The 288,358-nt window shown below is 34.9% G+C and overlaps 2 protein-coding genes across 25 annotated transcripts; one reads left to right on the top strand and one right to left on the bottom strand.

Moving 5' to 3' along the window:
• Nucleotides 1-15,777: 15,777 nt before the first annotated feature.
• STS (steroid sulfatase) lies at nt 15,778-108,853 on the bottom strand. 21 transcript variants are annotated; one of them, XR_014947444.1, is made up of 14 exons: nt 108,592-108,853; nt 107,523-107,698; nt 96,216-96,314; nt 94,848-95,115; nt 88,701-88,853; nt 87,440-87,561; nt 84,710-84,832; nt 80,659-81,082; nt 73,414-73,550; nt 68,040-68,085; nt 52,590-52,727; nt 43,626-43,785; nt 41,321-41,442; nt 15,778-19,401 (listed from the first exon to the last, which is right to left on the bottom strand). XR_014947444.1 is itself a non-coding variant. In XM_015848871.3 (13 exons), the coding sequence occupies exons 4-13, from the start codon at nt 94,871-94,873 to the stop codon at nt 19,019-19,021; spliced, it is 1,788 nt and encodes a 595-aa protein (XP_015704357.2). In that variant the 5' UTR covers nt 94,874-95,115; nt 96,216-96,314; nt 107,527-107,698; nt 108,592-108,853; the 3' UTR covers nt 15,778-19,018. The 21 variants fall into 21 exon arrangements, 19 of the variants coding, with proteins under 19 accessions (XP_015704357.2, XP_085407023.1, XP_085407014.1 ...); XM_015848871.3 differs by lacking the exon at nt 68,040-68,085 and having other exon boundaries at nt 107,527-107,698; XM_085550897.1 differs by lacking the exons at nt 68,040-68,085; nt 94,848-95,115 and having other exon boundaries at nt 80,659-80,794; nt 80,929-81,082; nt 96,216-96,353; nt 107,527-107,698.
• On the top strand, nt 108,511-186,176 carry PUDP (pseudouridine 5'-phosphatase). 4 transcript variants are annotated; one of them, XM_085550941.1, is made up of 5 exons: nt 108,511-108,622; nt 131,399-131,543; nt 133,301-133,519; nt 141,181-141,410; nt 169,064-169,304. In XM_085550941.1, exons 3-5 carry the CDS (start codon nt 133,387-133,389, stop codon nt 169,238-169,240), a joined length of 540 nt encoding a protein of 179 aa, XP_085407067.1. In that variant the 5' UTR covers nt 108,511-108,622; nt 131,399-131,543; nt 133,301-133,386; the 3' UTR covers nt 169,241-169,304. The 4 variants fall into 4 exon arrangements, with proteins under 4 accessions (XP_085407067.1, XP_085407052.1, XP_015704461.2 ...); XM_085550926.1 differs by lacking the exons at nt 131,399-131,543; nt 169,064-169,304 and adding an exon at nt 185,794-186,176; XM_015848975.3 differs by lacking the exon at nt 131,399-131,543.
• Nucleotides 186,177-288,358: the final 102,182 nt, after the last annotated feature.

Genomic DNA, 288,358 nt, shown 5'->3' on the forward strand with positions numbered 1-288,358 from the left:
ATTACTATGAGAGTGATAAGACCATGGAACAGGTTGTCAAGAGATGTGGATAACCCGTACCTGAAAATGTTCAAGGACAAGCTGGATGTGGCTTAGGGCATGCTGTTCTACTGGAATGTGACCTTGCCCATATCACAAGAAGTTAGAACTGTATGACCTTTATGGTCCCTTCCTGATTAATTTTTTTGATGATTCTGTGAGAGAGTTTGGGTAGTATAGAAAAGCTAGCAGGTGTACAGATCAAAACTTTAGATGTATACTTAATTCATGCATAGAACTAAATATCATATTCATTGTAGATGGGTGTTTCCTTTACAAATACACACACATATATATATACTAATAAAAATAACAAAACAACACAACAAAAAACAGAAACTTCACATTTTGCATACATAGTAGACTATCTGCTAGAGAGAAATAAAAATATATTGTTTAATTTCAAGTAATATTAAACTCACTTTTTCCCCACTATTCCTGAGAAGTACACAGGTACACAAAACACTACAAATGTTCTTTCTAGAAGTTACTGACTCCTGGTGCTGACTATCTCCTTCTCAGCTGGATGTAAAGATGTAAAGCAGGCACCAGTAGATACTAACTCCTTATTTTCTCCTTTTTTTTTTTTTTTTTTTCCCTGTTCAAACAAGACTGTACTATTAGATTTCCACTGTTTTGGAAATTTTTACAAGCTTTTTGTAAAAAGAATTAAATAAACAAATAAGCAAAAAATCAGCTGATTTTATAGTGAAAAGAAAATGTGACAGTGAAGAAAAATCATCTCTTTGCAGTGGCCTCTGCTTAGATTCAGCTCCAGACATAGCAAGATGCAGTATGCTGAGATTCCTGACTAAGAGTTGGTTTGCTTGGTGAATGCAAGTATTGTCTCAGAAGAGTGAACGTGAATAAATACAGTTAATTATTCTTTGAATATAATCGTGCTCTAACCCCCTTAGACTATTCAGTATTCACTAGACTATTTCACTAGCTTTTATGTTTTCTGGAAATCTGAGCTACAAAATCACAGACATCTCGTAATATTCAGGACAAAAATATTGGAAACACAAGCATATCCAGATATTTTGTTTCAGCATATACTCCCATCTGCAGTCTCTCACCCATTTCTAGACTACCAATCAAGAATATATATTTTTAAACACTTCTCAGTTTGCTCTGCTTTTATATGCAAACTAGCACCGCAGGCACACAAATTCCTAGTAGCTGTTTTTGCACTCATTTATTTACTTTGTGCAATTGCAAAGAAAAATCATGCAATGGAATGATCAAGTTTCATGCACCCATTTATTTGAAACAAGATGTCTTAGTATCCTGTATATTCAAATCCTCTTTGCCTGTTTCTTTCTCATTTTGTTATGCAGGTACGCTAGAATCAGAGAATCCTTAGAGTTGGAAGGGACCTTTAAAAGTCATCTACTCCAACTGCCCTGCAAGGAACAGGGAGAACATCCTCAGCTAGATCAGGTTGCCCAGAGCCTTATCCAGCCTCACCTTAAAAGTCTCTGAGGACAGGGCATCAACCACATCTCTGGGCAACCTGTTCCAGTGCCTTATCATCCTCACTGCAAAAGACTTTTTCTTTATATCCAACCTAAATCCTCTTTGAGCTTGAAGCCATTTCCCTTTGCTCTATCACACAGATCCGTCTCAAGAGTCTGCCCGTTCTTTCATATAGCTCCACTTTAGATATGTAGAGGCTACTACTATGTCACCTTAGAGTCTTCCCCAGGCTGAACAGCTCCAGCTCTTTCAGATTATTCCCTGTGAGATAAAATTTACATTTGTATTTGTATTTAAAGCTATTTGTCTCCCCCTAGACATGTAGAAAATTATTATTCTCTGTCTGGAATCGTTTATCAGAAAATTCATTTTTGCTTTCCCCACAAATTAAAATTACCACCAGTGTAATTATGACTGTGTTTTCCTCACAATGCAGTTACTCCAATGCAAATGGGTAGCATGCATCTCACTGAACTAAGAAATAATTAGTAATTAAAGTTATCATTATCAGAAACCTTATCCCACAGTGTCCTTTTGAAGAAAGAGGTGTTAAATATTGCTTCTGGTTCTTATGTAGGGCTCCTTTATAGGAGCAAGCCTGGAGTTACCTCTTTTGCTCTCTTTTGCTAACAGAATTCATTCTGTTGCTTTGTTGAAAAACATCTGGCATTTTAGAGTCCTTATGATTTTGGAAGAATTCCCCTGCCACTTTTACTTCCTACTTTCTGTGTCCTTATTTTCAGATTTCAGATTTCTTTCATTCTTTGGGTAACTCAGTCAATCTCACTTTTAACATAGGATCATAGTTTAATAAGGCAACACAGATATGCCCTATATATATTTATATATATGTATACTGTTTGGTATGCCTTATATATATATATGTATACTGTTTGGTATAACATTTAAGATTCACCATCTCTTGGGATAGGATTCTAAGAAACAATGCCATTCAGCTTCATTTTGTTCTTCGTGATGATAGAACTACAATCTCCAGATCTTTTATGACAAGACAGGGAGAATTTTGGTTTCCCTCCAGTCTGTAGACAATACATAACCAATAAAAGATCTCTTCCAAAGAGGAGTTCATGGATAGAAACAGGCAAGAGAGAAGCATAAACAGATACTTTTAAAAAGGGAGGAGTGAAGGTACAGCTAAAGACAAAAATTTGGGAAGGAAGTGGAGTTGTAAATCCCTGAGGCTTCAAGTTTTGGTATTGGAGTGGAAGGACAGCAAAATGTTTCATGTGAAAAAGTTAACCTAGAGATATTTATTGTTGGTGGTGGGTCAATTCCTTTTGTTTTATATTTATGGGTTGAAAAACCTCTCATTTTGGAAAACCCTTGTACTGGGGGTGACAGTTCCAGAGTATGTACTGCAGCTTTATAAGAAAACTTGTTCATCTGAATTACTGGAAAAGTATAAATGGTATGTCGTGATGGCCTGAGTGATGGCAAACAAGGTAAGGAGGCAGGAGAATCAGAGCTCTTGCAACACAATGTGGAAGACTACTGCTAAATATAACAGTATTGACGTGAGCAACATTGCATGTACATTACATGCAATAAACTGTTTTAAGTAATGTCAACAGCTAAAAAATGAAAATGGAAAGGAAATATATGCAAAGAAATCACACAGACTGACAAAAATTGGATTTTAGAAGTTTATTATATATCATAATAATGAACAATTGTTACAATTCAAATAGGAAATTAATCTGTTTCAGTACTGTAAATGAAACATTATGGCTTCCTACAGAGGAAAAAAAGATGATAGTAAGAAAACCAAGAAAAACTCACCCCACATTCCCTTCTTGCTTGTCATCAGGAATCAGTATTGTATCTAATGAATTCTCGAGAATGAAGGATACAGTTGTTTGCTATCTCATATCTTTTATGTGAGAGGCCACTGACCCCATCTATAAATTCAAAGATACATATGTGGTAAAAATATTTCATATGATAGAGATTAATTTCTTAGCTCTATGATTTTGCTCTGTTTCTGTAATCTTTTTCAAGAATCTGTTATCTAACACTGAACTGAATTGGACCTATCTGTGTTACAGAGATAGACTACCTTACTGATACTTTCACCGAAACGATAATGCATCTTGAACACTGAATTAATGTATTCTTGAAAGACCTTAAGAGAGGGTAAGATTCACAGTATAATTCTAAAAGTAAGGTGTAGAGGGCAGGTAACACTCATGAGCGGTAATAAATACAACCAAAATAGCTCTTATGCTAGAGCTGAGACAAAGCTTTGTACTCATTGGAAAATAAAAACCTAAACTGGATAAGAAATAACTTTTAAAGCAACACTGCATTACAACAAAATGTTTTATCTGTTAACAAAATATACAGTATCTAGCTCCCAGAGTTAGGTCACCGATAGCCGAGAGTAGTTTAGTATCTGAAAAATAATTGCTTTCTACTTATAAGCTGATATATAGATTTATACTCCTGATTGCAGGCACCAGAAATACCTCTTTCCTCTTTACTTTAAGTAATGCTTTCAGGACACAAACCATAACAGCACCTCTCAAAAAACCAGAGGAAAGGCAACAGTGAGTTACTTACCAGAAGAATTTTTGTTATATATTTTTTATTAGTGGAGGAAGTGTGTGTGTGTGGAAGGGGGGGGGGGGGGGGGGGGGGGGAAGGGGGGTGTTAAAGGAGGAGGGGGAGGGTAGGGGATATTTAAAATATATTTATGTCAAAAAGGGAAATAAATTTCTCTCTCTCCCTCTCTCACTCTTTTAAAACAAAATAAAATAAAAACAACAACAAAAACCAACAACAACAAAATAAACAACAGAGAAAGAGAGGAGAGAGAGAGGAGAGGAGGAGAAAAGAAAAAGGTAAATGAATAGTCCAGGAAAAAATAACATGTTAAATTTGAAATTAAAAACAAATCTAACAAGATAATTCTTTTCTCCCTTGTAATCTCGGAACCAAAAGTCTCATAATAAAAACAAAATTCACCAAGTCAGCTTGACTCTGTTGTGCCATAGTCATAAACTGCCCACATTTGTATGAACACTTTGCTTCACTCTAGATAGTTCTTTGAAAACTTAATGCTTGCTGAGAAACACTTGCCTCTGTGGCCATATATCACAGTTTGAATTTAAACCAGTGTTGTAAACATTTTCAAAATAATTTTAAATGCTTACTCTATAAGTAGTAATCATTACTTTTTCTCTTAACCACATGACATTGCAAAGCTTTCAAATACCTCCTGCATCTCAAGTCTTTCATAAATAAATGCTTTTCTGATACATTTTAAATTCTCTTCCTTTGAAGAAAAACTGCTTACATTAAAACTCTATTTGTTCCTCCAGATTCCTAGTATATAATATGTGTATCTATTTTTGTCATAGTTTTCATGGTATTCCAAAGAGTGTTTCATTCTGTGTGGCCATGACACACACTTTATCATTCCTGCATCTTACAGAAGGATGAGTGTAGTATTTTCTTAGGTGACCATAATTACTGATAAAGACTTGTTAGAATCAGTTTTACCCATGGATACTGCAGGTAAAACAAAGAACATATTGCCAGTGTTACCTGTTCTGGCAACTTAAAGAATGCAATTTAACAGCAACAGTGGAAAATGAGATCATAAAGATTAATAGGGTAGAGATCATAACAGTAATTTTAATGGAGTTTTAGAGATTCAAGTTGTTGTTTTTGGTTTTTTGGGGTTTTTTTTCCCCTTTTTATTTATTTATATTTTCTTTCAAAAGATATTCTGAAGGCTTATAAAGTAAACTTAATAATGTACATGCTTGTACACGGAAGGAGTGAGTGCATTAGTATACCAGAAAGTACATTTAAGAGGAGACCTCTTTGGAATATGTTAGTTGTTAGTGTATCTTCAGGGTAAAATATCTACATTATTTTATCTGGGAGCCATGGCAACGTAGAGGGGCAAGACCAAGTACAGATTGAGTTCAAAGGATCAGGTTGTCAAGCAACATCTTAAATGAACTCAAATCTGGCATGGATCTCCAGATATATCTATGCAAGTTAAACCAAGGCTTTTTAACTGTCAGTGTTATTTAATCTTGCTGATACAAGGACACGGAGGAAAAGATGAGAACAGATAGTGTGGCTGAACAGGCAGAAATATTCACTCCACTTTTTTAAGACTGAAATATGACTGCCTTCTCTTCTAGTGGAAAAAAATATATCTGTTAATATTATGACTTTGTTTTTCTGCTGTGTTTTCTGATTTATTCTGATAAAATCATACACTCAGGTCTTTCTTCCCTATCATCTTCAACATTTTTCTTAGCAGATCTTCTCACGCAACTTCTTTGCTGCCTCTCTAGCAAAGTCTATCCAACTCTACTCCTGTATAAATCCTTTGTCTATTCCACATTTCCTTTCTTACCTTCCTGCTCTCAGATCTGAGGCATATTTTTTAAGAGATATCAGTGTAACAACAAATTTTAAATCAATCAATATTGTTATATAACTGTGACTTTCACAGTACTTCATCTAATCAAAGTATACAGGGATAGAAAGAAATGCTACTTTCAGGGTGTTTTGTAAGGGACATCTATCAGCTCGAATGGATTAATTGCAAGTTCATTTAATTGCACAGGTGTATCTTTTGAAGCAGTGATTAAATTTTCCTCCTGAAACTCATTCATATCCTTCCATAACATTCAGCCTGAATATCTCCTGTTAATTACTTCTAAAAGTTGGTAATGGTTTTCATCTCTTCCTTAGAAAATGCTGCTTCTTGTTGATGATAAAAATGAAGATAACTGAAAATGAAGAAAATTGGTACAGCAATATTACTATAGCAGAGAGAAAAAATGAACTGCATTTTTTTAAAGGAAAAAACTTTTCTGTCACACCATTCTCACACCCTCCTTGCATTTTTCTTTGAAAGCTGAGAGTCCTTTCTTATAAAGCACTTAGGAATCTTGTCTGTTCAATCGAAGTGACAATGACAAAAAAGTTCTTCACCTCAAGATGCATCAATTATCTTAATTGTTCATGGCTGGATAAGAATCTGAATAAGGGAGATACTAACTTGAAGCTGGTTCTGGATTAGTCCTTAGGAAAATATTAAGATTCTTTGGAAAAAAAAAAAAAGAAAGAAAGAAAAAAAAAAAGAAAGAAAAAAAAAAAAAGTTCACCTAGCTTCATCATACTCAAATAATTACTGAATTTGAATGATCAGGTTTGCAGATCTGGCCAAATATTTTGAGAACACTGCTGTGATCACCATCATGTGAATAGATATTTCTGCCAGCTGCTGCAGTAAGTTTTAGAGAGATGACTGCTGTGCTGCAGGAGGAAGGAAACAGATGAACTATGATCCCAGTCCATCACAGTCCTTTGCAATACCCTGTTTCATTATTAATTCAGTAAAGCAAACTTTATGTTGTTTAAGGAATTGTTGAATGAGACCTCCTGCGAAGATGTCCTTAGAGTCAAAGGGGTGGAACAAAGCTGGCTCCTTTTTAAGGATGCCTTTCTGAGATTGCAAGAGCTCTCCATCCCCCAAAATAAGAAAGCAGGCAGGGGAGGCAGGAAACAGAAAAGGCTTAGCAAGGCCTGTTGGCCAAAATGAGGGAAAAGAAGGGCAAGTACAGATAGTGGATGAAAAGGTGTGTCAACAGGGAAGAATGCAGAGATGCTGTCTGGACTTGTGGAGATGGGATTAGGAAAGCCAGTGCACAGGTGGCTTGGTGAGGGATGTTAAAAACAACAAGATGTGTTTCCTTAGGTACAAAGATCAGAAGAGATAGGCCAAACAGAACATAACTCCCCTGCTAATTGGGAAAGGATAACAGGCTACAAAAGGTATGGAGGAGTCTCATATATTCAACGAGTTCTTTGCCTGAGACTTCACTGGCAGCCAAGATACTCACATCCATGAACCTTGCATCCCTGAACCTGAATGCCTAGATAAAAACAGGGGGAGCAAACTCCCCTTCACTGTAAGGGCAGAAGTTTGAGACTGCCTTATGAGGCTGAATGTGTACAAGTCCTCAGGGCCAGATGATACACCCCCAGGCTCCTAAGGGAACTTTCTGATGTCATTGCCAAGATGCTCCCCGTCATATCTGAAAAATCATGGCTATCAGGCAAAGTCCCTGGGGACTGGAAAAAAGGAAATAGCATGTCCAATTACAAGAAAAGGATGAAGCAGAATCTGGGGAAGTATAGGTCAGTGATCGTCACCTCTGTACCTGGGAAGATCACGGAAGAGATCCTCCTGGAAGACATATGAAGACATGTGAGGGCCAAGAGAATGATCTGAGACAGCCAGCATGGTTTCACCAAGGAAAGGTGAAACCAATCTGACCAATCTGGTGGTCTATATGGACAAATGGCATCAATGGACAAAGGGAAGACAAAAGATGTTATCTGAACTTCTACAAGGCCTTTTACACAGTCCCTCACCACATCCTTATCTCTCAATTGGAGAGATAGGGATTTGAAGGTGGACTATTTGATGGATAAGGAATTAGTTGGAAAGTTGCAGCCAGTCTTGAGGTCAATGGCTCTATATACAGGTGGAGGTGTCCCCCAGGTATCCATCTTGGGACTGATACTCCTTACCATCTTTATCAGTGACTTAGATGATGGGATTGAGTACACGCACATCAAATTTGCTCATGACACCAAGCTGAGTAATAAAGTTAGTACAGCAGAAGGAAGGGATGCCACCCAGAGGGACCTTAATAAACTAGAAAGGTGGGTTCTTGTGAAACTAATGAGGTTCAACAAAACAAAATGCAAGGTGTTGCACTTAGATTGGGGTAATCTCAAATATGTATACAGACTGGGAGAAGTAATCCTTGTTAGCAGGGCTGCTATCAAGGATTTAGGAGTCCTATGTGGTTAACTGAAAATGTATTTTCTGTAAGTGTTATAACTACCTTTCGAATCACAGTGTCTTCACACCACAGACAATGTACTCAGTATGTTCAGTGGTATGTGACTGTTAATTGGGCAGCTATGAATTGTTTACATCTTAGCAACTACCATGACTATGACTTTTTTGTTTGTTTATTTGTTTTAACAATAGATTCAAATAAATTCTTTTTGCTGGATTCTAGCCCTTTACAATCAGGGTTTATGGGCAGATAATGATGTTCATACACTGCAAAATAAGACCACGGGCCAAACCGAATGAAAAATATAGAGACATTTCTGTGAAATTGAAATTAATTGTTCTGTTAAAATCAGGTTACCAACTTCTAAACTGTTTGACACACATTTATTCCAATTAATTTCAATTAGGAATAATCAAAAGCAAATGAATATTGAAACAAGGACAAATAACCATTGTTGGGGGATGTAATCATTAGGCACGATTTTCGTCTAAGATGATTAGTGGAACCTGTAGACAGTTCACTAAAAATTGTAAATTATTTCTTCTTAACAATCATTTACTTTGGGTACACTTCATGATATGACGGTTCTTAAATAGATTAACATGCTTCAATTGTCCTAATAGTTGTTGACATGTACATGCAACTTTTGTTAAAACAGATAATAATACATAAGAATAGAGAGTATGCTGCTTAAACTCTTAACTCTTTCTGCTATCTTATGTTTCAAAAAAGATTCCCACAATAAAGATTTAGAAATACCTACATTTGCCTTATGGAGTATCTCTTTTTAATTTATATATATTGTGTCCTTTCGAAGTAAGAACTGTTAGATTCTGGAACAAACATTAAGTTAGACAGTTATCTTTTGTTTCCATCAAAGAAAATGTACATCTTCCTTTGGATCTTTTATTTCTTGGATTTATTGTGTCTCAATACTTGTCTGTGCTCTATAGTAGTAGCTACAGTGACAATAATTTATAAAAATACAGAGACAGTTGTATGCTTATAGCATTCATGAGAAAAAAAATATTGTGTGCTATAGGCATGTCAGATATTCTGTTAATTTACCTCAGTTTTGGTTAGAATTGTACTTCAGATTTCAGTATATTTGAGCAATAACAGAATTAGTTTTTTTAGTGAACGAACCTGGTTACTGTTTTGCAGTTTAACTTTTGTTGCACAGAACTGAACAAGGGTTAATTTATGTTGCTAAGCAAAGTTATTTACTATTCTCTTCAGAAGCTCCCTTTTAGTAGTCTTCAGAATTTTACAAAATTACATTTTTCAAAGGTGTTTAGGGTCATGATGTTGCACTGAAAGGAAAGTAAGCAAAGAGCAAGGTTAAAGAGAGGGAGATAAATTAGAAAATGGAGTTACTGACTTAGAATCATAGAATCATAGAATCATAGAATTACTCAGGTTGGAAGTGACCTTAAAGATCATTGAGTCCAACCACAACCTAACCACACTAACTTAACTAACAACCCCCCGCTAAATTATGTCCCTGAGCACCACATCAAAACAGCTCTTAAACACATCCAGGTACAGGTGATTGAGTAACCACCTCCCTGGGGAGCCTATTCCAGTGTTTAACTACTGTTTCTGTAAAGAAGTGTTTCCTAATGTCCAGCCTAAATTTACCTTGGCACAAATTGAAGACGTCTCAGTCATCAGCTTTATTACATTAAGATGTATCTGCCCCCAAATACATTTTGTTTGTCTAATTATTTGGCCTGTTATAATACTGACCACCAGAGCCTGATTAAATAAAATTTATACATTTCTTTCATTTTATTTAAGGAATAGTCAAAGGGTTACTGTAAGAACTTTCAAGGATCCTGCAAGATATCCTTTGTCACAGAATCTGGTAGCTTTAACAATCTAGTTTTATCTAGCTTTAACAAATCTAGTTTTATCTAGATTGTGACTTTTTCTGAAATTGCCCCTGAGGTCTTCTGTTTCAGCATATCTGGGGGAAAGGGAATCTATTTGTTTAATCTTGTTGCTTACAATTAACACAAGAATGACTTTCCTGTAGCAGCCTAAATAAATTAATTAATTAATTAATTAAAACATTGCAATTCTGAACTAAAGACATACAATAAAAGTAGTTGTTTAGAGATATTTCTTAGGTCTCTAAATTAAACATGTCATTTTCCACCCAAGTCTGAAACAGTAGGCACCTATCTATTCATTTCAGAAAGAAATACTATTCTCTAATGCACAACACACAGGAAGAACTGTAAACATTTTCTTATTCTGATTTAGAATTTTTAATTTCATGTTTCCTCACTATTCTGCTTATGAAGGTTGGAAGAGCTGACATATGCTTTTTTTTTTTGTCTCTTTCTGGTTACTTATCTAGTTTATGTACTTGATTTCTGCATGCAGTTTCTCGATCTTTTAGCTCACTTTCTGTCCTGCCAGCAGTATTTTATTTCCATGGAGCCATAAGCCAATGAGAAAGTCGTTAATGTTCTTTCAAACTAGTTTCAAACTCTGCATGAAAAATGCTTTTCAGCTCTCATTTAAATATTTGTTTTCCTCAGTTTTTAACAGTGGAATTTAATTGATTCAGTGGCACTTCTTGTGACCCATGCAAAAAAGTATATTTTATAGCTGGATAGTATTTGACCTTCAGTGCCATTGGATTTATCCTTTTTGAAAGCCTTTCATTGTTCTGTTATTTCTTATTTTTAGCCATCATGATCGTTATGGTAAATAGTCTCCTAGTAACAGAAGGAATTGGCTGTTGAACTCAGAAAAAATATTAGCTTTTATTATATTTCCAACAAAGAGAAAGACTGGAGGAAAGCTTTAAATACCACACAGGCAAATCCTGGAACTATGGAAAGGCTGGAAACACCAAGCACTTAAACCACATACAGTTTGTGAATTTTAAAGAAAGTTAAAGATATTAAAACAGTCAGGAATTAAACGTTATGCACAAATCAGTCTGTATATCATCTGTTGCTAAAGAATTTCACTCATAAAAGCTTCTGAGTACATCTTCAAATATCTTGCTCAACTAGAAATTTCTGCTCATAATCATACTGGCTATGTATGCAGTCTTGTGATAATACAGATTATTAAGAAATTTTATCCATTAACATGTTGCAACTGGTCTTATACCCAATATAATTCAGGATAAACATTTGTAACTTTAAAAACAAATTGAAAAAAATACTTAGCAGATGGAGACCTAAAATAATTTTACATTCACAATTCAAGCACTCATTTATTTGCTTGGCAAATAAGTATTTCTGGAGATTAGAAGATGGAAGACATAAGGTATTTATGTAAAAATGTGAGCTTTTTAACACCACAAATACACACACACTATATTAGAAATTGACTGCTGCATATTAAATGCCATAATTTTTTTTGCAGAACTTGAGCAGTATTCTCCAAGTCCAGCTCATTCAACAAAATCATAATTGATGTTAACAGAAAATGTAAGAAAATGTAAATTGGAAAAGATCTTAATTTACTGTTGGCAAAACTCTATTGTAATTAAAAATATCTCATCCTCGTACAGTAATTAAAATGCTGGCATACAAAATGATTAATATAACCTTAAAAACAAATTGCTTGACCTGTATGATGACACTTCTTTTAAATAATCTCATTAGGATCTTTCTTCACTGATTTTCAGAGCATGGTAGAGAGTAAAAGAGCTGCAGATCAGATGAAAAAACAAATGAACAAACAAGAAGAAGCAAACCAACCAACAAGCAAGGAAGGGATAGAGAAGCTTTTGGCATTTAACTGAAGTATTCCGACTGTGAAAAACTTCCTTTGAGCAACCTTGAAATCGTTCTTACTTTATATAAGATTTTAAAGATTCCAGGAGAATGAAGTGAGATTCAACTGCCTAAACACAAACGTATTGAGCTTTATTCAGGTCTTGCTGGTTATCCCATGCTTGTTCTTCTTCTTCTTTTTTCTTCTTCTTTTTTTTTTTTTTTCTTTTTTTTTTTCTTTCTTTTTTTTTTTTTTTTTTTTCTTTTCTTTTTCTCTTTATTATTCTCTGGACTCTTTCCTAGATGGGACATGAAATATAAATTAAGCAGCTGTCTGGGTGTGAAAAGAGAATGACAATAACTTCAACCTTTCCTATACAAGGTTTGCTACTCTGTAGGAGGGAATCCTAGATTCATCAGATCAGGGAGCGAGTAAGATAAAGTGACTTTGTAGCCCTAAGGTATGTCTCTTTCTGCTCTAGAGGTGACCTATGTACTTCATGTGATTAAAATACTTAATCAGTCTTGAAGTTCTGTAGCAAGGCTGTCATCACCACCTAACCAAGTGTCCTTACCTCCAGGGAGTATTATCCTCTTCTCAATTCTCCACACTTACCATTGTTTGCTTTCCATTGGCACAGTATTAACAGAAAGATGAGTGATATTCTTCATTCCCAGTCTGTATGCCTTCAAAGATCTTGAGCTCATCCCTCATTCTCGTGATAATTTGCTTGCCTCCTCTAATCTGGCTTGCTGTTGCATTCTCTGATGAAACTCACAGTCTTATTGTGTTATTATTATGTTTTATGTTTGCTTGTTTGTTTTTAAATTAGGCATGTCATCATTGGTGGTCCATTTTTATCTATGGACTCCATTCTTTCTTCCGCATCACTTTGAGGCTGGACACAATGGAATGAAACTGTCAGAGGCCCATAAATGGTGTCAGAGATAGGAAGCACACCCAAGACCTCAGTTTATGAACATTTGTTTACCTCTTTCCAAGTTATCTATTCCTCCTGCTTTGTCAGGTTAGTATTTATGTAACCTGGTAGTGAGTATTTAGAAACTGATAGGCACAACAGTTAATCTGCAGCTTTCACATAGCACTCATCAATGTCACTGCTTGAATTCTAACTAAACTCTTCATTGTCACTAATTTCCAGAAAGGGCAGAATGCCATCTAGCTGCTAGGGAGGACCTCTCACTACAGCATTTTGCTGAAAGACAATCAAAGAGATTTGTCTTATTAAGCATTGTTTTTTGTTTTCCTTTAGATCTTAGCTTCATTTGAGAGCAATGATGACCACAGTGAGCTGAAGATATTTTCTTACAGCCCAACCTGAGTTCATGAGGCTTTTGAGATGCCTTGTCTCTAATCTTTTGTTATAAATAATGCTACACAGAGCAAATTCATATGAAATTCCCTTAATTGTCAAAATGAAGATTTCTGCCTTATAATTTCAAGTTCTTCACTTTTTTTTTTTTTATTTTTTAACATAAATCAAATACAGTAAAATATTATTCATATATCAGGGAAGCTAGCGTGATTAATAAATGCTTTCTTAGTGTTCAGAGGAAGCTGTACAAGTACTACAATATAGATCACTCAAGGTCTGCACTGTTTGATAACTAACTAAAACTAAAGATGTGACCATAAGATAATTGAACAAGCTAGTGTAATGCAAGCTTCAGTAGAAGGCTGGAATTCAGTTCTTACAACGAGCACAGAAAAACTTCAGTGACTTTTTGTTGGTGCACACTCATTGCTTTGAGTGCTGAGCTGACAGACTGCAGCTGCTGTGGGTAGTCTTAAGAACAATTTGAAACATCCCTTATCAGCTGTGTAGGTGAAGTTCTAGGTAGATTCTTGTTGCTTTCAATGCCAGTGACAACTACAGAGAACATCTGAATAATCTGAAAAAGCCATGTGGTTTTATCAGTGTTCCTAGCACTCCTACCAAATGTTCCCTTGTTCCTTTTGCTTGCTCACAGTTCCTGATACATTCAAATCCACTTGCAATTAGTAGGACTCTGTCTTGAGATTGGAGAAATCCCCAGAGCAACATTTACTCCCTGGTGGCCCCCAGCGCAGAGTTCTGTTATGCCAGATTCCTCCTGCCCATACAGCCAGCCTCCCTGCTTGCAGTGTACTCATCTAAGATGAGTACACCTGAATGTGAGCTCCTCAAAGCACATTTCTGATGGTGTACAGGTAAGACTAGAGGAAAGAGAAACAACAAAGATTCAAATGTTGATCTTATGTACAGAATTAGCATGTCCTTATCAAAGTTAATAAAAGAAAGTTTTAGTACATCTCCTAATGGCAACAGCTGTGCTGAGTGTAACCAATGTATTAGATGCTTTAGCAATTGCATTCTCCCATTTGATCAGTATAAAGAAGTAATTAGGCAGTCTAAGGTGTGCTAGCATACATGGCATTAGAACATTTCAGTCCTGCAGCTATGCTTGTGCTCTTTTCATTTCTTTCTAAATTATTTTCCTGTATTGGATGACACCTTAAGTTAAATTCTTCTACACTGTCCACACATCTGAACATCCAGATCTCACTTTACTACAATGTGAGATAAGCAATTGCTGACAAGTGACAATTCTCACTGATCTGTGAAGGATATGGGCCATATTCACTTTGATCTCTGTGAACTTTCAGATGGATTTCATTGAACTGAAAAGGCTCTCTCTCCAAAAAACTGTATTTTCCTTCCCTTCCCTTCCCTTCCCTTCCCTTCCCTTCCCTTCCCTTCCCTTCCCTTCCCTTCCCTTCCCTTCCCTTCCCTTCCCTTCCCTTCCCTTCCCTTCCCTTCCCTTCCCTTCCCTTCCCTTCCCTTCCCTTCCCTTCCCTTCCCTTCCTTTCCCTTCCCTTCTTTTTTCTTTTTTTCCACAGTAATATAAGGCAAGTAAGAACATCGAACTTTTTAAAGACACAGGAACCTGTGTCATCCAGTCCACAAGGGAGAAATATTAAAGTAATTCCATGTGGTGTAGTGTCCTACGTCTGCTGAAAGAGGAAAGACTGAGAATAAACATAATTTGAAATAAGAGACTGACATCTTTCTCCGTATGTATCTTTTTAGCCATCTGCTCTCTCTGCTCCAGGCCATAACCCCACATGTGTAAAATAGTGAGCATAGAGCCTACACACACATCTGAGGTTCAAGGATACCTTTTCACAGCCTAGTTTTTCATCTCTTAAATTGTACATTTTATAGAGAAGATGACCAGAAAGTGCACCTTTACCAACTCACTACTTTAAGTACTTCTTACACTTTCAGTATTCCTACCAGTTACAGAAAACCTGATATTCTTTAGGAAAAGATGAGGAGCTGAAAACAGAGTTAAATGACTTGCTCTGGGCCATACAAGGACTCTGTGATAAACTACAATGTGATACTGTTAAATAACTCTCTAGTGGAATATACTTTCCTCTGAATCTGAACTCCCAGTTTAAACTAATGTATTCCACTGTCAGGCACCATGTTACAATATAGATGATAGTTAAATGATAGATTGGAAGACAGTTGCATATTCTCCTTATGTCTTCCTTGCTAATAAATTGTGATTCACATATATCCCATCAATAACTTGTTACGAAAAACAAAACTACCCAGATTAGATCAGGAATGCCATAACAAAAATGGTATATCATGTTTCTCATTTTAGTTTGGAGATAAAGAAGAGTATTTTAATTACTGTGATCTGACATGCTACCTCTAGAACAGAAGGTACAATACATTTTCAGCACAGGGAAAGTCTATTTTAGGCATTAAATGAAATAGCATTGGAATGAAAAATACTTGAAAGAAATCTTTCTTGGAGGAAAAACTGTAAAAACTGAGTTCAGATTTTATTGCTTCTGTCAAAGTATTAAATGCTATAATGAATTAAATTTTGGTAAATATGAATCTTGTGGTACAAACAAGAAATAACTTTTATTATTCAGGATAACTTGGGTGTGCTTTAATTTCTTACATTTTATTCTTCTGCTAATTCTGACTGGAAGTTAAATAAATAGAAGGTTTTCTGAGTCAAGATGCTCTAAAAATCAGTTATTTTCACAAAGACCACTTTTTACTCACTGATAGATCAGGGCAAAATATCTGATGTGGTCAACATGACAAGTGATTTGGAGGAGTTGGTGGCAAAGAAATAAGTGGAAAAGTGTTTCAGGGTTTCAAGGTTTTAAGAAAGGAGACCAGAGAAATGGCACCAAAACCCAAGGGGAGTATAAAAGAAAGTCTATTCATTCAAGAAAAAATCAGAGCAGAAATAAAATATTCATTTTTAGTACTTCTGTCAGGTAGCACAGATCAGCTGCTATGCTGAGAGGAAAAACAATTCTTGAATCTTCAGAAAGTAAAGATATAACAGTAACATAGCATCTTCCTGATGAAAAGTAGGTGTAGATGTCCTTAACAATATAAACTGAGGTCCCTGTTAAGGTCACAGCCTAGAAACTGTGGAAACAAAAGAGATACAATGAGGCCTTTTCTGAGTTCCAGCTACATACCTAACATATATTTTTGCTCATATGATTCATCAGGAGTATTTGCTTGCAAAGACCACATAAACTGCAGAAGAGCTGTGGTAACTGGAGAGCATCCTCACTGCCCTGGCTGCAGTTGGGCTACCCTCCAGCTGCATGGCAGACATGGAGGGAACAGCACTAGTGAGCACTCTGGCTACAAGTTGGGGACCAGAAATTTGGGATACATAGATTCTGTTATAAACACTACAGAGGAGTATTTTTATTTTAACCAGAGGGATCTTTCTTACTAAATTTACCTCGTGTATTCAGTATTTAAATAAAGCAAGGACGGAATTATGCTGCATGAATAGGCACCTGACAGCTTTCCAGATACAATATAAACAGTCCTGAGAGGCTACTGGGGAAATATCTGAACTGACTAACTTCATCAGCACACATAGGATTTTGCTACACAGAGGTCACAGAGCACATACTTAAGATAGACAGTCATAAACAAAAGGTGAAATATCAAAAATTGGAATTCAAGGAAAGAGTACAACATTTCCCAAGACAGGAAATTGCAAGAGAAAAATCAAATAAAATAGATTTTACAGAGAGAAAGAAATACACCATATATCACAATATATTTTTATATGACAGGCTTCAGCAGCTCCCAACAACTGGGTCACAACCTCAATGTCTGCTGGTTGAAGCTATTGCATTATTATCAACTGAGATCCCTTTTGCATTAGTGTTGCACTAATACCACCAAACAAACATATTGTAATACATCATAATGTTGGAATTAACTAGTGTTTTCTGATAAGAAGCAAGTCACCTTCTATTATCAAGCATCAAATCAGTTTTGTGTTTTGCTGATATGTTCTGCTCTGGTACAATCTGCCAAAGAAAATAGTTTGCCTGGCTATAGAGTGAACAGAAAATGTGACTGAATAAGATGCAGATAAAAATGGATACAGAAATCAGCCCTGAAGTACTGTAGCTTTCCCAAGGCCTTATTAAGAACTTGGAGAGAGTTACATTTGGCTTTGAGAAAATGTAAATGTTCAGGTCCAAGTTTATTGTCAGAAAATGGTAAGTTCCATTCAAGGAGTTTAAATAACAGCTAAAAATATTTAAAGCAAGACCAAATACTGTTTATTTGTGAGCCACACTTCACTTACCAGTGGAAAAACAGGTACAATAAATGGATAGTATATTTATAGTATAAATTTGGAACACAGATATTAAACATGGATGAAATGTTTCATTTTAGCAATTGAGTCCTGAACATCAGGGTTTGTCTACCTCAGGGATTAAACATTTATTTATTGATTGATCTGGTTTTGATGGTGAGTTAAGTGAGAGAGTATGAATTTGGCTTGTGTGTTTTCCAGGAGAGTTACGGCATACATTTATGCACCTATTTGGTGCACTTGAAGTGGTTTCCTTCCCAAGCAAAGGTTGATGCCATGTAACATGATCCTAGTGAGGGAACACAATTTTATTGTGGACTAAGGTCTTCCACTATATTTTCTATACTTTATAGAAAATATACTTTATACTCTAATACTTTCTATATTTTTATGGCACATACAACATTAGATTCTTGGCAGCCTGTTTCTTATTTCATGTTGGTCTCTTCTCTCTGGTGACAGGTGACAGGACAGAGGGAAATGTCCTTAAGTTGCACAACGGTAAGTTTAGGTTGAATATCAGGAAAAACTTCTTTACAGAAAGAGTTGTTAGGCACTGGAATAGGCTCCCCAGGGAGGTGGTTGAGACACCATCCCTGGATGTGTTTAAAACTGTTTTGATGTGGTGCTCAGGGACATGATTTAGGGGGTTGTTAGTTAGGGTAGTGTGGTTAGGCTGTGTCAATGATCTTTAAGGTCTTTTCCAACCTGAGCAATTCTATGGTTCTATGATTCTATCTGATATCACTGATGCTTGTAGAATCTGTTCTTTTCTTGTCTATCAGTCATCAAACTATAGTTACAAGAACTTTTCCTCCGTTATATTCTCTATTTGTTAATTTTTGGTAGAATGTCCTAATAGCCATGGATAATACTGACAAGGACTGCTGTGTGTGCATTTAGTGGCTATAACAGACAGAAACAGTATGTAAATTCCTCATTGTGTAAGAACAATGTTGAAGCTGAAAATGTGAAAAATGATCTCCTCTAGAAAAGGCATACTTTTATGGATATGGGCAGCAAAACCTTTTTTCTACCATTTATTGTATTATTAAGTCAGATAAGCTGTTTTTTAAGCTCCTTCTTATGGCATAATTTTTGAAATTCTACTGTAATATTGTACTAAAGACTGTTTATCCTATATAACAAAGACTTCTAAAGCTACCTAGATATTCTCCTTGTTCTGAGAAGGAAAACAATGAAGTTGCAGTTTGTTTATCCAGAATGCAATTCTGGCAGGCTGTTTTCTGAGTCATAGTCACAGTAGCAAAACTGAGAGAAGGATGAGCAACAAAGCTGCAGCCAAGGCTTCCAGACAAGGTTGTTCCAGGACAGCTGGTCAGAGACAGCTTGCAGAGATCTGGTGTGGTTATCTACTGCTAGCTGCATGACACTGAGAATTTCATAGAACCGGCTCTCTGTTTCTGGGGTCAGTGGGACTTTCTCTTCAGGGTCTCTGGAGAGATCGAAGAGCAGTGGGGGATCATGGTGCGTGACGAAACCTCCATAGCAAAAGCAAACATGAGAGTCATAGCAACCATTGGAATCCTCAGGAGTGAAGTTTGGAGTGAAGAAAAAGACCTTCCAGACAGATTCACCTGCAGTTTCCAAACACAAAACAATAAATGATAAAAAGACCAACTGAAAATCATCTCGTCTTATGAAACTCTAATTTACACCACAATAAATCAGTCTCTCTATACAACCTCAGACAAAGAAGAACTGCAACATACTGAAAGAGAAAAACAAAATCAAGCAAAACACAGTGATTTTCTTGCAACACAAATTTATGAAACGATGACCACTTCAGTGCTTTGGGAGAACTTGGATTAACTAAATTACAGAAGACTTAAAGGAACTTATAATAAAAATAATTACATTTTTTTATCTTTTTCTCCTTTCATCTCCTTGTGGTATTAACCCATCACACTCTGCCACATGCTTTCTTAGCAAACGTTGAGATAGAGATTAAATGTGATGACAGGAACTGCTATAGCAGATCATGTCTTAGGCTTCAAGAGGCATTCAAGATACATAACTTTTACAGTAGTTCAATTTTTAGGTGAGACATTACTTTGCAAAGTGGGAACAAAAAATCTTTCAGATAGGCAATTTTGACTTTGCTTAACAGTCTGTGTACAGACACTGAACTTCCTGCACTAGGGTAACTTCACTCAGTGCCTTCACTGTTCAAGATAAGAATTAATTCCTGTACTAAGAACAAGCAAATATTAATCATTTCCTTCAAGAAATGATCTTGAACAGAAGACTGGAGAACCTAAAAATACTTAACAAGAAAGGAATAAACAAGAAATGGCTATTACTCTCCTCAAGCATTACAAAATAGATCAGGCAGACAGGAACAGACAGGCATTTTAAAGGAAGCACACAGTCTTCCCCAGTTGGGGAAGAATGCATTTCCCCAGAAACAGATTGGGGAATAATTAGAGTCAAAATCTGCTTTTCATTCTTAAATTAATTCATTCACCTGTCCATCAGAGCACATACAAACACCAAAAAAAACACAGTCATTAGTTATTTACTTTCCTTAATGCCCTTCTGCTGAATTTTTTGTCAAAGATCCACACAGAACCACAGAATGTTATGGACTGGAAGGGACCTCTGGAAATAACTGAGTCCATCCCCCTGCTAAAGTAAATTCCCTACACAAGAAAACATCCAGGAGGGTTTTGATTATCTCCAGAGAAGAAGAATCCACAATGTCTGGAGAGCCTGGTCCTGTGTTCTATCATCCTTGAAATAAAAATAAATTTGTTCTCATGTTCAGACAGAACTTTCTGCGCTCCAGGTTGTACCCATTGTTCCTTGTTCTGTTGCTGCACATCGCTGAAAAGAGGCTGGCCCCATCCTCACGATGCCTGCCCATTAGAGATTTAAAATTGTCTCAGTATTCTCCAACCTTCTCCATGTTGGACAGTACCAGGTCTCTCAAATTTTCCTCATGAGAGAAATGTTTGTCTTTTTTTTTTTTTTTTTTTTTTCTTTTTTAAATACTGGGTGAAAAATTCTTTGTGGTATTTTACTGATTTTTTTTTTTTTAAGTCCACAGTAATTTTGTTACTTTAGTAACTTGTTAAATATTTATATGTGCAATGACGGTTAATATTCATTAATCAAGTCATTTGTTCACTAGAATAGAAAGCACCTGAAGGTCTATGAAGGGCAGAAATGAACCGGTACATCACATGCTGTAACTACATCACACTGAATGTTTAAAGAAAGGTTTAAAGACATAAATGTTTCAGTGGATTAAAGAAGAGTCACAGACTGCAGTTCCAGCTCATAGCATGAATTTAAAAGTATGTAAGTGACCTTAAGATTCTTTACAGCTTCTTCTATCCTATGGCATTTTTCACATTGTAAGAGAATTCACCTTAAGGAACCAATTCAATGACAGAACATGGAGACTTCCAGTTCATTTGGTCTGCACTTAAATCAGGGTCAGAGGATGATGGTCATTACATGCATTAGTCTAGGAGTATCCTCTGAATGCTGCTTGAGAGTCAGTGCAAGGGAAGCAGCTCTAAAAACAGAGATCACCTTGCTGGCACAGACAATAAGGTGTGGCAGGCTTTAATAAGTACCGAAGGCTTTGGCTGTAACAGCAGCAATGGCTTAGTCTTAGTGGGGAGGAGGGACAGGACACAACTGGACAGGATGGGAGCATTTCTCCATCTCCTTTTCCAATAATATCTTGAAAGATTGTCTTAGTATTTGAATTCTTTGTTGTTTCCTCACAATTAAAATTGAAAATAATAATCATCACAGAATCACAAAATTGAAGAGACTGGAAGGGACATCAAGAGATCATTGAGTCCAACTCCTCTGGTAAAGAAGGTACCCTACAACAGGTCACACAAGTAGGCCTCCAGATGGGTCCTGAGTATCACCATAGAAGGAGTCTCCACAACTGGATAACCTGTTCCAGTGCTCCAAAACCCTTACCATAAAGAAATTTTTCTGCACATTATTATGGAACTTCCTATGCTCATGTTTTAGGTCATTATTCCTTGACCTATCACTTTGCATCAATTAGAAGAGCCTGGCCTCATCCATTTGTCTCCCACCTCCCTTTATATAGTTATAAACATTAATCAGATTCCCCTTCAGTTTTGTTTTCCTCAGACTGGACAGACCCAAGTTATTCAGTCTTTCCTCACATGGGAGATGCTCCAGGCCCTTCATCATCTTTGTGGCCCTTTCTTGAACTGCTTTCTAGGAGACCCCTGTCTTTTTATAATGTGGGAAGCCCAGAACTGGACACAGTATTCTAAATGTGGCAACTCTGGGGAAGATTAGATGGGGAGAATCACCTCTCTTGACATGCTGGCCACACTCTTCTTAATGCACTACAGGAAATCATTGGATTTCTTGGCCTCAAGGGCACACTGCTCACAGGAAATCTGTTGTCCAGGTCCTTCTCTGCAGAGCTCATCTACAGCAGGTCATCCCCCATCCTGAACTGACGCATGCCATTGTTTCTCCACAGGTGCAAAACTCTACACTCACTACTTTTAAACCTCATCAGGTTCCTCACTTTCCAGTGTCTCCAGGTAAACAATCTAGCACTTCCCCTCAGACATCTTTGAATTTATGCACAGAACATTTCCCAGAGCAGAAACATTCTTCTCATTTATTGGTATTTAAAATATACATTCTGGGAAGCTATGTGATTCTATACTCAGCATTTCTTCTGGCTCTTTAAAAGTGCTTGATTGTCAGGACAAACAGCGAAGAACAGAAAAGGCCAAAAGGCACTATTATTTGGTGCACTGGATGCTTTTGTAGAACACACAGTATGTACTCCACTTGAGAATTCAGTTCAGAGCACTGCAACACCTTGACAGAAGGGCAGAAAAAATGCACGAGAGCTCTGCAGTCAGACTGTCTTAACACACCCCTATCTTTGATAGAACACTTCTACTGAATAACTTTGAAAACAAATTTTCCATCAACTCTTATGTAGTTGGACATTGTATCACCAGGCAATTCAAAGGACTTACACACAATACAAATTTAAGAATTTGTGAATTATCGTAAGACCTAACAATAGGTTCATAAAGGTAAGTTCAAAGACACGGGAAAAAAAACAGAAACATAGAAGTTGTACTGTGAGTTTGTTGTTGTTTTTTTTTTTTCCTTACAGAATAAAAAAATTCTTCAGGCTTGCCTATATCTACAGCATCTGTCATCTTGCAAAACATGTGGGATTGAAGACAGACACATGCGAGACTATATCATGTCTATGAATTACACTGCTAGTTTTTTTGAAGAGCTGAATGCTGTCAGCTATGCTGCTATGTAACATCATGCTTATATTGTGCAAAATACAGCCTTGGCAGAGTACTGTACAATTGCACAATAGTACAATAATCTATTGCACTGCAGTGCTTCAGAGGACCTGGAACTTCATGAGGTGCTGGAAAAACACAAGTGCAGAGTTTAACTACCCATTGCCTAAGCATTATAAAAGCTAAAGCATACCTGTCAGTATCTGTGTCTGTGGAGAAGCCAGTGTAATATACTAGGAGATGTAAAGAGCTGTTGGACTAATCTGTAAAGCTGATGAGCTGTATAAAGATCTTAAAAATTGAGAGTTCTCTCTCACTTACTCTCAGCTGATATAAAATCCCATTTTGTCGGAGGGTTATCTACAAGAATCAAATCAATCTCTCAATAATTAACAATACTTTTGCTCTTCAAACCCTCTGGACCCTCTTATTATTTAAAGATAACTATATCTCTCTTCTTCCCTGGGCCTAGTTGTAAAACTGTCAGGGTTCCCTCACAGCCAGTATAACAGAGTCCTTCCAAAACACAGAAAGCTAGCTACATGTCTGGAGCATCCTTCAAGATCTTTTCCCAGAGCATCATGGCTTCTTTATTCATCATCTATTTTTCTGCTCAGTAAATTGCACAATGGTTTCACTTGCTCTGTCTTCAGAATACCACTTTCCTTTGCATGTATAAAAAAGCAAAAGTCACAGAAGGTGCATGTATAAATAGTCTCAAGTTAAAATAGGTTGTAATTAGTTTGCACAAATCTTCTATCAACGTAATTACTAAGAATTTGATCTCCTTGACAGACTCCTCTTCAGTTTTACTATCCTTCATCTATTTATTCTTCCATAATCACACCGACAACCAGAACTCCAATAGACAGGTAAAGGCCAGAAGGGTAAATAAAAGTATCTCAGTAAAACATATTAATATTTCCATGATGACATGACACACTGGATATGAATGTCATTTCTCTAATACTAGCACTGTGCTCAATTACTGATGGCTATATCATATTTTCTGATAAGGACTTGAAATGAACAGGAGTTATTTCTGTGTTATAGCCTGGACCTTATTTTTGCTGCATTTAATCTACAATGGGTGGATCTGGGCTTTCCTTTACTCCTATTATTTTGTTTCTTCTTTTGGTAGAAGAACAAGTTAAACAAGTCTGTTCTTCATTGCAAATTGATGAGCTGGTCTCTCCTTAAGACTCACTTGAGCATAACCCTTTGGGCATACCATTACATACAAATGCAAATTGCACACAGTCTTTTACTGTATTTCAAGTGAGCTCTGTAGCCAAGGTACGCTCTCACATTCTAACTAAAGCCAACTCTTCAACTTTTCTACAGAGTAGCAGATTAATGTTCAAATTCAGTCAAAAATATTCCTAAGATAACTGTTGTTATTACTGGACTAACTCCTTTCTTCCTGCTTAGAAGTTCAAGGTTCTCTACTAACTTTAATTAAAGTAGATATCACATATGTGTATGTACTCTACTCTCCAAAAATTTAGCAATTTAAAAAAGGTTTTTGTTTGTCGAGTTTTTCTAGAGCTATATATGTCATATGAAGAATATTATATGGTTTCTACACAAAAGTATATATTTTTTATTAATATGTACATTCCTTGAACAGCTTATAAAAATATGCTATTTCAGTTCAAAAGTTTTTAACTTTACTTGTTCAGTCAAAATTCGTATTCTTTAGAAACATTTATCTGGGTATCTTGGGATGCTATATTGTTACATCAGTCAAAAGACAACACATAATATTCTTGTGTAGGTGGAAAATGAGTGATATTCAAAGACATAAGGAAAGACATAATGTTAGTTTACAAGAACTGGTTGTTGCTAGAAGAGGCTTGCATGAAGAACTGTGCAGAATATAGAGTAATATAGAGCTAAAAACATGAAGGAAAACAACAGTGAGCTGGTGAGCAACTGCAGTGGAATTAGAAGGTTCCGCTGAAATCTATTCATGAGCCAAGATAATCTGCTAAATGGTAGGACCTGAGAAAGAATTATCTTCCTAAACTTCATTATAAAAAAGAACGAACACTCCTTTATACATACACACACAAATGGGTACAGAAACTATGTTGCTAAAATCAGAAGTGCCAATGCAATATTATGCTTCCTAGTAGGAAGGTAACAGGTACGTGGAAATATACATTTTGCCTAAGAAAAATAAATAAATAAATAAATAAATAAATAAATAAATAATCACTTTAAGTAATCTAATGCATGTAACCCAGACAACTGCTAAAGATTTGGCTGCAAAGTCTATTCACTTACTGAACTGACCATGTGATTTTCAGTTCATTTAAAGAACTGTCAATATAATTTTGAAGACAGATAATGTTGGCACAAACAAAATTATTGGTAACTTCCTACCTGTTTCTTATGCTTTTCATGTACCAGTTATCCACTGGAATTAGAAAGAGATACAGCTAAAAAAATGAAGAGCAACACACTTAAGAATGTAACAATGCATAGCTAGTTTGCTAAGGACCACAAAAATGAAAAAGAAAACTATTCAGAATTATATTTTGTCATTTGTCCTTTCTGTCCTTTAAAAATGGAAGACAATAACTCTTATCTGACATAAAGTGGATGCAGTCATCCTGAGTGGTGTGAACAGGAATGCAGGATTCATACGGTTATTTTCCTGATATTGAGACAAACACACAAGACAAAGTTGCAAAGACAACTCAAGCAACTACTGCAACTATTTTCAGACAAGTTTAAAATTGTCTGCAGAGAAGGACTGGAGTTTCCTGAAAGACAAAATGGTGACCACGTACCAGCAGTGTGCCCATGTGCCCAATAAGGCCAATGGCATCTTGGGGTTCATTAAAAAGAGCATGGCCAGCAGGGCAAGGGAGGTGACCTGCTTTACCAGAGGGGCTGCAGTAGAAGATCCCTAGAAGTCCCTTCCAACCCAGTTCTGCCATTCTGTGAACTGAGGTCAGCTCCAAGAATTTGTCCATAAATGTCTCTTTCCAGACATTTTTTTCAAAATTTGGGCACAAAAACAAATTTTGATACACAAAATGCTACTAAAATATTCAAAACCAATTATCTGAAAATTGATAGTGAATTTAACCTTTAAATAGAAATTTATTTTTTTTATTTCCAAAATTGAATCATTTAAATATAAATGGTGACATAGAAAGAAAGAAAGAAAGAAAGAAAGAAAGAAAGAAAGAAAGAAAGAAAGAAAGAAAGAAAGAAAGAAAGAGAGAAAGAAAGAAAAATCCCAAATATGATTCTTCTGATTTTACCAGAAAGAAAACTTAGAAAAAAATATGCATGTACAGAAGCAATTAGAACTACATAAATAAATAAATAAATAAATAGTTATTATCTGAGATCTTGGCAGTGTGCTAATGCACTATGCTGCAACTGGAAGTCTAATTATGAGTGAAAAAGTTTAAATTTGTTTCACTAAGGTTGTTATAAGCCATTTCTTCCAAACCAGTACTTTAAAGGAATGGAAAACAGAAGTTTACTGAAGGTTTGCAATGAAGAATAACATGAATAATGTACAACAAACACAGTTGAACCCCTTCCTCTGCAAAATACTAAATTAAACATAAACACTAAGAGTGCAATTTCAAAGACAACTAGCAAGAACATTCTTAAACATTTATTCCTAAGAAAATTTCTAGAAGTTGTCTACTATCTATTTTCACATGGACACATTTAAGGTTACGGTTTTTCAGAGAATTTGAGCAGTCATCCAGTATGAACTTTTATGCAAAAATCAAACCTCATTTTGCAGTTCTCCAGTCAGCATGAATACTTGAGTTTGAATAGAATACTAGTTTTAGGAAAGCAGTGAGAATATTTTATTGTCCTTAGCGGTATGGAATATGGACACAGAGAGCTTCAGCTACTCTCCAGCTGACAGTAAGTGATAGAAAAGGGAAACAACCTTGACACTTTCGTACTTTCCAGATTAAGGAAAGTAGGCATAATGAAAAACAAGCTTCACCCTTCTGAGATGCTATAATATGCTAAGATCTGCTTCTCACCAAAAACAAGATCAGAGAAGAGTCTCCTGGGGCTGTAAATGGAATGAATTCATTTTAATTTCACTGCATATAGAACTTAAGTGAAGAAAGCTTAGAATTAATTTGAAGACAGGCTACTTCATCTCTACCATTCCACTAATGTAAAATCATTCTGGATAGTGAACTCTGTTCAGTCATGCATAAAGTAATCCAAATAATTGAAGATTGTAATTTTGAGGTTATTTTTTCCATAAGGAGTGGTTCACCGGTTCACTGGTTTAGTGTACAGAAAGCCTGGATTATGCTTTCCATTCTGAAGCTATTCCTGCCCCTTAGTGTGCAGGAAAAAAAAAGAAGAAAAAAAAAAAGAAAAAAAAAAGAAAAAAAGAAAAAAAAAAAAAAAAGCTAGTTAAGATAGGTTTTAGCTTTAATCCTGCTTTAGTTAATCCTTTTTAAAACAGTCCTGTTTGCGTCAATCCTATCTAACATGACTTGCAACACAATCTGAAATATTTTGTTTCAGATACTGTATTTCCCCAGTAGTCTTGATTTCCTTTGTCTGTTGTGACTTCAGTCAACTCGCAATTCAAGTTTTAACACTTCAAGCACCTGCTGGGAAGAAACTCTAGTGTTTTAAAATATTAGAAACTTCATAAACTTCAAGCAGAAGCAAAACAAAAGTAATTCCAATTAAACACTAGCTAAAGACCTGGTGCAAAAAGCACACCTTTCTTAGCAAGGAAGGTCTCTGTATCACTCCATCTTCATCAGCTAGGAATTTATGCTTATGTTCTTATTATGAAAACAAATAAATATTAAATATATATTATTATTTTAAGACAGAATCTAATTTTTTATTTTATTTTTTTTCCACATTATTTGTCTCTCTTTGCCACAGTAAATAGGAAAAACAGCACTCCATGTCCCATAGCTCTACAGGATCGCTTCACAGTAATTCTGCTGCCATACACAAAAACTGAAATATTACTGTTAGAAAAGATCACTCAAAGCATCTAGTCCTCCCATCACACGGCAAACTGAGAAGAGAAAATAATGTAAAGGCTTTGTCATGTTTGTCAAGGAAAACATTTTCCTACCTAAAATATTGGTATCAGAAATGTGTATCTGATGATTAGGTCAGTTTTCTTTAGCTTGATATAAACAGCTTTGTGTTTTCTGTTCAAGCTAGAAATACTCTTTTTTCTTTCAGTCATTATTTCACACTACCAAGCAATATGCCCACAATGAGTCACCCCAATTCAGTTGCACCTGTTATGATTTAAGCTTCAAGACAAAAGAACAAAGAAAGAAGTAAAAATGAAAACTAAAAGTTAAGTAAATCAAAACAAAACAAATAAAAATACCACACACACAAACTGAATAAAACAAAGAAGAAAAAACAACCAACCAACCAAACAAAAAACCACAAACAAGAAAAAAAAGATTCACTCTAAGTGAGGCTAAAAGTCGTGAAATAGGGAGGGAAAGTGAGATAAAGTGATGGGAAAAGGATGAATACAGCGTTTCTTTTTTTTTCTCTTTTTCTTTTACTCTTTTTCTTTTTCTATTCCTTTTTTTCTCTTTTTCTTTTTCTTTTACTTTTTCTTTTTTTTTCTTTTTCTTTTTCTTTTCTTTTTTTTTTTTCTTTTCTTTTTTTTTTTTTTTTCCTTCCCAATTCTTTATATAGCTATTGCCTGGTACTCTTATGACTTGAATATGAAAATAGGTCTTTGTTCCATAACTGCTTCTTTGTTATGCAAAAATAACCAGACAGAAATCAAAGAAACGAAGTAGATTTGCTTTCATAAACATCATAGAGGTTCTGGTGAAAAGCATTTGTATTATGTTCTTTCTACTGTAGTCACTTTCAGAGTAAGACACAACAACAAGTTAGAGAATCAAACTTTCTATCTCTCTAGTGATCTCTAGCCCATCTTCAATTTGACTTGGAAGCCAAGATCTATTTACAAGGTGCTGCTGCTTATGAAAGACCCGAAAGAATTCATAGATTGTGAATCTCCTCCTCTCAAGTATGTTTGAAGTCCCTATTTTTAACTGAGCCAGAAAATACAGATGGAAGTCTGCAGACTATTTTCTTTAAAACAAACAAAAATACCCACAAAACTTTCTTCTTTATAAACATATATATATTTTTAATGTCTTACTCCTCCATAAAAATCATTGAATGACCTCTGAAATACTCAGTAGCTAAAGTACATTTGAACATTTGCTTATGTGATGCCCATATCTTTCTTACATTAATATATGCATTTTCTCTGTTCCAGTTGTAGCAAATAAGAATAAAAGCTCATTTCAGATATTTCAATTTTTTTTTGTCACCTAATTCATCTGCCACTTCATGACAGTTGCCTACAATGTATTTTTTAGTGCTTTCCTGATAGATGGTTTCTTCTATTTTAACTTTCGTGCTACTGTAATTCATTAACTTTATTGCTGAAGATGAAGACGTTTTATTGGCACACTTCTTTCACTCAGTGTTTTATCTAGAAACATTTTCTAATACTTATTTTTCACAAACTTTTGCTAGATTTTAAATGAATACTTTGGTGCAAGTGTTTCTTCCTTTGGACTGCCCCATTCTTCATTGCATTGTCAGTTCCAAATTTCATTTCTGTGACATTTTTAGAGTTCTGGTCTTTTGAAGGGAATACCAAAATTCCCATGAATTTACTGAGAGGATGATTTTACCTTGTTTGCCTTTAGTTCAACAAAGTATCTGTATTTTTATTTAAGAACTCAAATACTAATCTCACACTTAAATTAAGCAAAGTACAATGTAATCTGTGACCAAAGCTACTTGTGTGCTCAGCTAATTGTTTAAGAAAGGATCTACAGATGTTCTTCAACTCCTATTAAATTTTATTTATCTATTATTTACATGATATACTACCCAGCATGTCCTGGTAATTCCGGGTGTTTTTCAAACCATCTGCATGAACTTATATCTGAACAAAGCCTTTCTTGGGCCCACTGGAGAGATTCAGCAGCACAGAATAGTCCTACACATAACCAGAGTGTTCATCTGAGATATAATCAACTCCAAAGTGAATTAATCTCAAATCAGAAAATAAGCAGTAAGAGACCTGGGAAGCACCAGCCTTTATCTTCCTTACTATATATCTCCTTAGAATTTTGAGAAAAAAGGACAAAATTGCTATGATTTCGGGTGGTGTATGATTTTCATCTTAAAAGTGACTACAGTTCAGTTTTTAGCTAAAACTTTTAGCCTATCTCTTTCATGGGTCCCAAAGGATTTTTATTTTTTTTATTTTTTTTTTTTCCCCGCACGGCAAAATAAATTCTGTTTACTTTTTCTTCCAATCCCTGAAACTCAGTTGCAAGAAGGTTAGTTAGATAGAACATTTCTGCCAGTGGTGTTACTTCTCTTTGTGTTGCTCTTCTATTTTTAACCGGTATTCAGTGTAACAATTCTAGTCTAGCTCAGAGTATCTTTGAAGAGTGAATTTGTACACACATTTAATCCAACCTTTATTATTAGTTTTTGTAATACTATGAAGTCTGGGCTCTTTTGTACAAGACAGTTACAAAGTTGAGTTAAACAAAGACAGCCACATACTTGATGATGAAATCCTTTTTATCTTTTTACTCATAGAATATGTTCCTATAGATTATGGTTTAGATTAACAACCTTAACCCCTTGTTTTAGGAATATAAATAAATAGAATAAAAAACAGTTTGCTGTCTAAAGTCATTCAGTTACACACCGTATTTCCTCCAGACAACTGAAAATGCTTTTGGCATTACATGACAAGATATAAATTTTATATATGCCCTCCATTCCCACAGTAGTTAAGAATGATTACAGCACTCAAAGGGTATTAAGAAATACAGACATCTACATACTGTTAGATATTTTTTGGATTTTGAAGCTTACAACCAAATTTTATCCATAGCTCTACAGACCCAGTCTGCATCTCTCAGTTTAGCTAATTTCTTTGCCAAAATACTCTCTAAAGGTCTGTGATGATAGTAAGGGTAATATATTTTTTTCCTATTGCATATATATATATGTATGCAACACAATATTTCCTATTGTGTTTACTATGGTATCTCCTTCTTGTATGCTGTTCTCCAAAAGAGAACTGACAGACAGTGATAACAACCTCAGTAAAGTGACTAATTAAAATAGAGAGATTCAGGCAATCTTTACATAGTTGTTGAAATTTTTCTTATATTTCCAAAGAAATATGTTTTTAATGGGCTGGAAATCATGCTAAGAAGAGAATCACAGAATTGCCAAGGTTGGAAAAGACCTCCAAGATTATCCAGTTCACAGGCCCAAGCTTAAACTCTATTTCTTTGCCAATACATGGTATTTCAACCCAAGATCTTGGCACTTAGGGTATGGAGACATAGAAAGAAGTCTGCATTTCACTTAGGATTAGACCAATCAAACTACACTGAAAAGGATATCAGGCCAGACAGTTAGACTTGGAAAACAATTTCCCTATCACTCAAATCCTCACCTTCACCTTGAAGGCTTTCTCTGTCTTGCTGATTCTCATAAGTTTTGGACCACTACTTTCTTCCTGCCTATCTACCATGAAAAGATCTTAAAACAAAATGTAAAATAGAATGTTGGCTTCTCCAGCTGTCTTCCCAAGTGTATAGAAATTTAATCAGAAGAGGAGTAAGATACCCTGTGCAGATATGTTACACAGCCATGTAGACCTTTGGATCACAAAAGAAAACAGATGCTTTAAACCCTCCTAAATGCGCTCTTTTCTCTGCCTGAGAGTGGACACTGTGTGCTCTCATACACCTTGTCATACATGGCAACTGAAATTGAATTTAACCATTTAATCAGAGGGTGAATATATATCTGAGGTCAATGAATCCACAAACTAAACAAAATTCTTGAAATCTGTTAGGAAAGACAAAGAACAATTGTGGGCGTTTTTTATTGTATGTGTAGGCAAAGACAATGCTGACTGCTGTTAGCACTTTCTTGCAATGGCCATAAACCCTCTCTATGAATGGAATACTGTCTTGTACACAGATTTAAAATATGCTTTACAATTTGAAGAATTACTTAGAAAATACTCAGGCAGATGTGCATGTGCATACTGCTTTCGTTAGTTCCAATCATTTGCCAGATCCTAAATTCAAAGAATACCAACCAGTAGAATAATCCTTTCCTGCATTCAAATAATTACTTTTCCCACTCCATTATGGCATAACTTGTTAACTTTTTTCAAGTTTAACCTATGCTAAGGAGAAGTAAAATGCTTTTGCATATTTCCTGTCTTCAAATGTGAACACTTATAAATTGATTAATTTATTTAAAAGCTCATATTAAAAAATATTTTGTGAAATATGAGTAACAGAATTTCTTTTAACCTATCAGTGTTCAAACATATTTTTTAGAATTTAGTTTTACTTTTTTTTTTTTCTCCTTTTAATTTTTTTTTTTTCCAAAAAATATCAGTATGCTACAAAACTATTTAAAAGCACAGGCAGAAACTAAAACACTTCCTATCTAGAGATTTGAAATACTATAGTATATGAATGTGAGGGAGGAGGGAAAAAGGTTTGTGATGATGCTCAGGAACTACAGGCAGTGTAAAATCTCTTTTGTATCAAATTCCAGTAATTTCAGACTCCTTGTAAACAACTGCATGGTGCTCTAGGTCAGTTTTTTGTTGCTTCTATACAGCCTTGGTGTTTTGAGCTACTTGGTATTCTTGACATCACCAGACCTTCTAAATGACCTAGCAGTTCTGCTAAGGCAGGCCTGAATGAACAGAAGCAGATGAACAACCTGCATTTTTGCAGTTCTCAGTCTCTGTTCTACTGACTGACAAATTACACTTCCATTAACCATGAAACTGAACTTGGATATTTGTGTTCAGAAATTATTCTCGTGCTAAGATAAACCTATTAATGCATTTAATGTTTTATGTATCCCCTAATTCTTTAAAGTCAAATATGAATTTCTGAAATCAACAGGAATGTCATTGTTTGTACTGAGACATGATCCTTTCACAAGCTGATGACATTTATAGTGATTCCTTGTTCTTTTGCCTTTTTGAAGTACTAATGAGGACTTACATTCAGAAAGCACCTACACTTAAATAGTGCACATTGTCCACAGGCACACATTGACCACCAGCATAACATTGTCCACGTGCACTTATTCTCTGAGCATTCACTGTTGTTATCTGCAAATATCTTTTCTGTGCTTCATAGCATGATCTTTTCTAACTTATTGAGAATTAATCCAACTCTTGACAGTCAGGTTGCCAGGGAATTTCTCCAGTAAACCAATTTGCTTACTTTTCTAGTTGTAATAGAATGGCACAGGCTGTGGCTTGCAGGATACCTCATGTGGATTTTTCATGCAAAAACTACTACCTTTGAAGATCATTGCTTAAGATGAAAAATGCCATTTGAATCTGATTTTTACGTTATGATGAATATGAGCTATGTTCTGAATGTAACAAACAGAATGCTGCCAGCTCAGATGCAACACTAAACAGAAGACGTTTTTAGAAGTGAAATGCTCTAGACATTGTTTTAGAACCATGCTTTATCTTATTTGGTTAGCTGAAATTCATTTTTGAAATTTGCAGAACATTTTTAGCTGTTCTTACGAACTTGTTATTATATGTATTTGTTTTTACTCCCATTAAACATCTGAAAAGAAAAAAAAACCAAAAAAAACTATCAGACAAATATTCTAACCTCTTTCTTACTGAAGTGTTAGATGTAAAGTATACAAAAAAAAAAAAAAAGAATCTGTAAGATACTTCCTCCCCGCCCCCCCCCTTTTTACTGTCATAAGTGCATGACACAGTATCTGACAGGGAGCCATTCATGTTGAAGTTTAAACAATACTGAATTAGCTACTCTAAATGCTTTTGCCTTTTTATAATCACCGAAACCTGTCAACCTTTCTCTGTTCACTAAGAACATTACTTATTTAGGTCAGAATATCTTAGAATTGATAGACAAGTATGTTTCGGTTGCTATTTTTATATGATGAAAGCAGTATTATATGATCACTGAGAGAAGGCCTAGGTGTATAATGTCTGTATCAAAGGACATTTAACATGGTCTTACTCTGGTGGAATGGCTCTCTCAGACAAAACTGTTCTTGCATCAGTTTTACTATAACTGAAGAAGTCTGTTCTAAATAGAAAGCAAAAATCTTTTTGACGCTACAAAAATCTTCTTCAAATCCCTCATTTCTCATCCTTTCAAATCATTTATTTTCTAAGAAATGTAGGAAATCGTTATGATAAGATTAGATTAAAAAAAAAAGAAATATATTTCATTGTAAGACAACAAAATATTACTTTGACGTGAGCAGTTATGGTGATATAGTATTGTTATCTCTCCTTCTAAAAGTGCTGTGCAAAAGAAGATGGTCACTTCCTGTACCAATTTTCTATCAAGTTTACGTTCCTCTGTATTGTTCAGCAATGAATGCAAGAAACAATAATCATTGGCATTCTTGCAGACAATGTGAATCCTTCCTAATCTGCACCAGCAAGTATCTTTTGTTCACCACAAAGCAAGCAAGCAAAAGAACTAGAAACACCTATGCAAGGGAATGGGTTCTGCAAACAGGTGTGACAACCACACCTGACTGTTTACTTATGAAGCTATGTAACAGTCATTCATGGTAAATCAAAGAACAGAAGGAACAAATTTCTTACTACTTTGAAATTAATGACCTAGAGGCAGGAAATCTACTTATGAGGCTTCAGTAGATGTATAAACTGCAAATTTTTTATTATATTAGAGGGTAGAACAATAAGTAATACATTTCAAATAACAAATATTTAGAGATAGAATAATAGAATCATAGACTACACCAAGTTGGAAGGTTACAGTGAAGATCATTGTGTCCAACCCATATCTACTCAAAATTCACACCCTGTGCCTGAGAGCATTTTCCAAATACTTCTTGAATTCCAGCAGGCTTGGTGCCATGATCACTGCTCTGGGGAGCTTGCTTCAGTGTCTGACCACCCTCTGGTGAAGAACATTTTCCTAATCCCCAACCTGAACCTTTCCTCACACAGATCCATCCTATTGTTCCCTTGGGTCCTATCGCTGCCAGCAGAGAGAACTGTGTGGACAGCTTGTGAAAGGCTTTCTTTCTTAAATGCTCAAAATGGGCGAAACAAGAAAGGGGAAGATTTTATAAGAAGTATATTGCCACCATTTTTTTATCCAAAATCTTTCATTTTCAAACTAATGCATTTATACTTGCTGCAGACAACAGCTTCACCTATCTACTCTTGCACTGAAAATTTGATAGTAAAAATAAGATTTTCATATTTGTTCTATATAATATCATGGTGTTTCTCAGCTTGCAGTATCTGCATAGACTCTTCCTTCTGAATACTCTCTAATTACAGAATCACAGAATTGTAAGGGTTGGAAGAGACCTCTAGAGCTCATCAAGTTCAAATCCCCAGACGTAAACACTGTGTTCACAAATGGGGACTCTTTAAGCATATGAATTCAGCCCACAGTTTTTAGTTATTAAGACTCAATATGATATTAATAAAAATGAAAGTAAGAATGATTCTGTAAACAATGTGAACCCTCTTCAATGTAACAACATAACTCCTTACATTATGAGTAACATATCTTTTCAAGGGTTAAGGAAAAATTCAAAGCATTCCTTTCCTTACTCTCACTCATTCAGAAGTTAATTTTATTTTAATTCCATCTCACATAAATGGTAATACCTGTCAAAACTAGAAGTTGTTTTAAAATGGTACTTCTAAGCAGATCTTTCCTGCTTTGTCTTCTTTTTCTTATGAGCTTAACTTTTTAGTTCTGTAGAACCCAGATGAACCTCTCTAAAACAAAAGATTCTGAACATTTTTACCACTTACTGGACTAAAACCTGCAGAATAGAAAATATTCCTCATTGTTTTAATTGCTTTAATAATGTAACAACCAATGCTGCAGAAAATGTTAAATACATGACTAGAAAGATGTCAGCACCCCTATATGAAAAACAAAATATTTCTCATGGAATACTGTGGAAAACTGGATGTTGGGTTTTGCAATATCTGTTAATCACAATAGCTACGAATTCTGTAATAACATAGAAAGAATCCCTGAATGGTGAATTTGATTGAGCTATTGCCAGCAATTGTAGAAGATCCCAAGATACAAGAAACTAAGAATAAGTAATAATTAAAAACACTCTATTTTGTAAGTGAAGCTAACTGAAAAAAATTGTGAGAGTTATGCTCATAGGTTAGACAGAGCTAAGTTTTATGAAAACTTCCTTTCAGAGGTAATATTCTGACACATTTTCACCACCTGACCAATGGTTTTCAGCTACGCATTCTTCAGACTGAACAGCACTGAAGGTATACCCCTGGATTGCAGTTAATGCACTTTCAAGGAGGTAATATAAGCCTCAGCGTTCAGTGGAAAGTTTTTACCTGGTATCACCCTGTATTAAACATCCAATTTCAGCAAAATCCTTGGCTAAAATATCAGATAACAGAGCACATCACCTTTTAGACTTACCAGACTTTCAAAAATATTAAAAGGACTTATCATTTGATAGCTTTACAGTCTTCCTCGTGATTAGATATCTTCCTCATATATTAGATCTAGACATTTTCTGATTATTTTGTCCTTTGTAGAAGACAAGTGTGCATAGATAGATAAGATCATTTTTAATACTGTATTTACATTTCTATAACTATTAATAATGTCCATCTTATCGTTATTATTATTTTTTTTTTTCATGTAAACTGAAGTAAAGATCTTCAGTGAAATTCTGCAGCCTTTAAAAGTCATTATACATGTATGATGTGCCAGTTTGATTCTATGGTTTACTGTGCCTCAGTTGAACTTACTGTGACATATCTCTTGTTGTTTTTGTTTGTTTGTTTGTTTGTTTGTTTTGTTTTGTTTTGTTTTGTTTTAAAAAAAAGAACTGAATGACAATTTCAGAATATGGAAGCAAATAATTCTAAAATGCCAATTTTATAATAATTTACTAGAAGAGAAATCTAACACACAAGTCACTAAATATTTTCATAATAATGCAAACGTGTATTACATGTTTATATTCCTCCTTTTTCTTGGAATAAAAATAGCTTCCACTAAATAATAAAATCCATTTTGAAATAGAAAATGTAAAGCACTGTCAGCACAGTCACTGTAACATTTATCAGAAATATTATAGTATTTGTATTATTAGTAACAAAATATTATGAATGTTATTATTTCTTTATAATACAAACTGTACTGCATCAGATTTTTCAATGTTTATTAAGCAGGGTTACAATATATTCCCTCCTTATCAAATTCAAATTTTGCCCACAGTCAGAGGAACCTGAAAGATGCAATAGTTCCCTTCAGCTGAAGATTTGCTCTGTATCTGAAGAATTCTCTCTTTATAATTAAGTTGTCATAGCAATGCATTTTTAATAGTACTGATTCATAGACCACTAATGTGCTAGAGACAGAGCTCTCTATATTTTTTAGCTTTCAGTTATGCTAAATTATAGCTTTTGCAAGTACACAAGTATCAGTCTATTCACACTAGTAGAAGTATGTGTGATGTTGAATTAGGCCAAAGTATTTTATGATACACATAAATAACAGAACTCTATACAAAACTCTGAACATCTCAGCTTAAGAAATTCAAGGCAGAACTTACACCTGATTTGTTTTATCTTTGAACGTAGTTTAACTAAACAACCTAAGTAATTACTCCAGACTAAACAGAAAGAAAAGCTAATATATATATATATTTCACATCTGCTGTTTTTGTATGTTGGTACTTATGTGGTACAACAGGAAATTGTGAAGAATATGCACTGAAAATGGAAAATCACAGTACTTTGCTGACACTGTTTTAAGATCTTCCAATAAGATATTTGTCAGATATTTGTCAGGTTTTAGAGGAACAGGAATTCATCTTCCAATACTTTGGACTGTATACATTTATTGTTTTCAAGGACTTATCACAAGCATTAGTACTTTTCTCTATGAGAGAGTAATGTGAATTGTAAGCCAAGGAAATTGCCTAGTATTCGATTCTTTTTTAAATTCTGAATTAAAGAATGTGAATTATTTTTTAGTATCAGATAAAATGAAAGTGAATCAGAGAGATGAAGAAGATGGTGTTAGCCTCTTTTCTTTGGCAAAGAGAGAAAAAGAAAGGGACAGATTCTTTTTCTCACATCTCTCCAGGAAGGATAAGGCTTACATTTGTAATTGTTTGTTGAGAAGAGCATTCTCAAGTAGCATACATTCTCTAAATGCTCCTTCAAAGGGCTGATGAAGGGAAAGATATGCGGTGAATGTTGTAACTGACTTAACTAATATATTTCTATGAGGATAAGCATTGATTTGGTTATGAGGAGTGCCTTTGACTGTAAAAATATAAATGTAAAATATTCAGCAAAACTAATTGTTCACTTTGACATTTATGAAATTCTCTGGTTGATGTGGAAAGCATACCTGCTGAAGTCAGACTTCAGAAGCATGCAAGCAGGGGAAAGGTATGCAAAACTATAAATTTCACCTACAACAAATTTCTCTGTTTCATATTTTATAGCCCATGCTTCAAAAATAAAGCCAAAAAGGATTTTTCGTTTTTTTAACTTAAGGACAATAGCAATCTAACAACATCAAAGATAAAGTTCTTAAGCAAATTGTGAAGTGCTGCAGGCAACAGAAGAGTGATAGACTAAGCAGAACTCTTGGCAAAGCTAAACCTATGCTTTGACTATATATAGAAAAAAATATATATACATACAAGCTGAGGCTGACCAACAAAGTCTCCTCTCCCCCCCCCCCCAAAAAAAAAAGAGGGTATATAGGGTGCATATATATATATATATATATGGGTAATATATGTTCTTTTTCTATATCTTTAGAATAAGTTGTACTTTAATTAATAAAAAATAACATATTCCTCAGCAGTTTCAATCATAGAATCACCAAATCCTTAGACTTGGAAGGGACCTTTAAAAGTCATCTAGTCCAAATTCCCTGCAATGAATGGCGACATCCACAGCTAGAACGGGGTGCTGGTGCTCAGAGCCCCATCCAGCCTTGCCTTGAATGTCTTCAAGGACGAGGCATCCACCACATCTCTGGGCAAGCTGTTTTTAATTTTTAAATTAAATGACTGAAATAATGTCTTCTCAAAATAAAATAAAATAAAATAAAATAAAATAAAATAAAATAAAATAAAATAAAAAAATAAAATAATAATAAAATAAAATAAAATAAAATAAAATAAAATAAAATAAAATAAAATAAAATAAAATAAAATAAAATAAAATAAAATAAAATAAAATAAAATAAAATAAAATGTCATTCATACAGGCTCCTTTAGCTATGTTCATTTTCGTACATGAAAATATAATATCACCTAGTATTTGCAGAAGTAGTGCCTGTCAATGAGCTCTGTGATCAGGATTAAAAAAAAGGTCTGTGGAGGGAGACTAGAGAACAATTATTACAGTAGCTGGTAATATAATACACTTTGAACTTACCAATTGCTTCAGGTAAAGTTGCTGAGATATCAAAAGAAAAAAATAACCATACTTGTTCTTCCATGAGTACTTGCAGTGCTGATAGTATCAGGGTGCATGCAGCTGTAATGTAAGTATGTTTATCTCTGTACAACAATAGCACATGAGACAGAGATAAGCAGGCACAAAACTTTAACTCACTGCAATAAATATCTTTAAAAATATGATTGTGTTGTCTACATTGAAAAGGCATTTCTGAATATCTGAGATTGAACAAGTAAAACTGAAGGAGAGTAATTTTATGGGTCAGATACAAAAGAAAGCAGAAATCAATACTTAGCTATTGCTTATTCTCAAACTATATAGTAGGCCGACAAAATGTGATTCCATTCTGAAATGATGCCAGTCTTATGACACTGTTATTACCAGATTCTGAATAGGCTTTATGTTTCACTTCCTTTGGAGAATGTATAAAAGGAATATCACACTTGAAACTGTTTTCTCTCAATAAAAGAAGTAGACTAGCCCTCATCATCACTCCCCTTCATTTCTTATTACACTCACCTTCAGCAAAGTTGACCCTTTGCTCAGTTAAGGGGGTACTTCATCTCACAAATGCGTATTAATGAGAAAAGACTTCTGCCTGCCTGGAGCTCTGCCTATTTCTCTCATTATGAGGCAGAATAATTACATCCAATCACAGATTTTTAAAAAATGGCCCTAGATAAACAGCTTTTCCTATTGTTTGGTTCTTCTTTATGCTCATCAAATGCAAGATGTTTAAGCAAAGTTGTACTAAATACAAAACGTTGATGTAGCCTTTTTTTTTTTTTTTTTTTTTTTTTTTCCTTTGGAAAATGACTTAATTTGTAGACTTGAAATAGGTCTTATTGTTCATCTGCAGACTTACACTCTAACTTAGCCTTGAAACTAGGTAAAGGAAAAATATTACATATAAAAATTATTTTAACCAAAAATGCTACATCAAAGGATTGTTTCAAATCTTCATTTTTAAGCAGTACTATGAGCAACTTTTAATGTTGACTGATATGTGAAAAACGCACACTTAGTTTCATTCAGACCAGAGATTTTTATGGGAAAGGAAACATGGTCTAATTATTTTGGACAAAGCTATCAGAAACAGTGAGCTTTTGGTTAAGAAGGAGAGGATAAGTAGACAAGGCTTTATTTAGTTCATAAAAAGCATGAAAAGGTTATGTATAATCCTGAACTAATTTACTGAATAATGACTATGACTCAATGTTACTTCTGCGCTTCATTATTTCAGTAGTAAAAATTGGTCAGGTTGGTATCATACTCAAGCTGTTACTCAGCAAGACATCCTATTATCTGTACATTTTTAGACAGATGTAACAGTTAACCTTGACTACTTTGTTCTGCAGAACAGGGTATCTTCCAGGCAAGTTTAAAAAATAGATTGCAGTACTGTCTTCCTATGCAATATTAATGTCCAGCAATAAATAAATGCAAGATGGAAACATGGCTCTGTAAATAGCTGTATTTTAGCAAAAGAATAGTGAACAAAATAATGAAGAATGGTTAGATATTTTAAGCAATTTATTTGTTACTATAGTTGAAGGCTTTTTTGCAATTCTTTTCAAGATGCAATAACAATTATATTAAACATTTAAAGTTTGAGTAAGTAAGTTTACTTACTGTTTCCTGGATGCCATCGTACTGCATTTAAATATGCATTACAGTAATGGAAAAGAAATTCATGCTTCGATCGGATAACTTTTCCTTGAAGTAAAGGCATCAGATCATGTCCATCAATAATTCTGGGTAATAAAGCATTTCAAATTCAGAAGAACAATCCAAACTTCCTCTTTCTGAGAAGATGTTATAACTGTGCATTTTCACTTCTTGAAATCTACCTCTCATGATTTGAACAGACACTTCCAATTGATCAGTTTGGAAAAAAATCTTTAGGTGCACTTCCCCTTTGATTTCTACATTATTTAAGGAAACATTAATTTTATAGTTTTTTACTAGGAATGATTGCTTCTTGCTCCCACTTTGCTTGCTGAGAATGAGATCAGACACTTGTTTAAACTGCTAAAGCACAGCCCTCTGAATTTAAATATATAACTGCTCAAGTTGTTTAGAAGTAGTCTGGCTGACATAACAACCAAGACCTAAGAAATCTCTGCTACACTGTGCTTGCATACCCTGAAGCAATGGTAATAATTATGTCTAGTAAATTATGAATGCCAGAGTTTAACACAGAACTAGTGATTTCAAAGCTGAAAATGATCTATGTATTAGTGTTTACCAACAACATATAAAAACACATACAAAGTACATATGCACACAAATACAAGAGCTGTGTTCTAATTTATTATGTTGGCTCACAATGCCAGAGGCAATTGTTGGTGGTACTGCAGTAGAGGATGAACCTTCCCACCAATATTCTATTACCTTTCATTGCTGTGCAACAGCAGAGAGGCAGTCTGACAAAATGGTGTCAGACATGGAAGTGAATATGAAGCAAATGTGTGTCATTTAATTCCTCCATGCAGGGAAAAAAAAAAAAAGACTCCTATTGACACTCAGCAACGCTTGCTGAATGTTTATAGAGACCAAACAGTGGATGTGAGCAGAATGAGGGTGGTACATTTCAGCAGTGGCAATAGCAACAGTGGGTCATCTCTGCTGGTACAGATTTTTATTCAAGCAGCATGCAGGCTTTGACCATCACTAATGGTCATAACTATGCTTAAAAATAGTGTTCTGTAGCTTAACATCTGCTCAATCAAAGAAGTTTCATATGAAGTTCGTTTGTGCTGGTATACAGGTCAGCAGGTAAGTATCTCTTAAAACATTTTGAGCAACATTTTGTAAAAATATTTTTTAAACTCTTAAACATTTAAATGTCTGCCAGTTTTCATGACTATATAATTCTTGTTTCATAACTACTACAGGGTGGGCACACATTACATTTTTTTAAGCCTTGATCTAGACCTGACTGTGAAATTCTTGGCAGCAAGGGGATACATTTTCAAATTGTCGTGTTTTCTTCCCTGAGTTATTCACTCCAGTTTTGCTCCTGCAAGCTTGGCCACTGTTAAGCTGAGAGCAGGACTGATTCATGTCTAGTGCATACAACCTGTTCTACAGATTTTTGATGGGGAAAAGATGTTTCCAGTAATATACTTCTAGTAGTCTTATACACAGCATAGTCCACATCTGTTAGTTCTATGAGAATATCTAAGCCTGAGTCTTCACTCAAGACACATTAAAATGAAATGCAAAAGATCTGTTCTGATTTAGATTAGTCTGAACTGCTTAGGTTAGACAGCGTTTCTGTTTGCAAGGGATATCTCAATGCAAGTCTGACTAATTTTTCATATCCTACACATGTTCTGACCTGCTATTTCCTGCACACACTCGATGAATCATCATTAGTCGAGTGTCTTTGCTCATGGCTGGTCTACCTCATGTGGATTCTTGGTGCTTTGTGCTCAAAAGTTGTTTGTGCATGGCAGATGTGTTCAAAGCCAAGTGTAGCAGCAAGTTTCTCTACATACTGAAGTTGGATGGCAACGTGATTTAGGTGGGTGCATCTTCCTGATGAGAATGGATATCTCCCAAAGAAACTAAAACGTATCAGACTACAGAGCACTCTTAAGAAATTATTTTTACTCATTTGGTAGAAAAAAATAAATTGAATGAAAAGCATAGTTAGCATTTTGATGTGACTTGCTATACTCTCACTCTGTAACTGTCCAGTACTACTTCCCTTTCCTGTAGGCTTACTGCACCAGATGACATAACTGTATTATAATTCTCTGAACTAGCCACACAGCTGATCTTTACAAATGATGTCCACAAAAGAAAAAAAAACAAAAAACAAGCAAGCAAGCAAACAAAAAGAACCCAAAACAGTTACAAAAGAAAGTAAGGGAAATAATTAGCGCTTGAGACTGATTTCCAGCTTTTTATAACTAGAGAGTACACATACCTGTCATAGGGTAACTGTGCCCCAGCAAGTTTGACAATGGTAGGAAAAATATCCATGTTGCTCGTTGGATCATCAATATAAGTGCCAGCCTGTATCATTCCAGGCCAACGGAGAAGCCCTGGCACACGAATACCTCCTTCCCAGTTAGTTGATTTTCCACCTGAAAAAGAAAGTGTTTGATAAGACACCAGTTTCTCCCTAGAAAAACAGTATACAACACCACAAGACACCGTTTATGTCATGCTACAGTAGTTTTTCATTAAATGCATTTTAACTTGCTAGGTATAGTGTACTAGATTTCCCACCTACAATCAGAATCTTTTCTATAATAAATTTGCTATTATTAGACAGAGTTTATAAAGTGTATTTAGTTATACTAAATAAATAAATAATAGTTGTGGGAAATAAAAAGGCATCTTGCAAAATTCTTCATAGAAAATTTGATCAAGGAAATGAATCTTACAGATATATACAGACATAACTACAAAACAGGAATCAAAATAAATTGAAGTATGACTCAATCTAAGGTATAAAACCAGAAAATATATATTTTATTAAAATGGTGTCGAAAGTCTTTATTTAGAATTATCAATTTAAACATGTTACTGAATTCTCTAAATAAATGCACTATTTAGAAATTTGCTACAATTATAATAATAATGGAAATTAGAAATGGAATATAAATTTTATACTATTAGAAATTCTATTAGAAATAGAATGGAATGTGTATGTTGAAATCACATCACTAAGTGAAGCCAACAGTAACTCATGGCTCAAATATTATATGTCTACATTTGTTTCTCCTATTTCAAGTAAAAATAAATCAATTAATAAAAGAAAATATCACAATGAAGTGTTTCCTTCATGGCTCAGAACTTCAATGAACGAGGATTTTCAGATCTTCATTGTCAAGCTCAGGCCATACATACTGCCTTGACATCTCCATGACATTTTTCCATTTCCATATTGGAGGATCCAGAACGGATATTTCTTTTCCTACATTTTTTTTTTTCACTCATTAATAATAAGATGGCAATTTCACAACTGTTTATGTATAGAGAGTTTTGTGGCAGAAATCTTTTAGCTTGTGGTTTTTTCTTACAATACACTACTGCATAATTTCCTTTTAGGTTTCATCAAAATATGTGATGCTGAATATATAATATAAAGTAGCCAGGAAACATAATTAATTATTAATCTGACATTAAAAAACAAACAGACAAACAAACAAAAACCTAATATACAACAGTGCAACAAGCAAAATTATTTGCTTAAGCTGTACATTAAGCTAGTACATTGGTACCTAATATAAAAGTTAAAAATTAGATGCAAGGATTATTTTTGTTTAAATTATTGTTGAAGGAAAAAGGAATTTCAAAATAACTAACTAAATAAAATGTAGATTTAAATTTATAAAGATGTTATTTGGTTATTTGGCTTTAAATCACTACCATTTAGCAGAAGGAACTATGCCAAATATTTAATACCTTAACTTCAAAAAATGAGATAGATGTCAAGAAACTTTGTTCACCTTTTGTACAAAAGATGTCTCTAGCCATCCATGTACAATAGTCATTTGCACTTCAAGAGCAAGTTGGGCATTGTATGTTACCCAGCAGGAAAGTGTCAAGGTTAATAGCTCAACTGGCTTATGAACCACAATAAATCCTGCCTAGCAGGAGTATTTAAGTCTGAACATGAATCCAGGAAAAGGATATTAAATTATAGATGTTTGCAAATTAAAATATTTTTTCAGTGAAAATGTATCCCAGGGAGATGATATACCTATATGAGCCAGGTCCTAGTTCTGTATAAACATCCCAACAGCCTGTTGGCTGTACAAGATGGAGAAAATCCTGAGAGTGAATCTACCTTCTAAAGGTAATTTTCATTGTTTTGTTCCTCTTACCTCTGCACATTTGTCTGAGCTTAGTAACAGTGCTTTGTAGATTGGACTGTTTAAATAAATTCTATTTTTACTGTTCCTTTGATTTTTGTCTTGTGTAATTTGAAGTAATTTCAAGGTAAGTGTTGAAATCCATTCCCACACACACTGCAACTTTTAAACCCAAGATACTGGATAACTTTTAGAGCTACTAAATTCACAGTACAATTTTCCTGAATCATTATAGAGATAGAAAACTTCCAAATAACCCCAGCACAAACAGAGAACTCAGCAAACACTCCCTGCCTACCGTGAGATAAAAAAGCAAAAATGGACTCCACAGTAGGACTATCTCCTTGTGTACTTCAATGAAGAAAAGACTGTTTTCATTTGAAAAGACTAATTGGAGCATATTTTTTTAATAACTCTGGAGGAGATATTAGGAAGATAGAAAAATAGCAGGGAACTAGGGCAGGAATGACAGGTTACTAAGGAAGACTGTATTCTATGCCTACACAGTTTTCCACTTTACTAAAACTTTGTTTAGTGACATCACTAGATTTGTTTGAAATGAAATGAAAATTTTGATATATATTGTCTTTCAAATTGTAGCTATTACATGTTGTTCAAGCTCTCTGCTTTTATTTCCCTTACAGAATAAATAAGGATTTCACACTGATGCTTGAAACACGATGCAAAAATTCAAACAGCTGAAATATTAAAAGAAAAATAAAGATTCCACAAAAGGTCATTATGTAAAAATAATATCTCTTGCTATTTCAAAATCTAACTCATTAGTTTTCTGTTTTTCTTGGAGTCAGCAACACTGAGACAGAGAAAAGGCAGAAACTTAGCAGTCTTTATTCCTGGCAAACTCTAAGCAGAGTATCAATATTTTAGTTTTCTTCTTTTAAATTTTTCTAAAAGTGTTTTTAAAACAGCACAAAACACCCCAGGCTGTATTTTCATGCTTAGCTATCTAAGCTTTCTGAATAGTTGAACCCTTTAGTGTTTTATTGAACAACAGCCTACGTTTACCTTTTTCTGAAAACTGCAGGAGCAGACACACAATAGACATAACTCTCTGCAGTCATCCACAACATGATCTCAAATTTCCATTTTAACCACATCTCAAATCTTTGCCATAAGAATATCTCTTTTCCCACTCCCTCTGCTTTAAATTGACTACTATTACCTAACTTTGGGAATAGAGCTTGTATGGAAGTTGATATACAAAAGAGAACTCTGTGGTATATCGCTACTAATATTTTGAATGATGCATGATGAAAAGTATTTAAGATAAGTTTTTTTAGATCTCTTGGATTATAACCATGCTACCATTTCATTCCTTTTTGAACTCATATAAAAACAAACCCTTCAAAACATATTTTTCTTCTGAATGAAAATATAAGGAAAGTAATTGTTTGCCCACCTGCTTGTTGTAGACTTTCCACTACAAATACTGATAATCAGATCTTGTTACTACTGTTAATCTTACAAAAGCATCAAAAAGCTATTTGTTTTTACTTGCATGCATACTCATTATTACACTGATTTTCAATCCTTTTTTCATACTTCTTTTATTAATTTTCAACTTGATTTGTTCCTGTACAGGTGAAACACAGATCATACAGACATATTATCTTCTTCATCTTTCTTCTAAATAAGTGAAATTCTTCCACAGGAAATTTATTGTTTTAGTCAAAAGTACAAGATGTCTGGATTATTAAAAAATAAAACTAAAAATTGGACCACTTCAGAGAATGAAAAAATACAGTACATTGGAAATAAATTCAATGCCTACTCTCATTAAAGTCAAAAGAGAAACTAACTCATATTACTAAATATTTATTAGCACAGTTTCTGCAGTGAAAGTGAGGATCAATTTGACTTCTCTTTGAATTACTGAAAGGAAAAGTTTTACTAATAACATAAACATTGCTGAATAAACTGGTAGCTGCAGTATAGTGAAAATGCATCAATTTCAATAAAAATACCAGCTAATTATTTTCACCTGTCTGTGTTTGGGACTCACAGATCTATAATAGATGTTGTTTGAAAAATCAATGGCTAAGTTGGTAAGAAATATTGGTTTTGTCAGGTGTCATTCACTAGGTATCATAAACTGGAGGACTCCAAAGGAACTAATGGGCCTAAAGGATGCAAAGGACTTATTGGTTAATAAGGTTTGCAGGAATTCACACATTTGCAAGAGAAAGTAATCTCTTAAAAACACTAAGTAGCTAAGAAAAAGTATATTATCGAGTGCGTACCCAAGAATCATTCAGAAGATCCTGAGCTGTTGGGCAGAAGATCTTACTAAAATAGTCATTCCAATTTTGCTACAGAGGCTGCATCTACATTTAAAAATTCAAAAGACTTATGACAAGGACCTTCAAGAAAAGTTTCTGGAATATTAAACAGTTGCTAGGGGACTAAAAGTTGTCATGAATCAAAATCTGACTAACAGTTAGGGAAAAAATATGTAAAACCACTTAGGACCCATGCAAAAAACTAAATAGTAAGGTATCTTGATGCTACTCTGTACAATGTCCTTCATTATTTTAATACATTTACTTCAATATTGGAACTGGAGAGAGTTGTAAAACTGAACAAAATCTACATATGACACTGAGTATCACAGATTTGTCAAATTCAAGATAATAGACTTCTCACCAAGCAGGATGAAGAAGAAACAAAATGCAAGTTCAAATTCTATATGAATATTTGCAGCGCAATTGAAATTATAGAAAAAATAACTGAACTAGAGTCTATGCTCTTAGTTATTATATAATAACCTTAACTGTACATATAATAAAATGGACCTATGCTAAGTCTTATGTTTAAAGCACAGTTGTAATTAATAAAATAAAAAGATAGCAGGTGGGATACAAAATGAAGCTGCTAATATAAAAAGTTAAATAGATAATGCACAGAAAACACAAAAAGGCTATTTCAAGAGAATGTATTGTACAATTTGAAATATTTCACAGAAGAAAAAAGAAACAAAAACAGAAACAACAATAAGAAATCAGGGGCAAAGGTCAACACATCAAACAGAGCAGACACTAACCAGACAATACATTTCCGAATGAAGTATTAAGGGGAAAGAGTCACAATAAAAATATGGAAAAGAAAGGTAAGACATAATAGCTTATTACTCCTTTATCAAAGAAGAAATACTACACTTCAAAGAGATGTTTAATGGAATCTGAAATTGTCCCACTTCACAACAGTAACTGTCTTCTTTAATCTGTATTTCAGTGCTAAAAATTTAAACTCAAAGCAGACCTTCATACTTATATGATGAAAAATTGTAATACTTAATGCTAAAAACCTTTCTAGAATTGTAATTGTCAAGATTTGTGTCTAATACCAAGGTCATACTACACAGGACTTGGAAGTCTTCTCTGAAGAAGTACAGCTCCTGCATCATCTTCTGAGGCTTCTGGTTTTGACATCTGTCAGAAAAAGGCAACTGGAAAGAGGACTCACTGTTTTAATCCATCACTTCCATATTATCTAATAATATCCTTAAAAAAGGACACTGGAAAATCACACTAGGTATCAACTAGTTAAAAACCACATTAGTTCTAATTTCAAGAGATATCCAAATTTAGAGTGATCTTTCCACAGTCAGGATATAGAATAAAAATAACATCAAATAATATTTTTTTGTATTCAGTTTTGCATTGAAAGCCTAACTCTCAAATCTCCTCTTAAATTTGTTATTGGTGCGGATTTGTCTGGATATCAAGACAAATTAGTGAGTACAAATTGTGGAGAGCTTTTGATTTAGGGCAGTACAATTATTGCTCAATATCGTGCACCAGCTTTGACAAGAGGGTTAAGTGTCTTGATTCATATTTTCATATCCAGTACTCATATACAAAAAGGTACGTAACTAAGATTATTTAGCTAAGGCAGGGAGGAAAGACACAAATGTCCTCCAGTTTTGCAAATGAATAGAGCTCCTAGTGCATGCACACAAACAAATAGGGATTGTTCTTTTTACTTTTTCAATCACACTGTTATAACAGTGTCTGAGACTTACGTGTTTTACAGGTCTGGTTTTCACTAATTCCATCAGAGATGTACAGAGCCTTAACACTTGACTGCTAATATAAATAAATCCTTATGCATGAAAATTGCTTATTACACAATCAATTGAACGTTTCCACTTCAACTCTTCTGCAAGTTATTCTTAATATACTTGTTAAATTGAGGGCTGATACAGAGATGGTGACAATGAAAGATAAAACAGAGTTCTTTGTATTTTAAATCTGTAAATGTACAATTAGCTGATTGCATAGGTATTTCTTAATTTCTTTTTATATTATTAAGAACCTCACTCATACAATAATTATTTTATTTCTTACATAGCAATTATTTTATGGCTCGTTATTTTACTACATTGTAGTACTTCCAGTATAGCATAAGAGGCAACTACAAACCATGGTATAATTCATTTTGAAAATAAAAGACATACCACTCCCAAGATAACCCAGTCAATCAGATTTTCATTAATTCAGATAAGATCTATTTCAAATTGCTTTCTGTTCTCTAAGTATGAATACAAAATTCTGTAAAGTTTAATAGAAACTACTCCATTCAATCAAACTATTCCTCAGGAAGGCATATTCCCCAGTGTATTCGTTTTCTTTTTTTCTTGTCATCATTAATCCTCTGTCTTATGTCTGGCATCCTAGAAAGCAAATATTTTTTAGAGCTTCTAAAACACCTCGGGCTGTGCCTTCAGCTACAGATAGGTAACCATATGGTTCCTTAATTACTTAAAGCACCATGTAAGGCTTATGTGCTAATGTTTAAGATAGATTTCACTCTGGTGTTAACCCAAGGGAATCCATCTGATGCTCTGTAACCTCATGACTTCAGCATTACTTGTTTTGCTAATGTACCGATTCCTTTATAGCTGTCGTAAGGTCCAAGGATCACTTTTTCAGAAAGATGCCTACTGACTAAAAGGAGTGGAGTCCTTTCACTTGAAAATTTTACTGCATTGTTATTGCTTACTCTATGTATCTTTCTTCCTTTGTGCAGTTTTGCAGATGTTACAAGACAGATTCACCAGATGATCTTGCTGCCATCCAGAGGAACCATGATGGGATAGAGTAATTGGCTGACTGAAAACTCATGAAGTTCTGCAAAGGAATGTGCCAAACCTGCATTTCTGAAGAAATCTGCTGTGCTCTTGCACCAGAAAAAGCTGGGGACCAAGCATCTTTGCAGAGAAATATCTGCAGGTCCTGGTACCTGACTAATTGAATGTAGACTTGGGGCAATGAAGGTCAACAGTGTCTTTGGCTGCAGCAGGAGAATGTTGATAGAAGGTCAAGAGAAGTGATTCTTTCATTCTTTTCAGACCTGATAAGATATGCCTGAAGTGCTGATTTCAGTTCTGGGATCATCAGTACAGAAGAGATATGGACATGGAGTGAGTTCAAAGGTGAGCCATGAAAAATTTAATGTAGTTTAACACAATCATGGAATCTTAGGGTAGGAAGGGACCTTTAGAGGCAATCTAGTCCAGCTCCCCTGCAATGAACAGGGACATCCACAGCTAGGCAAGGTTGCCCAAAGCCTGATCCAGCCTTGCCTTGAAAGTCTCCAGGGACGGGGAATTAGATGGTTTAAATGTAATACTCCAGCATGTGAGGAGAGGCTGATAGCTGGGACTGTTCAGCCTGGAGAAGAGAAAGCTGGGTGGGGGTGGTTCTTATCCATGTATTTTACATGGAATTATCCAAGTGAAGAAGATGAAATAAGGCTCTTTAGTTGTGCCCAGGGACATGATAAGAGGTAGTGGACTCAAACTGAAACATAAGATGTTACTTTAAAACATAAGAAAAAGTATTTTTATGGTAAGGGAGCTAGAGTGCCTAGTGGAACAAGTTGCCAGAGGGTTTTGTGGATTGTTCATCAGTGGAAATTTTCAAAATTTGACTGGACACAGCCATCAGAAGCCCTCCCTAGCCAACTCTAGAAAGTAAAAACTTTCAGAGGCACTTTCTAGTCTCATTTTCTCTGTGATTTTATGGTTCTGTAAAATCAGTCGCTGCCCAAACCTGACCTAATAGACCTGAATGTAATAACCAATCCCTGACCAAATTTTATAACCATGCAATTAAGCATAATTCCTGCATCTTCACACTCTTCCTCCTCTCACACTATTATCTCTTTTTTTTTTTTTTTTTTTTTTTTCCTACCTTTGTCAAAAACAAATTGCTGACAGTAAGTTTGTTTATTCCTATGTTGGAACCACATTCTTGGGTAATATCACAAGGAGAAAGTGTGTAGCAATAAGGTAGACATTAAACACATTCCAGTCCAGAGCAAATAGATTTTAGAGTATACATTTTGTTAATATATGTACTGAGGGAACAAAACTCCCCTAATTAAAGTATTATCTTTCCATTTACAAATTGGTACTCAATAGGTAGGCACTTCTCTACTACTCTAAAACAATCTTCTCAATTCTGACATTTTTTTTTATTTTTTTTTTTTAAATCTTGTCATTCTCTGGATGTTGTGGAACTTGCCTATCCCAAACTACATCCAACTTCTCATTTCAGTTTTTAACATAACTATTTTTACATTTTCTGCAATGAACACAATACCAGTCCTCTGCTCTTTATTGTCTCTTTGTGTGATTCCCACTCACTCTGTTGTATTAAACTCCCATATATGATTGCTCATGGCTCATAAACAATATTTTTTCCTTTTTTGTTCTGCTGTCCATCCATGATAGTAAAGTACTATAAACTAACACCTTTTGAAAGCTAGCTTTTTGGTATCTAGCCAATTCAAGAGTCCATTTGATAGAAATACAACTCCACAGAGATCTCACTGAAACACATTCTGGTTGAACTGCTCTGTTTCATGAGTTAACTCATATTTACTGCCTATGCTTGGATTTAGTGTGAAGGTCATGAGCAGCTTACTATTAAGAAACTGAATTTTGAAATTTTTGACCCCAGAGCTACAGATTTGGAAGAAAAACAAGACAATATTTTCTGGCGCAATTTTCAAAAGAAAAAAAATAATCAGAGAATGTTCACCTTTATATATACCGTTGCAACCCCCATGGACTTCTCCAGAGCTAGAGATTTCTTCTATGTGAGCCCCTTGGTCAGATGAAAAGTATACCAGAGATCTACTGCTCAGATTATAATTCTCCAGAACATCCAGCATCTGTCCTAAATAGAAAAAAAAACAAACAAACAAACAACAAAAAAGCAACATAGTGTCTTAATTTACCTTGGCATGTACGAAAACACATAGTAATTGGCAACATAAAGGATGCAGTAGGGGATCCTTTATGCAGTAGGGATTGTTGTGGTCAAGACTGTGGTTCCACTGCAGCAGTTTCTTGAAATATAAAATGAGAAGATTTGTGTACAAATGAAAAATGAGCTAATCCACAGAGAACCAGTAATCTTTGGAATTGTTGCTTTCAGTGATGAAGACCCCACAAGAAGAAAACTCAAACCTCTGAGGATATCTGAAAGAGTCTCAGTATACAGAATATAGTTAACAGTTTGAGGTAAAGCTGTGCTGCCTACAAACCTACAGAGTCAGCATGGCAAAAATCTGTGTGAATGCTAGAATAAAAAATTCTCAAAAGAAGAAAAAAAAAAGCCTACTAATTAGTCACTAATTCGTTTTCATACAAGGCTAGATATCTTTTACACTTTTAACATGCAAGGTAACAAACACATGTGCACACAATTAAAAGAAAAATCCACATGATGATGTTCTGAAATTCCAACAAAGAGTGGGTTCTCACATTTCATTTACACAAAAGACTTCTTTCCCTTGGCACAGCAGAAAAGTCTTGCACTGCACATACATCTAAATTTATTTAGACTAAATTCTTTAAAGAGGGCTTCTGTACTAATGAGTGTGAATCCACTCTTTGTAACTTTCTCCAGTGAATTTTATACTGATTAGGAACCTAAAATAATTGGTCTTGGAAACTAACCAAAGAATAAGAATATAGCACACATCAGCCTGCAAATGAGTTTTAACCTTATTCTTCAGGAATTCAGGACAAGGGGAAATGGATTTAAGTTGAAAGAGGGTAGATTTAGGTTGGATGTTAGGGGGAAGTTCTTTACTAGAAGATTGGTGAGGTCCTGGAATAGGCTGCCCAGGGAGGTTGTGGATGCCCCGTCCTTGGAGGTGTTCAAGGCCAGGTTGGACGGGGCCCTGGGCAACCTGATCTAGTAAATGTGGAAGTTTGGTGGCCCTGCCAGGCAGGTGAGTTGGAACTTCATGATCCTTGAGGTCCCTTCCAATCTGGGTCATTCTATGATTCTGTGATTCTGCTATTCTGTGAATTCCAGAGCATATAATGATAATTTTTGAGGCCTGTAACTAGTGGCGTTTCTCAGGGGTCAGTGCTGGTTCTGGTCTTGTTCAACATATTTATCAATGATGTGGATGATAGGACAGAGTCCCAGCTCAGTAAGTTTGCTGATGATAAAAAGCTAGAAGAAGTGGCTGACACATTGGGAGGCTGTACTACCATTCAAGTAGACCTAGAGAGACTGGAGAACTGGGCAGGGAGGAACCTGTTAAAGTTTAACAAGAGCAAGTGTACATACAGTCTTGCACTTGAGGAATAAAGGCATGCATCAGTAAATACTGGGGGTAGATCTGTTGGAAAGGAGTTCTGCAGAGAAGGACTCATGAGTCCTGGTTGACAACAGGTTGGCTATAAGCCAGCAATGTGCCCTCGTGGTCAAGGAGACCAATTATATCCTCAAGTGCATTAAAAAGTGAGTGGACAACAGGTTGAGGGACATGATCCTCCCCCTCTAATTTGCACTGGTGAGGCCAAATTTAGTATACTGTATCCAGTTTTGAGCTCTTCAGATGAAAAAAGACAGGGTTCTCCTAAACAAAGTCCAGCAGAGGGCCACAAAGATGATGAAGCATCTCCCATATGAGGACAGGGTGAGTAACCTGGGTCTGTTCAACCAGTGAAAAAGAAGACTGAGGGGGGATCTGATTAATGTTCATAACAATATAAAGGGAGGTGGGAGGCATGTAGATGAGGCCAGGCTCTTCCCAGTGGTGCAGAGTGATAGGACAAGGAGTAATGGCCTAAAACTTGAACATAGGAAGTTCTGTACTAACATGCAGAAGAATTTTTTATAAAGGTGACAGAGCATTGGAAGAGGCTAGGTTATCCAGAGAGAGTGTGAAGACCTTCTATAGAGAAATTCAAGACCCATCTGGAGGCCTACCTGTGCGACCGATTCTAGGAAACCTGCTTTAGCAACCCCAGCAATTCTGTGATTCTGTGATTTTCTTTTTATCCTTTTTATTTATAAATTCCGGCACGCTCCAATTTGAATGTTAATTTTGACTTGCTCATTCCTCTCAGAATTAATTAATTCAAATATGGTTGTCATAGAATAACATTTTCTCAATGAACTCACAGAAACAACCCAAAACTTTGGTTTCTGTCTTGAACAGCTACACCTTCTGCAATGAACACTGTATAAATTAGAAAAAAAGTGTGTGAAATAAGACCTTGTATAGTATATCTGAATGATATGGTTTCCGCTAGCAAGTGCCATACATTTACTTATTAGCATTTCCAAATGGTAACTAAAATAGAATAAAAATGCAACGCATGAACTGTAAATAGATATCTTTGACATATTGCCAAATATTATATCAATTTTGAAAGCAAAGAGTATAAAATAAGGAAAGTACATCTTTAATCATTTGCTAAAAACTTTTTTTTTTTACTCTTCTAATTTGATTATTTCTTTAAATTACAGAGATACTTTAGAATTAAGCTAAGGCTGATATATAAGCATACTCAGATAATCTTAGTTAATGAACAAGGAGGACTTTCACCGAGGCTGTTTTAGCTGATTAACTTTTAAAAAGGTGAGCCATTACTGCAAAAAGGCATTTTTTAAAGAGAAAACAGGCAACAAATTGAAAATTAAATACCTGCATACTGGTGACCAAACAAAGAAAAATAAATCCTATCTGAAGTGCAAGAAATTTACGACATGAGTTAAGTTTTTATAATTGTTGTGGACAGCTAAATGAGTTTGGAATAAGATGGTGAAACTATTACTTCACACAAAATATGACTGGATATGTATCATACGTCATCGTATGTGATCTTTAATTACAAAAATGGGGCTTTTGCATGCTTTGAATCCCATTTGTACTCATTGAACAAAATACACGTGTAAAAACTTTGTAGAAGTAAAATGCCTATCCAGAATATGAAACTGTAGGATAAATAAGTCAAAACACTTGGAAAACTGTAGCTCAGTTTAAGCGATGATGGCTTGAAATCCCTAATATAGGAAACTATTAATAAAAATAGAAATATTCTTCACTAAAAAGACTGAATTGAAAGTCCTGTTTTAAAAAATTAAGATCCACATTGATCTCTGTAAATGTTACTGCTTAAATATTTCTGTTTTGAACAGAACAGAATTTGAAAGACAGCATTCCAAACAACAAAATAAATCTAACAGTGAAAGAGCTGCATGAATTCTGAACCTACTGAGCAACTTCAATTTAAGTTCAACATTCTCCTCCTAATGCCATTCTAGGAATGTACATTCCAATTCAGGTTGCTAACATTGATTAATGACATTTGATCATTAGACACTGTTCTTTCATCTATTAAAAATAAATAAATAAATAAATAAATAAATAAATAAATAAATAGAAATCAGAATACCATTAAGATGATGCGTGTTTTAATTAAGATGATAATCATTCAAAATTTTAGCAAAGCTTCCTCTGAAGCATGCTGAGCTCTCTACATTCTGTTCTCCAGTCTCATTTCAAGCTATTTTAAACTATAGGATTGTTTTATTGTGAAAGTGAAAATGCTGACTTCAGTGGAGTGATACCTGTGTAAAAATGATGAGAGTAATTGACTCTACTCTTTAGGAGGAAACAGAAAGCACTATGCCACTATTCAACTCACCTAACACAAGAGTAAATGGAAGGTGAACCTGCCTATAATGTGCTGAAATTTATTTTTGAAGTTTTTAACCATGTAAGATTCCCTCTACACTCAATTATTACACATTAGGTTACAGGATTTATAAAAAATGACTATTCATTTGAAAACATGGCACAAATACTGAACAATAAAGTGTATGCAAATGTATTAGCAATTTGGAAATCTCTTCTAGTCAAGCAAGAATGGGAAAAATGTATTTGCTTCATAATTAGCTCACTGTCATTTGAAGTCAACAGGACAGGAGGGTTACCAGCATTAATTTGAAATGAAGAATCTTGCTGAAATTATGGAGAAAAGAGATCTAGAATATGGAGTATAGAATATGTCTGTGTAGAGTAGGTATTAGGAAAAAGATCTCTCAACTCATTAGGAAAGCTTTGAAACAGTTTGCCTGATTCAAAGAAACAGCAACATTCAGAAGGAGATTTAAAGATGACTCAGGACAAGACAGTTCATAATAAAGGAAGTTTATTTTAATAGAACTTTTTATCCCACTCAGCAGACTTTCACATGACTCTGTCAAACCCAGAAGTTTAGAGTAAGCTTGAGATAATTACAAAGATTCATCTGGGAAGATCAGCCATCACATCTCAGCCTAGAGACTTCTTTTCCTTTTAGTTTATGTTTCAGAATTCCCTGATGATGTTAATGCTTGCTTTTGAATAGCATAACTAATCAGAATGACAAGAAACATGTTTTGAAGCTGAAGGGGCTTACATTTGAGAGTGACAGGCTAAGAGTGTTTTAAATACATGCATAACTTCCTACACATTACCCCTAGATGTATAAATATTTGGAAGCCTATACTGCTCCCAGAAAAGATAATGATGTCATTCAGCTAAATATCTACTACATATTAAATTTCTTGTGACCTTCTTCCTGGTACAGGAATTAAATTAAGGTAAACCCATCATCTCTTCCAGGCTCAAAGGCTAATATTTTCACCCTATTAAGATTTAATGTTGCAACTTCTGCCCACCATCTTTAACAAGTTAACAAACATTTTAATCTCTATGTTGATTTTGTGTGATAAAAAAAGAGACTTCATTATTTAATATACTGATCTGATTACAAAATACACTGACTAAAACCTTTGTATAAAAATCAGCTTAGTAACTGAGATCAAGACATCCATATCTTAATTTTAGCTTTTGCACATTTCAGGTTATAAATATGCAAATGTTTTGTGATACACTTAAAGCTGTACAGTTTCCCCTTGATAAATATGTAAATCAGTTTGTCTCTGCAGTGGGGAAGTAATTATCACTTTCAGACCCACTCATTGAGCACAGCACTAGAGGTAAAGATGGAAAATAATAAAACCACTGACAGCAAAACAAGAAGTTGCTGCACATATGGTGAGCAGTACATAAACTCTGCATGAAACTTGTTTAACATTCAGAGCTATAATGCAGTCACTAGGAAGTGGAAATTCTGGGACAAAGTAATAGATTGGTAGTATGGAACATTAAGTAGCCCATTGATTGAATGCACTCACCTAAAAAGACACGATTCTGTATAGAGAGAGTATTAGCATATGAACTACAATGGTGAGGAAAAGTAACAGCTAATATAACTGATTAGAAGAGAAAATAAATACATAAATAGTTTTAAAAATTGTAATAATTCCTGTAGGATGAAAGCAAAGATTAGATTTTAGATTTAGAAAGCAGAAAGTTTTGAATCAGTCTCACTGCGCAAATGTCATTTATAAATTTACATTATGGATACAATTTGTCCAGCAAAGACTTCAAAGTAGAAAGCTGAGATCTAAAATGTGCCAAGTTTCTACTACTATAGTTCAATAGAATTTCCAATGTCAAAAGGACATTCTGCTAAACAAGTACAATCTTGTTTTGAAAAACTGCTTCTTTATCAGTGTCTTAATTACGAGCAGTGTCAATGGTTCATAGGCTGGTTTGGACCAGTCCCACGACTACAGAATTAACTCTCAGTGCACTTCACAGTATGATGTGGAATAACAATAAGCAAAAATAATAAAACCATGACAAGAAGGTGCCTACATCCAATCATCATCACTTCTATATATCTGCTTGCATAGCATAGATTTCTTGGATTTTCTGACCTATATTTCTTTCCAATTAACTAAACTCAAGGGTAGAATCTGGAAACACACTTAAAATGCTGTCACTACTGAGGAAACATTCAGTCTGTGGGACAACAGTAGAATTGGTCTGAAGTAATTTTTTTCCTCTGCTGACATTCCGATACTCTTTAGACACACTGTTCTAGACTAGTTGCTAATCTTGGAACAAGATTATGTATATAATATATACATATAACAATATCTATAACAAAATATGTAATAATATACATATAACGCATATATAATGTAATATATATACAATATTTATAACAATGTATGTAACTAAGAAGAAGTCACAGTTGTGAAGAATTGGTTTATTCCTATCTGGAAACAAGATCTTGTGCTGGCAGAATGAGAAAAAGTCAATAATTGAGTCAAATACAGATGGAAAAACTGCAGCAGAATTGATGTCACCAAGGAAGTTTTTGTGGTTAGTGGCATTTTCTAAGTGGGGAAAAATACGACTTCTTAGGCACTCAACAATAGATAAGTGGGGTCCTCCTTACACATTTATTTCATTAGGACCTTCTTAAGTGTATGTTCTCTCCCTCAAGAAGATGAGACTCAGATGAACCTACACCAACAACTGGAAATTACACCAACAAGAGGAAAAATAAAAAGATGAAGCCTTTGCAGAGACAACCGAGTAAGAGTTATTCTATCTCAGGATGTACATATTGCAGGGATCTCTGAGCATGTGAAGAATTAAGTAATGTGTAAATTATATGAATCCTACATGAGTGATGTATCATAACATGAGCATCAAGTGTATCATTTATTCAAACATTCATATTAAACAACATTTATAAATGACAAAATAATTTGAGACTGTCTTTGGGTATGGGACAGTTGTAAACACATTCTACAGAATTAGTACTCTATGTATAATTAATTAGATATGAGTAATTCATCTCTTATTTTCCTATTCATATGGAGTTCAACTAATTTTGTAAATGTGAAAACTGAAATGACACTTTACTCTTACAGAAATATACATGGATATTAAAACTAAGAGTTAAGTTTTGGTTTCTGTGGTTGTCAGGAGCTAAGTACAGCTGCTTTATTAACAAAAAGGTTTTCATATTCACATTGATAGTACAACACTAATGACATCGTTTTGGGGACTATTAAATGTCAAAAGTATAACTATTTTGGTGGCCATCTTCCTATTAATGTTTTGATAATAAAGCACTGATAAGCATATTGCATAAAGCTCACTTTTACACCTTATATCTATATTTTCTACACAAGGCTAATGAAAATCATCATTCTTAGCATGATTAAAATATGAGTGATGGTCATGAGATTTTAGAGGTTGAATCACATTTGCATCTTTCAGGAAAGATGTGATAAATTTGAGGGTAAATTTGCATCTTACTTCTGAGAACAATATGCCATTTTATCTATACCAGTAAAATGCACAATGCAAAGGATACTGCCTACTTCCCCAGGATCTTCAGTGTTTTCCTCCAAATTCTGGATAGGGTCTAGGTAAATGGCAATCAAAGGATGCTATTCTTTTTTGAATTAGACTGTCAGATGAAATTAAAGCTTCGACTGCTTGATTATTTCAATAAAAGTTGATGGTAATTCATAACAGAAGAGTGATAAAAGAAAAATTAATCTTTATCTTCAAAGGTTTAAACATTTCTTAAATTAGAGTCAGTTTTAAATTGAATATGTATATATCTTTAGATCCAAATGCATAATGCAAAAAATTTGTCAGATTAAAGTATGAATAATTTTAAACAAGTAAGCAAATGTAATACTAGACTTTAATCATCTGCATTTTTTGGAAAAAAAAATAGTCATATGTCAATGTCTTGTTTCATTTTAATAATTTTTATCAAACAAAACTGAAACTGCCATAAGATTGCTTCACCTTTCATGTTTCTGTAGACAACTTTTTTCATCTTTGCTGAATCTGGAAACTGAACTTAGATATTATATATTATAAAGCAAATAATATTTTTATATTTATAATATTTATAATATTTTTATTTCATTTTTATATATTTTTTTATTCATTTTTCAGCTTTCTGATTTTAATTGTCCACATCCAACCTTACATAAAGATAGCTGTTCATTAATTCACCCACAGAACAGAAGACTCTTGATGTTTTTCTCCTTTGACACGATATCCCCATTTTCCCCCATCATCATGCAGGCCTGTCAGGTCACCTAGTTCACTAAGTGCTTTTGGGCAACTCTGTGCCTTTTGTGTCTGCCAAGACACTTAAAGCCTACTGTGCAATCACTGTCTCCAAATCACACTAGCAGTGAATGTATCTCTGTACAGATACTTTTAATACCAATAAGAAAGAATGCCTGACTGCGAAAATTGTTCTCGAGGGAACTTTCCACCATAGAATGTAAACTCCAATGTAAACTCAAAATCACATTCTAAACTTTAGGAGGTGGGAATAATTTTTTTATTTTATTTTATTTTTTTTAATGTGTGCATATTCAGTATGGTTTGTACAGGTTTTAAGCTACTTAGGGTACTATCAGAAGGGAAAACAACTAACTTTCTCGTCTGTCATTGATTATCGATGATTACCTCAAAAAAAAAAAAAATTATCTTATAAAATGAGACTTTAAACCTTAAATCATCTAAGTACTCTTGAAAAAATGAAATCCAAGAGTTTTTGCTGAAGTTTTACAATAGTATTCACCATTAAAACACATGCCTACAGGCAAATAATATAAGCTGTCCTTTTCTGTTCTGAAGTCTAGGAAAGATAAATATGTCAGTCCCAGATAAGGTTGGAACAACCTGAAGTCTCAACTTAGGTAAAGATGTATTTGATGCCCCCCAAAAAATAATGGAATGAGGGTGCTAAATCATCAATCTGTTTCTTTGCCTTTTCTCTACTTAATTTTTACATATGAACAAAGTAAAATGTGATGCAGAATTACTAACATAGCTACTAATTGAGTTTACTAATGTTCAGATGCAATATAAATGCTGGGTGTCATTTGGTTTGGAATGGGAAGTTACAGAAAAGGAACTTGGGAGACTTTTGAGTGAGAATTGTGTGAACAATGCATTGCATTTCTGGAAAAGCTCTGCTTTGCATACCAGAATCCCACTAAGGTTATTTTTATGCAGAAATCTGAAAGTTAAATTTGAAGTGAAAAAGATTGTTCACCTAAGTAACGCTACAGATCAGTTGAAATACTAACACAGATGAAAGAAACAAAGTAACCTAACTGCAAATCTGTATACATCTGCAAATCAGCTAGCATTCTGAGAAAGAACTGAGATGTTCTTATCCAACATTTTCTATTGAGACAGACTTCAAAGTTCTCTTTACCTGTTTAAAGCAGTCATTCACTTTTTATGAAAAGTAGCTGGGGGTACTTGCAGCAGCCAGCTGATGAACTACAGAAGGACTGCACAAAGGTTGAAATTTACTGAGAAATGTAGGATATGGGGCTCGACTATCTCAGCACTAAGTTGACAAAAACATTCAGGATAAAATCTCATAGAAGTGTTTCAGGATTATAGGGAAACCTGCCGATTTTGTACCTTATTAAATTTATACTGATTTAAAAAAGCCATTCTAGCAGCACTTTGCCCTTAACACCATGCTGAGGATGTTCAAAGCTTGTCCTGTGGGATGTGGTGTGGTAGATACAAAGGAACTTGTATTATTTTAACTCCTAACATTTTGGCCCTGGTCAGGATTTCGAGAGACAGATGGGATGTTTTATCCCACTTTCAGCTGCACAGACATCGTCCTTACCTTTGGCTTTGTTTTTCTCTCTAATTTCTCTCTAATTTTTCTGCCAATGGACATGTAACATTTGTATGGTACTGCTCCCTGGCTGTGAGTTGCTGGCAGCCACCTCTGCTTTTATCTTTTTCCTTGCCAGCTTTGCTAGCAAAATACTTAGCATTTTCTTGCACATATTAGAAAGGAGCACTGTCTGCTACATTTCTGACTGCCTGGTTAAACTATGCCACAAAATTTACTGCTCTTCTATTGAAAACTTTTTTTTTTTTTTTTTTTTGTTTTTTTTAATTTAGTATAGCCAAATCTCTAATAAATATAGTTTGTTTGAAAGATTGTGATGGCATTGTTTTCAACAATCAAAACCTTTCCATATTATGTTTGTTGACTTCAATTCAGCGCAGTTCTACTGACTCCAGACCACTTACATCATTTTACACATACAGAAGAACTGCCCCAGAATGTTTTAAAGGAACAGTTATTAATCAGGACAGGTCTCTTGCTTTCTTGTGTACACAGGTTATTTTTAATTTTTCCAAAGAAGTTCCTGAATAAACCCTCTTTAAACAAAATAAAATTAAACAAAGCAACAACAACAACAAAAGCAACCAACAAAACAAACAAAATAAAACAAAGCAAAACATAACAAAATGTAACAAAGAAGTATGAAAGACCAGGATATCCAACACCTAGAAACACATAATTGTGCTACATAAAGATCTTGATCTTAATGTAATCTTATTATCTTTCAATTAACAAGATGTCTTCTTCAAATCTCAGAGAAGAAAAAGTAATGCATGAGTTGTACGGAACTTGGCAATATTTACATATAAAAGGAAAAGTTAATTTAAATTAAAAAAAAAAAAAAAATGTTTCCTCATCTAAAAAGACACATCTTTGTGAAGAAGATGTAGAACTAACGTCTGTCAAATTGATATCTCCCTTTGAATCTCAATTGCATTACAGGTTTTTTCCTCTTCTTTAAAGCCTAGACCTTTCAAAACTACCTAAACAACAATGTTTTGATAAGCTACTATCAGCAGAGACTGATCATTGCAGGAGATTCAAAGTAATGAAATGCAGCAAAAAGGTGAAAAAAATACAATGATGTGATTTCCTGTGACAGTCCATTGGGAGAACTACCAAAGAGGAACTACAAAGGAAAGAAAAGAATAAATTACCTGCTCTTACTATATGAGGAGATGGAAAACATAAGGTCACATTCTACCCTTACATGAAAGTGTACCCCTCTCACATCAGGAAGGCAAAAATTTCCTTAATGGAAGTTGAAATCTCTATTTCAGATATGGAAATATGTTAACCAGTTAACCTAACTACTTACATCAATGGGACATTTCATATCAATATAGGAGAGAGAAACCTAGTCTAAAAACTCTATTTTGGGACCAGAATACCATAACAATATTCTAATATGTACACTACTGTATGGGCCATGATTATTTTTGACAATTAGGGTAAGAAAACACTACTATCAACAGAAGATTGTACTACTAACAATCTACCAAAACTTCAGAGTTATGGAGTCCCAAATCTGTTCAAAATGAGCTTCTGAAAAACAAGTAATGACAAAGGCTGCCTACACTTTTTAATGTTCCACACTACTAAATTGATTGCATAAGTTCCAGTGTGACATAATGGTTTTACAAGACAAATTACACTCGTTTATATTGTAAACAAAGAAGAAAAAATATATATATATATTCATTATTTATTTACTGTGTTTGCTTAACCAACTCTACTCTGGAATTAGAAAGAAACACTTTGTTTTCTTTCACACAACCTAAATGCATCCATACTTTTCACACCACTGAAAACAGTACCTTCTACAATAAAGATACTTTTCCTTTTTCTATTTTGTTCAGCCGTACCACGCTTTCCTTGGAAGCTTGTTAGGGAAAAGGAGGTAAAAGAGGTATCTCCCTTCTGCCTCAGTTTCTGATAGCAGCAAGCTGCAAGATCCACTGAAACTTTTGAATACAACTTCACACTAGTCTAAGATAGATTGTATTATCCTGGAATTTATCTTCTATCATCTCAAGAAAACAATTCAGCACTTCAGATGTTCCTTTGTGTATTGTGCTTACCAATGTAACATAAATTCATTTGGGTGTTCTCAGGGTTACCACACAATGCCTTTCATGAAGATATGCTATAAAAAGCTTTTCATTTCTGGACAGGGAAAGGAAATAATTTAAAAAGAGTGACATGTATATGAAATACAGGACAAAACCATAAAATAAAAACAAAAAGCAAGCTTTTCAAAATAAATATATTGAGTAAAAAATATCTTGAGTACACCAAATAAAATGTGTAGAAAAATAAAAATTAAAAAAAAAAATGGGAAACAAATTGGAAAATTAGAAAATGTAGTAAAGATTCAATATTGTTTTTTTCCTAAGCAACATAATGAAACAAAGCTGGATAACATCAAAGTTGCCAGTCTGACATCCTGCCCTTAATTAATCCTTAGAATCATAGACTCTTTTTAGAGGAGATCTTAGTCTAGTTCCAATCCCTCTGCCATGGTTAGGCTTGCCAGTAACCAGATCAAGCTGCCCAGGGCCCCATCCAACCTGATTTAAGCACCACCAGGGATTTGGTATCCACAGCTGTTCTGGGCAATATAAAAAAAAAACCAAAAACCTTCTTCCCTATGTCTTATCTAAATTTACCCCCTTTTACTTTAAAGCTTTTATCTCTTGTCAGTACACAACCTGACTCTCTCTTCAACATTGTTGTAGGCCCCTTTAGTTACTGGAAGGCCATAGAGACATGAATGTACACAGTGCTCTGATAGATATTGCTTTTTGTGTTCTAAGCATAGAAGAAAAAAAAAAAAAAAAAAAAAAAAAAGATGGTAAAATCATCATAAAGTCAGTATTGAAGGTTTCAGGTTCAAAACAGGGACACAATCTCCAAAGACAGAAAAGAGAGCTGTAAATCATATCCCTCTCTTCCATCCTGATACAGTTCTATCTGTGGCTGTTATATACTTCTGGAATTCCTTTGAGGTGGAGTAAATTTAATTCCAGTTAGCAGCTTCACAGTATCCATGCTAAAAAATGTTACACAGAGTCAAAATATCAACACAATCTTTACTAGCTTCCATTAAACTGTGTTCTCAGTCTGTATTTTTGAGATTCTCTGCTGTTAGGATAATGTTAGTCTCAAGGACACATTCAGTGCGTTCTTGTTTCTTCTTTCCAGCAGTACCTGCTTATGTATAACCTTCATCCAAGGGTACAGAGAAGCCACTGTGTTCCATATTATTTTTGGCTTAAGACCGTACTGAGTTCACAATTCCAATAATGATGACTTCCCACCCAAGCATTTCCTTCTCTCAAAAAACAAACCACAACAACATCAACAAAGAAAAAAACATATCATTTATGTGGTAGATCAAACAAAATGTTGGTTGCCCATTTTATTGCAGAATTTCATATCCTCATAGGCTGGAGAATCTCTGGGATTCTGTTATCCCAAGATTATCTGAAACAAGTTGTGAGCTTTCTCCTATCAGTAGATATTTGCCTATCTCAAGTGTAAAGGTTTTTTGTTTTTTGGTTTTTTTTTGGTTTTTGTTGTTGCTGTTGTTGTTGTTTTGTTTTGTTTTCCCCACTGATTAGAGCATTTTGATCACAATATTAGATGTCATTTGTTGCAGTTTTGTCATTTTCTTGCTGGTATTCCACATCACAACATCATAAAAATGATGCTAGTGAAAGAGTTAAGGTTCTGGTTCTGTTTACTTCCTTTTATGGACATTTTTGGTCTTCGGATGGGAGGGGCTGCATTCCCGGAGGACCTCGTGGGCAGAGGAAGAAAGGCAGAGCTCTGGACCAGACTTTAGGCTTTCACTCCCTCTGGCCCTCTGGCGGAGGAAAGCAGGTGCTTCCCTAGCAATATTATGGTTGACTTGCATTTTGGGTACTCCTGTCTCTCTCATTTTGTTTGATTTAGTTAAATTTAGTAAATTACTGTTCCTCATCAGATCATTGCCATTGTGTTTTCTCTTTCTTAAAACTGTAATCTCCTATCTCTCTGCCCTTCCCCCTCTCCCACTCTCCTGGAGCATGTAGCCCGAAGCCTGCCTCTCTATAGGTGTAGGGCCAGAGCTAGCCAGATCATGCAGCAAACTGTTAGTACACATTCCTTTTTCTTGTTAGCTCTTTGTCTCTCCTTTTGGCCCAGGCCTGTGCCCCCTTATCCTGGACTCAAATAACTCCGTGACATCATTTCACTGTTTGTTTGTTTGTTTGTTTAATTAGGATTAATTTTCAGAAATTTATTATTACTTTTATGCAAAGTGAATAATACACTAACACTAATATTTTCTGCTGATATTTTGTGTCATCAGATGCAAATGAAATCTGTTCAGCAGATAGTGACAAATTCTGAAGACAGTATTGCTACTACAACAAGCTACACTACACTGAAGTTTTCTATCATGGAGCTTGCATTATTAAGACATTTAAACCTGGCAGATTAAAAAATGATATAGGAATGGCTGCTCACAATCTGCTTTAAAACCCTGTAAATAATGTTAAAAGGAGATCTGTTGCATTCAAAGATGTACTATAGAAAAAGGAAATTGTACTTAAGGAGGATTAGATAGCTCAGGAGGCTTATCAGAGAGTAAACAGGAGTCTTCTATCACTTACCTTTTAAATTCAGTCCTGTTAAGTACTGACTGAAAATCATTATTGTTTAAGTGACATCTAAAATGCATTTGGGTTTTAGCCCAGATCAAAACTGGAGAACATCCACATCATAAAAGGAAGAACTACAGACTTATTTAATCTGCATTCTTATTGACAACTTTCCCACATCTGACTTGAAAACTTAATATGCTTCAAGAGCTGACCTACAATTTTAGCTGAAAAAAAAAACCCAACCCAGTCTCTTATGTTAGAGTAAGCGCAGGATGGCAGATCAGAGTGGGAAAATACTATTCATAAAGTACTGAACTAGCTTCGTACCTTATTCCTAGAGTTACTGGCTGAACATCTTTAATGATAACCAAAACAACTTAAAGTAAACCTAGGTTTTTTGAATATACCGGTATCAGTTAAGAAAAGCAAGGTCAAGAAATATGCCAGGTACAACTCTCTAGAACCTTAGTTTTATCTTTTAAGTTTTCAGGCTCAGCTAAGATTATGTCACATTCATCATAGCTGGATAAAACAATTTAAGTCTGATTATCTGCCATATATAACAGTGGTATCATTCTGCCTTGATTACCTTTAAATTGACTTTGCACTGTTATAAATGAATAAATCAGGTGAAAAGTAATGACAGATTAGGCTCATCTTGCAAAGATATAAGGTATATGTTTTTTGTTTTTTTTTTCTTGAAAAAAATAAGAATAGCTAATTCATTGTTTTACAGAAAGTGATAAGAATGTTTTTTTCTTTTATATAATTGTTTACTTAAATTTTTAGCACAATTCAGACTTATGAAAAGATTCGTGTTATATTTCCAGACTGACACTAAGAGAATAGGAGTCTAAATAGGGTTTGAAAGTATACAAACACTTTACTGTCTATTAAAATAAAGCTGTGGTAATTCACAAAATACAGAGATTAACAATAATATTAATGAAAAGACATAGGTTTCAGCTGAAACTTACCGGTGCTATGTCTGTTTCCCAGAAGGATAAAATATACTACTCTTTCCTAGCATATTAAAGGGGAAAAAAAGTATATTAAAAAAGCATATTCAAAAAATCTAAATCTAGGAATACAATATCAGTGAAATAGAATTTGAAATAATTACTAAAATGTTTTTTTAAATTACTTTGTAATTTAAAAAAAAACAACAACAAAACCAAAACAAACAAACAAACAAACAAAAACATTTCAAATTTAAGAGCCAGTAGGTTTCTAAGTGTAAAATAAGTTTTAAAATGAGAAGGAAAATACTTCTACTAAGAAATAGAAGATACATTACATGCTACTATGAAAGCATACAAAAATTAAGAATTTTTTGGCTGTAAAATGTAGACCCTGTATTTTGTTTCATGAGTGCCTTAGCCTACAATACCTACACCAGAGCAAGAATTTTACTAAACTGGTTGTGAGCATACAGTACATTTCTATCCCATAACTATTTTATGCTTTTCCAGAAGTAGCTTTCAGATTATTTCTGGAAATGTTCTATTATTACCAATCTATTACTAAAGCAGTGGCATCTGAGAAAAAAAAACACACAGTCAATAGAAATTTCTTGTACTACATTGGAATAGTCTCTACTTAGAACTTTGTTTTACTTCACTTGAGTTGAGTTGAATGCAAGTAAAAAATGGAGAAAATGATCAACATTAATGATCACAGAAATTGTACATTATCTGTTTAAACATATACACATTAATCGAAACCCAAGGTTTCAATTGTATTAACGCTACATTCCACATGAACTGTTCAGTAAAGGTTACTGAATTCTGTAGTGATCATTATCCCTTCTAAGCCATTTACCTTACTTTATATTTGTCTTTACTGTTTTCTAATAGTTATTTCAAATACTCAGTCATCAAAATTTGGTGATTCATTGGGAAGGAAATGTAAATGTAGTGAGATTTCATTTAAAAGAGCTAGAGTTTACATGTCCTGTTCTAGATTTCACATCTTAATTTTCCCTCGTCCATCATTAGATATAGCAAGAAAACACTGCACAATTTAGTAAGGAAAACCTATTTAAGATATCATCAGCATCCCCAATATCTGTAATCACTGTAGTAACATTATGCATTTTTCTTCTGTTTTCTTTAGTGAATATTTTCTTGGTTCCTCCCGACTAAATCTTAGAAGTTATGTCTGATTTGTTTTCAAAATATAAATCAATTTTAGCCAATAGTTTCTTTCCTCTTTTCTTGAACATCTCAGAGAATCACGGAATCGTTAAAGGTTGGAACAGACCTCTGGTCCAGCACCTCACTCAGACTGGTTGACCAGGCCCATGTCCAGACAGCATTTGAATATCTCCAAGGTAGAGAGGACTTTACGTTCTCTCTGGGCAACTTGTGCCAGGGCTCCATGATCCTCATGTTAAATAAATGTTTTTGATTTTCTGATGGAACCTCCTGTGCTACAGTACCCATTTTTCCTGTCAGCAGGCACTGAGAAGAACCTGTCTTTGTCTTCATTGCGCATTCCTTCAGGCATTTGTAGATACTGATGAAATCCCCCTGAGCCTTCTATTCCCTGTGTTGAATAGTCCCAGTACTTTCAGCTTTTCCTCACAGGAGCGATGCTCCAATCCTGTAAATCACCTTTGCAGATCACTGCTAGACTTTCTTCAGTAGCTCTATCATTTCTTTTGTACTGGAGAGATATGGGGTTACACTCACAACATAGAATTTTACTGAACTTTTTAAGATATTTCATCTGCAAGCTTGTATTAAGATCCCACTCCTCTTATTCTAAATAAGTAACATCAGTTGGCAAATTTATTTATTTATTTATTTGCATCTTGGCATAACTAGATTCTAATACACAATAAAGGAATACAGCAGAGAAGCAGTTAAGTTTTTTTCAGCTTGCATGGCATTCTCATAATGAAGGCATCCAGTATAGTTACCTTACAGAAACCTAGCTTGTGCAGGGCTACAATTTCTAAGATATTTTTACACTTCAGACATTTGGTTTTGATTGTTCCACAAAGGACTAAAAACTGGTTAGTAGGCTTATTACTATAAACAGAGAAATAAACAGCTGTTTCTGAAAGTGGTGTTGAACTAGTCTATCTGCGTCTATCTGCATGCAGCTTGCATACAAGTTTACAGAGGGCTTCAGAACTCTTCACAGTGTTTTCTGGATGAAATTAGTGTTATGCAATTTCGAGCAAAAAAAATTTCTGAAAATATCAACTTATTTTCCTATGCTGAATCAGAAATGAAGGAATGAAAGAAGAGGGAGGAAAAGAAGGGTAACACTCTGTTCACTCATTCATCATTTCTTTTTCCATTTTAGACTACAAGATTATTTTATCTTCTCTCAGTTGAATTATAATTAATAGCATTAATAAGGTTCTTAGCTTACACCGAAACAAATTTAATGTTATTATCCAGAGAATAACTCTCTAAGGCATGTCACATACAGTGACATTATAACTGTATGCTTTAAACATTGAATTCTGTTAAACATGTATCAGTATGCAAAAATAGTTGAAATACACAGACCTAAAGCTTCTTCAAATACTTTTTACTTACTATTTTTGACATGGAGTATAATCATACTCTTCAATGTTGGTTTAACAAGTCACAAACATGAAACATTCAATAGAGTATTTTACTTATGCTGTATATCGCTTTTTCACCTCCTAGCATGGAAATTGTCTTTTAATTGAATTATTGCCTAAGTAGATAATTGAATTTAAATAAATAAACAAATAGAAAGATTGAATTGTCTTTCACTTAGGATTCATAGTCAGAGTGGACTTCTCTATTTTACTCTTAGAAAATAAACTGTTCTTTCTCTTCCATATGACACAAAGTTTTCTTTCTGGTACTAATTGATCTCTCAAATCAGGGACAATATTGAATTTGCATTTCATGGCCCAATTTGATATAAATTTTCCTTCACTATTACTTGACAACTGTAACATTGTCTTCTCCACTTTTTTCTTTCTTTTTCTTTTTTTTTCTTTTTTTTTTCTTTTTCCTTTTCTCTTTTAGTCATCCACAAACAACTGATATTTCTCACTCAACAAATTGTACACTGGAAATGTCTTTAAGAAATGAATTGTAGTTGGTGATAGTCTTCCTGGAAAGTGTCAAATATTTTTGCTGATATACTATAATCATGTTTTCCATACATTCGTTATTTATTTATTATGCTTGTACTGTCTTTAATTGAAGGATAGAATAGCATATTGCTCTATGTGGCATAATTTATTCTCATTTATTTTGCAAATCACATTACTCTGTGCATAAAAATTAAATTCTGTTTAAAAAATAATAATACAACTCTCTGCAGAAAGCTAATAGTTTCCATTTATTTCAGTTTCCAGATAACTCTTTGATTTTTCTACTAATGTATTAAGAAGCACTCCAGGAAATCACTGGTTACTAGCATGAATAGTATAGTGAATAAATGTACCTTGTGTGGTATAGTTGATTCATTAAGACTGGAATTTTTCAGTGGAAATTAATGGAAATAAGTAAGTGCTCTCATCAATTTAAAAAAATAATAATAATAATAAAAAAAAAAAGCAAGAAAAACACACACACACACAAAAGACTATATTATTCCTTCGATCACTTTTAGAAGAGGAGTTGCTGCTGAAGACGTAAACACCAAATACCCAGATCCTTAGCTGAGACAAAATTTGACGTTTGTACACTAGTTTAAACTAGCCAAGGATCTGTTTCATAACTGCTATAGTCCTGTCAGATCTGATAATCCTAGAATAAAGGACAATGCTAGAAGAAACTCATTTCTCTTCTCTTGAGTTTTCCCAAAATTCCTATACTACCACTACTAGATTTTTATATCTGATTTATCTCAATCATTTAAAATCATATTTTGGTGTCCTGCAGTTTGAAACAGTTTGGGTGAAACTAAAAGCCTGTGGTTATTCTGTCTTTCAATCTGTTATCACCTCCGCATCAGACAGTCTGAAATAGCACATGGCAGCTGCCTAGGTTTCCAATGTGCTCAAATTCCAGAGCCACTCTACTGAAGGAGGCAGCAAAACCCAAAGACAGAAAATGATCAATTAGGCTAGAACATCCTTGCTAATATGGAATAGAAAAATAGAAAAATCAAATCCAGACAGTAAAACAAGCTAATGATCAGCAGTTTACCACAGCAGTAATACAAACAGAAATGACAGGACTCGTGAATACCTTTATCCATTGCAAGAAGTTGATTTACTAAATACAGGTTGGCACTGACAGAAGTCATAAATGATTCAGGATGCAATACATACTGAATTAAATCCTCTTTCTTTACAGAAGAGACATACATAAGAACTTTTTTTTCTACGTAATCCATTTAGCCCACATACTGAAAGCCATTCCTTCCAAATACATACAATTTCATAGAATCACAGAATAACCCGGGTAGGAAGAGACCTCGAGGATCATGAATCTTCAACCCTCTTACCATAGGCAGGGTCACCAACCATATTTAATACTAGACCAGGCTCATAAGGTTTATGCCATATTGTTTATTTCTGCAAGTATTGCACTAAATAAACTACAAATGAGTAAACATGTTTAGTGAGAAAACCAAACTGTTTTTGGTTCTATAACTTCTGCAACTAGAATTCTTGATGCAAAAGATGCAAAAGAACATACACAAGGTTTATCCACCTTGCGTTATTTAAAAATACGAGGGCTGCTCCAAAATCAGTACCTCCTAATCTATTATGTTGGCCCATGTCAGAGGCAGATGGTGGCATGGCAATAAACCAATATTCAATGGCACCCATTCACATTAGTCAATGCTTGCTGGACATTTATGGAGACCAAACAGTGGATGTGAGCACTGGGAGGTGGAGGGTGGTGCATTTCAGCAGTGGCTACAGCTACATGAAAGATTAGCCACATTCTAGGTGGCCATGCAGATTTTTAAAAGCATTGCATGAACATGGCTCTTGTTCATAACTAGCAAAAATGCATAGCTAAAAGTGGCTTGTAGATGAGAATTTGCTCTATCAAGTAGAGCTATTTTACTCTTTGTATCTGTTGTAGTTTCCATGAAAATAAATAGGAGACATTACTTTCAGAGCAGTCTACATACATATGCACCAAAGTTAAATTCATCAATAAGGAGACACCATTTTCGTGAAGAAAGTCCACTGATGTACCATTATAGTCAAAGAAGAGAGTAGGTATTTGTAAGACATAAATTTGATCAGATGGTAGTTTTAATTTTTACCTGTTTTCCTCCCTATTAGGAGAAATTATGTGTAATAGGCTACAGATATCTAAACTGCAGAATTCTATGTTTGATGGACATGCATGAATTACCTTCACTGATACTAAACTCAGATCAACATACCTACACTCCAGTCCATTTCCTCTACTGCATCTCCATATAATCCATGCCTGCTTTTTCCTCTGAACATTTTTGAAGCATATAGAGCAGTATGGACATGAAGATAAGACAGGACAAGAAGAAATGGTGCATTATGGTTCCTGTGGAAAAAGCAAAACAAAACAAATAACTACAACAAAAAACCTAGATTTTGTCTGTTTTATTAAAAAAAATAAATAAATAAAATCAAAGCTGAATTGTTTTGGCAGTAGAGTTAAAAAAAAAAAAAAAAAAAAAGGCAAAATGAATACAAAATAGGATCCTGAAAAATCCTGAACACACAACAAACACACAGACAGTACAAATTTCAGTTAAGTTAAAAACAAAAACAAAATTCAGTCAATTACTGTTTGCTATATTTGTAGCAAGGGATTTAAAGCCAGGTATCTAGCAGGTTCTGGCTGCAAGAATCAGCTAGTTTTAGAAGTAGATGTTTAAGAGCCCTAATGCAACTGCTGCTCAGAAACACACCCATTAGGAAAATACATGTATGTATGTATCACTTTTATATGTCACTTTCTTCAACAAGGTTGTATGGAAGGTAATCAACTAACTAGATAATTATAAGAACCTGGGCCAATACCATAATATCAGACTGTCAAACCAAGTATGCTAGCACTTTTTCCTTTATCTTCTCCTGTCATTTAATGAGGTGTTTCTGTGCATATGATCAGCATGTAACACCAGAAATACATTGCATTTTTATACACTTCATCAAGGCATAAATAATTTTAAAATACATATTAATATATAAAAAAAGTTCTCCTCTCACAGTAATAAAGTCTGCATTGTTTTAATTCTATTTCTTGAACTGAGAGGAAAGAGTGCAATAAACAGACTGTAAATTTTGCTGTTCGTGTGATATGTCAACACAATATTTATGATCAGTTCCAGCAGGCTGCGAAATAAAAGCTCAAATAAGAACATTTCCTTATGTCTTATTTATAGAACTTTACTTAAAAGTTAAAAAAAAAACAAAAAATCAGTACTTGCTGAATTTAGTACTATATGCTCTAACAATATTTGTAATATATTAAACATGCTGTAAATTTCAGCTGAATCAGAAGAGCTCTAGCCAGAGAACTTCACTCACCTTAAGACACTCAGCTAATTATAGAGCATTTGGGGGGTTATTTACTGTATTTTCCCCTGCCACTTATGTAGTGGTTAATATATATGATTCACATCAACACTGAAGGAAAACTATATATTTCCTCATGCAGTTAATTCATCCATCTTTTAAAGGGATGGAGGAACAATTCAGATAAGCACATGCAAATTGTTCATTTTAAAATATATATGTTATGATCCATCAAAAAAGTATTTTCATAAAAGATAGTCATATGACAACAGTATTCTACTAACAAGAAAAATTAACAAATATAGTATATTTTGATCTATTTATCTTCTCTGATTGCATCTGTTCTGGAAGAAGTTGCATGATTAAACTTTCTTATTGACACAGGCAGCAATGAATAATCATAAAAAGGGAAAATTTTACCTAGATTACTCAATGCATAACAGTGTTTCAGACTGGAAAGTTTTCTCCATAAATACATCTCCTTTTTTAAAAAAGTGTTCATGTAATAACAAAATAAATAGAACATTTATCATGTGGGAAATTGAAAAGGAATATTTGAATTCCCTTCAGATAATTTTTCATATATTCCTTATGATCTCAGTACTGATAAGCATATTATAAAGTAGAGATTCCCAAAAATAAAATGATAATATTTCTCTTAAAATATATATTTACCATGAAGTTTGTATTTATTGTTATTTGATAGGTCATATATGTGAGAAGCTTTCACTACTGTAGCAAAAATAATATAGAAAGCTTCTGAGTCAATTAAAAAGACTGAAAATGTCAGCATCTCAAGTAAAAAAGATGCATACTGATAAATTTAATATTTAATATCTATCTTAATCTAACACTGACCCTTCAGTAAAAACATTTCTATAAGGCAGCTGTTTCTGTTTTTTTGTTTGTTTGTTTGTTTTTTGTTTGTTTTGTTTGTTTGTTTTTGTTTTTACAATCTGAATTCTTTTATTGCATCTGAATCTTCAGCTTTTTCCTTGATCACAGTTCACTGAATTGAGAGCAATGCATAAATGTTTGGGTGGAATACAACAAAACATATACTTTTTACTTGTAACAGTGCAGGCATGATTTACTTTTCATGCAGTTTTACAGACTGTGCTTGTAAATGCATATCTGTATAGCTAAAGTACATTATTTCCAAGACACAGCAATTCTTTTCTTTAATGGAACTGATATAAAAATCAAACTTTCATAAAAGGCATCCAATCAATGACTGACATAGAGGGGCACTAAATCATTCTCTCCTTTGCAACCCAAATTGACAGGTTCTGATTGACAGCTCACTGTCAGCTGGAGAAGTGTCTCACCTATTAATATCCTATAAAAGATCACAGGCAGCTATTTATCTCCTGCCAACACTCCTTGAGGAGAATCATAAAAGACTACTTTTTAATATGACCTTGAAAGTGGAATGAAAATATCAGTTAGTAGGTAGGAGAGAAATTTGACAATAACAACTTCATTCTCCTGAATCACTTCAGTAAACAGTTCCTTCAAAGATGTATCATCACTACCTTTTACACACTTCAAACACAGGGAATGTCAGCTTCTAAAGAGCTGAGGTTCACTCACCCAAATCTAGAAGGCAATTTTTATTCTAACACAAATCATATTCTTTTCAGTCTACTGAGTAGCAAGAGAAATTACATGGATCCAACATACCACATTCCTTAATGTACACTTAACTGACACTGAAAACATCTAAATACATCACATTGCTGGTAGCACCTCTGCACTATATAGTATTTAATTCTGCTCATTTACTGTGAGGAGTCTTTATGTTTTTCAAATACTTAGTTCAGGCTTGAGCTGTAAAAATAAAACACAAAAAAACCAAACAGCTTTAATCCGAGGTCACCCTTCACCTAACAGGTCCTTAATTCTTTTTTATTGTTATTTTGTTTCGAGTATTCACTGAACTAAATGCTCCTTGGGTACTCCTTTCTGTCTTCCCAAACACTGATGTTCATCCTAAACCACTGTGGTAGAACAATAGGCAAGGTTTAGTATTTGTAGGCCTGTGGCTGTCAAATCAGAGGGACATTTTCTGCACAATTTAATTCTGGAAACTAAGTGGAAACACGACATGGGCTTAGTTTTACTTGCCCACAATAAACTCTGTATTAATCTTTAATGTGCTGAACAGGTACTACCTTTCTGAACAGGTTTTCTGTTAATGTAAAATTGTCCTCAAATTTCATCCTAAAGTACACTTTTAAGCATTCATAGCAGCTATGAAAGTAGATATACCTAGCTTTGCTTGAAAATCATAGGATGAATGGCTTTGGATTGTAAGAGACATTAAAGTTTAACCAGTTTCACTTCCACAGCTATGAGCAGGGTTGCCACCCAGATCAGGCTGCTCAGTGCCCCATCTAACCTGGCCTTGAACACCTTGAGGGATGGGTCATTCTTAATTTCTTTGGGCAACTAGTGCCCATGCCACACCACTCTCTGAGTAAAAACTGAACAGCTCATCTAAATTGCATCTCTTTTGGCAAAAAAACATTCTCCTTTGTCCTATCACTATCAGACCATGTAAAAAGTCAATTTCCATCTTGTTTGTAAGCTCCTTTTAAGTACTGGAAGGTCAAAATGAGGTCTCCCCAGAGATTTCTGATCTCCAGGCTGAACAAGCTCAGCTCCATCTGCCATTCTTCAAGGGAGAAGTTCTCCAGACCTCTAATAGTGTCATTGCCCTCCTCAGGAACTGCTCCAACAGCTCCATGTCTTTCTTACACTTCATGTCTTCTGCACTAGATGAACACTGTGCTTTATTAAAATGTGGTTGAGTTCTGAGCTCTAACTTCAGTACAACACGCCAAGTACCTAATATTAACACCTAGTGACACATGGAAAAATTCCAAACAAGACTGCTAGAGTAGATGAAAATAAATCTAGATACTTGACAGTCTTTCAAGCACTGAAATAGAATAGATAAACAGTTAAAAAAAATAAAATTACCTACTAGCACAAATTTTGAACATTATGGCTATGTAATCTATGACTGGAGGAAAAAAAAAAAAAAAGTGCATGAAAATTTCTCAATATCATCTTTACTATAAAAACAAAATTTCACCCTTATTTGAAAAACAAAATGCTGTTAATTGTAATCAGCTATCTGAATTGTTAAGAGAGTTTCTGTTTGACACAGAGTGATACTTTTGTCTTACTAGTCGCTAAGATGTTAAAAAAAGGCCTGACATTTTCTTACTTGGATTGTCTGTGCAGCTGATTATCTATTAAAGGATATGCTGAAAAAACATGAGCGACAACCACATTGAACTTGAAATAATTAGCATCCATTTGACTTTCAGATATACTGTAATGTCTAGAGAGCATTCTGTTATGTTTAAAATATGTACGTGCACTTGCTCTTGGGTAAAAGTTAGAATTAACATACAGTGAGCTGACCTGTCCACTTATAATGAGAGTGAGCACTTGCATACTTCAGATCCGTCACATGGAATTGTATATATTCTTCTGCAGTGTCATTTCTGAGTGTTCAATATTGTATTTACTCTCTTTCTCTCTACCTATGAGCAAATTAAAAGAATAATAAACATATACTGGACTGAGGAAGAAAAAATACTATATCAGCTTTCTAAAAAACAGAGTGAAGAAGAGTAAGTATAGCAATGCATAGCTATTCTGTGAGGAAACTCTAAGGATTAAAAACTATCAAAATTAATGAATATATATATATTAAGAAGTCATAAAGCTGTCAGCATGGTAGAAATAATTAGGGAAGAAAACAATATCAAGAAAATCCATTGCCTGAACTCTGAAGAACTTACAAAGACAGAAAATAAGCGTAATAAACTTACATAGATAAAATATCTATTCTGTGTTGTTTATTGTCTTTGTTATGCATATAACTACATATATATATATATATATACACACATGTATAAAATTTCATATGTACATATATATGTGAAATTAATAACCTACAGAGAAACTACTACTACTGCTGAAGATTGGAACTTCACTATATATTCACTGTGATGATAATTAGCCAAATAAAATACGTATAATAGCTAGTGAGTATTAGTTGGATGACAGAATATATTAAGAATCAGTTAAGCTGAAAGATAATTTTGCAAATTCACTGTTATTTGAACCCTGCTATACTTGTGTGTAGATTACTGTTGTAGACAACTGAGTTAGATACTTATCGAAACAAAGAAGACCTGTGTAATAAATTAAGTATATAGTCACTTTCACTTGTGTGGCTAAAAGAGGACTGCTCCGTAAAAAAAAAAAAAAAAAAAAAAAAAAAAAGCTATGAAGCAGGTATGTCTACCAAAAATCTGCAGTCCTTCATTTTTGATTGTTAGATGTCTGTCAGCTGTTAAATCCCGTTTGTTTCTTGATTGCCATTCCCCTACAAATGGCCAGTCAGTAGATAAGTCACAAAAGCAATGGTCTATGGATGCACTTACATAATGTCAGAACTACTGTGTCAAAGCAAATATTGATTTTGTTGCTCACAATATTATATGGGGCAGACCAGTTCAGTGTATATTAATCAAATCACACTTTTCCCCTGGAGCAAGTTTTATGGCCATATACTTAAATATGAAATCACTGCAGGGCACAATTAAGATTGCTTGGGTGCTCTAATGGGATCTCAATACCTTAATATGTTTGGATATACATATTTTTTAGTTTAGCACTGACTCTAAAATGTCTGGGTTATAATTCTCAATATAATTGCAGAATTCCTGTAATGAACTTTATTGTAAATTACTAATATATGCTATTAACCTTCACTTCAATTTTAAATAACTGTAGTCCAGAAATGACTCTCAGAAGGGGGCCAAGTGCTAGCTGATGTAAAGCCTCAACCTCCAGCTGAGTCAACAGAGCTGTGCTGACACAGATCATATTTTGTTTAGCCAGCTATAAACACTGACTAAGTTGTGTTTTGTGTGCATTATGAGAATGAATAAATAGTGTTACCACTTTTCTAGCTTTCTTTCTCAATCTTGAGATCACTGTTTTGGAACTATCATTTTACTGACAGTATGTTGAAATCAATGCATAATTCAGAGATGTCCAAAACTCTGTGAATTACTACAGCAAAGTAATACACTTATACAAAAAGGCAGAATCTCCCTACATATAGTTTGTCAAATCAAGAGATATTTTAAACCACCAAAACCTTGGTCACTAAGCAAATAAACTCTCAAAAATTTCCAAAACTGTGTGCATGTGTTCGTGTTTTCAATTATAATAAACAAGTATTACACTGTTAAACTAGTTAGAATCCAAATGAGAAAATATATTTATCTACCACCATTAACAAGACAAAATAATGATGCTTTCATTTAATTTGATTTACTCATGAGAGTTAGTTATAGAAATCTGATTTAAGAGACATTTTCTTTTGGTATTGTGAGTAGAGTTATTTAACTCAAATAATTATGACTGAAATGACAGAAAAACTGCAGTAGATTAAGATTTTATATGGGCATTGTTTTTTTGCTAACAGTGTTGCTTACTACCATGACCAGTCACTATGCTTAGAAAAATTAGCCCTTGATTTTTGGTTTAACTTTGCATTCTGCAATGATACTATGTGAATGTATTCATAATCACTACTGGGTGAACAGTTTTCATCATTTAATGCATGCACCAAAACAATGATGAAGAGCAATTTCTCATTCCAGAAAACTTACAAATTAGAACTCCACATCTTGCCTTCATACAACTAAGTCACATTACAAAATACTTTTCATATTTTTGGTTACCTGAAATTCCAAATAATGAAAGTTCTAAAAGGAGTTAGAAGTTTAATGTATTTATTCTTAAGCATTTTTATTCTGAAATAAGTAAACATAAAAAGTTTGCAATTTTAATTGAGAAAATAAAGACATACTCTCGGAAATAAATAAATAAATAAATAAATAGAAAAATCATAGAGATTAAGATGAAGCATAAATGATGGCTTTCCTCTACATATACATACTCTGTTGTAGAACTGTCACTTGACAGTGATTAACTTTAGTCGTGCTTTAAAGAAAAAAGTGGTAATCTACTTTTTAGGAAGGAATGTCATTGAAAATTGCCATCATTAACTCAAACCACAGCTGGATACCTACCTTTCTATAAATCGTACAGCTTCTGTTGTCAGTCTCTGAGTAAGATTCTCATAGGATAATGGCTGCTGGATTATCTGATGGTCCCTCATTAAAAAGCAGTTCAGGTGTCGGAAATGATAAAAGAAAAAAATCAAAACTGCAAGTGAAATAGAGACGATTAACAGACAGAGGCCCAGTGCTTGGAAGGGTACTTTGAAGAAGCCAATATAATGCACTACTGCCACTGAGACTACGGTGACTCCAAGGATTTGGATTAAAATGACAAGGTACCTCTGAACACCTTTTAAAAACACGCTCCCGTGGCCAGGCTTGCAGTCTCTAAGGTTGGTCACAGTAAGCCCATAAAAGTAATCAAATCCATGACTGAGGGGGTGGTGACAAAAGTCATTATTGCTTCCACAGTTCATCCCAAGATGCCACTTTCCTATAAAGAGAGGAGAACAGGGAGTATTTTTGTAGTTAAACAATCAAACCTACATTGAGCTATTCCAAATATAAAACTGTCGCTACCTGACTGATACTGCCCCTTTCCCTGCCCCAGCATTTATTGAGTGGATCCCTATTTTCTGTATAACTTTCTTTACACATTCATCAAATAATTTATTTCATATCTGTTCCTCTTTTTAGCTGGAAATAGTTGGGTACCGCTCTTGATGGAGACCATTAAATTTTGAATGGGCTAGCAGGTCACTGAAGAGCAACAGAGCTCTAACACATACTCAACTTTGAAAATGAAGCCTTTGTGCATGTGTAGTAAAGCAACAGAATAAAAATAATACTGGCTTGTAGTGGCTGCTGCTTTCTGAAGATGAAAGAATGAAGTTATAAAATACCTTATTGGGCAAATCACTCACATTCTACTACTTAAAGAAAAAAAAGAAAAAAAAAGTAACAGGAAATAAATACAGTAATGAAATTACTAAAGCATTTATTATTTAAATAATTACCAAGTCTCTGAAATTTCATTATCTCTCACTAAATATATATGCATTTATATTTGTGTATTTTATATGGATGTATAAAAAGTAACTTGTAACTAGCTAATTGCCACAAAATACATCTTACACCAGTTTGTCTGAGTAGGAAATTATTCTAATTCTGAAGTAATGTTGGACACAGACACAAAGAAATAGTAGAAATAGTGAATCTGATTTGCATTATAGTGATATAATCTATATTTGTGCTGATTAAGGTAAGTATTTAGATAAATCATTCTATGACTCAAAGATAACCCATTATCATATTCTTATGCATTGCTTAGCACCTTTCATAAATGGCAATTTATACTGCCAGGCCAAACCTAGATCAAAGAAATCTGAAATATTTTGTTGTAAACATTTCTAGGTACACTTAGTAGAAAATACATGAAAGGAATAAAGCATATGTAGGAATGTCCCCTTTCTCTAACCACCACAGCAAAATCCATTACATATCTGCAAGAGAGAATCCTGATTGCAGGCAGAGCACCTCCGACCTTTGGTAGAAATGATTGAGGAGAATGCAGTACAAAAGAGCACAAAGATGAGGATCAATTCTGATATTTTGAAACAATACATAGCACACAGGTTTAGCATCATTACTTCTCCTTCATAAACTCCCCTGAGCCCCCTTTTCTCCAAAAACAGTTATAAACTGTTCTGTTTCTGTTTTCTGTTAAAAACTGTTCCATAATTCCTCTGCATAGTCTCAACCAGTCTTTTTTTTCCTCATCATAATCACTAATGCGATTATGTGTTCAGATACTGCAATGCATCATTCTGGACTAAAGGTACAAATTCCTCTTTATAAATTGGCATTTTTAACTTTGGAGATAATCTGCATAAACAATGAACTGAATAATTGTCATAAGGGAAAACTGACCTTTAGTAAAGCATAACTGAGTAGAGCTGTAGGAAAAACAGTATCAAAGTACTTACAGCAGTAATTAAAGCAATACTAATCTACCTGAAGTGGATTTTTTTAGATTATGAGTAGCTTTATCCCACAAAATATCAGCATTTCTTGCTACTATATACAATCCTTAACTGGTGAAATATCAGAGATTCAGTGTACCTAAATTTTTTGAGAAAAACTTGGTTTTATTGCAGATCTTTTGAATTAGTCTCCACCTGCCAAATCTGTTAGATGTCACCTTCTTTGTGCAACAGGGGAAAAGAAATTAGGTAAAAAAGTGTATACATAGAAAAGATTTAAAACTAAAATATATTCAAGTATGTATCAAGCAAGAGGAAACACATATTCAGAGCATGAAAAAATACAAAGAAATAGGAAAATGCATTTAGGGAGAGAAAAAAATGTCCTCAGAGAATAAGTGGGAGATAAACTAGGTGAAAAAAAAGGTGTTGGTACAGGTCTGAGGAACAGAAAATCATTAAACTATCTTTATACCGATCCATCACAGGAGAAAAATTCGGCAATTGATTGGGAATTGCTGAGTTATACTGAACCAAGAAAAGATTCCCTGACCTAGATCAGCATGATGTGATAAGAATACCAGCAGAAACAGAAAATGGACCAGTTGGGAATCAGAATCTGTATGTCTAGTCTTCAAATCTACATAATTTTTCTTTCTGTAATTTACATATGCTTATCCTTAATTTTAACAGTCTTCTTGATTTTTTGGAAGCCTTCATTATACACTAAGGGTATGGTAATATTACATCTTATGGTTTCATAGCTATCATTCAGGCTGCTTGGAAGAATTGTTCATTAAGCTTCACGGACATAACTTCTGGAGATCTAAGTGGCAAGCTGTCATGTTGCAGTGAAAATAGATAAAAAAAGAACATTAACTAGGTCAACTCCAAAAAAAGTGCTGTGCATTCATGTGCTTGTCAGAAACATTTTATTTATTTATTTATTTTATTTTATTTTATTTTATTTTTCAGTATTCTTTAATTGAATACGGAGTTAACTCCAAGATGAACATGACAAATTGTTAATGGATTTTTTCCACCCCAGTTCAAATATACCTCCACTAAATATATTCATGTTAGGATTTCTTGTTATTCTGTTTTCATTCTGGCAGGACATGAATGTATTTTATACTTTCTAAGACTGAAGTACAGATAAGGGGGATGTTTCAAGTTAGAAACATCAGTACTGAATGATATACATAAAACAGATATTTCTTGAAAAGTTGTATGAATTGCTAGCCTTGCTAAAGTCAGATTTTTATACAAAAGATAATTCCCAAGTTACAAGCTTCTGTTACATTTTGAAATGAGATGGATGCACCCATCTTCCAAATGAATGTGGTAACATTCCTGCATGTTGTTCCCCAAACTATTTCCTTGAAATTCCAGTGAAGAGAAGTGCAGTGTGAAGGATTAGTACTATTTTATAAAAATAAGCTAGACTGTAAACAATGTGGAAAACATCAGTGGCAAAACTAGGAAAAAAATAAAACATTTCACATTATTTAAAAGTGAACTTCTGTTACATTAATTCCAGTTCTGTTTAATGCAAATTTAGTGTGATTCCTTTTACTAATCAATAGATATTTATTCATCACTAGACATTACACTTCATTTAGTTGTTTGAACATTCTCTGTAATACAAGGGAAGCATCATTTTTTCACTAAACATCTGCTATATCTTGAGATTTCCTATAAATTACTGAGAAGAAAATACAGACAGCCCAAGTACAACACTATCTATTTTATAAATATCCAAAAACTGATGAAATGAAATGGAACACACCTCTGTGATGACTAGTTTTCTGGAATCCTCCATCATCTCTACTTATATTGAAGTATACTTTATTTATACTGAAAACTTTTCAAGACTTACTGATTTTCAGTTTATTCACCATGTTAATTTCATATCTTGCAAATGAAACTGCACAAGAGAATTAGACATACTTACATGATTTCTGTTTAACTGAATGTGCTCAGCTTTGTGTTAGGAAAAAAAAAAAAAAATCCTTATTAAGCTGTGGAGACCCTTAATACTCTACACAGAAAACAAAGTTTCTTTTATTCAAAAGATTGAAAAAAAAAAAAAAAAAAAAAAAAAAAAAAAAAAAAGCCATGTATTTTCACAGTCTTACCTATTAGAGCTGTTGCATAACCTCTTTGCTTCAGGAGTTTGGAAAATGTTATTTCTTCAGAAGGAAGTCCCCCAGAAGAAGCAGAAAATAAGAAGACACCAACTCGTGAAAAAGCTGCCATTCCTAAATATATTGAGAATAACTGAGACTTAGATAACATAGTGAAACAGTTTTCATTTGTTATTTCTGAACTTATTTTATTTTATTTTATTTTATTTTATTTTATTTTATTTTATTTTATTTTATTTTATTTTTTGCAGTAGTATTGTATAAATAATGTATTACCAGCAGTCATCATGAAACACAGGAGGCAGATACTGTCCTCCATTGTCATCTGTTCAGCTCAGTTTTTCCTGTATTATTACCAGAAAAATGATAAGTGGAGAAAATGAAAATTCTGTCACTGTGAATGTGTGGTCAGCCTTTCTGTAAGTATTCTAAGATATAACATAGCTTGAAGAAGTTGAGTTTGCGTAATTTATTTTTCTTGGACATGGGGAAGGAATGGAATTGAGGACACTTCCCAAGTTCTTCTCCCAAAACTTCCACTTTTGTCATACATGGGTTTCTTCACGACTTTAAGGTAATTTGAAAGAAAGCAGTGGATTCAGGGCAGTTTGTCAGTTAGGTTCATAAGTATCATGAGGTCAAAAAAGAGCAAGAGAGCCTGAATTTAGAAACAGTGTCTATGGCACTCATCTTTGGTGAGAGAGGATCAGTGTTGCAATAGCATAAACACACGTAACTGACTTACAGCCTGAGTGCATCAAAGCAACATCAGGCATCAGCTAGTAAGTCAACATAAGGCACAGTAATTTTTATGCACTGAGAGTCTGAAAACACTAACTTGAGCTTATAAACTACTCTCAGGATGATGAACTAGAGAGTTCAGGTTCATTAAAATTAGATCACTTGGATTCCAGATGAGAGTTGGCTCAAAGTACAGACTGAGAGAACACAGGATATCTATGCAAATCTGTGCAGATGTATCTTCAGGAAGTTTGAATTATGCAACTTGAATGATTGCAGCGCCAAATTTACATGACTGATCTAGACAACCATAATCATCCCTCAGGTATCCATTGTGGTTAGAAGAGAAAAAGACTTGTCAGACCAGTTTATTAACGAGATCTCTGTCTTTCAAATGCTGACTTCAACTTTTCACCTCACACAGCAACATCAGTTTTACTGATCAGTGGTTTAGGCAGTTTTAGTTGTATATACATATCCATATTTCATTTGAAGGTCTACTTTGATCTCTCTTAACTAAAATCCATATAATTCCTTTAAGTTATCAGAAACAAATTATAAAACAATATATATATTTTTTTCATCAGTATCTTTTCTTGGGTTTCTGTCTAATCACATACTATATTTTGAAATATTTTCTGCAGCTCTAGGATTTTTTATATTACTATATACACATATATATATATTTATAGTTAATATATATATACATTGGTATTATATTATATTAATATATATATATATACACACACACATATATATATATTCCCCCAAAAAACTGTGCTTCTAGCTTTTTCTGCAATAATTTTGTGTTAATTCTTCACTGATATTTTGGAGTAGTCTATATTTCACAATTTCATAATTTAGTTAAGACAAGGTTCAATTTTTTCATGCACATGAAAATTATTAGGTGTAACTGAGAACAGACTATTTAAGAACAAAAATCAGTGCAAACGCTAATTTTTCTGAAAAACAATGATGATGATGGAAACTGACCTGTGGCCTTACCTACAGTAAATATTAATTGCAATGTAACTGTAATAGGTATATAAAATTTTCCGTTGCAGCTGAATGCAATGGAAATTTAACAAGTTAAGTTAGCTGGCACTTTTGCAGAAACTTGTTACATGATTTGAATGAACATGAATGTATCAAGTAGGCTCCAGAGTCTTGCTTTGCTTTCATTCCCAGAAGCAAGAACAGGATGTTTTATCACTAATGAACAAGTGATCTGATTAATGTATAATGATTCCTGCTAAAAATTATGCTTAGAGAATGTTAAAATTGCATGCCTAAGCACAGAGGGGATGAGACTCAGCACACTAAAATAAACAGGTTCTACACTGCCTCAGATTGGCTTTGGATTTGAAATAAGAGAAGTTAAATGCATTCATAGGATACTTAACACTGTGTACAGCAAGATGTGAAACAAAACTACTGTTGCTGGAAATCATAATAAACAGAATGTTTTTCAGGGGAAAAAAAAAAAAAGAAAATAAAAAAAGAAAAAAAACCCAACATCTAAACCAAAAGATTTCACAGAAATAGAATTATTCCAGCAAGAGAACGTGCTTTCTGTCTTGTTTGGTACATCTCTTTGATTTACAACACTCAGGTTGCCACCAACACCCTCGCCTGAATAGAACTGAAGAGGCAAACAGCTCACACTTTTTGGACAGTGGAGGAAGTCAACGGAATATCGCTTCTCCTGCCATTGAACAACTGTAGTTCAGTCTTTTCTCAGTGTTTTTAAAAATATTTATCTCGATAAAATGCTTTATTTTGCGTGAACTCTTTGGCAGTGAAAAAATTTACCACATACAGAAGATTTCTGTCCAAACCTCCTGAGCTTGATTAGACACTGAAATGAGTAACCTGGTAAACACAAGAGAAAAAGGCGGGGCAAAAATGCACACTATTAACTGCAAATAAAATATATATATATTTTAATATATATATATAAATAAAATATTTGAATTTTACCTGATCTGATAGGATATCTCCCTGTCAGGAAAGCTGCCCTGCTTGGAGTACACAGTGGTGATGCTGCTATATGCTGAGTAAGTGTCACTCCTTCTTTTGCTAGCCTGTCAATATTAGGTGTTCTTAAAATAAAAAAAAAAAAACAACAAAACATAATAATTAAAAAAAAAAAAAGGATAATTAAAAATACAAATGAATGTTCACAGTTTATGTTTGCAATATTAAATACAAGCTTCCATATCTGCTTGAGAACCTTTTCTGTGACCTGTCATCATGCAGATAAAAGTTGGGTGCTGCAGGAATAAATCCTGTGCTATTAGTTCTACAGGGAAAATACTAGAAATGAAAACTGGCCAAGATCTGTTCTGGTAGGTCACTAACCTACAAGACAAACGACTTGAGACCTCAAGAAACAATAGTCCTTCCACATAAAAGTTTGAATTTAGTCAGAAATATTAATTTTCCAATAGATTTTTTTTTTTGCTATCTGCAAAATCATATATGATGACATCATATGATTACAAGCAATTTTTTTCATACTCCATCGATGGAATTCTGAACTGTCACTTCATATAATATACTTATTTGAGATGCTCTGATTCTCAGGAGCAAGAAATATGACAGGAACAGCCTAGCAGGCACTGATGTCTCTGCAGAAGGAGGGCAGGAGGTGCTTCAGGCAGGAGTAGCAGCTCCGTGAAGCTCAGGAGAGGGGCAGAAGTGGGGCAGGAGGGCTGGGGGAGCTGCTGCCCGTGGGGATGTGTGGGGCAGTGCCTGAAGGGTGGGCCCTGCAGTACGAAGCCATGTTTGGGTGGTGCTGGGAGAGCTGCAGGCTATGGAAAGCGCATGGGGATCAGTTCGGGAAGGACAACATCTTTTAATCTGTAAGTGGTTGGGAAAAATAGATTATTTTACACTGAGTCTGCTTTGCCTGGGATGGCATTTAGTGAATGATCTCCCTGTCCTTATCTCAACCCATGAGTAGTGTGGTGGAGAGTAGCTGCCCATCATAGTTTGTTGCACAATTCTCTTTTCATGTTGCAATTTGTTGTCCAGATAAATATATGACCTAAGTCTGAAGTAATGAATATAAGACTGGATATTCTATTCTATGGAAAGGTTATTACTTTTGCAAAACAAAAAGAACATATTCCAACACAACAGAATTCCTGTTTCTTGTTGTTTTCATTTGTTTTTAATTTACAGATCCATAGAAAAAGCTAAACATAAAGCTACGAGTCCCCCAAACATATAATCATACCTTAAAGTTCTGTTCCCATAACATCCCAGGTCTCCAATACCAAGATCATCAGCTATCAGTAAAACAACATTGGGATTTGAAACACCATAGGTATTGACACTATTTATGGCACACTGGAAAACTGTTAAAAATAAAAGTACTCCCATCTTCTTCCTGGTGTATAAGAAGAAGAGAAAAATGATTAAGACTATTTAAAATAATAATAATAATAATAAAACAATTTATTGTAATATTATTATTTAATATTGTATTATTATTATTATATTATTATTATTGCCCTAGATTCTGTAATACAAGATGAAAACTGGATTGTCAATTTTTGTTTGGCTTCTTTTTCTTAAGAGATTTTTTGCATTGTTTTCTATATATTTTTTAATTAAAAATGCATCTTTTATTAAACAACTAATCACTCCTCCCAAGTGTTTACTAAACTTTTAAATAAAAACAAACAAATAAGCAGTTAGAACCTCAGTGATAGTACTGATAGTGTATGCGTAGATGTTCTACAGAGAAATATACCACTACGTTAAATAGCAGTATTTAATTTTCTTGAAGTATAAATATGATTTTAGGAAGATAAAATTGAAATAATTTAGAATCAAAATTTCAAACGTACATTGCACACCAAGCAATTCTGCTACTGAAGTAAGAAAGTAAATAGTTCTTCAATAAGGGATAAAATAGCATTGCAAAAGAGATAAACACACAGCAAAATTACTGAAAGACATATTTAAGAAAAAGGTTTCACAAATATAATGGCATAAAATGAAACTGTGTAAACATATTTTTTACATATAATAATGTTCTATAAAAATAGCTCATGCTTTATCCAGCCTCAAACAGGAAGAGTAATGTAATGTACACAGTGCTACACTGAGTGCTATGAATACTATTTTACCTACCCAGGGATTTGTTAGATCTCTGTTTAAACTCACTATGCTTGACTGAACTTGAATAACTATATAGGCTTTGACGGACTGAGTGTGACAAGTACACTCAGAAAAGAGAACACAGACTTTTTTACCCCTAGTGATACTTCCATCTTTTCTGTATTCTGGCAACCTTTTTCAAACACAGATGAGGTTACGAGTCCCACCTTCACATTCACATCTGGTTATGCTGTGACAAAAAGGAAAATGGAGGACACCTGGCAGGTTCAACTGAGGTAGAAATTTGAAAGCAAAAGGAGTAGAAAAAGAACTAGAAAGAAAAATTTCCAGAGAATGTGGACAGCAGGTCGAGAAAGAAAGGATTGTAAATCCATGAGTTATGGTAGATAGAAGTCACTAGAGAGCAGATAAAGAAGTCAGAACTAGAAGAGCTTGTTCAAAGGAACTAAACATCAACAGAGAGCAATTCATAAATCAGTGAGGTGTGGTGGGCAAAAGTATCCATAAACACACAGTAGTCACAACTGGTAGAACTTGTTCTGATTTGAGTAAAAGTCAAGGAAGGAAACTAGAGACCCAGCTGAAATAAGAGTTGTGGGTTGAAATGAGGAGAAATAGAAGAGGGCTTAAGAAACAGGAAGAGACAGGTGATGGTGGTGGTGTATGATGGTGGACAGGTAGAGAAACAAGAAAAAAAGGGTGAGAGAACTGGGACTATGTGGAATAAAAGAGATGAGGAGCTATGATTAAGGAAGTTGAAGGGAAATGGTTGGAAAGAAGAGCCTCCACAGACAAGACTTGAGCTGCCATGAGTGGTATTTCCCAGGGTCAGTACTGGGGTCTGTCTTATTTAGTATCTTTATTAAGGACCTGGACAAGGGGATCGAATGTACCCTCAGTAACTTTGCAGATGATACCAAGCTGGCTGGAAGTGTCAATCTGCCTGGAGGTAGAATGGCACTACAGAGGGCCCACCACCCTTAGTAATTAAGAAAAAAATAATAAAATAATAATAATAATTTAAAAAGTTATGATTAACTGTTAATAATACTAACAGTCTAATTATTAATAATAATATAATGTAATTTCACAGAGAGAAATTCTAAAGTTTTAAAAGGCTAAAAGAAATATCTCAGATTCAGTAACTGCACATCATTAAGATGTATACGAATATATGAAGAATGCATCCCTGCTCAGTCTTTGCAATTAGAAGAATTTTAGGTCAGTGTTTTCTTTCAGCATGTGCTGTGTGTTTAGCTTAATGATATAGTACAACACCAGTAGATTTCAATGTAAAGGAGAGGTAAGAGAGATGAGAAAGTTTTTTCTCTGAAATCCATAGTCACAGAATTATCAAGTATTATAGTAGCTCACTTCAGTAAATATTACATAATAATGATGAAATGTGCAAAACTGCTGACATATACAAGTATTAAATCTGTTGTGTTTTTTTTTACGTATATGCCCATTAGAATATGATTTTTACAATGCAACATTAAATAATGTAATATGATACTTCCTTACATATTTGAGGACTTAGCTTAAACTTATCCATGATATCTAGCTTAATTAATATTTTTGAAAGCTGTTGAGTCAGGTTTTTACTGGAGCTAGATGAGGTGTGAAATGACTGTTTCCAAGAGTGCCAAATGGAAGAGAGGAGGAAATTGTATGACAAAAACTGTCTCTTCTGAGATAATGGCATCCTCTGGAGTACGTCAAGATCACAGCTTTGGATTTCATAACATAATATTATTGCATTCCCTGACACCTAAAAGCACTTTTCTAGCTGAAATGGTTTACTACAGAAATTGCTGTGAAACAGCCAGTTAATTTTTCTTTGCTACATAAAGCTAACAAGTAGCAGCACATCAATAAAATGAACCAATATGTTATGCTGTTTCCAAAAGGATGTTCCACTTAAAGAGAAATTGTATTTGCATAAATTTGTTCTCAAAATGTGAAATAATTATTTTTATAACAGCTCTATTGTTATTTATGCTTTCATTATGACAGAACTTAAGGACTCACGATACAACTTATTGTGTCATAGCCAATAATTGAAAAAAGGCTGCATTCACCCAATGTAATTTTACCCACGTAGAAGCCAAAAGCCTATATGGCCTTTATCATCTAGGCAGACATGGTGCAAACTAATCCATCTGCATTTTATTCATCTTCAAATTATGTATTTAACCTGAGTTAATTATCCAGGGATCCTCTCTAATTAATAGAAAAAGACAAACATTAAGAAAATGATTCAACTCTACTTAAGATTGATACAATGAAATGTTCAAAGTGATGTTCATGTTCCTTTTCCAGAGAGGAAAGAGAGACTAAACTCCTAATTTAGATAACATTGCATGAAATGCATCCCAACTTGATTATGGATTGTCTGTGTGTGTTCAGCTTACGACAGGAGGAAAAAAATCAGCCTTTTGTATTACACAACCAGTATACTTTTCCATTAGTAGGATGTGTTCCACCAACCACGCTAGTAAAATGGCTTATTACTTTGTGCAGTACCACTGATACCTGGAAACTGGGGATAATTCTTCATGAGTTTTAGCTGCAAAATTTTTCTTCAAGAGATGCACATAAAATTTTTTCCTCTTCAGATTGTATGGCAATCTGGTTAATATTCTGCCTTAAATACCCTACTGTTTCATTACTCTTAATAAAAAATAAATAAAATATAATAATAATATTGATAGTAATAATAATAATAAGAAGAAGAAGATATGAGTGTTTACATCCAACAGCAGAATGTTTTACAGGAGTATTGGTAATTCAGTCTATGAATAAAGTCAACTATACCAACCCTGTATTTAGGTTACATTAACTAGTGTAATCAGACAAATAAACTTGATCTCTGACAGAATTTGACAGAATAGAAATTTCATTCCCTGCTACCTGAGCCAGATGATATTTCAAGGGAGCTGTTGTCAGAAGCAACCAACCAACTGATTGTGAGTGCAGTTTGATTGTGGTTCACAGCTTCTTCCCTGCTGCCTTCTTCCCTAGGGGCTACAGAGACACTAGGAAACCAAAGCAGCAGGTGACCAGCCAGCCATTGCTAAGAGCCTATTACTTTCTTTCAGGCTAGAACCTTTTACCTTCCCACAGAAAAATAAAGCACTGCAGGTTCTGACATGGAAAGAACCAGTATGTGTGTGTCTGGGTACTGTCTGTGAGTCATGTAGAAAGGTCACACACCTTCCCAAAGGCCCAAATACACGTTTCCCTGTCTCTCATCACACATAGAAGATACAACCTTTCTAGTCACATGATGGTGATGAACATGCTTGTCCTCACAAGTAAAGAGTAGGAGAAAAGAGAGTAGCAGTGTACCCATCAATGAATCACAGAATGGCCCATGTTGGAAAAGACTTGAAAGATGTTGAATCTCCAACCCCCCTGCCACTGGGTTCCCTCCTTCAACTTTAAACCACTACCCCTTGTCCTGCCGTTATCTACCCTTTCTAAGGGTTAACTGCCCTTCTGTTTATAGGCTCCCTTTAGGAACTGAAAGACTGCAATGAGGACACCCAGCAGCCCTCTTTTCTCCAAGCTGAACAAGCCCAGCTCCCTCAACTTGTCTTTGAACCTACTACAATAATAACAAAAAGACAACCTTGTGAATATACTTAGCTTGGCAAAATATTTGAGAGACACTATTTAAATATAATAGTATTGGGCGACAGTTAGAATGTCTTAAAAAGGATATCTGAAACAGTAAATAATTATCCAACGAAAAATATCCACTTTTAAGACAAGAAAAGGCTAAATGAGTCCAGAATATTTGACATAAAACAAACAAACAAAAATATCTTGAAGCAACAGCACAGAAATACATATAGTGTATTGAAGAAATATATGAAAAAGGGAAAGTTATAAAGATCCTTATGAATAAACTCTTGCATTTTGCCTTCCTTCCCTTCTCCATTCCCTCTCTACTTTTATCTGGTTTTCCCTTTCTCTTTCGTAAGGACTTTATACAACATCTAAATACTTGCTGTTAAAACAAAACACATATTAAAAGTCAAAATCCCAACACAACAGAATGAATAAAAAAATATCATTAGCTCAAGACTATATTAACTCATTTCATTTTCATCTTATTTTTTATGATATTTCAACATCATAACGAAATATAAAAAGTACATCAAATAAGATTTTTTTCTTTTTTCTTTCTTTCTTTTTCTTTTCTTTTCTTTTTTTTTTTTTTCTTTTTTTTTCCATTTTCTTATGGGAAACCAGTATTAACTTCCTTTTAACATTTGAACAATTTCTCAGTAATAGCTCCAGGGGTGTCATTATATTCTGTCCTGGACTGGAGAATGCTACAAGTATGTTTGAAATGAGTAATGTGTTTTTAAAATCATATAGGAATGCCTGCAAGTGATTTATTGTTTTTATTTTTTTTTTCCTTCATCCCTTAGGTATGACACATAGTTACATTCTTAAAGGTTAGATTCTGCTTATCAATGGAAGAAGAATATCATTCTTCGCCTGACGTGAATTTCTCAGAACTAATAATTTACTGCTCCTATTAACAACTGCCATAATAGATAACATATTTAGTAGTTGGTTATAATAACTGATAAAAATTGAAGATGTAACTCATCTTACGTAGCTAAAAGTAACATCTGTAAATGAGTAATCCATGTCAACAGCTTTTAATTCAAGACTGCCAGCTTGCCAGCAGTGCTGACAACCAACACTCCCCCTTAAAAAAAAAAAAAAGAAAAAAGTGCAGCATTCTACTTTACAGATTTGATTTCTAATTAAGTATATTTTGTAAAATTAGGGTTTCTAGAAGAAAACAAGTTTGCATACCAGTCTGTCTGGGGGGGGGGGGAAACAAACAAACAAATAAAATAACAGGCTATTTTTAGACATCGGCCTTTTAATTTCAAACATTTGCCCACAAAGCAAAACATTCAGGATCAGTATCATTCTGAGCCTGAAGCAGTTAAAATTTGCATTGGCACAGCCTAGAATGCTATAGTCATGATTCTTACTCAGCATTTATTGGCAGCAAATCTGAAATGCCCAGACTATCTTTAATCCTTCTTCTCACTATGAACTGTTTTTCTTTCATTCCTCTTCATCCCCAAACTTTCTCTTACAGAATCTCCCCCACAAACTCTTCTACAATCCCAATCTTTCTAAACTATGTTCTTATTTCTTCAAGTCTCTTCCCATTTATGAATCCCATACTACTGTGATGTCAATACAGATTTAGACTGAATACCTCTTGGATGTGGCTGCTTGATTCATCCAATTCTGCTTGCCCAGGTGCTGCTGTTTCAACTACCGCTCCATCACCATCCTGCTGCTGTTCCTCCCTACTTGACTTCTTTCCCCACCAAGTATGGTTTCCACCAGGCAGCTGCATGCAGTGCTTCCCCTATTGGCTACTGTGGTTCTGCTGGTATTAGTACAGCCTCAGCTGCTGGTCTGACAGGAACTAAACACCCAAACACAGGTTTGTACTTCCCAATATCCATAAGGAGAGTACCCTAAGGCAGAAAAGGTGTTTGTGAGAAAACAAGGCGTATGGAATCCATATTATTAATGAGTCATTACAAAACTGCATAGCAATACATGTGGTCAGATTCATACATTCTTTTGAACATATTTTTTCTGTTAAATTGACTTCTCCTATTTTCCTTCCTTCTTGTCTTGGGTGCTTGCCCAAGTACAGTCCTTCTGTAGAAACCTGGCAGATATAACTTATTTAGACTCTATGACATATTCCATACCGGTTTTCTTCTTCTCTTATTCCTTGCCACACTTTCTTAGTATTTCCCTTTATGGTTATTATTTCCTCAGTAACCACGTTTATACTCAGTTAGCAGGTTGAATGTGTGTGAGATTACAAAGGAAGAGATTACCTTTATTTAATATCACTGAAAAAGTCACAGTTATGTCTTATACTTTTCCACCTTTGAATCAGAGAGATTTGGTTAGATAACACTGCACATAAACCAGGGTCACTTCAAATGTGTTTATTTTGAAACCTAGCCACCTCCAAAACTATTTAACAATTTATTTCCATTGGATCTTGAAAGAATCTGGAATCAAAATTACACACACTTCTAACATTACTTTTTAAACAACCAGAGCTCAAGTGGTAAGAAAAAACCAACAACAACAACAAAAAAAACTTTTATAGCTAGAAAATGTTCTACTACATAAGCAACCTGCTTTATTTTTCATTCAAAATGATTTCACAATTCAAGTAAAGCTTATGCTCTTTTTAGCCCACTGTAGGCAACGAATGTAATACTGATGTAATACTGTAATACTTTTACTGATGTAATACTGTAATACTGCAATACTTACTTAACAATAAAGTGTATTTTGTTGCAAAAAAGCTAGTGTGTCTTTTTTCTTTCTTATGTAAGATACATTAGATTCATCTAATGAGGAAGACATCACTGCATGTTATTACTTCCCATAATTACTAACTTTCAGTCATGAAGAATTTGCTTTGAGCTGTGAAAGAATATGAACAACAACAATAAACAAACTCACTTTACAATATTAAAAAAACAAAAATGAAACAAAAACCAACAACAACAACAAAACATATCAGGGTGTGGGAAGGACATTTTACCTTGCAGCACGGAACTGTTTCTGTTTCTGCCTCTAGTTTTCATACAAGATGGCTGTGCCTGTATTATCAGTAAACGAGTGCAAAGTCCAGTCACGTGAGCTGAAGCAGAAGAGTGGAGGGGAAAAGAGAAGGAAAACACTGAAAAAAAACCAAAACAAAACCCACAACACAATGTGTTGTTATACAACACCTACACTGCTTTTTGATAAGAAACTAGTTCACCAGTAGGAACAATTTCAATATATTTCCAAAATGCATACACATACAAACCTTAGCAAGAACTCATCTTGGTTTGCCACTGAAGATCTTCTATCAGGCTTTTCAAATGCTACTGACATTGTAATGTATGCTTAGAAAACCAGGGTAGTGCAAGAACTGCAGGTATATTTCTGCCTTCAGAAAACATCATAAACATTCCTGCAGAATACCTGCATAGCAGTGTTTAACAAACTGTAGTAAAACACCTTGAGAAGCATTATTTCAGATCATTCTTTTTTGGACTATTCTATCTGAACTGTTATTTAGGTGCAATTAAGAAATTCCATCTACATAAATACTGTACACCAGAGCTAATCTTGTTTTAATTTCCATGTGTTCTCTAAGAACTGGCATGATCACAGAAAATGACTACTCCCAGGAAGTCCAAGGACCCTAATACTAAAACTCAGTCATTAACCTTTGAAAAGTAGTCATTAGTTTGTATTATACATTAGTTTGTATTATACTCCTCCATCTACCCCAATCTATTTATTTTTAACAACAAAACTGGATCAGGGAGATACATCTAGAGAAATGCAACAACTGTTGCCAATGACAAGACAGAATCTGCAACCCTTGCATTCTAAATACAGAACTTTGTTTTCCTTTCAGGCAAAACACTGAAGCTAAATGAATGACTTGGACAAATCAAATTGAAACAATATCTCTGAATAGTTGTCTATATACACAAAAAAATCCAAAAAACAAAAAACAAAACCTGTCTTGCAGTAGCTGAAATCACTGGAAACTAAAAGCATTAGGTCCAACCATTTTTTTTAAATCTCAATTACCTCTGCAAAATAAGTACTCAGTTACTTTTTAATTTCTATGATAAATCATAGTTTTGATAAATCATATTTTAGAAAGTACTGAAAAGTCCTTCATTCAGACTAAAGATGAAACAGATGAGATACAACATCCACTGAAAGAAAAAACCTACAACACAAAAATCTCAGTACTTTATCAAGCTTCTTACATATGTGTACTAAAGTTCACATAAGCATAATACCTATTTACTTACAATAAATGTTATTAAAAATCATTATTATGAAATATTAATACTTTAAACCTTGTGGTGATATAAATAGAAGAAAATTTTAACCAAATTAGTGTATTTATGCCAAAATGTAGTTGAATGATAAGACTTATCTGCTTCAGTATTACAATTCAAGGCATTCAACATGGAAAATCAAACATTAGTCTCTAGATGCCAAGTGAGAAACAATATCTACTCACCTAAATATGAACATCCATATGCATTATAGAGTTAAATTTTCAGAATGGGTAAAGAAATATATGTTTGAAATTGTGTTTGGAAAGAAAGGTAGTTACAAAAGTCCCTGACTGCACTTATTGGAAGCTCACAGGACTGAGGTTAAAAGTAATAGTAATAGTATTAGTATTAGTAATAGTAATAGTAATAGTCTCGAGCGGGTTGGAAGGGACCTTAGAGATCGTCGAGTCCAACCCCCGGGATTCGAGCCTCTGTGCTGCAAAGCTGCACTTCTACCACTTGCACCACAGGGGATTCGAACACTTTGGCCCTAGTGTTGCAATGCGGCATTCCTACCACCTGCGCCACCGGGGCACACTGATGCAGTAAACCAGGCCTTTTGACTCAGTTCATCAAAACATCTCTGCTAATGCTTTAAAATTTAGTCTCAAACACAACTAAATGTTCATCTACCAGGGGAATTGTGTGCATCCTTGTAAAAACAAAACATAATAAAGATCACTCCCATTTTCAACTGGCTGAATGATAGTGCACATCTAAATTGTTCTGCTCCTAAAGAAATCTGTTAATCTCAACTACATAACAAAACTAAAACCTCCGCATTATTATTATTATTATTATTTCATGATAAAATCCAAAGAATTGAACTAATTTGAGAAAATAATTAATTGTCATTGACATCCAGAATGAAAAGATACTGCTCTGCTGTACCTATGATATCTGTATATATGAATCAGATTATTGCTTTTAACAGTATTTATTCTGCAGCAAATCTTCAGTGAAAAACAATGGAAAACACTTTGATCCATTCACTCTTTAGCTTAGTCTGAGAACACCAGAAATAAATTTCCCTGTTGAATTTTTTTTAACCATTTAGTTACCCTGGAGGACTGCAGGAAAATTACAATATGATAAGAATTTGTGAAACATAGTGACTACAGATGACTGTGCAGTTCTGAGTGTGTCAAAATGTTTTTTCTTTCACTGGCCCAAACAGTTGGAAGTCAGAAAGTGCCAAATCCAGAATATACAGTGGGTGTGGTAAGACAATCCAGCCAAGATTGGCAATATGTTCCACAGCCTTCAAACTGGAATGGAGCCTTGTATTATAATGTTGCAAAAGGAAGGTTGTCTTTGGCTTGACTCGGAAAGTTTGAGCCTTCAGCCTAGTCAGCACCACCATATAGCATACCAAGTAGATGGTTTGTCCAGGTTCCAAGAGGACTCAGATAGATCACCTCTTTCTTATACCCAAAGACTGCACATCACTACCTGCTGAGAAATGCATCTTCAAATTTTTCTTTGATGGAAAATCACTTATCTATCTTCACTCTGTGGACTGCCCTTTTGATTCCAGTTTGTAGTGGTGACACCACATCTCCGGTAATGACATGATCTAGCAAACCGTCACCTTTAGTATAGGTTCACTAAGTCCTAACAAACTTGCATACGTTCTTCTTAATTTTTCCATGTGAGCATCTGTGTGACCTACCTCAAGTAAACTTTGTAGTATTACAGTGTATCCACCATTGTTTCTGACTGACTGAAGTGGATATTCAGCTTCATTCACACTTCTTTGGTCATAATCCAGTGATATGCATGGGTGAACTGATTGAGACACTCTTCATTTTGTGGTGTAACAACCGAGCATGGCCATGTGGAATGTGGCTTGTCTTTCAGCTTGATGTCACCACTGCTGAAACACAACACTTGCCACCTCATGGTGCTCACATGCACTGTTTGGTCTCCATAAACATTCTACAAGCATTAGAGAATGTTAGTGGATGCCATTTCTTCTGCATGAAGGAAGTCAGTTAAATACCTTTGCTTCATCTGTACTTCTAAGTCAGATGCCATTTTGTCAGACTGCTGCACTGCTGCCATCTGCTGTACCACAACAAAATGTAATGGAACATTGGCCAACATAATAAAATAGGAGGCATAACTTTCAGAGCATACATTGCAGTATATGTTCCTGCTCCTGGCAGGAGGACTGGAACTAAATGATCTTTAGAAGTCCCTTCCAACCTCTGATTCAATGATCCAGGTTTTCCATTCCCCATAAACACAGGTTCTTTCTATCAGGTAACGTTTATCTAATTTACCTCAGATTATGCATAAAACAAGTTCTTTAAAGAAATAAAGCTTTGAAGAAACAGAAGAAAAAAAATGTATTTCATTGGATCTACTAGATAATGTATTTAATTTTCCTGGATATGTTAATTTAGAAAAAGCAGATGAATGTGCAGGTCCTCACCCTTTGCCAGGTTGTTCAAGCAGAAGCAAGCATACACCTAAATGAAATAGTTGAATACTTCAAGAGATCAAACACCATATTTCCACCTACTCTAATATGCTTTGGTTTAGATAACACCCCGGAAGATGCTGGTAGATAATCAGTGACAAGCATGCCACCTACTGAATGAAGCTCTTTCCTTTTCTTCAGAGTTCTGCAATGCAACAGTGCAGCCTAGCACTTGCTTATTTCGCAACCACAACTCAAGGTGGTGAGACTCTGGTGACAAAGCCTACTTCATTGGGTATGCACTCAACTTGTTGTGTTAATAGCTTTTCAAAATTTGTATTAGCTTGCTTTTTCCAGATGAGAGCATAGTTGTTGGATTAAAATAAAGGTCATTTAAAAATGATAAAAATATGATTATGGAGCCAGGTCATCAAACGTGGTCATTACTCATTGCTAGTAGTAGTAACTGGACTAAGTGACATAACATTACTGAAACAGTGATATAAGTTTTCATTCTGTTATACAGTTCCTTTCATCAGGCTGGCAATATTACATTTTTTTATACTTAAAAAAATCAGAAAAATACTTCAAACTGTATGAAGACATATAAAGCACCTAATAGGCTAGATACGTTGCCACTGATCTCTCTCAGTGGAGTATAATGCCAAATATATTTAAGTAATAAGAATATAGCTAGAAGCAATTCATAAATAAAATTTTAAATCAAGTAAGCAAGCAACAAAAGTTTTCAGCTTTTGGTAGGAAACAGCAAACACTGAAAGAAACAAAGGGAAATGTAAAGTCCAAGTAAAGACTAATGACAGAAATTTGCTTTAATTCTGAAATGTGTTTGCACTAAGAAGAAATCTGGACATAGCAGGTTTTAGAATCCATTTCTTTCACTGATCATAATGGTACCAATAGTTTGATCATGAACATCCATCAGTGATCTCTCCCTCTCACTTTTTAAAACACATATACACTTGGTCACAATAAAAGTCCAGGGATTATTATTTATAGACTACATATGCTGTAATATTCATAGAACAATTTGCTAAAACAGTTGATTAACCTCAAATATGGAGAAAAATCTGTAGCAACAAGTATTCCCAAGAACTACAAATCATTCAATATCGGAAAAAAATAATATTATGTTTATTGGAAAAAAAAAAAAAGTAATTCAACACTAATGCTAATTCAAAGGAATACTGTATCTGTGGCAATAAAGGCATCCTATTAGTGGAAGGTGACCTTACTATTTGCCACTCATAAAACCCAAGATTGTAAAACTTGACCTATCCAGTGCTGGACTTCTAAGAGTTAAAGAAAAATGTTAAATCTTAACATAAAGGCTAGGAACAACATGGGCTATTGTCATGGTTTTGTAATTTTTGCCATTGGTATTATACATCATAACAGCATGTGGAGCACAGAGAAGAGCTACATGTCCCAGAGAACCTCATGGTCAAAGAGGAAAATACATCACAGAAGTGACGCTCTCTCTCTCCCTCACTGTGTGGCAGTGTGGGGGTGTTTCCAAGCCATGCACCTTCAATTTCAAAGTAGGCTTCTCAGTCTTCAGAAAACTCTCTCTTCTTTTACTTGATTTATTAGACTCAATTTCAAATAGATTGTATTATGTTGTGTTATCTTGCATTCCGTTATCAAAATAAGTTTTCCTCCCTAGATCATTGCTGCTGTTTTGTCTCATAGTTTCGTGCAGGTTGGAAGGGACCTTAGAGATCATCGAGTCCAACCCCCTGGGATTCGAGCCTCTGTGTAGCAGAGCAGCACTTCTTCCACTTGTGCCACAGGGGGGATTCGAACACAGGGCTTCCGGTGTTGCAACGCGGCATTCCTACCACCTGTGCCACTGGGGCACACAATATTCAGATCTGTCTCAATTAAAAGAATTCAGCTAGATCTTGAATTAAAATATAGGAATATTTTAGTTTTGTAGTGCTTCTATGAGCAAGCATTCACCTTACAGAACCCAAAATAAAACATTTGAGGTGCACTTAGTAGGTGGAGTAAGCTGGATAAAAAACTAAATTCAAGCTCTCACTGTCTTTACAGCACTGAGATTTTAAGTTTCTTTCAAGGTACCTTTAAAGTCTAGTTGTTATCTACAAGTGTTGTGCCCAATCTTGCAAACATTTTTGAAAACTTCTGTCATTGACCTCTGCTAAATTCCAACAATAAAATAGGAAATAATACTATGTTTAGTATTTAGTTTTTTAGTATGTAGTTTTTTTTTTTGTTTTTTTTTTTTTTTTTTTTTTTACACTGAACTTAATTCTCTAAGACATGTAAGATATGCTTAAAGAAGGTATACGACCTATGAAGGGATTATGAAGGGATTCCACGCACCAAAACTTAGCGACCTTCACGCTTGCGCTCACAAAATGTATTTGACATTGGTTGTCCATAAAAGCATGTTTTGAAATATGTTACAAGGATGTGTCTGCGTATGTAGTGAGGAAGTAGGGTAGTAACTTCAGAAAGGAAGAGAGGCATTCCCAACACAGAATTTTGACTTGTCTGGGAGATATGTTAATTCTCGTAACTAAGAAAGATTCCTTGTTCCCCTAGTCAGTGTAATGAATATAGGTCAACTTCAATACCAACTCAAGAAGCTGTTTAGCACTGCCCCCTTCCTTGTCACTATTTCTGCTACCTGATCAGGGCTGCTATAGTGTGGTGTTACGGCTCCTCTCCTTAGATAGATCCAGATACTCAGACCAGAATAATCATTCCAGATTGTCATGGAGTTATCTAGATCTAGGGGGGCAATAGGCCTGTGGGACCCCAGCCCCAAAAATGGGAAGGGAAAAGGGTTATGGAGATGGAAAACATAGCTGGCTTCCAACTGTCTCCTGTACTACCTAGGTACTGACTGTGTATTCAGTTCTGAGCATGCAGACAACCTGAGCGGATGGTTAGCTAGCTCATTTCTCTCTTGTCTGTTTTCTAAGAAACATTATAAGGACATGCACTTGCACAGAATTCAGAACTGAGCTATGAAGATTCAGTTCTCCCTCTGACTGGGTTACATGCACACAAAACTTTAAAACATGACAGATTGGTGCCTCACAATACTTGCTATCCAGAAAACACAGATTGTTCTCTCTCTTTACTTATGATGTAATTATTGCATTCTTGGACAATGTTCAGCTTAGGAACACAGGACTTAAAAGGGATCATTGGAAGGGTGCCTGCATTTAGTTCTACCCTTATTGTAGGCAGCTAACTGAGGAATGTCTTGCTTAGAAGAGTTAATGAAATACATGTTCCATGTGGCACTACCTACCCCCCCCACCCCTTATAATTTGTAACAAACGGTAGTAAAATGAATAAATATATCACATGTCAGCAAAGAAACCAGTTAGTATAACTTTTTTTTTTTTTTAATAAATTTAAAATTTTAAATTAATTATTTTTAAATAAAATTTAACAGAGATCCAACAAAGAAAGACACAGGAAAAGCAAAACAATATAAAACACTTCACATTTTATCTTGGTATGCATTTCCTTCTGCCCAAATCCTTTTGATAGTTTAAGGATAAGTAGGACCCATCCATTAAGCATTTAAGATTTCAGTGACAATGATGCTGTTAATCATTTGCACATTTTGGCTGTGTGCAGCCAATGTTTTACTGGAAGACCAAAAATTATGTTAAAAGGCTAATTCACAAGCCATGTAACATAGAGGAGTGAAAATTATTCTCTTGTCTTAATGGAAACAACAAATGACCCTGAAGAACGACATTAAATTCTCATTTCCCAGCTTCTGAACCTGTTCATTCCATTACCAATTCTCATCAATAAATATAAAAATTGTCATCCAAAAACACGTTAGACCACTTGTCCCTTCTTGTGCTGGGTAGGGTCTTCTGGAGTTTTACCCCTCGCTGCTGCTTAAGAATCTTACTGTAGTACCTCATCTAAATTTATAGATTTCTAACGTATATCTTCACTTTTTTTCTCCTTTGTGCATAATACATCATCTTTCTTTCCTCTGTAACTAACTCACTTGTAATTGGTGAAAAACACTAAAATCCAGAAAACAGAGGGCTCTTATGCCTCTATATGCTTTGCAATAAGAATACCCATAGAAATAGTTAAAGAGGACATAATTCCATTTGGCTTTTTGTATTTATATACATATATTTATAATCAATAAAAAATAATGTAGAACACAGAAATACAGTGCTATTTCATTGTCTTAAGCTATATACTCAGTTTTCTTTTTTCAACCATAAAAACACGAGCAGAAACCATATAATTTAATTCATACTCTTATGGCAAAAATCTTTTATTTGATGACATTCAACACTAGGAGGAGTTTCATTTCTGAAGGCTTATAGGCTCAACTACAGCAACTGCTGTGAATCTCAGTTGATACCTGCGTTAAATTACATTTAACTCTGTGTCATTCCAAGTAATTTGTTACTAATAGGGGGTTTAAAAGCTATTCACGTAAATCATCATGAAAGCTTTTAAATTACTCAAGTAATTTATTCATTTTATTCAAGGGATTTATTCAAGTCTTTAGATTCTTTTTTTAATATTCAAACCAAAACGGATTATAATCTGTTTATCCTCTTTGCAATAGCACCTGCAGAACAAGAAAAATAAAAGTCAGCCTCTTCATTATGAAACACGGTGTATGATGCTCATATCAGTGTTATACATTTACTGTAAATGAATCCATATTTAAGAACAGTATAAAGTAATGAAATAGGGAACTGTAATTTTGACTCAAGTCTATTACCCAAGAAAACACGCATATTCTGAAACTTTTATTTTCCAGGACAATAACTTAATAAATAGCTTTCCATGTTTGGGAAAACTTTTTAGCTTCAAGGTAAAGAAAAACTAAACACATAAAGACTAAAATACATTATGTGGCCTTTGTACAATGTACATGTGTCCAATCTTTTGTCTTGCCTGATGAAGAATTGTCTTGGGTCACACATAAAATACATAATATAGCCAAAGTTCATAAGTAACAAAACTTCTTTTTAATTATTATTATTATTATTATTATTAAACACAGAAAAAAAGAAGACAACAAAAACAAAATTAGTGAACTGGACACACATGGACTATGTATAAGAATGTACTGCATACTTAAGAACTGCATGGATAGGCACGTGGATAGTTTCACCTTATCTCACATTCAGGAGCAATAAAACCAAAGTAATTTTATCATAAAAACAAATTCAAATAAAACAGGTGTGTTTGGAATAAGAAGGATTACAGTCTTTTATATCTATATCTCTAAGATATAATACATAAAAGATATAAAATATCCATATATCTAATTATAGACTTTTTTTTTTTTTCAAAAAAAGTGGACATCTAGCATGTGTTTGTACCCTACAATGCCATAAAAACATAAACCTTAGCAAAAACTCAGTCATCTGGTTTTGTATGTTGTACATGTTACGTACTGTATGAGCCTAAACAGAAAGTTAATTGCATTAAAAACACACAAGGACGTGTGTTCTTCAGAGTTTGCAAGATTCAGGCCTACTTGCATGATTATTTCTCAATAACAGAAGTTCACACATTAATAAGTTTAATATGAATATAATTATTAGTTTTCAATATATTATGCTTCCACCACACTATGCTTTCCACAGCTCAAATAGTTTTTTTTTATTATTTTTATTTTTATTTTTTCCTTTCACATGACAAATGCCTAAAATAAAAAGTAGCAAATAAAAGTCAACTGCTTAATTCTCAGTTTTTCATAGCTTTAAAAACAAATATCAACAAAATGCTACTGCTAAGTAGTATTTGTACTACTATCACAAAATAGTGCCACTAAGGTGTTTGAGACAAATATTTAAGACAGGTCAAATAAAACTTAGATAAACTTCTTCATTTATCTGTGTATTTAGCAAGCTATAATCCACCACGAACTAGCAGTTGTGCTTGAACTTTCTTTCCATTTCTTTCTGTTACTGAAAAGACTATGTCATGCTGACTAAATCTAAACAGCCTATACTTGGAAAAAAAATAAAAATAATAATAAAAAAAAATTTAAAATGCTATGTTTTAATGTAGCTCTGAAGAATCAAGTAAGCTGACATAATGATAATTACTACTGATGAGCCAAAATAACAATGCAAATTGCGGTCATCAGTACGTCAGTGAACTTAACTGCCTCGAAATGTCAGCAATAAGATTTGTAGCATACACCACTTAATCCTAAAAGGGCTCTTACTGAGCAGCATACACATCTTTTTTTCCAAATATAATGTCTTCCAGATTCTTTTGCACTTTAAACAGTCAAAAGACATGAACTGGACTTTCGTTAGGCTAAGCGTAGTAAATACTTTCCCTCTTCTTGAGGGAGAGTTGAAATTGTGATCAAAACAATTATGCTTCTCTCTCAAATAGTTACAAGATGTGTGACTGATATAGCGTCTTTCTTTTTAACAAGTACAGGTTCCAACAAACCTGTTCCAATAGGTGTCAACAAATACAAATAAAGATGTACTTGTTATTTACATTTTACAATTAAAAACCAAATGAATCCGTTTCAGGTACAATCCCATTTCTCACCCTCCAGAAACTTTTGCCACAACAGTTTACATGCCCTACAGCAGAAGCCCACTCTTTCTAAAAGTATACTAGGATTATAAATATTGAAATGACTACAATGACTTTTTCTTCTAAAAGATTAACGTGTTTTTGAACATAAAAACAGAAGTTGCGCTAGGTTCTTTAGTAATTCATTTAACTGGGAGCAAAGACAATTGCTACCTGAAAAAAGTCTGAACATTTAGCAGTTGCACATTAATTATGGGAGAAGCAAAATAGCTGCAGGCATTGTTCTCAACAACCACATTACAGGGTTACAAATGAAAATTCTATCTGAAAGTACAGGATCAATTTTCTTACCATAACACAAGAACTAACAGATGTACATCATGACTGTGCAAGAAAATTTTTAATATACACTTAGGGCATAGCCTTTTCTTAGCCTACATAGGCAAGCTAAGCAGTAATATAAATCACTAAAAAATGAGACATTAAAACCAACCGAACAACAACAAGATAAAAATGATTAAAAAACCAACAACAACAACAAAAAAAAACAAACACTTTGGAAGATAAACTTTATTATTAAAAAGATAAAAGCTCTTCTCTCACTTCCAAGAAAAGACGTATGAGTCTGTGTCTAGGATGTTTCTCACAAATGTTAGGTAAGGGTTCATTTTAAGGGAGAGATGTTGGGGTAGGTATCATAGAATGGCCTGGGTTGAAAAGGACCTCAAAGACCATCTGATTTCCACCCCCCCTACCATGGGCAAGGTTTCCAACCACCAGACCAGGCTTCACAGAGCCACATCCAGCCTGGCCTCGAATGCTTCTAGGAATGAGGCATCTACAACGTAAGTAAGTAGGTAAAACACAGAAGTCTAAATTTCAAATACAGTCTCATGACATCTACAATTACAGCTTAATAAAAAAACATCAACTTAGTAAAATGGTAAAATACTGCCTATCCAAATGAAAGAACTGTCAGGGACAACCAAAATGCTGGGAGGCCTACCTACAGGATGAGAGAGCACTTTCCTCCAACATCGCTTTGGCAGAGAACCTCAAAGCAGCATTAATCTTCAGGTCAACGTGGCACCTTGAAAGCATGAGATTGCTACCATCATTTCTGCTTCTGCAGATGGGGTTTTGACTTGTAGCCAGCGATCCTGATGACCAAAACCAAGTTATCTGTGTGGAAAAGAAATGAAAGTGTTAAGGCTGGTAAAGGAAAGTTGCAACTTTCACTCACAGCTACTGAAAGACAACCAGTTGCTGGTGTATGTTCAAAGGATTTCCTTATTCTCAGGGAAACAGGCTTTTTTCTCGAACTTCGTAATGGAAAAATAAATAAATAAATAAATTAAAAAAAAATAGAAAAAATGTAGAATTACACTCAAAAGCCCTCAAGAACATATCTGATGTTTATACACTGCTGCTTTATGCTCTCCCCGCAGTTTTACGCAGATTTAAGTCTCTTGATTTACAGCTCTAGTCACGATCCAGCAGTAGTTGTACCCCTGTGAATCTCTACATGGGCACAGCAAAACTTTGTGAGAAAATACAGCCTGCAATATCGAAACGTGAACGACTCCTCAAGTCCTTCCAGAGAGAGCAGCATCTGACAGGACTAACAAACAAACAAAACTTCTAAACAAGAAAAAAAGACAAGCATAAAATAGAGCTTTCATTGTTTGAAATAAATAAAAAAATAAATAAATAGATTTAAAAGGAAGGGGAAAAAAAAAAAAAAAAAAAGAGAAGTTTCTTTAAGCGGTCCCTCAATGCCGCTGCCCGCGGGCCGCCCAGCGGCTCCTGCCCTACGCCTCCAGCGCCCCGCGCTCCACCCAGCGGCTGTGCCCGCGGGTGCACGGCGACCGTTGGAGCTGGGCAGGGCAGCACCGCACGCAACGGCCCGTTGGCCCGGCACCCCCGCCCTGCCCTTGCGGCAGTACCGCTCCCTGCTCCCCGTCTGCTCAGGCTGCCGCGCTTGCGCCGCTGCCACACAGTGCTTGGCTTGGTGTGGCCTCGCCATGTCGGCTTCCTCCGGCTCCTCCAAGGCCGCCCTGCGGCCGGTCACTCACCTCATCTTTGACATGGACGGCCTGCTGCTGGGTGTGTAGCCTTCGCCCCCCCCTTTCCCCTGCAGCTTCTCGAAGCCGCACTCCACGGCTCTACGAGGGGTGATGGGCAGCCCCAAACGCGCCGCCCCTCAGCCCAGGCGTTCTGCCGTGCTGCGGGAAGCTGGGCCGAGTGGCCGGGCTGTCCTCGGTGGCCCCTCGTTGCCGGCCTCCTCGGCGGGCAGGCAGCCAGCACGCTCCCGGGCAGCCTGATTGAAGGGATTAAAGCAACAGGAAACGGTGTTTTTTTCCTTCTCCCCACCGTCCACTGCTTTTTGTCGCTACATTCTGCCTCATTTTATAGCTTTAGAGAGCAAAGGGTGCTTGCCCTTGAATTCAGTGTGGCTGTTGGGAGAATAGCCTGGGGTTAAGGTTCTGCGTTGAGTGCAGAGAGCAGGTGTGCATCTGTTGGAGGAAGCTACAGATGGTGATGTTGCCTTATCTGGGGAGGGCTGTGGGGCAGCCAGAGGTAGCAAAACGAAACTAAGAGTTCTTTTTGAAAGTTCCATGAGCATCCTTTAGGCCCAAAGTATTTAAAATAGATGCTGTTTCTAGCGACAGTCTGGAAACCACTCCCAAGTTTTATATTAGAAGGACTTTATCAGGATCTGAGGGATCCTGAAGGAGCCTGAAATCTGTCAGCTCTGCTTTATCTGGATTAGGTCTTGGGGGCTTTGGGTAATCATTGTAGCCTTTATATTTACTTTAGTTTCTTGCTGAATGGGGGGCCTTGTACTTCATGCTTCCTGTGGAATCATGGAATAGCTTGGGAATAGTTGCTATGTGTCACAGTAGAGGAAGCACCTGTGGATGTGGGTGAATTCTTAAAAAATGTTATGTTGATGCATATGCCTTCCTTCTGCAAAACTCAGATTGTTGCAGTTTCTAGGAAGACTACTGTGAAGTCCAATGAGTTCTTCCGTTTCTGAGAAATATCTGTTTTTCTCCTTCCTTATCATGTGCAAAGGACTAACAGAATTACCTTGCTTCCAGTAAATGATACTTTATCCATCCTTCACCTTATTATAATACAGTCAAAGTCATTAGTATATTATTGTTTAAAAGAAAAGTAGGTTTGCTTCTATTATGAGGAGTAGCTACAAGCAATCTTTGGTTTCTTTCAGTTTGCGCCATCTGCAGTCTCAATACAGTGCGCAAAGCACTGATTAAGATGAGTTGTTTCAGTTTCATTTTCTGTGTAACTACTGGAATCCCTAATAGCCTGAGGGTCTGTTGTTTTATCTAGAAGCAATTATTTTTATTCAATTCTTATCTAGAAGCTTCAGAAAACTTTTTAGTGTAATTTTGTGCAGTACTCACCAGAGCGGGACTGTCTGCGTAAGCAATGTGAACAATTAGGCCTGGTGATATGAATGTGTAAGAATTCCATATCAGTTTTACATGAACTTATTGTGTACGAGTATTTAAAGGACAGACAAGTTAGCGTTGAACGATATTCTGAGATCTAAAGACTTTTTTATTTTTTTTCACAGATACTATCCTGTCTGTATTTAGAAATTACATTTCTGTGACATATCACACAGGGAGGGGAGGAAGATTCCGAATCATGTTTAGTTCTCCAGAATCCTGGGGTTTATACATTTAAGAAGCATTAAAAATGTTCTAAATTGTGAACTGTGCCTCAAGCTGGGAAAGTAAATTACAAAGAATTCATAGTCCTCAGCCTAAGTTTGCCAAGATTGAGGCACTTAAGGTTTAAACCCACTCCTTGCTGTTATTAAATCTGCCTGTTTAAAGTACAGCACCAGGTAAACAGTCATTTTCTGGATGAAGAGTTTATGCATGCTGATAAAATTTATTTTTATCCATAAAAATGTGGCATCATGCACTGCTAAAGTATTTATTGTTTCATGTTTTTGTTCTCCTTGTTACTCTTATGTTCCATTGTGCATGTAATTTCTTTCATTTACAAAGTTACATAGAAAGAATGTGTTCTATTGTAGTAATCTTTCAGCTATGACGAAAGCCATAATTGTGTATAAAGTCAAACTGAAAATACTCTGCAGTGTCTTCCAGTACAGATACATAATGGAATGTCACCCTGATGATTCTCACATTAACCTCCTTTCAGAAAAGGTTGTACATTTCAGCCTCTAAATACTTTTTGCTGTGTTTAGAGCAGTATGTGACTAGGTTCTATCACAACTTTAAGATAATTTTCAGTGAATGTGTTTGTTTTAGAATGATGCATACAAGGCAGAAGGCAGTCAGCAGACTGCTTGGACTTCCTTAACATGGAGAAGTCTTACTGACAAGGAGGCTGAGGGGAGACCTTATTGCTCTCTTCAAATATCTGAAAGGTGCTTGAAGTGAGAGTAAAGTTTGTCTTTTCTCACTGATGACAAATAACAGGACAAGGGGAAATGGCCTGTAGTTGTGCCAGGGGAGGTCTAGGTTGGATATTAGGAAAAACTTCTTAACAGAAAGGGTTGTTAAACACTGGAATAGGCTCCCCAGGGAGGTGGTTGAGTCACCATCCCTGGATGTGTTTAAACACCATTTGGATGTGGTGATCAGGGACGTGATTTAGTGGAGGTTTGTTAGAGTTAGGTTGGTTGTTATGGTTAGGTTGTGCTTGCAGATGAACTTGATTGTCTTTAAGATCTTTTCCAATACGAGCTATTCTGTGGTTCTATAATCCTGTAAGGTTCTTTGTACTTTAATAAACTTTGAGTAATTTGCGGGAAGGAATAAAATAAGGGGTACACGTGGTATTTTCTTTTTAGATATTTTCCGCCTATCCTGTCTACTGTGAATGTTCTTAATGAGACAAGTGGACATACTGTTGTAGGGTATGTGAGAAATAAAATACCAATCCTTAATTTTCCTATTATTATTATTATTATTCACGTTACATAGTAATTACTGAAGATGTTGTAGGAGATTATGTATTTCTGTAAGCCACAGAATCACAGAATGTCAGGGATTGGAAAGGACCTCAAAAATCATCTAGTCCGATCCCCCTTCTGGAGCAGGAACACCTAGATAGGTCACACAGGAACACGTCTGGGTGGGTTTTGAATATCTCCAGAGAAGGAGACCCCGCAAGCCACTGACATCTGCATGAATTATTTCTTTTGAAATGGATAAACTGTGTTTTCAGTAATGGATATCTAAAACTATATTTTTGCAACTTTTTCAAGAGCTTTCATAACTGGTTAGTCTTTTCAGAATCGGAGTCTTTAAATATTGCAATCATTTTCACTCCAAGGTACTATGTGAAAATATATGTCTGCTTTTGGAAGTTTTCACCAAAATTTCTCTGATTCTGTAATTAATTGATTTATATACAGTGACAAATTAAAAACTGATCTAATGTTCTGCTTTCTGCAGCTCAAATATGCTTCTGATTGAAGTATAATATAGGAGGGTTTGCAGAGTACTTACAAATCCATGTAACTGTGAGCATTAAATGACGTCTAAGGTGCTCACTCGATTTGACTTTGGAAACAATCCCAGTGTTCTGATGTAGAACCTGCATCTATATGCTTTATGAAGCTAAAACAAGGACTAATGTTGCTGAATCTAACCTTCTGTGACTTTAACTCCCCCTCATTTTAACATAATTGACTCTGATTAAGTTGTCCTTGAGTCCCACCTTTATACATCAGTTTGCTTTCAGCAGGGATGTTTTGGTTCCTGAACTGTCCCTGGTTGTTTTAGAGTCCTGTATCACTGTTTGAAGTGTTACTTTACACCTTTTTTTCAGCACTTACAAGCAATGTGGTCCTTTTGTCTGCAGTTTTGTCTTTTTGGATTACCTTCTCTTTCCCCTTGAGCTGTTGGATGAAATCGTTTTTTTGTTCATCATTTCAGCTGCTGTTGCCAGGAAATTAAAACACTGGAAAGCAGTGCTGTCACTTAGTAAATAAAATATGTGAACAGTGCCAGTAGACAGCTTGTTACTAAGTAGATACAATTAATCAAAGGCTCTTTATTTATTTATTTATTTTTGAAACCAGCAGTGCATAAGCTGTTACAGTGTAGACAGTGTCTGTACTAGTATAGTTGAGTTATATCCTTTGTGATTATAGATATGCAGCAAGATTTACATATGTAGTTTAGAAGTGGTGCTTGCTTTGCTATATAATATAACCCCAGAGGAACGGGAATAACTGCATTTTACTTTCTGATATTCTGCTGTACATTTTTATTTATTTATTTTAAATAATCACTTTTGTAGTTCGAAATTGCTGCTTGCTTTCCTATAACAAAGGGGTCTGAATTCTAACAGTAAATCTGCATAGTGGATTTTTTTTTTCTTTTTCTTTATGCCTTTACTACAAAAGATTACTGCTAATGCATAGTACAGTCAAAGCTATTAAATTTCTGTACGTGCTGTGCAGGGTTGGCTAGCTAAAATAAAAATATCAGCAGAACAGAAAACATTAGTTGAAGATCTTTGGTACCAAATTGAACACTTTCAGTATAGTTGCGCTGCATACGATCTGATACTGGCATTTTAGTGTATTTTGAAAAAACCTTTGCTGAAGAAAGAGAAAAATCTATATACAACAAGACTAAGGATCTCTCTGAAGTTATCTTTTGAGCTACAAGTATTTGTATTATGTAATTGTAGACTTTTCAGTGCCAAGTGTCATCTTTCAGGTGACTCCAAATGATAACATTGTGTTAGGTATTTCTCAAAGCCAACTGTGTGCTTTGTTGGAGTTCATTACAGTAAAGGACTCCACTGAGACAAAAGGGCACTGCATGGAATTGTGGCTAACTGAAAAATGAAAGTGACAGAAATTTTAAGGTGACTGCTACCTAGAAGATAGGTGGAATGAAGAGTTACAGGGGAGCTAGATAGCTAGACATGAGAAAAATATACCTTGTCAGAATGAGAAACCTTCTGATTGTACTGAAGGATCTTGTAATGACAATTGTGGGGTAGCTGGAATGTATTGAACTTCCCAGAACTTGGTGTAGAAGGAGGAAAATGATTTTTAAAATCTTTTTTTTTTTTTTTTTTTTTTCCCTTGTTAGCATAGAAAGTCAGATGTTGGAAATAAAACTATTGCCTAGCTAATACATTTAAGAAGGTTTTTCATGTTTTTCTTTCCAGTGTTGGCCCACTTCCTGTGTGGAGAATAAAGCTAAGAAGTTTGTAGGGTTTATGTTCAAAGTGAATTGCAGCTTGGGGGACAGCTCATGGAAGAGTCAGGAGACTGCTGAACTAATGGCACAAACGTGGCAAAAAGTCATGAAAAAGTGCAGGGTAGTTAGTGATGGAAAAATAAGCAAGTCACAATAGGCAAAATCCTACAAGCTCCAGTAATAAATAAAAAGAATCAAGACAGTCATTTAAGCATAAGCATGATTTAGTTAGCACTGTCAAAATGTTGCAGGATGACTCATGATTGAAATAGCAAAAGCTATATGGTTGTGTCTGATGCAGAAGCTACTACTGAAAGGAAAAAAAGACACAAGGATAAAAATCTGTGCTTCATATACAGGAATTATGTTATTTTTGCTTCTAAAACACTGTGATAGTAGGATGATATATTTAACAAGACAATTCAAAAGAGGACTATGCCATTTTGTTTGTTTTGGGAAAAACAAATGAGGTAACTCTTACTGAATCATGAAGATACATTGCAGTTGTCCTTTAGAAAAACAATAAATAACTAAAGTGAGACAGTGTAACGTACTTAGGATCAAGTAGTGTGCTTTAAAAGAACTGAAAACAGGCATCACTGGGCTGTTAATATCTGGTGACAAACACACACTTGGCATGCTTCATCAGACTGCAAAATACTAACAAATAATTCATTTCTTTCTAAAAGGAATGAATATAGATATTTATGCATATAAATCTATACAGACACAGACATGCTGTTAACTACAGGATAGTGAATCAGATGATTAATCTATTGTGATACAGTAGTTGATCATAGATCTGAGACAGAAAAAAATTAAAGGGAGTTGATATAATTAAATCTAAATAACAAGGTGCTATAGACACCAACTTTTGTCTAAAAAACCTGCTTTTCTTATGAGATCATAAAGTTTGTTGACAAAAAAATTGAATTCTTATGCAAGAAGTAATTCATGTAGTAAGCTTCTTTGTGGTGTGATATGACACTTCACAGTATTTTATGATTAAATGTGAATGATACAGGCTCGCTACAGAATTGTTTTTTTAGTAGAATCCTGCAGATTTATTTTTACTTTGTTTTTGTTGTCATTGTTTCATTTTGTTGGGTTTAAAAAAAAAAACAAAAAACAGAGAATTAAGAGTTAGTACACTGGTCAGTGCTTCATAGGGTAGGTATGTATAAGAACAAACATTATGTCGTGATCAGAACTTCTGAACCATGGATTCCTCGTAAGTTTTCAGCAATGATGAGGTGCTCTCTTGGACTACAGTTATTGGGAGGGAGATACGAGGGCAGATGCTTTAGAGTTAGAAGGGTTAGCATGGTACTTGCCAGTGACCAACTGCTGTCCCCCTTTAAATTGTGAAAAGTAAGCATTTGCTCAGAATAAAGCTAACAAAAGGCACAAATTAGACAATAAAGATAGGAGGAAGATTTGAGTTGTTCATCAACATTTCATGATAATGCTTCTCTAACATACTGAAATAGGGAAGAGAAATTTTTAGACTTAAACCTTGTTGTTTTTTTTATCTTTGCACATGGTTCTTTTTCTCCCACTTTTCTCAGAATGCGGTGGATACTGACAGTCCAATACAAATTAACTTTTCCCATGCTTTGGGTCTTGAAACTCTTTGGCTCATCTAAGATGGGAGACCCAACTGCAAGCATAAACTATGCCCTGAACTGTGGTGGAGAGGAGCTTGCCACACCACACTTTGACTCTCCAGATTCACTGAAAAGAAATTCAGGAATATGAAACAGATCGCAGAACATTTCAGCAGGTCACTGGGTTGAAATTTTGGTAAACCAGAACACAAATGGAATTAAATGTTGCTTTTGATCTGGGTAGCTGAAGATATTTTAATTTAGAAATTATGTTTTATATAACAACCTACGTGTATAATATTAACCTATCCGGACTGATAATTAGGAAAACTGCTATAAAAATATTTCTGGGCTAAAATTAAACTAACTTGCGCGCAACCTGACACTTTAGCATGCAAAATTTAATCACATATTTATTTTTATTAATTTTTTTGTTAGGAGTAGTCACAGCCTTCCATAAATTATTAACCTGGCCAGTGAAACAGTGTATTCCAGCAGATGCAAGGGACTGTTTCTTAAACAACCTAGTTTTGCAAGATGCAATTACTATCACTTTAAATCATAGTGTCCTACGCACAGTATTCTGACCATTTGCAGAAGAGCAAGGACTGTTTTAGGCATCCAGAATCAGAAGTTTTCTTTTTTCAGCCACCATCTTATTAGCATGGAGTTGTTTGAATTCTCATGTGCCACTTCTTAGCAATTCATGCATTGCTAGTCATAGAGGGAATCTGATCTGTAGGATAGCTGAAATTAACTTGCAGCTGAATTCATCTCAGTGCTGTGAGATCCACAATAGTTTTGGCATTTTTTCTTTCTTTCTAGTGTTACCTGCCCATTGTGACAAGGTTGGAAGTCATAAGTTTACTCTCACTTTCATTTCACTGCACAAGTTGCCTAGGAGATCTCTATTACAAGAAAACTGTTCCATGTTGGAGTTTGCTTATGTGCATGCTGTCTGTTATTTTAAAGTGTGAATGGAAGGTTAAAACAGCTTCCTATTTCTTCTGAACTAGAGCAAATAGCACCAATTCAGCTAAACATCAGTCCTCTCTAGACTGTCCACTATTATGGCATAAGTGCAGAAATTAATCTTCTTGGGCTATACATTGGCAATCTTGGAAGCCTATTTCCTGCTTCCTGAACTTACTTTCTTGTCCTTCTCAGTTTTCACCTGAATTTGGGAAACAAAGAAGGAAACAAAGATAGTCTATTACCCCTGTGTTCTGTACTTGTATCTTGTTGCAAAGACAGTGTAATTAAGGATATTGTTAGGTTAATTCTTACATGGTTCACGAGCAACTTATGAAGATGCATAAAACAGCTCTTCATTGAGAATTAACTAACCATAAGTAGAACAGAAAATGTTTGTCATGTATCTGAAAGCTAACATTTTCATTTAACTGTCACAAGAATTTTGGCAGAGGCATAACAACTGTGCTATCCTAGACTCTAACTTTTTTAATTCCCATGATTGATTTGTAGATTGTCCATTCACCTTTGTCTGTTGTTTGTGGCTAGAATTATCCAGAATTGGAACTCAGTCCAGCATTTGCTGAATAGGTTTTTTTTTTTTTTCATTTCTGTAATGGTTACTGCATATCAAAATGCACTGAGCAGCATTAGTAATGATCTTCCTTTTCTCCCTGAGGAATTGAGTGCAGTGCTCCCAAGCTGAAAGACTCGTGACTTGATTTTAATATTACACATAAATTACACACCAATTCAATGCTGTTCTGGTGCTTATTTATTTTAGATGTCAGACTCAAAGCATTTGGTTTTAAAAGAAAAAACAAAACAAACAAACAAACAAAAACCCCCAACATATTAAATATTTAAATCCCAAGAGATTTCAGATTTCTTGTGTTAATAATGTGACACGTATCCAGTTCTTTTGGAGGGCCTTTATCAAGTGTGGAGGTATGTTTTGGAGGTGCTGAGAATCTAAATGTTCTGGTTAGTGACTTTAAAAGAGCACTGAGTGGTTTGACTGTTTATGAAAGTTATTCTCTTTCCATGCCTTAGTGCAGATTTTGGAGTCTGTAGGTGATAAGGTTTTATATTTGTTAACTACCTACACTGTTATGTATATAAAGTTTCAGTTATTTTGCTTTGAATGTAAATAATAAGATGCTATAAATGGAATATAATTTTGCACAAAGAAAAGGTGATAGAATTTTCCCTTTCAGTAACACTCCAATTTCCTTTTTAGTTGAAGAAAAAAAAATGATGTCAACACACTTGGTTTTGTTATTCTGCATTGTGACAGCAGTTACACAGGATGCCATCTTGGGCTCGGGTCTGCAGCTCTTATTTCGACTATTTGCAATACATTTATGTGGACTTTCTCTAAGTTGACTAATTGAATTCTCAGGAGTCTAATTTTTAGTGGCATTTTAATTTGTGTAGAGCAATTTACCAGTCAAATTCTGCTCTTGAGTTCTGCTGGTTTATTTTTCCCAAGAGGCAATCTTAATCTGGAAAACTTGCTTTTGTACTGATAGAGTTCTTTGGAGGTGTTTATTCGTAACGATTTTTGACTTTTTTTTTTTTCTTCCTTTTTTTAATTGATGATAGATTGTTAATGGTGACGTTAATTCTTACAAGATGATAGTACTTTTAACAGTGGGGACCTATATTAAATAAAAACACAAAATCAATTAGGCTAAATTCCATCTCTTTTCAAGCCTGGTGTATGTTTCTTTTATTGCAGAAAACAAGGTTGTTGGTTTTTTTTGTGGGTAGTATGGAGACTGCTAGTACTTGTTGCTAATTTTGTTCTCTGTTTCTGTACCTCTCTGTTTTGATCAGTTATATATATACATATATATATATATATTTTTTTTTTCACAACACTACTGAGATGCATTTAATCAAGAATGTTTCTGTATCTTATAATGATTCTAACAGAAATTCCTGACCTTGATTTTTTTTTTTTCCTTTCCCTCTACCCTAATGATGATGATTATAATAATAATGTTCCTACTCTTAGATCACTGCTGACCTTTATTAGGATATTTTTGGCTGCTACCTATTTATGTAATTTTTTACTTACTTCAGTAACTGATGAAGAATGTTTGTCAGTTTCAAGTGGCTTATTTTTATGGCTAACAATTTTTCTTCTTCTTATTTTATTTCTTGAAAGGTTGTATACTTGTTGGAAGTGTTGATAATTGCTGCCTTTGTGTATGCTTCCATTGTTCTGCAGCTTATCATTATTTTTAATACCTTTTGTATCACTATTTTCCATAGTAGTTTGGGAATAAATCTGATTCTGTAATTTGGGATAATTTTTATTTAAGTAGACATTGTCCTTTCCCAAGTATGGTTTTTCTGTTCTTACATGTAACAGTTTGTTTTAAAAACATAATCTTATTCCTCCTTCCCTTTTAAGGCATAGGAAGTATTTCCTGTTTTTTAAGTCATCAAATAAGTCCTTGAATTCTCTCTTTAATACTGCATATATTATCTTTTATTTCTGCTACTTGTTTCCCTGTCTGCTGTGTTTGTGAGTGATTCTTCTTGTGTGGGTAACACAAGAAAACTGAAAAGAAAGCCCATTTTATTATTTGTCAGCTTAGTCTTTCTATCCACCATTCATAGGAATTTATTCATGACCTTTGTCACGGTGAAATATGTACAGTGTGATACAGTGTCTAGTTCTCCCAGCTCATTAATACTCATTCTCTGACCTGATGTAATAGTTCCAATAGCCCTTGTAAAACCTTTGCTCTCTGAAGGTACTTGCTGGTCCTTTGCTTGTGGGTGCTGAACTGACTGGGTTTGCTGCCAAGCAATTAATGTTTGCTCCTGAACAGTGATCATCTGCTCTGCATAAATATTAGTTAATTCAGGTTCTCTTTTACAGCATGGCTGTGTGCTGCCAATTGCTCGTTCATGTCAGGGCATCTTTTTGGACACTGTTTTTGAAATTGTGTTCTGTTTTATCAATTCATGTGGGTGTAGACTGTAACATATGCAAACTATAAGCCCCTGTTTGATTAGAAACTAGTCATCAGAGGAAGTGTCTTTCTTAGTTTATGTATTGTTATGAATTAGACATTAGTCACTTACATTCAGAAACATATATAGGGGAAATAATAATGCATTGCACTAATATTTGGAGAAGAATGAATTAAAGATAATGTGTGTTTCATGAAAAAAATGGGTTTATATTATAGTGAACCAGAAAGGCTGAAGCAGTGGAAGTCAGTGGATTTAAGGTGAATTATGCAATACTATTTCATTTTAAGAAATTGCTATGTGGTCAAGAGGTTTTTTTTTATTATTATTTTTTTATAAGTAAGGATGGTTTTGTAATTTACATACAGGAACTTCCTTTTCCTCCCTGTCTCTTCAGGATGGCAAAGTAGATCCTTGGATGACTGTTAAGTGACATAACTTCTGCTACAAGAGCATTGCTGCAGAAATACTACACCACATGAAGTGATGGATCTTTATGCAAAGAATTAACCCTCCCTATAGCATTATATTGGACTAATAAAAAGTAGTTTGCTTTTTGGCTCAGTGGAGATGGAGCTTCAAAGAGCGTGTAGCAGTGCAATAAATTTTGATTTTTTTAAAAAAAATTAAAAGCAGTATTTCACAGGAAATATATCTCAGGGGAGTGAAAATACTTGATCCACTAAAGTTTTACAACATATCTAATTTCTACTTCAATGCTTAATGGCTAGTGAACTTTTCCTTTGTCCATCTTTTGGAACCTGTTACAGAGAGCAAGTTATTAGTGTGTGCACTTGGTAATGCTGTAGAAGAAAAGGAAAAAGTGAAGTATGTGTTTTTTGAATGTGAAAGAGAGGATGTGTTTTATTCAAAAAATATATTAAGGTAACAAGTGACTTCTCAGTAATGCTGAAACTGCAATGAGAAATGCCATAAAAGTGTGCAAAAACTTTCCTGAAGTAATCTCTTTTCATAAATGAGAGTTAATAATAAAATTGAATTCTGTAGTTCTGGGTTATGCACCTTGGTTTTCCTTAGTCACTGCTCCAAGATTTTACATTTCAGAATCTGTGTACCTGGTGCCTCTTTGCATTATACTAGTTAGATCCACCTCCTATATAGTATTTGCCCCTCGCCCCATCCTGCCAACACTGAACAGTTGTGAAAGATGCTTCTATTGAGTGTTGGTGTTTCTTCTTCTCTCATTACTGCAGTTAATTGAGAAAAATCTGTATAATCTAATCAATTTTCTATTGATGGGGGGGTTGGGGGGGGAATCCATACTCTTAAGATTTACATCAAAACCATGGAATTTATTCCAGTATTTATCCATGTCAATTTCTAGTATTGTAGTCATAACATGAGATAGCTTGACATTTTCTTTTACTCTTACTCTCTCCTTGTAGCTTTCATGGGGCTGAAACAAATTTTCCTCTTTGACCCAGCTATTTCAGTTTTATATGTAGAGATTGTCAGAATGCATTTTTTTTTTCCTCCGAGTACTCTTCAGTAGAGGTTGTTTACCTAACTTGTAGTTCTTACAGTGTATTGCAGACTGAAATTGTTAGCTTCTGCTTTATATTACATATGTATGTTCAAGAAATTGTATTTAGCGAGTGGTTCAACCTTATTTTTAAGTATGTCTCAAAAGAATTGTATTTTTAAAAAGTAAAAAATATCTCCAGTACACTTTCTGGACTGGATCCTACATTTTCTTTCCTCCTATTTCATCAAAGCAGTCTTCCTGTGCTCTGAGTAGCTGAATAGCTGATGTATAGTAAATCTATATCCTGATAATTTTGTTCTGTTTAAATCATATTTTACACATCTGCAGATGTCAGACTTGGAATAGTAGACACGAGGTCTTCATTGGAACTGCTTTGTATTCTAATAAGAAAATATAATGTGACTGGAAAACTGTTTTATGGCAATATTGTCTGAAAACTACTTCCAAGTAAGACAGAGAAGGCTAGTGGAATAATCATTGTTGAGCATCTGAGATTTATTGTAATAGTAAACTACAGAGATTTGTTACCATTAGAATTGAAAGATAAAAGCATCATCTCTTTAGAACAGAATGGAATCAAGTTTTATAGGTCATTCTTATATTAATGATTTCTAGCTGTTATTTTATCCCGTGCCTTTTCAGGCGCTCATCAGATTAATTTGTTTCCATATTTCCTTAAACTTCTCACCACTTCCTAGGTGTGAAGCTCCCTGCACTGCACTTCAGGCACAATTTGTTCCTTTGCAAGCAAAGAAGCAAAGTGATAGCAATTGTTGCTATGGAGCAAAGAATTCTTTTTTTTTTTGTAAATCTAATTTCAGGTTAGTTACTATGGAATTGGAAATGCCTACCTTATTTGAGGTATTTATATTTAGAAACAGTGAATTTGATTGTTTCTTTCTTGTACCAACCTTAATTGATTCAGGATATTTGTTGCTAATTTTGAGTAGCGAGAGAAAGACTTCTGGATATTTTCCTGTTTTTGTTTGTTTGTTTGTTTTCCTTTAGTTTTGTTTATTAGAAGGAAGGAAAATGAGGCTACTTTTGGAAATGCTATTCACGTATTTATTGAGCTCATGCTTTGCCAGCCTGCGTTCTGCAAGTGTTGTTGCAGTAGCACAAAGAACACCCCAGTGACGTAACTCCTACATCAGGCTTATTAAAGATAAACCACAGGAGAGTGAAGCTGCCTGTTAATTAAAAAAAAAACCCAAACAAACAAACAAACAAACAAAAAAACCCACAAAAAACTCTGACCTTTGTTCACAGAACTGAGGTAGAAAAAAAGAGAGATTGAAAAAGGAATGACAGAATATCCACTTTTATTTTAGCACATTAATTGCATGGAAGAATGAAGTGAGGACCACAGTTTCTTGCATTCTTTGTGTATCTGAACCCGTATTTTTTATTTCATTTAGTAGGATACACAGCAGCATTTTTTGTAACTCTAAGCTGTCACATTCAAAACACAGTCATAATGTAACATTTCCATTATGCCCAGAACCATTCCCCACTAAAATAAGATTTAACCTCTCCCCTCTGAGATAGCTGAAAATATAACCTCAATAGCAGCTGTCAGAGCATCTTCTTCCAGCTTCGTATTTTTCCTATAGCCCTCATGTGAATTGGGTTCACCAGGGTGCTAGCGAGGTTCTCCGTCTGCAACCTTTTGTAATCATCGTATTCTTTCAGGATTGCAATGTGCATGATTTTTATATGGTTTTTATTTATTTATTTTTAATAAACATCCATGTTACTGTTATTTTTGCAATGTTTTAAACAAGCTGGAAGAAGTTAGGTTAAATGACTTTTAATATTTGAAGGCCTTATGCTACTTTATGGTTATGATGTGCCATAAAATGTTATAATGCTGGCTCCTTTTTATGCAAAAACTGGACATCAAATGAGAGTCAGTTCTCAGTCATATTCTCTCTGCTAGGAAATGCCACTCTAGAAAAGGTTTAAAATCTAAAATTTCATGTGCAAGTAGAGACTGGTCCAGTACATCCTTATTTTGGTACTTGATGCATGTCAAATTTCAAGTTTCTCTAAAGGCATGCCTGCTAAAATAGAATTATTTTTGTGTGCAACAGTGGTATATTGATGTTTCCCTTTCCCCCCCAGCACCTCCCCCCCTGGTGAAGATCCCTGAAGTGGCTTCAGACTGAGCTGGTTTTAATCCATTTCACAGCTAACTCGTATTAGATATTTAATTTTGAAACGTATCCTCCATATCTTACAGGAGCTATAAAGCATGCCTTACATTTGTTGTTAAGTCTTCCAAGTCAGGCTGCATCTTCTGTATTAAGTAGTGACTATGTATGATGGGAGGTAGTGTTCATGGACAGACCATATAACCTAGTGCACAATTTTCACAATTGAAAGCAAGATCAAAACAATTTTATTTTTTTTTTTTTTCACTTAAAAAGGAGTAATGTATTCAGTATGGTTATTGTCAGTATTTACTAGTATCACTATTCAGACTTCATCATATATGCAGTCTAAGACTTTCCGCATAATTTCAAATTGTATTGGAAAGAAAACTAAACAGCACTTTAGTAGCAGGCCATGGGCTGTCCTGAGAATTATTGTGTGAATATTCATGAAGAAAATAAAATTTATTAAATGATTGTTATTGCACACTGAGTTCTACAGGTGGCAATTTACTGAGGAATATTCCTACAAAAGAAGTCTGAGGCTGTTCGAATGCAGTTGAGTAGCAGAAGGGCTGCGTTTCCTGAGTGCTGGAAAAGTTCATGTGATTCAAAGTATCGTAAGCACACAGGGTTGGCTGGGGAGCAGGTAGTCTTTGAGTTCAGAAAGCTCAGTATCATGAAAGCATCTACCAGTAGGCTCAGTAAGACTTAGCTGTTAAAAGCTATTTTTGTCCAAGTATCAGTTTTTACTTCATGTAAATTATAAAGCACCTCATTATAGTCTAAAACAAATTGAAGTCTCTGGTAGTTCTGTATTTCTATTTGTTGTGTTAGGAAATGAACAAACAACATTAAGTTGATAAAAGAACAGTCATGACACTCCACTGTTTAACTTTGCATGGTTCTGCTGTAGGCTGCCTGCTGTCCTTGTATTCTATTAAGATACTCCTCTTGTTTAACCTGCATCTGGAGAAAAGAAACAGGGAAAGCACTTGCTGTCATCATGTAAGATTGCTGTGTTAATGGCCTGAACTCCAATCCTCAGCCTCCCATGTAGGAGACAGTGATTGTAATTATACAGTTTCAGAGAGCCCTCTGGCTTGTCTGGGTAAAATCCCACACTTATGTGGTGTTAGAAGTACCTTAAACTGGTACTTGTAGAATAATTTTGAGGTTTCTACTATGATTTTCAGACAAACAGTGATTTCAGCTCATGAAATGTAATTTTCAGTTTCCTCTGTCACACCACATGATTTGCATATATGTACATTTATTTATTTATTTATTTTATTACTGCTTCTGGCTAAGGTTAGGTGTTCTTAGCAGACTGTTTTTAGAGAGATAATGTGGTTGTGTCTTGCAGTATTTCTCAAACTTTCCCCTAGACTGTAGGTAGCCAGCCAAGATCAAAGTGCTCCCTTGGAAAATCAAGCACACTGATGATGCTTGGTTTTCTCTTCTTAAATATTGCCACCACAGAGAAATTACTTTATCAGCTGGTTTACTTCAAGTTTTTAGATGCTCTTGAGCAGAAGGAAGAGATTAGCTTTATTAATCTATAGTTCTTTACACATCCCTTATGGCAGTATATTTTTGACACATTGCTGCAATTAAGTTTAGAACATTGTTCAAGGCTACACTGGAAGAATATTTTTCTTTTCTATTAAAGTCACTTTGTCTTTTGAAGTGTTTCCACTATTTAGGAAATTGGCTTTTGGGGCAGTTTTCCAGTGAGTGATTTAGAAATACATAACACATTCAAACATGTTGAATTCCCAAGTCACCTAGATCTTTATGTATATGTACTTATCCTGGGCAAGCAAAACCTTCCTGATAATAAGGAAATTGGGATTTGGAGAGAATGTGGTGTGCTGAAGATTAATGCTTTTTTTTTTTTTTTTTTAAATTATTATTATTATTATTTTCCTGTAGGGGGGAGTAAAGTTTTCTGACTCTTTTCCCCTCTCCTTCAGACTGCTTTTAACATTGTTTTCTGCTTCAGATTATGTGTTAAGCAAAACATTTCAGGGATATTTGTTCACAGAAGGTTATATTATAGTTTTTCCTAGAGAAAGTGTGTCTTAATTAAGGAGATTTTTTTTCTTTTCTTTTTTTCTTCTGTTCACGTCAGTAACATAGCAACCCTTTTTCTTTCATCTGCCTTGCATGATAGTTTTATCCAGGTGCCTTGGTGCTTCTCACTTCAAAGTAACACTTAAAATCTTGTTTTGCATTCCTAAAGACAATACTATGGTCATGTGTTGTCAGCATCGAATCAAGAAGATAAACCCACTTGGTGAAAGGCTGTGAAGGTAGTATAAGCTGTTCTTCCAGGAGCTAGTGATTGCTCTTCTGAGTGAGAGTAGTCCTTGTATAATACTGTTGCCATGTTGTAGTTGTTCATATGCTAATGAGAGTATAACTGTGACTTGACACATACATCTTAAAAATCCATACCTCTGCTAGCTGTGGGTTTAGCCCTAACATGCAGATGTCAGCACTGTGTGAAATGTGTTTTCATGGTTGTCTTTTAATGCTTAAGGACCTTCATGAATGCCTGAGAGCATACTGAATATTTTCTATGCATTGATGGCTTTTCTACTTTTAAACTAATTAGGTGTTGTCACATAATTGATACTTAATAAGTGAAGTTTTAAATTGTTTTTAATTTTGTCATATATGTTGTCTGAAGTAGAGTTCTTCCAGTAGTATAATCCCCGGGGAGGGAAGTGGGGGGCAAAGGTGTGATGCTTCTTTGGGCACAGTTCTATGCAGCTATTATTTTTTGGATACTAAACTTACTTTCCTTTTACTCCTGTTACTGGTAAGTTGAACTTGTGGTAAGATGTATCGTATCAGAGAAGGACAAATAGACTGATAATGCTTTAACTGAGTTAGCCAGTAGCAGTGTGTTTCCTTGGACTTAACGAATTAATCACTGTGTAGCATACTGGTATATCTTGGAGTGTACTTCTATTAATATTCCAGTGCAACATAAGAAATAGATTTGCAAAAAATTAAAGCTCCAAAACAGACTTCCTGCTCTCTACTAAAATGAATAATGGATCATTTCAATGATTTTGTTCTAAGTGCTAATCAAAAATATAATGATTTGCAAATCATTGCTCAAATCGGAGCAGTAATTTTAATTTTCAGCAATTATAGTCATTATATTTTCTTTATCTTTCAGAAATTACTGTTTATCCGTTATGTAAAATGGTTTACTGAATAAACTGCTCCTTATGATTCTGAAGCAGCTGTTACTTAGTGCTTGCTGGTTATTTTAATATAGGTTTTACCTACCTTAAGCTTTAAGTAGCAGTAAGATAAACTTATTACTACTTAAGAAAGTAGATCAGTCCAAAGTTATAAGACTTGAATCCTGTAGTAGAGTTTCATTTGACTGATTCCATGAGCCAGACTGCATTTGGATTCAGCCTCCTTGACTGTGGACATCAACACCCCATGCCTTGAAATTGAGACATGGCTCAAATTGTTTGATTGAGCACACATAGAAGTGGTGTTTATTTCCTTCTGTGACAGTGACTGAAATGATTGCCTCTGTATGGTGACAAATTTAGGTTTCATTTTTTTCATAAGCAAGTTCATTTGGAAGCAACAGGGGGGAATGATATAGCAAAGAATAGAACATTCTTGTTCCTTCAATCCTTAGGAGGCCCTCTTTGATAAGGTGTTTCAACCTACAACCCTTTGTGCCCTTAAATCAACAGGCTCCAGGTTGATGTGAATTCACTGGCTATCACTCATCTAAGTTTTATTGCTCAAAAGGCAGCTGATGCCTTTAAAACACCTCTCCCTCACCCACATCGGTTTGTGTGTGTATTATATACGTACATTGTATATAACAAAAATCTCTTGAGATGTTAGAGAAGTAGGCTTAGATCCTAAGGATAGATTGAAAAGTTGAATCTCATTTTCTGGACTAGTGCTGTAACTGCTAGGCTATTTTGCAGAAAGCAATTTCTGTTGCCTGAGTTTCTTATCCACACTCTTGCTAAACTGCTGTAAGTGATTTTGAGGCTAGCTGTTAAACTGCTGTTTTCTTAGCCTTTAACCATCACAAATAGCTGTAGTCTTGCATTTTTAAACAAGGATGAATGGAAAGGTGTTGGGAGGGAACTGCAAGACATTATAAGACTGTTGTCTACTAAAGATTATTTAAAAACAAAAATCTTAATTAGTATTTCCCCATTTAATGGCTGTTTAGCTATCTTAGGAACTTCCATGTCCAATTCTTCAGTGGTTCTGGGTAGTTTGAGCTCAGTTTGGCAATCTGAGACTTGTTCCAGTGTCAGTTGTGTAGTCACTTGATGGTTTTTGCATTTGTTTATGCTGTTTTTGTCTGTGGAATCTGATCCCTTTTAGGTTCAGATTCCATCTGAAAGAAATGGTAAATGATAGAAAAAGAATGGAGAATTAATTATACACCATGTTTATTCAGTAGAATAGACTATTGCTACTTTAGTGACTGTTGATATAATGCTGTTGAATTTTTTTTATGTTTTACTAATCTGCCACTTTAGTCTTTTTTTTTTTTTTTTGGTGGGGGGGGTGGGCGGGTGGAACTGTAATTTATAAACTTTTTGTGGATAGTATCTTGCATTTTTTACTTTTTGGTTTAAGAGAATGCCTTATTCTATTCTAAGTTTGTTGTTCATGGGCTTTTGGTTTCCTGTTCTTTTTTCCTGTTTTTGAAAAGCACCAATAGGACCTTGCAGGGTCTGTGGATGCTTATATAAATTTCATCTCAGCAGTGGCATTTCATAAACTCTGTGACAGTCCACATACCATTTGAAAATGTGGTGTGTCTCTGTTTCATATTCACATCCACGGTTATATGGACTTTTCAAGGACTGGTCCAACTTTGTGATCAAACAAGCAAAGCACATGTACTACTTGTGGGGAGACATACTGCAGAGCAGTGGGCTTGATGATGACTCTCACTAGAATCATAGAATCACACAGGTTGGAAAAACCCTAAAGATCATCAAGTCCAACCACAATCTAAACATACTACTCTAACAACCCTCTGCTACATCATGTGCCTGAGCACCTTATCCAAATGTTTTTTAAACACATCCAGGGATGGTGACTCAACCACCTCTCTAGGGAGCCTAAATAAGGGTTGCTTAAGAACCCTTTCTGTAAAAAAGTTTTTTCCTGATATCCAACCTAAACTTACCCTGGTGCAACTTGAGAGCCTTAATAAGAGACTTTTGTTCCCTGGCTTTTATGCGGCGCTGCAGCAACTGCGCACCTGAGTCTCGTAGACTTGGCACAACTCAACAATTAGTGAGCTGATCAGCTGTATCTTTCATAGGCTGGAGAGGGAAAAGGACTGTGAATTCATGATTTTGCATGTCAGTGTAGGTGGGTGTGAAGCCCGGAGGACTATTGATTAAGTTTTGCATGTGATAATAGACAAGACTTGACAAAGTTAGTCTTTTTTTTGGGAAATCTGGCACTATTTTGGTTTTGCCTGTAATACATTTATATCCAGTGTTCTTTCCCACTTGTGTTGATATAATCGGAGAAAAAAACAACACAAAAGAAAACCACAACAAGGCTTGTGCTACCTTATATTCAGAAATGGCAGAAAATATAAATATGCCTTTATTATTTCTATTACTAGAAGAACAGTCTCACGTACTTTTTTGAATGCTCATTTCCCCCATCATTTCTGCAGCCGCACAGATGTGTAAGTTAGTGCTTGATACTGTGCTAATTGTCACCAAGTTGCAAAAAGCATAGTAAACACTTCCACTTCTGTAATTATATTATGGCTTATAATTAGATTTTGTGCCATAAATGAATATTTGTATGAGTTCATACATTGTTGCATATCCTCTGGGGTTTGAAGGAACATTGTGAGACAAGTTATTCAAACTCAAAACCAATGGCTAAGATGAACCTGTATAAACTTATACTAACAATATTTCCTTGATAAACTAGAGATTATTTTAGAATTATAATGAAATTATTTGCATAAATTCAGAAGTTATAAAAAAATAAATAAATAACGAGTTCCTTATTCATTCACAAAGTCATAATCTTCTGTCTTAAGCTGTCTTGTATAAGTAATCAATCTGTCTTAAGCTGTCTTGTATAAGTAAGCAATAGTAAAGCTGAGGTTTAGATACAAAATCGATGACTACTGTACCCTTAACCTCGGTAGTTCTGCACTTCTAATTCTGATCCTGCAGTGATTTGAACAGCTCATACACCCATGTTTTCCACTGCGGTCTGATGCTAAGTGACCTATGGACTTTTCTGAATGTATGCCAGCATAATTTTTTTGCTAAATCTCTAGCTGACCAATCTGGAGCCTATGTTATTCTTGTCACTTGATTTGTATATGTTATGATTGGCTTTCACACACTGTAAACGGCATCAGTGGGGATGTCTGTGCTTTTTGTGTAGAACAATTGCTATAAGAATGCCTGCAAGATGATATGTGGCTGGGCAATGCATGTCACTCATTCACGGTGAACTGTGGTTAGTGAACATGTGGTGAACATGCTGATGATGTTTGTGTAAAAGATGCACCGAGGGATGACTTGGACATATTAAGAATATTTTGAAAATCAGAAGACAATAAAGCTGAAGTACTGCTGATTTCAGGGGCTGAGAAATCTTTCTTTCTTTCTTTTTCCTTTTCCTTTTCCTTTTCCTTTTCCTTTTCCTTTTCCTTTTCCTTTTCCTTTTCCTTTTCCTTTTCCTTTTCCTTTTCCTTTTCCTTTTCCTTTTCCTTTTCCTTTTCCTTTTCTTTTTCTTTCTTTTTCTTATTCCTTTTTCTTATTCCTTTTTCTTTTTCCTTTTTTTTTTTTTCCCCAACAGACCACAGCTAAGCATGTCTTGCTGTGTTCTTGATAAATATTCCTGATGTGAGCTAGCAGCTGGAGTAAAATTCACTTTCATAAACATATGTATTTATCACAATTTGGAATACTGTACAGATCTGGCTAAAACTCCAGCTGCTCTTGCAGTCTGGTGTGAGTCTCATCCAGATTCTTTTTAATTTTGGCTGTATGGATGTCTTGGACGTATTAAGATACCACTAGAAGCCTATATTTAAGCTCTTGAATTGAACATCCATTTCCTTATAGCCATTTTATTTTGTTGATGTTTTTATCTGTGTGGATTAGATTTCTTTTTGAAGAGTTACAGTAGTTTGAAATTATGGTTCCTTGACTTCAGTAAATCAGCTGCAGTGGACTATTTCCTGTTACAACTGGGGGAAAACTTACCCTACCTTCCATGTGTGACTGGTCTCTCCTCCTCCTGACCCGCAGTGGTATGGTTAGCTAGCAGTAAGGCAAATATCCATACTGTGAAAGTAGACTGTTAATTTACACCTCTGTCCCCTTCTTGTTCTCTTCTTGGGTTGCAGAGTAGTGGGGTCACCCACTGTCGGAATGATAATGACATTAGTGATAGCAAGACTCAGGTGTGGGGGACTCAAATCACTGGATTAAGCTGCCGTGTCACTAGGATGTGGTGACTCCTGTCTTTGAACAGGGAAATGCGAAAATACATGGAGCACTGCCTAGTGTTTTAAAGTCAGATCCAAGCCCTAAGTGGGACTTAAGATGGAACTGCTGCTAGAGAGCAAAGCCTGTGCTGTCCAGTGGCCAAGGATGCCTCCACCAACATCTTCCTCTAAGGACTGAATGACTCATGATCTTCTATTTGAAGTCTGACTCTAGGTTATGATTATAGTGCGTGTTGATTGATTATGCAGTGTATGTGTGTGTGGGAGAAGTGTAACTTTTTTTTTCCCAGATATTTTTCTGTGCTATGTATTGGCTCGTGTCTGTTTGTGCAAGTAAAATACAGAAAGGGAAGGACAGATTGTTTTCTGATATTCTTCCTATTTAAGTATATATTGTTTTAAGCATGAGTGAGACTATTCATATGTAAATTAAATATGTTTAATGATCATTTGTATATTGACCAGAGTTTGTCCGTTTTTTATACATATTATTTTTTTCTTGGCCTCAAGAGAACTAAGTTCCAACACAGTGCAAGTAGCATAATTAAGTATTTTAATAGATTTGACACAAGGTTGTTTGTATGTGCTCTTTCGTCTGCAAGATTCTGATTGTCTAACATTTGTTTTAGTCTGTAATTTTACTAAGCATTTATTTAAGAAGGGAAGATTTTGTTCTGAAGTATAGCATGTGATATTTAAATGCAGGAGGCTATTAAATGGAGTTGCTATACAGTTGAGTCATTCATTTTCAAACAGATTAATGAGATGATTGTACAGATAGGGAAAAAAATATCATGTTCTGCAACTAGGTTTTTAATTCCTTGCTTTGTTTTATTTCTGCTTAGTTTGCTGTGTATTGCTTAATAAGATGAGGATTACTTTTCAGCTTCAATTTTCAACTTAGGGTCAGCAGTTGAATATGAGATGTACAAGAAAAATCAATGCATCTGAGAAATAGAAGGAAAGAACTGTGAAAATTGAAGCATTTTGTTCTTAACTCATCTTCTCAGCTTGCTGGGAGTACTACCTGGCAGTGTAAAGCAAACAAGGTTTGTCTTTTTCTTCCTGGTGCTAGCCAGCTTATTGCTTTTTAATGCCAAATTGCTTGTGTTTCTTCTGATTCAGAATGGTGGTGTGATACATTTGGTGTGTCTTTTATGACTTCCTAGGCTACTCCTAATGTTTTCGCATTAAGTATGATTGGCTGAGAAGTATTTGTAAGCAGTTGTACATGAGCTCTTAATATTTTTCTCTCATATTTGTGCAAAAAATGGGTAAACAGGTTGCTACCCTGTTAAACAGTGCAGACAGGTGTATTGGTTGTCTAGTTTTTCTTATTGCTCAGTGTCTTTTCTGGTTACTGAAAGGAAAGATGAAGGGGATTGTTCTGGCGGGCAACAGTGCGTGTCTTCTGCACTGTTGTGTGGTCACACAATTATGTAGGTGCAGTAATGTTTCTCATTTGATTTCAGATCAGAACCATCTGCTGATCTTGGGACAAGTAGATTACTAGGTTGAACAGTAAGCATTTGTCAGACTGCAGAGGAAGGTCACTGTATACTGTAGCCATAGGCTCTGCTTTTCTGTCTTCAGTCTGTCTTTTTCATAGTACCTCTATTAAATCTTACCATTCAAATACTGTTGCTTACATCCTAAATATTCAGAAAGTAAGGCAAGGTGCTCATGAATAATTCCAGTATTTTATTTTCCCTATAAAAATACTTTTGCATAACAAAAGATATGGTGATAAGAGAAGTCCATGGTCTCTCTAAATAAATTTCATAAATGCAGCTAATTTCTTTCATTACTTTTGTCTTTTACTGCTGAAGTGATAGTAGGCCTTTAGAGGTACAGAAGGTTAAAAAAAATTAAAAAAAATAAAAAAAAAATGTGTGAAGAAAATTAAAGAATGGTTAACAATAGTAGCTTTGATTCAAAGGACACAATTCATAAACAGTCTAGTAGAAATACTACCATTCAGGTTCTTTGCAAAAATGAAATCAAGAGCTGAGAGGACTTTTCTTCCTCTGTTTGGTGTCAAATTAAACGTTATTGACCTTCTTCAGTGCTTTATGATATGGAGAAGACAGGAAGGATTGTATGCTGATATTTTAAAAAAATTAATTATAATAAAAAAAAAATTAAAAAAATTGAAACTATAAACACTTTTCTCTGGCAAAACTCAGCCTGAAGGTTTACTCTTGCCAGAACTCCCTTGGAAATCCAAGAAATCCAAGTAGGTGTGTTCTGCTTGAGTAATGACATGTAAATGCAGAGGTGCCAGCAGCACTTTAATAATGACTGTAGTGTCTTTTGAAAGTACTCTGAAGCTTCTGTTCAAAGACACTCTTAAATAATTAATTTTTTTTTCCCCTCCATTTACATGGAATATGTAATGACATTCCCAAGTACCCGATTTCCTTCCCTTCTTTCCCATTCAAGGAATAAATACAGCATTTTAATTGAGTTGCTGCTTGCTAATTTGTAATGTAAAGTGCCATTGGAAAAGAAAATTGATGGAAGATCAGGTCTAGATAGTTCTTTGTTGTAAACCTCAGTAACCTTTTCTGAATACAAAAGCGACAGCATGAAAGACCTACGTATCTCTGAGGTGATCTTAGAAGTCTGACTTCCTCTTGGTGAGACAATATACTTTCTTATTCCTGGAAGACTGCTGTGTGATCAATTACAGTATCCTATTTGTGAAGACTGGTAGGTCAACTGGCTGCATGTATTTGTAATCAATTGTTGTTTCTTTTTCTGTTTCTTTGTGTTTGTTGTTTTGTTTTTTTTTTTTTTTTTGCAGATTCTGAACGTATCTATACATTGGTGTTTGAAGAGATATGTGGGCGCTTTGGAAAGACCTTTACTTGGGACATAAAAGCATTAGTAATGGGCAAAAGAGCACTAGAAGGAGCACAGATTGTTCGAGATGCTCTAGATCTTCCAATAACCAAAGAAGAGTTAATAAATGAATGTAAAGTGAAGCAGGAGCAGTTATACCATACAGCTGAATTGATGCCAGGTATGCTTCTCTTTAGTATTTATAAACTGTTTGTGGAATTAGGTAAAAGCTAACAAAAGTAGTTTCAGTTTCATCTTTTATTCTTTTGCAGGTTATATTAAAATCCATTACTTACATGTGGAAGACATTTACCTGTTAAAAGTACTGATGTGTTTTTTGTTTTGTTTTGTTTTGTTTTTCATATTTACTTGAACAGCAGCTTTTTATGTGTTTTAATAGCGGAAGTAAAAAGCAATATAAATATGCCCAAATTCGGTTTTGTAAACTAAGGATTCTTTAGAATAGTTGCTGGCAACTGTGTAACACAATAAGTCATTCTTCTCTGGTCCAATTTTAAGAGCAAGTATACTTTCTGGTGTACAGGCAAATGTATTTGTCCATGTGTGGTTGTTTGTTGTCCTAATTAGAACATTTAAGCCATAGCTTGACATCTGAGTCAGCTGTGTAACAGTGGAAAATGAGGATTTCTGAGGTTATCCTAAGACAGAAAAGTGTAACACCTCTATAAAACATAAGCAAGCTGCCTTGATATGTACGAGAGAATGAATCTCATTTATGATATAAACTCATATGTTATATTCCATTACATTTACATGTGGAATGCTTAGAGAAGAATCCTCATCCATAAAAAGAGAAGCAATACTTAAATCTAGGACTGCTGTTAACTTTTTGTACAAAGAAAAAGTCCTGGAGCAGATATCAATAATTTACGGGGGGACAAAAGGAAGTGTAGGAGAAATGGAAAAACAAACAAAAATATATGTATAATAAAATTAGGTCACTACATGTCAGTAAAACAGTTTCAGCTTTTGGATGTTTTTTTTTCTTTCAATGTGTACTTGTTTTTTATTTTTTGTTTGTTTTGGTGGGTTTTTTTAAATTTGTTTTTGTGTATTTTCTAGAAATTGCTACAACACATTAATTATTATGTTTTAATTTTTAGATCCTTTTTATATCTATTCTCTTAAGGCATTAATAGGTTAATTGTTAAAGTATGTGATATGTTAAGACCAAATTAAAATAAACAAGAAGAAAATATGTAATTTGCTTAGGTAACTAAGAACTTGAATCTCTTGCACAGCCAAGTTATCTGTATGTCTCCCTGATCCCTTTTATATGCGGGATTTTTGAAACTGTGACTTTCTCTCATGTAGATCCAACTAAGACTGTAAGCCCAGATAAACTCACTAGGAAAACAAAAATGATGGAGGGATTTGTTTTTCATTTTTTATGTCAACCTTCTGCAGATATCTGTTGCACGACAAAGAAAACAACTTAGTCTGGGTTTAAAAAATGCTGGATAGATAGATTGGTGGTGGAAGTGTTAGAAATCACAGAGAAGATTCACTTTAATGAAGCAGCACATGTAGTAGATGCCACTGAGTGAATAGCCTGTATTTACTGGGGATTATGTTAATGTCAGTGAAGTAGCTTGAATAGAGATATGGAGAGGTGGTGGAATAAATTAGACACAGGAAACACTGAGCTTTGCACTGTTTCTTATTTCAAAAAATGTGTTCTGGGCTTGCTTGTCTATTATAGATGAATCAAGCAAAATTCTTACTGAGGCAAACTTGTAGACATTTTTATCACTGCCATAATTGCTCAACCGGTTATTCTTTAAGTTCAACTGTGTACATGGGATAATTTTCTTCAGACAGTTCTCTAAAGCAGAATTAATGTTAGCGTAAATACTTGCTGCTTTATGCAGTTGTGAGGATCAAATGTAGCCTTTGTCACCGAAGTAATGGGATTTGTTCTATGTAGCAATATATGGGATACAAGCTGAATTGTCGTGAATTTTAAGAAAACCAGGTTGATGTTAGATATTAATCTAGACAAAAATTGTACCAGCTACTTAGTATTTTTTTTTATTTTTTATTTTTTAATTTAAGTACTAACCTATGCTTCATCTGAGAGAGCTTTTTTAATTGATACCTTTCTCATGTTCTTTTATGTCTTCTGGGAACATTGTTTAGTATAAGCCTTGTGGATTTATTCTGCAGCTTTTTAATATTCTTTAATTAAGAACGAACATCATGCAGGTATTGTCTAAGATGTAAAGCAGTGCTGACATGTTAGGTTTACAGTGTTCTCTGACTAAACTGGTGTTTCAGATTGTTATAGGTAAATACAGGAAGGTAAGTTAATTGTGATACATAATAGAGGAGTAAGGTGATTCTGAAATTATGAGCCTCTAACTGGTCAACTTTTAACAGCTATTATGCAGGTGACATTCTACTTTCAATCTATTTTTACAATTTTTGGGCGGAAATAAGATTTGAATTTTGATTGATAAAGAACACTGCTGAATGTACTATTTATGCATCGTTTATTTATTAATGGCATATTTATTAATGCAATGAATTATTTCCAGCAGTGGTAAGTCTGTTAATTCCCAAATCAAGTAATTGATAGTTATGTCGCTGATGGTTAGGGATAGTATGGAAATTTTTCCTGACAGTCTGTATCAGAGCCATGCCTCTGTATAAAAGCTTTCAGAGATGCTAGTATTTGAAGGTGTAGATTGCAAGATTTCAATATGGCTAAGCTGACTGGCAAGCCTCAATGTATCAGACTCTAGTAATATATGAAACTCTAGACAAGTAGAGTCTTACTCTATGAAGAGAAGAGAATTTATGGGTGTACAGTTAACACAAACCCAGAATATATGCACAGCCAGAAAAATCTACTTCTACGTTACACTTCTGTCGGTAGCTACTATTGCCATGTCAAAGTTAAGAAATTAATGCCACTCTTTCATACCTGTCTCCTTTTTTTTTGGTTCAGCATCATTACAAAGCACAGATGCTTGAGGATTGTGTGGTGGTGTGCTTTTTTTTTCCAGAATTTTTCCCTTCCTGGGTCATCTTTGTGATAACTGCGATTTCTTCCTTTGCAGTTCCTTTTCAGCCAGTCTAGAATGTGAAGTGGAAACCATCTTCCTGTTCAGTTATGTTTGACTGTATCTTGTAGACTGGAGTAGGTATTTTCAAAGCTTAGTTTTTGTACTGAATAGAGTGAATTAAAAATTACAAGAAGAGAAGTAGTAGAAGTTCCATTGAGAATTTATTCTAGAGCTTTTTTTTTTTTTTGCTTTTTTTTTTTTTTTTTAAATTTAAATCTTAACAGATCTATTCAACCAGCAGTCTAGTTTAGTTTGCTTAGCTATTGTTTCCTTGATTACCATCTGTTCCCTTTACAGTTAAACAGACTTTCTACCATGTTTTCTTTTCCTTGCTATTATTGTTTTAATTGTAAAAAGCTGTGGTGAGTCCATACTAAATTCATTGAGCCTGTAACTCTGAAACATGTATCAATTAACTAGTACGCATTGCGAGTGATCTTGTCTGTTTGACTGATTTCAAATATTCGGCCTCTTCAGTAAGTCCTGAAGAGCTGCAACCCCAAAATGCTTTTACTAGGAAGTCATAAATACAGTTGGCAGAGGTTTCAGGTAAAATTTAGCAGGGCTTTTTCTTTTTTATTTCTTTTCCATGGGCTTACCTGTGTCAGAATGTCTAGACTATGACAAAATTATTGACTTGATATACAAGGAGACCCTGTGCCTCTAGAAGAATCTTTGGTGCTCTTTAGAGAGAAATAAGATGAGAAGATATAATTCTTCATTAAAACCAATTATTTTTCCAGATTAAGAGTAGGTTATTAGTTTCCATCTCTACTTCTGAAACTCAGTGAAAAGATAATGTATCATTACAATTTTTTAAAAAAAATGTCTCAGAACAAAAAAGAAACAGGTGGATATGAGAGAAATATTTCCACAGTCTCATGAGATTCATGGCAATCACACCAAGTGTTGGTTAGCTCCACCCCCATCACTCTATCACCATCATAGCAGCAAGGCTGAATTCACCTGAGGATAGAGAATGTGCAGGTAATGAATGGCACTGTTCTAATGGGCTTGGAACTGTTTTAGCACATAAAAATATTTTAAAATCAATTTGTGACTTAGGTGAACAGTCAGCTCCTTACTGTTCTTGGTAAGATTTATTTTCTCTTTAGGTACTTTTTATGTTTTGTTGCTGTTGAGGTTTTTACTGTAAATTGCTTTTAAAATCTTAAAGGATTATTATTGAATTGGCTAAAAATCCAATCAACTTGACAAAGCCCTGAGTGGCAGTGTTAGCTTTTCTTTGATTAAAAAGAGCAATGAAATCTTGAAAAGCTTCGATTTGGATCTGATGTTACATTTAGCACAGTAGCTGTAAATGATTTTGTAAAGGAAGAGTAGTCTTTCTAGACAGAAACTATATTTATTTTTAAGATTTATATCTGTTCACAACTGGCCATAAATCATACAAGACAAGTATAATGCATGTACATAGTTAATTTAAACACATGAAGCAGTTCTTCTTTAGCCATTTTCTCATAAGTAAATGTTTTCTTTCTAATACCCACTGAAGCCTCACAGATTACTACTTCTGTGTAATCACTTGTAGACTTGAGTATGTGTCTCTGAAGTGCCTAGTTTTTTGTGACCAAGAGGACAGGTGTCCTCTGCACTCATGCTGTTAGTGTGAGTTGAAAGCTGTCTCTGGCACAGTGAATGAGGAGCAACACTATGATATATTTGAAGAACTTCTTGGAGTGCTGAAAATCAGTAAGAAGAGAGTGGTTGTATTTGCGCTCATAATTTGCTGACAAGTTATGTGAAGGAAGCACATGGTGACCTGTATATCTCCAACAAAAATTGCATTGCACAGAGCAAAAATCCGTTAATCAAGATTGTTCTCAAAAAAAAAACAAAACAGTCTTTAGCCATGTTGTTTCTTCCACAAAATATGCTACATCTCAGCTACAAGACTTTTCAAGCATAGTTATATTAGCATTGACTACATAGTGTAAACTCCAGAATTACAGGGAATTGCATAACAGTTGAACTGTTAATTGGATATCATTAGTATACTGATGGCACAGAGATGAATAAGAGGGTATATAGTTATGTTCATGAGAGAATTTGTCTCTAACAAAGCCATTGTTTATTTGAGGCCTAATTTAATTTAGTTAGGTTTTGGGTGTTAAAAGTGTGTTATTAATTTTCACATCATAATGAATTTGAGTATAAAATGTGATATAAAACTAAAGAAGTGAGCAGTGGGCTTCAGTAAGGTCAAAGACCCTCATAGAGAAACTACTGAAGCATGTGTTGGATGAGCAGACAGTGAGGTAGACTAAAAAGGCTGGGTGGACAACCTGCATCAGAGGGTAGTGGTTAGTGATGGGAATTCTAGTTGGAGGCCAGTAAGTTAGCAAAGTACCTCAGGGGTGAATAGTGGATCCAGTCCTGCATTAATGATCTGGATGTTGGGATGGAGTGCACCTGCATTAAATTTGCAGATGACACAAAACTGGGAAGACTAGTATTCTTATCTGCATATACAGCCAAAATAGCCTGTATGTCCAGAAAAATGATTCTTTCCCTTTGCTTAGCACCGGTGATGCTGTGTGTTGAGTTCTGAGGCCCCTAGTACAAAGCAAGACATGGACGTACTGGAAAGACCTCAGAGCCACCAAGGCAATCAAGGGGCTGGACAATTTCCCTTTTAGGAGAGGCTGAGCTAGGGCTGTGCAGCCTGGAGAACAGAAGGGGGAGGGGGTGGGGGGTGGAATCTAAGTTCCTGAACTTTTGCATTTCATGTTTGTATTGGTCACTGAAAAGGAAAGTGTGACAATTAGCCAAAGGGTTTTGTTGTTCAAAATAAGTCTTTAGTTTCTTAGCGGATTCAATGTGTTAGACACAGTGATTTCAACTGAATAAGAAAGTGAAGAGCATGTTGGTATATGGGTCAGGGAATGGTTGTTTTTTCTTGTTTTTGTTTTTGTTTTTGTTTTTTTGTTTGTTTGTTTTGTTTTTTTGTTTTTTTTTTGTTTTTTTAATTATGTTGTATAAAAGGTGTTTCTTGAAGATATATCTGTAATATATCAAGACTAATAACTTCTTCCTGTTGGTTTAGGTTTTACTTGTATTTGTTTTTCCACAGAACTTTCTAACTTCGTTGACATCTGTGATTTATCTGTCTTTAAACAGGATGATGTTTAAAGTTGATCCTTCTTCTTTTCAGCTTACATACTTGAATTTAGTGTACTGTAATACATATTTTTCTTTCCAGTAGTCATTGTTGTGTAACTATTACACCAGAAATATAATAAGTTTCTGTGTCTTTTTTAAAATTTAAAGGGATAGAAGAAATAACATTATTTATATTTTTGATTATTTGAAATGAAAAGAGTATGTTTGGAAATAAATCATAATATTACAAGATGTTTGTTCCTGATTTAATTACATGAAGAAATTCTGCTTTGTGACCTGGGTTTGTAATTGTGTATGTACCACATCAGAAAAGTCCTCTGTAACTAATGCTGTAAAATGCAAAGAACCTTGTTTCTTTTGATCCAGTAGGAGGAACTGAGGATGGTGCCAAGAAGCCTAACACATAGGTCTCTCCGTGGTAGATGGGTGTTGATACTGTATGTTAGCTACTAGTGAGTGAGTGCACGGGAGTGTACTTCATATTTTTTTCTAATCCATCTTGCTGTTTTTACGCATATAATTTTAAAATGATTTTTTTAATATATTTTTATTAAAGTACATTTTCTGAGTAATGTAAATCTTTGCTCCATGGAGGTGTTAGGTACAGCTCTCTTATAGGTAGGAAAGTCAAAAAGTGAAGGTAAATACACACACATTTATGGACTGAAATCATGACCTGTGCTGAGAGAATATAAGAGGGAACCCTGAGTAAATAACCTTTCAGCAACAGCACTTTTCAGTGGCTGGCTACCTCCAGTAAAAATGTAGAGTAAACATATACTAGCAGATGCACTGAAGCTTTGATGCAGCAGGGCTGAAGATAATTAGCAATCTGAAAAATGGTACTCTGTGTTCAGAATGCTGCTATGAAGAAACATTGAAGCCTTTTAATCGGAGATTCAAACTTGCACTGAATGAAAAGCATATTTCCTTCTTACAGCGGCTGCTGTATTTTCACCATTCTTGGCATTAACCTTCACTAGAATGTTGGAGCAGATTAAAATTTCTGTCTGTTGTGGTCAAGGTGTTCATTATTCAGGGTTCACATCAACAATAGATAAAGCTCTGGTATTAACACCTGTGATTGACAGCTCCACTTTCCTATCCAATTGCTTTATCTAGTAATTGTAAAAGAGATACTCAGCACTCTTAGGTGCTGGTTTAAGCCAGTTGGATGCCTGCTTCAGAAATTGTCAGTCAGTGAGAAGAGCATATTTCTTTGATATTTTTTCTTTTTTTCCAAGAACGTAACTCTAGATATGTTTGAAATAATGTTTATAAAGTTGAGGACAGTACATTGAGTAGGCTTCTTCTGGGCATATAGATGCAATGTCTTTGGAGTTATTTTCAGCATCTTTTGAGTAAATCATCATTTGATGACAGAATCGTTTACTTAGAGTAATATTTCTTGATGGAGCAGGAACATTTCCAGATGTAGCAAGAAATCTCTTTTATGCTAACCAGTCAGAATAGGTTGTTGAATTCAATTAGACAGCATTTTTGAAATATTGCTAAACATGTTGTAAATAAGCAAAAATTTTAATGCATATAACTTCAAAAATGTATATATAAATATAGAATAAATTGTATGTATCTGTTTGTCTTGCAGGGGTCAGTAAACTGGTTCAGCATTTACACAAACACAACATACCCATAGGTGTTGCCACTAGCTCAGCTAAAGGGCCATTTCAGATGAAAACATCCAGACACAAAGACATCTTCAGTCTTTTTCATCATATTGTGCTGGGAGATGACCCTGAGGTGAAATCTGGCAAGCCAGCTCCTGATATATTTCTAGTTTGTGCAAAAAGATTTCAACCTCCTGCTCCTCCAGAGAAGGTAAGGAGGGGAAGGAACAAATTACCTGAATAATTTGATAATATTGGTAAATATTTAGGTTAGGATTTAAAACAAACATTTGAAATATCAGCAGTGTCTTTTTTGTTTTGCTTTTTTTCCCAGTGGTGCTTATATTGTTTAGGTAACTGGTTGTTCAAACGTGTTTCCTTCTCTTGCATTATAATACTTGTAATGCAGATTACTCTGATTTACTACATGCTACCATGCATAGGGGAAGTAAGGTGATTTTCCTCTCTGTATAAATCTTCAATTATAACTTCACTACTGAAAGTTAAGGAAGAGTTATTTAAACATGGATCAGCTCACTTTTCACACCTTCCTTGCTGATTTACCTAAACATTGAAGATACTTCTTGATTAAGAGGGGTATATATTTTTTCTAATCCATTTCTTTCTTTTTGCTTTCTAAATCTATGAGATCATATTTCTTGTTTTCTGATTTAATACTTGTAAGTTTGAGTTATCTTTCTTTAGAAGCAATATTTAGTTTCTTCTTTGTATAACTTCAAAAACTGGATTCTGAAATAGAAAACTGTAGGGAGATAAATTGGTAGTGAGAGTATGTGTTCACTTTTATTTCAAATAAAATTGTCATTCTCATGCAAATATTTTTTTTCACTTCTTGTCTATCCTGAGTGTATAAATTCTGATGTTTTGGAGTTTCATTACTGCAGAAAATGCATTGTGTACTAATTTTTAAGGAACAGCTTTAAGTGTTTTAGACTGTAATTATTGATTTCTCGTTAAGATTGATGAGAAAAAAAAAAATTGTTTATGCAAAGACAGAATACAAAAGACTGAAGAATCTTATCATTTCTTAGAAGTTTTCACCCACAGTCCAATTGGTATTTGTGTTGTCTGGGAATGCAAAGTGAAATAAGTTGCAATGAATGTGTCATAATATGAACAGTGTTTACTGAAATTTGCTTTTCCTCTTTTCATTCTGAATATGTGCATCAACTTTATTTCAAAAAGATATCCCAATCTACTTGACCATTTGAAGTGAAATTGTTTAGTCTGGAGAAGAGGAGGCTGAGAGAAGACGTTATTGCTCTCTTCAACTACCTGAGAGGAGGCTGTAGTTAGGTTTGATAGGTCTCTTCTCCTACGTAACTGGTAGAAAAAAGAGATGTAGTGGCCTTAATTTGTGCCAGGGGAGGTTCAGGTTGAATATTAGGAAAAAATTCTTCTCAGAAAGAATCATAATACATTGGAACAGACGTCCTGTGGAGTCACAGTCATTGGAGGTTTTCAAGAAGAGGGTAGATGTGGTACTGAGGGGCATGGTTTAATGGGAATGATGGTGGTAGGTTAACAGCTGGACTGCAATAATATTAGAATCATTAAGACTGGAAATAACCTCTGTTTCTATAAGCAGTCAGAAGTCTCATGAAGAATCAGTGTGTTCTATCAAAAAAGTTCCAAATTCCTTAAATCTCTCTTAATTTAAAAGTGTATTTCCTAGCATTTTCCTCCAATTCAAATTAATTAACTGATCTAACAGTTATGAATAATCCCTGCGTTGGATCTAGTAAGAGTGCATTAAAAATTTTCAGACTGATTAAATGGCATTAGAAGTTGAGGTTCTCAGAGGACTTCTTATGTCACAGAAAAGAGAAGCTCAAAGTGAAATTTCTGGAGATGCTTTTTCTTACAAAAGATATGATAAAGAGTAATATAAATTCAGGACATTGTGACTGTGGTTCAGTATTAGTCTATATTGTACAAGAAAACAGATAAATTAGAAGGCTGGTATAGCACTTAATGTTACTTTCATTACTGTGAGCTTCTGTAAAAAGAATATGAAAATGAAGTTTCATTTATTATGCCTTTTTTCTTCTTTGTTTCCCTTTATTGAACCATTTCTATTGTGTGTATATATTATCTTTCATGTATTTCAATCACTATGCTTTTCAGTTAAGGAGTTATTTTGTTTGTATTATTTTTGTTATTTTTTATGTATATCTGGAAGTTGAATTTATTAACAGTACTCTAAATAAGACAGAATAATTACGAAGGCATGAACAGTCATTTTAGGCGATGCACTGAGCTGTAAATTAGAATCCCTGCTGTTGAAATAATATATTTTAGTCATCATGTCTGCCCCTTTTCCATTTCGTAAATAAATTGACATATACTTTTTCCTGAGTGTTTACAATTCACAAATCAGCTGTTTTATTTTAGAGGTAACAAAAGCATTGAAAGAAAAATACATAGATATTTTTCAGTGTAGTTCAAACATTCACAAATTGTTGTCTTCAGCCTTTGCTGTAGTCTGTTTTTTAAATAGGCCTACATTACTTTTTTTTTTTCAGCCAGAACACACCTTCAGATATATATTCATGCTTTATAATGTAAGCATACAACTTTTTGGATGGCCTGGGCTCCACTGAATGAAGAGAGATTATTTTGAACCAGTGTTTCAGTTGTTTGGCTGGACTGGTTGCTAGGGGAAGAACCACTAATATGTTGGTGTTGTGGCAAGGCATAGGGCACGTTACCAGCTGTCCCACATATTGGACATGCCTATTATAATTCATTTTGACATACCCATGTTCTTCTGTCCTGTCTTCTTGGAATCTCAGTTTTTGCCAATTTTTTTAGCATATTGCTAGATACTTGCTTTTTCCAGTGGAATAACGTGTGGCCATCATGGCCTTAGTAAATCTGACTTTGAAAGCATTAGGCTTCAGTAAGTTGCACAAGTAAGTAATGTTTGTAGTATATTACCATTGTTCTAGATGTGCTGTGTGTGTTGTGAAGCAAATATATGTTGTGCAAGGAGCCACTTGCAGAGTGAAGAGAGAAAAATGTTCTAATATTCTTCTTAAATTCTGGTACTTTTTTAGGTGGAAGGCAGGTTGGTTTTTTTGTTTGTTTGTTTGTTCAGTTTTCTGAAGTCACTTGTCCTATACTGGTCATTGGTGAGTTTGGATAAAGCTATTATAGATTGGAGCCAGTAAATAATATCCTGTGTTTTGCTCTTTCTCAGTGTCTCTATTATCCTTGCTGCATATTCCTTATGAAACAGAAAGGACCCTCCCTTGGTAGCAGTGTGGTTGTGTGATGGGGACACTAACTCCTGGGAGATGGCAGGTCTGCTGAGTAACTGGCTCAGGGCTGTGAATCCACTCCTCTCTACATGAGATTTTGGAATCAGTCCTGTGTATATGCTCAGATTAACAACAAAAGTAGAGTTTGTTCGCTTGACAGGTACGGCAGATTTTACTGTTAACTTATGGAGAGTGAGTGGGAAATGAATGAAATATGTCACAACTTTTGTGTATCCAGATTATTTCAGTTGTTCCATGTGGAAACTAAAATCTGAGAAAGTCTATCAGGACATTTCCACCTGTCTGCCTTCTAGCTAAGATGATGTGCCAAACATATTAGGAGACTCCCTTTCTTGTTCTGTACTTTCTTAAGAAGTTAGGATTTTTATTTTTTACTGTGTGTCCAAAATTGCTCAATCTGAACAGGTTGTATCTACTTCTCAGGAATTAAATATCTCTTCTGGATACTTATTTGCAAAGCATAACTGGAAAAGTCATCCCCGGTCACTCCTAAACCATCAAGAAATATTGACTCCATAGACGCTGTAGCAGAAATCTGGGACCATCATTTCTCTTCTAAAGCTAACTTGAGGAGAAGGTTGCCCTTACCTTAGACGCTGAATGGAATATTTCCTAATAATAAATCAGGCTAAAAATAGCCTCCTGGTCACTGTTTAAACTGACAATTCAGTCTTCCAGTTCTTGTTTCCCTAGAGAATGTCCCTCTTACAAAAGGATATACCAAGTGTTGTTTTCACCAGAGTGTTCCTGACCACAACTTTTTTTTTTTTTTCTGAATTCATAAAACTCTGATTGTTCTTGCTTTGCGCTATGTCTGAAGACTTATTTGCAGACTACATTTGTGCAAGTTTTAATTTTATTATTTAGGATGTGTTACTGGCATAGCTCTTGAATTTTAATGATTATGGGACAGTGCAAAATAATCAAGAGCATATCTTTAATATTTTCATTTGTTTTTCTTATTATTATTTTTCAACATTGGAGAAGCTGTTGTTCTCAGAATTTAGTGGAATAAACTATGAATAAATTATACCTTTGAACATATTCTCAAGCACTGTAAAAATCAAATATGTCTAGGGTTTGGTGGCTAGAACTAGAAGTGCGTAGACACAAAAATCATCTTTTCACTTTTACCTTGTATTGGGCTATTGCATGTTTCTTAGCTTAGCTATGAAGCTTGTAGCATGAACTTAGCCTTCAAGGTATCATGGATTACCAGTGAAGGAGATGCAAGAGGAGCAACTAAATGCTAGCTGAAAAAGTATTATTAATAGAAATTATATATATGCAACTGCATCATGATTCACTAATGAAAGATTCTCCATTAAAACTTATTCCTTTCTTGTTCTATTATTTCTTGTATGCTTGTATAGATAGGTTTGTTTTTTGTTAGATTTCCAGTAACCTTCCAGAAAATGGCCATCATCCCATTCTCAGGCAGATCTACTGAAATAATCTGTTTTCTTTTACATTCACAAACTATGACACCAAGTGTGTAGAACTTTTTTAGTACTGTACTTAAAATGTACTGCATACAGTCACCATTCATATTAATTTATTATCAGGCTTATGCCTGATTGTATAGTATTATACAAGAAGAATTTTAGTATAATAGTTCTGTGTTTCCAGAAATAAACTGGGGGATCTCAAAGACTTTTTTAGAAAAAAGTTAGAATTTTCTTTCTATCTTTCAGGTTAGAGTGGGCAAAGGCATGATCAAGTAGAAACTAGTCTATCTGATTCAAATTCCTTTTCCCAAAAAAAGTTATGTTAAAAGGGCAAGCTAATACTTTTATTTTATATTAAAGGAATTCAGTCTTCTAAATAATGAAACAGAGATTTTTGTATTATTGTCTTGCTATCTTGTTACTATGTATTTCATTGTCAACGTAGAGACAACTACCAAATCTCTCATTGACTGGTATAGGAAATGAAGTACTGGGAGGTGCACAAATGACGTAATCTCCATAGGATTTCTAAAATAAACTTAGCGTATGTCCTGAAAAAAAAAACAAAAAACTTTTTCTCTCCCAGTTCCTTATGCAGATTTTTTGTTTGTTTGTTTAAACCGTGCTAATACTGCCCTAATGGAAATTAATTCTAAACTGATGCCTGTTAATCAACAGAAGGCCAGTTTTCAGCTAAACTGATCATCTTGTCTACAGATTATATTGTCAGAAGGAATACAGTTTATGTATAAATGACATAGTTAATCTTCTAGTCGTGTTCCAACTTGGGATAGAAAGATATCAGCACTCTAGTGGAATATACTATTTTTGTGCAGTGGGCAATCTGTTGTCTGAATCTTGCACCTTCCTTTATTTCTAAATAGTGTAAGCATGCATTTGCATCTCCCGGGCTATATGGTAAAGTCTATGGTGCTGAACCTCAGCTTCCAGCTTCAAAGGTGTAATGGTAGTTATATAAAGAATGCTAGATATCTCACTACAGCTTACATTGTAAGACATTTAAAGATCTGCTATGTACATGCACCTTTTTACTTATTTCATAATAGACCTTTGTACTGTGAATATAAAATTAAGTCTATTTGGAAATTGTGGGGGTTTTTGTTGTAGCTTGTGTTGCTGGGTGTTTTTGAGGGAGGGGCATTTTTTTGTTGTTTTTTGTTTTTCCAATTATCATGCTCTCAGTTCATGTGGTTAATTTTTATTTTTCCTTCCTCTTCTCCTAAGGCATGTGTGCTCATATATGCATGTATTCATACAAATATACCCTCCCCCACGCTGGCAGTCTTTATTATGTATTTGTGGAAGAGAAATGAGATGTTGCATGGCTTGAAAGTAATTTAGTTCTTAAGTGTTCCAGACATTGCCCTTGTTACTGCGCTGCATGTTTATTTATGGCTGTATTTGTCTTATGGAGATGAAAAAAGTCATTGAAATTCCATACAGAAAATAACCTGGTCAAGGTTTACTTTCACTTTATGTATCTGATTGCAAGAAGAAACAGAGATTATAATTGGCTCTTAGTCTTTGGGGTACCCTACTTGGGGGGAGGGTGGCAGGAATATATTTTTTTTCTTGCATTTGTCTCGATAATGTATCAAGCAGCTGCTAAGGGACTTGATGAAATGTGATGCAGAATAATAAATTATGTTCTGCAGCCTTTTATGCTTCTACGTGAGGTGAGTGTGTAAGCATAAAGAGCCTAGTATACCTCCAAATTCTTAAAGCATTATATTCAGATCAGCAGGTCACACAAGATGCATTACTAATTGTTTTAGGGAAATAATTATGGATATTGTCATAATAGTAAGTATGCATATTAAGTATTAAAAAAAAAAAGATATTGCTGATATTGCTCAGAGTTATCTTTCTCTTTCAAGACTGAGCTTTTTTTTTTTTTTTTTTTTTTGAGATGCCAAAGAAAAAGTAAAAAATCATTAAATAGTTAACTTTCAGTTAAGAAGAATTTTCAATAAAAATGTTTTTGAATGTCTTCTACATTACAGAAAGCATGAAGAAATTCTCTTTCAAAAAGATCTAGTACACTAATCCTCTCTGTATCTCAGGTTACATTTGTAATCACCCCAGAGTATATTGTAAGTGCTTTTTCAGTTGTGGAACAAAGAATGTAGACTAAAACAAGGAATTGCACTGTTAGCAGTTTTTCTTTTTGGTAGCTTGTCTTACAGTTATTATCATGGGAAGATCTCTGGAAAACCTTAAAGGACTGAAGTTTAAGTGATTGTTGTTCTATTGCACTAAAGCAGGAGAAGGGTTTAATTATTTGCTTCTCTTGTTTTTTAAGTTACTTTATAAAGGTGCAATTCAGAGATTATTAGGTGATATTTTTTAGCAGGATTCTGCTTATTCTATTCTGTGGAAGTCTGTCGTTTTTGGCATGTCTACAGAAAACCTACTTACAGGACCATCAGTTAACACTTGCAAATTATTTATAGTTTAAACAGGACAAAGCATTTGCTCAGGCTGATTGCTATATAACAAATAAGTGTACTCAAATGATGATTTCAAAATATACTCCACCAAGGAATGTTTGGGATTTTTTTAAATTATTACTGTGATAGATCATTGTTATTGTAATTTGTTCCTTGTAACATGCGAAATATCTGAAGCAGCAGGTTTATCAGCTAAAAATACACGCTTAACACTTCCATTCCATCATCTCTTTATTTTGAATAGTAGCATGATTCAATGTCAGTACCTAAGTAGTCCAAGATAACCTTCATTCAGATTAAGTAGTTTTGTTTTGAAGTAGAAAACAACTCAAATTAGTGTTAAAAAATACTTTCATCCTATTCCACCAAGAGTAGTTATTTCTTGTGAGAATAGTGCTGAACATAAGAATTGCAGTTCATGCTCAGATTCAGTGTTCATTTTACAGTTCAGCATCTCTGATGGCAGCTAATGTTATAGTCATAGAAATCCTTTTTAGCTGGAGAATATTAACTATATTCCAATATTCCTATGCTAAATAATTGAAAACTGTTTTTAAGCAAAACAGAAAAAGTACTTTTAGTAAACATTTTACTTTATTCTCCTGATATTGCGGACAACCAGAGACAATATATTCCGAAAACCTTTTCTTTTCTGAATTTCTCACATTTTAACTACCTTGAAATGATCTTTTTTGCATTATGAGTTACGAAGGTGTGAAGTTATACTTACAAACATCCATCCTTATTTCTTGCTCCTCAAGTAAAACACTTTTTAGACTGTTCAGATTTTTAACATCCAAATAGATTTTCTTTTGTTTTTCTTGTGTGTGTATTTTCTTTCCCATACACATTTCATTTCATTTCTTCACACTCTTCCTATCAAAAGAGTTTCAATACAGAGTAATGTCTATGGCACAGAGTACATAGAATGCTCAAGAGAAGTGTATTATATATGTACATAGGTCGCTCTGAAAATAATGCCTACTATTTATTTCCATGGAAACTAAAATAGATACATAGAGCACAATGAAACTATTTAAAAGAGCAAATTCTCAGCTACAAAGCATTAGTTTTCAATGTAGTCACCATAATTTTTTGCCACTGATGAACAAGAGCCTGCATGCTGTGCTTATAAAAATCTGCATGGCCATCCAGAATGTGTCTCGTCTTTCATATTCCTGTTGCCTCTGCTGAAATGCACTACCAACCATGCTCACATCCACTGTTTGGATTCCTTAAACACTCAGCAAATGTCAGTGAGTGTCAACAGGTGCAATTTTTTCTATATGGAGGAGTTCAGTGATGCACCTTCACTTTGGATGCACTTCCATGTCAGACACCATTTAGCCAGAATTCCCCTCTAATGCCATTTGTCAAACAGCAACAGAATATTGTTAGGAAGGTTCTGTTTCTACTGCAATGCCACCAACATCTGCCTCTGATATTATGGGCCTATATAATAAAATAAGAGGCCTTGTACACTATCACCCATATTATTTAATTTCTTCTTTTGTATCAACTCATGTAGTTTTTCGTCAAGCTAAGGTGTTTCATTGAGCTGTCCACACTTGTGTCTAAAACTTAAATTTTATGTATCAAGTTCTGCATATAACTTATTTTCCATATAATATGTATTACATAAACTTGTTGACCATTTTACTTCATTTATTATTTGACTATTCAGTATAAGTATCTTACTGATATTTTTCATCCTAGCTAACCCACATAACTTTGTGTTATGGTAGACTTTATTAAATATATAGGCATAGTTGTCCATCATTCTCTGGGCAGTAGATTTATTTCAAAATGAATCTACATTTACTTTCTAAAATAGTAGCATTTGATAGTTGTTGGGGTTTTTTTTGTTTGTTTGTTTGGTTGGTTGGTTTTTTTGTTTTTTTTTTTTTAATATTAGAAATATTAATATCCTTCATTGTGAAGTTGATTCAGAGCCTTGAGGTATTGCTCACTAGCTGAGCAGATGAGATTTCATCCATTACTGAAATTGTGTTTTATAGAAAATATTTGCTTCTGTTAGGAAATTGTCCTTTTTCTCCTGAACAGATGTCCAGTCGTAGCAGTCTGTTCTGTTGCTGTCTGTAGAACGTATTTGGATACTGTTACTTTAGACTAAGGAGCAGAAAAATTAGAGATTTCAACCCATTGTCCTGAGCCTCAGAGATCTTACAGATTAAAAACAAAAAATTACCAGGGGTATAAAGCATAATAGCTTATGGCATATCTTATTGTGTTCCACTTTCAATAATGCAGTTTTCCAATCTGAAGGTCAAATAGAACCTTTTATTTGATGACAAATGATAGAGTACATTACACAGAATGCACTTGCAACTTTAAAATTAGCTATGACTTATTCTTTGTAGATTGTTTTGAGTTGCAAATTTTTAATTTTTCAGTGAGGAAGTTTTCATTATGAAGGTATATTTTTCATTAAGTTTCAGCAAAAAATGCATCCAGGTTTTTTAAATGCTTCCTTGAGAAGATAATTTTATAATGATTATAATAACCTGATAAATTACAATCTGATAGTTTCTATGAAGAGTTAAATTTTACGGAACACATGTTTGGAAGTCTGAGAGTCCTACAGTCAGGTATTCTAGGATTCAGGAATAATGTATAACTCTACTATAGTATAAATAGTCTTGGAATGCTCCAAGTTTCATGATATTTTTGTGCCACGGCTGCTCACCATCTACATCATAATGATCCTTAACTACAAATTAACCTGTGAGGGGGTGGGTGGGAAAGAAATCAAATTCGTGAAATCGGATGATAGGCATGGAGTCTAATCTTGGCAAGTGACAGAGTGCTGTTACATATATAACTATGTAAAACTATAAGAAGTCAATACATACCTTATAGAAGCTACTAATTCCTCACCACATTGATTGGCATTTGTTTATTGCTGTGGGTGTTTATAGTGAATGATTTTTCCAAGTTCCTATTTTGAAGGACCAGCAGGTGTTGTCCCTCAGTTTTCCTCAGGCTTCATTAGTTGACAGTAGAGGTCATCTTTTATAGAGTTAAGAAATGAATCAATCAGCTCTGCATTAGCTTTCAGGTCTATTCTCTAGTCCAGCAAGGATGGAAAGTGATATAAGACAAATTTCAGTTAATAGCTCAGTGATACAAAGCAAAGGGAGAAAAGAATGTACCGATGATTCCTGAAAGAGTGTATTTGTAAAGATACTGCTGAAAAAAAGATGAAGAATATATGCTTGGAAATGGTACAAGCAACAAAGAAGTCAGCCTAATATAAGACATGCAACTGAAAGTAGGTGAAAGATATAAAGAACGTAATTAGGAGAAAGGATAGAAGGTTCCTAGGGAGTAGAAGGAAATAAAAGCAAGATGTACAGTAATTGTTGGTAAGATAATGTAGGGCCTTGAAGGTGAAAATGACAACTTATGTTTGTTACTACATTAAGTAATTTATATTCTATATAGCTTCATTGTAAATTACGACGAGTTAATAATGTGTAGTAGCCCATTTCTCCTTAATGATATTCCCAACATTTTTTAGGGAGTGTAGATGAAGAGTCAGGAAACAATAGGCAAGTTAATGATATATATGCTGATACAGCAAAAGCATTTTTTCTCAGGAGCAATGGTAGATGATGTGACAGCTAATATTACAGCAAAATCTCTTCAACATTTGGGATGTTACACTTCTAAATTTAACATCTCATGAAGATAGTGGAAAGAAGATTCAGCTGCAAATGTGTACTTTGACATGTCTCTCAAAGCAGAAAGGTTTTCTTTAGAAATACAGATGTCGGAGTTTTATTTCTATTCTGCTTTTCCTTAGCTAGTAATTCAAAGGCATTTGGACTGTTTACTACTGTCCCTTTCTCTTGTCACTTGCTTTTATTTGTTTTTGTTTTTCATATCATCCTAACAGTCAATTGAAGATCAAGTATGCTTGAAAAATATTGGTTGATTTTGAGTAAGGTTGTGGAATGCTTTTACTGATTCTTTGTTGAAATCCCAATTTTATGTCATTTACAGCTCTTCTTTACAGCTACAGCATTAGTATATGACAGCCTTAAATTTTCTTATGATGATTAATATTCAGTGGAATAACTATCTTCTTGTTTCTTTTTATTGTTTTTGGGGGAGGGGTTGATTTTTGTTTTAATGTTAAAATATTAAGAAAGGATGAATAAAATGTTCCTTAAGTCTGTTATTAAAAAATAAAAAAATAAAATGTCAACAGCAAAATAAAAAAGACCACAACAAAACAAACAAAAAATCCTATCTGTTCAGCATAGTCAGCGTAGTTTCTTTCAAATTTTCATATGCATCCATTCTTCACAGGAGCAGTTCAGTCTTACCAGCTTTCATGCAATTTTTAGAAAGTATGTGGATTGAGTCCTTAGCTTCTTGACTTACTGTTGAGTGTGCGATCTGGCTTTGTATAAAGTGATTACTAGTAAGAGCTTCGGGCTCAATGTCAGTCCAAGGATGAAGAAATCCATCACAGAATGCTGTATTTTAATAAAAGGATTTCAGTTACTCTGCAGTATAGAGACATAATAATGCCTGTGACTTGCTATGCTGTATTGCTTTAGGATCAAACCAAACATTGGAATAATAGCATGGAAAAGAAAGGAAAAATAGAATATCTGATTTGGGTGTCTCTTTTTCTCCTGTTGAGTGCTATATGTAGTTTCGTGTATGTTATGAAAGCTCTGAGTTATAAAGACCTGTGGAAAACTACTTGAATTCCCAGTCTTGCATGTTAGGGATTAAGCAGCATATATTACAGAAACTTGGATAGAACTGGATTGAGCATAAAGAAGATCTACCACAGGATGCAGTTATTCAGTCATCTGATTAAATTTCATCTAACCACAAAAAGAGCACAGAGATGCAAAGAAAGGTGGAGAATCTGAAACTGTACTCCGCAAGCCAGCTTCCAGACCCATCACAAGCACACCCTTTTATGTTGTGGATAGGAAGTGAGACTACATTTTTGGAGCATAGGTACCTATTGGTATAAAACCACTGCAGCAAGCAACTGATGAGATTGAATTTGAAAGCACCTTTTAGGACAGTGTCTGAGCGCAGCAATTGGAGGGATCTGTGTTGTATATATGTATATATTCCCAGCACTAGAACTTCATGCTCTGTTCTCCGAGAAGAGAATAAGATGAGGTGGTGTTTGTGGTCATGAGGAAGGTGGGCATATAGCTATTGATCTGTGTGAATAGCCATTATATATTTATGTATCTGTTTGTATGTGCCTACTGGGAGTATGTGCTCAGTCTCAGTACTCCTTGGATCAGGGCAAGCAGGCCTACAGCTGCCTCCCCTCTGTCAGATTAGACCCTATTGAACAATAGTAGACTGTTCCCTAAGATCATTTTAGTCTGCATGGAAGTAGACTAAATAACGGTTTCAGGTTGGTCCATGTAGGTATTTCAGTCCTGTTTCAGACTTCTAATAAAATTCTTCCTTACTAAGTATTTGTCAGAGTCTTTTGAACTTTTCCATTCAAGTTTCCTTGGTATAGTAGAAAGATCTGTGCTGTCTTCTCCCGTGTTTTTTGTTGTAGTTTTTTGAATCAATTCTTGCTCCATTTGTTCCAATTTGGGAATATTACCTTAGTGTCACTACTCTCTCCACCCTCTGCCTCAAGAATTGAATTATCCTCATAGTCAAGACATAAGAGACTAAAAGGTATCTAAATTTGTAATTAAGTAATCTGAGTTTATGGTAGTACTATACTAAAAATATCTTTCAGTTGTTCTATTACCTGTTAATTTCTTTTGTATAGCAGAAATGCCAGGGAATTGAATGTTGAAAAAAGATAACATTTCCCTTTGGTCCAGCAGACAAGCCTTTCTGTAGGTTGTAGTTGTTACAGCGTGCAGTGGATGTGAAAAACAAGTGTACTAATAGTACTCTAGAAACAATTCTTAATGCTCTGAGGGTTTGAAAACTAAAGCAGGGGAATGCTGAAGGATATTTAATACATTAACTCTTCTGTTGGTGCATTATAATTTGAAGTAACCTTACAAAGTAAATAATCCAAGTCTCTGTTAGTAAGTGAATACTGAATTCAGACCAGGTTATGCCAGGCTTGTAGAGTCAGTTCCTGAAAACTTCCAAGGGTAGAGCTGATACTTTTTCACTGGTCAGTGTTTTCCAGTGCTTAATCCTTGCTATGACTTTTTTTTTTTTTTTTTTTTTTTTTTTTCATTTTATCTAGTCACAACCTTTTCTATATCAATTTATGACCTCATAGAATGAATATGATCTCATATTCATATGGTGCACCCTGGTAAATTGCCTATCTTCATCTTCTTGGTAATTACGTCCTCAGAGAGACTGGGTAGTTGCACTAGGTCCTCTCTTCCTCTGAGCTGAACAAGCCCACCTCTCCCTCATCATTTTTTTCACAGGGCAAGAACTACATTCCTAATCCATCTTGGCAGCTCTCTGCTGGACTTTCTGAAGTTTATAGTCATCCTTCTGTTTGCATTTTCTTTCCTAATTTTATTGATTAATGAACTTTTCAAAAATAATTCTTGCATATTTGAGGATTTCAGTGGTAAATTGTATTAGCATTTCATGGCACTGTCATGAAAACAGTCTAATTATCTGTGTAATTTAAAATATGAGCCAAATAACCTTCTACAATGATTTAGATTTCCTTGGAGTTCTATTCTATGTTTAAAGATTTGGAGAGCAATAAACAATAACAATAAATTTTGTTAGAGAGTTTCATAGCACTCCCTATGCTAAATACAGAAAATAAACAAGAAGCTGAGGCCCTATTTCCTATTTTCCACCCATCAGTATTGTCTACATGTAGGGGTCTTCTACATAATATGGGCAGAGACCATCCTCCTCTAAGAACTGTGGTATTTGGGTATTCATTTTAAATGCCTTTAATTTCTATACCTCTGTTTGCTTTGTTTCGTAGAAGTTGTTGACACCTTTTTTAATTTTAATTTTTTTTTCCTTTTTTTTTTTTTTTTTGTCATTAATTTTGGAGGCAGTCACTGTGGAAGTGTTTTGATTTCAAAGTTTACACTCTTACTATCCTAACATATATAGGTTTGTGAATGCTTCTTTCTTTGTTTCTGTTTCATTTAGAATTTCTTTATCTAGCATTTCTTCCTCCTTGCTTCAACAAGAAGGAAAGGGACTAATTGCATATGGAGAATCTGGATTTTCTGTTTACAGATAAATGAATGTTTTGAAATGAACTACAATTGCATACATTGTAAAATTGCTTTCATTTGACAGTTTAATAAATCTCAATTGAAGGTCTGATTGATTGGAAACATTAAAAACTTGTGATGCCTGACAAAAACAAACCCACTACTTTTTTATTTCTCTATAAATACATAGACAGTAAATATGGTTCTCTCATTTTATTTGCAAATGCCTCGATTTAATGATCCATTTTGTACAAATGAAAATCACCTTAATTTGCAAGAATTTGTTTTTGTGCACAGTTTATCATAGTGCAGACAGTGAATTGCCAAACCTGTTGACACGTAAGCTTCTGCCAGTATCAATAAGCTTATGTATATTAGAGATTTTTTGAAACCTACCTTTGTGTTCATCATGTGGATTCATCTTTTCATTCATAGGCATGTAAAACAAATCTACCTATGTGCCACGTGTATCAACAAAGTTGACTAGAACTACTTTGAGTAAATAATTTGAGCCTTGAATACTGCAAAAGTATCTACAGCTAGGCTACTGATGTCATGTTTGATTACACGAAATAAATAAATAAATAAATAAATAAATAAATAATTCTTGCTCAGAAACAGATTTTTAGCAGAACATTAGAGGACATTGGCATGAAGGAAAACAAAAATCTGTCTAATTGTTCTTGTATGCCTTCTTCAAATTCAGCAACAGTTAATGAGATGGAAGCGCTGGGAGAAAACAGCAGGAACTGGCATATCAATATCAGTGATACACTTTACTGTATCTGATACATAATTCATTCATGTTATTTTAATATCTACTAACACTGACACACACAGTGACAGCGTGGAATATGAATTGCTCCTTATTTTGCTAAATCTGTGGGACATTTAGCAAGGACTACATTTTTTAATTAGAAACTATTCAGCAGGCAAATGTGATTGCGTATGTTTCTATTAGACTGAAAAATTAATTACAATGGAAACTTACAAATACTGAGAATATCAGATCTGATAGAATTTAAAACTAATAACCTAGTTTTGGGAAGACCTTGGTAAACTGTATTGTAAAGTGCCCTGCTGGATATTGTCTTAAGGGTTTGTTTCAGTTATGACTAAGTATTGTGGAAGAAGGCTTTTCTCCTATTCCTTTCCTGAATTACAATTGATATCTTGACAGCATTTAATGTAAATTTTATAACTTCACATGGTTTTATGCCTGTATACAGTCATATACACAGATGCACATTTTGAACTACATGCTTTGTATGCAAGTGCATATAATAATCGTTTTAAATTCTGCAGCCTCATAGAAGCAAGGCTGCCACAGCTCCATGACCCAAATCCAAACAGCATTGAGGCTGACTGTGTATTTTCAGTAGTTACACAAATATGTGTACTAATAGGATACGCATACATGCATGCCCCCCCATAGAGGGGGAGGATCTGCTCCCTTGTCCTGCTGGCTGCGCTCTATTTGATGCACCCCTGGAGACTATTGGCCTTCTTGGCTACCAGGGCACACTGTTGGCTCATGGGGAACCAGATGTCCACCAGGACCCCCAGGTCCTTCTCTGCAGAGATCCTCTCCAGCAGGTCATCCCCTAATCTGCATTGATGCATGCATTTTTTCTTTCCAAGGTGCAAGACTCTACACTTACTCTTGTTAAACCTCATCAGGTTTCTCTATCTGTTACGGATAACAGAAGAGAATGCTACAGCTCCTTCAGTCATTTTGCCACCTTTAGTTAGACTTGCTCCAGCATATCTATGTCTCTCATACTGGGAGCCCAGAACCGGACAGAGGACTCCAGGTGCGGCCTCACCAGTGCACCACCTCTCCCCATCCTGCTGGGAGCACTGCTTATGCAGCCCAATGTACCAGCAATCTTCCCATGAAAATACATTACTGGTTCATGGTCAGTTTGGTGTCTGCCAGCTATTATGATTGCTTATTTTTGAGAGGATGGAATCAACGTGGTTTTCTTTCCTGTTCAGAACTGCACAGCCATTCTCACTGGTGTAGAGACAGATGGCACTGTAATGAAACTTCTAAATTTAAGGGTTTGAGTGACAAATGTGCAAAAGACACATTAAAAACATATTGCTAAGCGACCATTATGATGAGGAGAAAGAAAAGTTCCATCAGAAAATCCCTCAATCACCATAATACTAATAAAAATGCTTTTAATTTCTTCACAGTTAAATCAAAATTAAATTGCACTCTCTAGTAAAGCTTGCAGTCTATGTACAAATAAGTAACTGCAAGAGAGTTTAGGGTTAGGTACTTAGGAAATTTTGGGTAAAGAAAAGGTAAGATAGCTAAGTACCTTCTCCTTAAGATCAGGCCACCCCCTTCACCACCTCCTTATCGCTTTTAAAAAGCAAATCATGACTATTTATGTTAACAAAACTACCATAGCATATCAAAAACAGGGATTTTACATTGTTTTAACCATCACTACACATGAATTGTAGGAAGCCACCTCTTATTACAGCAACATGGTCAGTTCTGAAATTGACACTGATACAGGTATTGCCACATATTCTTCTGGATAAATTCACAAGAAGCTGAGCGGTATGAGCAGCATTTTGCTGGTAACTTGGAAGTTTCTGCTTCCAGTCAGTAAATAAGATTCCCTGGGGAAAGTAGACTTCAGCAGGTATGTCAAGGTGACAAAGTATCACTGCCATACAATCTATTGAAAGATATGTTCTGGCGACCACCTAAAAAGTGCTAAAAAAAAAAAAAAAAAAAAAAAAAAAAAAGAAATGAGGACAAGCTGTCAGGTGAAGAAGTGAAAGTGAAAGACAAGTGGTAATTTTTTCCTCTCTATGATATTTCAGAATTTTGCATGTTGATTTCAACTATGTCTAGTGAGACATAGGTAAGATTCAGTAGTGAATTAAAAAAAAAAAAAAAAAAGAAAAAGAAAAATGTAAATCAGAGAGTAAATATGTCTGAAGACCAAGAATGGAAATTTCCCTACACAAAGATATATGATCTGAGTTTTCAAGTCTTGAAGATCTTGCTAAACACATCTGGTTTTGTTTGAGGGTTATTCTTAAAATTGTGCCTCTTATTTTATTAGTCCAGGATGTCAGAAGCAGATGTTGGTGGTGTGACAGTAAAGATTAAACCTTCCCACCAATATTCAGTTACATTTTGCTGTTGTGTGACAGAAGGCAAAAAAGGGCACTCTGACAAAAAGGTGTGTCATTGAATTCCTCCACGCAGAAAAAAAAAATTGTATCAATTGACATTCATTGATATTTTCTGAATGATTATGGAGACTAAACAGTGGTTGTTAGCACAGTGTGGCAGTGGGGGGGGGGGGGGGGTGAGATTTGTTTCAACAGTAACAGTAACAGTGGGTCATTTCTGCAGGTCTATGTTTTACAAGCACAGCCTACAGACTCTTGTTCATTGCTGGTGGCTATGTTGAAAGCTATTGTTTTGTAGCAGAGAATTTGCTCTTTGAAAGTGTATTATTATGTTCTCTGTATCTGTTGTCTTGTAAATGAAGAAGGGCATGAATGAATGAAGAGTACTTTCTACTTTAGAAGAAAGTACATATTTTCTAAAGGTTCTTCAGTCCTACTCTTTAGTTTGAACACAGGGGCTTGGCCAGATAAGCAAGCATGTGGACATCTGTAATCCATAAAAAAGAGAGAAACCTGATGAGGTTTAACAAGAGCAAGTGTAGAGTCTTGCAACTGGGAAGGAATAACCGCAGTGCATCAGTACAGGTTAGGGGATGACCTACTGGAGAAGATCTTAGCAGAGAAGGACCTGGGGGTCCTGTTGGACAACTGGTTCCCCATGAGCCAACAGTGTGCCCTTGTAGCCAAAAAGGTCAATGATTTCCTCAGGTGCATTGAGTGACCTGCAGATCAAGGGAGCTGATCCTTCCCCTCTACTTTGCCCTTGTGTGGCCACATTTAGACTGCTGGGTGCAGTTCTGGGCTCTTCAGTTCAAGAAAGGCAGGGATCTCCTAGGAGGAGTCAAGCAGAGGTCCACAAAGACAATTAAGGGCCTGGAGCATCTCTGATGTGAGAAAAAGCTGAGTAACCTGGATCTGTTCAGCCTGGAGAAAAGAAGACTGAGAGGAGATCTGATAAATGTTTATAAATATCTAAAAAGAGATGGGAGGCAACTGGATGAGGCCAGGCTCTTCTTGGTGGTGTGTAGTGATATGTCAAGGAGTAATGGCCTAGAACTTGAACGTAGGAAGTTCTTTACATTAAAAGGGTGATGGATCACTAGAATAGATTTCCCAGAGAGGTTGTGTAGTCTCCTTATATGAAGATATTCAAAATATTCATCTGGATCCCTACCTGTACAAGCTATTCTGGGGTACCTGCTTTAGCAGAGGGGTTGGACTCCATGATCTCTTGATATCCCTTCCATCCCCTGTGATTCAGCGATTCACTGATAACATGGAGGCATAATAACACAGCAACCAACTTTAGACTATCAGTTTCAGCAGTTACAGTCAAATGGATTGAAAGAAGTCAACTCTCATGTCTTTTCCAAATGCTCACTCAAACTGATGAATTTCAACACATGCAGGATATTTCAGAATGTCTGATCCACTAAGTAAGTAATAATACCTAATTTTAATATAAAATCATTATTGTGTTGGATGAGCAAGTGGTTTGCACTGAAATATATTTTGAGGACTTTGCTGATAAGAAGTCAATTTACAGGCAGATAGGTGGGAGATTAAAATAAAGAAGGAAAGAGGATCTCTACCTATCATTGGCAACAAACCATTATTTTGGCATAGCTTTTGAAAGTACCTTCCTGTAAGAAGTTTCAATTCTGATTAGGAAACAATGTTCTAATTTTTTCTTTGATTTTGTCTTAAATATGTATATGGAATTTAATTGTTTATGATAGACATATATTTAACTGAAGGACATACTTTCATTTGCACAAAGGTAACAAACTATTACTTTGATAAACAATTACTATTAATACTATTACATGTTCATATTTTAGTGGAAACAGTAATTTGAAGAGTAGGAAGTTCAAAAGAAAACATTTAAGTAATTCTGTTTTAACAAATGTTATACTAATACGAAGCTTATGAAGGAATTTTTTTTTTTTTCCTTTGAAATCTACAAAATCTACTTTCCAAAACAAGATTTTAAGATTCAGGTCATGTGCTTGCTGGAATTTGGAATCTCTGGTTTTTCTTTTTCCAGTTTGTTTTGCTTTTGTGCTTTGTTGTCCATCTTTCTTGTAAAATATATATATATCCAGAACAGACAATAGTCATCTTAATGATAAGTACTTCTTTCCCAAATTTGAAATGTGTAGATAATTATATATATATATATGTATTTTCTTTTTTTAGTGTTTTGTTTAGGTTACTTAAAGTTCCTAGTTTATGGCTTCATGCTTGGAGCTTTATGCTGTGAAACATAAATATTCTCTAAAAGATAACCTTTAGCTCCTTGAAGTTTGAAAGAAAACTTTTAATTATATTTGTTTATTTATTTATTTATTTTTCAGGAAACTGATTATGAACAATTAAAAAGCGTGCAAAATTTCTCATGTCTCATCACTCTACGCTAGTGACAGTGTCTAGTGTACAGTTAAATGCAAAGGTCATCCTGAAATAAATAAATAAATAAATAAATAAATAAATAAATGCATTTTCTATTACTGTTATTTCACTTCTACTGAAAACTACTTTCACTAGAGTATGGGCGAAATGGAGGAACAGGTTACCTGAAAGTTTGTGTACTGTCCTCCTTTGAAGATACTAAAAACTCAAGCAGTCAAGGACCTGAGCAGCCTGTCTTAACTGAACATGCTTTGAGAAGGATCTGTGACTAAGTGGCCTCCAGAGAGGCCTTCAAGTGTAAAAGATTCTGACTTTACACTCAAGATGCAACTATATGTGTGTGTTCTGTGTTACCTGTCAAGAAAGTCGGTGGTTTGGAAGGCAGCACAAATTAACTAGGCCACTGCACAGAATTCCTTTTTCAGTCTACTTCTACTACTTCTGGAGGTAAGTGACATTAAAAAAGGAAAGGAAGAAAGGAAGAAAGGAAGAAAGGAAGAAAGGAAGAAAAGGAAGAAAAGAAAGAAAAGAAAGAAAAGGAAAGAAAGAAAGAAAGAAAGAAAGAAAGAAAGAAAGAAAGAAAGAAAGAAAGAAAGAAAGAAAGAAAGAAAGAAAGAAAGAAAGAAAGAAAGAAAGAAAGAAAGAAAGGGAGGAAGGGAGGAAGGGAGGAAGGGAGGAAGAAAGGGAGAAAGAAAGGGAGGAAGAAAGGGAGAAAGAAAGGGAGAAAGAAAGGGAGAAAGAAGGGGAGAAAGGGGAGAAAGGGGAGAAAGGGGAGAAAGGGAAGAAAGGGAAGAAAGGGAAGAAAGGGAAGAAAGGGAAGAAGGGAAGAAAAGAAAGAAAGAAAGAAAGAAAGAAAGAAAGAAAGAAAGAAAGAAAGAAAGAAAGAAAGAAAGAAAGAAAGAAAGAAAGAAAGAAAGAAAGAAAGAAAGAAAGAAAGAAAGAAAGAAAGAAAGAAAGAAAGAAAGAAAGAAAGAAAGGGAGGAAGGGAGGAAGGGAGGAAGGGAGGAAGAAAGGGAGAAAGAAAGGGAGGAAGAAAGGGAGAAAGAAAGGGAGAAAGAAAGGGAGAAAGAAGGGGAGAAAGGGGAGAAAGGGGAGAAAGGGGAGAAAGGGAAGAAAGGGAAGAAAGGGAAGAAAGGGAAGAAAGGGAAGAAGGGAAGAAAAGAAAGAAAGAAAGAAAGAAAGAAAGAAAGAAAGAAAGAAAGAAAGAAAGAAAGAAAGAAAGAAAGAAAGAAAGAAAGAAAGAAAGAAAGAAAGAAAGAAAGAAAGAAAGAAAGAAAGAAAGAAAGAAAGAAAGAAAGGAAAGAAAGAAAGAGAGAAAGAAAGAAAGAAAACATGTTATGCAGTTTGAATAGCTTCAGTAGAGAGCATCCTAAGTATTTGCATTGTGTCCTTCATAAAAGAACAATACTCTTCTATTGCTAATCCAAGCCACAGTTGATTGAATTAGAATTCTGCTGTGGGGATAATTGGATACTGTTTCTGAAATGCCTGGGAATTTCTTGAGGCCTGTAACACAAGTTGCCATACAAAGTTCTCAGTGTGCTGTCCTCTAAACGCACAATCCTCTATAAAAAAGAATGCTCCATCCATCCGGAATTATCAGAATAACCCCGCATGTAAATGTCACCTTCTCCTTGCTTCACAGAGCCACTGTGTCTGGATCTGACTGTCACTCACACGGGCACTTTCTTTCACTTCACTGAGTGTTGAAAACAAGCAAGAAAATTGAAATTTCTCCTTGTTCTTCCTCTTCCCTGTTCAGACTGATTTAATCTTTCTGGGCCACCTTAAGATAACTTCTGATGAACTGGTTTGTGCGACAGTTGCTGCTAATATGTGCTTAAATGTGGAGTAGCAATTTTGCTGGATATGCAGAGTAATCTAATAACGTGCAATTGTAACGTTTTGGTGTTGTATTTAAGTTCTGCTAATGACTTTTTATTTTCTAACTTGTAAATTTTCTCGTAAATAGTTTGATACTTGTAGTGACTTGCACAGTATAATACTAGCAAGTTAATAAAATCTGAATTAAATAGCCAGTGTACATGTAAATTCTGAACAATTATTGATATGAATCATGCAGAACGGTGGCTTGTAGTTGGTATTCTTGATATGCTCATGCTTAATTTGATTAGAACTTTTTGGATTTTTGTTGACTTGTTATATCATTTGAAAACACCTTGGCTTACTTCTGAGGAATTTGTTAATAGAACAAACTTGGGGCAGTGAGAGGAGGTGGGTACAGGTGGAGAAGAATTGTAAGCTGTGTGACTTTCTTAAGTAGTATATTTAATATTACTCTTTTATCCCTGGCACACATCCTTTAAATAAAATGAAGTGTAATGTATTGTTTCTACTGAGATTTCCCACTGTTTTCTGGAAACAGATTAAGTCCAAAGATTATGAAACATTAATCAAGTTATTTCTTTTTACTGTTATTTTAGTTATTAAGTGCTCTGAGTTAACAAAGTCGTAGACCAAAATTGCAAATACTGTAGCTGCTTAAAATGAATTTATTCAGTACTGTTTAAGTAAGTCTGCTGATAAATGACTTAGAGAATACATTGTTTGCCCTTGTTTCTCTATACCCTCTGTATGTCAAAGAGTAAGACGAAAGGATTCACAAGTTACCTAAATAAATCACCAGCCAGCTCTGATGTGACATGATAGTGAAGCTGTTGGTGTTTCCTCTCTCTCTCTCTCTCTCTCTCTCTCTCTCTTTTTTTTTTAAATAAGGGATGTAGATGATCCTATATTGTATTCTGAATTATATTATAGTTCTTGAAAATTCTAGATTACTCATATTATTAGCATTTGCTCAGGAGTGGTGGAATTGTTTGGAAAATCTGAAAAAAAAATACATAAACTACACATAAACATAAATACATATACTACATAAAAGTTGTTGAACAAAACAAAAATCATTTACAACAGTGTAATCTTTCAGACTAGTAATTTCTTAGATTCTTTTTAGGTTTTAATATAACCACAGGGTATTAACTAGATTTGTTCGGGTTTTTTGTGTGTTGTTAGTTTATTTTTTTATTATTATTATTATTTAAGAATACTTTTGGAGTTTAACAGGTCAAATTATCTGTAGAAATGAAATGTCTAACCACCCTCTAGTTAGCAGAAATTAACAATTAACAAGATACTTCTGAAAGTAATGTAATCTAGTTGTACTTGATCAATTTCATTTGGATCCCTGGTTTGGAGATGATTTTATACCCACTCAGTTCAATAGAACATTTGTTTTTAAAACAGTGTGATAGAATTTTAATTAGGTTTTAAATGTTTATGAAAGACTACATTGTGCATGTGTACATAAATTAATGTTTCCAGAGTGTAAATTTAAAACATAGCTTATTATGCTTTTGTCCTTTTGATTTTATCATGAAGGAAAATCAGTGATGATAAGTAGTGAGTTTATGTAAGTAAGTGTCATACATAATGCGTAAGAAGCTTCAAATACTTAACATTGTGATAAAAATGTTTCTGGTCATTTGGAGACAGGATATAAAATAATCTCCTACTATTCCTTCTTACTAAGCCCAGAAAGAGACTGATCTTGTTCAGAATCTGAAGAATGAACAAACATTGGGATGATATCTCAAAGGTCTTACTAGCCCTTTTTAAATCTATCAAATCTGCAAATGATTTCTATGACTTGAAAGGCTCAAATCATCAGACCAGAACCAGCAAAAAGAAGATTCTTTTAATATGAAATATTAAAAGAATATGAAATAATCTTGTGCTCTATCTACCAATTTTTAAGAAGTTGAAAAATTTATTTTCATTTTTTCTTTCTTTCTTTTTTCTTTTTGGTAGTGTTTATTTTGCAAACAAGTTGCTTTCCTGGATGCATTCAAGGTCAGGCTGGATGTGGCTCTGGGCAGCCTGGTCTGGCGGCTGACGACCCTGCACACAGCAGGGGGATTGAAAGTAAATCATCACTGTGGTCCGTTTCAACCCAGGCCATTCTATGTTTCTATGATTTTATGTGCATAGGTTATGTCATCTGTAGTCTCAACTGTTGTTTTAGAACTGGTAAAATAATGTCCTGTGTCATCAAAGTTATGTGTTCAGTAAGTACTTTACGTGCACAGAGGCTTTTAAAATTCTTCATTTAAAAACTGATATTAATCTCCTGTCCTTAAAAACATCTTGGTTATCACTTTTTGGTATTAACACATTACAGCTATCTCTGTAATTTAAATAATTGTTCCATCCAGGCATTTGCGGTATATTGGTTAGAGAGGGCCTGATGTAGATACCAAGGGCCTAGTTAGCAGCCTGTTCCTTCTGTTCTTAAATTTCATGTAGGAAAATGAGGTAATGATGTGTTGTGGTGATATTATTTCTTTCTTTGATAAAGCGATTATTTTTTCTTTTATTCTAGATCCACAGAGTGAAATATAAATTAACGTGCTTTACTATTTTACTTTTTTAAGCATCTACTTCATTCCAAAGTGAAAATTATCCTATATTAGTGTGACCTTTTGGGAGATCTTATAGCAGTAGTATTGATCAGTGACACAAGTTATAGAAATAATGCAAAAAAGGAGCCAGAATCTTAGCTGAAGTCTGTATAAATCTCATTTGTCTCTCTTGGTTGGAGTGATGCTGATGTTGCAATATTTATGCAAAATAGGGAAGAACTTGGCTGCTTTCATATCTCTAAATTTAGCATGTGGGTGGGCCAGGACAGTGAGCAGTTTATAACATGTCAGTGCAGCAAACTTAATAAATCTATTTTGTATGTGACCTCTGTAAACCTTTAATCATATATTAAAAATGTTGCTGTGCTGTTGAGAATATGTGTCAGTAGGAATAAAGACTGAAGGAAGACTTAGTACACTTATTTTGTTTACTGAAATGTTAAAAGCACTATAATTGTGGGTCATTTGTGTGATTTCTTTGGTAATTAAGAGTTATAATTGCATTTAGTTCTGGGGAATTGCTTAAGCTGTTCATTATGCATATTTCCTTCCATAATCATCATCTCCTCTCATACACTAAGTTTAGTTACATCATGGAAGTCAATTAAGTCTTTTAAGACAGCAGCAAAGTACATTTCTTAGTATGAGCTGGATTAGAAAAGGCCTCTGAAAAGCCTCGATAATGCTGTTTTGTGCAACATTTAAGCTTTGTCTTCAAAAGGGAAAGCCTGTTAGGGCTTCATTTACTGTTTCAGGGCGTATAGAGATCTTAGAGTAACAAGCTAATCTATTCTTAGGAAAACCTATAGGCAGAAGTGTGTTTCAGTTCTAGTTGCAGCTGTTTCAGATTTGCTTATTTTTCAAACTGGAATAAGAAAAGAAAGCATTTAGAGACTGTATAAATGAAATCAGCACAGGAGAGATTGGGTTAGTTCTATTGGCTCACCGAAAGTCATTAAAGTTTCTGTCTGAAATGCAAGGTAGAAAACACATTTTACTTTTCCTTGGCTGACCCTAAGTGCTTGCAGACATATTCAAGGGCAAGGATCAATATTTGGAAAAGAAAGTGTAAAGAAAAGGTTCGCTCCCTCTATCTGTTCTGATCTCTGATACATATAATAGAAATGGGATACGTGTACATAGTGCATCTATTTAATATGCCTTGCAAAAGTGTTTTCTTTGATCATAATAAAGTTTTTACAGGTTGTGACTTGGTACTCTGAGAGCAGAGCCAGAAGAAATCAACTCTGTACCTTCTCAATCCTTCTTGATCAAACAGTGTTTTCAAGAACCTAAAAGCAAAAAGATGTGGTATACGGTTGTGTGTTCTTTCCAAGTGCATAAAATCTGAAATCAGACGAAAGTTAAACTAAGTTTAGCTATTTGTTACTTTTACTCATTAAGTATTATTTGGTGCAGTCTATCATATTGTGAAAAAAGAAGACTCATCCAGTGTAGGAAAGCATTCTCTACATTGGTAAAGACCATAAAAAAGAGCCAAATGCATGAGAGAAGTTAGTAATGAGTCGTTGTTTCAGTGGCTGGAGGTTGTGCAGAGCACTGTATTTTTATCCCAGCATCAGTATTGAGTTACGGATTACTGGTTGAGATACGTGTCTTTGTAAAATTGTTTTACATGTGTTTTATATGATGCCTAAACATAATTTGTCTTATTCCATGCCTTTTGTTATGGTCCTCAGCTGATATTACCTCAAAGCTTACACTGCATACTTACTGTTGTCTTTCTTACAGCTTTTGCTGAAAAAAAGCATTTATTTTTAGTGTTAGTGATTACTGACCACTTTTTTTGTTTGTTTGTTTGTTTTAAATGAAGTTCTCTCTGCCATTACAACACACTCTGAAATATGCAAACATAGTTCAATTTAATGCAATTAGTTCAACTCTTCAGTACTGTATTTCATGCCTAGAAGATGTCTGTGCTTTGCTGAAATGTACCCTACACATATAATATGGAAAAATGAAATGGTACACTGGACAATTGCAAAAGCTCCAGTGTTATTCGGATACATGCATAAAAACTGAACAAACTTTTCAGCACTTTAGTTAGATATACTAATATCTGCGAGATCAATAAAACTATTGCAGTCATAGGAAGCGTGAAGAAATATTATCTATAAACATCTAATTTTATATCAGATGCTGAAGTAACTTTCTAAAATTTACTTAATCAAACCAAACATTACTGAAGGTGAGATTGTACTTTTGGTAGTCATATTTATTTTTAATGAATATCAATTTATTATGTAGTTGAATGAGCTCATGATTGTTTCTTTAAATCATAAATGATTTTTTTTTTTTCCAATAATATGTATAATTTTAAACTCTGAAAACCTACCCTTGGTTGATCCCTTCAAAGTTTTTTCAGACTTATATGTATGTGTGTATATGGATAGTGCATGCTATATAAAGAGGTCGGATGTTTCACCTCTCTCATTATTGTAAGTTCCATTTGCAACATTTCAATGTAGTAATCAAACCAAATAGTGAGAAGTACCTTTATGTTAGGACTTAAAAACTACTAGATTTTAAGTGGTTGCTTTTTTCAGAGAAGTCTATTTCTGATCCAATAATCAAAAGCTACAGTACTTTATCCTGATTTGTTTAAATGCAAAAAAAAAAAAAAACACAAAAAAAAAACAAAAAAAAACCCAGAAAATTCATGCTATTAAAAAATAAATAGTATAGCCATTCAGTTTTCAAAATACCATATTTCTTATTCAGTATTGTATTGTTAAACTACAAAATTCACATAAAAAATATACTGTTTTTAACAACGTTGATTTCCTGTTCTCAATTTCACTAGTTAATGATTTTGACTGTTTTGAGATATGTAACTTTAACCTGACTGAACTGTATTCTCTGAGAGTAGCAGTCAAATATAACTGATGATTTTCTTGTTACCTTTGCTTTGAAATAAATAAAACATGAGACCATTAATTCAGCAGTACTCTTCTAACAAATAATTTCTAACTCTCCACTCACTCAATGGTCCTAATATTGACCTAAGTACTTTACTCTTTCCATCTCTCATGTACATTAAGAAATGCAACATCTGTAAGTAAAAGTTGTAAAGATGGTTTTAGTTAAATTGCCTGCTTATAAGGGTATGTAAACACATGCTTAACTTTACATTAAGCCTCTGCTTAAACTCACTGCTATAAAAGAAATTTCTTAGGAACATCTGGATAACCATTTGCTGGGATTTAAATATGTGCGTTAATGCTTTTTGAATTGAAATTAATTTAAAGTTAGTTACCTTGCAAATGTTCAGATTTTGAGGTTTAACCATGTTCTGATAAGGGATGGTCTAAACCTCTTTTATTCAGTATAATTCTCTCTCTATTAATTGAATATTAAAAGTTTGTAATAACATTATTCTTTCATTTCTTTCTCCTTACCTCCTTGTTTCTCAGTGTCTTGTATTTGAAGATTCACCAGTTGGAGTCAAAGGAGCACTTGCAGCAGGAATGCAGGTGGTTATGATTCCAGATGAAAACTTAAGTCCTGATCTTAAAAAGGAGGCAACTCTGCTGCTGAATTCCATGGAGGACTTTAAACCAGAGCTTTTTGGTTTACCACCATATGATTAATGCCTAGTGTCTATAAACTTGACTGGAGTTCAGGAAATTGAAATTAAATCTTGTTAAAATTCTATAATTGTTTTGCTTTGTCTCTCTTCCTTAAACCTAAAGCACAGAAATGCTGCTTACACTGTGTCACAGTGGCCTAACCTCTGAAAACTGACTGAAATATTACATATTTGTTCTTGTGATGTATGTGAAGTTAAAATGGTGCTTCATCTTCTGAAATGATCCAGCTTTGTCTCTGTAGATCATAATGTTTTCTGGGAACATTATAAAACTATTTAGACAATTTCTTGTAATTATATTAGAAACTTCTACTGTTTCCATTTGAATAGCTTATTTAGCCCTTAACCAGAAATCTGTTCTGGATTGGCTTTTATTGCGTTACATTATTTTTGATACAGTTATCACTATAAAAGCATTGTTTACCATTTCCTCATCCTTTGCTTGCCTGTCTATTCCACAGTGTATCCTAATTATTTTATTTCATTTTATTTTATTTTATTTTATTTTATTTTTATTTTATTTTTTTATTTTATTTTATCTTATTTTTGTTACACTTCCTGTTTTGTTTTATTTTGTTTTGTGGGTTGTTTTTTGTTTTTTGTTTTTGTTTGTTTGTTTGGATCTTTTGCTTAGATTTTTTTTGTTCCCAGGGGTTTCATACGATGACTTGTAGAGGTCCCTTACAACCTCCATTTTATCATTGGATCATGCCTGTGATAAAGCTATACAAGGTTACATGAGCCTTCTGTTTAACTAAACTACTTTTCATCATCCTGTGTTTCATGTTGCCATGTAGTTTTCCTTTCCATTTCTTTGAAATGAATCCAATCTATCTTTCTGTTTTAATCTTCATAAATTTATGCCTTAGCTCCTACATATACAAATAGCTTTCATAGGTCATCTCAACTTTTTTGTTCTTAACTATTTTTGAGCTCCTTTTTTTAGCCATGTTTTCTGGAGATATTTTTAAGATCTATTTTTAAATTGTAGAAATTGTCATTTTTTAAATTTAATTATTAAAAATTATTTTTCTGGCAAACATGATTTCTGCAAAATAATTATTTTTTCATGTATTCTTATTAAATCTTTTCCTGGTAGCTTGGCAGGACAAGAATAAGGATCTCTTTAGAAAATGCTATACATGCAGGCAGGTTTTAATGGAATCCAAATTTCATATATACTGTGATGGAAGCAGTGCATTTTCTTTGTCTAAAGAAATCTATAGTGGCCAGATTTGTAACATTTATAAAATTAGACGTTTAAAAAGAAAAAATCTAATTGATTTTCCATAAGGTACTCCAAAATTCTGGTAAAATACTAATTTCTGTAAAAATAAGTGTGATGTGAAGTCTTTTGTGTTTTGTTTTGTTTGTTTGATTGTTCATTTAATATCGTCTGTTTATCTGTTCTTACAGTTCTTTTTCTATACATTTTCTCATTTACTGCTTTAGGCAGGAAGTTTTTTGATGAAAACAAGAGTAAAAGAATCAGAGGTGCTCCAGTGCTTCACATTCAAATTCCCGTGCTTTTTGTTTTTGTTTTGGTTTGTTTTTTTCCCTTCAAGGTATATTTAAATTAAAACAAAATTACTTTTATGACTAAAACATGGACTGTTACACTTTTCTGCTGTCACTGTTTTTTCATGGCTCAAAGAATTAAGAAAGTTATATTCCACATAGCCAGTAAAATATGATCTGAATGGAACTAGAAGATTATTAGAACATACAGTATATAGTATAATATTTTGGAGTTGAAAGCTTTTAATCTTTTAATGGAAGGATATGGAAGCTTTTTTTTTTTTTTTTTTTTTTTTAATGGGAAATACTGTTGTGATGTAGCTATTTTGCATAGTATATAATTTCTTTAAGACCACTGTTATTTTCACAGTGGCAATAAACCATTTTCTCCAAAATAAATTTCTGGGCTTCTCAGCTGTCACGGTTTAAACAAAAAATCCACCTGCGTCCGTGACAGGGGCTGTGGACCCCGCAGGGGCCCTAGGCCAAAAGGAAAAAATTAATTAGGAAAAGAAAACAGCGGCAATGATCTAAGGAGGCACACTTATTTTACTAAATACTATATCGAAATACAGGATAACACAATATAATACAATATAATTGAAAATTGAGCTAACGAATCAAGCAAAATAGAAGAGAGAATGAGTCCCAAAACTGAGAGGCCTACTGTGAATCTAGGCGAAACGGTGAAGGCACCCACACACTCCCCTGAACGCCAGAACTCGAAAGACGTCAGTCTAGCCTGCAACAGAGTTAATATAGTGTCCAGGTCCCGTGACCCATCTCTCTGACCGTGTTGTTCTCTGGGAGATGTAGTCTTCTTCTGTAAGTTGCAGATTCAGTAAAATTATTCATGCTTTATATAATGTTATGATGTGGAATACTGATAGCAAAATTACAAAATTATTAAACCATAACATCAGCCAAGATAACAGAAATATAGTTATGTAATTCCTTAATTATCTTCTGTTATACAGCACAAAGTGTTAATGTGCAATAATTCTGAACATTCAAGTGTAAAATAGGTGCCTGTTGGGATCCACTTTTTTCTTAATTACTGAATTCCAATAGGAAAGTTATTACATAGAACAAGCAATAATAAGCTGCAATTAGTACACTAATAATTTTCATAGTTCGACATTTACTTAACTGGAGAGATTTAGAAAATGAAAGTAAATCTGAAGTGCACTTCATTTACATTTTACTTTGATTGAACTGCCATCAAAATTCTGCATTTTTTTTTAAGATGTTAAGATTAATTATTGATATCTGAAAATAGGAATTATTTCATCACGATCACCGTGATATCAGCAGACCCTGTAATACTATTCTAATAAGATCATCTTTTTACAGAAAATTCAGTGAAAATACTTTCATTTCTTAACTGGACAGTAAATCCTGTCCTGCACATTTACTGCATTTAATATCCCATCTGACAGTTTAAGGTTATTGCCCCAAACTGAAATCCATGAACCTGAGCCATGTCTGATAACTTTTAGTAAAACTCTGTTCCATGTACTGTACTGCTTGCCATTGACCAACTTCTCACTCCTCTGCTGAATCCACTGACAGTTATTAAAGTATCTGTATTAGCAATAGATTTTTTCCTGACTAAAAGAAAAATCAAAGTGTACATAAAATTCTTTTTTTTTTTTTTTTCAGGCATAGTAATAGCAAAAATCTTGCCATTTCCATCATATGATAGGTGGATATTCATGGCAGCCATAGATGACTATAGTCTGCCTAATGAACCATATACCAAACATCAACATATGTTTGTATATATTTCTTTATCCATTTTTGGATTTGTGACTCTGTAGCTCAATCATCTCAACAACATCTGTTCAGGAAATAATAATAATAAAAAAAAAAAAAAAAGATTAAAAATTTGGATCCTTTCCCTTCCTTCCATCTGCTGCTTTCCAGATGAAGTCTGAGCTAAAAAAAAATTTGTACCAGATCCTGGCTACAGATCGTGAGGACATGTGAGCAATCAGGACATTTGAATGCTCCATCTGTGTTTGTATGAACAGAACTGTTAAAAACTAATCCAAGAAAAAAAAAAAAAAGAAAAAAAGAAAAATCTGTCCTCTACCTCAGCAAGAAAACTTCAGTTCCAATAAATACTTAAGTACATGCTTATTTCTTTTTCATTAAGCAAATAGACCCCGGCTTAATTTTATGGATACATTTATTTTTATTTTGTTTAATATTGAACATGTGCTACTGCCATAGCCTGAGAAGTCCACCATCCAAGTATTAAAGGCAAAACTTCATTATCAAGTTTTTGCTGTTGGGTAACTATAGCAAGATGAAGTTGAGTTTAACCAAGAAAGTAAATATTTCATTAAAATATAAAAATAATAATAAAGAAAGCAAATGTTCATAATATGTGAAATCTTATACTAGAATTTATATTCCTTTCTGAATCATAACTAAAGTAAGTTTTGCATTCCACTGGAACTCTGTTGGGATGCATCCTAATAGGATTTCTAGGTTGCAAGGGTATACCTAAATAGAACTTTCATTCAGGTAAAAATGCATTGCATTGGAACAGCAATAATTTCAGAATTCAATCTGGCTTCTGCAAAGGTTGGCATTTGTGTTCTGCAAATAAACATTAGAAAAATCTGAGATGTCCATTCCTCACTTGGATTAGATATCTTTTAAATAATACTGTAGTTAAAGCACAGTAATCTCAACCCAACATTAAACTAGTATTGCATGTATTCCAAAAAAAATTGTCTTCAGCAGAAGCAAAATTAAATTTTAAAAAAAAAAAAAAAAGAAAGAAAGAAAAAAGAAGAAGAAGAAGAAGGTGCAAGTAGCACTGTATTAAGAGGAAAATATTTTCCACTGTGTTAAAATTTGCCTGGATCTTTTACAGAAGGAAACCTGAGATTTTCTTCAAGTATTGGTTGTTCATGGTTGTTCATACAGAAACTTAAAAAAAAATAAAATAAAATCTATAATTCTAAGTGCCATATGAAGAAAAAAAAATAATAATAATTTACTTGTTTTATCTTTGTAGCTACACGGAACTTCCAGTGTTTAGCATTTGAGAAATAGAACAGCTCTTTGCCTAGTTAGTGGGAAGAAATAGAAAGACTGGAGTGGGGTTCAAGTAACTCTCAGTACATTCTTTCCCAAGGGAAACTTCACTGTCAACAAAAGATTATGTTAACTTTCCCTTTGGTTGATGCTTCACAAATTGTGGGTTTAATCACCTTTAAAGTGAAGAACAGGAGAAAGCAGATTTGAGCTAAAGTATGTGCCATAAGTTCTGAGTACTCAAGATCTTACCTCAGCAGTAGAGCTCACTGATTGTGCTGCAGGCTCTATCTTCACCAGATATTTTGGTGCCATAAAAAATTGACTTCAGAATGCAAAAAGTCTTTTGAGCCATGGGCTCTAAATCATCATATTAAAATGTTAGCTATCATTCTCACATGGTTAAAACAAGCCTTAGCAAGAAGAAAGCATTTCAGTACTCACCCCTCTCTTGGCAGCCTTTTCCATAGAATATCTGCAGTGTGAAACTGGAACATGAAGCAGAATACTAAGATGATCACTGTGAACATTGCTAAGTAAAAAAATAAGAAAATACAAAATAGCAGAGATGAAGTCCTTTTATGCACTGTCAAGAACTCCAACCAAGTGAAGGAAAAGGAAACAGTAATCTTTCATTAGTCCCTAGCAAAAAATTAAAAGCATTAATTATGGAGGGAAAATCTAAAAGTTAATAAAGTAAAAATATATTGAAGACTATTAAATGAGGCACTGAGTTTTATAGAGAGGTAACCTTCTATAATGTGTTTCTTAGAACAAAGAAAGCAGAACAGTTGGAATCCAGAATCAATGAAGACATATAAATAACCTTTGATGAGCATCAGAGCACATGTAAATACAAAATACGTATCACTAAGGGCCTTAGTTCTGGTGCTGGTAGAGTGTGATAGTTTTAGTTTTAACTTTGAAATTTTGAACTGGTCAAACAACTGTAAAATGGAATAGTATATAATCATATTCAAAGGGAGTTTATAAACATGAGGGAAATAAACTTTTTGCAAGGATAAATAGTAATAGAACTGGATAGAATAGGAATGGTTTTAAACTGAAGGAGGGGAAATTTAGATTGGATGTCAGGGAAGTTTTTCACTGAGTCACCACTCGAGGTGCTCGAACAGGCTGCCCAGACAGGCTATGAATGCCCCATACCTGGGTGTGTTTAAGTTGAATCTGATCTGATCTAGTACTTGATCTAGCAGCTGACAACCCTGCTTGTGGAAGGGTGGCTGGAATTTTGTGATCTCTGGCGTCCCTTGCAACCCAAGCCATTCTATGATTCTGTAATTCAGTGTTTCTATGATTTCTATGATTTCTGATCAGCCTGATGATATCTGAAGGAAACTACTTCATACTACTGTTCACTGTCACATTTATCTCTAAACCCTTACTGAGTGAAGGAAATCATCATTTCTTCAAAGTCAACAACATTCCCACTGTAAGTAGAGCAATATTTGCATGGAAAGGAATGTTGGAAGAGCTTATAACTGTCATTCTTCTGTAATATCATACCTAATTAAAAAAAAAAAAAACCAAAAAAAAACCAAAAAAACAAAAACAAAAACAACAACAACAACAAAAAATCATTTTCATTTAATTCTTATTTCACAAAGGACAGCAAACCCATGCAGCCAGCAACTCCTCCTCATTTAGAAAACAATAGAAGTTGGAGTACAGAGGTTTAATTAAGTACCAGTAGATTTGAAAAATTAGTTTCCACTGTATCTTCTTGATGTCTTGCTAGTAATTTCATTAGTTGCTACTATGTACATAACTGATGAGTGGACAATGTGACTTCAAAATAGGGATTCTTCCTACTTTCTATGAAATTATTTTGGGAAATGTTTAGTAGAAGACAGTGTAGATATACAACTGATAGAAAAATACATTCAGCTTGTGCTCTTCATACATAGATGAAACTTCTCTTTGGAAGGTACATAAATATGGTAGTTCCAGAGAAAAATTCAATGTAATACATTTTCCAAAGGCATGGTAGAAATGCACACAAGCAAGAGTAAGACTATGCACATGGACTGACCATTTTGAACCTCTTTTGATTCCAAGGGGAAGAACCTGGGACCATGCCAAAAAGGGGAAAAATTCTTCCAGCTGCTAATGAAAGTACTAGTTTGGCATAACAAACATTTCTGGCATTTCAGATACACAGACTTTGTCACAGAAGAAAGATATATGCATTGTCTAATATCTTTAAAGGTAAGCAAAATATATGAAATGCATTTCAGCTTCACTTGCAAAAAATTATGTTTATACAAACAAGCATCTCTGTGACATGTCTGTGCAAAGCTAAATCTTATTCTCAGTGGTTACCCGCCTGCAGCTTCCCCTACTCTTTAGTTAGTCAGTTTGAATGCTCAACGTCTCAGACACTAGAACATGGTAAATATGCTTAAGAAAGAGTGCTATAGTGGAAAACTAAAATGAATAAAAATAAAAATGTTTAATCTTTCAGAAGATGCTGAACTGTTGTTATCTTGTGAAATGTCTCTTTGCTGTGGCAGACTAATTTCAGCAAAATGTGCTTTTATCACATAGGCATATTTTAAACATTTAACTTTCTAGAGAATATCCAGAGACAGTGATTTCATAAACAGTTTTAAGTAGGAAGAGAATAGTTCTCATTGCCATAACAGAAAAAGGGGAGGAATGGGATAAACTAGATGAGGGAAACATAATGTTAACCTTTGCTAAAATTATTGAATTAAAAACTGTAAACACTGTGCAAACTGTATTGAAACATTTTATGTCTGTGTTTTCATTGCTTGGATGTGATCCAAAAATGCTCTTTTTTACTTGAAAAATAGGAAAGCTGATTAAATCAAAATGGATTTCCTGGTGGCTTATGACTGCAGTCTTGTAAACTTATTGATTGTGGCCCTCAACATTGTTCTTATTGATGGCTGCATCTGAAACATTGTAAAGCCCATGGCATTCTCCTTCATCAGACCAAAAACATTAGGAAAGTGACTGTATTTTTCAGTGCAATATGAGACAGCAAAATCTTGTGGATTTTTTCCCCCTCTCTGAATCAAATCTTACTCATATAATTTATGAGAATTTATTACTCATATAATCTTGTATTCTATTTAATAATAATTTAATTGCATTTTTAGGGCATATATATAACTGAAATTTGTAGTAGAAAGCAAATTTATTTGTCTGAAATCTACTAAAAGCACTGCATGCCTATCTAGTCAAATTACTTTCAATATTTTGTGAGCATGTTTGAAGAGAGATAGTTTGTGAAATTGTGTATCAGCCATAGATTATTTCAACTTCAATTTTCCAGTAGAGACTCGACTGCATTAGCAACGGTATGCAAAGCTCTTCTAAGAAGACCCTCTTTACATCTTCCTGAAAACCGTTGGTACACAGCTGTCATTTGTGTACTTCTTAAAACCATTACTGTACCCAATAGGAAATTAATAATCATTGCAAACTCAGCACTTCTATTAACTTTTACAGCTACCTACATCACTATACTTCTATGGCAGGGTCAGTATACAATCTAGTTATTCTGTAGATAATCTGGACATTCATTATATCAGCTTTGCTCTCATGGCCACAACAAATGTTAAACAGAGTGTATCTGTGAGTGATTTATATTGTGAGCATCTGAGATTTCCACTCACAAAGGTGATTAGGACCATTCATGTAAGACTATAATTGTTATTTGTTTCAATTTATCTGTATATATTTTTACAACTGCCTGCATTCTTAGTTAAATAATGTGGAAACCTTCCTTCCATTAACCGATCTGCAGTTAATTCCCTAATGTTAGCCTTATTGGTTCTTATTAAGATGTCTTTTTTTTTATGTATTAGTGGCTTTTGTTTGTTTGTTTTACTTTTAATGAAAGCTAAGTAGCTGCAGAACAAAGTAGTCACACTCTATGCTCCAGTAGAATATACTGTCTGAGACTTGCTGTTTTCAAGCCCCATTAAGTGAAAATTAGAGACTTCACAAACCTCTAACTCCAGGAGAATTGGGTTCTATCGGAAAACCGACACTTCTAGCAGTGATTTTGTTCTACAATTAAATGTCCAACCCACTTTGTGCCATGACACTACATAAATGTCATCAATACTTACATAACATAAAGTATCATATAGTATATAATAGTTTTCATAAGTTTATACAAAAAATAAAGAGTACTACAGATTGTTTATGACAATTCACTATACCATCTTCCTGCCTCGGTCACTGGTAGTGATAAGACTAAATGTGTGACACACGCATTTATTGTTTGAATCTCATGGCTAGAATGAAAGGAAAATATCTCTCATGAGATGTACAGGTGATGGCAGATCATAAAATCCTCTGTTAAATGGGGTATACATCAGAAGAGTATATATAGGCAGTTGCCGTTTAGCTCATCTTCCTCTCTTCCACTACCGCAGTCTTCCCTCCCCTCTGTCACATACACACAGTTTTTTTAACATGTACTAGATGGTTAATGAAGAAATTACATATATCTTTTTCAATTCCTAACACTAGATCAATAGTTTTGACATGATGGAACACTACGGCTCTTATGGATTCTTCTTTGAAGATAAGATGTTTTCAATATAAATGTGACTCTCGTACTTGTGGTTAATGCCATCTTTGCTTCTGAGTTCCGCAACCAAAATATCATTCCTGCTGCAGTCAAATATAATTCCTGCTACAGTAGTTTTCAGTTCTGTTAGTTTTCCATAAAAAATCTTAAGATAAATTCTCTCTTCAAAGGTGTGAATGATGAATAAATATCCTACCTGCCCTGAAAACAAAATAAAAAATTATAATCATGTTGAAAACATTATTTTTACTGGTTCGATTTTTTTCAGTATTTGAGGTTTATACTCATACAAAAAGTAAATATATATATATATATATAAAGAGAGAGAGAGAGAATAGTTTTATTCATTCAGTGAGTAAAATATCCAAACAAATATTTGACAACATTTTAATCTTCAAAACTGAAGATTCAAAGAATTCCAAGAAATCATGTGTGTTCGTGCTTATGCATTTAACAGACACCTTCCCAGTGAAATTACATTCTGTTGTAAAATGTGCCCATGGGAAAGAAGAGGAAAATAAATAAATAAATAGATAGATAGAAAGATAAATAAATAAATAAAGGGGGGGGGGGCCAAAAAACAAAAAAATGTTTCAAGTGTGAAAAAGGAAAAAAATGTCTTCTGCTAATTAAGCAAAAAACAAGCTATTATTCAAAATGTAACATCTTACACCTTATTAAGGAGTCCCTGGGGAAAGCCCATGTAGATCTTTGTTTGCAAAGAATCTCATCCTCAGATTTCTCACCACAACAAGCTGTCCTTAGTAGAACACATATCAGTTATGATGTTGAAGATTAAAACTAGTATGTGGGTCACTTACGATGTGCAGTCAAGGTAAATAGCTGGAACATCATGTCCTGGAAAAGCTTCTGCATCATAAAACAACTGACATTAGTTGTGCAGTCCTAAGGGAATGGAAAGAAAAAATAATAACAAAAATGGGCAAAATGTGCATATAATTCATGATTGCTCCTTCAGCATAGTGGCCAGATGACAATTCAGATACTGCTGAATCCTCTCTGGTATCAATAGTCTCCTTCAGTGCTCAGAGCTCTTTGAACCAGGAAAAAAAAAAAGAACTGTCTGTCTGAAGTAGAAATTGTCACTGTTACAGAATTAAACATGTTTCAGAAGTCCAAAGCATCACCACAAACTGTAATAGTTCACTCATATTACAGTGTTTTGTTTGTTTATTTGTATGTTTTTTCTTCTTCTGTACTAGCAGTTTTCTGTAAGCACAAGTAAACTGGTTGACTTATTCAACTCCTTCAGTTGTCTGATTGCCTGACTGACTACAGACATAAACCATCAGCAGAGCTAAGCTGTTCAGATGCAATTAATTGCAAAACACTCCCAAATAATTATAAATCTGTATACTTAGAAACTCAAAGACATGAATGGAAGCAAGATTCCAACTACTGGTAAAATATTAGTTATATATTTGAATTTCTGAGAGGAAGTTTGGTTGAATATTACTATATAATCTTTTTAGTATTCAATTTGCAATTTGTTTGTTTAAGAAATATAGTGCAATTTAATTACCATTGAGCAGAAAATATTAAATTTACTCAAATCATATATTTACACTCATTCAAAATTATTTCATCTCTTAATTATAGCTGTAAATTTTATAAAGACAAACTTCTGATTAAAGTCTAATACAGATGAAAATTTTCATTCTGTAATATTATAAAATAAAAAGCTTATTTCAAGAGAATTTATCGAATGATAGCAAACCAAAAAAAGTCTCCTAAATATAAAATACACATAAATCCCAGGCTGTCCCATTCTGGTGTTATTTTTTTTCCCCTTTCTCCCTATCCCTTTTTTATCACTTCAAACATGGAGATTAATCACTTGGGATTACTATGTGTGCTTCCTCTGATCAACCAAATTAGAGGTTGGCATCTTGGAATAATAAAAATTGTGTTCTTCTACACTTCACCAACATATAATCAGGCAATTGGAATCAGTGAAGTCTCTTTATCTTCCTTCACTGCAGATAGGTGTAATTTGTACTTAGTCTTAAGGTGGCTGGAGAAGTTGAAGTGTCCATTGCATGGATTTTGTTTAAATAGACAATTAAACCTCTTTTTGATTTAGTTCCAGAGCACATTTGAACAACCGCAAGATAAAAGTAGAGAAATAATAAACTGAGCTGCATGCAATTACAACCATCCAGCTACTTGGTGAAATTTGTGTTTCAGTACCTTTCTCTGCTAAGTGTTGGCAGTGGGCTACAGTGACTGTGGACTTTGAGGAGGCCTTCTGGGAACCTTGCCATCCATGCCCATCATGCTGAAAATATTTCAGCTCGTTTTTCAGCATCGTGGACTCTAAGCTTCCAGGGCAGCAAATCAATGAGGAAAATGCTTTGCTGATTGTATGTTTGGGTTGTGGCTTTTTTTGTGTATGAACACAGAATAAAATAAATTATAATGAATTCCCAGTAACAGTCATTTAACAAATTTGAAACTTTTGCTGTTACAGCATTTCTGTTCTCTTTTGCAAAACAGTCAAGTAATACAGTCCCATGGTAGCTGATGATAACAAAATTTCCATTGCAGAAGTTATTTTGAGGATGTTAAGTTTTCTCCTCTTGCTTGGATGTATCATCAGCATGTCTATGTAATCTGTATCAAAGACATAACAAAAGCATCAGAGGATTTCTCTACATTCTCAAGGCTGTACTGCAGCATGGAGGACATACATACAGGAAACATCTAGAAGGAAGATAAATGCAATGTCAATATTCAAAAAACAATAAATAGACTAAACAATTTATTTGTGAGCCTGTCATCTTAAAATCAGCCTGAGAAAAATAGTGAAGCATAATACAAGACTCAAGTTTGAAAGGATTAAAATTTAATTAATGAAAATCAGCATAGGTTTCTGCAAAATGGATCTTCTCTTGACTTATTAAAGTGCTGCAATCTTTCGTTTCTGTCACTGACTTTATATGGCACGTTATCCTGGTAAATAATGTGAAAGAATTAAAAGCACATTCTAAGTAAAGACTACTAAAATAATGTGTCAGCGTAATTACAAACAGAATTCCTTGTTAAGTGGCTATGGATGTTAATTCTCAGGATCAAGTTTTGGCCTTAATCTGCTTAACACAGTTATGAGTGTCTTGGGAAAAAATAATTACTGACTCAATTTTTATGTGGTACACAAATTGCTGAAGGAGGGAAAGGGCAGGTGGAAGCAGATGAATGAAGGTGCCTGGATACCAGTACAGAAAAATCTCCACAAGCTACTGTCTAGGCCCCTCAGCAAAGCATTTGTGAATGCAGTCCATTCCCACAGAATGGAGAACCTTTTCCTGGTAATCCTTGGCTCTGGAAATGACAGGGATCACACTGAATGGGTCTGTGGGAAGAGTTCCCAGTGGAGCAGCAGACATATCTGACACTTATTCCTCCCCAGATGATCTGGATCCATCCTTTTCACCATTTCTGTTTCTTCCCCCATACAATTTACAGGAAGACTTGCTCAATCCAAAAATTCCCTCACACCCCATACCACCCTGAAACATACTCTAACATTTACTTATTCAGATGAGTCTCATACAGGGGCAGCAGGGCTGAGATTCTTGTCAAGCAGCCCTGCAAACAGATGATCAGACCATCCGTCCCTCTGAGTCCTTAATTTGAGTTTCCATATGCATTTGGGCCCTTGTCATTCCATGGTCTTCAGGAGGTGGAACCTGGACAGACTGATGGCTCCTGTGATGAGCCTGGGCATAGGTAGGAAGGGTGTGACCTGGAGTTCCCCACCTGCCATCATCTCTCTGACCCTCTTTGTGGGTATGTCAACAAGATTTTATCATCCAACCCAGTATCTTCTCTCTGGGACTCAGCAACATATTCATATTCATGCAAGATTTGGGAAAACACACAGGCAGCCTCATTTTCATATTTATTATCCTTAACCACTAAGCTGGAAGGCACTTGATGCACTTTGGGTCTCCGTATGGTTTCCTCAGGGATAGGAATCCAGAAAGGCACTGGTGCTTGAAGGGAAATCCTTATGCACTATTGCCTTGCATGGGAGGCAGAGCCACTGCAAACAGAAAGACTGAAAGCAGCTTTGTGCATGTGCTCAGAGAAGTGTCAAGTAGGAGCAAGGAGTAATTGCAGGCTTCACAGCCACTGCTAGGACAGAGGAAGCTCTTAGAAGATCTTCATTTCATCAGAATTTTCACAAAACAGGAGTCTTAAATTTGAAGCTAGAAAAATAAGAATTATAAAACAGATATGCAAACACTATGTTGCTGCTAGAACAATCTGTCAGTCAGCATCTTGAATCAGTTATTTATTGAAATACCAAAATCAGAACGAGAACGATTTTCTTCCCCCCTAAAATATAAGTTTAGTTCATTAAATAACATTCAGGGAAATATTTCATTTTATGTCATGCAGGAGATCAGATCTGAAGATCACAGTATTATTATTCTGCCTTATAATTTGTGTAAGTGAAATTAAGAGAAGAGATTGTGTAGTCCTTGCAGGAAAAATAAATAAATAAATAAAAATTTAAAAATCCTGTCTTTTATCCCATTAAAAAGCTGAGATGAACATAATCTTAAGTCATGTCCAGGTCTACCAAGTGAAGTTGGAAACAGAAAAATCAGGCAGACATATTCTTTCATGCATTTATTACTAGTTATGTCAATTAATCTCAAAAGAACAAAGCAATTCAGCTTGCTAATTTATTAATTTGTTTGTTTGTTTTTCTTTTCCCCTAAGAATAGTACATCTATCTACCTGGACATCCATCACTCTTTATGAGTATTATAGACATGTGGCTGCACTGTGAAATTTTCACTAGAAAATAACATTTCAGTTTTCCAAATTATATTTAGCTTTAATCTCTTAGGAAACAAAGCTATGAGATGTAAAGTACATTTTCTCAGGATATAATATACAGAGACTTTCTATAGTTTGTTTTTTTTATTCTTGTCCAAACAGACATTACAGAAATGTCGCTGCCTGCAAGAATGCTGAAAACATAATATTGCTATCAACTTCCTTTTTCTCAAGAAAAGCAAGCCCTCATTTGTTTCTGTTTGAAGGAAAAAAAAAATTACAAGGTAAATGAAAAGTTTACCTCCATAGTGCTCTCGTGTAAGCACTGACATATAAGTTCTGTGAAAATATTAACCCTTGTGAAGTCGTTTTTAATTGGATACTCATATAAAGAGAAAAACAAGAATGAGGTAGTGGTGTGGGGCAAGGATTCAAGGCAGAATTATTTTATTTTGTTTTTAAAAATCTTAAGTTTATTATTTTTCTATTCTATTTCTATTCTATTCTCTTTCTATTACTATTAATGTCTAAGTAATTAAAAATTATTACAAGATCATATCAGAATTGTTCAGGGACATACTAATATGCAACAGTACTTAAATATTTGTTGAGTAATGACTATACTTTCTAAGCTTTAAGTAAGTCATCACATAGTATTTATATTATTTATAACTAGTTCATTATTTAATATAAGAAATACAGTGTATGTATATGCGTGCACATTGTTATGTGTTCATAACATATTTCTTCTACATTTAATGCTTTTTGGATTTTTGCTTGTTTGTTTGTTTGTTTTTGGTAAGAAAATGAACGGAAACCCAATCATTCAGCATTCCAGAATAAACATTTTCTCTTACCTGATTTTGAGTGCTAAAGATAGTAATGAGAGAGTATGGAAGAAATGTAGAGGGCAGAGGAGTTTGCCTAGGAGAACAGATGTAGACTACTTTAATGAAATGACTGTTTGTTATAAAAGAACTTTCCCTCCTCACATCTCCCAGATCTGAGAGATGTTAAGAGGATCACCTTTACTAACTTCTTTGCGATACTGTGACTTCTGTCCTTAAAATTTTGTTCCTGTTTCTTTTCAAGCACCACTTACTGTTTTTTATTTGGAAACTTGTGAACGTCAAAGTGCAGATTTCTCTAAGATTAGAATGTACAGTGTCTAAGGGAGCTGTATTTTGGGTGCACTTTTGGAGGTGCCCCTCTGCAATACAGATTGTCTCATTGTCACTTCGAGAAATTAATTCATATACCTAATTCTGACTACTGTACAGAGACTGATGATTCAAGAAGGCAAAGTCGGTGTAACTTGCAATAGATCTACTGATCGTATAATCATAACTGAGTTGTTCTGTCTTGATTGTACATGATACTAGCAATTTTTATAACAAGAGATTAAAAGTAATTTTGAAACAAATTAGGCAAAAACATTTTTATGTGTTTCTTTTTTTTTTTTTCTTAAAAAAAAAAAAAAAAGAGAGAAGAGAAGAGAAGAATTGAAGGAAATGAGTGAATACACTCCAGAAGAACATAGAAGGTTCTTCATTTTATACTTTACCCTCTGGGATCATTTTATACTGCAAAATGTTCATGAGATGTACATTCTTTTGTTAGGAATGAAACAAAATTTCTTATGTGTTGTACCAAGCTGAATATGCCGTGCAGGATGTGTGAACTTTGAACTTATGCAATGCAGACAAGACGCACTTTAAACTTATAAAGTATTCATCCGATCACTCTTGTGCAGTGAACCAATACATATGCATTACACATTTCCTTCTCATCTCTCTGATCCTTCCATATCTTATTTACGTGAGCTTAGTATCTCATGTTCAGTCAGAACCAGTGGAAAAGCAAGAGATGATAAAAGGTTTTGAACTATATTTCAGAGTGTGCCTGTGACTTCTGTATATACTCAGGACAGTGAACTTTCAAAACTATAATTGTTTTTAAATTTTGTAACTCCACTATGGGACTGTGGTGATTTACACTAGCTGAAGATGATGTCCTTGTGAGTCTACTTCACAAACAACAGGAGAGATGGACTGGTAGGACTGAAAACTAGAAGACTGTAATTTACACAAAATTTAAAATAATTAATAATAGTCAATGATTAAGTTTTATTATTTTAATTATTATAAATAATAATTCAGTTTTGATGTAATTGCCACGTAGTTTTAAAAAAAGTAAAATGTAAATAGAAGTATATATATTTTCTCTGACATATTTTTCTTTCCCATTCTCATCTCCTCATCTTTGTCCTCTTCAGAAAATATTTGGAGTATTTCACAAGAAAGGATGGATAAACATGAACATGGTTCCTTCCACTTTGTTTCAGAGACGGTTTTAAAGAATCAACTTAATTTCTTTCACTCAAGAAATTTTAATCCATTTTAAGAAGAGAAATTGAGTTAAGTACTAACATATTGTGACCAGTCCTGAAATTAAAAAATCTCTGAAAATAATATATCCTATTTTATTATGCCAGTCCACATCAGAGGCAGATGTTGGTGATATGGCAGTAAAGGTTGAACCTTCTCACTAATATTCATTAACACTTTGTTCTTGTGCAACAGATGGCAGCAGAGGGACAAATGGTGTCTGACATGGAAGTACAGATGAAGCAAAACTGTGTCACTGAATTGCTCCATGCAGAAAGAAATGGCATCTAACTGAACATTAATGGAGACCAGGCAGTGGATCTGAGCACAGTGTTGTAGTGAGTGATGCACTTCAACAGTAGTAATAATGTAAAAGACATTCCATGCTCTGGACAGCCATACAGATTTTTATGAGTATGACATGCAGACTCTTGTTCTTTGCTGGCAAAAATGCATAACTAATGATGGTGACGATGTTGAAAACAACTGTTTTCTAGCTGAGAACTTGCTTTATTAAATTGTGCTGTTGTGCTCTTTGTAACTGTTGGAATTTCCATTAAAATAAATAGGAGGCATAATTTTGGAGTGATCTATGTATAAAGAAAAAGTAAAAATACTGATCAAGACAGTTACATATAAACAGGAAGTACTTTGAGTATCATAGAATCACACAATGGTTTCAGTTGGAAGGGACCTTTAACATCGTCTAGTTTCAGCTCCCTGTTATTGGAAAGGACACCTCCCACTAGACCAGGTTGTTCAAAGCCCCATCCAGCCTGGCCTTGAGTGCTTCCAGAGAGAGGTCATTCACAACCTCTCTGAGCAACCTGTTCCCGTGTCTCACCATCCTCACAGTTAAATATTTTTTTTTTCTAATATCTAGTCTAAATCTACCCTTTTCCAGTTTAACGCTATTATTTCCCCTCATCCTGTCACAACCTAACCTTACCAAAAGACCCTCCCCAGCCTTCCTTTAGGCCCCCTTCAGGTTTTGGAAGGTTCCAACAATTCCATGTCCTCCTATTTGGAGCCCCCGAACTGGGTGCAGTACTCCAGATGGAGTCTTGTGAGAGCAGAGTAGAGGGGTGGAATCTCATCACTTGATCTGCAGGTCACACTTCTCTTGATGCAACTCAGAACACAGTCGGCCTTCTGGGCTGGAAGTGCACATTGCCAGCTCATGTTAAGTCTTTCATCAAACAGCACCCTCAAATCCTTTTTCTTAAGACTGCTCTCAAGCCATTCTCCATCCAACCTATACCTTTGCTCAAGCAGGTTGCCCTTATCCAGGTGCAAGACCTTATACTTGGACTTGTCAAACTTTATGATGTTGGAATGGAGCAGTATACTTAGGAAATACTTTTTCCTGTTCTTTGCATATATGCATGGCGTGTATGTTTCATAGTTTCATAGTTTAATAGTTTAATAGTTTCATAGTTTCATAGTTTCATAGTTTCATAGTTTCATAGTTTCATAGTTTCATAGTTTCATAGTTTCATAGTTTCATAGTTTCATAGTTTCATAGTTTCATAGTTTCATAGTTTCGTGTGGGTTGGAAGGGACCTTAGAGATCATCGAGTCCAGCCCCCGGGATTCGAGCCTCTGTGTAGCAGAGCGGCACTTCTACCACTTGTGCCACAGGGGGCACACTCCGGGCCCCAGTGTTGCAAGGCGGCGTCTTTAACCACTGCGCCTGTTCTAAGTAAGATCAAGCATCACTGTCCTTTGTGCAGGAAGGATTTATGTTAAGACAGCAATCAAACATATATTTCAGTCTGAGGGAAATACAGACATAACTAAATTAAATGTTATCTGCATACAAAACAGATGCATAATAATACCAAAAAAAAAAAAAAGAAAAGAAAAAGAAACTAAAAAAAAGCCTATGTTGAAATATCTTGAAACTCTGTCTAGAAAACATTGTATGGTCATGCACAGAACATTAAGATCTCAATTTGAGAACCATGAAAAATATGTAAGAATATATAAGTGTACATTTTACTAAACAGTAAGGAACCCAACAGCTTTTGCATTAGTCTGCAGATCATAAAAGATATGTGACAGTCTCTATAGGAATTAACAAAATAAAACAATAGAAAACTCCCGTGTACAAGTGTCAAAAAGCGGCTTCTGTTTTTTGTTCACCACAGATAAGAGCTCTATTAGGGAAAAGAAATTGCATACAACCAAGAGAATGTTTTCCTGCTCTGAAGACATAAAGGACATTTCTGTTCTACTTATGTACTTATATGAAAGGGGATGAGTATGACTCATCCTGACAAACAAAACATATTCCCAGAATAAATGTTCAGACCCTAAAAATACCAAGATGAACAAACAGGCCATGTAAAGGAGAAATCATCTTACGTAAATAAAGGAAAAGAAAAAACAGGTATACATGTAAGATATCAGTAAAATATAAGACAGTGGGCTGGTATGGAAGCAAGGAAAAGCAGCACTTCAATGTCTTACAATATTCATGTCAGGTATGTTTAAGTTGCCTCTTACAATACAGTTTCTAAAAGTATCTCTTTTGTGTCTTCCACAATTTACAAAAGGAACTGTACTACACAACTATTAGTCACTCTCACTTTTTGGGTTAGATTCTCAGCTGATACAAACTTCTGTAACTTCCATAGACCATGTAAATTATTTTATTACATTAATTTAAGCTTTATTTTTTTTTTTTCTTAGATATTCGGCATAACATGAAATTCTGTGCAATTAAGAAATTTATCAAGAATGACAATTTTTAGTATTCATTGAGAACCAAACAACATTCAAAGCAATCAATCACAATCATAATATTTAAGCAAAGGTATAATTTATAATTTTATGACAATGTATGTAAAAGTTCTTTCCTCATTACTATCGCTGGTATAACTTCCTTCAGTCAGTCTATTACAGTAACTATTTTTTATCCAAGTGTGTTCTTCAGTTCCCAGAGTGACTAGGATCATTGGTGGGGAAAAAAAAAAAAAGAAAAAAAAAATTGTTAAAGCCATAATATGATATTTATGTCTCATAAATCCTTGATTATTTTAGAAGATGCCAAATTCTCTAGGTATTGTAACGATTTCTAAAACTGGCCTGATAGAGCAGATGCCTGAGTTTCTGATCTGCCTAGCTACTAAGTAAGACAAAATATATAGTCAGCCAACAGTTTATTATACGGAACATGTATATGTTCCTATTCAACATCAGGACTAATACATACCCAAACTTTGAAGTTACAATTTGCAAAATCTAATGCAGAAGATGTCAGTTGGTATAAAATGATGTAGTACTGTCAGATCTGGACCAAGAGAAACCAATATGATGATCTAATCTAACAGGATTTTGTACAGACAAATGCCTTGAAGTCACTGAAAAGTAATAAATTGTTAGATTCAAGCTAGTTATTTGGCAGCGCTTTAGAACATTTGCAAGTAGTTGATGCAGTAAGTAAAGACAAGCTTGGGTATGTAGAGACAATATCGCCACTAATCTTAGGCTATGGTGATGCTTGTTTGATTTTGTTTGTTTTGTTTCTTCATTTCTCATGGAGTTTTTTGTTTGTTTTGTTTTGTTTTGTTCTGTTCTCCATTAAGCATTCCTGGATGTTGATTTCCTCTCTCTACAAGCAATCAGCAGTTGGCAGCTCATTAGATAATGGCCAAGGAACATTTCACTTTGATATATAGTTTTGGAAGTAATGTCTTGGAATACAAATCTAATTTGTCTCTAAGTTCATAAAAGTAGTATATAGTGAAATTGTTAATTATGCTCTTAGTGGCCACTTAAAACAGCAGTCCTTTAAGTGCTGTTTCACAGAGTGGCAGATGATTTCTACAGGAGCTGTATCATTTTACAGTGGTGCCATTCCTCTGAGGTTTCCAGAAGTAAAACTAATAAAACTTGACTAAAAATACACCACCCTCCTAATATTAATTCTCTGTGTAAACAGTTGCTGTAGATGTCATAAGAATGTTTTATATATGGTAAGATGGCTCTCAATTATAGAGTTGGAGGAAGTCAATATCATGAAGCATATGGAAGACCTTTGGCAGATTTAGAGAAATTATTCAACCATGAGACAGAGTGGCCAGGAACAGAATATGAATGGTTAGTAATAGTTTCAAAATTCTGTCATTACACAGCTGAATGTAATCAAGTCTCTTTATTGTAATTCATAATACTTTCATGAAAAAGAAATAAGTGTCTTGCTATACTTATATCTCCTGGTTACAGGCAACCTTGGGAGTATGGTTTTATTCACTTTACCATGAGTATAATGTGCCTTTTTAATATGTAATTCACGAAGTCAAGGTGCTTTACATTGGCTGTGAAATCCTGTGAATGTGGAAATGTGACTAATAGTACGCATTTCACAGTGCACTAATAGATTTAGGATATGAATGCAACATCACCTTTTAAAAATAAATGCCATGAAGACAATGTAAACCTGTGAATGCTTACTGTGCAGCATAGCAAAGTTACTGGGGTAGAATTTTAAAAATTCCAAGGCCATCTATAGGCTTATTTTGTATCTGATCTGAATACTCAAAATCCATGATTGCTGAATTCTGTAGTGATGGAAATATATGTTTGCAGATGGACAAATGTGTACTCCTGCTTCAGCAGTGGTAAGCACTGGTGATATGAGACAAAAGAATTGCTTGATTTCAGACTAGCAAGGATGTCAAAGTTTAAGGAAAACTGGATTTTCCCAAAGACTATAACTGCTCTAATATCAAAAGACGTGACCGCACCCTTTTCTGTGGTCCTGGCACAATATAGCTTATATTTGTGAAACTAAATGCATCTTACCACAGGGTCTACTGCTTGCGTGTTAGGAAATGTCTCTGGATTGTGTCATTTTTGAACAGAGTTCAAGGGAGGGTTATTTAGCACAAACCACAACCATACTTGAAAGCAGCTAGCCGCTGGATGTTCAGAAGTTTTTCTTTTGATTGTGTCTTATCCAGATTTAAATTACTAGCAAAGATTAAACTAGCAGTGAGCCGCAGTGAAGACAAATGTCAACAACACACTGGGGAATTAGCCTTCTGAAGGAAAACACAGGAAGGATATTTTCATTGCTGTGATTAGACCTTTTTGAGTTTCAGCTTTTCATATTAGAACAGATACTGAAATGCTGGCCTGATTGCAGACCCGTATTGCTAACGTCAAATACACTTGTTGAGTTCATCATCCCTTTGAGAAAAGGAATGGGCTAGATGACATTCAAAATATCTTTATTTACATATTTTCTAAAAATGTAAATAAGCTGCTATTTATACTTGAAATGGATGGCTAGAGTGAATCCTGAGCAAAGCCTTAGCTCTGCACATGTTGTGACAAGATATAGAAACATGATATGAAGATATGAAATGTTTTCTTGTTAGGATCTTAAACCTCCTTGTTCTTTTGAGTGCCCCTCATCCCAGCTTGCACAGGCTGTTTTCATTGACATAGCTTCCTAGTTAAACCTCTGAACCTTAAACCTTCTGCACCCTCAGCTTAAAAGCTGATTGTACAACCTGTTCTGAACAGAATCCAGCTTCCAGTTTCAGTGGTGCATTCACTGGTTGTTAGATGAAAAGTCCACTTTGTTCTTGCACTCCTCTTGTAATTTTTGATATAAGGCTATTGAGAGATGATCAGTGCCTTCACTTTCTAGGTTTAGCTTTTCTGACTAGAAAAAAAAAAAATTATAAAAAAAAAAATTAAATACAAACTCAACTGTACCACCAGAGTTAACATTGTGTGAGTCGCACAAGAAACTTTGGCACGATGCACAGTGCAGGACTGGAGCAAAGTTACTGCTAGTTAATGGTTTCTAGTAATAGAAAATACATCAGTAATTACCACGGCTGTTCATATTTTTCACTGCCTTTATTACAGATGCTGGGATCCCCAGGATGATGTGCATCAGACCTCAACAGCCTTGTGATAAAAATTGAGTAGAATTTTGATATTATTTTCAAAAAAGTATCTTCAGACATCTTCATATGGGTAATTTTGGTTTTAGACAACATCTCTTTTGCTTACCCATATATATTTATTTTTAAATGTAGCAGTTTGGAGATTAATTCATAGTGAAAAAGAGTTGGAGTCCTCAAAAAATCAATGTAGAGTCAGTGAAAGTGAAACCATCTTAAAAGAAAAAAATGTCCAGTTTTTAGTACTTCAGGTAATAAGATGAATGGTAACATGAGGTTTGAAGTGTGTCTCTTGAATCTTAAAATAGTGTTGTGGTTGAACCTGGAAGGCATCTAGTTATAACATAGAAAGTCACTCACTCCATCTGTCAGTGGGGATGGATTGAGAACTGAAAACAAAATAGGTCCATTTCTTTTGTATGAACATACCAGGAAAAAGGAAAAAATCTTCAGTAGTTTAACTAATTGATGTTTCACACATTTAAATATTCTTTTTCAGGTAAGAAAAATCAGAGAATCATAGATTGATTTGAGTTGGAAAAGACTGCCATAGGCAGAAACATCTTCCTCTAGACCGAGTTGGCCCCAAACCCATAGAAATTGGTCCTGAACACTGGGATGGGGCACGCACAGCTTCTCTAGGCATCCTGTTTCTGTGCCTCACCACCCTCTGTGTAAAGAAATTCTTGCTTATGTTGAGTATAAATCTACACTCTTTTACTATGAAATCATTATCCTTTTACTGTACTCCCTTATACACTCCCCCCTTGTCTTTTCTGTAGGCCCCTCTACATACTGGAAGGCCTCTATAAGGTCTCCCTGGAACCTTTACTTTTCCAGGCTGAGAAATCTATCAACCTTTTGTCATCACAGAAGTACTCTGGCCCTCTGACCATCCTCAAAGCCTTCTTCTGGACAAGGATACCAGCTTCCACAGATGAACACACTATTCTAGATGGGAGCTCATGAAAAGGTTTTGGAGGTTTGTCATGCTGACAATATCAATAAGATACATGTGGTATATGATATAAAAGAATATATCCTCTGAATGCTTCCTTTTTTCCTTTTTTATTTTTATTTTTTCTTTTTCTGTCTTTCAGGCTCCAAAGTACAAAATGATTGAAATGACATATTGACTGAAATGTCATAAATAAATAATATCACTTCAATGCAAAATAGGATTGCTGTAGTAGTGGAAAATCTCAGTGCATTAAGACAGGACATTTTGCAAGCAGAAAACTGAGCAGTAAGAACTTGGGATTTTAGGAGGGTATATTTAATTAGTTTTAAATTCCTCAGAATAAAATATATTCAAAAATGATTCAATTTCAAGTACATGGAAAAAAATACTACAAATAAGTGGGATTTTTTGAGGGGGTCTTTTTCTTGACATTGAGATTTTTCCTCTGTATTCTGGTATAATTAAATTCAGAATTTGTCACCTGCAAAGTCTGAAAGTGTCTCTTTTGGGACCTTTATTCTAGTCAGTGAAGAAAACAAGGTGTGTGCTACTGTGTGATAGCGAGATGAAAATTAAATTCTAAATTCATGATATTGCTTTGCTATATAATGCAATATTTTTCTACAATAGACCTGAATTTGGAGGTCCTTTGGGAAAGATTGAAAATTAGTAGGAAAATAATACCACCTAAAAAACTCCATAGACTGGTGACTCATTTCAGAATGCACAGTCCTACATTCAGTTATTTCAAATGCATAGAGATACTGATTAATGCTGTTGATTAGTGATACTTACCTATATTTATCAATTGTTTATGTAATTGGTGAGAGTCTACTGGGGCTTTACTCACAAACTCTTGTGAGTAAACTCCCCAGTTGTCCAAAATATACCTTGTATTTGTGTAGTTTGGATAGTCATTAATAAGATAAAGATTATGAAGTATTAACAGAAAAGTTGTGCTATAACAGCTGGCAACAGTTAATCCTTTTGAAATGAACTTTGGAAAGAAACAAAGTGAAGAAAAGTCAAAGGAAGGCAAAAAAGGAGAGGAAAGGAGAGGTGAGGAGACATAAGTTTCTTTGACAGAAAGGAAGAATCCAGACTTTTTTTTCTATCTTAAAAAAAAAAAAAAAAAAAAGCCCCCACACAAGTAAACAAACAAACAAAAAACTCAGAAAATAAGTTTTTTCTCAATATAAATCATACAAATAATTCTTAAAATTGTGAAAAAATTGCATTTCTCACTGATGACAAAAAATTAGTGGAAAATCTTGTTCAAATGAAAAAGAAATGTTGTCACAGTGTTCTAAAATAAAACAAACCATTGGAAAATTGTGTTAAAATTCCAGCTAGGGACTTTCTCAAGGAAAACTGAAATTCTAATAAATGCTTTAGAGATCTGAGTCTTCACTTTGCGCAGATTCTGAGAAAGGCATATTGGTCAATTTGTGTGATTTACAGGCTCACTTTGGGGATGAGAAACAGGTTTATAAAGAAAGAGAATTTACTGGCATAATTTATTTGAAGTTCAGACAGGAGACATTTGCTCTTTTCTTTCAGTGTAGGCAAGCTGAATGTGGTTGAATGGAAACGTCATTAAAAAAATAATCTTCTTTCACAATGATGACAAAAGAACAATGAAACAAATGACAAAACAATGAAAAAAAAAAGTGGGGGAAAAAAAACAAAAAAACCCTAAATCTATATCAGAAAACAGCTAGAAGTTTTCTTCGGATTTACTTATTTAATCTGGGTTTTACATTTTGCTGCCTTCAACAACTTTGATACACTCTTTCCTCTCCTACTGCTTTTGCTTTGTAGGAAAATTTCCAGTAAAAGTTTTCTATCTCACTCTCTTGCTAATTAGTACGTGACAGGGTACTATATTTTGCAGTGTATATGCACTAATACTGCTAATGTTTTGCTCCTTCTATCAGTAATTAGCACGGGAGGATGAAAGGAGACATTTTCCTCTAATGAATGTTCATACAGCACTTTGAACATGTAAGGCCCTGTGCATGAAGTGCAGTCTTTCTTGTTCTTTCCCTCAAGCTTTAAGTCCACAATTGGTTGGCTTCATCTTTTCTCCTGTGGCTAAAATTGTTCATTTACATATTGAATTTCAGTAATGCTAATGACAAAATCGAAAGATTAAGAATATGAAAAGATTAAAGTTCAGATTCATAGAGAACACCTATAGGAAAGAGCAACAATGGGACTGATTCGCTATTACAAATTTCCAGTTAATAGCTTGTAATGGGAACAAACGTAGCAATCTACTCCTAGAAAAAGGCAGAATATATAAAGAATACAAGTATTTTAAGTATAATAAACAGAATAATCAGTATTTGAAGTTAAGAAAAATAAAAAATGCAAGATATATGTGATGTAATTTAATGATGCTCTTTGGATATCAGGCTAAACTGATGAGCTCAGTTTGTATAGATGAAATACTTTGCTCCACTGCAGATGCCATTGTGGACTTTCTATAAAGGTGGTTGGAAATGTGTAAGGTGTTTTTTTGTGGGTTTTTTTTTTCTTTTTTTTTTTTTCTTTTTTTTCCCCCAGTTATTTTTTTCCTTTTTAACTTAGTGGCAATTAGAATTTTTTGCTGCTCAGCTGAAGGCTTTCCATATTCTAGAGAATGCTGGGCACTTTTCTTACGTAGAAGTACACTGCAAGTTTCTTAGATCGGGCACTTAAAAGTAGATGTATAATTTTTCTTAGTTTTCTTTACTTCTGCAGATTGCGTTAGCTGCCTCAGAGGATCTTGTTTCTTTATTAAGTTTGTCCAATCTCCTTTTCTTCTCCTGAACTGAAATTTTAAGCCCTACCTATAGTTTCTTTGCCAAAACAAGGAAAGAATGATGAGTGGTAAAATTTAGCTAAGTTTTTTTGTTTGTTTGTTTGTTTTTTGTTTTGTTTTTTTTTTGTTTTAATCCAACAATGATCAAAGGAAAGTGGGACCTGTGATAACACGGAAACGTAAAAATAGTTATCTATCTATGAAGGAAATACCACAGAGGCTGCATTTCAACAAAATGTACTATAAGTTGTTGGTTTTCTTGTTGTTTTTGAGTTTTTCTTTTTTTTTCAGTATTGTCTATCTCCTTGTAATTATAACTGCCAATGTGACAGTGTGATAGGGTCGAACTTGAACTCAAAATACCTGTGTGTGTGTGCGTTTGTATGCGTGTTTTCTCAGTATTTCACATTCTCCTCTAAATGCTTGTGTTCTCAAATGCATTCCACATAACATAAGAATTTTTCTAAAATTTATTCTCTTTCCAAATACATATTTTTCCATTCCTTAAATAAATAAAGTATTTTTACCTACGTAACCTGTATGTCAATTCTCAGTCTTACAGAATTGTACGCTTGTCACGGGTTAACCAAAAATCTACCTACGTTAGTGACAGGGGGGTTAGTCCAGCCCCAAAGTGGGGCCCCGCAGGGGCCCTAGGCTGAAGGAAAAAGGGAGAATTTAATTAGGAAAAAAAAAAACAGCGGCAACGATCTAAGGAGGCACACTTATTTGCTAAATACTATATCGAAATACAGGATAACACAATATAATACAATATAATTGAAATTAAACTAACGAATTAGATTTTTTGTTAACCCGTGACAGATTTTGGTGGAGAATGCGGGCAAAACTACAAAATTATTAAACCATGACAACGCTATGGCTCTCCTGGAAGCCTAGTGAAGTAAGCTCTTATATTACAACATCTTAGAATATTCAACTCATTTGCAATACTGGAACTGCAGAATATCTCTGTCATTTTTAATGTAAGAAAATTAAAGTTGAATAAAATATTCCATATGAGGTTTTAATAGTCATTTTGTAAGAAGAGAAGTGATAATTGATACTGACTTCAGTTTATGCGGTGTCTGAGTATTTTAAATTATTTTCTCATGTCTGAATACTTGGTGGAAGGTAGTATAATTTATATTCCCTTGGGACACATTCACATTCTTCCTTAGACTTTTGATATTCATAAAATCATATGGTCATTTGAGTTGGAAGGGACCCTAAAGGTCACAATCCAACTCCACTGCAATGAGCTTGGACATCTACAGCAAAATCAAGATTCCACTGATTCTCTCCACATTTGGAAAAGTATTTTCTTGTAATATTTTCAGTTTGCAAATCTTTAAAATACTCACTTCCCTAAGTCTCAACAAGTAGTATCATTTAAAAATTGTCCTTTATTTTCATTACATTGACTAGACTTCCTGGCTGCAACCTGAATATTTATTGCACAGTACTAAATGAAAAATATTTTATAAGTATTAGTAAAGTAGCTAATCAAATCATTTTCCTTTTTTGACTGTTAGGAAATTAAAAAGAGGCAGCACTGATATTTCTGGGACAAAATAATAGCATCTCTTCTGTAGTAATAAGATTAGCAGAGTATTCTTATTGTGTTACTAAGCTGATATAGTGAAATTTTATTGCTCACTTCCCATTCACTTCACTCTAAGCAAGACGTTGATAAACTACTTCCAAGATTTGCAGGTGGATATGGCATGGTCTTTTCCTGTGACCATGAAGCTCTGCTCTCCAGCTCTATCTTGGTAAATTATTTTTTTCCTCTCTGCTGATTCTGGACTGTTTTGGTCCTTTCATTATGGAAGACTCAAATATAATTTCTTCTTATTCTGTGTCTTCTTCCTGTATTTCTGATAGATTCAGTATGACTCATTATTTAATTAAGAATTGCACGCTGTTCTAAAGCTTTTTTGTTTCTTTCTTTGATATGGCCTATAGCTTCTATTCCTCCCTTCCAGCTACGTGATGTTCTGACTACATCATAACTCCTCCTTGGGCAATGTTTAAAAAGCTGACTTCTTTTGTTCTTCAGTTTTTATAGGAATTTACTTAATTTTTTTCTAAAGCCTATTCACTGACTCCTACATCATATTCATATTAAGATTCCCTTTAATGCTTCTTATGTTATAAAGTTGTAGTTAATAATTTCACCCTTTTTAGCTAAACATGTAGCTTTTATCAATTATTGTTTTCTCTAGTAATTTCCCTGGTAGTTTCTGAAACATATTTTTAATTATTTTTATTCTTTATTTTACTATTTTTATTTATAAATTTTCTATGTTTTAGTGATAAACAGTAGCAGAAACCGCTTTTATTAATACTGCAATGTGAATAGATGAGTAATATAGAGGGAACTTTATATAAACATAATAGCTCCCATATTGCTGGAAAAAGTGCATATGATCCTGAAAAATCATCATGTGACAAACAACCTTAAGCAGCGAATTTTATCTTCTAAGTACAAACATTCCAAACATGTAGAAATGAGAAATGGGAGAAAACAACAACAACAAAAACAAACAACAATAACAACAAAACCAACAAAAAATATACTTTATCAGCTGATTTGGGGACAATCAAAATACAGCCAGGCTTTCTCTGAAAGGAGCTGGTAGGAATTCTTTTTAGACTTGAAATTATTCCGCAGCCTATTAAACAGACTGTTCTGACTTTTAATGATCCTTATAGTCAGAAGTGTGTTTTCTGATCTATCTAAGATATAGTTTGCTGAAAATTAAGCTGAATACTTAATGTACTACACTCAGGGGACATAAAAAACAACTGATCACTCTCATTAATAGTAACCTTTTATAGTTGAAGATTCAATTTCTGTCTTCTTTAATTTAATCATAGACAAAATTTCTTTGGCCCATCCTCACATCTGTATTTTATATTTTTTTTAAGTGATTTTGATGTTCTCATTTTTATTCTTTCTAACTAGTCTAAATTTTTTCTAAGTGTTGTGAACTATACTCAGGAGAAGCCTTTCCATTTCCACTAGTGCTCATTGTGTAATTTTACTCTCACCTGCTTGGCTACTTAGTAGTATCATCCATTTTGTTTTACCATTAGTGTTGGAACTTTGCAACTGATGATCATGGCAAACCAAAGCAATTATTTTGCATTCTGGGGTTGTTTTCCAAAAGGCCTGAGTCCTGTGCTGGATCAGTGCTATTTTAACATTTCTTATCACTGTGTCCCACTGTGCTGTGTTTCAACCAAGCAGCAGTTCAGTGCCATATGGCCATTTGCTCACTCCCCCCAGCAAGTGGGTTGGGAAGAGAATGGAAAAAAGACTTCAAGGGTTAAGTTAAAGACAGTATAATAGGACATAAAAAGAAGAGGAAATAATAATAGTAACAGCAACAAGAATAGCAACAGTGAAAAAGGAATATTCAGAAAAGGGGTGCAAATTGTAGTTGTGCGCCACCTGCTAAATGATGCCCAGCCAGCAGTGCCAAAGCAGAGGCTTTATTATTTAGTATGACTCCATGAAGTAAGGAATATGCATTTGGTTAGACTGGATCAGCTGGACTGGTTGAGTCCCCTCCCAGCTCCTTGATGGTAGGGCAGCATGAAAAAGTACAGAAATTTTTCACTTAGTGTAAGCGGTACTCAGCAACAACTAAAGCACTGGTGTGTTATCAACCCTATTTTCTTCCTAAATCACAACACTATAATAGCTACTAGGAAGAAAAATGGTTCTGTCCCAGCCAAAACTCTCCTGGTTACTAATGACAATACTGGATAGTCTTAGAAAATAAAGTATATCCATAGTCCTTCACTAGTTAGGTTCTGCCACATTTATTAATGCTATACTTGTTTTTAGTTAATTTCATGTGTGTTTCCCCCTTGCTTATGAAAACACTATATTTTTAACAAACAAAAAGATTCAGCTTGAAGCCGTACTATTTCTTTCATTCCATGTATGCACTTCCATTCATAGAAATTCATTTAATTGCTATGGACTGCTTTGAAAATGATCATTTAATTGTGTAGCACTGGAGATCCTCCTCAAGGCACCTTCTCCAGGCATCTGGGCTATCACCTGATCTGCCTTAGGCTTCTCTTATGTCCTCACTGCTACATTAAACAAAAGCCAATGTTCTATCATGGCTCCTGGCATACCAAACAAATCTCTGACAGTAATGTAGAGGCTAGTTTTCAAGTGATAGTAAATGAAATGTATTTTAATATTAGCTCGTGGTTAGAAGTAATATTTTAAAAAGTTCTTTTTGCCGGGCCTACTCTGGGCAGCTTTCAAATACACTCTAAGAGGTACTTTGTTCTATATAAACTTTTCTTTATGATTGAATTTAAATTAGTCACTTGGATCAAATGCTTTTACAGTAATAAATATAGATGTAGTTACTGGCTATACGAGTAATAAATCATTTACATGTCTTGGGGATAAACTGTTTCAGATGTTACCTTCCAAGCCTAAAGGAAGGAAGAAAGTAAAACAATATAGGTTCATCTAAACAGAAATAGTTTGCCTAGAAATCCATTCACTGATATGGGGAAAAAAATAAAATAAATAAGAAGAAAGGGGAAAAAAAGCAAAATTAGAGAAAGTACCTTTATTCAGACACTTAACTGGAGCATAAGTAACTGTGCAAAAATATAAAGTAATGCTGAATCAGGATATCCAAATAGGAAAGAAAGGCTTGGTCTCTGATATGTTGTTTAGATTTTACTCAAACCTGTTCGTTAGCCGCAAGTTATGATGACTGCTGACTGGTCTGGTTGCTGACTGAGTTCAGCACATAGCTGATGAGGGGTTAATTGAAATGAGATTCAGGTAAGACAGAGGTTATGCCTGTAGGCAGAAGAAAACCCCTAGGGAGCTTTCCATCATATTCTTTCCTTCACTTGAGGACAAATGGCACAAATCTTCAAAACAGCCTTTGGTTTCTAGGACCCCTCTGAACCTGGATTTACAAATAACAACCTACACACAAACAACAGGAGATTAAGAGATTTCTCACTTGTTTGTGGATGAAATGACCTTAATCTTGTATACCTTTCTTGTCTCATGAATTAATTATCACAGTGAAGCTTACTGAAGCCTGAACACAGTAAGTACATACACCTACTGTTCTGCTCTTGGCACTAACTCCAGATAGAAAGCACACTGAGTCACATGTAATGTTTCATCTAGTGTTTTCCAGACTCTGACTGAGATAGGCGTGGGTTACTCTGACCTTCAAAATTTAACTACTGAACTACATGAGAAGAGCACTGAGTAACTAAATTTTTGGAGCTTACTCTAAAAAAGACAAATTCACTGGCTGAAGAAACTGAAAAAGTAACTATTATTTTCACTGCTCTTTAGTCCAAATGTAAGGTCCACTACTTTCATCTTTCCTACCATAAAACAAGCCAAAGATACATCAACATTCAATACAATTGATTAAAACAAACAAACAAACAAACAAACAAAAAAAGCTGGATCTAAAATATGTCAATCATTTGAAGGAAAGTAATGGATCTATTTTTCCCCCAGTATCAACTCAGATTCAGTCCAGATTTTGTTTTTTGCTTATCAGCTAATTTTAAAAATAGTATTTTATGGTACGTATTTTTCAGGCACTTCAACAACAGCAAAAGTTTAGGTCCATATTGTTAAGTTTTAGTGATGTAGGTCCCATGTTACTCCAGAAATAAGAAGCTGATCTCTCTTTCCTTTTCCAGCCAAGTGATTATCCTACTAAGATATGTTAACCCTATCCCTAACCCTGTGTAACCTGGTCCGAGGAGCACATTTTGGCAGGGGGGTTGGACTAGATCTCAACAGGTCCCTTCCAGCCCCTTCAATTCTTTGATTCTGTGATTCTGTGTCTCTGTGATTTTGTATTGGAGACCCAGTACACATTCTAAATTTCTGTCTCTGTTTCTGAAACTTTCTTCTTTCTTACAGCAATTACCATCTGGACTGCAAGAGATACTGAATTATTTGCACGTCTTATATTGAAACTGATTTATGTCATATAAAACTGTTTGCAGAGTAATATTAAAAGAAATTGTAGAGACAATAAAAAAAATTAGTAAAAAAATCTGGTTTGAATTAGGTGATTGGGGAAGATAAGACTAGCTTTCCTAATTAGATTCTCTAGGGATGCTTCTATTCATCAAACTCATTTCACTTCTACACAAATAAAAATTGTAGTTCCAAAACAATCTATTTCAGTATTCCATTTTTAGTCTTTTATTTTTTTTAGTTACATAAGATTATTCCTTGAGTTCTTCATAACCAGGGAGTTCGGCCTTTTTCAGCATATACACTGCCAACCAATAATTAGCTGATGACTTATGGTTCTTAGTTCTAATGGTTCTTCAGAGAGTTCTGAGATGAGAACTGACAAAATGTTACCCCCCAACAATGATTTCTTTACTTTGAACAAGGTAGATTAGTATCCCTAGTATGGTGATGCCAATATCACAGATTTTGCTCATTTTTCTGCCATTTCCCTCTCTGACAAACAGAAGATCATAATGAGTAATTGGCACTTTTCATTTTACTAAAAAAAAGTATGTCCCAGGTCATTATGTGTTTTGATTTAAAGGCTCCAGGAACCTAAAAAAAAAGCTATAGGTAGATCAGAATTTTATTTATTGCCTTTCTGCCCCTGAGGCAGAGTTATTAAGAATGGAATATCTCCCAAGACCATCCACAGCCTTTCTCACTTATCATATGAGGTCATAAGGGAATGAGAGGAAAGCTTGCAGTCATATTTTCACCAGCAGAAACCTGAGGAAATAAATGGACAAAGGAAGAAATGTCAATGTCCCAAGTGGAAAGAGGTTTTATTTAAAAGGGGCAAAAAAGAAATGTTTTTAACTTTATCCTCAGTAGAATCCAAAGAAGTCTTGGAAATGCATGTGAATAAAACACTGCTCTTGTCCTCATAAACAGCAGAGAGCTATGGAAAGCATGCTCAGAACATGAGGGCCCCACTGCTTACTTCTGCCATAAACAGTCAACTAATATTCTTGGAAGTAAAAGGAAGAAGTTGTTCCCTCTCACTGGCCTTTATTTTTTAGCCAGCCTTCAGGCAGGAAAGAACAAAAGCATGTATTTCTGCTGGAGAATAAAGTAGTTTTTCAGGAAGAGAATGCCCTGGTATGGGCAAGGCATTGAATGGTGACAACTTCAGGAAGCATAGTTTTTTTAACATAGTGTATATATAACAGTGTTGCAAAGGTTAACTTTCCCTTCAATCTCAGTCTCAATCTATACTAACAGTCAGTATTCAGGTCACCTGCTTTCTTCTCAGACTCTCTCAATCAGTGACCCACAAACCCAACATCTCCTCAAGGGTAAAAAATGCATGAGATTGCTATTTAATGTATATCCTCCAGGTACATGCTTATTTTAAGTCTCTCATCTGACTGTTAAAACTCCCAAAGATGGTTATACTTTTCTCAATTAATTTAAAAGAAAAGAAAGAAAGAAAGAAAGAAAGAAAGAAAGAAAGAAAGAAAGAAAGAAAGAAAGAAAGAAAGAAAGAAAGAAAGAAAGAAAGAAAGAAAGAAAGAAAGAAAGAAAGAAAGAAAGAAAGAAAGAAAGAAAGAAAGAAAATTTGGCATGAAGACCTTATTATCCCGACAGAGGACAGAGAAAATTGCCATTTTTGCTGTTTTGTTTTAAAGAGTGTAATCATTGTGCAAATGAAAGCATGAAGATTATTAGTGATGAGGACATAATGCTCCAATATACTGAAAAGATAAAATATCAGAATGCTGTATAGTGCTGTGGAAACACCAACAGCAGATCCCCGAGTTTGGAAGGTTTGTTGGTGGACCCACATTGAAATAATTTGCACTGTGTTCACAACATCCCTAGCATTTTGTGACTTCTGTTTTAAATTCCTAATATATTTTATGAATTAACCTTCCTCTCTGAATTTCTTCAATACCCTACACAAATATGTGGCACTAGGAAAAATGTCAAATAAGGTGTTCTGGCCTGGAATTTATGATTTTCTGACACTATCATTCTATCTAACAAGTCTATTCTTCAATTAAAAAAAAAAATCATTCTTTAGAGTTATCATATCAAGTACATAGCTGCACTGAACAGGAATTAAAGAATGCTGTACAGTTTTAAAGATGACTGTATTTTTAGAGAGTATGTTCCATAATCCTGTTATTTTCAGGAAACTGCTGCTGCTTCAAAGACACTGATTTGATCTTTCATCCTGACTAAATTCATATGGAGACAATCAAATACAAAACAAAACTTTTTTGGACAACAAAGCAAAACAAGGAAAAGTAAACACACCCTGAAACATATGGCAAGAAGTATCCAAGTACTTTTAAAACCAAGTAGTGCAAAAAATATCATTTCATTTTGATACAAAGGAAGGCAACATGGTAAGTCAACTGACATACAAGATTTATTGACACCATTTTCTGCCAGCTTCATAAAGATAGCAATTATATACTTTGGAACATTGACCTTGACCTACTCAAATTTGTTCAAGTTAAAAATCGAAATTGACTTAAACACTTTGTCTGTCAAAATTTAGTAGTTGAGAGTACTGTTTAACATAGATTCAACAACTAAACTGTGTCTCATCAAATCTGTCCCTCACACACTGTCTTTTGATGTTGTCTGTCTCTTTAAAACAGTAGATTTTCATCCACCCTTGAGGCAAAGTGTTTCTCAATTTGCTATTTTCATTATTACAAATAATTTCTTAAAAAGACAGTTCTCTTCATCTTATCATACATTGAGTATGGGATACAAAGTCTAGAATCAACTAACAAAATATCAGGTTGTTATCGGATAGCAGCTGAAGAATTTTCTGTTTGTAATTTTATTTTTTCACAGTTGAAGACAACTGGAATCCCAGAGGAGTTTTAAATATCCAGGATTCATAGAGGATGTCTGGTTGGTTAAAACTATTTTAAGACTTAGAGAACAGTACTTCTTTCTGGTCCACATCTTTTCAGAAAACTTACATATCCCATGACTTTATTAGTGTATAACACTTCCTAAAACTTTCTCAAATCAATCCTTATAAATATCTAATGAGTGTAGAAGGCAAGTGGATGGGGCCAGGTTCTTTGCAGCAATGCCCAGTGATAGGGAAAGGGGCAATGGGGGCAAACTGGCAATGGAATGTTCCAGCTGAACAGGAGGAAAAGCTTTTTTACTTTAAGTTTGACAAAGCACTGAACTGGGTTCCCAAAGAAGTTGTGTAGTTACCTTTTCTGGAGATATTTATAGCTTGTCTGGACACTTTCCAGTGCACCGCATGGTAGGGAATATGCTTTAGCAACACTTTGGGCTAGATGATCTGAAGAGGCCCATTCGAACACCTAAGTTTCTGCGATTCTATGTGATTTTCCTGCTTATAACAATAATTATTGATATGAAGTATTTGTTGAATGACCAGTAGTTCCTGAATTTCTTCTAAGTAGTGATCTATTGAAATTCAAGGTTTAGATGAAAAAAACCAGCAACTTGTAAGTTCTGGCCCATCCATATTCTTCATGTATATGTTGAAACCAGATCCCAGATGAGAGCAGAAAAGAATTATATTTTCTTTTATGAAGGAAAAACCTTTCTCTTAAACAAGCTAAACCCCTAAGGTTACAGATCTGTCAGAAAATAAACTTCATTGCTTTCTTCATTGTCTATAAACTGACAGGAAAGTTTCAAACAAATACATGAGAAAAATGACTGCTCTATTCCGTTGATCAAAATAGAGTGTCACAATGGTCATCAGTATGTTTTAACAACAGAATATACATTAAAATATTCATATTTGAGTAACAGGAAAATAGTTTGGAATAAAATACCTGTAGACATGGGTTAATTGTAAAACCAAGTAGAATGACAGAGACTTCTAAAACATTTTGAATAAGCAAATATTCCATTTATCAAGCTGAGTGTAATTTACAACAAATGGATACCAATAAGTGTATTTCAGAAACACAATTTGGAACATATTTTATGAGAAGTAAAAAATGTTAAAAAATTCAGTGGACATGGATATCTCCTTTGCCATCAGATAAAATTCAGAAATTCACTGAACTGCATATCTAAAGAAAAGAATACATCTAGGGGAAATAATATTGTTCCAGGTACTTAAAGGCAATTTGGCTTTGCAGTGCCCATTTCCTAGGTGTCTTGCTGCCACGAAGTACATACTACAATCAAGACTCTTCAGAAGGTGATTGGAAAAGGGCCTGCTTTAGGCCCTGTTTCCTCCTAAGACAGTATATAAAATATTTACATATTCAACTTCTTTGGGGTAACACTTTCATATTTTTGTCAGTCCTTTATGAGGGTTCTATCTTGAGATGTATTCAATGTCTGCTATTGATTTAGATCACTCCAGCAAAATTGCTTTGGAGGGCTGTCAAAACTCCATGCTGAGCTGATGATCTCTGAGCAGCTTATTGACTTTGAAAACAGCACAGACATTGCAAATGTCTGCCAGCAGAAACATGGAATTAAGCAGAAGTAAGTGGCACTGCTTATAGGCGTTATAGTAGAAACTTGGTGATTGGGCATATACGTGACTGTGTATGAAGTTTATGCCACAGGTAATATTTTTCTAACTTGATGTTTTTTGACACTTCCAGTGACTTGAGTGAGATAGCTACAGAGGTTGTGGGACTGTTGAGTCAGTTACTCAGGGTCAACTAAATATTTCATATAGAAAACAGCTGCTTGTTAAACACTTAGTTCTGCTGCCTTTATTGAGGAGGCTGCATTTTTCATGAACTACATAATGAGCAAACTGAAATGGTCAAACCAATTTATTATGCTAAGAGAACTCTTTTAATGTCATATATGAAAGTTGCAAGATTTTTGAGGAGTTGACTGTTAATCTTCAGGGTCAGCTATCCAAAGAAGAGGAATCTTAACGTGGTTCTTGATATTAGCGCCGGTGTCATCACCCATGGAACCCAGACCATGGATGTCTGGCACATTCAAAATGGAGCTCAACATTACTTACTGTACAGTTTTATTGCCAAAATGTTCTTTACATTGAAAAAGGAAAGACAATTTGGGGTTATATCAGTGATATCTTTAAAACTTTGTTTGCACACTTGTATACCTAGAAGTGAGGAAATGTAGCAGAAACTCCTCCACATGCTCTGAGTATAGCCTATAAGTTTCTGCCTATTAAATATAAGTTTGAGAAATATGCAGACAGTCACCTTTAGAGACCAAGATTTTCTCTGTCAGCTCAAGAGTAAGAAGTCTGCTAATTTTTCCTTCAAGTGAGAGTTTGTTGATATACTCCCCATAGGTGAATTGCTCACTTACACTACCATAAGCTTCATTTGGAGATTAAACACCTGCTTCCATTTGATCTTTTCTCCAATCCTGAATTCACTTATGTTTCTTTTACCCACTCCATTGTACTTTGGTGGACATATTGCTTAGGAGACAGTTGGATCTACAGTTCCAGCAGAAACTTAGACTGAGATTACTCAGTGCCACAATATCATGCACATGTAACATGTACTTAATGAAATTCAAAGTCTTAATTAAACTCATGGGTTATATTAGTTAGCTGAGGGTGACCCCAGCACAGGTTGAGCCCTCTTCAAGGGACATCCACCCACAGCCTGCACAGGGCAGGTGATTGTGTCCTTGAAAGCCCCAGGCAAGGCACTGAACCAGAGCCAGAGACAGGACAAGGCTCTAACCTGAGGCAAAAGAAGGTGGGTCTCCAAGGGTCCATCCAGGAGACGAGGCACCTGAAGAGTAGAGCCAAGGTCCTTCCAGCAGGCAGGGGCAGGGGGAGGGCCAGGGGCTGGAGACTACCATGCCAGCCATATAGATGAGGCAGGGATCAACAGAGAAGGACTGGGCTCAAAATGCTCCTGATCCCATGAGCAGAGGGAGGTGACCAGGTGACACTGGGCAAAGGTGATAAGTTCCATGGCACTCTCAGAGACTTGATGATATAAGGACACATATACAAGAACTACATGCTTTATTATTATTAAAGGAGGCAGACAGCTATACAGAAGACACACTAGGAAGTCAATCTAAGCTAACTATTAAGAGACACCATGAACGACAATTGATTACTCCAGTAACTAGACATCTTGCTGAGAGTGAAGTCTTTCTGGCTGCATAATATTATTCCTTTTTTGGGCACTAGATAGTCATAGTGGACATTTCTTCTAAATAAAATTTAATTTCTCATAGCCTATTAATTTTAATTTTCATTTCAGGCATACAAAGCATGCTTTTATGCATGAGTTTCTTCTGTATGTGTCTTTGAGGTATATTAATGTGAGGGAAAATCTCTCTTGTTAAACTTGTCTGCAGTGATGAGGATGTTAATGAGGAATTAGAGCATTGGTGATTGTCCTGTTCATTTATCCATGGAGTCAATTATATGTTCTTTTTGAAACAAGTATTTTAGCATGCGTAAAGCAGAACAGAGTAGGAAGAAATAACCTGCTGCCTGTGCTGCTTTACCTAGAAGGAAGGAGAAAGTGGGAAAGTGAAGAACAAATTCATACTTCTGTTTAAAAATTAAAGAAAGGAATTTCATCTGATCTTGAATGTCTTATGTACAGTCCCTAATAAATTGGTGAGAAGTAGTTTCTTGGCATTATTTTTCCAGAAACTGTGAGTATGCCTACTGATCCAAGTATGTAGGTGAGTGAAATGATAAGAATAGCTGTTTTATAAACCACTTTTAAATTTAGATGTAAACTACATGTAAAATCTCTTCAAAGTTCTTCACAAACAGGAATTTAAGACTGTAAGTAGCAGATAAGTTGATTTTGTAATTGCCAGTGGCAGCTAACAAGACAACTACGTATCAAAGTCTACTTTGTAAATCTTGCCCTTTGTGCCTTTCCAGTTAGCTCTTCAACATTGCCAGTAAAACTACAGCTGCTGTCGCCAGTCCATTTATAATCAATCTAGTAATGTATGTTTGCTTGAATGAACAAGGAGGTTAATTTTAATCCAAAGTGGAACTAGAAATAGCAACATAAGCTTTCTGCTAAACTGCCTCAACAATTCCAATTTAGAAAACAAAACAAAACAAAACAAAAACACCAGCACCACCAAGAAAGCCCACAACATTTTAAAGAAAGCATTTGGAACCACTTGGAGTGCACAGATGTTGAAGTCATACAATGCTGATCATCTAGAACTTAGACACTGAGATTTAAAGGTGCAAAATCCTTTTTTGCTCTGAGTGATTAATGAACAGAGCATCTGGTTCCTCAAAGACAAGTTAGATTTTACATAGTATACATGGATTGCTATTAATTAGCCATGTTATTACTAAAGTGGCTGTAGTTATAGACTATGGTTCCTCTGTGCACTCTTACAGACACACTAAAAACAGAACAAATTCTACAACCTCTTCCCAGATAACAGACTTGCTGCAAATACTGTAGCTAAGAGAAATTCCTCACCTTGTCTGCAATTATGAACTGTTTTTATTTGACTCATGTTGAAGAGAAAACTAATATAACTTTTATTTAAATTTTCAAGGTCAACTCGTGTGTCTTCACCTCAAAAACCACCGCCTGAAATGTACCACCTGGTATAGGAAGACATAACAGTGAATTTTTTCACATTTGTAATTTTATAACTCTTCTTCTATCAGTTTCTGCTTGTCCGTTCCTTACATTCTGCTTATCCTTTTCCTCATTCCTGAGAACAGGTAATAGGTTTGTTTATTTCTTTTTTTAACTCATTCTCTACTGAAATTTATTTTATTAACTACACAGATGGCAAAGAACTATTTACTGGAGTTTAGTCTTAAAAATATGGCTCACTTTTAGAGTTATGGGTATTACAGGAATAAATAAATAAGAATGCACCTTTCACTCTATGTTTAGTTCTAACTTATTAATGATTCTCCTTCTTGAAGAAGTAAATAAAATAATTAATTAATTAATTTTGTGCTGTCAGATTTATGTTATCTGTAAATTAAACCAGAGGTGGCATTCTTCTGTCTAGCCACTTTTAATGTCTTTTACTTCCATTAATTTATTATTTAAAATTCATATGTGTGTACTTTTTTTAATTCAGTGACTAAGAGATTTATGCTTCTTGTGATTTCATGTTATGTCCTACATCTATTTCTGTCTGTCACTGTTACAAAGAACTCTGACCTCAAATTAGGAAAAATAAAGTGTCCTATCTTTTGTTAATAAACACCTTACCATTTAGCCTCAGAAATAATTGGAAACATCTGTAGAATACAGAATAGAATGCATAACATTTAATACCCATAATTTTATGGTTATTTTCATTGTAGATAAGGGCATACCTACTTTTGCTTTTCACAGATTGTAACAGATAAAAAAACCCAAAGCAAACAATCTCAGCAATTTTACTATTGGGAACATTACGCAAGGAAGTGGTGTAAAATTTATGCACATCTTTTTGGGAATTTTCTAGAAGGCATCAAGATTTTCTGTATCTTCATGGGGTGCTGTTACTCTGGTGTTGGCAGCAGGGTGGTGAGGCCTTCAGAGCCCCACTGTGAGGCATGGCAGGGACTGCCCTGTGTCACACACATCTAGTTCCAGCTTGTTCCAGTGGCCCCACTGCAGGACGCAGTTGAGGAAACATCATTAAGGCAAGAAAAACACTCTGTGACACTGTGTGAGAGAGTTGTGAGTGCAAGAAAAGTATGAGAAACAGCCCTGCAGGCACTGAGGTCAGTGTGGCAGAGGAGCAGGAGGTGCTCCAGGCTGGAGCAGCAGCTCCCTGCAGCCCAGGAGAACCCTGTGGAGAAGGAGGTCATCCCCTTGCAGCCCATGGGCACCTCATGAAGCAGATCTCCCAGTGCAGCCAATGTTGTAATCCTATTCCACTACTCCATGGTTTCTTTACCTTGCTTGTTCTGCTGTTGCTATGTAAAGTATGAAAAAGTCGAATAGCACATAGCACATTACATAGTTAAACAAATGCCTACCCTGACCAAAAAGTAGCTTTTGTCATCTTTGTTAAGGGCGGTCCACAGTCCAGTGATCCATTGGTATTGCATGCTCATCAAGCTGAACAAAACTCTGCTCAGATTTTCTACACCTTGTATGGGAAATATCTAATCACATCTAACCTCACAGATGTCTCTCCCAGTCTTCAGCATAACTGACAGTCTGTACAGCAACATGGTGGTAAATTCTTTTCTTTAAATAGTGGTGTCACTGTCCTGCATCTGCCTGGGTCACTTGTTAAGGAAAGTTAGGTTGATTTATGGTGTCAGAAGGTTTTAAGACCCATAAGATGGTAAAAGTCATGGAAAATGGAAGTAAATAGGACCAAAGCACTCATATTGTGTAAATACAAACTAAGTTTGGGGGCGTTGCATTGCACTTCAGATACTTGCCGTCATCTCTTGGAATCCAAAAGACAATCTTAAGTTTATTTTATTTCACAGTGTTTTCAGAAACTGACCTTAGAGTTTTAATATTATGCTTAGTTTTTTAGCAAGTATTTTTACTCTGAAAATCTTAAATGAGTAAAATACTTTAAAAAATATCTTCCAATAAACTTAGATACTCACATGTCAGTCAATATAGTCTTTCTTCTTTCACATCAAAATCAATACAAATTATTTTTATCCTAAGTGTGAAACATAGGCAAAATTATTTTGATCAGTGTTTCCACTAGGGTATATTTGAGGTTGTTTGTAATTATAATTCATAATGGGCCTGGTTGTTTTCTAGCTCTTAGAGTTTGTCAATATTTTCCATGAGATGTCAGCGAGTGCCTAACACTGTAAAAATGCTTATAATTATGTCTAGGATTAGGAACAGTACAGAATGAAGGGCAAAAATCATTTGCATTCAGTTCAGTTAGATCTGGCTTTCACTCACCTATGTAAAACAACAAAATGCATTCTTAATAGAATTTTGTTGTATGTGAGTGAGCTTGCATAATATCCTGTGTATGTGTCAGATGCTGTGTGTAAAAATACAGGTCTGGCCACCTGGAACCTATTTGTTAAATTGCTTTGTGTACCTAGCAAGGCCGTAATTCCCTCGACAGACCTGCACAGCTCAGAGATGGAGGGAGCTCATGCTCTCCTTTCCAAATTGGTCTTACTGAACTTACAGCACAAGCTGTGCAGAAAACTGTTCCCTGGATTGCTTATCGAGGTGGTGAGATTGTGGACAGCACAGTCACCTGAGGTTCTCTGCAGGTACCTTGGGAGGTAAGCTGTATGAGGTTTACTGCTGCTAGAACAGAAATAACTGGAAGCTAAATGGTGATTTTGGTCACTGTCTGTAGTTTTAACAAACAGAAAATTGAGCCATATGCATTTAAAGAGTCAAAGACTGATTTTGTAGTTATGATTCTATTCAGATGAAAGATGCTCACACCTCTGCAGGTGTTATATTGTTGTGTCTATCTTGACTGCAGAGTGAACAAGACAGAAATCCATTGATCTAGGAAATGAAAGCTATTTCCACAGCCAAAGGGTGTGAGAATTTGTTCTTACATGAAAGGTTACATTCTCAGGAAAACAGCAAAATCTGTAAAAAGATGTTTACAGAGTACATTACTACTGTCTTCACTGAATATTGGCTTGGTATTCAGTGGGATGAAATCTCTGCTTTGTAAAGGATATTTCTGTGAAAAGTGATCAAGTGTAGCAAACTCATGAATGCAATATATTTTTAATGCAAAACTTACAAAACTGTCTGCAGATCGACTGAGGGAGAAAAAACAGGAGGGAAAACCAGAAATTCATATGGCTGAGAAACACTTAACGGATCTTGAAACTGTGTTTAATTGCCAGAATGAACAGCAGCTCAGAAGTTCCCTTTACTGAATTTTGTTTGAAACATTCTAGGAGATAATTTTCTTCGGTTATTCCAATTGTGGAGAAGTTTACATATCATATCTTAAAGAAAAATCCTGGTATATATGGTCCATTGCTTTCTGAGAATCTGCCTTTGAATGGTTCTGTTCAGTGGATCAGTGCAGTCACTGATGGGGTGGGTTTGCTGTAGGGAAGAAGTCCTAGGCAGTAAGTTTGAACACATGTACACTCATTACTCTGACAACTCTGTTGCTAATTTGCTTTGTGTTTCTGTTTTAGCTTGCTCTAAGTAGTTTTCCCTAGATGCAGTCCCCTGTGACTTCATTCTGATGATCTACAAACAGGGAGCAGCAAGGTCTGGCTGTTCTGAAATGCTAAATGATTGGGGAGCTGAGTGTGACAGCAAGGCAGATGGGGCAGTGGCATCAGCAGCCAGTGAGTGCTCCTATAATACTCATGCAGAAAGATAGTCAGATCCAAGTACTTCATAATCATTGCTGGACAAATCCATAGCAACAAGCTGTCAAAGATGAGTCAGAACAAGATTGACAAGGTCCAAGCATACCAACAATATAGCTAGGGCAAGCACCAACAGCAGGAACCTATGGTGAAATGTACCAAATGATTGAAGATCTAGAGGCAGACCTTGATGTGATATGTGTCTAGGGACTTCTTCCAACACCTTCCTAGCTGTGTGATCCCAGCTTATCCAGCTGATCAGCTGCAGAATTTTCTGAGCACAGGCAGCCAGAGGCTGTGGAGAAAGGAATAAATGCAGAGACAGGTGCTGCACTCATGGACCTTACACAGATCTCACAAGGTCATACCTACAAAATTTTGTCAGTCTTGGCTTTTATCTCCTTTGAACCATCCTCCTCCTCTCTCTCAGCAGTTTTGAAAACTCAGCTAACACACATGCCCCACATTTTCAACAAAAAATAATTTTCTTAGATAGATCACAAAGGGCATAAGGGAAATGCAAGTCAAAGTGCTTTGTAGTGCAAACATAGACGATTTGCTTTACACAAGACTAGCTTTAACAAACATGGTTATAATCAGTTCTTGCCACTTGATTTCAGGGTCATGCCCACAGAACATTTTCATAATTGATATTCTTTTGATGAAATTTTATAATTATAAAAAATAATAATCAAAAAATTTCACCCAACTCAAACTGTGATTCCTTTACAATTGCAGAACTTCAGTAGCATCTGAAATAGCATCAAATAAATAGTTTGATCATAAAATTAAAACAAAGGAAATACATGATGTGTATTACTAGGGCACTAGCTCTTTTAATTACATTACTATTACAGGTCTAGAGCAGAACTACTTTCTGTTTGATACATACCCATTACACATAAGCAGAAAGTTTAGTCTTTCAGGCAGTGTAAACCTAGTTTGTTCCAGAATAGATGATCTTAAAATAAAGTCATATTATTTCTTGGTTTATTTTCTCAAATTTTTTTGTTTTGTTTCCAAATTTTTGTTTCCAATTTCTTCCCAAATTCTTCAAGAATCTTGTAATAATATGGACAAGGACATTGGTGATCATATTTCTGACTGAGAATTCAAATCATCTCCAATTCTTAATTTGAATTCTGTCAGAAGTACTTTTTAATGTAATAGTCCTGATGGATTTTTTTGCCATGAGTTTTGCTTCTGCAACATCCTGTGTTGAAAACGTAACTGTTCATTTTATATTGAGGGAATTACACTTTTTCTTGCTTAAAACTTGAAATCAAAAGGTTTAACTTGATATTCCTGTATATTTGATAAGAAAAGACAGAGAATGCTTGTTCGCCATTGACCGTTTTGTCCATGCCACTCACCATGCTCTATTTTAAATACTCAGTGTATGTTAACTTCTATTCCTTTTGGGATTACAAAAAAAAAATAAAAATAAAAATAAAAAAAAATAGGATTTGTTGTTGAAAATAAAGTTACGACAGAATTAGAAACTTCTGAAATCTCCATTTTATTCCTGGTATTTTTCTCCCTCTTAAGGGATATTATCCTTCAAACTTCTTTCTCATTCTGTTATTGTGTGCACTAACTCCCCTTTCTCCTTGTATTTATTTATTTTTTCTTCAGCATTATAAATTATGTTATGTTGCATGCTATATTGAAGTTTGGCAGAAACAACCAAGGACCTCTTCCATTTCCCAGGAGTATGTTGGACATCTTCAGTGATTAGTAGTCTTTTTAAATAGGCTTATTCATTTTTGACACCACTTTTTCAGATAAATTTAAAAAATTAAAGAAGTTTTGCTCATGGGAGCAAAATCGCGTATAAAATATAGAATTCTGTCTTTTAGTGTGAATCAGCAGGATGTGTGAGAGACATAAAAATAGGAATCTAGAAAGAAAGAAAATAGAAAATGGAACAAGACCAATTATACAGTAAATGATGCTGTAGGTGTAAAGCGTTCTAGGTGCCTGTAGGAATACTTGGTTTTGTGTTTCCATTAATGCTGATGAATTACAGCTACGATATGAGTATGGAGTACCTTTTAAACTAGTTATGTGAAAAAAATCAAGCAAGGCTATATGTATTTAACAGTTAATATGAGAAAAATTTAAGAGATTTCTCATCAGATAGGCTTTAGTACATGAAAAGAGAAAGCTTTGAAAGCTTTGGAGAGGAGATAGACAGCTGTCAGAGTAAACTATTTACAAATGCTGACTTGTGTTTCAGCAGAGATGAACAGCTACTTTTTTCTCTACTGCACTGTAATTAGCACTCCCTGAAATGATTCACCAGAGATTTAAAGACTGCCAAGCTCTATGCTTCTTGTACTGACCTAGTTATCTTCATAAGCCAATACTGGGGAAAAAGGATAAAGCAGAAGATTCCATTCATCAGGAATGCTGAAAATATTAAGGGAATCCTATTTTACAATATTGTGCATATGAAGCAATATATGCAGACTCCTTTATTTCAGAGAATCATCAATTTATTACATTAAAAGCAGGAAAACTTGAACTGAAAATGTGTTCCTACAAATTCTTTCATTTACTGTTGTGGGTTTTTTCTTGTTTAGTGTTGGAAGCATATGTTTGTTTTGAAGTGTTGATCTTTCAATGACATGGCATGAATACAATAAAGCCTTTCACAAATAAGCCCCACAGGATTCTGTAAAAATAAAAATAAAAAAAATTAACATGATCAGAATGATCTATGTACTTAAATAAAAACAAATAACTAATTGCAACAAAAGATAACCAACTAAAATTGAAGACAAATATTCTGGGATGTACTGGGGACAAAATTTGAAACTATGGAGGCTCACATATCGTTTGTTCTTTTCCTTGATATGTGATTATTCTGATAGATGGGAGATTTTCTGGAAATGCGAATTCTGTTTGAAAATACTATGAAAATGTCTTCACCTATCCAGTCGGATGGATTGCTTACAAATGTAAGAAACTATGCCTTTATGTTGAACCTCTACCGATAACTACCCTTTTAACTGTTTATCACTGATAGCTTCAAAATTAGGAGTTGTAAGCTCCAGGATATGTAATCTTTCCCTCCCACTGCTTTTCAATCCAAAGTGTTGATAAGTGCTAAATGTGAGAACTTTCTTATCAGTATTTGTGCTACTTAGATTATACCTTTAAGAAGGGCTAAGTAGGTGGGAACCTTCCCTGCCAGCACTGAATGGCAGCTGGCATATTATTTTAAGATGGTACTTTGTATAAATGTGCTTGAGGTATTCACAGAAAAAGGCATTGAGACATAACATAAATGCTCCTATTTGACTGGAAAGAGAGATCAGATGTCAGACTAAAACAAGTAAGTCTCTTTTCACAGGCTCAGATTATAAATTAGTATGTCTAGAACTGACCTGACTTATAAAGATGTTAGAAAATATAGAGTTGACAAACAAATAAGATTGCCTGTACATCTCAGTGCTGTAAACAGTTACATGACTTTAGAAAAGACAGGAAGTGAAAGAGTGTAGGAATCTTTCATAAATAGGATCAATACTGACACTTCCTGATATTGCCAGAACACAATCAATGTAGCAAACAGTATGATAACATAGAATAAAAATGCATGTATTAATTAATGCAAACCTTAAAAAAAATTATAAATATATATAGAGAGACATACATATATATGTATATATACGCATATGTATATGTATACACATTTCAAACAACTGTATTTTCTAGATTTTTGGACATTTTTCCCTCTCTCTCTCCTTTCCTAGGAGAGGTGGTTCATTGAAAAGCAAAAGCAAACAAACAGACAAAAATCCCTACTCTGTCTTTCTGTAATAGAGTAGTAGGAAGCATTTTTCTTTCTGTCTTGAGCTAGTTCAGTGTTTTCATTTACAACAGCTTTAAATGCTGGGGAAAGGCCAGCATTTAAAGGCCAAAAAAAAAAAAAAAAAAAAAAAAAAAAAGTAAGAAAGAATAATTTGCCCATATTATTGCATCTCTCTGTGTTAGCTTCTCACAACTCACAATTCTATCCCACTTTTTCAAGACATAGTGAGAGCTCTATTTTTTCTGTTTGTTTGATTGGAGAGTTCTGACTTGCTGGGAAAAATCCATCCTAATTTTTGATCAATAGAAAATATGGTTATTTCAGGATGCACATTTAACAAAGTCACTGAAAATTACTGTTCTTACTGCTTGTTGTTTCTTTTTCTTTCTTTTTTTTTTTTCTTTTTTTTTTTTTTTTTTCCTTTTATTTGGTTTGATTTGGTGTTTTTTGATGGAAATATTATTATGCTTGTGATTGATGAAAAGGACTTGGAAGTACTGGTGGATGACAAGCTGGACATGAGCTAGCATTGTGCTCTCACAGCCCAGTAGAATAACTGTAATCTGGGCAGCATCTAAAAAAGCATGACCAGCAGGACAAGGGAGGTCATCCTACTCCTCCACTCTGTGCTGGTGAGGCTTCATCTGGAGTGCTGTGTCCAGAATTGGAGCACAGGAGATATGTGGGCCTGCTGGAGCACGTTTAGAGGAGGCCCATAAAAATGATCCAAGGGATGGAACACCTCTCCTACGTAGACAGACTGAAAGAGCTAGGACTGTTTGGTATGGAGAAGAGAAAGCACTGAGGAGACCTGGTAGCAGCCTCTCAGCATTTAAAGGGAGGCTGTAAGAAAGAAGACTTTTTAGCAGAATCTGTTGTGATGATAGGATAATGAGAAATGATTTCAAAATAAATTAAAAGAATTAAAAGAGGGAAGATTTAAATTGGTTAGAGGAAAAATAGAATTTCAGCAAGTGTGGTGAGGCCCTGGAAAATGTCCATAGAGCTGATGGAAGCCTCATCCTTCTTGAGAAACTAGTATCTGCCATTGGAAAGTACTGATAAAAGACACAGAGAGCTATGATATGAAGATTCTTCTCTTTTCTGCAATCATTTAAAAAGCTGTAGCCTGAGGATAAGTAAGAGGTAGTCATAAAGTACTGGCATGTAAGGATGTTTTCACTAATGCTATGTCCTGGTTTCAGCTGGAACAGTGGTTTTATTCATAGTGAGTAGCAAGTTGCTGTACTTTGGTGTTAGGAGAAAACCAGTGTTGATAACACATCAATGTTTTATTTGTTGCTGAGCAGTGCTGTACAGAGGCAAGGATATTTCAGTTTTTTATTTTCATTTGTATAGCATTTCAATAGTGTTCTGACAGCAAGGGGGCTGGGAGCACAAAGAGCTGGGAGGGGGCAGAACCAGGACAGCTGACCTAAATTGATCAGAGATATTCCATATTGTACAATATAATGTTAAAAATTACAAAACTGAGAGGAATTGGCTGCAGGGAAGGGGCAGACACTGGTCAGGTGCTAGCTAGACATAAGAAATGTCTTTGGGGAAGATGCAGTCTGCATTGTTCAAAAGGAAAGCCAATTTGCTTTTCAGCTCTCCCTTAGATATAAGCTGCTTAGTGAAGTCTCAAAAACTAGATACAGTCTAGAGATTAAAATGTCATATGATGCATAAATCAAAAGAAATGAATAAACTGAGAATGAGTTTGTAAAATAATTTTTAGTATTCACTATAATTGGTCTTGTATAGTACTTATCCATTATCTGCTTTTTTTAGTTTTATTTATTTATTTATTTATTTATTTATTTCCTGGAACCTGATAGATAAGTTTATTTAGAAATTTGAAAGTAAAATGTGGCATTTACATAAATAATTCATTTTTAACTCAGTTACACATTTATGCTTTTTAACCTCATCTTGTTAGGAAAAGGCATCTAAAAAGCAGTTAGTTCTTATAAGGATATATCTTGTACTGCCATAAATCATGGGAACTTCTGACTTTTGAAAGATAGCTTCCTATTCTTTATCAGATTTCTGTCTTCTGCATCATCGTGACAGTAACCTCAATTTAATACTATAATGTAACTTGCTAGAGAAATTGGCACAGTATCTGAGGACTCAAAGTGAAGCTAAAAAATATCACTTAAATAATAAGTTCATTATTTCTAAAGAAAGTGAGGAAAAAAAGCAGAAATCATACAGAAGATCAGCCTTTAAATACTGCAAACTGCTGAAATATGCACATCACATATTTAATCAACAATAGAGGCCCTTCTGGTGTGAGCAATTTATCATCTGATAGACATGGATTGTGATAGATGATGGGAGGCAGGAGGGCTTATTTCTCTGCATGAGTCTGAAAGGTATTTCTTGTGTGAAACACTGATGTTGCTGTTACCTTTGAGAGTTAATAAGGGATTTAGTAGGGCATATCCACTCTTGGATTATGCATTTCTTTCAAACATTTATATAAACAAGCATGCACAAATTAGTGTCTGCTAAATTCTCCTGCCTGTACTTTGTCAACAAAGTTAGTCTTCTTTGAGGGCTGATCCAGTTTTCGCCAAAGTACCTTTTTGCTTTGCACTGAGAACCCTTGTGTATGTCACTGCATCACATACAGATTTTTCTGAGTCAGTGAGAATTATTCCACTTCTACTTAACTTTTGAAAAGTAGTACTTCCATGAAAGGTTTGTATCAACTGTGTATCAAATAAACTGTAAAATTCCAATGTAAATAGAATTCTTTCAGTATTTTTCAGTTCTATCCCTTTTGACTCATTAAAATAATTTCTTCAAAATACATCCCTAACATTTCTTTCTTATGGCATTTTGACTGTGAATACATTTTTGTTACACTTAGTCTTTAATTTAAATACTGCTTTTTTGTTTTGTTTTGTTTTGTTTTCCCTTACAATTTCTTGCATTATTCCACACAGAATCCTTCTTCCTGTTTTAAGGTTGTAGAAAAATCCTCAACAAAATGGTGTAAGAATAGCTCTGGTTAGGTAAGAAAACCTAGGGGCAATTTGCACACATGGAAAAAGCCAAACTTCATTTCATTTTGCAAATGGACACAGGAATTGGGTTAACATATAAAAAATCACAACTCAAATTCAAACTAAAGAAAGCCAAACCAAACCAGGGAAACAACAACAAAAGCACAGTGAGAAGGGGCTATAAGCCTTACCTCAGCAGTAACAAATTCAATCCAAAATATAGTTAGAATAATGTTTTCATATCTGAAAGTTAAGTGATTATTTTTTTTCTTCTATCTTATCTACTATCTATCTACTGTCTATCTTATTTCAGGCTCATGCATTCAGCCTTGTCAATTATTCATATTTGCCTAGTTAGCAGGTTTTTTGTTGTTGTTGTTTGTTTGTTTGTTTGTTTGTTTTGTAATTCACTGCTTTAATAACTGATCTTCTTTACATCAATTTAAAGATGTACAGTGGGATTCATCTTTCCTATTTTAGCTGCTCCAAGCATATATGCGTAAGTCCTAATTTGCCCTGAAGACTATCTTTATCAACAATTAAAAATAATAATAACAAGCTACACCAGATAATATACATAAGCCACACAGGATGGTATTCATTTTACACTATGAAGAAAGTCATTCCCTTTGTTTAATTCTCACCACAAAGTATTAGTGAAATAAAGATACATTCACTCAGACTCAGATCCAATTTTTAAGGTTCTTCAGTGCCATAGGTTTCAGTTCTAATTTCCATTTTTACTGGGTTCCAGTGCCTTTCATATGAAAACAATAATAACTCCAGTGACATCTTTTCCTCACAGTTCAAGACAAAAGTTTTCAGAGATGTTGTTCAGTCACTTTTTCTATTTTTTATACATTCCTTTAAAATTTGTTTTATGGATAACTCTGAGATATGAGGTATCATTGTTACAAAGGTATGGGTGTAGGAGCCTTCTAGACATAGGCAGAAAGGTTAATATAAAGTCAACCAGACTCCAACCTGTCCTCCAACTATTTCTTTTTCTTTTCTTTTTTCAATTCCCCACAATTATTTCACCTTTTTTCCCCCCTTACTTTATGTTCTTTTTCTCTCGACTTTGGAATTTGTATTGTCCCATAAGAGCACTGCTGTCAGTTTTCAATTCAAAAAATTCAGTAACATGGCCATGTCTCAATTCCTATTAATATGCATAACAGCAAGAAAAATGCATTTTTCAATGCAAAGGACAATGAGCTACAATATCAGGATGTAGAGTGAATATATATATATGTGCACAAAAATTTGTGTTTCCAGCAGTAAGAGATTTGTGGGGAATTTTCATCTGACTACTCTGACTTTCAAAAGGACTTGTCATGAAGATCCTCAGTCATGTGGAATACTTTTAAAAACACTTCATTCTTCCCCCCTCAAGCTTGCTCCCTAATTTTCATTCATCAGAGCCTTCTGGCAAAAGCCTGTATGGGATCTGCAGTCCACTCAGCCTACACAGCCATAAAGCTTACCACGCATCAGGAACATTTTGGAAATTGCCCATTCTCCTTTTCCCTGCAGAGTCAGTTTTTTACCCATTTATCTGCTACATTCACAAGTCAAATGCCTTTATCATGATCATTCATTGCCAACAATGTGTTCTGCACTGTGTAATACATAACACTGCAGGCAGGGTCTTCTCTAGGGACGAAATATGTTGTTCTCTAGTTAATGACAGTGTGTGACTATAGGAAATTTGAAGGTAAAATTTCTTCTTGGGTATCAGAACTGCAACGAGGAAAAGATCAATGTCTTTTAAATCAGACAGTACAATCCTCACAGCCCTGTTTTAGAGCAGAGGTTTTATTTGTTTTGGATATGCTTGTAGATGTAATATTAGACACTTTCTCAAAATAAGTCTTGCATTACTAACATTATTCTTTACAGACGTTACCTCTCAATATCTGAATATTTTAAGAGGGAGTCACAAACATGATATGTCCTTTAGCACGCCTTACAGAAACAGAACATACTCTTTTAAGCAGAATGCTGTCTGTGTCTAGAAGTTACATCCATTCAAATGATGGTTCTGTGAAAGCCAGTGGAATGTTATATTGAAAGTGTACCATACATATATTGACTGCGTAATGACTTAATCCTCTGCAACAGTTGAATTGTTCATCATCAACATTTTTGTAAATGACATGTGGAAAAATTTGCAAGAATTTAATATTCACAGTGTTATTTCTCTTCTTGACTATACATACAATTATCAGAACAACAATTTATATTAAATATTAACTCTATTTACTTTTGTCACACCAACCACCTGTAAAATACTTTTTCTTGTTGTTCCTTATGGCTCATGTTCTTTTACAGCACTTTCCTACACTTGCTTCACATTAGCCTTCTGTGATGCTATAACTGGCTAGATCAATGAGGAAATAGCAGTGGAAGTTGTGTACCTTGACTTGAACAAGGTTTTTGATACTGTCTCTCATAACACCCAAAGCTTAGGAAGTGTGAGACAGACAACTCAACAGTAAGATGGATTGAGAACTGGCTGATTGGCAGAGCTGTGAGACTTGTCATCAGTAGCATGGGGTCTACTTTGAGGCCTGTAGCTAGTGGTGTTCCTCAGCACTTGATACTGCATCCTGTCTTGCTGAACATTTTCATTAATATCCTGGATGAAGGGACATAATCCACTCTCAGCAATTTCATTTATATGAAGCTGGGAGGAGTGGCTGACACAACAGAAAGCTGTGCCGTCATTCATCAAGACCTGGCCAGACTGGAGAGTTGAGTGGAGAGGAACTTTATGAAGTTCAACAAGGGCAAGTGCAAGGTCCTGAACCTGGGGAGGAATAACCACACATATCAGTGCAGGTTAGGGGATGACCTGGAGAGGAGGTCCATGGAGAAGGACCTGGGAATTCTGGCAGAAAACAGGTTCCACCTGAGTCAGCAGTACACTCTTGTAGCCCTGAAGGACAGTGGTATAATGGAGTGCATTGAAAAGACCATGACCAGCAGGTCAAATAAGATGATCATGTCTCTCTACTCTGTCCTGGTGAGTCCACATCTGAAGTACTGTGTTCAGTCCTGGGTTCAAGAAAGACAGGGAACTTCCAAAGATTGTTCAGCCAAGGGACACAAAGATTACTAGGGGATTGGAGAATTTCCCTTATATGGAAAGGCTGAGAGACCTGGGGCATTTCAGCCTGCAGAAGACTGAGAAGGGATCTTCTCAATGCTTATATATATCTAATGGGTAGGAGTCAAGTGGATGGGGTCAGGGTCTTTCCAGCAGCGCTCAGCAACAGAACAAGAGGCAATTGGCCCAAACTGGAACTGGAACATAAAATGTTCCATACAAACTTGAGGAGAAAGTTCTTTACTTTGGGAATGACAGAGCACTGGAACTGGCTGCTCAGAGAGGTCATGGAATCTCTTCTGCTGGAGATATTCAAAACATACCTGAACTCTTTCCTGTGTAACTTACTGTAGGGAACCCACTTTAACATGGGGATGAGAACAGTCTCAAGAGGTCCCTTCCAATCCCTATAATTCTGTAACTCTGTGATTCACATAAATTCTCAGCACTGTGGATAAGAGTGCTGAGATTTTCTTCACATCACTGTAAGATATATGACTGTATTCCTGGAATAGCCATTGTGTGAGAGATTAAGGTTGGATTTGACAAATATAGTACAAGGTCGACTGACGATAAGACTTCTAGCTGAAAACAAGAATGTCTAAAGGTGCTCTTTCACAATCTGAATGAAAACTTAGAAACAGCTATTTTTAACCCACTTGCAGAAGGATACAGCTATTTTTCAATAGTGTTAAAGTATAATATGAAGATCTATCATTACAGTGGATTGCTTCTTACCTGAACATTCACAGTCACCCTTCAGGGAAGAAGCATAGAGGAACTGCCAAATTTGTTAGGAATGGAATGCTATCTAACACACTACCATATTTACAAATACAGCCAGCACCAGATATTTCTCATGATTAGGCAAACCATATGATTTTGAAATTGAAACAAACTCCCCATGCATTTTACAAAAGTTTACTGTTAGCATTAATGCAGTTTTACCAAACCAGTGGCAGATTCCATGAAAAGTGTATTAGAGATGTTAACAACAGAAAACACAATATGCTTTTCATTTTCACTAGAAGTACTCCTGAATTTGGTATATAAGAATATGAGGATAATACTAATCTAGCATAGAGTTTGTTTGTTTGTTTTATTGCTTACTTAATTATTAGTTAGTCTAAGTTTGTAAACCAGCAACTCAGTAACTTGCTTGTATCTGAATATTTTTCCTTTACTGCAATAATAATCTCTCTATGTATGCCCTACTTAACAAAGAACTGGTAAGGGAAAAGGTCATGATGGAAACTGAAGATAGAAAACAGTTCTGTAACACATTCTGATCACCTCAGGGCAGAATTACTCTCAGCACCAGCATCCAAGAGCTAGGCCTGTCAGGGCCTAGACCACAGGATTACATTCTGTACAAGTTCACAATGGTCTCAGAGATGAATCAATTACGTAGTAATCTCCTTATGCTGAAATACCTTTGTTCTCAAAGGATCCTTTTGGTGTCTTCTGCTCTGGATTCAGTTTTGGAGAGGAGCAACAGTCACTACCAGTAATGCTAAGATTAGTCATAATCTGCGCTTTGTTTGAGGAGGGATCCCTTTATTAGAGATAGAAGATTAAGTGCTAGTATCAGGATTAAAATAATAATAATTATTATTAATATTAAAAATTATATATATATAAACAATGGAAGGAAAATGAGGCTGCAAATTTGATTTCACAATTGACACTTGGAGCTAGGTTGTAATTGCTGCTCATACTGGATAGTGTTATATCATTGAATTTGGCTTTCAGCACACAAAATGTATATAATAAACTTGCTAGGGAATCCCATTGCAATACTTTTCTATTTATTTCTCTCCCATGTGAACTGGCATCTGCCTGGAGTATGCCACCTTCACTGGGGAAACTACCTACTAAAAATTCCAAATTAGCTGTCAACAGTATTGATTTGTATTAAAGGACTATATGTGTTTTTCCTTGGTATTTGCAGCATTTCAGCTATGGAGAATATGGAGAATAGTAATTCAAAATATTTAGAAGAACTGCCAAAACATTGCCATCTTTACTTCTGCCAAGACATGATTAGTCTCAATAGTGCAATATTGGTGATATAATTCAGTATACTAAATAAAAAGTAATAATTACATGAAAAAAAAACCATAAGTAATGTTTCTTGTATGACACATCAATTCATTTGGTAGCTTTATGGTTGGTGATACTTGTTATTATAAAAATTAAGTTTTGAGGGAAATGGTAATCCCAGGGATACAATACGTTGAAAGGGTAGAAAGTATGTATGTTGAGAGGGTAGAAAAATAATTACCTGATGAATATTGTTTTGATCTGTGATGGAATAATTCTTTATCAATTTCTCCAGAAACCTTCTGAACTTTAGGGCATGAGAGGTCTACTGTCTTATTTACACTCGGTCTCTCCAATTAATGAGTGTAAATGGTATAGAAATGAATAGGCGCTACTTGAAGTATGATTGTTTTTAACTATGTTTTAGGCTCAGTAGCCAAAAAGAAGAGGCTGTTTTTACACAGCTGTCCTCAATTTACTGCTGAGCTTATAAAGCAAAGAGATATATTTTCTAGTCTACTCAGTTAGATAGAATCTGCTCCAAATTGTAGAAGCATGTGACAATTTTCTTGTGTTGATTACGGCTGAACTGTTATTTTAACAGTATTTTAAGTAATACTGCTGTTTCAGTAACCTAATCTTATTAATTTTATTTCAGTATTTTTCTTTCAGCCTTATCCTCCTTGGAGAAAATCTCTTCAATTTTTCTTGAAAGTTCTAGACATACCCAAATTATTTAAATTTTCTACATGATGAAGCATATATTTCATTTGATTTCAGAGTTTGCATTTTGAGGTATTCATCAAATCTTTTTTTCTTCCACTATGGAAAAGAGGGAGAATAAATTGCACAATTGCAAATTTTACAGTGAATTTACTACTCTACAGATGATTTTACAGCTTCTCTGTATTTGTCACAGAACCACGAAATCACAGAATTAGAGGGGTTGGAAGGGATCTCCAGAGATTATTGAGACCAAACCTCCTGCAAAGCAGGATGCTTCAGCAGGCTGCACAGGTACACATCCAGGTGAGTCTTGAATATCTCCAGATAAGGAGAATGCACAACTTCCCTGAGCAGTCTGCTCCAATGCTTTGTCACTTTCACTGTGAAGAAGTTCCTTCCCATATTGGAGTGGAACTTCCTCTCCTTCAGTTTATGATTATTTCCCCTTTTTCTGTCCCCACAGACTGCTGAAAAGAGATTGGCCATGTCTCTTTGACTCTCACACTTAAGAATTTTATAAATATTATTAACATCACCTCTGAGTCTTCTTTTCTCGTGGTTGAATGGATCCAGGTCACTCAGCCTATCTAGGTTAAATATGAAGCCTACCATGATTTACAAAAGAGAGACTGCACATGTCCCAAATAAATTATGTCTTTCTAGCTTTTATTGGAAACACTATGCTTATAGCATAGCTATGCTTTCAATACACACAGGTGTGTAGTTGTGCTGGCAAAAAGAATACGTAAGTACCAAAATAGAAAGACTACATGTAATGTAATTAACATAAAATTTATACAACAAGACTGGTACTGATGAAGTCCTGACTGTAGCATTTTCTCTTAGAAAGTATTCATTAATGTTTCTCTTCATTTAACTGGTCTTTCCTCATTGTACATTTGTCCTATGTGCAAATTCTCCCCACAGTTCTTACTGTTGTCTGGATCTACTACAGAGAAAAGGGACACAAGATTTTCCTGGCTGTTACCTGATGGCAACAATAAAAACAATTGAACCACTGATGTTCCAGAGCAGTGGGTTTATTTATAAAGGAAAATGTATAATCTTGTGAATTACAGAAAGTAATGATTAAATGTGTAAGCATGTGCAATAGAATATTGTGATTCAGAGGAACCTTCAAGATAGATCAAGATCTCAAATTCCATTGCACTGAATTATAATATGGATGGAAAAAAAATTGTATGACAGAGTGTAGGTAATATCTGCAGAATGGAAGCAATTGGCTTGAGCCATGAAGATTAATCTGTACAGGGAAATCAGAGCTCCTGTACTTGTCCTTGTTTTGTGTTAGATCTTAGGAGTGAGTAGGAAAAAGGAGTTTTAGTATACTTTCTTTTGAGACATTGTGGCTCAAAAATGATTTTTTTTCTTCTTCAATGATAAAAAATGTTTATTTCAGGTTAATCCAGTTGATTATAATGCAGTTGAAGGGGTAGAAAAGATTTGGGACTCTGTTTTGTTTTGTTTGATCTTCTCAGTAATTGACTTTATGATTTGGGCCAAATTTCTTAACCTTGTTTTGACTCAATTTACTCAGCTGTAAAACCTGTACTGGGGTGTTTTTTTCCCTTTTCTATGATAATAGCCATTTAATTAAATAATATTGACTATTTCACTGAATAAAATTGTCTTGTGGTTTAAGCTGAGCAGCTCCCCTCTTTCCACTGAGTTGGTGGACAGAATCAAAAAAGAACAAAAAGTAGAACTCATGCACTGAGATAAACCTATTTACTAAGACAGAGAAAAGGATAATAGTTACAACAGTCATGTGAAGAATACAGATCCTTTGTGCATCTGTAAATCATGATTTCTTGATGTGTGGGTTTGTTTGCAATAATACAGTATCTACATTCAACAGAATCAAGCTGTGTGCCTTGACAGACAAGCAGGCTAAACAGTATTCTGGGGTGCATTGAAAACAGCAAAACCAGCTGTTCAAAAGAAGTGATTAGTCTCCTACTTTTAACACTGGTGCAGCCTCACCTGGAGTACTGTTTGCAGCTATGGGCTCCACAGTGTAAAAAGGATATTAAGACTTTGTGTTCATCTAGAGGATGGCAACAAAGCAACAAATACAGACACTGAAAGAGGCTTCCTAGAGACATAATTGATGTCCTAAGCATGTCAGTGTTCAAGAGACATTTGGATGATGCTGTTAATGATATATTTTGAATTTTGAATGAACCCCTGACATTTGGATTTGATGGCCTTTGTAGGTTCCTACCAACAGGAACTGTTGGTATTCTGTTATTCTATTCTACTATATTTTATTCTATTCAACTCCATTCTATTCTATCCTGAAGTACATTTTTTAAAAAGTCACTAGAATGCAATCAGCAAATGGAAAATTAATTTCTTGCTTCAATAGACTTTGAAATGTTTCTAGAAAAGGAGAGGAACAGAGATGAGAAAAAGTCCAAAACAATTTTTATTTAAGTTACCTGTGTAACCTAATTTGACCTCAGGCTTCCTTTACTCTGAGAAGAAGGTTGGACTTAATAAGCACTCGAGGTCATTCTAATGGGAATTGTCCTATGATCCTAAGATTTCTATATGATTTTTTTACAGACTTCGAAGAGAGTTAAGACAGACCCTTTTATCTGCTGGACCACCTATAAATTATTATTAAAATTCTATAAATAAGGCTGTCATTGGTAATCTTAGTAAAAATGCATCCATATTGCAATAGTGATTTCATCTCTTTCTAGGATATTTGCAGGGCCTAATTAAAATGTTCATGAATTTCTATGTTCTTTGGATTTGAAGAGCAATGAGACCTGAAATTTTGCAGTAATCTTGATGAGAAAAAGATTTTATTCACTTTTTGATAATGATGAGACTTGTTTTGAAATATTTCCTGTTTTGGACACTCAGGAGATGGTTGGCTCCGGGAAATGAAAATGGTTCAAAACAACCATCTCCTAGGTAAATCTATCTTTGACATTGCATAAATGTGTGAGTGATCTTTATACCAGTCAATTAAGTGGACTATGCCTGAGGTCCACTGGCATGGTGCAGCCCTCTTCAGCTTCTTTGTGCAAGAAGACAACACAAAACTTTGTGGAGAAGATTTCTGACCCATACAGCCAAGTCTAAATGCTGGCCATACCTGAGCAGTTCCTTAAAGTACACTAGATAGTCTAGGCTAAAACTGTATGGGATATAGTGCAAAAAACAGTATCAGAAGCTGCAGTCTATCATGTTAAGTTTAAAACTATAATTAAAACCAAGAGTTTTCCCAAATTCAGACCAGTTCAATGGTAATGCATTTTAAGTGATTTATTAATTACCTTATATTGAGAGAAAGTGTTCATATTGAGGAGCACCAATTTTTTCTTTATACATTTCTAAAAACATATTTTAAAAAGTGAGTAGGAGACATTAAACATTATAATATCTTTAGGCACCTAAAAACATCTCTATACAAAAGCTTTTAAATAGTAGAAATATCAAAATTGGGAAATTGGAGTTATTAAATAATCCTTTAAAAATAAAAAAAAGAAAGCAAATTAAGATAGTGATTCAGAATGTATGTGTGTAAGAAACTGCTAAAATGTGGTTAAAATTTAAAAATACAACATTGCTGACAGAAGAAAAAAAAGATCATAATTCAAACAATTTATTATTTAATTTATTCATGAAAAAGTATGTTACACGGCTCAGATGATAACTGTGTTGCAAAAATATTGCTTTATCTAAGGGAATTCTGTAGAGGACGTGTAAAATGTACAGGAATTGAGATTCCATCAAAATTAAAACTTTTATTATATATTTATTTTTAAATATATATTTATATTAAATCTTTTATGCGCTGCAGCAGAAGAAAATTTTCTGTTTTATTAGGAATTTCACAGTTCTCATCATCTTTGCTTATTAGACTTTAGTATAATTAGAGATGATCATTCTCTCAGATTAGCAATATATGTATCGTTTGTAATCTCCTAACAGATATCTACTTCTTTTGCTCCAATAAACAATACCATAATAATGGAATAAACTACCCTAGAAATAAGCTCTTAATATAGATGTTGAGTCTGAGGAATCTATGTCAGTGAGGCTCTGACAAGACAGGAATCCATCTTGCTATGCAGCTGGTTTTTGAACCACAGCATTTCCGATTTTGTTCTACACAAAGCAACAAATATTCTCTACCATTTTAGCAGGTAAACTGTATATTCCCTCTTCTTCAGCACTTTTTCATAAGAATTTCTTAAAATCAGGTATTTTGTAGAGGATGAGAAAAAAAGATATTCTGTGGTTATAGTAATAGACTTCCAGTATGACCTCTGACTGTCTACTCTGCCTGCCATTAGCACTTTTTAAAATGACAGGTTCGGTTGTCCTCTGACAGCTGTCTTGGAAAATTATTTCTCTGACACTTAAGATCAAGATAGGTTCCGTTTTGGTAAAACCTGTGGTAAAACAGTAAACACTGTAAAAACAGTGGTGTTTTAAAGCTTTTAAATCTGTGAGGCACTTGTGTAAATGCTTAATTTTAAATATGTGAATAGTATGATTAACTCTGATGGGACTGTTCACATACTAAAGCTAGGGACACGCTTCAGTGCTTTGCTAATAACAGTGAAGAGAGGGAAAGAATATGCATGACCTCCATTTATGTTATTAATTCATTTTATTTATTTCTTCATTTATTTATAGAGTATGTAAAAAAAAATAATGTCATTCGTTTGCCTTTGCTTTGTGGCTGATGTACTTCAGAAAAAAGGAGATCTTTTTTTCTGATTTCTTCTGTAGGCAATCATGATAAGTTCTTGATGCAATCAGGAAAAAAACTATCAATAACTTTCCCCCAAAACACAGTGCTTCAATTTTTTCACAATCTTTATTTTCCTGATTTTCTGAAAAAAATTTGAATGTTGAAGTCCAGGAAATTTTCTGAAAAACAAGAGCATTCTCTTGTTTATCCAAGTAGAAAACAAGCTCTGTATTTCATCATCAAAATGAGGTTAAGCTCTTAGTATTTTGTGAAGGCAACGTCTTTCGGTCAAGATGACTTCATGGAATTTTATTAGGTTTTGTTTGTTTGTTTGTTTGTTTGTTTGTTTTTACAAACTAGTGTAGACAGGTCTGAGTTTCACTTTTGTTCTGATATACAGACCAGATCTCTGGTCAGAGTTATGTTAACATCACACTGTAGTTGATGAGTTGATGATAATTAACTCTGATAATTGAGACATCTGTTACATCCTGTCAGTTGTCTCTAGTTGGAGATGATCCATGGGTAGCCAGGCTGGATATCATAGGCCTACTTAGCATGATATACCTGCATATACCCATGAATTAATGAATTGATGAATTTCAATTTTCTACCATAATGTAAATATTTACATTTGAGCTTGAGATTCAGCAATTTAAAAGAATTTAAAGTTTCAGTGTTGAACCTCAGACAACATTTCTGAATTTAACCCTGTTCAGTTATTTTATTGTTAAATAATCACAAACTGATCATGTTAGATAAGCCTTAATTATTTTATTGACAAGAAGATATATTAAATCTCAAAGCTTCACCTAGAAGTAGACAGTTAAAGCTTATTCAGTTATATTTCTCCATATGCATTTCCTTCCCATTTTGAAGTATTTTAACTACCTTGACTTTTATGATCTTTTGTTGGATATAATGTTAACATTTGTTTACTTTTTGAATTTTATTTAAGAATGCATGGATATTTTCAGTCTGGTCTACTCCTGAAACTCTGTAATATCAGATTTGCAGAGTGATTCTGTTGTCAGACTCCAGCAAATGGAGCACTTTGACTGTTACGCCATTAGACAATGTTATAGACTAATACAAAAGGTCAATGTTATCATGATATGTGCAATAAAACATTCTACAGTCCATTAAGAGTGAAAATATATCAAGAGCTAACATTCTAATATATATTTTTTTTCACTATTAGAATTGCAAGAATATAGAATATATAAAAAGGGTTAAAGATTTCTGTAAAAGCTTAAGATGATGCTTAAGTATTTATTTTATGCATCTTAATCAGCAATTAGAGGTATATCCAAGGCACACTATTGTGGTCTGAAATCCCCAGTATAAAATTGAGGTGTCTTTTTAATTTAGGAACTTTCATAAAGCATTTCTTACGTGTACGTGTGTCAACATGTTTTTTACCTGAGAAGGAGTTAGAAACAAAATTTCGAATTTGTAACAGTTCATATTCAGATCAGTCCTGGGACTGGATACATGAGTTTAACATTTCATTGAAGATCCATTTCCAATTTTGATCTCTTCTAGACAGCGGACAGTCTTTCAGTTATATGTCATTTTTTGTCATTATGCAGGCATACAAAAATATTTTGAAATTCAGCACAAATCTTACTTTCCCAAACACTACTTTTAAAATGGCTAACTCTCAAATTGTACTTCAGTAATATCAGAGAGCTGCTATGGATCTCTGTATCATTTAAAATCTTTTGTTATTAGTATTTACAACAAGCATCTTATTTTCTCTTTCTGACTATACCATTCTCAACTTTTGATTTCTTACATGAGATTTAAGGAAATGGTATGTATAAAATCTATTTTAATAGTATTTAATATTTTTTTTTTATCAATCCTTTGTTGTGTTCTGATGCAGTAAACTCTGTAGCAACCAATATTAGGTATAAATTCTTGAAATTGTTTTCAAAAATGTAGACAATACGTAATGAATGAATTATACAATGTACTGGAAATACGGATTCTGAAAAATATAACTCAGTTTTATTGTTTTATAATGCTTGTTCTGTTAATTTTAGGGGGAAGCTACTTTCAAACTAATGCCAAATGTGTCTTTCTGGAATATTATGTGCAAGAATACTCATTGCTGCTGCTAACATAATAATATTTAACAGCATGCGTATGGTGTTGGATATTAACAACATGTATTAAGAACTAACATTCTGGAATGAATTGATTTGCAGAGTTCTTTATTCACATGTTTTAAAATAAAAGACGAAATACATCACATGTATTCTAAAAGTCATCCCTTGTCAGGTTAAATGCTGCCAGCAGTTTCCATATTGAAGATGTTCTTGGACTTTGGGTTTCATGGTGAATTTTGTTAGTTTGTTTTGTTATAGACTCAAGATATACTAGGGCTACTCTAGAAGTAGTACCACTCATTTTATTATGCTGATCCATTATGTCAGAAGTGGATGTTGATAGTAAGGAAGTAAATATGGAACATTTCTACCAATTTTCTGTTACATTTTTTTTGCCATTATGGAAGAAGACAGGTAGTCTGACAAAATGGCATGTGATACAAAAGTGCAGAGGAAGCAAAGGTGTGTCATTAAATTTCTCCATGAAGGAAAAAAAAAAAAAAAAAAAAAAAAAGGATACGCACTGACATTTGTACATTTGTTGGCGCTTTCTGAATGGTTATGTAGGCAGAACAACGGATTTTAGCACAGTGAAGTGGTGTGTGGTGTGTTTGAACAGGGGCTTTCATTTGTCTTGAAGTGGACATTTTCTTATTGGCTAAGAAGAAGGGGAAGGTTAGGGAGAATGTGGGCCCCATACTAAGTGAGGGGGGCGTTCTGGTAACGGGGGATGCTGAGAAGGTGGAAATACTGAATGCCTTCTTTGCTTCTGTCTTTAGTGAAATGACTCTCCCTCAGGAATCCCAGACCCTGGAGGTTAATGAGAAAGTCTGGGGAAAGGGAGATTTCCCTTTAGTCAGGAAAGAGGTGGTCCGTGAGTGCCTAGGAAACATTAAGGTCCATAAATCCATGGGACCTGATGGGGTGCATCCACGGGTGCTGAGAGAGCTGGCAGAGGTCATTGCTGAGCCACTCTCCGTAATCTTTCAAAGGTCTTGGAGAACTGGGGAGGTGCCTGAAGACTGGAGGACGGCCAATGTCACTCCGGTCTCCAAAAAGGGCAAGAAGGAAGACCTGGGTAATTATAGACCAGTCAGCCTCACTTCTGTCTCAGGGAAGGTGATGGAACAGCTTGTGCTGGATGCCATCTCCAGACAACTCGGAGAAAAGGAGGTTATCAGGAGCATGGGTTCACCAAGGGGAGGTCATGCTCGACCAACCTGGTGGCCTTTTATGAAGATGTCACTAGCTGGGTGGACAGAGGGAGGGAGGTAGATGTAGTCTACCTTGATTTCAGTAAGGCTTTTGATACTGTCCCCCATGACATCCTTATAACAAAGCTGAGGAAGTATGGGATAGATGAGTGGACAGTGAAGTGGGTCGAGAATTGTCTGTCTGGCAGAGTGCAGAGAGTTGTCGTTGGTGGTGCGAAATCTGGCTGGAGGCCTGTAACTAGTGGCATCCCCCAGGAATCTGTACTGGGTCCAGTCTTGTTCAGCATTTTCATCAGCGACCTTGATGAGGGGATAGTGACGACCCTCAGCAAGTTTGCTGGTGACACAAAGTTGGGAGGATTAGCTGACATGCCTTAAGGCTGTGCTGCCATTCAGCGAGACCTGGACAGGCTGGAGAGCTGGGCAGTAAGAAACCGGATGAGGTTTAACAAAAGCAAGTGTAGAGTCTTGCACCTAGGGAGAAATAATTGCATGCACCAGTACAGGCTCGGGGAAGACTTGCTGGAGAGCAGCTCTGCTGAGAGGGACCTGGGCGTCCTGGTGGACGATAGGTTGGCCATGAGCCAGCAGTGTGCCCTTGTAGCCAAAAAGGCCAATGGCATTCTGGGGTGCATAAAAAAGAGCGTGTCCAGCAGGTCGAAGGAGGTGATCCTCCCCCTCTACTCTGCCCTGCTGAGGCCTCATCTGGGATACTGTGTCCAGTTCTAGGCTCCCCAGTACAAAAAAGACAGGGATCTCTTGGAAAGAGTCCAGTGAAGGGCCACAAAGATGGTGAAGGGCCTGGAGCATCTCCCCTATGAGGAGAGACTTATGGAACTGGGTCTATTTAGCCTTGAGAAAAGAAGGCTGAGAGGGAATTTGATCCAGGTTTATGGACACTTGAGTGGTCCATAGTGGCGAGTCTGGTCTCTTTTCAGTAGTGCGTGGGGACAGGACTAGGGGTAATGGGCTGAAACTTCAACATAGGAAGTTCCTCACGAATGTGAGGAAGAACTTCTTTATGGTGAGGGTGACGGAGCACTGGAACAGGCTGCCCAGGGAGGTGGTGGAGTCTCCTTCTTTGGAGATATCCAAGACCGGACTGGGCGCCTACCTGTGCAACATGGTGCAGGGAACCTGCTTTGGCAGGGGGGTTGGACTTGATGATCTCTAGAGGTCTCTTCCGACCCCTACAATTCTGTGATTCTGTGATATTACTCGATCTTTTTATAAAATGATATTTTGTAGTTCCTGATAAGAGTTGTTGTTTGATGACTCTAAATAACTAACACTTCCAAGAATAAAAGATACATTTGAATAATAACAGATTCTCTCTCTGTTGGACTATTTCAGTCTTATATTAAAAACAGTAGCAGTAAAAGAATAACATATGCATATAAAAAAACAACACTGAATCTTGAACAGATACATAAACTCATCACATCACTGTTATCTTCAGGCCTGGATAATTATTCAGGTTCTTGAATTTTTCTTGCATTTAAATTGTCAGAACTCCAAGTTCAGATTAGTTCCTAGTCGTGTTTTCAAAACCCACTTCTCCCTCTGGGAGACCAATACGTCAGTATAAAGTAAAATCTCATTGTATTTTTAGGGTGGAGTCACAAAAGGGCATTCAATTTCAGTTCCATCCTGCCTGAGGCCATTGATATCAGACTGTTTTTTTCTGATGTTCCTCCAGTTTCTTGCTTCTCAGTGACAACAACATTATGTCAGTTCTGATTTGTCACCTCACAAACTGCCTAATATCTACTAAAGCACTGAAAACTTATATTTCTCTATTGAATAGAAAATATTTGGAAATGTTTGAAAATAACAGCAATGTTTCCATTTGAGATTATAGATGTCTATTTTTTTCTGCTGCTGGCATTGCTATGGAATTCTGACACACTTCTCTGTATTTACACAAACATCAGATTCAGTGTAATTCTTAGTCCCATTTTTAACAGTCTTTCATGTCATAAATGTGTTACTCTATGATATTGAAAACATCTTAAAGAGTAACATGAATAATATGAAAGTGATTGTAATGCTCTCACTTGTACCCAGAACACATGCCAAAATGTCGTTTCCTATTTTAACATAGACCTTAGCAAAATTCTCAGTCACAGAGAATGTACTATGACCTTTGTAAAGATTTTTCTTCATATTACCTTGATGATTAAGGGGGAGAAAAGAATTTGACTTGGAGACTTCCTTGATTTAGTAAGCATATCTTATGTTCCAGTTTTATAGATTAAAACTTCCTGTCCCTATCTTCATCTATTTTTCTGTCTAATTATGTCAAAATACTGAAGTGCTGAATATAGCATCTTGTCTCTTCTGAACACAGGCAATCTTTGCCTACAGCAAATGGTGTTCCCACACTGATTGAGTTAATTCAGTTCAAGGACTGCAGCATGCTTTAGGCTTACTTCACAAGTCTTTGGTCACCATAGTAGAATGCATGCAATCATGCTTCTAGAATTCAAATCTCAAGCAATTGTCATTTCCCATTGCTTCTTTAATAGATGTGCTACCATAAGTTAAAATTTCTGCATGTGTTTTCATGAAAAGACTTTTCACAATATCATATGACAAATAATTTTTTTTTTAACAAAGTCAATATCTTGTGCTTAGCAGACAGTCTTACTGATTAATCTTATCAAATCTGGACAATATCAGATCTTTTACTTATAAACTTAGACTATTATTACTAACATACTTAGGGGAAAATGGCATATTTTGCTTGAAATTATTTATTCTAATGAGAACATATGAACTAAAACAAATGCGTTTTTTCAACATATTTTCCTATAGGAAGAAAACAAGTCAAAAAGATCATTACATATTTTCTTATTTCCTTTCCTGTGGCATGCATGTCTGTACCAAATGGGTACAATTTTATGGACTCAAATTTCAATTTTTTAACATAAGAGATGGAACATGTAATGTAGCACCACTTCTTTTTAAAATTAGCAGAAAAACTCATTGTGACAAAGAAAACAGAAAAAAAAGAAAAGAAAAAAAAACCACAAGAAAAATAGCAGCAAATCTAGACTCTGACAACCTTTGCATTTCAATGACATTTACATTGGTATAAATCTTTTTTAAAGATATACATCAAATACTTCTTAAAACTGATTCGGTTTTCTTCATAAAAATATGAAGAATATGTATTTATTTTTTAGAGTAATGGTGCATAGGACACTTGGTAAGTAATGCCCCCTATTTATTTCCACAGAAACTACAATATATATGAAAAATGCAATAACACTATTTGATAGAACATATTCTCAGATACAAAGTGCTCATTTTTAACATGGTCTCTGCAATTAACTATACATTTTCTCCAATGATGAGTATGTATGCCACAGTTGTAAAAATGTATGCCAGCAGAGGTGACCCACTGTTTCACAGATGTTATGGCAGCATTGTTGCTATAAAAATATTTCCCAAATAGTTTGTCTTTCATCAGCCCAAATAGATGGAACTTGATATGCACCATATTCAGAATATACAGTGGGTGGGATGGGAGAGTCCAGCCAAGTTGGGCAGTGTGCTCCACTGTTTTCCAATTGGCATGGGACCAGACATTAGTGTGTTGCAGTAGGATAGTCCTCTTCTCTGACCTGACTCTAGATGTTTGAACCTTCAGCTTAGTCAGCATCATGATGTAGTTTTCAGAGCTGATTGTTTTTCTGGGTTACAGGAAATCTTGAAGATTCATCCCTTCTCGATTCCAAAAGTCAGTTACGCCATTTCAACAATGGAGGGATGGTGGACAGAAGATGATTGGTATCTATTTGGATTACACTTTTTTTGTTAGTAAAAGCATGCCAGCTTCCATGGAGAGAATATGTATTTGTCATGTGTATAAATTTTGCATTTTGGATAATTTCAGCTTTTTAGATTAGTGTAATTTCTTTTCTTGTTAATGTGAAGGTAAATTTTACCTAGAGATGGTGTGGAGTCTTGCTCAGAGTGATTGTGGAGTCTCCTTTCTTGGAGATTTTCAGAAACTGCCTGCACATGGTCCTTGGCAACTCTCTTTAGTGTGCCTACTTGGAAAAGGCTCCAGACCATATGACCTCTGAGAGGTCCCTTCCAGCCTTAACTGTTCTTTCAGTACATGATTCAAAACAAGGGACTGTACAAATTCCAAACAATCACTTCCCTCACTGGAGTCAAATATTTATGCATGTTCAAATACTCTGCTGTTATGAGATCATAATGAGTTAAATAATTTTTAATATAAATGTGCAGTTTTTTTACCGAAGAACTTCAGCCACAAAACAATCTCTCAGCTTCACGATCATACATAATGCATTTTATACAAAATGCAAAGTCAATAGCATTTAGAATCTACCAAAGTCTTCCTAATAAATTAGGTCAAATTAATAGATGATGTTATGCATACTGACATCAGTGAAATCACATTAAAGATTAATTTGGCCCATTGTTTAAAATTCAGATTTTAACCTCTAGGTTTAGACAATTTACATTATGAAGAACTGTTACTACATTTAGGTTACTTTTGAGTCTGTATGTTTTTTTCTGAAGTCTGATTGAAATGTCAGATAGATGAGCAGGCGGATTATGCAGTCAGTCTTGAAAGGGAAAAGTAACATTAATAAAACTGTGAAAGAGAATGATTTTCTTTCAAACTGTCAGGTTTGGTGTTTTTGGGGCTTTCTTTAAAGGCATGCTTTTACACACAAGTTACAGCGTGACAAATATGAAGGCAGAGGTTCACTTTGATACAAAAATTCTAAATTTAACTAAGGTGATTATTTATAAGGGAAGAACAATAAATTTCTCCTGTACTGATGTTTGTAAGTCATATATGATGACTTGCAGTAGTCCCTCTGTGTCCAGTTTGGGATTCTTCAAACTGCATATATAAACTACTGGATAGATGAAAAACTTATTTCTGTATTCCAAGTGGAGTTCACAGTTCACATCCAATCTGAAGGTCATTTATGAATGGAGTTCCTTGTGAGTTCTGAGACTTATCCAGTAAAATCTATTTACATACAGACTCTAATCATGTTTTTCGGATGACACTGACTTAGGAAACAAAAATGATACATTTGAAGACAGGCTTCCCATTCAAATGGAAATAATCATGCTGGAGGGATGATCCAACCTTTGGGGAAAACTTTGAACTTCAACAAAAGTAAGTTTGGCACCTGGGGTGGATTAAACCTCTGCTGTGGTTGGTGAAAAAATCATCATATCTATATGAGTTTGAAAATGGATTTGCACATGACAGGTTGTTAGAAAATATACATAGAAAGACTGAGAAATTTTAAAAAAAACCAAACAAAAGCAACCTAAAAACATTCTTCAATAATGACTGTGCTCTGTATGGAACCTTCCAGATAGATGTTTTGTAGAATAAGAGGTCTATGAAAAAGCTTTGGTTTCTTTGTTCAAAATCAATTGCACTATGTTGAAACCAGTAGGAAATTCATTTGCGTTTTGTTTGTTTGTTTGTTTTTTCTCCTTCATATCTGACATTTATTATTATTTCACTTAATATTGAAAATAATTCTTCACAAATATGTAGTATGTTTAATTATCTGAATCCTTGTTACTCATGACACATCTGATGCATAAAATTGTGACTGTAATCCTGTATCTACACTGTAAAAGAAATGTTTGTCTTGGAGAGACAAAATATAGCTATAAAATACTAAGTAGTTTTGAAGAGAATAACATTTTCTTAAGTTTTCTGTTTTCTCAAGTTCCACTTTATAACACATTAGCTCTTAACCTCTTAGAAGGCATAATACAAATAGGTCTCTTTTAAAAATGTAATCAGAAGTCATATTGCTTCTGAAGATGCACTGTATTGTTTTCTGTCTAGCAGACTATACTACAGTTTTGAGAGAATGACCAGGTTTTGAAGAAATCTAATTCAAACCTGAATGTGCAAGAATATAATCTGTTCAATGGTACCTGATTTCATCATCATAATAATTTTGATAATGGGAATAATTTATTCAAAGAAGTTAGGTACAGACATAATTGTAAGACAAAGGTTTAGGGGAGATTTGTCACAGAAGAACATTAAAACCAGCAAAATCTGAGGCTAGTAAGTTAGAAGCATAAGAAAAATAGTATTTTTGTTTTCTACTCCTTATACCATCTATACCCATATTTATATGTATCAAAGAAATCCTACATCTCTGAGGAAAACAAACAAACAAAAAACACTGAAAAAGAAAAAAAAATACAACTTTATTGCAGTCAAAACTTTTTCCAAAAGTAGCACCTGTAATATTTACACCACAAACATTTTTGTGAACTCTGATAATTAGATTCTGGAACAGGAGAGAAGATGAAGGATAAAGTATAATTACTTCTTTTACTCCAGAGAATCTAGGATAAATTTTAACATCTGGCACCATATTATATCCTGAAAGACCTCTAAGACTTCATGAGAGTAGCACTGCCATAATTCTGTAAGCCCACATCGCACTTTTGAGATCTGACTTGTTTATGCCTTGTTTTTATACCTGTTAAAATGTGTTTTAAAAGAGGTACTTTTAAATGTATTTACTTTAGATAATTTTTTCCACATACATAAAACTTCAAAACATCGATTGAGAGAGCTTCAAACTAGGACCAGCAGGAGCAAACATATTATTAGGGGTGGTACAGCACTGTTCAAGGGTGACAAGGCTAATATGAGCATGCATGCCACTCCAGGGAGCACTGCTTATTCAAGAGCACATAAGAAGAGCTTGTATGCCAACGTGCACAGTATGATTAACAAACAAGATGAACTGCAAGCTTCAGTTCTAACCCAGAGCTATTTCACTGGTGTTAATGAGACTTGATGAGATGAATTCCATGTCTGGAGTGCTGGGACAGAGGGTTATCAGCTATTCAGAAGAGACTCACAAAGCAGGCATATCTTATATAGGGATATATATATCTTGCATATTCCAAATTTCTAGGATCAAGAAATTCCTAGAGTTTTGAATAATTAGTTTTATTCTTAAACTTATTGTTCTTAAACTTGTTTATAAGCTTATCTGAAAATTTACTTGATGATTGCAAGCATTTTTCTGCCTGGAGATATATTCATAATTAATGTATCTCTTTGCCTTGTAGCAACTAGTTGCCAGGGGAGACTCAGGCTGGACATTAGGAAGTACTACTTCTCGGAAATGGTAGTCAGGCATTGGAATGCACTGCCCAGGGAGGAGGTGGAGTCACCGACCATGGGAGTTTTCAAGAAATGTTTGGATGTTGTGTTGATGAATATGATTTAGCTGGGAAGTATTGGTAATGGTTAGACTAGATGATCTTCTAGGTCTTTTCCAACCTTGATAATTCTGTGATTCTGTAACATTGTTTTTCAATTTATTTAGTTGGTTTTTTGTTTGTTTGTTTGTTTTTTTCCCTCGATTTTCTAAAGCCCCAAATGTTTAGCTTAATCAATTTAAATGACTTGTCATATAAACAAGTCAAGTCCTTTGACCTTTTTTCATAAACATATTTTTTCCATTATCATGATCATTTTTGCATTCGTCCAACATGGTCTGAGTTTAATTAATGTAGGTAACTGAAATTACACATTATTTTCTAAATAAGGTCTTAGCTCTACTTTTTCATATTACGAATACAGAGGTATTTCCTGCCACTTTGTCTTCTCTGAAGCTTCCTATAAGCATGAAATTAAAAAAAAAAAAAAATTTTGCTACATTGGTAGTTCTAGGTCAACTTGCAGGATTTGAGACCTGAAGTGGCAGTTTTAAACTGAAGCCAAATTTACCTAGGTTAGACTAAAAGAGAACAGTTTAATGTTGTGTCAGTGTAATCAGATAAAAAATGCTGTGGAATAGAAGGATTTTATGAAAAGTTTAGACAAATATTTGTCAGGAATGATCAAAGTTTAACTAACCTGCTATACATTGGGAGAGTAGGCTAGCCGACATCTTAAACCTCTTTCATTGTTGCATCTTGCTGATAAGTTGCATTTCTATAATTCTCAGTAACTTTATGTGTTTTATTATTCATAGCAGCAAAAATTAATCTTAATTTTTCAGTATCTAATATTCTTAATCCCTTAAGAAATTGGGCATGGAATTTTGGGTGCTTATTCCAAATGATCAACTGTGTGACAAGTGCTCGGAAATGTAGTTCACAGTTAAGAGTATGATAATCAGAGTCCTGAGTTTGCAGACTTTTTTCCATCTACACGTATTTATTCATAGTTTCATAGTTTCATAGTTTCGTGCAGGTTGGAAGGGACCTTAGAGATCATCGAGTCCAGCCCCCGGGATTCGAGCCTCTGTGTAGCAGAGCGGCACTTCTACCACTTGCGCCACGGGGGGGATTCGAACTCCGGGCCCCAGTGTTGCAAGGCGGCGTCTTTAACCACTGCGCCACCGGGGCACACGATATCCATATCATCCATATCATCCATAATTTATTTGACATTTGTAATAGTTATAATAATTTTAGCACAGATTAAATTATTTAACACATTTCTGTATCAAATGTGCAATTGCATTAGTGTTCAGCAACAAAAATTACACCCTTTCTATTTTCCATTTTGTGTGTGTGTGTTTTAGTGACCTCTAGATAGAATTCATTCTTTTCTTCCATTGGCTGTACCTTGTTCATACAGCCCAGGATCTTCCTGGGCATGACAGATATTCCCCTCCATTCCAGAGCCTTTTCCTCAGAACTGCTCTATTCCTCCAGTCTCTGTGGGTCATCTGAAAGGCATCCTTGACCCCGAGATTATTAGCTGGTCACCTCAATTAGATAGATAGTATCTGTAGACTTATTGAACATCCACTCAACTATCTGCTCTAGGTCACTGATAAAGCTGTCCTGTCTTTGCCCTGCCCCCTGCTGCTGCACTGTTCTTGCCTACTCCACCCCAAGTGTTCACTCACCACTCAACAACGAAAATATCAGCGTGCCACTAATTTTTCTCAGTTAAAACCAGGACATTACTCCATGATTTTCCCAGGGAACAAATTAAGACTAGCTACCCAGTAGTTGCCCAGACTGAGTTTTCAGGCTTCTTTTGAAGCTAGAAATTTTGACTTATTTTAGTGTAATGTCTTCCAGTATTTCAGAGATAATGTCTTACAAGGACATTGGCCAGCTTGGTCAGCACTTTTTTATGGAGTCTGTCAGGTCTTAAAATTTCAATTAGTCCGTGACTTGACACTCATCAATTACTGCTGTCTTCTCCTTGCATCCTGTCTCTAGGCAGAGATTTCAAATAAATTGTCCAAATCTGTGTAATCTCAAAGCTACTGTATTCTTGTAGAATACTTGTAGTCATGCAGCGTGCTTACTACCCAAACACTAGGTCCAGGCCAGGACTCTTAGTCCAGCAGTTCTCTGGACATTTGATTTTACTCACTAAAACATGCTCTGTGATATAGCCTGAAGATTCATAATCACAAGAATAGATGAATTTTCTCGCTTGTGAATCAATCTTCTTCAGGAGAAAGACTGTTACTTATAGCATTTCATAGCTTGGTGATCACAGCTATAAATCCACTTCATTAGGCTAGTACAGCTTTACTCAAGTACCTCGGACATAATTTGTCCCAGTTTTCCAAGTCCCTGGCTATTTCTGAAAAAATGTTCTCACAGTAGTTGTTTCCATCCAAGTGGATAGTAATTAAGAAGATTAAGTAATTCTCATTTTCTTAGTGTGTGGGTAAGGAGGGGGGAGGAGGGGGATGGGGGGGGGGGGGGGAAGATATGTTTCATAAAGAGATTTAATAGCACTTCAAAAACTGAGCATGTATGTTCCATAGAACTTTACGGAAGAAAGAAAAAAAAGCTTAAATGGAGAAGATGTCTCAAAAATTATGCAATTATGTTAAGTACGTTTCTTCCATCTGAGACAGCAACAAAAAGTTCATTGACACATTGCCAAGATTAGACAAGTCTTTCTACTATTTGCCGTGTTCACTTTCTTCATGACCTTGCTTCTATTTGTATTTTTAAGAGCACTGGTTCATGATATTCTTTTTTTTTGGAGCTAAAGTAGTGAAGGCTTTGTACATTTAAACTTCTATCTCATTCAGTAGCTTACTTCATTAAATAGTACCTTGGTATTTCCCTTAATCCCTTCTTAACTTTTAAGGTGCTTATGGAACATGGTATTGATGATAGTATTCCCTGCTAGTTTTCAATTTTTAGGTTTTATGGATTTGCACTGTATGTGCTTTTTCTGTTATTTCACAGAGTGTTTTGTAATGTTTTCATTACAAAATGAAGTGAGTGCTTTTCCCTTTTTAGATTATTAATGAATTTCTCATTTGACTATATTTGATTTTTTTTTTTTTTTGTTACTTGTTTCTCATGTTTTTCTTTTTTATTAATTTCTTCACAGATAAGTTGTCAGGCTTGTTTAAGTCCACTTTCTTGTAGTATGTTACCATTTAACTGTGCTTTTTAAGTTTTTTTACCATTTTTGGAACTGTGAAGTCTACAGTTTTAATTACCTTTCACTTATTTTATGTATTTTATACTCTGCCTTCAAATTTTAAATTGGTTTCACAGTATCACAGTTTTGTGTGGGTTGGAAGGGACCTTAGAGATCATCGAGTTCAACCCCCAGGATTTCTGAGAGTTATTATTTAGAATAACATCTAAACAAATTGCGTTCTTGCATTATACACAGGTCTTGCATTATTTTCAACTTAAAATCACCCCCGGTCCATTCCAAGAACTCACTGGATACTTTCAGTCCAGAAATAGTACATTTCATCTTTTCAGATAGTAAAAGTCATATAAGCAGGAATGTTTCTAGTTCCAATCAATAGCTGATGATTCTCTTCTGCTAACAAGGAGATGATAGATACAACTAGACTGATTCACTAAGAGCAGATGGTACCCGACCAACTGGAGGCCTTCTACAATGTAGTGATGGTATCAGTGGATAGAGGAAGATATACTGACGTTGCCTATCTGGAATTCCTAGAGGCTTTGGTGTAGTCCAACACCACATTCTTACATTTATATCTCTAAATTGGAGGAAAATAGGTTTGAAATATGGATTGTTGATTGGTTAAAGAATTAGCTGGCTAGACACAGTCATAGTCTGTGTCTAGACACAATCAGAATCTGTGTCTAGATGGAAGCTGGTAATGAGTGGCATCCTCCAGGCATCCATTCTGGGACTGGCTCTCACAAATATCTCTATAAGTGACCTAGACAGTGGGACTGAGTGCTCCCTCACAAAGTTTACCAACACTACCAAGCTGAGTAGTGCAGTTGGTACAATAGAAGGAAAGAAGGCCATCTAAAGGGACCTGGACAAGCTCAAAAAGGGGGACTGAGACTCCTTGATAGCGTACCTGTGGAGTTAGTCTTGGGGGTTCTTGTGGATGAAAAGCAGGGCATGAGCCAGTGGATTTTGTTGCCTGGAAGGCCAACTGTATCCTGGACTGCATCAGAAGAGTAATGGCCAACTGGGGAAGGGATTTGATTGCCTCACTCTATACTCTGCCCTTGTGAGGCCCCACCTGGATTATTACTTTCAGACACTGGTCCCCTGGCACAAAAAAAAAAAAAAAAAAGAAATTAAAAAATATATTAAAAAAATATGTGTTGCTCTCGAAGAATCCAGAGGGCTGGAACACTTCTCCTGTGAAGAAGGTGGAGGGACCTTGCCTTGTTCAGCCTAGAGAACAGAAGGCTCCAGGGAAACCTCACTACAGACATCCAGTGCAAAAGGGAGCTTATAAACAAGACGGGGACCAATTTTTTACGTGTTCTGACAGTCATAGAATCATAGAATCATAGAATCATAGAATAGCTTGGGCTAGAAAAGACTTTAATTATCATGAAGTTCCAATATCCCTGCCATCAGCTGACTACTAAGTCAGGCTCTTGATCAGGTTGCCTAGGACCCCATCCAATTTGACCTCAAATACCCCTAGGAATGGAGCATCCACAGCTTCTCTGGGTAATCTGTTTCACTGCCTCATCACCTTCTAAGTGAAAAATTTCCATGTAATATCTAATCTGTATCTCCCCTGTGTTACCTTAAAACTCCCCTCTTATCCTATCATTATTAGACCAGTTAAAGGCCTGTCTCCCTGCTGATAATAAGCTGCCTTAAGCATGGGAAGGCCACAATGAGCAAGAACATTCTTTTCTCCAAAGGGAGTAGGGCCCATTTTCTCAGACTGTCTTCATAGGAGAGTTGGGAACAGTTTCATATTAAAAGAAGGGGGATTTAGTTTAGATATTATGATACAATAACTTACTCAGACAATTGTGATGCACTGGAACATGTTGCCCAGAAAAATTGTAGATGTCCCATCCTACGAACTGCTCAAGGTCAGTCTGGACAGAGCCCTGGGAACCCAATCTTATGTTAAGCAACCCTACTCATATGAAATGGGCAGGAATTAAGTGACCTTTAATATCCCTTTTAGCCCAAGCTATTCGTTTCTATCATTCTACCATTTTATGATTCTATCATTCTGTGATGTGAATTATTTGAAAGAAGGTTGCAGCAAGGAGATTATCAGTCTCTTTTCTCAGGTAGCCTGTGATAGCATATGAGGAAACAGCATCAAGTTGCAGCAGGGCAGAAATTATGGGACATTAGAAATAATTTTGTTGTAGATAGAGTGGTCAAGCATTGGAATTAGCTGCCCACAAATGACTTCCATCATTCTATAAGTCTTGAGCTATCAGAATTTAAGAATATTGGATATTTATACTTTCCTTCTAAAGGGACATCTCCATCATTAACTTCATTCTGTTCCTCAGATGCATGGACCAAACCTGCACATGATGCTTGATAAACTAGCTCAGCAGAGTTTTTATAGTGAACTAGTGAGACACTCTTCTTTTTGAGATGTTTATGAGACTAGAATTTGAAAGAATCTTAGGACATCTGTAGTAGAGACACACATCAGATTTGGATTGCAAGAGAAACCTATGCACAGGAAAATATCCTGATCTTTAATTTACTACCAGAGTTTATGTAATGTGCTATAAACATCCTTATAACATTAAATAATACTAATAAAAAAAATGTTATAGGATTTGTTACTCTTGTGTTATGTTTCCTGATGCTCTCTAGAAAGACTTGAATACTAACCTCTTTGCTTAAATCTAATTTTAATGGGGTGGGGCGAATGTATAGACACTTTTGAGTCTAGTGGGCTAGAGACGATGATGACTGGGTAATGTTTAAGTATCACAATATATGCTCTTGTGGGTAAGTGATGGTCATATAAGGATAATTTAAGTTTTACAAGGATACACTATTAAAATTTTAATGAAAAGAATCTGGAATGATCATGCATCTTTAAGGACATCTGTCATATTGTGTGCATGTGAGATCCTTGCAGAGTGGTATTCTGGAAATGAAGTACATTAAGAATGTATCCCAGAAAAATTGAGGCAAATGTCAACTTAAATGTGGAGTAAAGGTAGAAAAGGATCCTTCTGTATTAATATTTTCAGATTAACATAAAGAGGACCAATATGAACAGATGCCGCAAAAGTAATATCTCCTCTTTATTTCCATGGAAATTAAAATAAATACAAAGAGAATAATAATACTACTTGGTGGAGCAAATTCTTAGATACAAATCAGCTGTTACCAGCATAGTCAACTCCATTAGCTATGCATTTTCTCTAGCAATGAAGAAGACTCTGGATGCTGCACTCATAAAAATCTGTACCAGCAGAGGTGACCCAATGGCTCATGGATAAATTGCACCACCCACCACCTCAGTGATCTTAGCAAGTACTGATGAATGTCAATGAGTGCCAATTTTTCTTCATGGAGAAATTTAATTTCACACATTTGCTTCATGCACGCTTCCATGTCACATGTCATTTTGTCAGACTGCCCCTCTGATGTCATTTAACTCACATCAACAACATGTAAACCAGCCTGCATAAGATGTATTTAAGAATGGTGTGCAAATGGGCTTAATTGATGAAAAGTTAGTTAGGAAGGTTCAGCCCTTACTGCTTCTGACATTATGGGCCATCATAATGCAAGCAGCCCTCATATTTTGTTCTCTTAATTACTTTTCATGTACACATTGAGACAGCAATGCTTATTGGTGAGGAAATCCAATTGAAGTTCATGTTTCTGATGCATTTATGAATAGCTTAAATTATACAGGAAATACTACCTCACAGTTTGAAAATTTATCAGCCTTTGTTTCCTTTCAATTAGATTACAGTTATACAACACAATCATGAAAGGGAACTGAATTTGTAATATTTGTATTTTCACAGCTTTTTTGCTTTATTAGCAAAAAGATATTTTAAGCTTGGCCCAATATATCACATATTGATATATAGCAGCTCCAAGCATAAAGAGGATAAGAAACTGGAATGCTATGTATTTTCAGAGAATATTTTTTTGTAACTACCCATGAATAAAAAAGTCAATTAATTCAAAGTTAAAAAACATGGCAAAAATTTTATTAACACCCAGGAGAGACTTTTTTTTTTTTTTTTTAATGACAGAAGCAATGACTATCTCCTCCAAATAAATGTTAAAAAACAGAGAAGAATATATTTCCTTCTCTGGAAAAGAACAACATCTTTTTGATAAACTGAGCAAAACGTATTGGGAAAAACTGTATATTTCTTCTGTATTGCTTGCATTAAATGCATTATCCTTTAATTAATTGCTAATATCTATCTTTTCTGTCTTTTAACATACCACCAGAGTAGAAAACTAATCTGTGATCCTGATCCCTAAAACAGTATATATGTAACAAATCTGAGTCTGTTTGTGTTAAACTAAGCACTGACTGCAGAAAACATTACCTTCTGTGACAGAGGAGATGTGGACGAGACAAGAGTTTAAAATCAGAAGTAAAAGCACCAACACGAATCTGAGGAAAGGGACAAGGAACTGAATTCTTAACAGGAAGCTTCAGTATGTGTTATTACGTCAGGCTGCTTGTTCCTATTTAATCACAGAATCATGTAATCATAGAATTATAGAATAATGGAATCATAGAATCATAGAATAGTTTGGGTTGGAAGGGACATTTAAGATCATCTTGTTCCAACCCTCTTACTATAGGCAGGGATATCAGCCTCTAGAGCAGGTTACTCAAAGCCTCATCCAGGCTGTATTTCTAAATGTTATACCTAAGCCTTACTGTTTCAGTCTGGATTCTGTTTGCATTTTAAGGACTACAGCCTACATTTTAATTTAAGCAAATCCTTGGAATTAAAACAAAACAAAATAAAATAAAATAAAATAAAATAAAATAAAATAAAAAAATAAAATAAAATAAAATAAAATAAAATAAAAATCTATCGTAGTGCTTAGTGATAGGTTCTTTGAATAAGTGGACTGGAGAACAACCAGATCAAGCAGCCAATATGAGAAGCACTGGGAAATCTGAGCACTTCATCAGTATAGAAAATTCTGTGCTCTATATAGGTAACTAGTTTAGAAGTCTCCATCAACAGCAGAAACAAAAGATGACAATGTAGTGAAATCTAGGAGGCTTACATGGTGATTTATTTCACTAGACATCTATACAACTGTTTGTTTGCATTTTATAGACCTACATATTTAATTTTGCTTTGGTTACTGTTCTAGATTAACTACTTGTTAATATTCTATGAACATACATGATCTTAGAATCATAATTGATTGAATACTATCTAACATCCATCTAACACTTGTAATTCCCTCTTTCTGATATTAGAAAAGATGGAATTACTAAGAAATACAGATTGTTCACAGTCTATTATATAAGAACATAATAGACTTTCTCAGGCAAATAAATACCAGAATAAAACCAGCCAAAATTTAGACAAAAATCTGGTAGCCAAGAGGAGTAATGATATTGATTATGCAGACAGGAAGGAAAAGGGATAGTCAGCAAATTTACTGCCAACGTTTTTTGTTTATTTTTCATTAAGAAAGGATGAGACACCGCTCAAAGAAGAACTGGAATCTTTAATACATAATCAACACTCAAAGTTAGTTGTCATGATGAAGATTAATGGAGTGACTTACATTGTTTTGTTTTGGGGATAAATTAATTTTCCAACTCATCTGTATCTGGTACCAGCTATAAATGAGATAGCTCTATGGGGCCAGTAAACATATCAGACCTATGCTGCCACTTTTAGGTAGCAGTTGGAGGTCTGCAGATTGGGACAGATCAGATCGATTGATTATGTTTCAGCAGCTGAATTCTGCATCAGGTGGCAGTTAGTAATGCTCATACACTTATGCCTTTATAATGTAGCTACTGACACAAGATTAAGTATCATATAAACTGGATATCTGCAAGCATGATGATGTTATAGGAAGGCTAGCCAGTGTAGAAGCTATTTATAAAAACACAGTTATTCCTGCTTGCAGTACTTCAGGATGTACCTTTACCGTGATGTCCGAAATAATAATCCCTAAGAGAGGTGCTTGAATTTTAGCTAACTAAGCACCTGGTATGCAACAGAAGGATGTGAAAGAGAAGCATCAATTTTTTTATATACACAAGTCATTCATGCTCGGTGGGGACTGAAGATCTATTAAGCTAACAAACATATCTGAGGCATTCTTGGGATGGTCTGTGAACATAACCACATTGTGTATTTGTGGTTCACAATGCACTAATGTCCTTAATATATATTGAAAAGAGAAATAGAGATTAAAATAAGATTTTCATAGACTGTTAAGGTCACTGTGGAGAAATTTTGAAAATTTGAAAGTAACTTGGAGTTGAACTATGGAATCATATGATAGTTTTTGTTGGAAGGGATCTTAAAAGTCCAACCTCACAACCATGGGCAGGGATAAATTCTGCTAAATCAGGTTGTTGAAAATTACAGTGTAACGAAGGAAACATATTTCTGTACATTCCTCAGAGTAACTGTGAGAAGTAAAGTGTCATAGATAGGATGTCTAAGATTTTCTAGAGAAGTAGCAATTACTCCACAAAATGCTATTAAGAAAACAAAGAATTGCAGAGAAGAGGAACGACTGGAAATGCAATGAAATCAACTGGAATAAGAGATAGGCTCTGACTGATATGAAACTCAGAAATTTCTTTGAAAGTAAATGGTAGACAGTGTAATTAAAGACTAAAGGAATAGAAAAGTTAAATAATGATGTAAGGCTAGGAATTAATAGTTGAAATTATTAGAACAAAATAAAAAAGACCTAGACACAAAATGAGGTACCACAAATCAAGGATATCATAATAGAACCAGAAAGGTATTCTTTTAGATGCCATTAGTGTATCAGAAGAAAAAAATCAGCAAAACAGGCATCTTGTTACACTATAAAGAGGGAAAGATGTAGGGGGTTATATTGTTTTGAGAATACTTCTGATAATTAAAAAAATAGATTATCTGAATTATGTATACAAAAAATTAAGAGTGCCCTTAGATCATAACCTGATTAATTCACTACAATGTGCATCACAAATCTGCATTAAAAAAAATAAAAATAATTACAGCTTACCATCCTTCCACTATATATATGTGTATATATATATATATATATATATACACACACACACACACACATATACATATACATACACACACACACACACACATATATGTATATGTATATATATATATATATATAATGGGATTTGGGGGACATTAAGAGGCACATACTAAAGTATATATATATATATATTTAAACTTATTGGAATTGTGATAGCATTTCCCATTCATGACATAAAGCACAAAATTTACAGAAACATTTTTATGGATGAAAATGTTCTAAATAAGTTAATAATTTGGTAAATACTCATAGTAGTTATTTATGAAATGCAGTAGTAACCTTTCTAATAGAAAAAGAGTGTAATAATTTCTTCCATTAGGTGTACCACGCTTTTATGAAGAAGCAAACATATTGATGACAGAACAGATATATAAATAAAGTCATCATTGTGAAATAGACACGATTTCAAGACTGAATGAAATTCTCTGAGAAAGACAGTGGCTTTCATTTGAAAATGTCTGCAGGAAAACAGAAGGAATGATCTTTGGAAGTTTAGAAAACAAAAGATCAAAATAAGACCTAGGAAATTTTAAATACAGGAAAGAGCTGTAAAAATTGGAAGAGTTAATTATTTTGGAAGAGTTAATTATTTTCCATGGTCAATAGAAGACAGAAGTTGTTACTGAACTTAGTCAGTCCAATGAATATCTAGTTTTGATTCTTAAGTAATGTGTGCTAATCTAAAGTATAGTTAATCAATAAATTAGATTTTCCAGGAATGTTGCAGAATATCCTCCTGGACAAATATACATACATTATAAACTGACTGGACAAATATCTCCAAAGATTATTTCAGGTTTAGTCAATTTTCAAGCATAAATTCATCCATACCTCAGAATCTTTCATGCTTTTTCTCTGTTTCTGCAGAGAAGATGCTCACCTAAAATATCTGAGTGTACAGGAGCTCCTGAGATTTACAAGAGCAATGTTAGAGATGAATTGTATGTTGATAAACTTGATGCCTTGATGAAAACTGCTGCATAAGGGCAAAACATTATACTGTATTACTAAAGCTATGTATCAAAGATTTTTGGGATGAAAGCACACTGTAAACAAGGTCATCAGACCAATAATCTTTACAGACCTTTCTCCTCTCTGTCAACCTTATTTAGAATACTCTCAGAGTACATTTGAAACTGCTGATTTTTAAGAAAAGTTTAAGATAATCTTAATGCTCAGGAGGCATCTGTTGCATGGTAATGTTTCTTACACATTATAGAAGGAAAGGAGAAAGATTTGTCTGAGTGTCAGATTTTCCAAGGAAGATTATCAGCTACCAAAAATAGACGAAAATAAAATACAAAATCAAGCATAGTGTCAGTGAGAATAAAAATATAGTTATCTTTCACAATTTTTAAGCTGATCAACACTCAGAAAGCCATATTTGTTCACCAGAGGCCTGTTAGATAATTCAGAATAGTGCCTAATATTGAAACAAATTTTACTGGAAGATAGTCTAACAGAAAATATTTACCTTTATGTTCTATCTATGGGATCTTATGGAAAGAAAGACTGAATACTATTTACAATACTTTTGTTTTCATACTGGACATTCATTAGTATGTATTGAATGTAAACAATGGCAGATGGAGGAAAAAAGTTGCTATGTCTTCCTAGAAGAAATTAATCTTGTAGTAAAGAAACAAAGGAAATAAGATGCTTTTCATGCAATCTGTCTTCAAAGCTGCTGACCAAAATATGCAGATGCCATTATTCTTTAGAAACAGCTCTGAAGACAACATTCTTTATCAGAGAACAAATGTTGTTAGCTGAGTTCTGTACGAAAAGTAACATTTTCCTTACATTTTCCTTATATAAATATTATAGCTGTCTTATTCAACAAATTCTTTTATACAATTTGTCAGTTATTCAGACCATGAATTGTAATTTTCTTCTCTTCATCTGATTCTATGAGACACAATATCATCCCATCAGAGATGCATTTTACATGGCAAAAAGTGGTTTTTGTTTTTTTTTTTCTTTTTTTCCTGAAGAATGAGAATGACACTTGCTGTTTTTCACTTCTTCTAAATGACAAAAATTGGTGGTATATAAATTGATACAAACACAGAATTTTAACTAAACTTTCCAGTGCTTCCTTTACTGACTTACTGACAAAATATTAATAAACCTGGATTCCTGGAAACAAATCTTAAAATTTTTCATAGAGTCATAGAATCATTTGTGTTGAAAGGCATATTTAAAGGTCACCTAGTCCAAACACCTGCAAAGAAAAGGGACATCTATATCCAGATCAAGCTGCTCAGAATCCGGTCCAGCCTTACCTTGACTGTCTCCAGGGATGGAGCATCCAGTGCTGCATTAATTTTATCATTAAAAACTTTTTCCTTACACCTAATCTAAATCTCCCTCCTTTTAGTTTGAAATCATTTTGTCTTGTTCTGTCACAATAAACCCTCCTAAAGACTCTGTCTTCTACTTTCTTATCCTGAAAGGTGATTATCAAATTCCCCCAGCACCATCTCTTCTTCAGGCTGAAAGCCTTATCTCTCTAAGCCTATCCTCATAGGAGAGGTGCTCCATCCCTTGAATCATTTTTCTGGCTCTCCTCTGTAAGCTCTCCAACAAATCCATGTCTCTTCTGTACTGAGTTCTCCACATCTGCACTTGATCCTCCAGGTGAAGTCTCACCAGTATGGAGTAGAGAGGCAGGATCACTTCTGTTGACCTGCTGATCATGTTTCTTTTGCTATAGCCCAGGATACAGCTGGCTTTCTCAGCTGTGAGAGAACTGTGCTGGTTCATGTCCAGCTTGCCATACACAAGATCTATCAAATCCTTTTCAGCAGGGCCATATTCCACCCTTACATCCTCCAGCTTGTATTGGTAGTTGGGGGTGCCATAACTCAGGTGCAAAATCTTGGACTTGGATTTGTTGAACTCATTAGGTTAATGTGGGCTCACTGCTTGAGTATGTCTAGGTGTCTCTGGATGGTATTCCATCCCTGAGGCATGTCAACTACACGGCACAGTTTGTTGTCATCTGAAAACTTGCTGGAGGTACACTTGATCCCACTTTTGATGCTATTACTCAAAGTATTAAAGAGCATGTCCCAATACTGACTCCTGATGGACACAGCTTGTCACTAATCTCCATCTGGACATTCAGACATTGACCACCACTCTGGGTATGACCTTGCAATAGTTCCCTTCTGTAGAACAGTCCACTAGTCAAATCCATATATTTCCAATGTGGAGAGAAGGATGTTAATAGGGGACTGTGTTAAAGGGAGTCTATATCTGAAGTCCAGATATGTCACATCAGGGATTCACTGAATGGTAAATCAGTTTCATTAACAGCCTCAATCTGATCAGACAGCCTTTACTAGACATCAGCAACAGGGCTCCCTTTGTTGCCTCAGTCTCCGACTCTCACCCATAAGTATTTGACATGCTTGTGGCCATTCTTCAGGGATGGCTCCTCAAACTATTTCTTCCTTGATGTAGAGTGTAATGTCTCCTCCTCTCCTACCACACCCGCCCCTTCTGAACAGCTTCTAACCTGTCAACAGTTTATGGGCTGGTTCAGCCCAGTTCCATGAGTAGTGGGGTGGAGGGATTTCACAAAATCCGTGCCTCCAGAAAAGGAAAACAGGGGGCCTCAAAATAATTAAAAACAGGGGCAACGGTCTGAGGAAAAACAAACTAATTTACTAAACACGATGTCAGAATGCAAGATATAATGCACTATAATACAATTAGATATAATTAGAATTAGAATTAATTAGAATTAGAATATAATTAGAATATAATTAGAATCAAATATAATGAGAGAGCATCTGAATGCTGTAGGCCTTACAGTAATACTGAAGTGATGTGTGCAGATGTGGGACAGGCAGCGGTGAGGAGAGGTGAAGGAGAAGAGCAATAAAGAGAAAAGCCCAATCAGGTGACCATGCCAGGAGTTATATCTCCTCTCTGACTGCAAAGCCCCCTGGGAAATGTAGTTCTTCCTCTCTTTCAGACAGATAGAACTGGAGCATTAACACTTAGTGTTAGAGGCTGATTTTTTGAAGTTGCTGGAAAACACAAAATAATTGCTGTACGTGTCTGAGTAATACATAGAGCAGTTTCTGGTTTGCAGTCTGTCATGGTTTTATGATTTTTGGTTATCAGTATTCCACATCATTACATCATTTAGTGCACTGGGTGTTAATGCTCCAGGTCCAGTTACCTATCCGAAACAGAAGAACTACTACATTCCCCAGAGGACTGTTTGCTGCTTTGTTATCATTTCCGCTCACATGGAGAAGATAAAAGGCCTTCATAGGTCACCTGATGTCTTTTTTTCCTGTTGATCTTAGCAGCATGTGAGCTCCTGAGATTGTCTTTCTTCAGCATTAGAGTAAGGCTTTCGGCTTTCAGACACTCAGACACTCATTACATTTATTTATTAGCTTCAATTCTAATTATATTATATTATATTGTGTTATAGCACGTTATCTTGCATTCCAGTATCTAATTTAGTAAATTGGTTTGTTTCTCCTCAGATTGTTGATGCCATTTTATTTCTAGGCCCATTTCTACATCCTTTTCCCCTTTCCCAGGAAATCCTGGTCATGGAACCAGGCAGAACCAGCCCATAAGCCATTTACAGAGTCTCATATTATTTGTTACTAGCTTCTTTATAGTAGAGTGTAGTAGTACTCTCAGGGTAAATGTTCAGTGATTATAACATACAAATACATTCCATCCCCACCTCCCATGAGAATAATAAATAAATATATAAGTGAATAAACATTCACCTTTGATGATGATTCCATCCACTACACTTGCTCTCTGAGAAAAACTCATTTTCTACCAAACAAGAAATATTTTGATCAGAACTGATTCTCTGTCTTGTTTTCACACTTGCCAAAAGCCTTACTGACTCTCTGATTTATCATACAAAGCAATTTCCATGCAGGACATTTTTTTGAATGAGATTTTTTTTTTTTTCAAACTCTCAAACACCACTTTCAAAGACAAGGAGCAAATTGTGGAAGATTTTTATGTTCAATGAATTTTCTTTTTTGATGTCTTATAGCAATTTTCATGGGGTTTAGAGGTACTTGGGTATAAGCCTGTTTTGTGATTATCTGCTTTGCTCTTGTGAAGTCATCCATAAAAGCCATTTATTGCCTTATACATTTTTATTTTTATTTTTTTAATAATAAACAGTTTTCAGAATCTGGGGCAACTTAGTGTAGCCTAAAGACCAAGAGCAGTACACAGGTTCTGACTCATACTACAGAGACTTTGTACTATTTACAGATTTATAAAATCAGTTCCCTGTTACAGGAAAACTTACACAGGGAAGTGAGTATTGATATATATATATATATAGACTCTGGCATAGCACATTTTATTTGGGGATTTTAGAAACTTGTTCTGACTTCTGACACAATGCTGAGGTCATCTTTGAGACATGACTGAAATAGTTGCTATTCTGCAATATTAATACTGCAGAATCTTAACTTCAAATAATCTCACAATTCCTTAATTTGTACTATATATATTTAACCCATATTTAAGAATTTTGCTTGGGGATTTTATGTACATGTCTTACAATTAATCTTGTGTAGCCAGTGGAGAGACACCAACGATACTGCTAAGCCCTCTAGTTTTTATAGTTATACTGGATTATCTTTTCAGTCATAATGTTCTTATTATCTCATATACAGATTGAATGCCGTAGAATCAAATTATCTCTATAAATAGTATTTTGCAATTTCTTGACTTTATATTCTAGTCTTAGTGCTCTTAAAATTGGGATGAAGGAAAGTTACATTGCTTCAAATTATAAAATCCCTGAATACTTTCTTTTTTTTTTTTTTTCTTTTTGGTTTGGTTTTACCTCACTGTGAACTTTTTTACATAAAGTAAAATATTTTTCCCCTCCTTAATATATTAAGATTTTGTATTGGGGTTACAAACCCCTGAAACTTGCAAATAGAGCTCTTAATAAAATGAATTTGCATAACAAAAATGCTGTACAATATTATTTGTTTTAAAAAAGGAATTACTGAAACCTCTATCTAATTTTAGGTGCAAACCATTTTACACTATTTTCAAAATCTCATAAGTTACAGCCTTTTTTAATTGTCTGTTCTAAGACATCTCTTTACACCAACCACGGCTTAGCAGACAGTGCTTTGAATCTGTCAGGCTTCTCTCAAGATCAAGACTGGGGGTTGGAACTACATGATCCTTGAGGTCCCTTCCAACCCGGGTAATTCTGTGATTCTGTGATTCTGTGATCTTGTATTCTGTTTGGTTAAGTACTGAAAATAATGCAATATTTCTGTTTGCAATCGTAGTAGTGCACTGAAGTGTAAGGTCAACTTGGATTTCAAAAATTTAATGCTGAGTGTAAGAAAACAGTTGTTTGCTTAGAGTTCTCTGTGCATAGTTTTAAATTTATTTGGAAGATGTGTTAATACATATATTTTAAAACTTTGGAAGAATGGGTTTGTGTTAACTTGCATGAGTAAACAGAATTGTTAACACATATAAATAAAACACTTCTTTTATCCACCATATGTGGACATTTTGTGATATTCAGCTAATGCAGATGATGCAGAAACATCCTTCTTTTAAGTCATATGTAAATGAAATGTGAATATATCTTTTAATTTGGAAAATTTATTTTTATATAAAATTTACTTGATATATTTTTGATATAAAATTTATTTGGCTATAGATACTCTTACCAGTACTTCGTTGTTCTCAAAACAAATGCTTTGACTGGAACTATTAGAAGTACTGAGATCTTGAACAATAGTCTTCAAGGTTTTTTGTTTGTTTGTTTGTTTATTATATCTGAAATCTAATACAGTGTTGTCATAAGCTGTTCCCAGACATACATGGGTTACAGTGTATAAAAGGCAGAAAAGTAGTCATATACGTTAACAAACTGCAGACAGAAGAGTTTGTTAATTATTAAGGATGAAGACTTACAGAGGTTTTTTGAAGAAAGTTTTAGATAATCATTCCAATGGAAAACGGACAGTGACACCAGTCTGGGAATAAACAATAAAGACATGTGAAAGAGAAGTGAGCAGGCAGACAATAGGCAAGTGAAGGATAGCATATAAGAAAGGAAAAAAAGACTGATGAGCTGATGTTGAAACGTAAATGTAGCTCACATTTAATGTGTAAGATATAAAAACTAGGTTCATGTTCAGATTAAGAAGTTTGAAAGTAGTGGAATTTGGATAATTTTAAGGAGTCAGGATTGAAAAGAGATGATAGTTCATCATAAATTCCATACGTTAGTAACATGGAGTTCTGCATCTGAATTTGTGTACACGTAGGATTGCAACTTGATACATTACCTTTTAGATAGGAGTTTTTACGCATTAGAAAATAGGATTTTAGTCCCCAGAAGTTATAAATCACATAACTAATTAAATTTTTGTGGACTGTTTTCTTCAGCTTCCCTTGAAAAATTGAGTACAACAACTATGCCAGTTTACAGTAATCAGAGGTATTGCCCTTTCCATTTGAAATTATAACTTTCTTATAATTATTGCCTGTCACTCCTTTCATTTCTACACTATTCATTATCCATAAGCAATTTTTATGTTTCTCTATAGTTTTAACTTCTGATCTTTCTCTTGTAGTCTCTGCTTTTCAGGTTCAAGTTCTACTATTCTTGTAAGTGTCATCACTTCTGCAATATTTTCAATGTCTATCCTTTTTATATTTATGATTTCTATTATCTTTCTAGCTGCACATAGATATCAGAGCTATAACAGTGCTTCAGCAATTATATAATACAAAGTTCAACCCCTGGACAGGCCTGGGAAAATCAACAGGAATTCATTATAATACTGCATACTACAGTAAATTGAGACCATACATACTACTGGGATGCTCATAAATGTGTACTTTCTCACTTTGAGAGGAATGCAAGTCAACAATAATGCATTTAAATTCAGTTTTTACATTTAAATAACGTACCTATGCTCCTACAACAATAAGTAGAAACCTAGGAAAAAGTTCAGTCTTTTCAGATGCTACAGGTGTCCCTCCACATCAACAGGTGCTTCTCTAAATGGTGCTGTAAGACCTGTGTTATGTCTGTCAGCCACGTATTTCAGATTCTTGTACAGATGTCTCAGACACCCAAGATATTTTCAAGTGGCAACCAATCCCATCCTTTAATCAATTAAGTCAATGGAAATGAGAGTAAGTCACCATAGGCTGAAGCAATCATCTTTGGCTCAGTGCTACTCCTCAGAAATATTTCTAGAGCTGTCTTCTACAGTATGTAGGACAGGAGTGCCAGATGGGACACAAAATAGGTGAGAGACATGCTAGTTTGCAGCAGCAAGTGGAGATTTGGCAGAATAACCTAGGTAATACAGATTTGCATGTTTGGACACTTGTTTACGATACCTTTGTCTCACTCCAATTTATAGGAGGGAGAGGAGGTATTTTTGTATATGTATACCTGATGTGAGATTAAGAAACAACTGTTCACATGTTGATCCAAACAGTTTATTACAAATTTTAATCAGGAAGATGGGGAAGGGAAGGATGGACATTAGTACAATTTCGGGTGATGAGGAAAGGAAGTCAGGCAATAGTAAAGATAGGAAATAGAAGCAAGGAGTCTTTGCAGGAAGCAAGTGGGAGATAGTCACCACCATGGATCCTTCCAGTCATTGATCTTCAGTAGTGGTGGGTCATCGTTTTTGTTCCACTGATGACAATGGTGACCATGGAGGCCATTTCCAATGGCAGTACAAACTTATAAATAAGCCAAAAGTGTTTGAGTCAGCTTTCTTTGGAGTGACAGCTCAAATCCAAAGTAGTTGAGTTAGCTTTCCTTCGAATGGCAGCTTCTGGCTCTGGAATCTCAGCAGAAACTCTTTTGTTCCCATCTTCCATGCCTCATCAGCAGATAAGAGAGAGCATGGGGACACCAACTTGTATCTTGCCTTCACAGGATACAACGGTATCATCATTGGCAGCAAACTGGAGTTATTTGGTCACAGGCCAGATCTTCTGCTAGTAAACAGTCCTGAGCACTTTCTTCCAAAGGCAAACTGCTCCAAAGAAATGCTTTCAAATGTAAAGTTGCCCACTCAGTGATGTTGACTGCCACATGGCAACACCCACTTCTCATCTCCTAGATAAGAAATGCCCCAAAGAGCAAGATTTGAGCCGAAAAACCAAAGAAGGATTCATACAACGTGGGCAACTGATCTGAGTTTCTAATGATGGAATCATGCTCTAAACATAATGAAGAATATTTCTTAGATATCCTTTGGATTTGGTAGGCATTTAAACATACTCATATGTAAGCATCCAAACTTAGATGTACTTTATCTTCCATTGAATGTTTAGATTTTCTGCCAATAACTCAATATGCAACAGAATATAAAATTTCTGACCTATATCTCAGTAAAAAAATAGCTTTTCATATGCTCTTAAATGCAATTCTTTAAAAGTGGAAAAGAATAACCCTCTTTTCCATTGTGCCCAATTTTATTCACTGAACTTTCAGTGTAGAAGTGAAGAATCAGTTTTTTTTACAATTTTGCATTTTATTTTGAATTTGTGTGTTGTGTAATGAGACGATAGCTAAATTTTCAAGATTCTCCCATGGACAAAATGACATTTACTCGTATAGTTGTTGGTTTTGTTTGTTTGTTTGTTTGTTTTGTTTTGTTTCTTTGTATTGTTTGTTTGTTTGTTTGTTTGCATGGGTGTGTGAGAGAGAGATTAACTTTTTGCTTATGTACTATAACATTTCAGCGACTTCTTTAAAATGCTGTTTTTCTTTAAGGCTAGATCCTCGGTGACAAGACTTCATAATCTCCACACAGAGAAGAACAGGACCTTATTGAAAAACAGTTTCTAGAAGGCAGAAGGGAATATTTTCAATTTCTGGAGCTACTCAAAGTTCTAATTTAAATACAAATGCATATTTATTTATATATCTTCACTGAAATAAATGAGCAGAAAATGCTAATGATTGTGATTTATTTTTCTGCCTATTTCCCTTTTCTCTTTGCAGAATTGCAGGGCAGTATTGCATCAAACTAGTTTCCATATTATTCTTCTGGGACCTAATCAAACAGAGTATATGTCTCCAGGCTCAAAAAAATGAATCTACTGCTTTTGCTGAAGCGCTGACTTCCTCATCAGTCAGGCTCATGTCTTTAAAAGCATTAGGTCTTCTGTACACAGCCAGGCTGCAGAGAGCTTTTCTGCTGGTGAACCTACTGCGCTACCAGAAGAGAAAAATGTCATTTGTATGCACCTGGGTGGAACTGGTAGGATGATAGGCTTAGGTTTTTATGAAATATTAGGGAGTTAACAAGAATGGAACCCTTTTTCCCTCTCAGAAACACAGGTAATTGACTGTTAGAACCAACTCTGTTTCTGGTATTGATCTGTGACAGTTAGAGACGTTCTTTACAATCACTCGTCCTGTGAGGCCTAATTAACAAAGGCTGGCTTGCTGAATTAGATAAAACTCAATGTCTACTAAAATTAGTGTGATGCTGTCTAAGTGCCCTTCAACTATTAAGGGAAAATCAAGTTTAAGTGGAAGAAACGAGGGAAGTCCTGTTAAGACCTAAAACAACTGTGACTCGAAAGGAAGATTAAGACAACACTTCGGCAAGGACAATGAAGAAACATAAAGATGGTTTCTTAAAATAGAAAAGGTTATTTTTCTCTGATGTTTTAACTATGTTTATTCTATCTACTAACAAGTATTTTTTATTTGTTTTATATTTGTTTTATTTATTTATTTATTTATTTATTTTCCCGCATGGGAATCACCGAACTGCACAAAAAACATTGATTGAAAAATTAGAACTTTAAATATGGCAATACTTTGCTATCCAGCCTCAACTTCTGACATGAGTTTGCGCAACAGTTTATACATAGTCCGGGAAGCCTAATACTCATCAAGGTATTAGGTCTTGTGCCGTATACAGATTCTTAAGTGAGATCTCAATGGTGTCTAAGCAGACCAGTAAACATAATTTTCAAGTACATACTTAAGAAATGTATTAATAACAGTAAATCAATGTTTACATTGCATTATATTATAGGATATCAAAATTATTAAGGAATTTGGATTTAATTCTCTTGGAGCTATTCATTATCTTTAATGTAGCAACCCAACCATTCTATGGGCTATTCAGCAATGAATGTTTTTTAATAAAATATCCCATTTGCTGTGTGGCTCATTGCCTTTCAAATAACCAAATTACCTTGCACATTTTCTAGGATAACCTATTTATCCATGAATTAGATTATTTCCTCAGATACACACTTACATTTTTTTAAAACACAAGTTCCCTCAAATGTTTTTTTAAGTGTCGTTTAAGGTAACTTCAATACATATTCAGTCACACATATGTTCTTTTTCATTCCCAGATTTCTCAGGGTCCTTGGGAGCTGACATCATGGATCACATCACTGAATGCACTGAATGCACTGAATACCCTTCTAACTACTTCACTTTAACATCTTAACCTTTCTCTGCTTATGTTATCTTTAAAGATTTTTTTTTCCACTTAAATTTACTTGATTTTCATCGGGCTGTAACATCTACTCAGATCAGAAACTCCTGAGATTTTTAGGATGCTGTTTCCATGAGCAATGAGATTCCTTAGATATTGTTCACAGTTCTGTAAAGATCTACTCCAGAGCCATATGCCATGATTTCCATTGGTAATTTATCCTGTAGTCAAGAGTAAGTCCAAAGGTGCATTGCTTAAGGAGAACAGAAGTTCACACTTACGTTACTGTACAAAATCTGTAAGATTATTTAGAGAAGTAACATTCAGATTAGTGTAAATACTGAAATCTGAGGTAAAAAGACCTGTAAATTAAGGATAAAGGAAATGGTGACATAAGTATGCTCTGGCTTTGGAACAGACTTTTAATGTTCAGTAACAGTAGTTGAAGTTTTTATTGTACTCGTCTCCAGGGGAGACTATTTGGCAGTATGTCATTTTCAAGGCATACACTGGGTTGGCCGAAAGTCTATCAGTTTCAGAATAGACTCTCCTTTCTCTTTTGATTTTATTCAGGGGACAGCTAATCAAATCTGAAATGTTTTGAATGGTACTTCATCTGCCAATTTATAGTAATTTCTTGCCATCAGCAAGAAACTTGGAGAGGAAGGAAAGAATATCTCCTCATTTTTAGGATACAAAAAATTAAAAGTAATGTAACTTGGAAATGGAAATCTGTCAGAATTAACCACTATCAATACCTTTTTATCCTCGCTGTAATCATTGTGCACTCATGTGTAAAATTCTCAAAGCTTATATTGCTGGAAATTATCTTCCTCCTTGACAGGGTACTAGAAACTGTGCAGCTGAGATTTTTGGTTTCTTTACTCTTCCTAACGCTTTTTGAAAGAAGTATCCCAGCAATGGGGGGGGAAAAAAAAAATTGGTTTTGAATTTGAATGCCTGTGATGCCTGTGAACTACAGAAATCACTCCATTAGGTCTCTAATGTTCACGGTTAACAGTAGAAAATGTAAGGTTATATATACTAATTCCCATCAGTTTTGTTAATATCTGTGGACATTCAGAAGTGAGTCTTTTACTGTCTGCTCTTTTCATTAAGTAGGGGAATAATATATATACTAGTTATCAAATAACAGCAATTTACACATATGCTCTTTTCATGCTGTCGTTTGTCAGAATCAGGTTTTTGTTATATAGAGAGAGATTTAGATCAGTAGCTAGAAATTAGTTTATGTTACATTGATTTGTTAAGCAGATTATGGATGAGGAGTACAAGGAGTTATAGCTGACGTAGATCAATCTCTATGTAATGAAGGTAACATCTTTCAGTTGATTCTGTGAACTCAATGAAGTATCATAAGTTCTTAAGTATTTTTTCTTTATATTCAGTGATGAAAACAATACAGTCTGTGGAGCTTAAAGTAGAAAAACTGGCATGAGAATATAGCTTTTTATACTCTAATTATAATTCAGCAAGGATAAAGCAAAATGGGTACAAAGCAGACTTGTAACTTGGTTTCATATTTGTAGAAGTGACTAAGCAACTTATAAAGAAATAAATTAATGGAAGAAATCAGCAAGGAAAGAGTTGATGTCTTACAAGAAATGTACATTAAATGAATTTGGATTTTAACTAGTGCTCCATTTGTGACATAGTGTCCATGATCCATTCATTCATATAATTTAATTCACTAAAAAAACCCGTGTCTATTTTAAGCTCACAACATTTTAAAAATCTGTATAATCTAAGATGAAGCCTGTGGTTTTATGTTGTTGTTGTTTTAATTATTATTATTCTAATGCTTGTCTTTTTATTGTCATGAGTTTCTTATCCTTCCCTGCTCACCTTCTATTTAGGAATATCTGAACTGAAAATTTTCCTGATTAACATTTTTTTTCTTTGTCTTTTTAAATACTGGGTTACTGTTCTATAGATTTGCTAATATAACTATGTATGAGCATTCTAGAATATCTTAGATGATTTGGGGTATGTTCTCTATGCAATCCCTAGATGTACAAATGATTCAGAAGAGGGGCTGCATCTTTAATTGAGTCAGGAAAATGATGAAGGATACCACCAAAAATGATTACTGTTGTGGGAAACAAACAAATAGGTAAACAAACAAAAGGAATGAGTTCCTCATAATTTTTGAATATGCATAAAATAAAAAAAATAATAATTAATAATAATAATAATAAAAACTTCAAAGGTACCAGTGAACAGCAAAAATGTTATGGTAATTTGAGATTAAGTAGCACTTATATTCCTTATGTTAGAGAATATAATCAAGTATCCTCTGTTCTCAATCTGTTTTGTCTAACCATAATTGGAAATTTCTTATACTTCCTTCTTGATACAGATGGATTGAGTTTATTTGCTTTCTTTTGCTTCTTCTGAGATATGTGATGGATTTAATTTCCTTGTGGGCTTGCCTTGGTTAAGGAGAAGACGACTGTATTTGTGAAGATTGATCTTGTCCTACTCTCTTCAAAGGGTATGTGACACTGATGGGTGGAATGAGCAGTGGCACCACTGCCGTGCCGAGAATTTCCTCTTGTTCCTCCTGATACAAGCAAGGTTTTAGTTCACCAGTATAGATCAAACAAGTATTTCTTATCTACCGCTAAGATTAGGTCAAATATGGAATCAAGAACAAGTTCATATGTTATATTGTATGCTGAATCTGCAGTTTAAATGCAGTTTTAGAGACAGAGTGCAGAAGTGGAGACAAATAAGTTTTTGCATTGCCTCTGAACTTAAAATATTCTCCTGCAGTGCTTTTAAGGTTTCATTTAAGATACTGAAAGAAAGGTGTTTTTAACTCAAAAGAAATACAGGTTAAATTTTAAGAAGCCAAGTGAAAGCCAGCAGCAGAATATGGTGATAAGCTGAATTTGCATTCCTGGATGTAAATATAACATATCCTATTTACTTTTGTTTTACCTTTTGCTAAATAGAAGCTCAGTTGAGAAAATACTTTGGTTAAGAGATCTTTTGGAAAGTACTTCTGGTATACTTCTTCAACATTTAACTAGAGCAAAATTGTCTCAAAATCCTTGATAAAGATTCATAGCATCAGATAGTTAACTGGAACATTTAACCAAATTAAAAAGTTAGAAGCCTTTAGATGCAATTACAAATGTTTTGTTTTAATATTTATGCAAACAATTTTCATGCAAAGAATTTTCTTCAAAGTGTCCAAATGTTTTGTTGTTTGATATGTTATTCCATAATTGCAAGGTCCTCAGGCAACCTGCAAACTCCTTATTATACCACTTCTGAAAATTCAAGGGGATATGAGTCCAAATGAATTAGTTTCTTTTATTTATTTATTTATTTTGTTGTTAGTATAGATCTTCCACTTCTTTGTATCTTGATTTATAAGCTCAATGAGCAGCACAATATAACCTTTTAGTAATTATGATATATATGATAGATATAGGTATGGAGTAGATCATATATATATATGTGTGTGTGTATATGTATATGTATATACACACACACACATTATTTCATTGATATGAGAAGTCTAGCATCCTTCTACTTAAAAGCACAACTTTTTTCTTTTTGGAAAGTAATTGTAATGAAACATATATCTCAAATTATTTTTTGAAAAAATTAGAGATTATAATATCAAACAATATTTTTTAATGAATTTTAAATATTATGATCTAGACGTAAAATAAGTTTCTGTACTACAGCAAATAACTTTAAATGTATGATAAATTTATGTCCATTATGTTTATTTTCAAGAACTGTTATAATATAAGGACTTCAGAATAGAAGTGGTACCTGGGCATAACTGTGCCTCAAATTTACTATATTCAACCTGCAAAAATAAAAACACAGTCTTTGAATTTTCAAATGATGAAGTTACCATTATCACCTACATTCCAAGACATAACTGCACTAAGGAAAAATTCCATTGCTGAATAGTTATCAAGTTATTACCATATATGTAAATTATTCACATAATAATACATTTTCATTGTTTGTAAACAGATCCTCAAAATTTTACTCCTGATAATCAAACAAAAAGCAAATAATGACTTTTGGACTTTGTGCACATGAAGTATCTATTTTATCTCATAGCTTGGGGTTAGAAAGTAGTTATTAAATACACACATTTTTTTTGTTTTCTACAGGTCTAGTATATATACTCATAAAGTAGCAAACATCCTTTTAGTTAAGTAGTTTACTATTAATACTATTAAGAGTTGCACAATATTATAGTGTAAAGTTATAATTAATTTAGTTACAATGAACACATGTAGTGAAATAAACAAAAGAGGGGAGCAAGTAGGAGAACAGTGACAAATGAAATAGTGTAGAATAGGATAGGGCAAGAAGATAACAGAAATGAGAAGAAAAGAAAATCTAAAAATGATGCATGCTAAGAAGCATGTAACTTAAAGAGATAGTACAAACATTTTATTTTGAATGAAGTAATCTGCAAGAAAAACTACAAAACTATAATCTTCTACAAAAACTTTCCCAAACATAACACGTACTATTTTTATTTTTAGTTCAATTTATTGAAAGTCTATTGCCTTTGAAAGTCCTTGGAAAGCAAAATCTTTCAAAACTTTACAAAACAGCCTTGTGCAGCATTCTTTTCAAAATACAGGTTGGATCTTTGCCACTTTTATGTTGCTCAGATTATAACCATAAATTTGGAATTAATGAGTGACAATATTAGCATCCGTGGTAGAATCCTCTGACATGTGCAAGACTGACTTTCATGTAAAGAGCTAAAATAATACAGAATATGTTCCACAACTGCTGTATGAATAAACATAGAAATCTCAGGAAAACTAAAGTAGTAAGGAAACTCAGGAGTTCTCAAGTTCAACATAACCCAAACAGAATTGTTTGCCTGTAAATTGTAAATGCATGATGTCTAAATCACATCTCCATAAATGTGGAGTTGTTTCATGAATTTTCCCATGTACTGAGTGATGTCTTCATTTCCATTTGTTGATCTTTGGCACTATGTGATGGTTGATGCAGTAAATATTCTTTTCCAGTTTTCAGTCACTTCCCTCAGTCTCCATCAGCATGTGACAAGTTTTTCTGAGAGGCAGGTTAAAACTGCAATCTAAATTTGATATTCATTTTGTTCTTAACTTTTTTGTTGCATTTGTTTTCTGTTTGTACCCATTCTTATAGGGTAAAAGTAATCTCTCTAGACAAGCTTACAGACAAAATGACAATCATTTTTTCCGGCTTATGTACTTTATAATAATATCCACTTATTCATAAAATAATAATAATAAAAAAAAACACACGCCCCTAGAATAAACAAAGATAAATAAACAAAGAAGTGTTAAAGCATGTCCAGAGGAGCACCTTTACACAAATAATTACAGGACTGTAGCACCTCTCATATGAAGAGAAGATGAGGGAATTGGGGTTGTTCATCCAGGTGAAAAGAAGCAAATTCTAAATATAAATTCAAACTTAAAGGTAGGAAACTGTTACATGAAATGAGCCTTTTCTTTTATGAATGTGTATACAAAAACACATTTACATTGAATTTGAAATATTTAAGTATTGCATCTTGAGGAAGTGAAAAACCTTTTGAATACATTGAGTGAATTTTACTTACAAAGTTGAAAGTCAGAAGATTTTTCTGGTAGCTGATTAGTGAGAGCAACAACATAAAACTGACTGATCTATTTAGGTTCCCATGGACTAACATAATTTATCTGTGCTATGATTTCAGCTTCTTCAAGACTACTGAGGTTACTATTACCAATTTAATAAAAAAAAAAAACTAATAATTTCGTCTAAAAATGATTTAGAAATTCATAAATATCTTTTTAGTTTATTATCTGGGAAAATCCACTCACTTCCTCTCCCTTAACATTAATTTTCTTGGTTGTTCTTTTAGAACTTTCAGAGCTGTGTGTTTCAAGCCATAGATTAAATCTCCACAAGACCATGTTGGATTGTGCTTTGAGTAATTTGGTGTCATGGAAGGTGACTGCCCACAGATGGAAAACTGGAACTAAATGGAACAGGATCTTTAAAGTCCTCTTTAACTCAAACCATTCTGTGATTCTATGATTACTATAAGCCTAGCACTTATTTATTCCTATTTCTAGCTCATGTCAATTTCTTCTGTGCCACCTATGGCTATTATAGAATTCCTCTCTGGTTTCTTTTAGTAATTATCTGGTGAATCAGCAATTTCACTTTTTAAAAAAATATACAAAATCTGTTCTTTCCAAATTCATTGTCATGTAATTGTCATGTTGGTGTACTTATGTAAGTACTTTTCTCAAAAAGACTGTAGAAATGATAAAATTGCACTGTGTTTAAGCTGAAGGCTCAATGATTAAAAAAGGAATGTATAAAGTACAAATTTGTCTTTTTTGCCCTTTACTTTTTTCTGGCTAAATATGCTAGAGCAAGGAATGATACTGCAGCAGAATTAAATTGAAGAGCCAGAAAATTATTCAGCTGTGGAGGGTAATTCAAATACTCCAAAGGGTATTAAGTGCCCATTTTACTTGCAGAAGCAGTAATATAGCTATAAGTTAACTTCATGAATAGAAATAAAATTCAGTGATTAGACACTAACTGATTTCAATTCTCCCATCTCAGATAGGCTGTATTCCTCATCCCATGAAATTAATTAATTAATGACGAAGTTCACCATTCATAGTTGCAGGAACACTGATCATATGCCCAAATATTATGCTACTTGAGACATTTCAGAAATGTCTCAGACATTTCACAGGACTCTAGAAGACAAGATGGGAAATCTGTGTCGCCTGAGAAGCAGATGAATATTAGAGGTTATTAAAGTACATTTAAAATTATGGTATCTGTCTTTGTGCCTGGAGAGTAAACACCTGCTTCAAGCTACATCAAGGTTTAAGTTCAGTTTCTCACATACTGTCAGCCAATGTCGCATAAGATGCTCTGCCTCTGCTATCACTGCTGAAGAGACTGAGAAGCTGGCATTCAGTCTGCACTGAAGAGCTGAGCCACCATCTAGTCATGCTTCCCTGAACATGGATGCAGCCTAAATTACTAAGTGAAAGTAATGTCTCATATTTTATTTTATTGAACTGTGACATCAAAGGTAGATGTTGATGTGGCAGTAGAGGTTAAACCTTTCTGTCAATATTTTGTTGCATTTTGTTGTCATCTGACAGACAACAGTCTGACAAAATGGCACCTGACAGCATCACAAAAGTATCTAAGGTCATTATTGCCACAGATTGTAAATTCTATGGGAGTTTATCTTCATGTCATTCTATGGTGCAAAATATTGAGATATCTTCTCAGTATTTCATCTCACACACCTTTATTCATATAAAAAGTTAACTATGTAGGTATTCCAAAAGTAATGTCTCCCATTTATTTCCATGGTAATTACAACAGATGTAAAGAATGCAATAACTACAAAACACTAGTTTTCAACATAATCACCACACCACAATAAACTATGCATTTTCACCAGCGATGAACAAATCCTGCATGCCACATTTGTAAAAATCTGTACCAGCGGAGGCAACCCACTGGTTCACAGCTGCTACGATAATGTCATTGCTGAAATTACATTTTGATGGGGTGTGTCCATGGCTGCTGAGGGAGGTGGCAGAAGTGGCTGCTGAACCGCTCTCTATAATCTCTGAGAGGTCTTGGAGAATGGGTGGTGCCTGAAGACTGGAGGATAGCCAGTGTCACTCTGGTCTTCAAAAAGGGCAACAAGGAAGATCCAGGTAATTACAGGCCAGTCAGCCTCAACTCTGTCCCTGGAAAGGTGATGGAACAGCTTCTACTGGATGCCATCTCCAGACAATTTGAAGAAAAGGAGATTATCAGAAATAGTCAGCATGGGTTCACCAGGAGGATGTCATGCTTGGCCAACCGGTTAGTCTTCTATGATGTTGTCACTGGCTGGGAGGATAGGTGGAGGGCCTGGAGCATCTCCAATACAAGGAAAAGCTGAGTAACCTGGAACTGTTCAGCCTGGGGAAGACTGAGAGGCAATCTGATTGATGTTTATAAGTATCTGTAGGGAGTTGGGAGGTATAAAGATAAGACCAGGCTCTGCTTGGTGATGTGTACAGATATTTCAAGGAGTAATAGCTTAGAACTTGAACATAGGAAATTCAATATAAACACACAGAAGAACTTATTCATGGTAAGGGTGATGGAGCATGGGAATAGGATGCCCAGAAAGATTGTGAAATCTCCTTCTATAGAGATATTCAAGACCCATCTGAACACCTATCTATGCAACCAATTATTGTAGGGTACCTGTTTTAGCAGGGGGGTTGAACTCCAGGATCTCTTTAGATCCACCTTTCCAACCCCTAAAATTCTGTGATTCTTTGATTATAAAGTAGGAGGCACATTTTAAAATGTATTTTTCATGTAACACTGCTCAGAATAGAAATATGTGAAACCATTGCTCAAAGAAATTAGGCTACTTTTATGATTAAGTGGTACATGGTCATAACAACTACAAGCACAAATGATAGAATTTTTGCATTGGCAGTGCATATGTTTTCTCTTTCTTCTCCAAAATATGATCAATTGCAGCACATCTAATAATTGATCCCTAAAGAATAATTTACTGTTTTCTGTTTGAAATTATAATTTCCGTTCTCCTCACAATTTGACTGTCTGTAGAATAAAAGCTCTCTAGCTTTCAGTTAATGTAAAGACATCTTTATTTTTTAATAGTATTGATGACAGAGACGTTAGGTACTGATAATATTGAAGTAATAAATTAGCCAAAGGAATAAACATACTATTAAGGTTATAAAAAGAAAGTAGGCTTAGTAGAATAAAATGTACAAATAATTCTGTAGATGTTGAAGACTACTGTATCTGACAGTTTAATTAATTGAGGGTGTCATCTTCTCCATGATAATCAGAAACAGGAGACTGTTAGATAGTGCAAACTGAAATCAACACTCTTTAAAAGTGAAAATTGTTAGCAAGAGCATGGCACAAGCCTAGAATGAAGTTCAGACTTATTTAGCCACCTAGAAATGTGAGTGCACCCTGCAAATAAGAAAGTGAACATCAGATTTCATTTATTTATTTATTTATTTATTTATTTATTTATTTATTTATTTTGAATTTCATCTTTTATAAGTTTTAATAATCACACTGTAATTATCTACATCCGATTTTATGAGCAGTTATTACATGTGGGATTAATAGGCTATTCAAATAAGTAAATGGTGTCACTGTATTGTTTACACTAAAACTAAGCAAAAATAGATACATTTTTAAATAGTTTGTTCCAGATGCTTGAAAACAGGTGTCTGACTAGACAAGAGAACCAAGGGAAAAGGATAGTGAAAGCAACTGTCACACAATCAGACAAAAGACAATTCTACCCAGTTTTGTCTAGTGGTGTTTCCATCCAGGGAATCTCTGAGTAATTCTCCTTAATGGCACTTTAGTTTGCACCACAGCATGCTCCCAGGTAATGACCAAGCAGTCACTTACAGATGAAGCTAATCGAAGGGCTGAGCTGCAGGAGTGTGCCTAAAACTCATCTACTGCTAATGTGTATTTTCTCCAAAGTACTAGCCTTGGGACAGTCTGCAGTAAATCCACAGAAATACATACTGTGTGCACATCAAGAACTTAATCTTTAAGTTCTAGGTCATAGTATAATGTGTGAGATGGTGCAAGGTGCTGAAATACACAGAATTTACTTTAAAATAGCTTTTGTCTTCTCAAGGAATTTTTTTCTTCAGTTTTTCTTCTGAAATCATTTTTTTTTTTTTTTTTTTCACATTCTGTTTCCTCATTACAGGAAAGTGACCACACAGAAAAACAAACAAGTACGTGTTTATGTATTTATTTGAGTAATTCATGACTAGTTCAGTGCTATCGTTTATAGAGCAAACAATCATTTTATTCTCTTTTATAGAAATATACATTATTGAAAGCAATTCCTCTACAGCTGACTGCTTGGAGTTCTACCATGAATTGTTCATCAGGACATTGTTGCACCTTGAAAGTGTGATGCGAGAGGAGGAATCTGCAGAGATGTATGTATGGTTAAAATAGTAGATATATAATTTGTGATACCTGACAGAAGAAAGATGAATATAAACTTTCTTAACTGTTTAAGTGGATTTTTTTCTCCTTATTTCCATTAATTCTAATCCTACCCTCTATTTACACTCTAAATCTCTATTCCCAGTCAAGCATCTCATGTATTACCAAGATGGGAAGTAAATAAAAGCAGTGACTGAAAGCAGCAGAGAGTGTAAGTTATGAAAAGCTTGTATGCAAATAATCCTAGGTTTTATACAGCAGATGCTTAAGACAGACTTTTAAAAATGGAATGTAGAAGACAGATGTTTGCTGCGATGCAGATCTCATACTCAGATTTCACATGTATAATAAAATTATATATATATATGTATATCAGATTGATGTTACTAGCAGAGAATAAGCATAGAGTTTACAAACAACTGTGTAGTAATCATTAAGGAAATAGTTCTCTGTTATGTGTGTGTCAGTTGGAGTATGCTGGTTAGTTTATTCCAATACTATCTACTTGCAGTTTTGGTTATTGTGTGGGAGGTTGTCTTGTTTTCTTTTGTTTTCTCAACTTGGGAGTTTAAATTCTTTCATGAAGCAATGTAAGCAAACCAGATATAGCGATTTCCCTCAGCCTCTTTTCACAAATTTGTTGCTCCAGCCCTCCTGGCCCTCCTGTGTATGCTCTCCAGCAGCTCCACATCCTTCTTTGTGTTGCAGGTCCCAGGCCTGGACACAATACTTCAGAGCCAGCAGTGTGCTCTTTCAGTTCAGAAAGCAAATGTTATCCTGGGTTCCACCAGAAAAGGGATGGTCAGGAGGAACAGGGTGGTGATGGTCCCCCTCTACTCTGTCTTCATGAAGCCCCATCTGGAGTACTGTGTCAAGGTCTGGGGCCCCCAGTGCAAGAAAGACAGGGAGCCCTTTGAGAGGGTCTCTGGCCACAAAGATGATCAGAGGGCTGGAGCACCTCCCCAGCAAAGACAGGCTGAGGGAACTGGGTTTGTTCAGCTTGGAGAAGGACTCAGGGTGACCTCATTGCTTCCTTCTAGTACTTAAAGGGAGCCTATAAATAGGAGTCAAGTCCTTACAAAGGTAGAGAATGGCAGGATAAGGGAAAATGGTTTTAAGTTGAAGGAGGGATGATTTAAGTTTGGATGTCAGGGGAAGTTCTTCGGTATGAGAGTGGTAAGGTGCTGGCACAGGATGCTCAGAGAGGTTGTGGATGTCCCGTCCCTGGAGGTGCTCAAGGCCAGGCTGGATGGGGCTCTGGGCAGCCTAATCTAGTATTAAATGTGGAGGTTGGTGGTCCTGCCTGTGGCAGGTGGGTTAGAGTTTGATGATCCTTGAGTTCCCTTCCAACCCAAGCCATACTATGATTCTATGATTAGAGATCTCTTGCCCTCTGACTGCTTTCCCTGAAATTTCAGGTTAGCGGTAATGAAGTTCTTGAGAGGAGTCTGAGGGCTATCAAAAGGCGCCTTAGAGCGTTGGGATGATTAGTTGTTGGAACAGAAGTACAGATGATGTTTTCCTCTATCCCTTCAGTGTCAGCAAAGAATACTGTCAGAACCAGAAAAAGCCATCTCACAAATATGTGGCTAAGAGTCTGGTGTAATTGAAGGAGTGTTTTGTTGTTGTTGTTTGTTTTTATTTCATTGTTTGTTTCGACCATGGGATTATTTACTTGACAATTGACCTGATGTCTGTTGATGGGTCTCACCTTTATCAGAGGGGGAAATAAATCCCAGCCCAGGAGCTGGCAGGGCTCATCAAGAACTCTTTAAACTAGGTATGAAGGGAAAAGGGACTAAAATAAGGCCCACCAGAGATGGGCAATGATTACAGGGTTGGAAGTAAAGTGTTCTATGAGCAACTGGAAGGAGTTGCACAGTTGCCAGCCTTCGTTCTCATGAGGAATTTCAACTTGTCTGATATATACTTAAAATATAATACAGGGCAGAAAGAGCAATCTAGAAGGTTTCTAGAGTGCGCAAAAGATAAATTCCTGGCACGACTGGTAAGAGAGCCTACCAGAAAAGATGCCCCATTAGACCTGATGTTCACAAACAGAGAAGAACTGGTGGGAGATGCACGGGTTGGGAGCTGTCTTGGACAGAGTGACCACAGAATGGTAGAAATCTTTATTCTTGGTGAAGTCAAGAGTGGGGGCAGCAGAATTCCTACCTTGGACTTCCAATGGGCTCACTCTGAACTATTCATACACTGCTAAGGAGGATCCTTTGGAAGTCTGTCCTGAAGGACAAAGGAGTTCAGAAAGGCTAGAAACTCCTCAAGAAGCAAGTCTTAGAGGTTCTGAAGCAGGCTGTTCCCCTGTGCTATAAAATGAGCTGGTAGGGAAGAAGACCAGCATGGTCAAATACAGAACTTTTCCTGAGGCTCCAGGAGAGAAACATAAACTTTGTGTGGAAGGAAAAACAGGCAACTGGAGGAAAGTATAAGGAAGTTGTTAGGATACACAGGGAGAAAATCAGAAAGACAAAATCCTGGCTTGAACTCAATCTAAACACTGTAGTAAAAGAAAACAAAAAATGATTTTTACAAATATATCAACAATAAGAGGAAGGTTAAGTTGAAACTCCATCCTTTATTAGATGCGGTGAGGAACATGATTGCTGAGGATAAGAAAAAAGCTGACATTCTCAGTGCCTTCATTACATCAGTATTCAAAAGTCAAATCAATTAGCCTTTGGGCACTCTGTGAGCTGACCTGAAGTTTTGGAATGTGGATCAGAATAAACCCCCACGACTGGGAAGGAAACAGTAGTAGTTAAAGATCTCCTACTTCACATAGACTGTTACAAGTCCATGGGGCCAGATGGGATTTAATCAAGGGTGCTGAGGAAGCTGGTGGATGGGATCACCAAGCCACTTTCCAGGATCAATCCTGGTCAAGTAGAGACTTGTTAATCTGACTCCCATCTATGAGAAAGGTTGCAAGGCGGATCTGGGAAACTGCAAGTCTGTCAGCCTGATCTTGATGTTAGGAAAGGTTATGGAACAGATCATCTTGAGTGAGATCATAGAATCATAGACTGGTTTAGGCTGGAAAGGACCTAAGATCATCTAGTTCCAAACCCAAGGAGGGGGTTTTCTTTCAAACCATCTGTATGCTGATATAGGATAACTGAATATAAAACACTTTTTTTTTTTTTTTTTTTTTTTTTTAAATAGACATGATAACCATCATGACTTCTGTTCTGGTGGGTTTCAAGAGACCTAATCAAATAAAACTAAAACAACTACAAGACAAATGATAACACAGTTCATTAAATTTCAGAACCCTTAAGAAAAAGAATTCATCACTCTTGAATGAAAAACTAAATTTTGTGGTATATATTGATTTAATAATTTTGTAGTACAGGAGAAACATATAATTAATTGCAGTTTATTGCTTCATTAGTAAATGAAAACTACTAATATTTTCTTACTGACTTGAGGTAAAAAAAAAAAAAAAAAAAAAAAGACAACATCTGCACAGTAAATACCCTTTACCACAGCTTATTTTTGTTCTTGAACATTAATCTTGTACATATTCCTTTCTAAATCGGGAGGTTTGCATTTCTCAAAAAGAATATATGAAAAGAAACAGTAGAAAAGAGTCAGCAGACTACTAACATTTATGTTATAAAATATTAGCTATATAACATAATATTCAGCAAAAGTAATCATCCATCAGCAGCAACTATGAGGTAGACTTTTAACATTTCCCTGTATAAGATGTTTGGGCTATGATGTATTTTCTAATATGTTTATTTTATAAACATAAATGACAAAGCATTTTTTTTTTAATTTAAATTTTTATTTATTTTTCTACTTGGGATGTAAAGAACAAGTAGAGAAAGTAATATGAATTCAGTAGGAGTTGAGAGCACTGGTCTATTTATTCATTTTCCTTTCTAGGATAATACAAATAATTGAGCTAGAATTTGGATTACTTCTATACATCTAAACTCACAATTTTGTTCCTAAGTTTCTAGTTACAATCACTTTATGTATTATATTAATTCTAAAACATACTACTATTTTTATATAGGTTTCTATTGCCTCTGAGTGCCCTTACTCCCTTTGGAATATCTGACAGTATTATGCTTGAAGAATCTTGAATCTTGAGGTCTCTTAGGACCAGGCCCAGAGATTTTAGGATACAGAGGATACTTCTGCCTTTTGCTCTGACCCAAACATATCTTGTTACAGGGCAAACTCTGAGCTCCCTACAAAATAAATATGGGCTCAAAATAAATCAAAGGATTTAGGATGACTTGATTGACTGAAGTATTTTACTTTTTTTCTTTTTCTCTTTTTCTCTTTCTCTCTTTCTCTTTCTCTTTCTCTTTCTCTTTCTCTTTCTCTTTCTCTTTCTCTTTCTCTTTCTCCTTCTCTTTCTCTCTTTCTTTTTCTTTTCTTTTTTCTTTTTCTTTTTTTTTTCTTTTCTTTTTCTTTTTCTTTTTCTTTTTCTTTTTCTTTTTCTTTTTCTTTTTCTTTTTCTTTTTCTTTTTCTTTTTCTTTTTCTTTTTCTTTTTCTTTTTCTTTTTCTTTTTCTTTTTCTTTTTCTTTTTCTTTTTCTTTCTTTTTCGCATATAATCAGCCTTTTCTAGTTTGCTGGCCTGTGTAGAGCAGGTTACAGCTAATAGTAACAACCTGACATTCTGAGATTAGTGCTGTTATTCTTGTGACATAGAAACATCAAAAACAGTATAAAAACATTCAAACTGACAGGTGGCATTTGCTTTTTTTCTCTGCTTTTGCACATGCCTGTGACATCTCTTCACAGACACAGTAAGGCTTTGATTCCTCGTTGTTTTGTATTCATGTACTTTCACAGTGCTGCTTTGGATATACAGTATGCTAGGAATTGTAGAAATTCAAAGCATGCATGTAAAAGAATAAATGATAAATTGTTGATGGGGGAAAAAATAGCTGTCATCAAATATGGGAAATAATCCATGAGAGATTTGTGTTCCAGAAAGACTACAAAATCCCATGGGAACCTAAATGATCACTATTGTTTATCCTACAATTTTTAACCATTTCAGAAAAGTGTTTTACTAATTCTAAAATTAAAAATAGATGGTAGCTAGCAGAAGCCACAAATGCACCCTCTCATAGCTGAGTAGTATATTTTAATCCTGTAAGTGTCATTGTGCCACTCTCTGGTTCAACGTTGGTTTCCCAGTTTAGTATTCAGAGAGCTAATTCATTTTGTTGCTGGCAGCAGTGCATTAATGATCAAGCTACGACAATGAACACTGTCTGCATAACAAATGCGTCTTTCTCGAGCTGCAGTAAATACAAAGTGATTAACATGAAATAACTGCTCTAACAAACTGCTTCTCTGCTTTTAAATAGATACTGGTGTTCTTATTTAACCCTACATTTATTAGATATGTCTTGAATGGGATTGTTTGCGTTTATATTTTGGTTAAAAACAATTGAAGACTTGCTAACCTTGGAGCTTTACATTACAGAATACATTCTCTTGGAGAACTGCCTTAAGTATATTTGTTGTAAATGATTATTAATACTCTGCTCCTTTCTTCTGACATTTACTAAGGCAGAAGCATCAAAGAGAACTAAATCATGTCATACTCCTCAAGATAGTCTAATCCTGCCATTCTTTCTAAGCTAATGAAAAAAAAGTCTGAGCAGGTTAAAGCTGCAGCTGTTAATAACTTTTAAATCTAGCAGAGTACAAGGTGGTGTTAGTTTGCCTCCTGAGTCAGATGAGAAGGTATGATTTAGGAAGATGATATGAAGGGAAGAATCAAACTGAAATTGCTCTCACAGCTTCATCACCATTTTCTTCTTTCGTAATGAGGGACCTCATCAGTGATACTGTATTATGAAAAGATAGGATTATTTTGTTCTTTGGAGGAGAAAAATAGTGACACATCCAAATGGCTCTTAAACACATCCAGGGATGGCGATTCAACCACCTCCCTGCGGAGCCTGTTCGAGTACTTAACTACCCTTTCTGTAAAGAAGTGTTTCCTAACGTCCAACCTAAACTTACCTTGGCACAACTTGAGGCCATTTCCCCTCGTCCTGTCACTTGTGACCAGTGAGAAGAGACTTGCCCCGCTCTCACTGTAAGCACCTTTTAGATACTGGAAGGTCTCCCCTCAGCCTCCTTTTCCCCAGACTAAACAGCCCCAGCTTCCTTAGCCTCTCCTCATAGGAGTGATTTTCCAAACAGTCTTTAATATAAAGGGTCACACCACCACTCTTCCTTCCTCATTTATTCCCTCTGAAGTGTTTGTAACCATCCATCACCATTCATTTTAACAAAAGCAAGTGTAGAGTCTTGTACCTAGAGAGGAATAATTGCATGCACCAGTACAGGATGGAGGATGACCTGCTGGAGAGGAGCTCTTCAGGGAGGTACCTGAGTGTCCCGGATGGCCGACAGGTTAGCCATGAGCCACCAGTGTGCCCTCGTGGCCAAAAAGGTCAATGGCATTTGGGGTGCATTAAAAAGAACATAGCCAGCATGTTGAGGGAGGTGATCCTCCCCCTCTGCTCTGCCTTGGTAAGGCCTCATTTAGAGTACTGTGTCCAGTTCTGGGCTCCCCGGTACAAAAATGACAGGGATCTCATGGAAGGAGTCCAGTGGATGGCCACAAAGATAGTGAAGGACCTGGAGCATCCCCCTGATGAAGAAAAGCTAAGTGAATTGGGCCTGTTCAGACTTGAGAAAAGAAAAGAGGGGACCTGATCCAGGCCTATAAATGTCTAAGATGTGGGGGTCAAAGAGGCAAGGGCAGACTCTTTTCAGCAGTGTGTGGAGACAGGACAAGGGGAAATGGTCAGAAACTGGAGCATAGGAAGTTCTGCATGAATGTGCATAAGAACTTCTTTATGGTGAGGGTGATGGAGCACTGGAACAGGCTGCTCAGGGGGGTTGTGGAGTCTCCTTCTCTGGAAATATTCAAGACCCGCCTGTACGCCTACCTGTGTGACCAGGTGTAGGGAACCTGCTTTGGCAGGGGGGTTGGACTCGATGATCTCTGGAGGTTCCTTCCAACCCCTACGATTCTGTGATTCTGTGATCACAGCACTCCAGCCATGGAAGTGGTCCCACCATGTTTTGGTAATAGGAACTAGGTCATAGTAAGCCTGATGCACAGTCACTTCCTACTCCTCCTGCTTGTTGCCTGTTGCATTGGCATAGATGCACTTCAGCCATCTGCCACGCCCCCAGCTCAAGCACTGTTCCCCTAGGCTCATCTCTGATGAGCGCTGTTTTGTCCCCACCACCTCTTGTAGCTAGTTTAAAGCTCTTTAGATAAGCCCCACTCACCAGCTCTCGTAGCTAGTTTAAAGCTCTTTCGATAAGCCCCACTGGCTCCTGCACTAGGATTCGTTGTCGCCTTTGAGATAGGTGAGTTCCATTCATGTTACATTCCAACAGGCCATGATCAAGGAACCCAAATTTTCTGGCTCCAAGCCAATTATTCATTGCTTGTGTTTTTCAAGCCCGCTTTGTGTTCCTCACTGCCTCTGAAGGTACAGAACAAAAAATCACTTGAGCTCCTGCTCCTTGAACTAAATACCCTAAACCCCTGAAACTTCTTTTCATAGTTCATAGGTTTCTCTGAGCAATTTCATCACTGCCCACCTGAACTATGAGCAGTGGAGAATAATCAGCGAACCTAACCAGCTTTGTGAGTTTCCTGATAATGTCCCTGACCCAGGCCCCGGGAAGGCAGCACACCTCCTGACGGCTTGGGTCCAGTCTGCATATAGGGCCCTCTGTTCCTTTGAGAAGGGAGTCACCCACCATGACCGTCCTTCTTTCTTTCATGACAGAGGAAGTCTCAAGGTGTAGGGGTGATGGCTTTGCCTTAGGCTTCCTCCCAGGCAGATCCTCCATTTCCTCCCCACTCACCTCTCCTTCAATTTCCAGCTTCTCAACTTTGTCCAAACTCTTCTAAAATTATGAATGTTGATGTTTTAAACGGTGGAGGGAATGGATGCCATTCAGAGGGACCTTGACAGGCTGGAAAGCTGGGCTTGGGTGAACCTAATGAGGCTCAACACGTCAAAGTGCAAGGTTTTGCACTTGGGCCTGAAGAACCCCAGGCACCTGTACAGGCTGGGAGGAGTGGTCCTTGAGAGCAGCTCAGCAGAGAAAGACCTAGGGGTCCTGATAGATGAGAAACTTAACATGAGGCAGCAGTGTCTCTGGCAGCCCGGAAAGCAAATGGGATCCTGGGCTCCATCAGGAGAGGGGTGGTCAGCAGGGACAGGGAAGTGATTGTCCCTCTCTACTCTGCTCTTGTGAAGCCCCATCTGGAGTACTGTGTCCAGGTGTGGAGCCCTCAGTACGAAAAAGACATAGAGATTTTGGAAAGGGTTCAGAGGAGGGCCACGAAGATGATCAGGGGGCTGGAGCACCTCCCCTATGAGGACAGGCTGAGGGAGTTGGGTTTGTTCAGCCTGGAGAAGAGAAGGTTGCGGGGTGACCTCATTGCAGCCTTTCAATACCTGAAGGGAACTTACTCCCAGGAGGGGAGTAAACTCTTCGAAAGGGCTGACAATAGCAGGACTAGGGGAAATGGTTTTAAGTTAAAAGAGGGAAGATTTAGGTTGGATGTTAGGGGGAAGTTCTTTACTAGGAGAGTGGTTAGGCCCTGGAACAGGCTGCCCAGAGAGGTTGTGGATGCCTTGGAGGTGTCAAAGACCAGGTTGGACGGGGCCCTGGGCAACCTGATCTAGTAAATGTGTGTGTTTGGTGGCCCTGCTAGGCGGGAGGGTTGGAACTACATGATCCTTGAGGTCCCTTCCAACCCGGGTCATTCTGTGATTCTTTGATTCTGTGAAAAGATACTTACGCTGATGAAATCAAATTCATGAGGGCCATCCAGATAAGATTGCACTGCATTTTTTTTTTTCTTAAAATGGGGATTATAAATGTGCCAGGCTTTAAATTAGAGAGCACTGATGGAAATTTTGTAATTAACGATCCGTAAACTTTTGAAGAAAATGATGAAAAGTAGTGCTGTATCATACAAGCAAAGCAAGATTACTTGTTCAGACTTGCAGCTCTCAAGTCATTTGAACCAATTTCAGTTTATTTCTCAACTGAGTAAAATAACTTTATGTCAAACTGAATTAATGGATAGCAGAGAATTAAAAAAAAAAAAAAAGAAACACAAGAAAAGTTATGTTTATGAGCTGTTATGCAAAAATGAAGATATCAGAACAATATCAATTTTGAGAGGAAGTTGCTTATATCTGTGGACTTTAATAATCACTGTATGTGCTGTTATTTATTTATTTATTTTGATAATATTTTTACTGTTATGTAAAATCATATCTTGATTTTTAAGATTTTATTTGCATTATATTTTTATATTTTTTATTCAATTGCAGTAGGTACAGAAATTCCCATCAACTCAAGGAATATTTATTGAACACAGTGTACAAAAGCATACGTAAAAGGAAATCTCTATTGCTTTATGCAGTCCAGTTCAATTTTACACTGATAAGATAATCTATATTATTTGCTTATACTATTTAGAGAGTTTGATACGTGATCAGAAAAACAAAAGGCCTCTAACGTTTCTGGCACTGACAAGTAATTTCAAGAATATAAGTTATAATAATTCAAGAATATAAGAATATAAGCATGCTATGGATCTTAGAAGGAGTTCTTTGATCTTAATTTCTTATAATATCATTAAAACAATTATGATGATATAGATGGAATTTTTTATGAGAAATTTTCTCTAAGTCTCCATTTTGAATCTTCATGTCTATATTCTGACTTCTCACTGGGTGTAAGTTAAATCCTAAAAAAGCTTTGCTTTCCATATACTTTATCGCTACTCAAGCAGGAAAAACCTTATCAGAACCAAGGTAAAAAATTTTACTGCATTGAATTTAACAATATTTAAATATTTTTTGTCTTCTCTAACTTGCTTCATTCAATTAGCTATTTATTTATTCATATCCTTTCTTTTTCACGTGCTCACAGAAGATTTTCAATGCAAAGAGAAAATATCAAACAGGTCAAAATTCATTAAATAGTTTTGGCCTTCTGTTAGTAGTATTAGCATACTTTATCCAGTCAATTAATTTTATCCTTCCTAATGCAAACATTGGTCTTATTCAGGTTTTTCCTTTTCCAGTAACCTTCCTAATTATTTATGCTTTTGACTCTGTGATTTTTTTCCCTATTTGCATTCAAAAATACATGTTCTGTAATTTATTTTGTCACATTTATTGTCTAGATTTTTTTAGTTAACTTAATACTTGCATTATTTATCACTTTTAAAATGTTAAAACTTATATGAAATAAATCAGATGCTGTATAAAACTACACTGTTTAACCTGAAGGAATTACACTGACAGTATGCCAACTTATGCTTTGTTTATACAACCTCCACTGGAGTTTCATGGTGTACAGCAAGCTGAATAACACTGGAGGGTAACAGATTTTTTGAACAGCTTTGATAACTAATCTGAAACATTGATAAGGAGCATTAAGGAAAAAAGAGGAGAGAAACACCACATGGAGTTTGCATTATTAGAACTGTGATAAATTGACAGTTAACTGCTTGCTCATTTAATCGTGCACTATCACTAGGGAGCATCAGGCCACTGAAGTAAACATAATGGATGGGAGAAATGCACAGAGTACGCTGTGCTGCTACAGGGAGGGAATGATTTGGGAATTTATCAGCATGGTTTTTGTGATTTTTATCTTCCCAAGTGCCAGGAAATTCCTTGTCCAAATGGACAGGTTCTTAATATCTTGTTTGTATTTCTTCACAGGAAAATATAAAAATACAAAATTCTGCAATAATATTATGCCTTTACTAATATGAAATTGCAATATTACAATAAGTTATCATTTTATGTGATGTATCAAAGAAGGAATGCGGATCTTCATGGAACATTTTACTCTGAGTATACTTTAACCTCTAAGATCAGGGACAGAGGTTCTGCAGACGAGAATGTACTATGAAAATTGTTTTCTAAATGGTCCACATTTCACAGTATTTGTCTTTATGAAAGATATATGTTTATTTCAGCAGCTAAATAAATATTTATACTGAATCCTGAGAATAGAAGAGTTTATGATGTGTAAAAGAGGTTTTTAAGCAACAAAAGTACACTGAAATGTTTACATCTTTAAAATTTTCACAGTGTACTCCTGGATAGTCCATAAACATGATGCATATTATAAACAGTTGGACTAAGAAACAAACAAACAAAAAAATTAAAAATGCAGCCCTTTCCTCTCCTCGGTGACTTCTACAGTCCATGCTTTTGTTTTATTCTGCAGTATTTTTATTGTCTGTATTCATTCACAAGTGATGGAGGAAATGAGGCTCCTGACAATCTGTTTTGATGCCACTTGGCACTGAAGTGATGAGAAGCTCTTGGATTCCTACCGGTTACCCCCGTGGATTAATGAAGGGTGAGACAGAAACTGCAGAGGTGCCATGCAGAATGACCTTAACTGATAAGACTGTTCTGCCTTCACTGCAGTAGGTGAGAAAGGCAGGCTGTATGCAGCAGGCTGATCTTTTCTACATCTTAATGAGAAAAATTGACCTGTTTATCCACCGGATATCTTCTTTGGTTTTGATTCAAGACATTTTTTAGAAAATCTGTTTTTAAATTTGATCAGAATCAACCAAAATGATTTATTGTTGGCAAAATCTAATGACTTTCTACAAATTATAGAGAAACACTTGCCAATACATTCATTTGCAAGACCATGACATTCATAGATTACTTCAAAACAGACAGTGTTACTGACTTAATTTATATGAATTAGGAAGTAGTATATGTGTGAACACAGGCTCCTTTCTCCCAGCTACCAAAGGGTTTTCATTAACTGTGTTTTGAGTTTTCTTGTGTTTGTTGAAGTTGTTGTTGTTTTGGGTTTTTTTTGCTTTTTAATCTAAGTTCAGGTTTTTATTTCTCTGTTGTATCTTTAGGCTACTATTTGTTGAAAAGGTAGAGATAGAGAATATAGAGAAGATCTCCAAATTAGATGCCTTCTTCATGCAGAAAATGCTCATTTTGATAAAAATCACTTTTCTTGGCTTAAATTTCATTAAGAAACAGAAATAGAAAGCTAGGTCTGTGTGTATCAGATTGAACAAACTTCTAATGCATCTTTTAAACTTACTGAATCAAACTTTCAAAAGTTCAGGAAAGGAAAAAAAAGAAAAAAAGAAAAAAAAAAGGTGGAATGGAAAAAATATTAGAATTAAGGTAGAGTGAGACACTATTTATTCAATTACTTGTTATGTGCTTTTCACAGTTCACGAATTCAGTATCTATGCGTAGTTCAAATTCTCCCAGATTTTCATCTCAGCATCTTATTCCTCATTCAGCCATTAAACTCCTGCTTGTTTCCACTACAGAAACACAGAAGCTCTCTTCTTATCCAGACTGGTACCTTACTTAAATTTGTACTGTACCTACCATCTAGGTTGACAATAAATATATCATTCCTGTAGACCAGGTTGTTCAAAGCCTCCATCCAACCCAGCCTCGAACAGTTCCAGAGATGAAGCACTGACAGGTTCTGAGCTACATGTTCCAGTGCCTTGTCACCTTTCAAGTAAATTATTTATTTCAAATAAATGATCTAAATCTATCCTCTTTTAGTTTAAAAACATTGACCTTATTACTACATTCCTAGACAAAGATTCCTTCCTCATATTTCCTGTAGGCTCTTTACTGGAAGGTCACTATAAGATCTTCAGAGTGTTCTTTTTTTTCTAATAAATAACCCCAACTCTGTCTGTTTTTGTAAGAGATGTGCTCCAGCCTTCTGATCATGCTCATGACCCTCCTTAGCCCCACCCAAAAATGTGAATGTCTTTCTTTTCCTCCACTGCCTCCACGTACTTCTCCACAGGGCTGCTCTCTATCCCCTCATCATCCAATCTGAATTCATGTTTACGATCATCCCAACCCAAATGTAAGATATTGTACTTGGTCTTCTTTAATTGAATGAGTTTACATGAACCTACCCCTCAAGCTTGCCAAGGTCCCTGTGGATGGTAACTCTTCCCTTCAATTTGTGGACAGAGTGGTGTTATCTACAAACTTGCTTAGGATACGCTTAATCCCACTGTCCATGTCACTGAAAAATATGTTAAATACCTTTTCCTCTTTCGCGGTAGTAGAAATTACAGTTGCATCTGCAATGTTTTTTCAATACATCACTGGAATAAGTAATGTGGAATTCTGTATGGCAGGCTTTTTTAGTATCTAAAAGAATTTTTACAAATCAAATATTTCATAAATTGTTTGTAGAATATTGATATGTTATCAAATGGACAGCAGTAATGTGTTCACTTATTGTAGTTTAACATAGAGAAGATTTAGTGTAATCTATTACAACAAAAAATACTATCTATCTTCCATGGGTAATTTAGTATTGTCCTGTGGCTTCATTAGGAAGAAGGTACGCTTTCAAAAATGTCCTGCTTTTCCAGCTGGCTCTATATACAGTATTCATAGTGTTGCTAATGAGGTAAATAAAAGAAAAACAAATCCCTGCTGGATCCTAGTTTGTTCACTGATATGAAATGTCTCATTATGTGAATGGCTGTAGTGCACATGTATTCCAGAATAACTTGGATATTAACATTAAAGTAAGAAGTGCAGTTGGGAACATATAACATTTTCTAATCTTATCCTGTTATCAGAATTATCATACTCTAAAATAAATTTTGAAACATATAATTATTATGTACAAAATTAATATTTCTTGCTTTCAATAGCAATTCTGTAATTAAGGATTTATTTCAAGTAAACAATGCTAACATTGCTCTTTAATATCTGTTTGGTAATATTGTTGTGGTATATTTCTGCAAGCCACATCAATTATGTAATACATGGTACTTGCATGTCATCTGAAAGCTTTTGAGAACTTTTTAATATATTGTACAACTGAGAAACACAGATAACAACTTACCCTATAAACTGTAAATGTGCCAAGTTAATTTCATTGTTATTACATGGCTAAAGGCATTTCTAAAATGTTTTTAAGGGATGTAGATAAGTGTAGAATTGAAACACTGTTCCAGATTACTTCGCTCAAGGAACTGAATAATATTTAGGAAGCTATTCTAAAACACAAGTCATTGAATATATTAACTCTTTAATTTTGTTTTGAGAGAGAGAGAGTGGGGAAAAGAAAGTTAATATTTTGCTTTTAGATTATTATTATTATCTAAAATATATAGTTAGCATACATTGTGTCAAAAAGTGAATAATTATTACATTTCTAAAATGGTAAGAAAGTTGGATACAGAGAAAAAATATGTGTAAGCAATTCTACCAAAAGTACTCTCACTGTATACAATTATAGTAAGGACTCCTAATGTTAACACTCCCTCTAGCAGTGTCCTCCACAGGAAACCAAACATATCTGATAAAGCAGGATCTTGGATGAAAAACACAGGTTGGCTCTTATAAATGAATTGAGTAAGTGCAGCCCACATGAGAAAGAGGGAATAAAAGAAATATCAGTGAAGAGTGCTTTTGTCTTTATTATTAGACTATATTGACTCTATACCTTGTGACCTTGAGATTGTTTATATTTTGCCATCATGGATTTATGTAGTATGTGCTTGAAATTACATGAATTAAGTCCCATGTGAATTTCTCAGTTAGGAGAAAAAAAAAAAAAAAAAAGAAAAAGAAAAAAAAAAGTTTGAAAAGTTTGTTACGTCATTTAATTGTAATACACTGCATTTAGTTATTCTGCCATTAAAATGAAACACAAAAGGTCTTTCTGCATTTCTTAAAAATAGTTATCCTTCCACAGCTTCTTTAATCCAGATAATTTGTATCTGAATCTTAAGCTAATCCCTCATTTGCTGCATAAACAATATAGCTTGTTTGAAACTGTAACTTCTGTCCTGATCCTAAAGGTGGACTGAAAAAATGCCTACACAAAAAGAGACAGCATCTTCAGTTTAATACGCATTTTAAAAATTTCAGGGAATTTTGATCAGCCAGATATACAGAACATACATTCTCATGCAAATCACTGATATTAACAACAAAGTTAAATACTGAGTGTTAAGTGTGCAGACACTAGCATTACTATGGAAGAATATAAGGTATCCAAAACATAAGAGAACATTCAGTGTGCAAGCAATTAAACACTGTGCAAGCAATCCTAATTTAAGGAATGAAACTGCTAAATACCTTATGCCTGCTTGGTTATGATTGCACTTTGTATGTACCAGCTATTTTCTGTTTTTTTTTCTGATGACATATATGTGTTATGAAGCAAAGGAAGATAAATAGAGGAAAAGTTTTACTTTTCAAGTCTGTTTTGCTTATCAGTCATGCTTTCATAATCTTTCCAAAGAGACAGAAAGACTTGAATTCAAAATATTTATTTTATCAAGATGTAATGGACTTTATGTCACATTTTCTTCTATATATATATTTAACTTTTGTATTTAACTAAACTAATGATTATGGCTGTTTTCTAAATAACTACTTTCCTAGAAGACAGGGCCTGAGCAGTTAATTATAAAAACATGATGGATTTTTTACTCAATCTTCTACTAAAATTAGTTATTTATTGAAAAACTTTTCATGGCATTGCTTGAATTGAATTACATAGAAAGAGAAGGAAAGAGCAGAAAAGAGGAAGATCTTAAATAGTGAAAGAAAGTACAAAGAAGTTCTTTAACGTTTTCTTTTTGATGAATCAGTCTATTTACAGCAGTGCTTAGAACTAAGGCTAAAGGACATTTTTCCAAGAAATGCAGAAACCCCCCTGCACCGAACTTGATATTATACTTGAAGAGCAGGGTATATGCACTTTTGTGAATATATGAATTGTAACATGTACTGTAATACTTTTAAACCCTTTGATACTGTTCATAAAGCAGTGAAATCCTTTAACAGTCAAGCATTTAAGCTTCTG

This window comes from Coturnix japonica, chromosome 1 (genome assembly GCF_054131305.1).
Source record: "Coturnix japonica strain WE chromosome 1, WE-NBRP24, whole genome shotgun sequence".
NCBI lineage: Eukaryota > Metazoa > Chordata > Aves > Galliformes > Phasianidae > Coturnix > Coturnix japonica.

Bases quoted from the DNA above. Each gene is read 5' to 3' on its own strand.
- STS (XM_015848871.3), bottom strand. From the start codon at position 94,873: ATGAATCAAGCAGCCACATCCAAGAG. The intron at 88,854-94,847 runs GTATTCAGTCTA...CTTATACACCAG, and splicing joins CAAGCAGCCACATCCAAGAG to GAAGAAGATGGGAGTACTTT. The intron at 19,402-41,320 runs GTAAGTAAACTT...TGGAAACTGCAG, and splicing joins ACGATGGCATCCAGGAAACA to GTGAATCTGTCTGGAAGGTC.
- PUDP (XM_015848975.3), top strand. From the start codon at position 108,541: ATGTCGGCTTCCTCCGGCTCCTCCAAGGCCGCCCTGCGGCCGGTCACT. The intron at 108,623-133,300 runs GTGTGTAGCCTT...TTTTTTTTGCAG, and splicing joins CATGGACGGCCTGCTGCTGG to ATTCTGAACGTATCTATACA. The intron at 141,411-169,063 runs GTAAGGAGGGGA...CTTGTTTCTCAG, and splicing joins CTCCTGCTCCTCCAGAGAAG to TGTCTTGTATTTGAAGATTC.